The sequence below is a fragment of the Struthio camelus genome, chromosome 1, assembly GCF_040807025.1.
Source record: "Struthio camelus isolate bStrCam1 chromosome 1, bStrCam1.hap1, whole genome shotgun sequence".
Taxonomy (NCBI): domain Eukaryota; kingdom Metazoa; phylum Chordata; class Aves; order Struthioniformes; family Struthionidae; genus Struthio; species Struthio camelus.
Window position 1 is genome coordinate 2,313,385 of NC_090942.1, and position 212,558 is coordinate 2,525,942.

The window sequence follows — 212,558 nt, forward strand, 5'->3', positions numbered from 1 at the left end:
TTGGAGGCTCCTGACAGCTCCAAGACCCTGCTCGGGTCCCGTCCACTCTGCAGGGCTCCTCTCTGAGCCTGGCTGGTGCCTTCGGCTGCTTGGCTCGAGAAGGCCAGTGGGTGCTCAGTACCTCGGTGCTGAGGAGGGATGCCCGTTGGGCACTGTGGACCTGAGCCTCTGCTTTGAAGTGTCATTGCCACCTTCTTCTGCTGAGGAGTCGGCGTGGGGCTGTTGTGCCTCAGGAGGGACAGGTCCTACTGAAGGCGAAGAAATGCTTCTGCACTCCATCACGAAGAGGTAAGAGCAGCCAGTAACGACTGTGAATTGAGCTCCATGTTCTCTACCCCGGGCTGTATGCTGGTGAAGGTCACAGCTGCTCCTCTGGCGGCAAAGAGCCACAATCCTGGATCTTCTTGGAGGAGCACCTTTGAACTTCCTACCCAGCTTCTGAAGGTACTGGCTGTGATCTGAGAGTCAGTGACTGGTAGAGATGAGAGCTCTTTTTCAATGCTGGGTAGAGAATTTTCCCCTTGATCATATTCAATTGTTGGCTAAGACCCGTCTGGATCCATCGCTCCAGCAAGTCACTCATCTTTTCATTTTCATTCAAAGCTTTCATCTCCTGAACTGACATTTCCATTTCCCCTCCTTAACCTGCAAGTGGAAGGTGGTTTGGTCATCCGAAACCTTGGAGTCTTTGGTCGTATTCCTGGGCAAGGAAACCCGCTGCAGACATCAGTGCAAAAAGCTTGGTAGGAAACTCCATCAGAACTACCCAGGCAGGGGACTCTTTACCAGCAAGAGTCAGGGAATCACCATCTGTCCTGCAGTCCTTTCTCACCTCTCCGTCCAGCAAACACCAGAAGACTTACTTATTGCAGAGTGATGAGCTTTCCCGTGAGAGGGTTGCACGGGCCCTGAAGCTAAGGAAACCCTTCATCTCGTGTTCTGGGGTGAAGAAGCACTGATAGACGAGAGCTATTTCCAACCCGTCCCCCATGTTAGAACTGCATTAAAAATGATTTCCCTTTGCACTCATTACAGATACCTGAGTACTGACTCTCAGAAACCTTTGGCCCTCCCCCCCCCATCAGGTTATGTGCCCTGCCTTTCCTTGACACCCACGAGGTGAGAGGGGCTTAAGTCAGCATGGTTACCAGGTAGCTTAATTAGCACTGATGGGCCGGGTGACATAACAGGGCAAGACCTGAAGCTTGGCGGAAGTTGTCAGAAGCTTTTAAAAATATATATGCAATTCCTTGGTGGTGCCAGGCACCTAGGTTCAGGGGGCAGAGAGAAAGACAGAGGTACATAGCAGGAATACCTCATTAAAAGAGGTAGCACCACATCTTTTCCCTTGGGTTGTCCCACTGGGCAGGTTCAATTCCCTGTGGAAGAAAGCTTCACGCCTGAGGTGGTTGGCGAGGGCTTTCTGTCCTACCCCGTCTCCCTGGGGCAAGCAGATATTGGCTGTGGTCCTTGCAGAAAGCTCAGGAGACCCTTCAGCCCTGCTGGGCTCGGACAACTGACAGCCCTGCATGCCCTAGAGCAGTCTAGGAACTCACATACCCTGATTTCACAGCTCTGGGGATGGAGGAAGGGGGTTGAGCATGTCAATATATGTGGGATGGAGGCTTTGGGGACTGACCTGGCCAACAGGTACCTGATGGAAGTTGTGCAGGCACTCAGAAAGCAAGTGCCCCTTTGCCTTCCAGCTCCTCCAGACCTCATGGGAATCCTGCCTTGGGCCACACACAAAACACCTCTGAGCTCATTAACACCTCCCGGGACCCACATCTCTGAAGTCACATCTACACCAGAAAAGCTAAGAGGGGCGAAGGACTGGGAACTGCCCGTACACTTTATCATGGTACAATATGGACCACGCCAAGCCGTCTACCCTCAGGCTACACCCAGCTCCTGGGGTCAGCATGGGCTAAGGACTGATCCCTGCAGGGTGGTTTGAGTAAGGTAATGCTCCCTGAGGATGTGGAGTGAAGTCCTGCCTTAAGGATACAAGCTGGGCCCAGCAAAAGCACCGTATTATTTACAGTATGGACACTAGCAGACACATCTGTCACCTTAGACCCCAAGCTGAAGTGATGGTGTAGCCACCCACGGGTCCTCACTCAGCCGAGGAAGGGAGATAAGCTCAGTTCATCCCACCCAACAGCTGAAATTACACTTTGGCAGGCACCTAAAATTGTGTAAAAGTACGTAGGGTGAGCCCAAGTCTGCTGAGACTCAGCCTGCTCTGGCCATGGGGCCACCAGGAGCGTGTCCGCTCCATGCTGGCTTCAGCAATGCCCAAGGGATGCCCAAGAGCCTCCCAAAAAGCTGAGCGGCAAACCTCTGTGTCCATCCCAGCATCTCCTCACAGTTCGGGTAGACACACAGGTGCTGGTGGATGGTAGGGCTGCAAGTCTGGAGTGGCTGGGAATTGGGGATGCCACCATCCTGCAGCCTGGCATTGTGTCCCCTTGGGCTAGAGGAGTGCTTTCAAAAGCGCCCTGGAAATGCTTGTGGCATTTCCAATTGAATTGCCACCTGCTGGAGTGGCAGCTGGGGAATAAAAGATGCTGAGAGGTTGTTGCTCCTGGCATGACGTCCAGAGCGCTCACACTTCTGCCCTCGTGGTACCCTAGCGCACTCCGGAAATTGAGATCTAGTGCTACCCCATCACCTACAGGAGTTTCAGATCCCCGAGCAAAAATTGAAGCCCTGCTATTGCCAAAATCAGTGGGAACCTATGATTCGGGTACCTGGGAGAGGGAATTCAGGCTAGGGAAAGGCATGATGACGCAGTATGTTAATTAAGTTATGTTAAAGCCACTTTCTTCCAGAGGTGAAGGGGTCTTTAGTTTATTTCACTACATTTCCTAAGTGAATTAAACTAAGTGAAGGCTACTGTCTTTTTGCTTGGCAGAGTCCATATAAGAGCTGAGCATGGTGTAATTTCCCCGTCAGAAAAGTGAACTTGGATTTCCTTTCTGAAGTGTTCCTGGGGACACAAGCCCTGGAGATGTGGCCCTTGGCCTCCCTCCGCCATGCTTCCTGCATGCTGAAAAGCTGATGCTTCGAGCACTCTCTTTCCATCCCACCTCCCTCTGCTCAGTTTTAGGTCATGGCGGCCTGTTTTTTTTGGACTGCGGTCAGACTGTCAACAGCAAGGAAGGCAAGCCCCTGCTCCTCAGGTAGCCCGTGCCCATGCCTGCTTTGCAATCGAGGCAGGCTGTGCATGCACCTCTGTTCTTCATTGTGAGCCAGGACTCATTTAGCCAGTGATGGCTGCCCCACCTTTGCAACTAGCCTGCCCCTTGCGATGTGTTGGTTGTCCTCTCTCACCGAAGCTTCCCTGGCACTGCAAGGAGAGCGTGTGATGGAGGCAGAACACGTGAGCAGCAGTTTCATCTGCATTGCAAATGCATCGGGCTGTCCCCATGGGTTGTGCATGCTCCATATGGAGGAGAAGGTTGGGAACAGGATGGTCAGGAAGGACTCAAAAGAGTCCAAGACCTGCCTGGCTGGTGGCTGCAAAGAGGTGACTCAGGTATGTTGTGAAGGGGCTGACCCTCAGGCTGTGATGCCCCATGGGCAGTGAAGGGGGTTTTCTTGGCGTCGTTTCCCAGCTGGCTTCTTCAGTGTCTGCAATGAGGAACCTGCCTTATGTGGCAGCCTTGAGCGGGAGGGTGTCTAGCACTGTCACCGACCTCCACTGAGAGGTTCATCTTCATCGCACTTGCAGTGGAACTGGGCCCTGTTTGGCTGAGTTTCAGGGCAGGGGCTCACAAAGGTCCAGGGGAACAGGGCCGAGGAGCTGACTGCACGGCAGAAAGGGACTTCACGCTTAATAAACCACTTTCCTTGGGCAATCAAGCTGGAGACTGATCACCCCTGTGGCTGCAAACCTGCCCAGGGCTGAGAGCTGCTTTGGTCTAGAGAGGTGCCAGGTAAAAAGCAATCAAAATAACCATAAAGCCACCCTCAAAAATCAATCCCACTGCCCGAATGGCCCATATGAATGGGATAGTCTGCACAACGCTTGCAGACGACGATGCCTTCCCGACATGGAGGCCAAAGCACAGAGGCGAATGCATTTACTGTCATCCAGCAAATCATTGCTGGAGCCAGGCGGTGAATCCCATCTCCATCTCCTGCACTACAAGCAAACGATAGGACAGATTTCTACGGCTATTGCCCGTAAAATGTTCTGCTATTGGGAAGGCTTAGTGCTGGGGAACGTCCAGTAGGAGGCAAATCTGCTTGCCAGACATGGAGTCTTCATGGTGATTTTATTAGACGAAAATAGGAAAGAGAAGACAGTGCCTAAGAAAGAAAGATGAAAGAAGTCAAACCATCTGCTTCATCTCTATCAGTCTGCTGCAAAAGCAAACCAGAACGCTTAAGCTGTCACCAGTTAGGTACTGCGGCTCGCAGATGGCTGCCTTGAGCTGTGCATGGGATCAGAGGGAAGATTCTGCTGCAAAATTGGAAATGTCATGGCATAAAAATAGCCCATAATGACCCAAAGGAGAGCAGGAGTGGTGCTATGAACAGTCTGGGGCATCCATGGAAGCCTGCTGGCAGCTGAGAGGAACATGGTTCAAGTACCCAAAAGTTTATCTGAAAATTACCAAACTCATGAAAAACGCAGGCTTTGTCATGAGTATCCTCACCGATCTCCCGCGTGCGTCTGTCTCTCCAGGAGCAGGACACCTTCCAACCTCTCTGCAGCCTCTCTCGCTGTTACCGAGCTCAATTTCCTTCCATGAATCATCGTTTAAGTCTAAATGTGGGCAGCTGAAAAGGATCTTATTAAAGCTTCATCACCACAACCATTCCACCACTCACTGGGAGAAATAAGACACAGCCGCTTGTGTCCTATCACACCAGAAGCCTTGAAAGTGAAAAGCGTGCCCCAAATACCGGCAGAAAAGTCTTGCCTGGCATGGAGAGGCAAAGGGATTATGAAACGCAGTCCTCCCATTTACCATCTCTGGTGCCAGAATTGCGTAGAGCAGGCCAGTCAGGGATGCAATAGCTCCATGCAGGGCCAAAAGGGTACTTTCTGGTTTGCTTTCAGTCCCTTCTTTAATAACCCCTAAGGCTCAGCTTGCGCTTTGGCGGTGGCAGAGCCCGACGTGGCGGTCCCTAACAGACAACCTGCTGTGACACTGAGATCACCTGCCTCTGATCGTGCTGTGACCCCTCAGCAAACAGCGGTGATTTCACTATCTGTCCTCCTTGGTGCATTTCCCTGCTCCTTAATTCCACAGGGAGTCCCATTTCAGTGACGATTTTCACTCCTGTGAAAATTAAGCCTTCTCCTGAAGAACAGCGGGCCTTTTTAGAGGCTGATGCCCCATCACGCACTAAAACCGAGCATTATAAAAAAGGGTGTGGGGCTGGGTGTTGATTTCTAGGCAAGAAAGCTTGAAAAATAAATGTCCAGACTCAGCAACTCCTTGAATTTTTAAAGGAACAAGAGGTTTTGATGGGAGGTGCCCAAATGGAGGATCTGGTCCCACTCTGCAGTGAGTGACTGGCCAAAACCAGTGTCTCTGGGGAGACCAGCACCTCTGCACTCGCCTCGCACGGCTTGCAAAGTCCTGTGGCCTCAGGCTGGGTGGAGGGACTTTGGCGGAGACACGGCTACAGGGGTTAGTTCTGGGGAAAGTTAATGCAAATTATTGCTTTGCTGTTGTCATTTTTTAACCTTCCTGGGCCCTGAGTCTCTTGCTGCTGCAGGGCCATGGGGGGTTTACAGCCATACGGTTCATACCTGAAGCAGGCGGCTGTCTGTAGGGCTCAGTCCCATCACTGGTGTCACCTTTTTTTTTGGCAGTTAGCTCTGCTTTGAGGTTTTGAAGCAAATGTTGACATCATACAGTTAGCATCAGCCATTTTCCCCTTTGGGATAAGATGGCCTGGGGGAATTTTGCAGCTTCCTAGGCCCAGCTGAGCGTGATGCCCCAAGGCATCCTGAGCACCCGGGGCCACAATCCGGGCACATACTTATACTTCTCGTTGTACGCAGCACTCTGAAAACTGCTTTTTGATCAAACTGAAAAATGACACTGCCTTCTTGAAAAGAAGAGCGTAGAGAATAACCTTCCACTTGCACACACGCATGGCCCTGGCTATGCTGAAATTCAGGGTTTTACAATAGAAGTGGCCAAATGCATGAAAATGTGGGATCTTCCCCCCTTATTGCTGTGCCACTACCCCAGGTCCTTCCTCTTCTTCTGCCAGCGCCGGGTCCCTGGAGGCCACCCTTAGCCAAAATCACCTTGACGTGGACCTGGTGCTCACGGTTGCTGACTGAGGAGGAGAAAATCTGGCCACAGCCGAGGGGGAGATTGGCAGCTCCCTGGGCACCCATTCAGCAGGGCTGTCCCAGGCTTTTGCACTAAGCCCCTTTTCCAAGGAGGTGTTTGCATCTACCTGTGCCAGTGGTGCATGCTTGTAGACGTGTGGCATCGCATGTCCTACTGGAAAGAACTGTCTAAAATCCAAAAAAATGAAAAGGGAGGTGAGGGCAGCACGTCTCCCTGTGGTCCTGCGCCTGCATCCACACTGGAGCTGTGCCGGGCTTCGGAGGTTTATCCTGACAGCATGCCGATACAGAAAAACTATTTATACTGCATGGAGCAAAAAAATAAAAATAGCTTGTTCTACTTTTTCCTGCCTCCGTGAGCAGAGATTGCTCCTGATAGTGAGGCTGCAACAGCTGGACGAGGCCGGTGGGTGGCAGCGGCAAGAAATGCCCTAGTGGTTTCTCTTGGGTTTTTATATGGTCCTCAGATGGGTCACAGCCCCTTTGCAGGGCAGTATCCCGGCACTGGTGGTGCCGGAGCAGCCTCGGCTCTCGTCTGGGAGTGTTTCTTGGGAGCAGTCGTGGAGGGAAGTGAACGGCCTTGGTTTTGCTCCTAATGCCCGGGGCAGTGATGAGGGGGGTGAATCTGCCCCGTTTTTGCTCCCGCTCCAACGGGCAGGGCTGCCTGCGTGGCAGTGAAGGCTTCCAAGGCTTTTGCAGCGCTTTCCTTCCTCTGTGGGACATCACGACCATCAGGTTGCAATTGCAATTCTCCTGGAGAGCAAGAGCATTGCTTAAAATGGCTGCAAGCAGCCTGCGAACGGTGGGGTGGGTCGCGGTGCGCCGAAACGATGATTTTGCAAGACGAGCCTTCGCCCTGCAGCCCCCGTGCTCGGGTCCAGCCCTGCATTAACTCCACGGCCCTTCGGCTCCATGGTATCGTCGGAGTCTAAATTACTCCCGCTCTAAAAATACCAGGTGATTAATTCACTCTCGGAGCGCAATTCAGGCTGACGACATGAAGATGAACTTTTTTTCTTGCTTCTGGTTCTGGCAGGGGGGATGACGGGGGCTTTCGTCAGCGCCCTCCGAAGCGGCTCCGATCTCCTGGTCGTGGGGAGAAGATGCTGGATTGCGCTGGGTCCCGGCCACCCGTGCTCGTGGCCGTTCAAGGGACTGTATCATCGTTAAATTACTCAGTTATGCTGGCCTAGCCTCTTCATCTCTCACGATGCATTTTCTTTTGTCGGGGTTGCTAAGGAACTATCCGTTGGCCCTGGATGACAGGATGAGACGAGTTTTTCCTCCCTGAGCCTCCTGGCAAGGCTTCGGCACCCATATCGCCCTCCACTTTGCAAACTCCCCAGGGACTTTTAAAGCCGGGTTTTATATGTTTTTAAGCTCCAGTTTTCACCTCTTCTTCAAATTCCTGGAACTGGCCGTTTGCAGCGATGCTTTTGGCTTTTTCAGGCCTTTCTCCAGCCGATGGAGTTCAGGAATCTTCTGGCTTCTTGTTTACACCAGTACCACCTCCCTGCGCCTGGAAAGCGGCTGGCTCACCAGCAAATCGCTCTGCCCTAAAAGTCTCTCCTATCATGCAATCAAATCATTTCAAGAAACTCAATTAGAGTGACATGACATTTCCAAGGAAACACCGAGGATACATTCCGGTAATGTTTTGGCCCTGCCAAAGCAGTTCAGATGGTAAATCAATAGTAAACATTTAAGGCTAGATTTATAAAAAAAAAAAATCAAGTTATCAATTTCGCATTATGCCCAAGCTCCCAGAGCAGTGATGGGAAATTCAAGCTGCATTTAATACACCTAGCAAAGCACCAAACAGCTTGATCTTATACACTCGTCTGCAATATTGGTTTTCACTTCTCAAGTCTTCCAGCCGCTTTGCAAATCTGAATTAAGTCAGGCAGATCCCCAGTGAGTTGGTGATTTGGCCCAGTTTTAGAAGGGGAAGCAGCCCCCCATGGCTCAAGGGTGGGGAGACGTGGGGAGGGTGCAGGGCAGCATTTCGGCTGATGCTGTCGCAAGCACAGTTGGCTCCTGAGCCAAATCACCGTCGGGGAGCCCTCTCCATTGGCTGCAGCAAGCGCCAGGCAGCTTAACCAGGTGGCCAAACTTGGCACCTGAACTTAGATTTGGGATAGGGGCACTCCCAACTGAGCAAAGCTCGGAGCTCAAAGTTGCCAAGAAATTGTCCTCCTGGCAGCACTGCTGGCATGTGGCGGGGGGTGGGGGGGGGTGAAGTCCCTTTTAAGTGAAGGCACTAGACTTCCAAGGAAAAATAAAGCCATTTGTCCCATCGGTGACCTGGGAACAGTGAGGCAGGCGGAGATGCTCCTTGCATCCCCCGGTGGGTGCCGGGTCTTGAGCCCCAGGAGCGGGATATCCTCCGCGTGCTCGGTGCTGCAATCCCGTGGGCTTTTGGCCAGCAAACCGAGAGGCCACCCTGGAGCAACCTGCCTCTTCCCTGGGCACGCACGTCCTTGAAATGCTCATGCCACCCTTTGGGGTCGCCAGCCCACCTCACCAGCTGCCTGTTGTCCCATTGCAGATGCAGTAGCGAGTGTGGCTGAGCCGAATGGTGCCGTGAACTCCTGGGTGTATTGTGCATGTGCGCGTACCTACAGCTGCCTTCAGAGCCTCAGTGCATGGCTGATTCACAGCCGTAAGAGAAAGTTTTATGCATTTGCTGTTGCTTTATCGTCTCGGCAGACTTAACGTCAACTTAATGTGCCTGCTGAGGGATTCGCTGGCCCACAGCAACGCACCCTCCACTGCTCTAATGCCTCATTGCGGTTGATAGCTTGAGGGAAATGATAAAATGCAGGGCTGGTGTCCCTAGGAGAGCAGACATGGCATGGAGGAAGGCTTTCTCTTCTTGATTTTGGTAAAGAAGTGCCAATTTGAGTTAACAATGAGCCCTCTGGTGGCAATGACCCAATGTCATTTCTTAGGGTAGTGACCTCACCAGACAGCAGCACAGGTGAGTGAAAAAGTCACAACTTCTTTGGCAGGAACCAAACCCAGCAAAAACCACGCCGGACTTGGAAGCAGCCTGCCCGTGGCTGGGTAGCCCTGAATGCCTCTGCACAGATTGTCACCAGCACTGCGCTTGGCACCAGGAGGGCTTGAGCTGGGTTCAAGAAGATACTCTTGATGCATCTTGGCATTACCAGAAACGGTGCAGCCACATGCGGGCTGGCTTGGTAGGAGGAGGCAAGAGTCCAGCATTTTGTCAGAAGGCCAATCCAAGGCTTTTCCTCTCAAATCCCTCTCTCTGGGAAACCTCCTTTCCCTGCTGGGCCAAAACCCACAGCCCTAGGTAGAGCTGGCTGAGTGCCTGACCGTGGGTGACAGGCAGACTTGGACATCCTAGGAGGAGCCCGGGAAAGAGAAGCTGGGTTAGGGGAGATCCAGAACTGAGTTACACTTTGGCTAGGACTGGCCCAAAGCTCCTGCAGCCCCATAAATATGATTTTTGCCATTGCTAGCAAATGGGCACAGGTTTTGCGCTGACCTGACCATCTCAGAACTGCTCTGCTGGCTGTGGCCAGAGCTGGTTGTGGCTGTGATCACCAGGGTCTGGTGGCCAAGGGCCTCCTACCCGCCTGGCCTGAGCTCAGCACCACGAGCAGCTGCAGGGCCACGGGTTGCCCCCAGCCAGTCCCTGCCTGGCAAACAACAGCCCTTGTGTGACCCGGGCTGGGCGCTGGGCAACTCTCCCGCTGGAGCTGGGGTGAGGCAGAAGGGAGCCGGCGGTGGGGAGTGGAGGGGTAAAAACAGCTGCAGGTGGACCCATGACTGGGGAGGAGGAAACTGCACTGTGGACATCACACTCCTCCCAGTGAAGACCTCCGGGTGATGATGTTTCATCATTCCCTTCCCCTGGATTCTGCTAAGGGAGATCGAAGCTGTCAGCTCTGGGATGCTGGCAAGGTGAGCACCACAGTAGAGGAAGGGGGTAGACACTGGGAAAGTGGGAACAGTTCTAATTGTATCTTTAAGGAAGCTTTTCTGTGCTAATTTAATGATTTGGACTGTTAGGCTGTTAAAGCACTAACTGGGCTAGGAATAAGTTCTTAGCTCCACATATATGGTGTCTTCCCTTTGGCCCATAGCAAGATTTTTGACTTGGCTTACTATTTAAGCCCTTTTACAATCATTGTAGAGAAATGCGCCCCGGTGGTGTGCAGTTCATCTCATTCTAAGCGAGATGTCTAAAATGGGGCAGACAGATCTCACTCTAGAAGTGCCTATTTCTCTCCCCTGAATATTTAAAGAGCATGGAGAGAGCTCACTCAGAAGGTGATGTTTGCACTGTAGGTAGGTGAGGTTAGGTGAGATAAATCCCTAGTGAGGGGAACGAATCTTCACTCTGAGCAGAGGTATGAAGAGCTCCCTGGGGAACCCTTCCTGCGTCGTTAAATCCAGCACGTCGGACGGCAGATAGTCTGTGTAGCTCACTGTTCTCTTGACCTTAAATATCATAGAAAATGTCTAAGTCCATTGTAGGAGCCATTTCTGGCATCATGAATATGGCCACCCATGTTTTAACAAGCAGAAACAAGTTGGAGAGAGATGTGGAGACTGAATTTCTTGGAGTGAAGAATTAAATCCAGCCATGGCCTCAGCTGGTTGTTACTGTGATAACCAACGTCGGGGGTCCTGCCCGCCTGGCCTGAGCTCGGTGCCAGGAGCACCCGCAGGGCCACGGGCTGCCCCTGTGCTGTCCCTGCCTGGCAAACAACAGCCCTTGTGTGACCCGTGCTGGGCACTGGGCAACTCTCCCGCTGGAGCTGAGGGATCGGTAGAAGGGAGCCGGCGGTGGGGAGAGGAGGGGTAAAAACAGCTGCAAGTGGACCCATGACTGGGGAGGAGGAAAGCCCACTGCGAATATCACACTCTTCCCAGTGAAGACCTCCAGGTGGTGACAATTTGCTATAAACTGCTCCCATCCCGCTCACAGAAGGCTGAACCTGTTGACACCGGGACACAGATGGACATTAGTAGGGTGAGCATCACACCAGAGGGAAGGGAGATAAGAGTTCTTCTTATAACAGTCACTGTTATTCATAAGCTTTTTCTCTATTAATTGGAAGAGATGTCCCAAATTAGATCAAAGTGGGCGAACCTTTGTGGAAGTGCTTCCCCAGCCCTTTATATGACTGCGCTGCTTGCTTTGCGAAACTGTGGGAGCTCTATGACTTGCCTTTGATAAGGTCTCACCTAAACAGAGGTTTTTATATCAGGGTGACAAAGGAGCCAGTGGGGCTCCATTAGGCCTCTGTTGTATTGTGGACGGTGATTGTTTTTCAGTGCGATTTATGAATGAAGGTTTCTCCTGCTAGTTGCAAATGCTTTGGTCTCCTGGACGACCTCTGCTGTCCTGGGCTGGGGTTCATGGCCACCAGTGTGAATATTTATGATATGATTACTTAATAGCGCCTGCTCATCTCTCTCAGCTGCTGAGGGAGTGCTGGGTGTCTTGCTTGGAGAGAAGCAGAGGGATTTAACTCACAAATGAAGGTGCTGGAGGTTATACGTCTCTGTGTGAGTTAGATTTGACTCTGGCCCATGGGCCCTTAGTACCGTCTGAGGTGTCCTAAAGCATTGGAGATGTCACATAGACCTGGCAGGTATGACATCGCCCTGTGGCCAGGCGGGCTACCCTACAACATCCCGAATGGTACAAACACCAATGTGAATCCAAGCCCTCGTGCTGTATTGATGGGGGGTCCCACCTCCCTGCTATGATGGTGGCACCCAATGCGGGATGGATGTCGTCAACATCCACACAGCCAGGCACGCTGCTGCCTTATCGCCCAGGGTGTTTGTCTGCTGCCAGGCAGAAAAATGCCTGTTGCGCAATGTTGTGGCCTCACCTGGAAATGCAGAGACCTTTTTTTTGAATGAGGCTGAAACAACTATTTTGCTCAGTTGGGAACATTCTGTTTCTTTTCCAGGAGAAGATTTTTCTTGCTATGATATGCCATCTGAATGTTTTTCTTGCTGAAGTACATTTTGATACTGAACATCATTTTGAGAGCAGAGGCTACGAATGTCATTCAGAAAATGGCACTTGTTTCATTTCCAACATTTGCAAAATAGGTCATTTGCAAAATTCCATCTTTTTTAAGTGCAAAAAGATTTTGCTTGTCATGGGGAAGATGCCAAAAAGTTCTGCTGACCCCCTCCTCAGAGCCTCGAACATTATGGCCTAGCAGTATCCTACTTCCATCTATGCTACCAACATCAGAGAGATGGAGGATAGCAGCCTGCAAATATAAGCTGGAGGCAATCCCGTGGATACCAAGGCAGGACCAGCAGTAGTGTCTCCCAGCAATCCGTCATCCTACACAGCTGCCGCTGCCTCAGGCTGGCCCTGCCTTAACCCTTGTTAATTGGGGGTTGGGATGCTTTAATAGCCAATGGTTTGGCCACCAGCCCATCAGGGTTTGGCCATCCTACTCACAGATCCCCAGTAGGAGATGACATGGGTTCATCTGGTTTGGCTGGTGGATGCATTAAGGACATGACCCCACAGAAGGGTTAATTTCAAGGAGAGGAACATGTCTTGGCCTTCTTGGGTCCTGCCACCTCTTGGTTTTATGCCACTGAAGTGACAGTGAAGCCTCCTGGGCCATTGAGAGTGGGCAGCGACACTCCTTGACCAGGAAAATCAGAAGTCAATCCTGCCAGGTTGCTTGTGCAACCAAGCAACCTGCTGATAATTTCCTAGCAGCCTCCCCCCGGTCCAACCCCACCACAGCCCTCCATTTAACCATTCAATTCCCATCACAGTTGTTTGGAGGAAGAAAGAAAAATCCCAGTGCAATCCTTGAAGGCATAATGCCGTGCAAATTCTTTAATGAACACATATCTTGTCTATGCAGGATAGAAGAACAACCATGTATAGAAGTCCTGGGGGCATTTGAAGGGGAGTTGTTATGAAGGATGCTCTGTATTGAATCAGTCCTACTTTAAAGTCACTGTCAGAACACGTGGAAACGCTGCTGCTGATGGTTTAATCTCCCATTTACATATTCTCATCAGAGTGGGGAGGACCTAGCAGCATTCGGCACAAAGCTACAAAGCGTGACAAGCACATCTCACAGCTGGGTATGGCGTGAAAACCCTCCAGATCTGGCCTCTAATTGCAGGGTTGCGAGGAAAATGAGCACCAAACAAGCTACAAGGGACTCGCCTGAGGGTATCGGACTGGTCAGTGGCAGGGACTGATAAGAGCTTGGGGATTCACACACACAAGGAATTCACGCACGGGGCAGCCCCTGTGATGACACGGGTTACCAACCTGCATCTCACTTGAACGTTGTCATTTTTAGCCATTGAACACCTCATTTCCTACCGGATCGCAACATGATGGCAATTTCCTTGCTTGTTGGGAAGATAGGGCCTTTCACCTCTGCTGTTCCTTTGTCAAAGTAATGAATTACAAGAGTTTCTGCAGCCCTTGCCCATGCTGGATTTCCATACCTCTCTGGGCAACAGCTCTGGGCACGTTAAAGATCTGGCGGTGACATTTTGCAGGGAGAAACTGTGCCTTGCCGTGGTCCAGTTTTGAACCCCTGTTTTTACCTATAGTGTGTTGGGACGTTTCCTCTTTGCCTCCCTGGTGAATGGGAAGCTGAAGGAGAAGAGGGAACTTGCTAAAGGCCCCGGGGCATTCGTGGCAGAGCGGAAAGGTTGTCTGCCACGGAATATCCACCTGCCTGCCCTGTCCGACACGGGGCAATGGAAATTCCCAACCTATTTCTCTCTGCCTTTCTCAAAGGGTTACTGGTCCCACGTGAGCGGATAACTAGAATTATACAAGGCAGCATTAACACACTTTTATTTTACAAAAATAAACTCAGGGGTAGGTGTTGTCTGGTTTTACACAATAGTTTTACGGGGTAAGTAGTGTGGTCACGAATCCCTGAAAATTTCAGCTTTCCCGAGCAGTCAGATTCTTCCCTCTTATCATACCAGTTTGTTTCCTCTTCGTAATTACAGTCATCACTCACAGAACCAACATCTGTCACCTCTTTGCCTTCAATGGTTTGTCTTGCTTGTCCAATCTCTTAGATGTCCTGGAGGTGTTTCTTGCAGCTCCATCCTCCTTGATCTAAACCCTGCAATTGCAGCCGATCACCCTCCTCTGACTGGTTCTCAAAAGCAAGGAAAGAGAGAAAACAAAGGCAACCTTGGAGACTGGCTACAACTTTGGCACTGTCCTGAGCCTCACGCACCCGCAGTGGGTTGGGAGGTCCCTGCCGCAGCGGGATTGTGTGCCCCAGGTCATCTCACAACACTTCAGACATCCATAGGGCGGGTGTCTCAACCTGGACTAGCTCGGAGCACCTGCTGTGGCCAGCAAGGAGAAATGGGCACTTCTAGGGCAGAGTGCAGCTGAGCTGGTTTTGGATAACTCCCGCTCAGCAGTGCCTGTTTCTCCCCACAAAGGGAGAGCAGATAAACAGCTGGAGATATGCCAGATGTAGGCACTTATCTTACCAGGTTAAATTGGCCAGCTTGTTTACATTGCCTTCCCTTATCATCAACAAACAAGGACAGGCTTCCCCAATAAGTGACGCAAACCCCTTGCAGAGGGAATGAGAGGAAGAGAATGAGGAGCCAGCCAGGGGTGGCTGCACTGGTGCAAACAAACCCTCATTCCCAGCCAGTCAAGGACCAAAACACCCTTTGCTCCCCAAAGAGCACTTCTGCTCTCCAGGATGGCACTGTGCGCCCTAAACGGGGCTAAGAGCAAGGGAATATTTGCATGACCTTCAACCTTGCAGAATAAGAACCTGGGCTGTGCAAAGTCCACGGTTTATCAGAAAGGTCTGAGCAGAGCATACCATCCTGTGCAATAGTATTGATTTTATGTATTTTAGGAGTGAGGTTAGACACCAACCAGCCAAATACGAGCCACCTGAAAATCCTGAAAGGGACCCAAACTTAGCTCCATATCACAATCTTTAATTTTCTTCTCTTTCTTAAATGCCTTCAAAGACAGAGCAGATGAACCCCACTCGGATTTTTAAAATTTATTCTGGAGAACTAATGCGTTTCTCCTGTGGCCCAGAGGGTTTTCTCCACGCAGAGAAAAGACTGACAGAGGAACATCTTTCTAGGAAAGCTTGCATCAGTGGCAGCTAACACACTGCTCAGCAGCAGTGATGCTTGCATTACTGTCAGGGCCGGCAGTAGCAGGAACTGATTTCCCCTTGCTGCAAGTGGCCAAGCATCCGAAGAGGAAGATGAGCTGTGCAGACTGATACAGTGAACGAGAGCCCGGATGTGCTCCCAGGAATGAGTTTTGTCCAGTGACCCCTTGGATGAGGCATGAGTCTAGATGCAGGGAGTGCTGTGGACAGCTGACTAGCTGGTCTGGATCAGTGCCGCTCTGCCAGCTTTGGACTCTGCCCTGAGTCCCTGGTGGCTGCAGAGACCAGAGAGGCACTTGGACAGAGCAGTCCGGGGTTCAGAGGGCACCAGCCCCCAAATCCATGCAAACCTCAGCCCTCCAAAGCGTTTCTGTGTAAGGTCACGCTGGGAGCCCCAGGGCCAGCCACAATTTCTCTGGAGTCCTGGACCCTAACTGAAAACTTCCTCATCTACTGGCCTCACCTCGGACAGGACAAGACTTTAAGGGTGCCGTGTGCCCACCACCAAGCATCGCATATTCACCTCCCTCCTCTCCCAAGCCCTATCAAGGGCTTGCCCATTCCCAGCACAGTACATCGTCCTTTGCCTCCCTGCCAGCTGTAGCTGGTGGCCTGGTTTGGGATCTACCTCCTGGGTGCATATGGCATGAGGTGACAGAGACCAAGGCATGCAAACCAGCAGGGCCCAGCACTTGCAGCTCTGGTCTCACCTGGACCCTCCTCATCTGTTGCTCCCACAGGTCCACCTGTATCCCGTCACCAGATGTGGTCCAAAGGAGATGTTCAGGAGCTCCCAGAGGGAGGTGAGAGGGGCCAGTGTATGAGGCGTGCTGGGTGCAAGATAACGAGACCTTACAAACTACAGGCACCCCTGCAATGAGTGGGGGCACGGTCTCCCTTGGAGAAATGGACAGGGGAATCCACAGAAGGTTAGAGGATTGGGGAAGCAGCCGTAACAGCCGTGCAGCCTATCCTGGAGAGGTCTCCGGGCAAATCAGCCCGAAGCACCGTTGTTTGCCCTGGCATGGTGCCGACGTTCATTGCACTCCCCTTGCTGGCTGTTTACCTTGAGCAAGGCAGACCTTTCTTACATCTTTTCTCGTGCCTCCTTATGGTCCTTTCTGCTTCCAGTCAAGGATGCATTACTATCTTGGAAATCCCCCTTTTCTCCAAGGGCTGGGGAATAGCTTCTCTTCCCTCTTCCTTTTGCATCCGGCCTTTCTATCTTTCTCTCCCTGCTCCTCCAAATCAGTTGCAGCCTTGTATTGTCCTGCCTTATGAGTCTAAGGTACCCTTCTCCTGCTAGGGACCAGAGTCTCTCTGAGCCCTCCCCGACTAGTGCTGGTGGGACATCATAAGGAAATGGAGGTGGACAAATCATGGATTTTTTTTGTTTTTTTTTTGCTTCCACTTCTTGTCTTCCTCACTATGGTGGGCAGGGGATACGCAGCCCCATGTGTGTGATACCTCCCTGCTCCCCAGGCTGCCCTGTAAGCCGAGGAGTGTGGGTACCTCTGTATGGAGGAATATGGAAAGGCTGGAGGAAGAGGAAGGTTGGTCCCGTACCAAAGAGAGGGCTCCCTTACCTGCTGCCATTTTACACCGCTGCTCGCATTTCCATTTGGTTTCGAACCGGTTGTTGTTCCCTCGGCACCCCCCGAACACGAATGGCCGGCAGGCGTCTGCCTCTGGGTGGTAATACCAGAGCAGTGCATACCGCCGGCAGGAGCCCTCATCCATTGGCTGGAGGCAGGTGGCTGCAAGGACACAGATCCCCCCACCACTCGTGTGCTGCACCTGGAGGGCAAGGGCCGCACTCTGCCACCCCAGGTTTCTCCCGGCCCCCTGGCCAGTAGGCTCCATACGTCAGGCCACTGGAGCTCCCAGTTACCCACATTCAGCTCTGTGCCCTGATGCAATAGGACTGGCAGAATGAAGGTGGCAGCATCCAGCCTGGCAGGAGCCACAGGTGGGACAAGTTAGAGGCTGTTCATGGCTCCACACCACCGAGTGCTCCTGGGGCACCCTTCACTGTGGTCTCAGACCTTTGAAGGGTCTGTTTAACCCTCTGGCTCCTGGAGGGTCTTTGCAGCATTTATTGCACACAGGAGCATTCGACAGGGGCACTATTGCTGTGCGTTTTGCCACTGGCCAAGATAGAATCAGGACATTCTCCACCAGCTCAGTCCCAGCTGAGTCCCTCCCGGCAAATGCAGCTATGTTAAGCTGAGTACAAAACTGAGATCTGAGACTCTACTTGTTGGCACATGTGACTCTTTCAGTGCTGTGTCCCCTCAATCTCAATGCAAAAAAGCACTTCCTACCTGGGAAGTGACTTCCCTAAATGTCATTTAATTCAGTGCATTTCACCTGGTAATTGACTGTGGGCTTCGTGGCGCTTGTGCTGAGAGGGATCCATTATCTGCTTATCACTGGAAGCTGCTGAGGAAGCAAATGAAAATCACAAGTAATGAGGGCACGCAAATAAATTAGCCACCATTTAAATATTGATTGCTGGAGCCTTACATGGCTTTCCGCGGCCTAACAAGTTCTTAATAAATGTCACAGAGCAATTGGTGAGGGGGGGAAATCAGCAGCAATAAAATTCTTAATGGTGTTAAACAACTTAGTCAAAGAAGGTTGGATGTTAGTCAGAGAAAAGGGAAGTATTTGTGGTTGTTTGCTGGAGATAAATGTCAGGCTGGAGTTTTGCAAATTTGTGAGGTTTGAAAAGCCAGAAGCGATTGTAATCTGGTAGTAATAACCCTCCGATTGCAGAATCCTGTTAACATTTAGAACATCTATCCACACTCATCACTTAGCGGAGCGATTTATGAGCCCTTCTGCCTCCGATCCAGCTTTAATGGGCTTCTCAGCTGGCGACGGCTGCCGCTGTGATTCAATAACATGTGGTACACTCCATCGATCTGAAATCGCCCAGATCCCCAATGCTACCTTAATATAAAGTGAATTTAAACCCAGACGGATGATATCTTCGAAGTACAACAAAGACATTAGCTGACAGCAGGCAGTTCCTTGGGGAGGAGGAAGGTGGCGATGTTTGGGGTCAGATTCCAGGCTTAGATGGATTTGGGGTTGGAATTTGGCCCTTAGAAGTTGACAGGGGAAAAAGATGGAGGTCATTAGCAACGGATCTGACTTTAAACTCTTCCCAAAGCTCAGGAAAAGGGCCATCACGGAAAATAAAGGTCAACGTATTATAAACCGTAGGTCAACAGCTTGTATAAGCTGCCATCCATTCCGGGGTGGGAAAGTACACAACACTGGGGCATGTCACTTGGCAAGAAAGTGCAAGGTGATTTCTTTCTAAAGTAGCTTCTAGAGTAGCAAGACTGACGGGCCAGCCTGCATGCTGATTGGCACCAGCGGGCTCATTAGCCAGCTTTTGTGCTGGTTGGCCACTTGGCTGCTGCCCCTCGCCTGCATGGCAGCCTGCAGAAAGCCTTGCCTCTGAGCTGCTGGTGGACCCCACCGCTCACAGAGCTGCTGAAGGAGCACAGCCCACTGTATTTTAGATGGCTCCCTTCCTCTGAGATGACTCTTGCCCTGGGAGTATCTATTTCTCTGAGCTGAAGCACTGACACCATCCTCCAGCCCATGCCAACGGCAGTCCCATCCACCCTACCCAACCCTCTTCCTCCCGGTGATGAAATCTGAGCGTAGCCATGTTGATTTCCACTGTGCCTCTCCCAGCTTGCTGTTCCAAGGCAGTTGGAAGGGATTGTGGAGACTGCAGAAACCCCAAAGAAATTCTTACTTAGGCCCAGCTGCAATCTGCTAAGTAGCAAGAAATCAGTCTGAATTTTCCTCTTTTTGCCTTTGAGTCCTGCCCTTTCCTGCAGTGTGTTTGGAGTCTGAGTACTGAGTGTAGAGAGCCCTCCAAAAGCAAGCCCATAGTTTCCCATGCCTCCCTGCCAGCCCTTTTGCATCATAATTTCACTCTCTATCTCCCGTAAGTCGAGACAAGTAGAGAACCAGAGCTGAGCCCTGAGGAGGGGGTCAGAGGGTCCTGCTTTAGAGAGAAGCAGCGGACTGTGGGTGGCTGTGGTCTAGTCTAGAAGATGTGATGGACCTGGAGGAGGGCAGCTCATATGGGTCTGGTTGGGTGCAAGTGATCTCCAGGGAGCTGCTAAAATTGAGGGCAGAGCTACCCGGAAGCCCCTCAAGCCAGTAATGCCGAAGACTGCTGGAAACAGCAGGATGTCCTGGAGCCTCCTGGGGAATTACCACATACCGCAAAATCGTACTGGGAAATTTGATAATAATTAAAAGTGTGGCTGATCACGGGCAGTGCTTGGACCACGGTTTGGCCCTGACCAGTTTCCCTGTGTAGATGTAGCCGCTGTGTGGGGAGACTCAGCAAATCCATTGATGTCCCTACACATGTAGGCCTGTCTTATATGCATTTGCAGTGCAAGACCTTGGCCTTTCTAGTTCTCTCTCCCCCTCTCTCTGGTTGTTTTCCCATTAGCTGTAATCATGATCTTTACCCATTAAAGGGTTCATGAGGCTCTGGACAGAAATAGTCTATAATAGCTCAAGTGTTTAGTCTGAGAGATGTAAGTTCTGGCTGGTAGGAAGTCTTACTAGAAGTTACTGTGGAAGCAAAGGCCTTGGTACAAATAGGAGGACAAAATCAACCTAAAAACAGCAGCCTCCTTCCAACCTTTCAATACGTGTCCATTCTCACATGCTGAGCTTGGGCCTCCCATGACTGGTGTTTGCCCCGAGTTCAGCCCTCCCAAGCCTGGGGACACACAAATCTGGCTTCTCCCTCATCCATCACCTCTTCTAGGGCCATCAGCTCACCTTGTCTCTGATCTGCTGACCAGCCCTTTCCTGCATGGGGGACTGCAGCGTGAGAGTCCTCCTCAGAAATCCTATTGCTGCCTCATTTCTACCCAGTTCCATGGAAAAGGATTTAACATGTGGTTCATGACAGGCTCTGGAAGAGGTGGGACACTAGCTGCCACAGTAGTAAATGTAGAAAGCATGCAGCTGTGCAGCGGCATTTACCTGTAATAAATGAAGCTGGTTCAATGAAGGACTCCTCCGATGTTGCTGATGTTGTCATGTTCTGAGCTTTTTTAAGCAGTTCTTTCCAGCTTTTACCATCCCTCCTCGTGTGTTCCCGAGACTGAACATACTCCTGGAGTTTCCTGTTGATTTTCACTGCCCCTAGGCCTGTGGATTTAATCATTAGATCAGTGATGAAGTCTGGCATCAGAGCCAAGTTTGATGGCTAGGCCGCCATGCTTTGAAAAATAATTGTAGCAAAACAAAATTAGTGTCACTGCACAACATAGCATGGAAGGAAAGTCACAACATGACATTTTGTTGGCCCAAACCTACAGACCAGCAGGGTATGTGGTCAAGGTAGGAAATCTATTTCCAAACCATATATGTTCTAGAGATGAGCAAGCAATCAGAGACAGATCATACTGCCTGCTGTCTTCTCAAGGAAGGTGGGGACAGCACATTAAACTTACTCAAGAAAAAAGCTGATTTTGAGGAAGTGGTTCCCAACCCATGTGGTGGACCTCCTTGAGAACGCATGACATCTTCCAAGTAATCCTTGGGATAGAGCTATAATAAGAACTAAACTCTGCTGGACCTGTAGCATCTCCATGGTGTGGACTCCCTGAAGTGCTAAGCACCGCCAGTCTTCTCAGATAAAAGCTGTTTACAAAAAAGCCATGAGCTAAGGGAAAAGTAGCCCAGCAGAACTGGGCTATGCTAATTTACCTTTTTATCCAAACAGCCCTCAAGACATGAGTGCTGGAGAAAGGACCATGCGCTCTCGGCTGGACGACTGGCCAGTCTGACAACAGGCAGACTCCTTAAATAACGCTTGAGTCACGAGTGCAAAACGCTTCAGCGAGGCCCGTTGTTTGTAGGAGCACAAAGGCTGGTGTGTCAGGCAGAACTCATTTGCTCTGACTTATTTCTGTTACAGAAGCGAGTGGAGGCTTGAGCAAGGGTGGGATCCCACAGTATGGGACTCTGGAAAGACACCAGGTGAGACACGACCTGTACCCTCACAGATTGTCTTTCTAAACACAGAGGAGGGGCAAAGCAGAGCCTGGAAAGGACCAGTTCTACTGGCTCCTTACATCCAGGGCAAGGATTCTGCCAAAAATCTCAGCTCCATGCTTCTTGACCTGTTTCTCTGTTTATAAAGTCCTTGCTTTGTGAAATGCTCTGCTTTCGTATACTGCGAAACAATGCTATGTTAGAAAGGCTAAAAAAATAAAAGTAACAGTTATGAAGCAAAAATTAAAGCAAATCTGTTCCTGGAGAAAATGAGTTCACTGAATTTTAGAGGCAAATTGCTGCTGTGAAGTTCCTGCTTTGGCTATTCCTGTTTATAACATTAATATTAAATAGAGCTTCAAAGTGGGAAACGAGTAACAGTGCAGTGGCTGCACAGAAGAGGGTCTGTGTGCTATGTGAGTCAGTAAGGTCCTTGTGTCACAATGCCCAGTGACATCCTATGATGATGGATGGAACGTCACAGGTTAGAGATGCTGCCCTACTCCGTGCCGCTGGTGCCTAAGCTGGAGCGGGTATACCACCTTGACGCTGCACGTAAGGGGGAAGAGGGTCACTTGGAGAAGCTGATAATGAGGGTTAGAGAACGACAAGAAAAAAAGCCAGGTGATTTGGAAAGGCCCCAGAGTTGTGCTTGCTTGGTCTAGAGGAGAGAAGGCAGAGGGGTGGCAGGATCCAGGCTCAAAAACAAGCTGCGGAGAGGGACACTTGGTGTCAGTGGACTCACCCTCTGAACTCCATGGACACTATGGATTAGATCTCCATAATGGGAGCTTTAACGCCCAGTGATATATAGCCATCTACACTGTAGGCATTTCACTGGCAGTGTTGGACTGTGGAGCTTATAGGTCTCTACGGTTTGGGATGGTGGAGCAAAAGGATCCCTTTCATGGGCAGGGAATGCTGTTCCTGTGGCCGTAGTTTTAATGGACAGGTATCACAAACGTTTGTGAGAAAAAGCGTTGGTCCTGTCTTTCAGTAGAGGGTGAAAGCAGGAGACTTCTTGGCCTTCCTCTCAGCCCAATTTTTTCAGATTCCCCTCAAGAAATAGCCTCCCTAGAGCCGGGGTCCAAAAGCAGTCGGTGATCCAGAGTGAGAGCCGATGTTGAATCACAGAAAAAGCACTTATTCTCAATAGCAGCTTTTCACTCAGGATTTCAGACCGTTTAGGGTAAGGAGAACAGCCTTTACTTGTCTGCACAAATTTGCATGCATTTCTGAGAGTTCATAGAAATTAGCAGCCTTAGCACTTCCCGTGAGCGTCCTTCCAAATTCACCTGCACAATCTGCAAACGTAAGACAGATAGGCTGTCATGACAGTGCCATGATGTGGGCAGTTACAAGGCAAAACCACAGCACAACAGCCTTGTGGAGAGGCAACGCATACAGCTGAGGCCAAAGTTTGTTTGTTACTTTTTTTTCCCTATGAAAACTGGATTTTCAACCAAATCATTACTTTTATAAGTAGCATTTTCCATTTTTTCCCTTAAAAGCATCCAGACGTCTCCTAGCATCTCTATCCAGAATCAGCTGTGTCTCCAGATTAATGGCTAAAGCATCTTGGAAAGTGGAAGACTGTGGATCTGAACCCTGTTTGGCCACAGACAGCTCCCCAGTCAGCAGGCCCTAGGGTGTGGGGCAGGAGTGGGGTAGCTCTCCACCTGCCCTCAGCAAGCTGGACCACCCCAGGGCAAGGAAAGCAAGACCTCAAAACCTGGACATTCTTGTGATGTTGGGCTTCTGGGGTAAAAACATCCCCAAATGTGTTTTCCTCTCAATTTTGTTGTTGTTGTTGTTATGGCCCTGACCAGCAATTATTCACTGCCAGAGTGGAGAGGTCTTTGTGTCAACAAGTGCCAGAAAGCAGACAGGAATTAAAAGGTTGCTTGGTGTCCTTATTAGGAAAAATGCAGCTCCAAACTTGCCCTCCTGGCCCAGCACCATTTGCCAATCACAAAGAAATCGAGATGACCAGAGAGGAAAGCTTTGCTGACAAAACCACTGGCACAGAAATGGGAAGACAGAGAGTTTATAGGAGAAAGAATTAGAGTTTGAGGATGAGGTCAGGACTACAGCAGAGACCTCGTGGCCCAGAAGCCCGCACTTGTCTCGGAGTGTGGAGAGGCGACGTGTCTCCATTTGCTGCTAATGGGGTGATATTTGCTCTGCCAAGCGAGCTTGTGCTGGCACTCAAATTGCTCCAATTTAGTCCCTGGCAGGTGTCAGAGTGGTGCTCCGTGCAGCAGCCGGGGAGCTTGCCAGCCAACTTACCACATCTGCTACTCATTTCACTTCTGACCACCTCCTTCACCTCTTCCTCCTGTGCCGCGAGGGGGAAAGCAGCGGGTTAGCAGTGATTTTCCGCCCAGGCATCCCCATCTCCCTCTGTTCTGTGCCTCTTCCACACTCTGTTTACTCCATCTGAGGTGTGTCAGAAAGTGAAAAAAACCCCTCAGCTTTGATTTGGCCAAGATCAGAGACATACAGCTGATGTAACAACCTCAAGATTTGGGGCCCATCAGCCAGCCAGCAGAAACAATTCCCTTTGCAATTTCCTTGGCTCATGGCTGTCTTGCAACGCCTATGTGCTAGTGACTGCTTCTTTCTTGCCCCTGAGAGTCAGGATGTCCAGTGCAACGTGGAGATCATGGCATTCCTCAAGCCCAGGGTGACTCTCCAGTGAGTGTCCCACCCTCTTGGCACTATCCCTTGAGCCATGATCTCTTAAGTGTCCCTCAACTCTGAGAAGCGTCATCAACACCCCTGTGTCTGTGCCAAGGGGCTCATCAAATCAGATGGCATGTCTCATCCATGGAGATGGGCTGCAGCGCTAGATGCTAGCTGCATCTCATTTTGTTCTTCTCCTCTGTCTCTTTACCAGCTATCAGTGTCCCCCCCACAGTGAGACATCTATCATTCACCCTTTTGCCAGCCAAGGGTCAGCTGAGCTTCTTCCATGTGCAATGGTTGGCGTCTTGCTACATTTCATGTAGTTGTACCCCCTGTAGGGATGAAAAATTCTACATGGGAAGAGCTATTCTGGGGCGATAGCCCCAGCTGATCTGCTTGTTTTTTGGGGTTGGATTCATCTGCCTAGACAAGTGTGTCTGCATACCCTGAGCTCCTTTTATAATTGGTGTTGTTTAGGGAGCAATTCACCTCATCCTAATGGAGATGCCAACTTTTACTCAGCTTCGATTAGAGCTCTGGTTGTAAAGGGAGCCAAGACAACTTGCTCAACTGGAGGCACTTACTGGTCTCACTTAAATGCCCACATAGGGACAGCTGTGTGTAAGCTGCCTAGCACTGCCTGCAATGCCAATGCTCATTCTGCCTGGCCTCCAGGCACAGGGAGGTTGAAAGTCCTGTGACCTCTCAGTCAAAGAGCACTAAACACCTTTGCGCAGGCAACAGGACAGAGACCCTAATGTTATGGGAGCTGCATCCACGTCTTCACCCTGACCAACGTGGATCAACCACTCCTTGAGGGTTTATAAACCCACAGCAGGCAAGGTGGAAGCTTCTTCAGTAACGCCAGGTCCCTAACCAGTCTTGTTGGCTATGTAAATAGGGCGTATTTCTCTCCTCTGCTCTTTCTTTCTCTTTGCTCAATCCTATGGCATTGGCACCGATCCTATCGGCCACTGGTGACTTAGAAAGTTGATGGGGAGGATGGGAGAGGAGAAATGTGCCCTGAACTCTGGGTCTTTGGGCCTGACCTCATACTGCTTCATACTGCTCCCTCCCCAGCTTGTGTCTGACATGTCCGGGTAATGGCCAACACTCTCATTTCCTGGATACTAACTGCATTAATTTGTTTCTCAGCGTTTCCCTCCTCCCTTACACCTCTTAGGCACAGTTTGTCCTATTTTCTCTATTCAGGCCTGTGTAATAGGATGTGATCTTGGCTAAAGTACTCACAGAAAGACCAGGATCTCCCTTTTCTCCCTTCTGGCCAGCTGGACCATTTTCACCCTGTTAAAAACACTTAAGTCATTACAAAAGTTCAGTAGATGGACCATTAAATGCTCCAAGAATAAGTGCACCTTAGAGAGAAAAAGATGCTCTAGAAAGGGAGATGGGGAAAATGATTACATGTTTTCCCATAAATTTAAGGCATATCTGTAAATAGCTCACTGAACAGGAAGGAATGGACTCATCCAAGTGCAGCGAGATAAGAACAAAAGTGTATACCAAAGGGCTGGTACAGGCTGTCAGATTTTGTGGACTAGTTTATGCTTTCCTGCTCAGTTTGAAGAGCTGTGTGATTACTGTAAATTGGATATGCAGAAAGCAGCAAGGCTCTGCCCTACCCATACTGTCAGGATGTTACCAGCTGCAGTTAGAGTCAGGTTTCTTTGCAATATGTAAGTGACCACAAAGATCCAGGGGGAAGAGTAGAGGAAAGGATCTGGCCTCCGGAGAGAAGCTCTGGAAACTCCAACCAGACCATGCGGAAGACTGCAACCAGGAGGCTACTGCAATATCAGCTCTGGGACCACACAACACAGGGAGACGCCGAGGTTTGCCAACAGGCCTTTCTGCATCTTAGAAGAAAATATCTTGAAAAATTTTCCACTCCGACCTGGTGAAAACTGAATTTGTTGATTAAGAGTACCTTAAAAAATAAAAGGAAAAGGAGCACAGGAAGAACATTCTAAATTAAAGCTGTGATGGCTATTTTTCTCAATCTGTGCCCAGTTACAGGGGGTAGAGCACTGGGAGAAATCACATTACCCTCCAACGACACACGGAGCTAATGCAGTGCCACCAACTGATGCAAAAAGCCTGTGAGTCAGTGTCAGTGAGACCTGCAGCATGTAGGGATTTATCCAAAACATGAGTTATTCTGCCTGCAGGGGAACCACCAAAGCCCAGGTTACTGCAGGCGTGGATAGCAAGATTAAGTTCTTGTTTGCACTCTCTGGGGTGCGTTAAAAGGCTGGGCATCCCCTCTTTGTACTGAAGACCAGACTCCCCATCTGTCATCTCACATGGCAAGCACAGCTGATGAGGACTCACAGTCTCGGATCAGAAATCTGTCAACCAGCTGTGCCAAGGCAGCAAAGAAGGTGTCAGGCTAGCTTGGATGAATGTGTGAGCTCCAGGCCTATCTGGAGGGAAATGCACATGTGAGTTTTACACTCAGCACAAGAAGCCAAAAGGAATCCTATCTCTCCAGGTAGTTAAGTTCTCTGCAGTCCTCAGAGATGATAAAGACCACCTCAGTGGGCAGTGCTGCTGTTTGATCTGCCTATACCTCACCTCAGAGAGAGGAACAACACCGTGTGCTAGTCCAACATAACATGTTTTCCTGAAGAAGTCATATGAAACAACTGATAGGCCAACAGGGACACAGCAGTTGTCCCAGTTGGAGAGATCCTCTGATAGAGGTGCAGGCAGTGCAGATGCCCGGCACTTGCGGTAAAATGCTCTCCGTGTTTTTGTTGCTGCAAAATTTGGAGAGCCAAGAAATCCAACCTAGAACAGCCAGGATTCATCCAGACCTAATGCAGAGCTCTGCACCACCGCAGGGGGAATGCATATGACTTAGCAGTCACTGGCCCCAAAAGCACATTCGGAGTGTACTGAAGTCACCAGCAAGCTGCCCAGTGAGTCCAGTTGCAGAAAGCTCGATCTCTTGCGCTGGCAGAAGAGCCGACTGCTGGCTGAGCAGCAGCCCGCACCAGACAGCTCCTGTTTCGCAGCGTTCATGGGCTGACCCAATACTCAGGGCAATCCTCTGAGGTGTGACCCCGCAGGCCAGCTATATCTGCTCTGGGACGCTCTGATCAGGCCAACACGACACGTTGGAACAGAACGATCTCAAGACAAGAGGAACGGCAGCCTGGCATCACACCGGGATGTGAGGCTAGCCGGGCTGGAGAGCTGACAGGAGCACATGTGTGTGCATGTGAGCCTCAGTCAGGCTGTCCTGAGCCCTTACCTAGTCCAGCCTTACTTCTCCTGCTATGCTTACACTGAAGTGAGCCAATCTCCATACTGACCTTTTCTCCTTTTTGCCCGTTCGTGCCCGGGGGGCCCCTGAGGCAGAGCTGGGGTCTCCCTCTTTTACCTCGTGGACCCTAGAGAGATGAAGGAGAGCTCAGTTAGCAGCGGCTGGGCATCCTCTAGAGATGCCTCACACCACAGGTTGGCACTTTCCACCGAAAGCCTAGCCTGGGCATGAGAAGGAGAAGATACTTGGAGCCCTCCAGGCCTCAGATGCTGCCCCAGCAGATCAGATGCTCTGCATCAGAGACGCTGCCTTTGCTGCCTTTCCTCTGGGAAACCACGAGGAGTTTCCCACTGTCCATCCCTGCAGAAAGGATGAATGCTGTGTGGGCAGAAGTCAGTTTTCTCTTTCCAGCTCTCCCTCTGTTCTGGCACTAATTTAAGAAATTGAGTCTCAGCAGGAGGAGAAGAACTTGCACGCTGGGGTGGCACCCTTCCACATAAGAAATGAGGATGGCCTCACTGCTGCAGTTCAGACCCAGGGACTTTCTCTTTTAATTTAGGGAAAAGATGAGTAGCAGTGTGGGTGCAGAAGGCAGCATCTCACAGTCTCTCTTTAATCACTGTCCAAGTAAAAGCGATTCATTATCTCATACACGGCTCTCTGCACATGCAGTGCTTTAACTGCTAATCTAAAAACTTCCAGCCTGTTTAAACATACTTGAGGGAATCTCGTACTTCCGCTTCCTTCCTCCCCTCTGTGGTTCTTTCGATATATTTTTCATTGTAAAGCCTGGGGAGTGAGGAAAAGAAGAATAATGTTGCTGCTACGGTTTGAAGCTGCATCTAGCCCATTTTCTTCATGCTCTGGTAAGGGGCGTTTATACCTACACCCCTTTTAGAAGAAGGCTCTGTGGCAGTATTTCCTATAATCACCCAGTCAGTGGTGAAACACTGGATGGGATTCAGCTTACATGTTTAGGTATCTCAAATGGAGTATCTGCTTGTGCAAGGCTACATGTGACCTGGTGCCTGTGTTCTCTTCATAAGCAATGCAGATCTAGTCAAGACAAACAACAGAGCCTAAAAACTGCATTCAAACACCCCCTCCCCACCCCAGACATCTAGGGCTTAATGCAGTTGTCTAAATATATATTCCTAGTGCATTGCACAGGGCTGGCAGATATGACCGACAGGAGACCTGTGCACTTCTGCAGCTGGCAAAAGTCTACATTTAGGGAGCTGAATCGCACACAAAATGTTTATGTTTTGGATGTTGGCTCTCTTTTCTGTAGACAAAAGCTCTTACTGACAGCCATAACGGTCTGAAAAAATGGGTGCACTGCAATGAACCCATAGTGAGTTCATCCACCATGGTTCACCCATCCTCTGGGCTGCCCGTATTCTGTGCGTATGTGGGTTGGGGAGCGCAACCACAATCAGTGTCACCAGTATACTCCCTTCAGAATTAGAGTGAAAGCGCTCAATCTTTTTGCTGTCTTGCAGATCTATAGTAGAAAGGCTCACGCCTGCTTTTCCAATGCATGAGGAGCAAAATCACCTGCTACATCAAGCACATGGCAGGGCACAGAGCACAGAGCTGGCAGGGATCCCTTAAGCCAGGTATTGCCACAGCCCCACTCGCTTCTATGACACTATGGGCCAGACGTGGACTGAATGGCTCGCAGACCAGGCTGACACACTGTGTGGTGTCTGGCCATGGGGGAGAAGCTGTGGAGCAGCTGCTGCCTGCATGTGTGTGCCAAAACCTGGTTGTACGTGGCAGGATCCAACTGGGGAGGACTTGAAGGACTGTAGGCAAGCAAGAGAGTCAGGATATGTGCAACAGGGGCTGTGCATAGAAAGATGTACAGGTCATGGCTCGCTCTTATAGCTCTTACTAACATGCAACTGCAATAGTTCCTGTGCAGGGCAAGTAGAGAGGGCTTAGCTGCATTAAAAGCACTGGAAGGTCATGAGCGCCTTTGGGCCCACTCCTCATGCACCCAGATACAAAGGCACATAGCCTGCAGAGGGAGGATGGACTCAGAGAGGGTGGGAAGAGTTTACAAAGGGATTAGCTGAGAACAGGATCCGACCCAATGTTTCCAGTTAGCCTGGATGGGATTCATGTCACCTAGCTTTAAACTTGTATGGACATGTCTCTATCAGAGCTAATTGTCCTCAGCTCTATGGAGAGATTGAGGTCCACAGGCTTTCAGGGTCCAGTTTCTCTGACAACATGTGGGCATCTACTAAAGGACAAGATGAATCATGCCCTACATATCATTTGCCCTGGAGAGGTCCTTCTGGTCTCTGAACACTGGCGTCTAGAGCTGCTTGTAATGCCCTAAGGTGTCCCACAGCCTCATGTTGCTGGTCCAGATCCATAGATCCTGTGTAGTATTTGTCAGCCCCCTGTGCAATTTTAGGCACCTGAGTAGGTGACCCAATGGCACTTCCTATGGACTAAAGAGGGAGCCTGAGCTGAGCGTCTCAGGGGCAGATGTAGACAGGGTACTCACATCAGATGAATCCCTTCTTTGCTATCTGTGATGTGGATGCTGCCACCTGAGCTAGCTGTCTGGGTTCCTCCTGAAAGCAGGGGATGCAAGTCAAGGGTGTAATTTGTCTCGTTCCAGAGCAGACACAAGAAATAGGTCAGATGAATTATCTTCTAAAAGAGCCTATTTTTCTTCCTCAACTATCAATTTGAGGACAATGGTGGCTTGGGGAGGAAATCTCTCTGTCACAGACATGTCCAGCCAGATGAGAGGGATCCCACCCTCAGTCTGCTAACATTAGCCACCAATGCTTTGTGGATTCCTCCAATGACACTTCAAAGGCACTGTAGGCTACTGAGCAATCTTGAACACCTATACCCTCCTCTGTGCTTTTGCATCACGGAGTAGATCGCTCAAGTCAAGCTCTTAAAGTAATATGATGTCTCTGAGGACACAATACAGACATTCAACTCGACCTATCAGTGCAATGTGGACCTTGCTGCACCACCTGCATTTTTCCTTCTCTAATTATTCGTTCCCTAAGACTTAAACACCAGTGCAGACATATTCTGTGTGGCAGGTCCCAAAAGCAGGGTACAGAATTTCCCAGTGCTTGACACTCTTCCTTTGCACAAGGAAAAATCAGGTTGAAAGTCAAGCCTACATAGACACCTTTATACCTCCCAAGTCCTCCATGGGTCACTAGGACAGGGATTCTGGCCCAGGAGGACTGATCTAATGAGGTCCTGACTCAGTCTGACTTCTGTGCAAAACTGGCTCTGAACGGTCCCAAGTACTGCTCTTGAAAGCAAGAGCAATTTTGACAGGCATTATCTTTACTGGTGCAGTCCTGATCTGTCAGATGCAGTTACATGTCAGCTGATTTTTCCATGCTTTTGCATGTGCCTCTCACTTGGCTAAGGATACTCAGCGGTCACGAGAGTTTGGATTATTTGGCCGAAATAAATCTGCAGGACGTAACAGATTGAAGAAGAAAATCCTGCCAAGTCCTCCATCTTTAGCTCTTTTCCCTCTTTCCAAAGCAACAACACAATCCCATCCAGCAGAAAATTGAAGTATTTTACAGACAATGTGTTTGTGTGTACGTTTGTATAGCCTGTACCTATATATTTTTAAATATATATGTATATATAACTACATATATAATACACACAGAGACACATAGGGATTAAATCCATATACACACATAAGGAAACATCATCTCTAGGGTAGAACACGGCACCCCAAATACATGCAAACTTAAATGCTGATAGGAGTTAAAACAGAACTGTCCCTGAGGTGGCTTATGGAAAGCACTTGGTCTTTCAGGTAGTCCCCCAACTACAGCTTTTCTTTTGTTCTCAGTTCTTTCGTGTTAATTTATGTATTCTCTTGCTCAAGCCTGAAACTCAGCCGGTCCCACTAGCACAATTGAGAAGGATATTTTTATTTCTAGTCCTCTTTTATTTGAAAAGTTCTTCATTACTTAATGGACGCCGTCTAAGGACTGGTGATTAGCATTAATCTCTAGTATCCCCCCATTGCATTGTGTTGGCATCAGCAAGACACTCTTTATTACCATAGGATCTGGGGGCAGCATGTTCCTTCTCATAAACAGTATTAGCTTGTCTCACTTACAAGTCTTTTTGTTACATTTCAAAAGGTGCCCAGCATGCCTTGCATGCAAAGACACTTATTAAATGTGGCCCACAAATGGGGTTTGAAAGCAACCGGCTCCTTCAGAAACCTTGGCATCCTGCTCCCCAGACAATTAGCCATGGGAGGGGTGCACTTCATGTCCTGCTAACTTGAAATTATCAGCTTTCCTGTCTTCATTGAAAAGTCAGATCTTACAGTACAGAGGGGCAAAGAAGAGAGGAAAGGAAAAAATCTCCAGTGATAAATACCCCAAGGGATGAAGGAAGTTGACCAAGATCACACAAAAAGATGGCAGTCTTTGCAACCATCTTCTCTCAATGCGGGAGACCTCAATGCCAGCGAGTAAGAGGGGGGAATGTATGCATACATGGTGACACATGCAGCGGACACATCTGGGGTGTTAGGTCATGTGAGGATGAGAGGAGCAACCACTTGGGGGTAGCTGGGGAAGGGACTTCTGGCAAGGCTCCCCTGGGAAGGGAAATCCACCATGTCTAGTGCAGCATCATACCTCCTCCTGCTCTTGAATGCTGCACAGAGAACACTTGAGGGTGAATCCCACTCAGGCTGCCCCACCAGCCCTGGTGTATGGGTTTCTAGAGAGTAGAGGTGCTGTGGTGGTGTTTCCCCATGTGTGAGGCCCAGACCTGGCTGACTGGGACATGATATGACTAAGATGGTAAGAAGAGACCTAGATCTTCTGGAAGCCAGCTTATTATAGACCAAACTTGCTCTAGCCTCAGCGCTTCCCTTCCCCCCTTCCAGGGTTATTAAACAGCTGAAGGGGCCCTGGCTGCGCATGAGAGTTTAGCATTCACACCCTACCTCCGCACACCAGATCACACCAGAGTTTAGTGCCTGCTGCAGAGCACAAGGTGTTCACCTGTGGCCCTGGTTGGCCTTGTGGCCCTTGAGGTCCATCTGGTCCAGCGACTCCCATCTTCCCAGGCAATCCCATTTGTCCTTTGAAGCCTCCCAAGCCAGGAACTCCCTTGGCGCCCTGAGAATCACCAAGAGAGAGTGGTTCAGAGCATTTTTCAAGTACAAGTGGTTTTACACGTGGGCCAGTCAAACGTGACAAGATACTTTCACGGGCTTTGGCAATAAGGGGAAATTGTGCACACTCCTCCTTTGCCTGCTGTTGTGGTATTGACAGAGCATTAGCCTCAGTGGGATGGTACAGATCACCTTTGCTTTGCTCTCTACCTTTAGTCCTCCAGAAAGCACCTCACTGCCTGGTGACATGGATGTCTCCCTCTCCAAGGAGATGCCCCCTAACTTCACATCTAATGCCCAGCTCCCCCTGCGTAGGTAAACAGAGTCCTTTAGGCTGTAGCCCTTGAAAAGCCAATGACTCCTGAGGAGGGCAGAGGCAGTTACCAAGAGCTGGCCCGCAAATTTCCCACTCATCAGCATGGCTGAGCTTTCTCCTAGAGCTGCTGTGAACAAAAAAGACGGCAAACAAACAGAGCAGAGGGAAAGACCTCTCAGGCTCAGCTGAAGGTGGATTTCTAATGTAGACTAAAGTAAGAGCCTGTCCATAGAAATCCAAAAGACTTGCATTAATGGGATCTTCAGGAGGGGTTGTCTTGCTCCCTCCAGCACTCCAGAGTAATGCTGTCCTGAGAAATGAGTCCACAGAGTGCCTGCTGGCCAGGTATTATATACAGGGACCCCTCTCTTATGATCGCTGTGAAGCATTCCCCTGGCCAACAGTTCATGCCTGCCTTTAGCCCAAATGACACTTCTGCTTGAACTTTTCCTCAGATGTGGACATTTAAACAACATGAGGACTGAGGAGGGAGAGATTCACCATAGGGAAGCAAGACCCTGTTTTCTCTCCTTCCTTGGGATCCCTCTAGAACCAGCCTAGTCCAGCACCATGTCTCCAGTGATACTCATGGGAAAAGTGAAAAAAAAACCTCACAGTCAGAAGACTGAGAATCCTCTGCCAAGGAATGTCTCCTGCTAAATCATAATAATCAACGTTTAAACACATAATAATAATGTCTTCTGCTCTTCCCAAATTTTTCTGAGCGAAAAAGGTTCAGTCAATCCAACATCCAGCCTTCAGCAGTGGCCAAAAGCAGATGTTTATGGGAGAGGAAAAGAACAGGGGAAGAAGGCAGAGATATTTTTCCTGGAAATAAACTCCCAGCCTCCAACCCTTTGCATCTCAGAGAGGTACTGAGCCAGGCATGTTGCTTCACAAGGGAAGCACTCTCAGTTTTTCACAAAGAGGAACATCAGGGGATGGGGCCCAGAACAGCTGCTATCAGTAAAAGCAACAAATTCTTTAAGACCTCAGAACAGCTATATGCAAAAATGGCCTGAGGGGCTGGAAAGTGCCAAAAGGGTCAGTGGCGGTTGTAGTGATTTTTGTGGGTTTTTTTTCCCATATAGTTTCTGTTTTAACAAAAAAGCCTGTTTCTTTCCCCATTAAATGGAAACAATTTCAGACCTTTACATTTAGGGAAGAAAATGGAAAACAAAGAATGCAGAGAGGGAAGATGTGTGGGGAATGATCAAGCAGGGGACTCTGCAGGGAGTTGGTAGCAGGGACGTCCATGATAGCAGAGGACTGAAGCAGGTTAGCCTGGAGACCCTTTTCACTCCCACAGCTGATGTGCCCAGGTTTGAAGCAAAGCCCTTTGCTTTTCCATTGTGCAGTTGTTCATAGCTCTAAATTCCTTTCCTTTTCGGTGGAGATGTAAAAGAAGGAATGAGTCAAAATTAAAAACGAACCATCTTGCCATCAACAGAGGCTGCTCCTGAGGCTCTTGGTAGAGTTAGCAAAGGTGTTTCTGAACCATCCCTTGAAGCTGATGTGTGGAGCACATGAACAAGACTGTGTTCAAGACTGCTCCTGACTGTGGAGCTGAAACAGTTGTGATGGCATTACAGGAGGTAGCAGTATAATCCAGTTTCTTTCCCCACAGTATCCCAGGCACCCTTTACCCTGGACACCGTGGTGTTGAATACACTCTGCCAACTAATCCCGCTTCACGGGTTTGGAAGGCTTTACATCAATACAGCTCCCATATGCAGGCACCCTCCTGGGGTTTACTGCATCAGCAGAGGGTGAATTTAAGACCTCCCTCTTATGCCCTTTCTAACTGCAGTCCCAGGCTTAATGCTCCAGACAGTTGACATTTGCCCACTGGAAAGGGTACCTATGATGTAGAAAGTGTATAATTTTGTTAACTTGACCTGACGGATGTGAGATTTATTCTTTTATAAATGGCAGCTCGATGCAGTCTGGAGAGTACTAACCTTTTCTCCTTTCTCCCCAGGAATTCCCGAGGCACCATCATCACCTGATACTCCCTGTTTGCCCTGGAAGGAGTCAAGAGAAAAAATCATGGCTGATGCAGACTTGACCCAGTTGCAGTTTGCTGAACAGTCTATCTCCTCTTCAGATTATTAAGTGATGGAGACCCATCAGGGTTGCTCAGGCCTTGCACTGCTGGGAATCAAGGAGGCTGAAAGAAATCATGGCAGCCTGGAGGGAAATCTCACTAAAAAGCCCCATTATTTTACATATATGTAGTAGCACATGAGGAGCATGATGACTTTGGTGGATGAACTCTGCAGAGTCACACAGAGGAAAGTGGGGAGGTCACTACCCGCAGATGTCCACCCTGACCTAGGTTCCTTCCTCTGGTCCAGGCTATGGTCCCCACAGGAGGAGCATGTCCAGGGCGGGGGGGTCAGACCCTGCAGCTCCTCAGAGGCTCAGTAGTGCTCAGCTGGGACATCCCCACATGGCTTCGGCAAAGCAGATGCATGCTGAGAGGCTGGAGGCAGTCGTGTGTGCATGCCAAACCTGGCATAGCTAGGCAGTTTTATGGGCAGGTTGCTCCGATTTCATTGACATTTCAGATGAACAAACACATGAACGTAGGCAATATCAATTATACTAATATCCATATCAATATTAAATCAATGCCACTATTAACACTAACATTGATAGCAGCCTGTCTGACAGCAGCGTCCTCACACAGATCTATGCTGGGTTATGAGAACAGATTCAGAATAATCTGTTCTGTGTCTGTGCTTTAGATAAACCCTCTGAAAGAAATAAGCACATTGGAGAGGTGGATTCCCAGCATCTGAAAAGCTTTTATGCAGTCTCCCACTTGCAGGCAAATGCACAATTTAGATATTCACCTTTGGTCCATATGGTCCATCTGATCCTGGGATTCCTGGTCTTCCGGGACTGCCAATTTCTCCCTGTGGATGGAAGAGTAGTGTACAGGCTGTAAGCAGCGCAGGTGCTGGGGACAGGTCTTTATTTCATTCTCAGCATGACCTGTGCCTTGTGGAAACACCACTACACTATCACCTTTTGAAATAGTGCAGGGATGTAGCCAAACTACCAGAGCTGAGCACACACAACCCCTAAAATATGGGGAAAATTGGTTCCGAAATGGTAAGGTGAATAAGTGGAACTGTGTGGGAAACACGACGACACTCCTTATAACAGAAAGCCTAAGTATAGGCAAAGTCTTACATTAGATCAGAATAGTTCTATAAATTTTAGATTGCCCAGACTTCAAGCCCACCTACCTGAGGGCAGGTAGAAAGTTCACTGAGTGGTACTTAATTTACCCAACAGGCCAGGGCTGATGAAGGAAAATATTAATAACAACAACAATAAAAAACAATAACATATCCCACTAGTTCAGCTATCAAAGATCTCCCTTAGTTCCTATCAAGCATTTCAACACCTTTCATAAAAAGACCATTAAAGGCCATTATCCCTGTTTAGAGAAAGGACCAGTGGCGCTGAGCATCGAAGCACTTTGCCCAGCAGCAACTGGAAGCTGAGTCCAGGCAGTTGCTAGGCCACAGAGCAGGAGGTTCTATGGGCCACAGAGCAGTGGCTTATGAGGCAAGTCTGGTTTTTGTTACCCTAAATGAGCATGAGATTCCCTTCAAGCCTCAAAACCTCCATGTTACCGGCTCCCTGCTCAGCACAGTGACATCTTTCTGTGTCCCTCAGGACAAGGAAGCCTGCAGCCCTGCTCAGTGGAGACACCAGCTGAATGGGCCATGGAGAGCAACTTCGCCTGCCAGCGTTAGGGCAGCTTCTTCACGCTTGATGTTATCCTGGGGCCAAGTGGGAAATGCCACAGTGGACAGGGCATCCAAAGAGGAAGGGAAAGCCAGGCTTAGCTCACCTTGGTTCCTGCGGCTCCTGGAGCACCGGTGCGTCCTGGGAGCCCTTGTAAGCCCTGGTGATAAATCACAAGTGGGTGGCAATGTTAAATCAAGGCTAGGGCAGGAAGGAGGAACGCCACTGTGCCCATGGAGCAAGTCCTCACATAGCGGTACCTTGCTAGGCAAGCTCTTCCCTGGTCTGCAGCATCCTTTCCCATATGCCCCACTCATTCCAGCTCGGAGTTTGAGCTCTCCTACTGCTGTGTCCCACCCTCCATTTCACAGAATCTCATCCGTCCCCTACCTTAGATCCTTTCCGTCCGATGTCACCAGTTATCCCAGGGTCACCTTTCCCTCCCTACATAAAAAAGAAAAGCCAAACGTATCATGCACACACAGGTTAAGAATATAGCTCTAGTAATAGCATCACCTCGCATCTATATTGTACTTACAACCACTAGAGGCTCCTAACAGATTTACAGATGGTGGTCACCTTGCCTCTAGAAATGCAGCCAGCTCTGGGGTGGGACAATGAACGACACTCACAGAAGTTGGGTGACTGCTACAGGGCTGCTAGCAAAGTGGGAGAAAACGCTGTGATGAGTTACCACAAAGCACGCAGCTTCTTGTTATGCTAACAAGGAGAGGTGTGCTGCTAGACCTCGTACTAACAAATAAAGAAGGTCTGGCTGGAGACGTGAAGGTTGGGGGCAGCCTTGGCTGCAGTTCAGAATCCTGTGAGGAGGAAAAAGGGCAATAACTAAGATCACAACCCTGGACTTCAGGAGAGCTAACTTTGGCCTCTTTAGGGACCTGCTTGGAGGAACCCCATGGGTTAGGACCCTAGAAGGAAGCGGAGTCCAGGAGAGCTGGTTAATATTCAAGTATCATTTCTTCCAGGCTCAAGATCAGTGCATCCCTCTGAGTAAGAAGTCCAGCAAAGTGGGCAGGAGACCTGCATGAATGAGCAAGGAACTCCTGGCAAAACTCCAACACAAGAAGGAAGTCTACAGAATGTGCCAAAGGGGACAGGCCACTTGGGAGGAATACAGGGACGTTGTCAGAGTCCGCAGGGATGCAACAAGGAAGGCTAAGGCCCATTTGGGATTAAATCTGGTGAGGGATGTCCAGGACAACAAGAAGGCCTTCTTCAAATACATCAATAGCAAAAGGAAGACTAGGGAAAATGTGGGCCCGCTGCTGAATGGGGCGGGTGCCCTGGTAACAAAGGATATAGAGAAGGCAGAGTTGCTGAATGCCTTCTTTGCTTCAGTCTTCACTGCTAAGGCCAGTCCTCAGGAATTCCAGACCCTGGGGACAAGAGAGGAAGGCTGGAGAAAGGAAGACTCTCCCTTGGTTGAGGAGGATCGGGTTAGAGATCTTTTTGTCTGAACTTGACGTGGGCCCCGATGGGATGCACCTGCAAGTACTGAGGGAGCTGGCGGATGTTATCGCTAGGCCACTCTCCATCATCTTGGAAAGGCCATGGAGATCAGGAGAGGTGCCTGAGGGCTGGAAGAAAGCCAACGTCAGCCCAGTCTTCCAAAAGGGCAAGAAGGAGGAGTCAGGAAACTCCAGGCCTGTCAGCCTCACCTCCATCCCGGGAAAGGTGATGGAACAGCTCATCCTGGAGGTCATCACTAAGCATATGGAGAACGGGAAGGTGATCAGGAGTAGTCAGCACGGATTCACCAAAGGGAAATCATGCTTGACCAACCTGATAGCCTTCTGTGATGGAATGACTGGCTGGGTAGATGAGGGCAGAGCAGTGGATGTTGTCCCCCTGGACTTCAGCAAGGCTTTTGACACTGTCTCCCATCACATCCTCGTAGGTAAGCTCAGGAAGCGTGGGCTAGATGAGTGGACGGTGAGGTGGACTGAGAACTGGCTGGATGGCAGAGTTCACAGGGTTGTGATCAGCAACGCAGAGTCTAGTAGGAGGCCTGTAGCTAGCGGTGTCCCCCAGGGGTCAGTCCTGGGTCCAGGCTTGTTCAAGGTATTCATGCATGACCTGGAGGAAGGCACAGAGTGCCCCCTCAGCAAGTTTGCAGATGATACTAAACTGGGAGGAGTGGCTGACACACCAGAAGACTGTGCTGCCATTCAGAAGGAGCTGGACAGGCTGGAGAGATGAGCAGAGAGGAACCTCCTGAAGCTCAGCAAAGGCAAGCGCAGGGTCCTGCCTCCATAGAGGAATAACGTCATACATCAGTACAGGCTGGAGGTTGACCTGCTGGAAAGCAGCTCTGCAGAGAAGGACCTGGGAGTCCTGGTGGACAACAAGTTGAGCATGAGGCAGCAACGTGCCCTTGTGGTCAGGAGGGCCAATGGTCTCCTGGGGTGCATTGGGCAGAGTGTTGCCCGCAGGTGGAGGGAGGTGATCCTGCCCCTCTACTCAGCCCTGGGGAGGCCTCACCTGGAGTACTGTGCCCAATTCTGGGCTCCCCAGCACAAGAGAGACATGGCACTGCTGGAGAGAGTCCAGCAGGGGGCTACAAAGATGAGTAGGGGACTGGAACATCTCTCCTGTGAAGAAAGGCTAAAAGAACTGGGTCTCTTCAGTCTGGAGAAGAGAAGACTGAGAGGGGAATCTCATCAATGTCTACAAGTATCTGAAGGGAGGGTGTCGAGAGGATGGGGCCAGACTCTTCTCCGTGGTGCCCAGTGACAGGACAAGAGGCAACGGGCATAAACTGAAACACAGGAAGTTCCACCTGAACCTGAGAAAAAACTTCTTGCCTGTGAGGGTGACAGAGCACTGGAAGAAAGCAGTTGTGGGGTCTCCATCCCTGGAGATATTCAAAACCCGCCTGGACACAATCCTGGACAATGTGCTCTAGAGGACCGTGCTAGAGCAGGGAGGTTGGGCTAGATGATCTCCAGAGGTCCCTTCCAACCTTGGCCATTCTGTGAGTCTGCTGGGCAATGTTTGAAAAACGACCCTTCAAGACCTGAATCTTGGAGAGAACATTACTCCGGTTCAGGAATTAGTGGAGTGGAAACGACCGTGAGGAGCTGCACTCCGGCAGCATTAAAAATTCTCCCTCAGCTCCTGTGTTAGAATCACAGAATGGTTTAGGTTGGAAGGGATCTCTGGAGATCTTCGTGTTAGACTGATCTGAAACTGGAATCTGTCATTCAACATCTGACATGGGACCTGGCTCCTTCAGTCACTACCTGAATGATCTGGGGGATGTCCATTAATTTAAGTGAGAACTTCCTCACCTGCTCCTTCCCCAAATCTTCTACTAGTTTTTGCTTAGTGGGAAAGCAAAAAGAAAAAACACCAATAGATTTCAGCTTGTATCTAGAAACTAGCATGAAGACATGTTCCCACCAAGAGCTATTTTGGAGATGTGTTTTCAGTAATAAGGGACCCAAGCTCCATCCTGCATGGGGACTTTTTCTGGGGCAGGGAGGGACCCAGTCAATGCAGCAACCAAGCTCTTCCCAGGAAGGCTGGTTCCATCAGGGATTTAGCAAATGACTGCTTTGTTCCCTGCTCTCTGCATCAGTCAGGTCAGTGTTGGGAGGAGGTGGACCTGGTACCTGAAGGAACTTGAAAATTGGCAAGTAACAAAGGAAAACTCACGCCATAGGGCTAAATCAGACATGGGAAAATTTGCTCTGTCACTAAAGAGACGTAGACAGATATTCTCTGCTGGCAGACAGAGATGTCCAGAGACTGTTACCACCTAGAACTGGTCCAAGATGTGCATCAGAAACCTCTCCAAGAGATTTAGGCACAATTTCATCTCTCTTTTGGAAAGACTCACCCTGAGCAAGAACCTGCCTCCAGCAATGAGGAACATAAGGTGTGGAAGGAGAAATGAACTATGAAGAAAAGGAACAGAGCCTCATTCTGTCTTCCAAACACACTCCTTCCTTCCTCACTACTCACCGGTTGCCCCTTTTGTCCCTGCAGACCTCTGTCACCTTTGGCTCCTTTGTTTCCATTCTTCCCATCTAGGCCTGCCATGCCCTGCCATAAAGAGGAGCAAAATTCATTTCCATGGTAGCTGATACAGAGAGATGACTGAGGACAGTAGTTGGGATGGAAACTGAGCAATAAGAGCCGGGGTTGCACATTTCTGTAGCCAGAGATCAGAAGCGACACTAATGCTAGCACTAAGACTTGTCTATACATGAGAGCAAAGGGGATGAAGCAATCACGGCTGGGCGAAAAGTTACTAGGAATGTTCATTTTTTTCCCAAGGCTCTTGACTTTGCTATGGTCTACCGATTTATTCTGGCCAATTTCCACTGCAATATTCAGAACCTGGATGTTAGCTGAAGTTGGATTTATCCCTGCCCCAGAGACACTGAGTGCACAGAGCTCAGTTTACTCGGAGAAGAGTGTACTGGCTATTTAAGCAGACTGGAGATGAACAAGTGGCCTTCTCTACTTTGAATTAATTTGCAGTAGGTTGTTGAAAGGAAATACATTTATTTAAAAAAAAATCAGCTGCCAGATCTGTATGTCAAGAAGGCCCATCACCTCTCCAATTACTCCTGTTCTCAGTGAGGAATGAGTACTTTAAATATGATGACAGTGACAAGCTTGGAGAGACATAGGTGAGACAGCGTTGTCTCTGCTGACAGGTCAGTCTGTGAGGATAGACCCTTCACCTCTTCATTTTGTATGTAAAAATTCAGCTTTTTCTCAATCCCCTCCCCAAACTTCTGCCACTTTTTACATTTCAGAGTAAGAGCAGTATTTGAGAGCTGCTATAAAGCAGGCTGGGTCCTCCTACCTGGCTCTGCCAGTCATTTCTGGATCAGTCAAAGTCCATGGTCCCTCAAGCACTGCCTGTACTATCAGGCACAAACATCTAGTGCATGCTCTTTATTTACTAGAGACTACTTATTGACATGATCAATACGAAGTTCCGGCTGAGGAAGTAAATGGACTGTAAAAACAAACCAGCTAACTAGAGTTTCCTGTTTGCTAAGAATCGCTAGGAATTGCTCCCCTTGTTTGGAGGCTGATAAACCTTTTGGGGGATGATTAAATCTCAGAAGCCCAGGACACCTTATAGTGCTTGATATTTTTGAGAAAGCTTCAAGCTGGGTACAGATCCAGCTGGCCAGGGATTTACACACCTGCATCCAAGGGGATGCATGAGAAAGCCTATTCCTGAGCACCGTCTGGTTCTGAAGGACCCTGATGCTAGCTAGAGGCTTCCCAATTGGCTTGAATATTCCTCCAGCACCTGAATTCAGTCCTGGCAGGGACTCGGAGTGGGTTGCAGTGAGACTCAGCGCTGCTCTCTGATGCCAACACTGCTGTGATACCAAATGAGGTGTCCACCCACTGACATCCTGGCAGGGTCTCCATCCCCTAGGTGTGCTCAGAGCCCCACTAGCAGATGCTGAGCGCACCGAGAGCCCTCAGGAAGGCAGCCAGTTACAGACACTGCTCTGCAAACAGGCACCATAGACCATACAGCTGGAAGGTGGCCCCAAGGCAAGGTCAGCTCCACCAATGCCATTTCCCAAAAGATGGTCCTCAGCAGTCACAGTGGTGGAGGAGAGAGGTCAAGACTCCTCTGCTTCTTGCCCTCCCTTGGTTTTAGGAAAAGTTAAGCACACAATATGTGTTGCCAAGCTGAAAGATAAGGTGCTGGGTCTCAGCCACGCCCACTCGCTCCAGGATGTATAAGCAAGCTTTTGATCTGAGTGTTACTTCACCATTGGTGGACTCTCATCCATCACAGACTGAAGAGATTTGCCTTATGGTCCAGGTGTTTTGTAGCAAGGCTTGTGCATGACAGTGAGTCTTTCCCCACTTCAGCTGACTGAAGCAAGCACCTCATTTGGGGGTGCTGGAAAGGTGATGCTTTTCAAGGCCATCTGCACTCAGGAAAAGAAAATGGTGGTTGAAAAGGGTCAAGAGGTAAAAGGGGAAAGAAAAAGAAAAAAAGTCAAACAGCAAGAAATGACTGAGGAAGACGAAAATGTTTGGGCACAGGGCAGGGGAAAGAAGCTGAATGGAAATTTATTCCCTGAGATTTACATATTATGTTTTTCCAGGCAAATAAAGGCAGGGCAATAAAAGCTAGTAAAACAGCTGTTTAAAGGCAATTATTGGTGGAGTACTGGAAATGGCTTCTGTTATTGGATTCTATTATTAAAGTGTTGCTTCATCTGTCTGCAAAGACGCTAGGTACCACAAAGTCATGGCAATGCAGAGGCTTAGTCATAAGTCCTGAGCGCTGGCCGTGACGCAAAGACGTCTTTGAGCAGCCGAGGATCTTTGCTTCCAGGCACAAATTCCTGCAAAGCTTGGGGCTGGAGTTTGGGAGGAGCCTGCACTAACAGGCACATCATTTCCATTAAACAAGCAACCTGGAGAATTAGCTCAGTCACCTCGGGAAAGCGTGAAACCTACCAATGGAAACGTGATACATTAGTGGTGCGCCCCCAAAGGATCAATCTGTTTGAAGCAGCAGGGAAGACATAAATCAAACAGATAATGCCTTTCCAAGCCATAGATTTGGTTGCTAAAGGGTTACCCACCTGCTCGGTGTCAGCGCTCAATATCTGATGGTATGATATACATCTGCAGCAGCTGGGAATCTCAGCCTACAAGTTCCTACATCTGTCCTTTTTTCCGTTCCCAGCTGTCTGCTATGTCTAGACCATCCTGCCTAAGGTTCTTTGCTACAGTCCTGGGCCTTCTCCCCAGAGACCCTGTCCTGTCTTGGTGTGGGAGCTGCTGGTGCTCCTCACAGCTGTAGCGAGCTTTTGTTCCTTGGCACCACATCTCAGAGGTGCATCCGCCTGACTACCCTGCTGCAAACCCTCCGAGGTGTCTAGGCAGAGACAGGTGTCTAGGCCTTCTACTTGTGTCCAGAAGGTCCTGGGTCTGGCTGACTTGCTTCTCCCTGATGGGCCTGGCCTCCTCAGGAGTATTCAGACATACCAGGACACCCTCCTCGGGCATGAACGTCTCAGGAGACAACCCAACATTTTTCACTCTGAGAGGCCGGAGGCACCTCTTGCCAAGTCCTTAATCTGGTGCTGTTAAGACAGACTCCTGCACCACACCTTTCCTCTCCTCTGGCTTGAAGCAGCCCACTGCTCAGCAGGCAGAGTTATAGGCCCTTGATTATCCCTTAGTTATCACAACCCACAGAGCTCTGGGCTTAGAGCTACCTTCCCCAGCTCACTTTCTGGTTCAGGCTGTTTCACTGCTCTGTATACTGCCGGCAGAACAGTGGCCTTTACCTGTCTGCCTTCCTACACTGGACACATTCAGCATCTCGTTGTCCGAGAGTCAACCAGAATTCCCTGACTTGTTCTCCCTTCTTGCTTTGCCTTCAGGCTTCATTTTCATGCCTTGCAAACTCCATCCCTTGTAACAATCAGCATGGACCAAAAGGTGCTGGATTTCTCTCATCCTGCCCCTCACCATCATGCTGAAGGCTCTTTTCCAACCCCGGCCTTGACAGACGTGCTCTGGCAAATCTGGTTGCAAGCACTGAAGAATTAAGCATGTCAGAAATTGTTCTGAGAGCAAAAGTGTTAGGTCTAAGGGCCTGGTGGGTCTTCCATCCTTCCAGGCAAGCTTAAGCGGGACACCGCATGGCTGTATAGATGGTATTACCATATGGACCACAACTTCCTCAACTACAGGGCAAATATCCAAAAGCTGCTGGCCAAATACAGAGGTCAGCTCATAAGGGAAGAGGAAGAACATCTCTGAGGCCCAACTTGTGAACCTAGTGAGGAGGACTGCAGATAAGGATGGAGAAGGCCAAGGCACACAGGCAATTATAGACCCAAAACAGGGAGTAAAGGCAAGACAAGGGGAGACAGGTATCCACAAGAGGGCCTTAGGAACAAGGGGGAGAATAATAGGTTAATCCGCTGCACATTTTAAATGTCTGCATATTAATATAAGAAATATGGGAAATAAAGAATAAGAGCTGGAAGCCTTAATACATGATCAAGATTGTAACTTTATAGGCATAACACAGGTTGCAATATTAATATCAAAGGGCGCTGCATGGCAGGAATATTAATGTAAAAGAGTGCAGTGTTTTAAAGAAGAGGAAAAAGGAGGAGGAGGTGCCTGGAATATCAAGAGTGCGCTCACTTGCTCTGAGGTCCAGAGGTAAAGTCGACCAGATCCACTGAAATTCTCTGGGCAATGATTATAGGGAAAAGACACAAATGCTGTCACTTAGTTGGGGACTCCCGTAGGTCCCCAAATCATAAGAGCAAAAATGGATGACACTATTCAAAGGCTGGTTACATTATTCAGAGTAATATGTGGTGGTTTGTCTCCCCATATATCAGCTGGAGAGTATTCAGCAGAACAGAAAGGAACCAGGAAATTTTTGCAGTGAGCTGGTGGCAGTTTGTTGATATGAAAAATGGAATTAGAGGGAGCTGAAGGAAAATGAGAACCACTAGCCATTCCCTTTGAGACCATGCAGAGGACAGATTAGACGAGACCAAACAGCATCTGTCTTCAGGAAGAGGGGGAAAAGAGGACTTGGGGGCTGATAGATTAGACAGCTTAATTTCCCTCTCCGGAATAACTTGGGAACAAATAATCAAACTATCTGTGAGCACTTGAAAGATAAAGTTAGATGCTGTCAACCTGGGTTTGTGGAGAACAAGTTACATCAAGATGTCTTGCCCTAACACAGGTGTCTAAAATAGATGCTGTGAATCATGCTTTGAGAGTACCCTAAAGCTGACTATAAAACAAGTCTGAGTCTGGCTAGCTCAGATGTGAAAAGTGAACATGGCAGACATCTAACGTTAAGTCAGATGAATTTCATCCAGGATGTCATATATCACGGCTCTTCTGTCAAAGCCCCAGCTCTGCTCTGAGTTTTGCAATTATAGCAGTTTAAGGAAGGGCCAAAATCAAACTTTGTTGTCTCAGCCTTGCTCCAAACATAGCAGGGATAGACTTAAAAAATTAATTGAAGAAGGATTACTTTTCTCAAATATTGACAAAATATTGATTTCTGGTAGTTAATTATATTATGTGCTGATCCCTGTAGTGCCAAAAGAAAACACTGTATCTTCCAAACATAGCTAGATGATGAGATTGCTGGCTGGATAGCGAATTCCTGCTGAAGTCCAGCTGTGCCTCCTTTGTGACGCAGAAGCCTCAACTAACACCTGCGACCTAACGCTACACTACTGTATTTCAACGCTACTGGTAATTGTCTGCGGATCCAGGTGTACACTACAAAGCTGCTTCAGAAATGCACTTGATCTAAGGACTACATGCGGTGATCCCGGCTGGGACCGTAGCAAACAAATTTCTTATGGCACATTACGCCTGCTTCATCACGCATTTGGCAAAGTGCTCAGAAGGTTGTTTACAGTTAAGCATGGGCTGAAACACTTAACTGAAGGGGTCTTTTCCTCCGTGAACAATTACCGGTCTGGATTACAGGCTTGTACAGAGCTGCAAACCCGTGATCGGTAATCAGCGGGCAGCATTGAATGGCCATGGAGCCTTCCTAGCAACAGCTAGTTGCTGAGAATTGAATGTTCATGCAGAAAGAGGCATAACTGGAGAATAGGTTAGAAAAATACCAACATTTCTTATTGCAATAAAATAATTCCTTTGCCACGAATTCAGTTTCTTTTTTTTTCCAGAAAGGAATGAACACACCCATATTTCCATGACTTGAGAAAAATTGCAGTTGCATTCTGGTGTTCCCTCCTCTCCTATTCCTTCCTCTCACGTGGGAAAAGAAACCAAAGGAGGAGCTTTGTACTTTGAACATCTTCAGAGACCATTTTTCACTTAGAGTTTCCACCAGATGAAATGGGAAAGTTCAGAGGCACCTAAATGCTTTTGCAAAGCATTTCAGTAAAGCTGAAATTGCTTTTTTTCAGTTGCAATTTGCCAGAAAACAGGGTGAACTACGAGACTATCTAGGACCTTTAGCATAACTGTTTTCCCTCTGGCCAGCGGCACGCACACACTGAACGCTATGACTAGCCACTAAAGTCCAGTCTGCAGTCCAGCTGCTTAAGGATGTATACATTTCTTACGGCATATACGACCCACAGTCACAAGTCTTGTTAAGGCATTTGAACGGGAAACCTCCTCCGTTCATGCCAGGCATTGATGTCCCCTAATGCACTAAAGGCATTAAAAAGTAATAACTAAATGCATATTCCAGGTGTTCTCTGATGCAAAATGCAAAATCCTATTAAAACATCCCTCTGGCCCTGGCCACCCCTGCCCACGGCTGGTTTTCCAGCACAGCCCCTGTGAACTTGGGCCTTGCTGAGCAGCGCAAAGCCAGCATCAGCTCCTCCCATGACCCACACGTGAGACACGGCCACGGCCACAGGGAGGTGATCAGTGGCGCAAACCCGACGCTTAGCACCCAAGACTTGCAAAGGCAGTCCGAGAAAGACGCTCCAACTCACGGCAGCACCCGGCAGGCCTGGTTCTCCTGGCTCCCCCTGCAAGGAAAGCAGTGGTGAGTTAGCTGGGAGGAAGAGCTGCCTTTTCTTTCAGTGCACCACTTAGCAAATAACCACTTGTGCCTTCCTAGCAAGAAGAGCTGTCCGGTATCTGAAAGGAGACACCTACAGCTTGATGCCACTGTGGAAGATAAGCCACAAGGACCTTTGGGGGCCCCTCTGCAGAAGTAACTGGAGACGGGCAGGTAGGATCCCCAAATATTTCAGATGGCACTTTTGTGTGGACAGCTGAATGGACTCCTATATCTCTGTTGACTGTAACAGTCACTTAGGCACCAGTTCTCACCTGACATTTCACATGTTGACATTTCAACAAGTCATTGTGTCTATTTTAGCTCAGGAAAGGCGCCGGAGCACTCTGCTCCTTTACAAAATGAAAAGCACCCCTACTTCTGATTTCTGGTAGCCTCATAACATTTTGCCTTTACAAAATAACATTTTAATCAGGAATTTCAGAGAGGGAATGTAGAATTACACTCCATGAGGAAACTGTGAAAGGATTTTGCACATCAATTCTTGCAGAGCATGCCTTAACGCAAGCTTTGAGGCTCTTTGAGCTCACTGTACTCACCTTCTGTCCCACTGGCCCTCTTGTTCCAAAAAGCCCCATCACACCCTTGGAGCCAGCTTCACCTTTGACTCCCTAAAAATTTAAATTCTATGTTAAATACATCTCTGGTACCTACTGCTCTCAGAGTGACCCTCCTAAGTGAGATCAATAAGGAACCCATGGAGATGGCAGAATGACAAAAAGCACCATTTCTATAGCAAACTTTATCCTCAGGAATCCCAAAGGTCTGTACAGCAGCCAGTGCTCAGTATTGCCAGGAAAGAAAGCCCTGGGCTGCAGAACAGCTTGGTAAAAACTGCAGTATGCTGTCCTGTAACAGAATTAGTGCCCAGCAATGCGGACTGAAGGAAAAGAAGCAGAAAGGGGGCCCACACCCTCTGGATGCCCTCTTCCTCCTTGTGGACACTGAAGAAGCAGTGCAAGACTCTGGTTGACTTACGAGTGGTGAAGATACTACTTTGGGGCTTAGTCCAAAATCACTCAGATGTTCTGCCAAGAGGGGCTGTTGCTTTAGGAGATGCTTATATACCATTTTTTTTAGAGGGCAGTCTGACATCAAACATCTTGTGTGGGTTTTCCTCTGACTTAAAGAGTGGGCACCCTTATGGGAGCAGCTGCTTGAGTCTCCCTTGCAGTTACCGGAAATTTAGTCAGCCCAATCAGTAGTGGACAGGATACAATTTGTCCCTTAGCAAAAGAGACGCCCACCGTGGGTCAGGTGACTCCCACCATGAAATACCTTGATTATTCAGACTAGTTCTTTGCTGGGAATAACAGGAGCTGGACGTCTAGCTCAGAATGAGATGCTGCTGTTGTAGACACCTATATTATTCAGTTGAGTCCCATTCTGGGGTCAGACTTCTAGAGCAAAATGCATTAACGTAATATGAAAGTAGGGATGATTAGTACATGGAGATTTAGTTTGTGACTCAGTTGGAGAGTGGGAAAATTATGCGATTCCTCCCAATGAAGTGATGGGCTGAGAACTGAAACCTCCACAGGTTACGTTCAAAGAATAAAGAAAGAGAGAGAAAAGCAGGTGGCTTGCTCTACCACCACACATGGAGACAGACCTGCATGAGGAGTAGCTCTGGACAGGAACAGAAGAGCAAACCAAGCCTTAGCAAAAGAGCTGCAGAACTAGCTCAGTGTGTAAATAAGCATTGGAGGGAGGGAGATGGGGATACGGGACTGTCACAGTGCTGCAGTAATTGACTGGCAGCCTGCAAACTTTTCCTATAGTGATCCTATACTGCAGATGCCAATTTTACGTGATCCTACAATCTTGGTATCAAGTAAACTCAGTGTGTTCACAAGCCCCAGCCCAGCAGCATCCTTTCCCCTCCCATGGGAATAACTGGGCTAGTGTGTCATTGCACCAGATTTTCTAGGAGCACATGAGAAAGGTGGATGCAGGGATATTTGTCCTTTCCTCAGAAAGGCACACAGCAAGTGACTCTCTGCTGTGTCTCGGTCTTTTCAGGAGGTTCATACCTTTTCTCCTACAGGCCCATCCTCTCCCTTCTCGCCTTTGTCTCCATCAAAACCTGGCAAGCCCTGTTCACCCTGAAAGACAAGACAGAAATTAGTGGATTGCACCTCCCTCCTGGAAGGACCTGCTCTCAGTGACTAGCTCCAGACCAAAGTGCTGTTTTGTAATACATATCCCAAGCTGTGCTTGAGGGCCAAGGAATAACATAGCTGTCATGGGAGCTTGCCCTAAAAAAGATGGCACAGCCATTACAGACATCTCTGCTGCTTCCTGCTGGTCAGGGTGGGGTCTACATGTTGCAGCCATTACACATGGTGTCTGTCTCATGATGGAAAGCCTACCCACAGCCCGGGTCACCTCTCTCCTAGGGACAGGCCTCCCTGTCCATCTTGTTTCATCCAGGTGACCAAAGGCAGAAATTGTTCTGCCCTTGTCAGCACTCCTAAATGTGCTCCCTGTACTGCAGTGGGCAAACACCAAGAGTGGTAAGCTGGAGCTGCTCCTGAGATTACCCAGCAAACCAACCAGATATCTGGGAATAGGAGCCAGTTGGCCTGGATTTATTTCCCATTTTCTGCCCACTCTCTAGCTCTCCTTTTGCAAAGGCCATTCACCCAGAGCTGAAAGACTCTATATGCTCTCAGTGACTCCTGAAGCCACATCTGGTTTGGGTTTGCTAACTAGCCCTCAGAGGGAGCAGCTGGCTACAGCAGTCCTCCCACTTCAGAGCTGTACAAATGCCTAGAAATTCAGCTCAGGGTGTGGATGACAGGGGTTACCAGGAAGCATCAGTAAAGCAGACAGAAACTACAGCACTTCATGAACATACCAAGCTGATGCCACCAACAGTGGGGAAGGGACAGCTTTAAAAGACAAAGAGATACAAACTTACGGGATCTCCTTTACTGCCTTTATAGCCCTGGGGTCCAAAAATAGTCCTGAGCTCACCCTAGAAACCAGAGACATAGCAGAGATGTAGGTAAACAGTGATACATGAATGCATGGCTCCCACTGGGTGGGAACCATGTTTTCTGTAACGGGCAAAACAGAAGAGAAGTGCAGTTCATGCATCTGTAATGAAGATGAGCATTTTCCAAACTGTGGACCATATGGACCCAGTCAGGGAAAATACAAATGCTGCACACAACAACATTGAATGTTAGGCTTAGTGTGTTCTTAATTGAAAATTCGATGATGAATATGCACAAAAAACTGAAAGAAGATTTGAGGTTTGACAGTGACCTCTCAGTCCAACAAATTTGGGGGCCTGTTGACGAAGGCTTAACCACAGTCTAGGTGTCATGGGTGGAAATGAAGCTGTGCATGGCAAAGTAGGAGCCTGAGGTTCAATTCCTGGTCTGAGTCTGTCTTTGATAGGAGACTTTCTCATCTGACGTGGTAACTTGGCTCCTTCACTGCATGTCACTCAGGATGTCCAGGTTTGCACCTCTCCCAAACTGTGGTGCACTAGCTAGCAATAGGAGGGGTGGCAGCAGCTCTGTTCATGGTGTCCTGATTTACAGACACAGAACTGGAGTGCAGGAAGGGGAAGTGGCACTTAGGGCATCCCTTGGAGGTAGTTTTTGAGGGTCAGACTCCCAAACTCTCTGTCATCCTGGCGAGCCAATAGCCACGGGCATGCAGTAGCCCCACGGACACATCTTCTTCAAGTCTATTTGTCAGCTCAGCGCTTGAGAAGGGACATATTGCTGTTGGGAGGCCATTCACATGCAGGCAATAGCTCTGCTCTGGCAAAGAGATGGTTGTGTTGCCAAAGAGGTGAGGCTGTCCATAATTCAGACCTTCCAAATAACCTCAGGGAAAGCTGGAAAGATGGTTGGAAAGATGAGCCTTTTCACTAGGAGAGGATTCCCTCTGAATGCAAACAAGCCCCCATGGCATGTGGAAGAAGGTGAACATGTGGCAGGAAAGCCTGCACAGATGACTGATCTTTTCATTTTCATCTTAATTTAAGTAGACTAAGACAAGATTTCTTTACCTACGTCTTTTGCAACCTTCTGCAGCTGTATTGGCTGGATGTCATAAGTGAGCATTTTGTTTCCTCCTAACCCAGCTAAAGGATGGTTTCAGGGTAACTGGATAACATCTATACTTACAGGAACATAGTTCCTCACAACTGGGGCACTGTGATCTGCCAACAGGTGCCTGCTTCTGACGCACTGCCCCGAAGGGAGCCTGGAGGCTATTGTGGCCCCGGCTGTGCTCACACCAGTAAACATCCAGCACCCCTGAATGTCCAGCTGGGCCATGGGGTGCTACACTCCTGGAAAGCCCCACGGGTGAATCCCAAGGCTGCACAGTGCCCTCAGCACCCTCGTGCAGAATCAGTGCCCCGCAGAGATTGCAGGACAGGTGGAGGGACAGGAGGTGAGCTGGAGTTCCACACGGCAGCAGGGACAGGTAAAGGTGTGTGGGGTGCAGATTTTGGTATCGTTGGAGACAGGACAGACCCAGGAGGGAGGGCGTTCTCTGTTTGTTGGGGACGGGATGAAGGCGGAAAGGAAAAACCCCCTTTGGAAGATTTTTAGATCCGATTTGTCTGGTGAGTGCAGCAGGCAGCTATTCCTGTTAGCCGCATACAGCACTGATTTACGTGGCTTCTCAGAAAGATAAATTAACCCCTCGTAGGCCAGTAATCCTCCTTGTTAGTCTTTTCTGGCAATTCCAGCCCATTTGAAAAGGATGCTTTTTAAATTTTCACCCTTCAGTGTTGCAAATGTCCCCGTTCAGGGTGACTGCGCATTACTGTTAGAGTCTTAACAAACACACATGAAATGCTCCACAATTTAGCAATCACTTTAGCAGCTTCTGCAAACACCATCATCACCATGTGACCCTGCTCAAAGTCTAGCTTCATAAACTCTCCTGCTTTCCTGCTCTTGCGGGCCTCTAAAGGAGACGGGATTGGACTCAATAGCTCTTAGGGACAAAAGAGAGCACAAAGATCCTGCACTTTGATCTGATACATAGTAAAGGCCCGAGATCCACACAGTTTCTCCTATATTGATCAAGAGTTAGAAAGATAAGCTGCCATCATGTGAAACAAACCCAAGCCAATTATCTCCCTCTCCTCCTGTTTTATCTCACACTCCACCTTATATTTTATTAAGGTATTCTTTGGAAAATGCATTACACATTCCTTCAGGTTGAAAAGTGGTTTTGGGCCTCTTCACGAAGCAGATTAAGAATTGATTTGTCTCTGAAGTGAGTTCCTTTAGAAAGTAGCTTCCTCAGAGACAAATCAGCCTTAATCATTTAATACTGCATGACTCAAAGGCAGAATCATCATGTAGGTTTTCTAAAACTCATTTTCTAACAAGCCATTTCAGTGAAGAAGAAAGTTAAAAAACAACAGGCAAAAGTTCAGCATTTTTTGTAGCAAGGGCTGGAGCACTTTCCAGAACCATTTTGGGAGTTATTTTCACATTACCTGCTACGAACAAACTCAGGCTTTTTAAGACTGTAGCGTGCTTTGGGGCGAGCTGGTTATACCAGAACGATTGGACATTTTCACTTCCTCCCTTAATTCGCAGGACACATTCCCGTGCCCCAGAAAATAACTGCCAGAATGACTTATTTTCTGTTGTTGTTGGTAGTGGTGGTGATGACTGTAGGATTCCTTCAAAACTGTGAGGCAAACTCCACCTGAAGTACTGGGTCCAGTACAACAAAGACATAGACAGAGTGGATTGAGCCCAGTGGAGGACCTCAAGAAGAAGGGGAGCATCTAAGTTTTGTCTTGCACTACCTACATGGGGGTTATAGAGAGGATGGATCCAGACTCTTCTTGGAGGTGCACAGAGAAAGGACAAAGGGCAATGGGCGCTAGCTGCAACAAGGGAAACTCCTATTAGATATAAGGAAAAAACTCTTCACCAAGGGGTGGCCAAACAGTGGAATAGGGGCACAGAGAAGCACACGTTTTGAAAACGAGGCCCTGAGCAACCTGATCCGACTTTGTAGCTGGTCCTGCTTTGAGCGGAGGTTGAACTAGAGGTCTCCAGAGGCCCCTTCCATGCTGAATTTTTCTGTGATTTTAAAACGAGGTCTCACCAAGGAGCAATTCCCAGTACGGTACTGCTTCCAGACAGAGGTGGCCTCAAATTCTGCACGTTTCCTTAGCAAAGGGATCCTGATCCAGGCACACGCCTGCTACCCACAACACTGTTCCCATTGCTGATCAAAGGTAGGGTTTAAAGTTTTCTTAGATGAAAGGCCTTGGCATACTGCCACCTGGGATCCTCGTTCAGCACTTCATCCCACATTGGCTACGTTCACTCACGTCTAACAATATGAATCCTGTACACTTGCTAAGATCCCAGATATTTGAAAGCATATATATTTTTAACATTTTCAGCTCTATCTTGTCAGGTCACTGAATCATTTAGATAACTCTTCATCTGCTCACTGGTGATTATAAAATCCTGTAAGCCTTTTACCCCATCTTCCCCAGAAAGCCACAACCTGGCATGTCCTTACCCTTTCTCCCTTGAGTCCCAGAAGTCCCCGATCACCCTAAACACAGGAAAGAAAAAAAATACAGTGAGTGATTCCTTTTTTACTCACTCTTGTTCTGTTGCTCAGTACACTGCTTTGCATGCAAGCCAGTAAGATATATCACAGTTGGAAGTCAGTTCCTCTGGGCACTCTGCACACTGATTAGTTTACCACAGGAGATTGCACACAGCTAGGATCTATTGCATGGACAAAAAATAAAGACCCAGGGGACTGAAGTGGCTTGGCTGACTCTATGCTCAGCATGTCTACAGTGCGGAGCTATAACTAGATTTCGACCTCCCTAGGGACAGAACCTCCCCACACTGCGCCTCCCCACAGGGATGCAAAACTGCTTCTCAGGTTGAAAAGCATCCCATATGATACAGGATTTCCCAACTTTCAGCCTGAAATTTCGCATCCTCTATTGAAAGTGTACAAAATGTTAACTCTTCCTGAAGGTTTATTATGCAGGACATGGGATAGGAGGCTGAAAGGCAAGGACTCGTTCCTGATGGCATCTCCTAATCACTCCCAATACACAAGACTAGCGTGGTGACAGCGGGAGAAGGTGAAGGCTGCAAGGACCAGGTGGGGACAGGAGAGTGGGTGGATGACGAAGCAGGCTTTGAAAGTGCACTCAAACTGCTTCTGAGTTATGCTGCCGTATGCAGATTCCCCCCAGGTGTTCCACTGCACACCCTCAACCTGTGGACAAAATTCACTCTTCCCAGCACTGCGTTTCTCCTAGAGATGCAAGCAGGATGTGGCAGAAGGTGACTGACGGGTCTCCTGCTCTGGATGCAAATGAAAAGGTACTTGTTGCTGGCAAGTGGTCATCATTCTGCCTACACTGCCTCTGCTGTATTCAGAAATGCTCCCCCAGTCCTGCTCCCGCAGTCCTGCATGTTTGGGGTTGACTGGAGTGCCCCAGGGGCCCCTTTCTGTCCAAAGTCCCAAGTTTCCTTCCAAAGAAAACCAAGGCCTGCAGAAGGATAACATCCACCCAGTCCTTATCTCAGCCCATCCCTTGCACGGGGCTGCTAACGTCACTTCTCACTTCCACATGTGCTGGTCAAATTCCCTTCCCAAGCCACTCCCAGAGATAGTATGGGATTCTCCCTATTGTCCTAGCAGTGGCACCAGTAGCATGGGCTGCCGCAGAAAAAGGCTTCCCACAAAGGTGCCCTCCTCCTGAGGACCCCGTTTATGCACTTTCTAGTTAAGATAGCTGTTGCTTACTCTTTCGCCTTTCACACCTGGGAGGCCTTTTAGACCCTGTAAGAACATAAAACAACATTTTAAGACAAATACCAGAGGGGCAGAAGGTGTTAGGAGAGAGCAGTCTCCGCTCAGAGGCAGAGCTGTCTCCAAGGACAGGCTAAGCCATCTACTGCTGCTCTGAGGGACCCACGCCGAAGCCTGTAGTCTTCTTTCCTTCTCATTAAGAGCAGCATGAGAAGAAGTAAGGGGTAGCACATTTGAATTACACAGGCGCAATTTGCCCTAGGCTTCTGCCCATATTTGCATCCCAGACACAACTCAGGACTTCAAGGATGAGACCAAGGATGAATCTAGATACTGCAGTTACCCTTGGCCTTCTGAGGCTATTATTTTGTGCTAATAATAACAGCTTGATTCTATTAATGATAACAGCTTAATAAATAAAAAGTGTTCGTAGAAGTACTGGTTGCGATCTGTGGCTTCCCGGACTCAATTCTCCATCAGGGAAAAGGAATAAGACATTGACATTCATGCAGACATGACAAAGAAGAAAAGAAAGGGAGTGCTGTTTTTGAACGACTTCAAACGCATCTTGTAGATGAGTCAGCCAAATGGCCAAGAGCCTAAAGTAATTACGCTCAGCATGACAGCTTATGTTTTATATCTACCTACAGGATTTATGCTCACAATCCCAGCAAACCATTGGAATTCAGGCTCCCAGAATCTCTATTTTCCACTGAAAGCATTAAACCACTTTAATCTTTCCATTGCACGCAGGGATTTTGCCAGCCCTGGGGCCACTGTCGTCTATGACATTAAACTAGCCCTCCATCCTGTGTTAACACTCACCCTCATGCCAAGGGGGCCTCGGACTCCCACGACGCCCTCATCACCCTGTTATCAAAGAGAGGCATTGTGATGGCTGTCAGCAAGGACGAGCGCAGAACACAAACAGTCCTGATTCTGCGCGCCTCCCTGCTGGAGACGAGAATTTAGCGCACTGAAGCCAGGATCCTCAAGTGAATTGACCTCTCCTCCTTCCCTTACTTGTCCGTGTGGGTTAGGTGCCTTAATGCTCCTAGGGATCTCGATCAAAGGACCTGAAGGGCTCTAGACCTTCCACATGTCACTGCAGGTGGACAATGCATTCAGTATTTAGAGAATAATGCTACAGCTTGTTTTCCTGGGCTTTCCCCTCAGTCTCTGTGGGAAACAAGCGTTTGTAGGATGATCTAGATTCAATTTAGCATGATATTAATCAGTACAAAAAGGTGCCTCTTTCACTCTCTTGGGAGAGAGAGATCCTGGTATGACCTAGCTCAGAAGAAGCCTCTGAAGCTGGGTGACCTGGTGAGTCCCTCCCCAAGCTGCACTTGCATCTGAGAAACTATCGGTGTGCAGGGAGAGTGGTGTGATGCAGCAGCACAGGGCAGAGGGATGGGAGAGGTCGGAGATGTTACCAGGGTAGGGGGAGGTTCCCTTTCCCCCAATTGAAGGGCTCCACAGCTTTTCTGCACATTCATCCTTTCTACAACATATTGCTAAACTTATTTCAGCAGGACTCAGCACAGTAAATAAAGTAGTCAAGAATTCACCTGAAATCCGCCCCGCTGATTTTCAGAAGGAAGATACCACCCAGCAGCTGACGAAGGGTAACGTGTCTTTGGAGACAAGTATGAGGGTAGCTTCCTGCCTAGCAGTGGTTTCCAGATGCTGCAGGACATGTTCTGAGCCCAGAGTGTCTCCCTCTTTTTAGGGAGAGTTACCACAGATCACACTGTGATCCTAAGAAGGTAGAACCAGGAACTCAGCAAAGAGGCTGAATTTTACACAAATTAGGCACTGCTGAGCAGATGATAGGAGGTATTTTGACAAGCAAGGCCTCCTGCATGCCCCTGAGCTTGGAGCTGTACCACACGCCTGTCTTCAGTGTCAGCTATTAACTCCTTACGAGTATTACTATGAGGGAGGGCCATGCTGGTGGTCGGTCTATTAAGTCCTTTTATGACCTTTCTTGGTAGATCCCAGATGACTTACTTGTCTTTAAGTTGCCTAGACTCAGGCATTTCTCTGTGAGGTCAAATTTTGATCTCAAATAAGAATCCAATGTTATCTGAGGTTCTGTGATTCACTCCAGATTTATACTGGAGTCAGAAGAGCAGAAATATTATTTCATCATTTCCTTCAGATAATAAAACTTTAGCAAGGTTTACCCCAGACCTTTCACAGCTGTTGACATTCTCATTAAGCGTTTTGTCTCAGGGGCCTCACTAAACAGTTCTGCTGGCAGATGGGGAGTTTGTCTAAATGGATTGCAACATAAAATCAGTTTATTTGTGAAACAGCCATAGAAGCTGTTGAAATTGAAACAAGGCCTCTCGTTGTAACTCAGGAGGGTCTCCCTTGCATCTTAGCGAGAGAAGGACCAAAGCTTCTCCGCAGAGTGAGGTGAAGTGGGTGCTGCTGCCCCAAGGATGATGGGCCAAGGTGGGTTCCCTCTGCCAAGAGGACAGGAGGGAAGAGGGAAACAAGGATAAAGGACTGGGAGGTGGATTTCTGCAGAAGCAAGCTTGCAGGTAGCAAATTTAAAGCATGCAGAATGAGATAGTTCTTCACCGAGCTGTTAGGACTCAGCTTCGCATTAAGACACCCAGATGTAGGGGTGTACATATCTAAGCTTCCATGTGGAAGCTCAGGCAATACAGTCAAAGGGGCAGGAGTCTCTTTGCTGTGCAGTTGCCCATTGCTACCTGAAATGCTCTAGAGCATCTGAGGCACCGCACAGGGCTGGCAGCTATGAACCCAATACCACTGACTTTATCAGCTAGATCACCATGGATGGTAATGAGAGCTTAGACACTGTCTACGCACAGACACCACCGTTTAGATGTCCGAGTCTCTACCTGAATTCCACCTACTGTGTGGTTCATCTGTTGAACTCCCAGCCATAGAAGGCTGTGGATATTAATTCAGTCACCTAAACAAAGGCAACTAGCAGCATTTGAGACACCTAGTGATATCCTGCTTCTTGACCCAGAAGGGCACAGGTCTGCTGTGCATCCTAAAGTCCTATCTGCCAGCCCTATGCCGTTGGCTCAACTACTCTAAGGCATCTCTGACAGCACTACACACTGATGTCAGGTCACCTAACCAAGCCTTAAACGCCTACAGGGGTGCAAGAGGAGGACAGACACATTCTTGGAAGAGAAATACAGGCCAGGCATGGTCACAACCATGTGAACCAAGCCGCCAGCACCACAATATACAAATAAGACATCGTAGGTGCAGGGGGGCTAGGTTGTGCGCACATGGACGAGAGGCAGCAGCACGCAAAGATCTCTGATGACGTGTATGTTCAAACGAGCATCTGATGCTGAACTCTCCGCTAGGCTACCTGTGTGTATGGGGTGTGGGTGAGAGAGAGGAACTAAAAGCAGCAGCACGCTGCAGGAGGTCCTAATTGCTGTCTGTGGGCAGAGACTGAACACCGTCAGCTCCAGCTGGGCACAGCTCCAGCTGTGGGCAGTGTCCATCAGTGCTGAATCTGGCCAATTAAAAATTAAGGAGGGCTCTGAAATCTTGCCTTTTAGCATCTTCTAAGATGGATAAGTGGCAGGTGATGACAAAGTTGCCTTCTATACAGGCAGGCTGCAATAAGCCCAGCCAGGAACACTTAGGGTAGGACCTACCTGAGGGCCAGGGAGTCCACGGGGACCTCTTGGGCCAGCTACTCCAAAGCCGATTTCTCCCTGCGGAACAGAGACAACAGAGGTCTCATTCGGAGCAAGGGCACCACATCCCTTTATTGCTGATTACTTGGACCGTGATTCAGAGATCACAAGGACTGACTTCCCCTGGCTTTCTGCTGGATCATCATCTTGCAAAGAGAGTCCAATTCAAGGTAGTTGGATCAAAATCACTGCCTACTCCCTGTACAATTAATGCCCTGAAGCAAAGTTGGCCAAACTGGGAAATGCTAGCCACTTTCACGCAGTCCATAGATCTCGGAGCTGAGAGTGCCCACTGACAATGGATATACCTGTTTGCCCAGCAGCTGGCAATGGCACCCAGCAAAGAAATTTTGTGGACTCATATCAAAGAGCACAAGATGAGATTCCGTTGTGGACAGTTGGTGACACTGCTGTGGCTTTGCAGTGCCCACTCTTCCAGCAGGTAGCATTCCAAAAGCATGGACAGCAGCTGGTGAATAGCAGAGGGCAGCATGAACACAACACCTTACATGGGTCTACCTGCCACTTAGGATTGAGGTCACTACTGGTGGCTCTTTTGGTCCTCCCAAAAAGAGAAAGGGCTGGTGGACTCAATCCTCTCCAGACACCAGAGAATCCACAGAGGAGACCAAAACTGAAAACCAGTCTCCAGATTTTACCCCTATGGGCCCCAGCCACCTTGAGGAAGAAGGGCATGAAGGTGAAAGAGGGATGAGATGTCTGGATGGGGCAGGGGTAAGGAGCCCAGGGAGGGCAGTCGGCTGTCCCTTTGCCACCCCAACATCTCCGCTACTTGTGAGCTGACTGGCAGTGTGGCACTCACCTTGTTACCTTTGGGGCCAGGTGCCCCGGGAATCCCCTGCAGGATAAGGAAAACAAATCAGAAGAGAGGACCTTGCTTTGCAAGGCCTCCATACTCTTCTGTCCCACTCAATGCTCCAGGAAGGTAAAGGCACACCTGGCCTGGGCACTGGGCCTCAACCGCCCTCCAAATCACAGCTAGGGCCAAGCAGCTCTCGCTGCATGCAGAAGCACAAAGCAGGGGAGGTGAAGAGATCTCGCTCCAGGGAGGCAGGTGGGAACCAACAGGAAGAATGACAAACTCTCCTGTTAAGATCTCTTCCCCAAGGACCTTCTCCCCTTCCACCTGCATCTCCAGATTAGACCTTCACTCCCAGCTAGCCCCTTCCCCTCCCCAAGGATTGGGATCCCTTGCAGTTTGGGTTCAGCAGTGTTCCCAGAAGATGTTTCTTTCACCCTGTGAGAAGGATCATAACATGGAACAAATATTACCATCCTTGTGCAGCTCAAAAGACACAGGGGTGATGTGTAAGTCACCTCTTTCCCTGGGAATCCTGCTGGTCCAGCTGGCCCAGTGAATCCATTTCGTCCTCTCTTACCACGGCCTCCCTTGAACACAAAATTCTTTAAGGAGGAACACACGGTGATGGAAAGGCCCTGCTTCCCCCCAGCTAGCCAGAAAGCAGGAGTCTGTGCCCATATGTGATCTCTGGACTGGCAGAAAACAGGAGGAATAACTTATAAAAATGCTGCAATATCAGATACAGCAAGCTCTGGGATGCAGCCACTGGGATGCTCCCCATGTGGACCTTTTCCTCATTGAGGATGGGGTGCAAAATATGGCTCTATTTTGCCTGTGTAAAGGATACAACCACTGCCCTTATCCACTCTCTCAGGGCAGAAAAGCAGCTGAGCTGAGAGGAGACTGCAGCTACATCAGAGGGGTAGCCTTGGCTTTTGCTGCCATTAATGCTCCGAATGTCTTGCAGAACCCCAGCGAGCGAGTGTGGCTTTAAGCCTCTCTTCAGGCCCCTGCTATCACAGACTCTCAGCGAGACCCTGAGTTTGTACATGTTGCAGTCCCATAGTGAGAATCATCCACTGCTCCCTCTGTCCCCAGGACCAAACGACCACAAAGCCTCTATCCTTGCTAACACCCTCTTTGCTGCACAGCCACCTCTTTGCTTCCTAGTCATCTCATCGAGTCACATAATTAAGCTGAAATGGAGAACAACTGGTCCCCACCTTGCCTGGCTCTCCTCAGCTTCTTTTCTGAACTCGAAGAAGCCCCCATACACCAAACCTTGCCTGTTTTTTCCCCAACTATATCAGCTGGTCTAATAAATGCTGTTACCTCTCCTTTTGCAACAGGCTTTGTACTTGTTTCCCTTCACTGACCGTATATGCGCCCAGAGTCTAGAGACCTAGATAAGTGATGGCTTGAACCGCAGAAGACACCCGTCGTAGACAGTGTCAGTAGTACGGTCGTCGCTCTTGCCCTGAGGTGGTTAACATGACGCAGCACAGTCTCCTCTCACCTCACTCCACTTACCTTCTGTCCTGGCACCCCAGGCAGACCGGGAGTTCCTCTCTCTCCCCGTGATCCGGGAATGCCGGTGTTGCCACGAATGCCCTGGATGCCCTGTGCTCCTGGAGGCCCTGGGGCTCCTGGTTCACCCTGTTGCCAAGAAATCACATGAATCGTCCGTGAAAACACTGGATCCTCCATCCTTGTTCTGCCTTGATTCAAGTTTCCTCCACGCAGGGGTTCATAGGTCGGCCCACTCAGCAGGTCTAAGTCAGGAACGTACTTGCTGTAACCTCACCTCATATTCATCCTGTATCTTCTGTACAGGGGAGAGAGCAGCGACTCTGGGGGGCAGTTTAGATCTTAGGTGGCATTAACTGCTCCCAGAAGGTGCCATTGGTCCTGGAGGAAGCCTGCGGTGTCTCTGTGCACAGAAGTGGAGCCACCCCTTCCTGCCCAGCCCCAAAGCAGGGATCCCAGAGCCAGAGAAGAAGGGGGCTGTACCATTCCTTGCTAAGTGGGGATGCCTTACGTGCAGATCCGCAGAGCTCTGCAGTGAATTCAAAAACCTGCTTGCCTGCAATGTCCCAAGAGCTCTCACAAATACACCTCTACCGAGATCACAATTCCCCTGTTTTTCTCAACACCAGTGTTTATCCTCTGGGCCCAAAGGAAACATCTGCTCTAAAATGGCCCCTTGCAGGACACAGAGCACTTCCTCTGTCCCAGACCCATGTGATTTGGCAGGTGATGGTGTTCCTGCTTTCCCAGGTTGGGACTGACTTTGGCGAATTACCTTTGCAGGCCCAGTCAAGTCTGCGCTCCCTCCCACCCAGTGGTGGAAGGATCAGCAAGGATTACAAAGACCCAGAAAAACTAAACAAGAAGCCATCTAAACAAGAAGAAAGGCTTACCTTGTATCCAGGGGGCCCAACCTGACCAATGGGGCCTCTGAACCCAGTTCCTGGTTCTCCCTGTGAAGAAAAGATGAAGGAAAAGCAAGCCTACTCCTTCTGCCATGGACCCATCAAAGTCGGTGTTTGCTTCATGCTGCTCGTTAAACATCCAGCTGAACTCCCTCGGAGCTGATCATACACTGAGGGTATCTACAGAACCGTCACTGACCATCACATCTCCTCTAGATAGTGGGAAGTTTTATCTGTCCTGTTCCTGGAGAAGCAAATCTACCGAGAGCATTTAAACTGCTTTAGACAAGAAGTAGCAGCTGAGTCGCCGGAATATTACAGAATATAGTGTCAGAGGACTCCGTGTGAGACTCCTATCTCCCAACATTACTCATTATAAGGCAAGTGTCTTGTCCATGTGAGTCATGTGGCGTCTGTCTCTAATCAACAGAGACTCTGACTGCCCCAGCAAGTGACCGGTCCCAGCCACGCGCTGAGCCCACATCTCAGCATGAAAGGAGGTTACCTGGAAAGCTCAGCAAGATGGTTAAGTTAGATACAGAAAAAGGAGAAAAGCCATGGAGAGAGAGCAGAAGACAAGTTCTCACAGTATAAGAAGAGACAGCTCTGATTGTGGGACTGAAGTTTTTCTTTACCTTCTGACCATTTTCACCTCTGTCTCCTTTGGTTCCCTATGAAATGAAAAGAGAGATACCAAGCCTGTGATTCCTCCTGGGAGAAGAGACCATGTGAAGAATAACCTCAATGCAACCCTCAGCATGAACAAAGACTTCTTGTCATGATCATAGCGTAGGGCAGAGTGGGGCAACTGGCAGCTCAGGGATGCCTCTGACCTCCGTCTCTCGCCGCCTCCGCAGAGGAGGTGAGCAACAGCTGTGTGACCAGGGAAGAGCCAAATGCCCTAACGCAGAGCCACATTGCTCCTGTGAAGGAGACAGGGCTGACGCAGATGGTGGATAGGGTCCAAATTGGGAGGGAAGGGGTTAGGGTTTCACTTTTCTATAGCAATCACAAATACTGGATTTGGGCCGCTTAGCTTGTAACACCATCCTGCTCTAGCTGCCGACCCTGACTCCACAGCTCACCTTTTCTCCAGGTTCTCCCCTCTCCCCGGGCTGCCCCTGCAAGACAAAAACATCCCATCTTCCAGCCACCTCTCCTCCCTCCCCTCTCCCATTCCTTCTCACATGCATGTGTCCTCAGGATGCTGCAGTACACAGTCATTTAAATGTAGGGTAACCCATGCAAACTATTCCCTCCCTGCTGGGCTGTGCCTTATCTGCCTTTCTCCTGTAACTGCAGACTACCCTTTTTCTTACCAGTGTCCCAGAACCCTCGCTCTGCAAGCCCAGTCTACATTAGCACAGTCTCCCATGGACCTGTTTCCTGAATGTCCATGCCATCAGCCTGTCCTCAGCTGTTTCTCCTCTTCCAGACCCTCTTAGCACTGATCCATAGTCTGAAATACCTTGTGTCAATGATCCACCTGTCTCATATTTGCATATATGCATGCTCCCCTCCCTTTCTTGTAGCCTTCAGAGCCCAACCACTGCAGGAGGAACGTGACAGTGAGGGTAACGAGTTGCCCTTTCATCGCGTCACCCTCCAACCCTGATAACGGTGCTGTCAGAAATGGTTTACGCGGGAGTGGAACTTGCAGGCTGCCTCTCTCCAGCTTCTCAGCAATTCCCATTTCACCTTTCCTGACTTGGCACCAGCAGGTGCTTGTGCAAGTAACTCATTGCCTGCGTGTGTAATTGCCTGGCAACGCAGCAGCCTTCTCCAGGAATCAGCGGCTCAGGCCAGAAAAGCAGTGCTCATGCAGTGATTGTCCAAACCCACTGTAGCACACGGAGCGATAGCTACCTTTTCTCCTTTGTCTCCGCGGGCTCCTGGAGCTCCCATATCTCCCTGGAAAACATCAGGCAACCCTTCAGTTGCAGATTTATAGGGGATGCTATGAGGAATTACCCCCGCCCTCTCGGGATCCGGCTGGTGCTGCTCTCGTTCCTGCATCACCTTTTGGCAAACATCTGTCTGCGGAGGGCCCTGTCCATCACAGACCAGATCAGGGCTGTACTTGACCTTGTCCCTCTTACCCTAAACAGTGGAAACGTGCAGACAGAAAACCTAAATTGCGGAGTAAGGATCAGATATGAACGATAAGCTGAGGGGTCCTTGTCCCAGGACACTGCAGATGCTAAAAAATAACGTGAGTTTGAGGGAGACTGGAGAAGTTCACAGAGAAGAAATCTATTGAGGATCCCCAAAAGACAGAAACCCTGTCGAGCTCAATTGTGAAAGCTTCGAGCTTAGGATCGCTTCTGGTTACTGCTCACCAAACGGTCATGGCGGTTGATTACCACCTTTTCCATCCACAGGCCCAGCAATTTTCACTCTTTATTCCTGAGCTTCCACGTGGGATTGCCCTGGGAGGTGGATCAAAAGCCTAACTCCTCCCAATGCCGTTGTGAGAGCTGGTAAGGGAGGCTGGACAGATGTGTTTTAAGCACATTTCCCACGGTGCAAGCACAGATTTTGCAAGGTGAGAGATAATCAAGAGCAAGAAAAGCGGGCACCTCCTTTGCTCCACTGTTTAGAACTTGCCGTGTTTAAGACAGTGAGGTCTGGGTCTGAGTAAGTGAGATTTGCATTTTGGCAAAGCGTTTCCACCTCCACTTCTGATGTTTAAATTCTCTTTCTTGTACATCTGTACTGAAAGCTTATACAAACACACTGACCTTTTGGCTGCGGGACGGTAGATCCACTGGGCCTGTTTCCTGCTTCTGTAAGAAAAAAAAAATGCACATACAGAATCCAACTGGGATGCTGAGCAACAGCAGAAACGCTCAGCTGCATCCTAAGCGCGCATGGCTGCAGCGAGAGGAGCTCTGTGACAGGTACCTTAATCCTCCTCGAGTGCTGAGGGCCGGGGTATGTCTTGAATTGGAAAAAAGAGGAAGGTGTGAGAACGACTGAAGAAATGTTTCGTCCCTGAGCCACAGAAAAGGTCTCTCTCTGAGCAGTGGGATGTTGCACAGCAAGTCACTACATCGCGAGCAATGACCCAGCACCCGCTTTAATTCGGACCCTCTGCGGATGGCTACAAGAAGAGAAGGTGCGTTTTCTCATGCCATATACAAATTCACCTAAGCGCTGCCATCCTTGCTGTCCATCAGGACCTTCCTTATGGCCAAATGCAGGGGTAGGGCCACATACCGGTTTAGAAGAAATTCATTCAAACTTAGAAGAAATCTGCTGTGCAGAATTTCTCATTTGTAACTCGTGGAAATCGGTCTTTCTGTCTTACATTTTGCAAAATCAACTCTTTGCACAGTCCATTTCTGGGAAATTGTGTTAAAGCAGGCAATACAATTGTGCAGGCAGGTAAGACATGTTTGTGTTTATAATCTCATGCACAATATATATCTGTAAACATAGGCACACACATACAAATATATTCTATATTCTTAGGAAGATAACCTTCAGTTGTGCTGCTTTCTCCATGAATGAGTTTACGACGTGCCCTCATTGATTAAGTTTGATTTTCCCCACTTCTGTTTTCTAAGTAGCATGTGTTTCCCTTGTCAAACACAGGGAGAACAATCTGCTCTGCCAAGAAATACGGCTTTGTCTGCAGCTGCTTCTTGCTTTATTTATTAATATTTACCACTAACCTTTTACCCCTCCCCACTAGATTCATCATGGCTTTGAACAAGAGAGAAGCAGCAAGTGCCTCCCTTGCATCCATGTGCCTGAAGACCCCTTTGATGTACAGTCTTCACTCACCGCGTGTCCAGATGGGGGTTTTTGACCTCCTGGCGCACCAGGGGAGCGAACCTGTGACAGAGCCAACAAGGACCAATCACCGCTCCCTTCTGGATCACACCGATTGCTCTGCTCTTGCACAGACCAGACTCAGGCCGCAGTGGGGAGAGGGGTCTTTACCATGTGCCTGTCATGCCCAGCAGATCTCCTTGCTCTAACGCGCGTCGGTAATGCAGAGCCATCGTTGCCAGAATTTGCATTTTCCTGCGTTAAAGGGAAGTAGCATCCATCTGAGCCCCTAGTATTATTATTTCTTTAGCACCACGCAATTAATATCTTCCTATTGCAAAGAAATAAGAAACACCTAAAATGTTGCAATTTTGAATTTTAGATGCACCCCTGAACCCTTGTGGCACGTTCAGCTGGATGACAACTGTGCTGGCACACATATGAGCTACCACCCCAAATGTGCAGCAGCCACGTCCGGGTAATACTCTTGGGATGAGTTTAATGCACCCAGTGTATCTGATCCTAATCACTCATCTATTAATGACTGATCACTCTATAGGCTAATCTGCCACTCGCTGATGTGTGCAGTATTCTTATTTTTGGGAAATATATATTTGAGGTACACGTAGTAAAGCTTGTACGAACAACTACTGGTCTGGATAATAAATTGCTTGTCCTTTTCCATGTTAGCCACAGTGAATTATCTGCTTGCTCTGGTAAAAATGCTAATATTCCTAGCTACTGACTATTAACAAGATATCTCAGTATACAGCAATTATTCCCTGAGCCGCACAGTGGAGGCACTGCAGCATAGCTTTCGGGAACACTTTAAGAGGAAAGCAAAAAAACAGTGGAGTGATTTATCACAAAAGCAAGCTGGGCAGCTGCTTGCACCCAAACCTCAGCTGGAGATCTGCCAGGAGCAGACTTACAAGCACATGAAAGACAGGAAAAAAACAGAAAGGGGTGCAATTATTTAGCACTATTCCCACATTTTTTAGCAGAAACAAAGACCTAAATTCATCTCAATTTTATCTAGAAGTATAGGTCAAGTTATTTAGCTGGCTAAAGTTAGTTTAGATGGTTAAAAATCCTAAGTGAAGTGCTTTCCAGAAATGCTGGTTAGTCCAGGCCTCGGTGTTAGGCTGGCAGGTTTGCAGGGATGATGGGGTGCTCAAGAAATCCAAGTTTCAGACTAAACTCTGCCTGAACCTAGGAATGGTGGAAGCTGCCTTCACCCAGGAGGCATTTCCCAGTATATCCTGGGACCAAGGGTTTTGGAGGCTGCTGGTCCCTGGTCCTCGACCAGTCTCTTGGTGAACCTGCCTGCGAGCAAGGACTAAGGGGAGTCCTGTTTCGGTCCTGTTTAACTAGCTGGATGATAGTTTCACCTAGTGGTTAATGAACCCAGGAAGTTTCTGACTCACTGAAATATCTGAGGGAAAAAATAATTGATTTTGGTCCAAATAAAATTGAAATTCCTCATGAAACACGGCAAGGAGAGGGAGAGGAGGAATGAAAGCAAGACCAAAGAAGTGCTGGCACAGATCGCTCAGGGAAGCTGTGAAGTGCCCATCTTGGGCGGTTTTTGTGGACAGGCTGGGGAAACAGCTCTCGGGTTTAGGTAGAGATGCTTTGGGTAGGTTGGGTGACACCATGCGACCTTTTGTAGGTGCCTGCGTGCAGAAGGGGTCCGGTCCTTCTCTGTCCTGCGCTGGATCGCAGCTTATCTGCATGCGGACTAGGCACGCTTTGCACAGGCAGCATTTGCTGTATGATTTGCACGTGCGCAAACACCTCGACAAGGAGAAGGCAGCGGCGAGGCAAGCCCACAGGTTGCCAAGACCTCTCTGAGGTTCTGAATGGTGACCATACCCGTTGGATCTCACAAAGCTCCCATTAACTGGGGGCGTGGGAAATTGCAGGGGGTAATAACTCTCCTTCACTCTGCAATTCCTCCGCAATTTCAGCAGTTTCCTGCTCCGAGGTGCCAGCGATGAGGCACCTTAAAAAAAGTAGAGAAGCTGCTGCTTTCTAAAGCAACGATTTACTGATAGCAGGTGGCAGTGTAAAGGGAAAGAAAAAGGAGACAGAAAAGGAGAAGGAAAAGAATGGATAAGATTAGGAAAGGAAAGAGAAAAATGGAAATAAAAGGAGAAGTAAGAAGTAGCCCTGCAAAGAAAGAGATGCAGGAAAGAGAAAATCAGAAAAGGCCAAGTAGAAATCAAGTAGACACATTAAGGAACAAGGGGATCATACACACAGACACAACCAGGAGGTTTGTCTGAATTCACTGTGAAAATGACTAAGTTCAGCTCTGTTAAACCTCTCTGGAAAAACTAACTCAGGTTAAAGATAGGCTCAAATAATTTTTTTTCTTCCAAAATGTCCCGCAGACTGCGAGGAAGAGGAGGGGAAAAGGGGGCCAGAAGGGGGTCTGAAAGCTCAGGAAAATCAATCCAAACGAGCTTTAGATATGAACTTACAGTGAATTCGTTGAAATGGCTTGAAGGGCCATATCAGCTGGAACTCAAGCAGCCCTAACGTGAATCGAGATGCCCGGGAGCAAGGCTAGGGCAGGCGGAAGAGCCTTGCGATTTTATGCCTTGGGCTGCTGGGTCACTGGGGAAGGGGCAGAGATGCCAGAGGCTGGAGATGGAAGAAGTAGGAGCCGGCCGGATCGGTCTGTAACACCAAGGAATTGGCTTATCCGAGGAGAGAGCAACCGGCTGCTGCTTCTTACCCAGGTGCTTGTGCCACGGTCCTTCTCACTGTCTCTATCATTTAATCTGCTTCCCCCATTAACAACTACCAGGCAGAAATTACATTTCTGAGAGGCTGCCTCTCCCCAGGGCCCTGTGGACCTTTTAACAGGTAAAACTCCTGATTGCAGCTGCTGCTAATGGGGAAACAACTGACTCTATTTTCTCCCCTTGTATCGCTCCCCTGATGAGCTCCGTTAGGATATCGCGGCCACAATGCATTTGTGCAGCAAGGAGAGAGGAGGCTGCTCCAGTTTCTCTGCCGTTGGGTCACACGTTTTCCTCCTCCTAAGGATAAAGAGGATTTTGCCCCAAACGCAACAGAGAGAAATGCCCTCGAGTGTAGGTCACATCATGCTGGGGGGTGGATAGGGGTTTAAAGGACTCTGGTGCCTTGGAGGCCCTTAAAAACTCCTGGCAACTGTTTGGCTTTTGCAAATGATACTGCCTCTACCAGAACGAGGATCTCTGAACACGAGAGCAGCAAGAATAGCGCCTAGCTGCCCACCTTTTCAATGACTCCTCCCTTGATGGAGAATCCGGTAATTGTGGCCAACCAACTAAATATACTGTCACTGTCAGATGGCAGCGATAAAGCATGCGCTATTCTATAGGGCCTTGGAAAACCAGCCCAAAAGGACAAGAGATCACCTCCTATAAAACCAAAGCGCAAAACTTTGCCCCAGTTCCCTGTACGCTGGTTCTGATAACTCAGGCATCAGCAGATAGAGAGACAGATAGAGAGACAGATAGAGAGACATTCTCATCCCAGCTTTGTACAGCCTGCTCCCATGGTTAATCAGAGTGATCTCTAATTTCTCATTTGAATTGTAAGCCTTCAATTTCCATCCTCTAGCTCTCATTCTTCCTTTCATTGTAAGATTAAGGAGCCCTTTAACATTCTGCATTTCCTCCCTGAGAAAAGCTCTTCTGTGCAGAAATCAAGGCCTCTCGGTCATCCTTTAGTTCTGCTAAAAAGCCTGTGATTTTAGATCTTACATGATAAATGAGTCTGCATCCACCTACAAATCGATGCCGTGGCTCTGCTCTGCACCTTCCTCATCCTTAAAAAAAAAGTAGCCTCCCAAACAGGACACAGAAGTCTCCTTTTCATCTCTTCCCATTAAGGAGGGAGATGCTGTGTCTGTTAAGGGATCTGATTTATTAAATCATTCTATGTAGGGGCCCATGTGAAGCCCCTACATGTGAGGAGTCTGTTTTGGGAGGAAGAACTTGCATGGCTATGGCCCACAGTTTCGGATGGAGCCACAGATTCAGGACACCCAATTTCATGGCCTCCAGATGCAGCTCCCTAGAGACTGAGCTTTCGAGAGTGGGGCACCAAGAAGTTCTCCCCAGCAGGGCAGTCCTCAGCCAGGATCCTGCAGCCAAATCCCATGCGAAGTGAAGGGCTTTGGGCTCCATCCTGTGTGCTTCCAAACAGAAAGCCCTCGCCACCTTAAACATGCCTGGCAAATGGAAACCATGCGTCTGGGAAGAGAAAATGCAGAAGGTCAGCTGGAAGCAGCTGGAGGCTTTGAGCTTGCAGGTCCCTGGACTGCGGTAGCATCTGATGGATGCTCAGTTCACAAGCCATCATCTCTAGAGCTTCAGTTTACATACGTACACACGTGTGTGTACATGGACGTGTAATGTGTGTGTATGAGCGCGCGCGCGTGTGTGTGTGTGCTGGGAGCCCTCTTGCGGCTGCTGCAGCAAAGGTTGTTCCAGCTTCTCTCCACAATTCAAGGTGGTTTGAATTTGCAGGGAGCCAGACGGGAGACTGCTCAAGTGATGGTAGCAGAAGCAAGTTTTCAGCAGGCTACTCAAACCCAAATGAGATTTCTTCTCAACAGGTTTTCCTGCTGTGAGCTACCCTTCCTATTGCTGTTCCTAGGAATATCCTTACTAATACCGTTCCTAGCAGCGCCTGTGCCTGTAACTGCAAGCAAACATCCAAGGGATTTTTCTGCTCAAAAATAATATTCCCTCCTTCATACAGAAGCACATCAGTACATGAATGTGTGAAAAAAGCACTGGATAAATGCATTTGCCATCTCTCCATCACGCTGAGTGCATTGGCTTGTTAGGGTAGGGTCTGCCAGATGGGTTTAACTGTGCTTTCAGGGTTACAATGCAGCAAAAGTTGGAGGGTCCTGGGCTTGGTACACCACGGTGTAGTGCGTTTCGGGCTCTCAGCATGCACAGAAGGGCAGACAAATGAGTGAAACAGGATGTTAGGACTCAGGCAACCAAATCACAGTAACACCCCAAGTTATTGCCCATCAGCTGAGCTGTGGTAACTGCTGCTACCAGCCTGGGTGCACCCTCCTACTTTGCTGCAAGTGAAATAACCTGACTTAGAGGGTACGTACACGTTCAGTCATCAGCAGCTGTTACAGATGGAAGAAACCTCTCTCTTTGCTACCACCCCTCAGATGAGAATGATAATAACGTAAATCACAGTAAATGATTGCACTGAGATGGAAAGAAGGTGTAGCTGAAGTCAGAGCAAGAGGTAGTTTTAGCTGAAAGAGTGCACAGCTGGCTGGCTTCAACAAACCACTCCAAATCTTTAAGGAGGCAAATGTCTCACAGACCTTAAGGAAAATAGCTAAGGTAAGTCAACCCACCTTATGTTTCCTCTGGGACAGTTACCTTGGCTCAGCTGACTTGCAAAGCACTGTTAGATCACAGTCTGCTCTTGCGTGTGAGCCCTTAGAAAGGTGAAAGGCCCTAAATTCCTACTGAGATCCCTAAAATCCTCTTCCTTAAGGGAATCACAGCTCCATGTACCAGAACTGGGCTCAGGAGGGCACATGTCAGGACCTAAGATGCTATCTAACAGGGGGCACTGAATCCTGAGGGTCCATGGACTATTTCTGAGATATATGTAAACAGTAAGAAGGAAAATGAAATATCTTGCCGGTGAGTGTATCTTACATTCATTCTCTGGGGTTTGCATCTTCTCTAGAATATTAGAAGCCTCTAGTTTAAAAAAATATTGAGGACCATTGGCTGTTCAGTCAACCAAGTTTAAAAGATGGGATGGATGCTGCAGCCAGACTTATTCGGATTAGAAAAATGTCTTAACCCTTCCCCCCCGCAACAAAGTAGCTAATTAACAACCAAAATTTGCCAAGGGCTTTGGCGGGTTCCCACTTCCCCGCACATATGCAGAGGACAAGTCTGGCTTTCAGCCTCAAGCCCAGCTCCTAAGCCAGAGCAGTGGTCTCTTCCCAGGGAGCGGGGCAGACAGTCCCGGGACCTGTGGGGCATGTGAGATGGTCATCACAGCCCCTTCCAGGCTATCACTTATCTCCACACTGAACTATCATCCAGCACTGCTGGGGAGGGCATACATGACTGGTTTCCTTACGCTGTGGCTGTCCTTCCAGCTTCTCCTCCAAGGACTCAAGAAGCTCCACGGACTGCTTTCCTTGCAGATCATCTCTGGAGTGCGGTGGGGGCACAGCTGAGCTGTGCAAAGGATAATGTCCACAAATGAGCAACAGAATGGTCTCACTGATTACGGAGCAAAAGATGGAACGTGAGACCCTTCTCCTGGCTGTGACACTGATTCATGCATAGACCTGGATTAGTGCCTTGTGCTCTCTCTAATTTAGTTTTTCACTGTAGTGAGATAGGGTCAAAACTCACAGAACTGCAAGAGTTTGTCCAATCAAGCGCTTGAGAATGTTACCCTTTTGCATCTATTATACTGACACGTACGGAAAAATAATTAAAAGTCACTGAACAAGCATTTACATACATTGCTGAAACAAGTGTTGGTTCCGCTTGAGTCTTTCTCTTTCCTTCTCTCCTCAGACGTTTTCTCCAAGGACCCCATCACTTTCTCAGACGGGTTTCCCAGGGGCTGGTACGCTGGTTCATAACCACGAGCAGGACCCTGTGGAGACCAAAGAATGTTATTTTTCTGGGACAAAACACCATCCCCAACATACTGCTTTATCAACGCCGCTGTTTATTCAATAGCACGTTCAGAGTTGATTGGTACAGGACTGGAGAGCCAGGTTGCTAAGACCTTTCTTGCACATCAGTTGGGAAATGCTATCAAGGATGGACGGGGGCAAGACTGCAAGGGACCTCAATTGGTCAGAGGGCTGGGTGCAGGCTCTGATATCCTTTGCTTCTAGCCCTACAGCTGAAGCCCAGCCTAGACAGGCTATTCCAGTTTATCAGAGAGGGTATTTGTAATTGGTGAGCGTTCCTAGCGGTGCCAGAGATCAGCACCTCAAGAGTCAGAAGCAACCTCTGGAGACAATGGTGAAATTATTCTTTCTGGCTTTAATTAACTGAACTAAATCCTCCCCCAGAGCACCTTCCATTTAATCATCTCCAAGTGCATCTATTTTTGGTTGGACGCTGTGAAACACCCAGGCTTGGATTTATTGGTTGACTCTCAGCAGCTTTAGTTCCTTTCTGTAGTAATCCCGTTTCCAGGTGCCTGGCTGAAGTCCCATTAGTGCAACAGTGTCTCCCCAGTCTTTTATGGCAGATTTAGGAAATCAGAGAGGAGCAATAGTGCTGTGATGAAAACGTAAGTGAGTCTAATATTTTGACATGGAGGCTGGAGAAGGGGGGGGGGGGCCAAGGTTTTGCCTACTGTCACCTGCAGCCCAAAGGGTGTTCCTTGCTTCAGTGCTCCTTTCTTACCAGGGCTGGGTCCATCCCTGAACTGTTTAACCCCGGGGTTACTTGTGAAATTAAATCAAGGACAAGATGTACAATATGATGTAATTTCTCACCCTATCTGTTCACTCACTTCCATCTCTCTCTTTGCTGAATGCCCTTTTAGAGGCCCCCAATGCCTCCTGGGACTCAGGCGTTACACTCTGGGCAATTCCTTGCTGCCCTGACAAGAGCCTATCTTGGCTGCTGTGCAGCTGGGCTGCATCCAGAGCACCTGGGCTCTCTTTCAGTTCTCTCCAAACAGGGCTCTTTGGGTTCATGGTGACAACCTGCACCACATGGTCACCTGAACTGAGACTGATGACCTGAACTGAGACCTCTGGTGCAAAAACCCCTACTGATGTCTATACAGCTCTGATGTGAGCACTTCATGCCCACTCCAAGCCCCTAGAAAGCTATCATCCAGGTAGCAGCCATCGAGAAAAGCTATGTCTCACCTGAGATCACAGTAGGAGCCTGGAGCAGGGCAGGGATGAGCCTGCCTAACCTTGTCTAAGTGTCTGAGCAACTGGGTCATCATCGAAGCAACCACAGATGATAAAGTCTTCAGCAGCTGGCTCAAACCCCTCCACAGCTCTTGTGCTCTTTTCCTACCAATGACCAGGAAGGGTTTATGGAGAGTCAGTCACTTCTTGGCTGCCATAAAGACAGAATTAGAAAAGCCTCACCTCACAGGAACTATTTCCTGGACTTTCCCTGCAGGACTATCAGGACTATCTAGTATGGGCAACTTAAGATCCATGACTGCTACAGCAGCTATGAGATGTGGCCTGGATATAGCCCTCTGACTTTATTTCCAGAGGTGTGCTGTACCACATGAGAACTTGGTTACAGCACAGAGGTTAAGCCTTAACATCACTAATTAATTACTAATTCCCATAATTACAAACTGTTACCTGCAATTGCAAAGGATGCATATGACAAATTATCTCTAGTAATTAGCCTGGTTACTCAAGCAAATGAGGTCTGTGAGGCTGCACTGTCTGCCAGTCCCTCTCTTGGGCAATCTTAATCCAATCTGACAGGATTGGATCCATTCCTGCCTGGGCAGGAAAGACACACCTAGATATCAGCCTTCAAGTGAGAAGTTGCAGAGTGAGTTCAGCAGGGGTCTGGCATATAACCGGCACATGGATGGCTTGAAAACAGCTACAAGCCCGTACTGACTTTTGCTCTTCCAGTAATACAGAAGACAAGGAGGAGCTAGCATTGGGGGGAGAAGAAGGGAAGACAGGTATCAGCAGGAGGCATCACTGGAACAGGGACTGGGAGCCCACAGGCATCAGATATGCATCAGATGTGCGATCTCTTAACATTATTGCTGCAGTAGACCAGATGGACAGGAGCACAGATCTACATGAATTGGATTTCATCAGCTCTACTGTTTGTTTTTACCTTAATGAGTTGTCCTCCAGACACCAGAACCCCAAACTGAGCCTCCACAGCTAGACTCTGTGCTTCTTCACCCACCTCTGCACTGGCCACAGCATCACGAGACGTATCAAACACATCCTGCAACAACACAGAAAGCAGGTCGGTGTGGCCATGACAAACCTGAGCTCCCACAAATCACACACGTGAAGAGCTGGATCCTTTCAGGGTAGATTATTTCTCCCTACCACCTCCAGCTATCCGGCATGCTCTGTCCCCCTTGGTGCCTCCCCAAAAGCAGCTGCATCTCACCAGGGCTGTATGTCTTAAGGGCAAGGTCAGCTCACCAGGTGTCTGTCTGCAGATGTTAAAACACTTTAGGATATACACAGTTTTCCCATCCTGGGCTTTTTTTTCCAGCACATTCTCAAGAGAATATGTCCTGGATCTAAGTTCAGGTTTCAGATGTCTCAGAGTTCTGGTGTTTTTATGCCGCCCCACTTGTATCACTGCCACCAAAAATTGCAGAGGCATTTTGCAGGGCAACTAACATTTGGCAAGGAGCTGATGTTGCTGCTGCGGACCAAGCAGCCAATACAAAGGCATTGGTGGGTTTTTCCAGCAGAGGGATCAACTGACATATCCTAAATCCTGTGTTCTTGAATCTAGAAGGAGCAAGTAGGCAGCTAGTGCTCAACACTTCCAAGCCTTCCTTCCCAGCTAGTCCTGCATCTCTTGGATAGCTCTTGCTTTTTGAGCTCTGGCTTTTGAGGCCATACTCATGGTCACTTCCCTTGCATTCAGCCACTTTTCTCCCCCAGAACTCACAGCACTCCAGCAACACCCAGTTGGGTCTGGGGTTCTCCAGCTCAGGTGTCATATGGAGGCTGATGGCTTTGGGTGATGCCTTCTAGCTATGTCAGTCAAAAACGGTGGTTGGTTATTCTTTCATTTCTCTAAACTCACTCTAAAGAAAGAGCACCTTGCGAGCCCATCAGCTCAACCTATAGATCCAAGATCTTGGTGTGCGCCATTAGCATCCTCCAGCTCAACACTGGTTATTACAGTGGCTGCAAGTCATTGTAACCTGCTTTTTAGCATAGGTAACCCTGTAGCCTTCAATGATTCATTTACTTCGCTGTCTCCTCCTCCTCTCTTCTTTCCCTTCAGGTCTGCCTGCCCCTTGAGGAAGATGAATACTCACGCTGTGGTCAGGAGCTTGCTTAGGCTCTTGTTTTCTCCTTGAAGCCTTGCTTTTCCTGGAGCTGCCCAGCTGCTGGACCAGCCCTTCCAGTCCATTCTGCAGGAGCGCGTTGGTGAGGTCCTTCAGCAGGGCCAGCTGAAACCAGGGGTGACCATTCAAGGAATGGCCCAGAGCCACCCTCCCACTCATAAGACACGTAAGTGTGAGCACAGCCACCCTGAGATGAAGACCGCTGTGTTTCCAGTGCGACTGGCTGCTGTCTCACAGGTCACCTGGTTAAGTGAGGCACCCTGACAACCAACGGCTGATTTAAATACAGGCGTCTACAGTTTAGGTGTCCATTAGAGGAAGACACTTTTTATAATGAATAGAAAGCCGATCAATGGTGTTCATACTGTGTTTTTCCCCACCCTGAATAAAAAAACCCTACATTCGGTCAGATCAGTCAGTTCGTAGCCTCTCTTGGCCAGGTCTCCAGGGTTTATAGAAAGGAGTGGAGGGTAACGAGCCTCTGTAAGTGCCTACATGCTAAATACTAAAAGCTGAGACTCATTAGACTCCCTGAGCCTGGTCGCAACCTCAAGGGTGGAGTGAGAGGCCCACCAGCCCAGCATCACTGTATCACATAATGCTCATTCGCTATTATTTGTGTTATACAACAGTTAAACAACAACCCACACTGGCCTTCATGCTGAACACTGCACATATATGTAACGCAGCCAGTCCGTGTCATGACGACTTTGCTCTGGACTCCACAGAGCTATTTAGGCATTGCAATGCCATATTGTTAGATGGATATCTAATAGCATGGGGCACGCAAAGTTCAAGACAGACGTGCTGTGGAGGGCATATCTTCAAATATAAAGGCCCCCAGAGGCAAAAGTCTAGGCCATATAACGCAGCCAGAGCACCCAGAGGCCATGTGGATCTCTTCCTGGTAGCTGTACAGATACAGATAGCACCAAGCTCTGAATCCTGATTCCTAAGTCTCAATTTCACATGGGTCTCAAAGCCACCATCCACCCCATAAAGTATCAGCAGAAAAGCTGTTCAATAAGGACTTCAATATTTATGGTAAGCTGCAAAAGAAATGTAATAATAATCCTGCCCTCTCGTGAGTGATAGTGCTGAAACTGGAGGAGCAAACATCTCCAGAACGCCAGAAGGCATAGGTGGAAAAGCTTAATTATAGTCACCTTGTCAAAAGGAAGGCCAAAACATCACCTACCTTGATACCATTTGCTTCAAAAAGCCTCTCCAGATCCTGCATGAAGAACGAAGAGTAAGAACATGAACCTAAGCACGTGCCTTACAGAGCAGAGAAATGTCCCCCTCTGAGTTACGGTCTGACTCCACTGCCCCAGGAGTCCATGGAAATGGTGCTGTTGCCTTGGAAATGGATCATAAATTCAACCACGTGCTGGTCTGGATGTGAGCACCCAGATTAGTTCTTTCCAGAGCAGTCTTCTCGTTGCGATTTTATCAGTATTAACCAGGGGCTTAGGGAGGGATTCATTTCACACCTAAATCTGAGCTAGTCAGCTGTGGTTCCCATGTTAATGCAAGTAAAGGGCATTTCCAGAGAATAATTTAGCCTCCTTCGTTTTGAAAGAGACCCAGGCTGACTAGTTCAGACTTAAATGACCTCTTAGTTATGTAATCAGGGTACCATCTCCCACCCATAATTGGTAAACACCAAATGGCATTTCTCAAAGTAGGGAGCAGGGGAATACTTCTCCTCTTCTCCCCTCCACCCGGGGAAGTTGGCCTGTGGGCTGTGGTACCTAAGTCCTTCCAGGACATCTAAAGTGATACAGAAAACACCAAGGCCTTGGCAGCGTGTGGAAAAGGGCAGGAAGGTGGAGTAGGGAGCAGAGGAGTGATAGGCTCCTGGCGGCCCAGCCTGCCGAGAAAGCAGAACACCTGTCTGAGTTGGGCTCCCAGGTTGCCCAAAACAAGAGCAATAGCACAGAAATATGCCTGATTACCCTGCCTGAGGGCATGCGCAGGCTCATCTCCAGAGGCCTCCACTATGCCATCGATGAGTCCCCTCTGCTGTCCCTACCCCTAGGCAGAAAGGGAGGTGGCTCCAACACTAATATGCTCTACAATTTTCATTTTATTTACCTTCATTTCCACTCCTTTGCCTGGTGGACCAGGATCTCCCTTCAAACAAACAAGAACAGCTCATTAATTAACATCATTAGCCTGATGAACAGCAAGAAGAGGAGCTCTAAAGAGGCGTGATATATAGGACTGGCAGACAGGGTTCATGTGTCTGGCCCTTACTTTGCTACCACCTCGCTCTGTGACCCCAGACAATTTCCCTGTCGGCCAAAGGGGGATTTTAATCCCACCCTATGGAGCGGGCTTCTTCAGTCCTGCGCTGGACACAGCCACTGGCTGCATTTCATAGGGCAGGCCTGGACCAGAGCAACAGACACGAGCATCGTCAAAGTAGCGTTTGGACCAGAGTTTGCACCCTCACCTTGGTCACGGGGATGTGTTTTGCCACTGAGTTAGGAAAGGCAGCCAGGTTGCCAGCCTGGGCTATGTAATTCTGCAGTGAAAGAAACCACAATCCTGATTTACTTGTGCAATACCTGTTGAAAAACAAATTAATCCAGCTACTGGCTTATGATTTGGGATGCATAAATGCACCACAGAGTGATCCATCAGGTCGCATCAGCAACAGCTCTGGAGGCAATCCTCACTGCCACAGAGTGACTGGAAACATGCCGATCACCTCACTGAAGCACTAGGAAAAAGCCTTGACTATTAGGATGCCTGGGTTCACCTTTGAATTCACCCTTCTCTGTTCTTCAGCCATGGACAAAGTGCAAAAAGCAAAGTTTTCTTACTTGGCCAGGGTTTCGGGGTGCTCTGTGTTTTCTAAGTATCCCTGAAAACTAGCAGTCAGTGCTGTGCCTCGGTTTCTCTTATATGTGGAAAGGGTCCTGGGTAGCCCCCAAAAGCCACCAATGCTGTCATCACCATGGCAGCCATATGGAGGTGACAGCAAGATAAGGACAGCCATGGTGTTCCCAGTGCTGGTCCTTTCAGGAGGTGGCCATGGTCCCCGTGGCACTCCCCATTGCCACAAGCAGTCCAGTTCAAATAACTCCACTGCCAGAGGGCTCTTAACTGCACATCCCATGGATGGGCTGGCTGGCTGTTCTCGTACAGCACAGCACAGCTCCCCAGGTGAGCAATCAAAGGCAGCCGTGGTGTATGAAATGCCAGGAAAGCTGCAATTGCTGCTGCTAGGAAGCTGAATTAGCAGCCTGGAGATCCAGCAGCAGGGCAAGGAGCGTCCAATGAGGCAAGAGGTTGAATTCCCTCTCTGATGGGCTTCATTTCACTGAAATCTGGTTTCTGTGCACAGATTCCGGTGGAATGAAGGGCGTCAGAAAGGCACCAATGGCAATAGCCACCAACACATGATGTTCTCACGCTCCATGCAGCAGAGTGCGAGATGCTCTGGGGTGAATGAGCTGCGTTATGAGGACGTGCTGGCTAACCTGGGTACACCTGAGGCACAGCCTGTTCGCTTCACTTACGTGAGTCCTAGCCTTTGCAGAGGGTGCCGCAGCACACAGTAGCCAGACCCGTCAGTTCAGTGGGGTTGGAGCCCTTGAAACTGCATGGGGAACAAGGTCCTTGGGGTGGGAGATCAGGGCTCCACACACCCATGCTGTGAATGGGACAGCTGTGATGGGAACAACTCTTCCCATCTTCCCCCTGCTCCCAGTAAATCCACATAAACTCTCCTTCAAGGTGAAGAAGAGGCTGGGCTGCTTGGGGTTTGTTCTTTGCTTATTTTCATACCACATTTTCCTTTTAGAAAGTAGTACATTGTCCCCATAGCAGAGCTGGAGACACTCGGTGCTCAGAACAGTACAGATCTCAGCACTGGGCCTTTTGGAAGGTAGATGAGCAAGACTGGATCCTGTGCAGGTCAGGAGATCAACCTGCACCTGCTGGTGCAGCTTTCTGTAGCATTTTCCTCTCTGATAAGTGAAACAGTTGGTCCCAGCTCTAAAGACGTCTAGATTTGTGTGGTATCAGAAGCCTTTTCTCCTTCCATCCCTTTCTGATGTGCTGTCCAGCTTGCAGGACAGGAGCAAAGGAAGGAAACATCCCCAGAGTTTTAGGAACTTATTCTGTCTAGTTCCTGAGCCCCATCTTTTTGCTTAAATGTTGTGTATCTACTTAATTGAGGTGTAGAGCTAGTGTCACCGTGACCACAAGCTTAAGAGTCCAGATCAGAAGCTCTGCTTTGAAAATCCTACCATTGTGGTGTACGAGAAATTTGAGATGGGTGCTCTTCCTCTCTGGCCAGCCAACACAATGGCACCAACACAAAGATGCCTCCATGCATTCAGGCACATACCTTTGGGCCTGGAGGACCTCTTTCGCCTTTCAAGCCATTCTTCCCACGATCTCCCTGTAAGTCAGCAGGAACACATTAGTTCTAGTTCTTCATCTCCCGTAAAATTCTCAGGGGAGATGCTGGTTTCATCATGTATTATGGCATTTCCCATGCACTTGCCCCAAGTTAACCTCCCTTTCATGTCCACAGGGACCAGCAGCCATTTCTCTTAACTATCTATCTCATTGATTCACATAATTAAGTTAAACTTTCAGCAACTCTGCTCTTCACTTGAAATTTGCTGCTTCTACTTTGGACCTAAAGAAAAGCTTACACGTCTGAGAGCTTTTCTGTTTTTTCTTTCCCCCCACGGCCTCCTCTGGGATAATAACTGGTATTACCTCTCTTCATAAACAGAACTTTGCCTTGATTTCCCTGCCATGACAACTTGGCTGATGAAGCAACACCAGTAAGCTAGTAAATGTGCGGACTGAATGGTGTGAGTGGGACGTGGGGAGGGAACAGCTCCCCACTGATATTGTCTGCAGTTCTTGTTCTCTCGTGGTGTGTCATTTGCTTTGCCTGTGACCCAGGCTGGGCATCCCCTCATAAGTCCTGGGGGGAAAATCAGAAAACCAAGCTCAGGTCTGCCTGCAAAGCACCCACCTAGATATGCAGACCCAGTGTCTGCATCAGCCTTTCCTCCCAGCACAGCCAAGTCTAGCCAGAAATGGATGCCTTGGCTGGCTCATTTCCTCCCCGTCCCCCCTGCAAGGTGCACAAAATAAATGGGCAATTTACAAACTTTGTTAAACTCTGTGTATGGGGGAAGGGCAATTACATACATTTTTCATCTCATTGGGCTATGCTCTTTAACAAAATGATTACTCAAATTATTCCAATGACTCCACTTCTCTTCCTGCACTGGGTTGGATCTTGTGCGGGATGTGGCACTGTGGTTCACATACAGCTGAGAATGTGATTCTTTGCTTTACTTTGCTCAACAGAGTGTAGTGTGTGTGTGTCGGGGGGGGAGTATGAGGAGAGTGAGGAGCTGCTCTGAGATTGATCATTACTTGTGTGTCTCCCAGACAGGATTTAGGCATATTGGCATGTAGTGACCAGGGGTTGGGTAATATGTTCAGTGATCTTTTTCTCAGTGGTGAAAAAGGATGGACTAAATCCTTCTCTGTTGTCTTCTATCACTGGCATTTCCATCTGTGCTGAATCCATCCTACTGTGATCCATCAGAGTGCTGGTGCTAGATAAAAGCTCCTCCAGACCTACCTACAAGCAGACCTATTGCTATAATAAGGGAGCCATTGTAATAGCGATAGGCCTGTTGCTCTGGACAAATTCACTGGAGTTATTCAAGTATCCAAATCATCTTATTCCCTTTCAGCAAAGCACTCAGGCTCATAGCAAACTGAAGTCTCTGAATGGATCTCACTGATTTCTGAGCTGAAATGTTCCCTCTGGTTTGCCCTGCAAAAACATAAAGCCTTGGAAGGACAACTGAAGTTCACTTTACCCCAGCATCATCAACAGCAATGCGTTGCTTTTGGAGGATCTTTGTTGTTGGAGGTGGGAATGGAAAGAATTTACTTAAGGAACTTGGGAGTTTTGGGCTGCATTTGCAGACTTTGACTTACAGAAGGAATGAAACTTGGGCAGTGGCATAAAGCTTGCTCAAAGCTTCTCACAATAGCTTTAAATCTTTGTGCTCTAAAATATACAACAAATGCAAAATACCCACATATTCAGCTTCAACACAGACCTGCTCCAGCAAGGAGGAAATCTTACCTTGTCGCCTTTCAGGATGATGTTGTTCTCCAGAGAAGATATCTGCAAAAACAGAAGAAATGTAGCTCATAAAGTGAAGGACGACGTCTTTGATATAAGTTCCCACCTCTGTGTGCCTTATAGCCCAGTGAGCCTTTACCCATGGTCACAGAGCCAGCTGCTTTCTCTCAGATTAGCCAGCAATCTGAACTGCTATGTCTGAGTCCAAACCAACATCTTTACTCTCACCGCTCAGAGATTCAAACTGGCTATGGAGTTGGTGTCTGGATCTACTTTTCCAATGAAGTCTGCAACATTTGGTCCACCCTCTCAAGGGGAACTGCGGTCATACACTTCCCAGCTGCTCAGGACATTGCTTGGCTCCCTCTCTACCATGGCGTTAAAGCGTTAGCAGGACGTTTTAGCAGCCAGTCAGGTAAGTGCATGAGTGAGAATAAGCCAAAGAAGACGTGGCTGGGTGATGATGGGGTGAGATGGTTACATATTAGCAGAGAAGGATCTTCACATATCCTAAAGCAAAAATACTCCTCCCAGCTTTGAAGGGAACAGGGAGTGTTTGGTATTCCCATATTTCACTCCCAAATATACCAGTCTCTCCATAGTGCAAAATACATGAGACATGAGTGAGCAGGGGCACCAGTAGACAACAACTGAAAATGGGGCTTGGACAATAAAATGGTGTGGGTTTCAAAGAGCACGTGGCAGGCTGTGTGCCAAAGTGCTTGTCTGCACATTAATGTACTGCAATATCTTCCTGATCTCCTAGATGACCTTGCAAGATCTCTTAGAGCCCTACTTTCTATGATCATTGGTTTCTCTCTTAATCTTACTCATCTTGATGTTAGGCCTCTTGTCCAAAGGAAAACTCAGTGCAAAGGCACAGGAAAGGCCTGAGCATGAGTCACCCTGCCTAAGTTCCTTTTGTAGGAGACATCCATCCCTCTGCCATAGCTACAGAAGGAGCCGGGATTACTTGATTAGACAACATTTAGTGGTTAAAGGTATCACACAGTTTTGTATTTATGTTTTACTCCCTTCTGTGTCACAGATTTCTTGCATCACCAATAACAAATCATTTGGGATGAGACTGATTTGACCACACATGTATATCCCCATAGAGGAGCTGTCTGCACTGCTGTGCACCTTTGATAAGGCTAGGAAGGCAACCTATGCCGCAGCGCGCTATGCACACTGTTGCAAGCAGTGAGTTCTGGCAAGGTCTCCTCAGCAGTACCCAGGACTCATGTATCCCTTTTCCAAACAAATAGGTAAGTCAACAAAAGTATTCGCCTTACTCACAATGCTTCCAGGAGTCCCAGGCAGCCCAGGCTTACCCTATGAAGATACAACACCCCCCAAAAAAAGTGAATGGTGAAATTCAGCATTTTCAGCCTCAAAACAGACTCACTGTCATGCAAGGTTATGAATGGGAATATGCAAACCTACAGATTCGCCCCTGTCTCCCTTCTCTCCAGTGATTCCCTAGGAGGTGGAGACAGAGGTAAGATGAGACCAAGTCTTGGCAGGGGAGTGGGTCTCAGCAGTCTCCCCTCTTCTTGCCAACTTAGCATCCTACGGGCTAACAAGCCCTTCTTCAAGCAGCTGAACTAATGAGATCTGGACTTCAGTATCTCTCCTGCGGATGATTTCCTTGATATTTAATAAGGGATGAGATTATTAGCCTCTTTCTCAGTGGGTGGACTCCTTAGGGAGCTACTTTCCCCTGCTCAGCTGCTCATTTCCACAAAGTCTGTAGAAATGCCATGTCTTTGAGACCTCTGTCCCTCTGACAAACACAGCTGACGTTAGCCAGTGTTTTCCGAAGCTATTAGGGGGAGATGAGAGAGACATAGTGTAAGTGAATCATTTCATTTCCTTCTTCACCAGGCTGAGAAGGTGTCAGCATTTCTGTTTCAGCAGAGTGGGGTTGGGGAAGTTTTGCACTCAGAAACCCCCAATGCACTGTCCTGCCATTTAACTTCTGTTTAAATAGTCAAACCGGAACGGAGAAATGCTCCTACTCTTTTCTTTGGAGAAGAGACCCCCCTACCTAACAGAGAGGAAGGGAGCTTTCTGCACCTTGCAGACTGTAAAGTGGAAGATGTATGATGCTTGCTTTGACTGGCATTGCACTATCCCCTGTTCTCCCTCTCTTAACTGCTCCTTTAGTTATCGCCTTACATCCTTTCCAGGTTGTCCTGTATCTCCTTTTATCCCCTGCTCTCCAGGCCGTCCTGGGAGTCCTAGTGGACCCTACAAAAAATGATTCAGAGAAGCAATCAGAAATGGAGCGAGTCCAGTAGCTCAAAAAGGTAAATCAGCAGGAAAACCTCTACCCCCATTCCTGATTTTCCATGAAAGAAAAAAATATTTGTACATAGAAATTTATAAGTGGGGAACTCCTGCTGGGCTCAGAGCCCTGGGGAAGGAAGTCTTCTGCTTCTGCACAAAACAGTGGGTGGACGGGTAGCAGCAGTGCAGTCTACCCCTGATGCCCCACCACTAGCCAGGGCAGTCCACTTCACACCTCAGGTGGAAGGAGCATCTTCAGAGAAAAGCAATCTTTAGGCCCATCCAGCCTTGTGAATCTCCTGAGAAAGAGGCCAGGAAATCTCCATGAGGGAAGGTGGCATTGCATTGCAGATGCTTGTCCTCATGGCCTGGACTGGTACCAAACTCGTCACGCAGGCTACTCCTCCCCTTTTTAAATCCGCTTCAAAATAAAGGCACAGAAATCGTACTGCCTGAATGATGAGAAAATTAATAACATCTACAGGGAAGAATTATTACCCTGATTCCCCTCTCTCCTGGCTTTCCAGGGATGCCAGCTTCTCCCTAGAAGAGAGGAGAAGAAGCTTTTAAAACCCAGCTTCCATCAGGCAGAACGTTCATTGGTGATGTTAATTCTACTGCACTTATATCTGGAGGAGCTAGTTTAAAGGGAGAGAACCAAGTTCACCTGTTATTCCAGTTGCTCTGAAGCAGGTACAATCTCCTCTTTGGCATAACTTAATGCTTGGGAAGTCGGTACAAAGGGAGGCTTACAATCACCTGTGATGTCTTAAATTAGAGGTGCTGTTTTAGAGCAGCCCCAGCGCTGAAGTAAATGGGGCAGAAGGTGACAACAGAATATTCATATTTACGAGGGAAATGGGGTTGCGTTATTTCCACCCGAACCCCAGTGTGATTTGTGGCAATCTGTTTTCAGCATCTGCTGCCCTGCTGCAGAGCTTAAAGAACTATCTCCTAAGATGATTAGGGCTTCGCTCTTTCTTGGCCTTTCTTTTTCGGTCTTTTTCTTTGGAAGACGAAACCAAAAGCCAAATTAAGAAATGCCATGGGCAAGATGAAAGTGGTTCTTTATAGTCTTTTCTAACTCAAGGACAAGGCTACAGGGGATAAAATGACCTGGGATCAGACTCAAAACAAGTCGACACACTGCTTTACTAACCTGTGCAATGCCTTTCCCAGGATTTTGAGGGTGCAAAAGGTTTACGTGGGACAATTTTGTAGAAGAAAAATCTACCAAGAGCTATCAAACTCAAAAGACATCACCTCTAACACAGGATGTCCCTGCATGACACATTTCTGAATGCAGGAAAACTATTCCAAAGCAGAACCACTATGTTTGTCTTGCTCTTATATCGTTCCCAGGACTTCCAGGGAAGTTGGTCGCTGTTGAAGGTGAAACACTGGCCCAGATAGACCTGCGGTCTAACTTAGTTCAGACCTTCCCTGTGCTCTTGTAAACAAAGCTCCAGCTGTGAGTGAGGATGGTGTGTTTGCTACCTACATGACTATGGAAAGCAGGGACTCTCCGTTTCATTACCTTGGTCCCAGAGGTGCCTTTCTGCCCTGGTTCTCCCTAGAACACAATCAAAAGTGACAGATTACATTTCCACCTGTGGCCAGTTTTGTTATCTTAATTTCCTGCTCTTGGCCTTATTCTGATGGGTGCCAGCCCCAACCACCGTTGACTCCAAAGTCAGTGGTGCTAGGCAGAAGTGCCTCAGGAGCAGAACATGAGCTGCTTCTCTTTTTAAGCCTTCTCTTAGTGATCTCTTTCCACCTGATGTTCGGGAAAATCTAATAGTAAGTACAGTAGTGGATAAACTCCTGGATGTTCAATAGCAACAACTCAGCCCTTTGAACTGATGACAAGTCTTCATTTGACTGTGGTTAGGAAGCCAGTTATGACCTCCTTGTGAAGGGCTAATAGGGCACCGTTAGACCATAAAGCTAAAAAGAAAGAACAAGCTCTTCAGGGCTGCTGTGACTGCACAACTGTGTTAGTTCTCTGCATGTCAGACAGGTATGACCCAGTGAAAAAAAGGCATGATGCTGACTAATGACTAGAAGCTCTGCATCCAGCCAGTGCGACACAAACACCATGGTGCTACGCATTTGTTCCACCCTAGCCAAGTGGAAGGAGACTCTGCACCAAAACCACTGCCTAAAGCATTATAGTCATCGATGGATCTACCTTCTCGTTTGCTACAACAGAACAAATAGAGCAAATGGGAAGGCTGATCCTTTAATGAACAAGCCATTATGCCTAGTTAGGGACAGTTTGTCAGGACTTGTGTCGCTGACCAGTGTCATTCTGCAACCTGACCCTTCCTCAACCAGGCCTGCGTGAGAGGCATGTTTTTGACCAGTCCCATCTTGACACTTGCTCCTACTTGCGATTGCAAGGGCATAACCTGGGGTCGTTAGCTGGGTACTCAGTGCTGCTGTGGCTCAGCATGGCCATCTTACTGGATTCTTAGTTTTTACTTACATCTTTACCTCTTAGTCCGGTCTCGCCTTGTTTCCCAGGCAATCCTGGTTCGCCTTTCTCTCCCTTCAGACCTATTTCCCCCTAAAAAAAACAAGACAATATTTACTTTCTTCTTCTGCATTTCATAGCCCCTATATTTTAGACTACATGGAGTATGGCCTCAATGAAGGGACAGATTCATGAAGGGACAGAGCATGCCAGGCCATGTGGCTGTGTCATTGATTCCACAGTCCCGGCTGTACCTTGGGCTCAGAGCATCTACCCTGTGTGAGGCAGAGCTGTGCTCAGGGTATCTGCTCAGTGGACTAGGTTGGAAAGCATTTCACTTCATTCAAACATAGTCCATCCTGACCCCATGCAGAGTACTAGTGGCATTGCAGGGCAGACTGCTGCGAAGCTCTCTGCCTCCAGGAAGCTCTGCAGTTCAAGTGAGATGGCCTCTTAGCAGAGACCCTGTGTGCAAGGATCAGGTCTCGAGAGGTCAGTGTTGACACAGGCCCAGTTCCCACTCCATGGATCAGGTCCTATTCTCATGTTAAATCAGATGAGCTCTCACAGATGGGTACCTACACATCTTCTTTGCTTGGGGTTTGTACAAGAGACCTTCCTCATCACTCAGCCACCACATGATAATGTCTCCCAACCCAAAATATCTCTTACTGCCTTCTCCACCCTGTGACTGCGTTAACACTTCCTGCCTTGGATGCATTCCCATTTATCACTTTTCACATCTAATCCCTCCTGGACGGTGAAGTAGGCCCAGACTAAATCTATGGTTCACTGGGCCACATATTACGGCTGTAACATTTCCCAAATCCATGTGCCCCTTCAGCCAAGTCTGGGGAGCAGCATTGCCTGAGAAAAGCATGCAGTGAGGCAGAGTCTTTGAATGAACACCGAGTTCAGGATGCTTTCCATGTCTCTCTTTTGACTACTTCAGAAACATTTGCTAGGAGGAATCCTAGAAGCCAGAGTTGGCAGAATTCTCTAAGGCATCTTTTCTCACATTGCTTCATTCTCTATACCTCCAAAATGATTCAGGTGTGAACAGGCACCCTCTAGGCTTCTGTGCACCAGCCTGAAAATTCAAGCCTAAATAGTCTCCACAGACTCCTCAGAGTTAAACAAAAGCACAATGCAAAGAGGCAGCTTTAGCCTTTGGTCTAACTGTGTGCAGGATGCTGCACGTCACGCAGAGACTCCAGCAAAGCAGGATTCCTTCAGACCTTTCAGCTTTTAAACTTTCCCCGTATTTTAATATTTTAACACTAGCCCCATGGCAAAGATGCTCTTTACTCTTGTTGGCTTGGGGTGACACAAACATTGGTTGTGACATTGCTTTACACACTGCAGTCACTGCATATACTCACCTTTTGACCAGGTCTGCCAGATAAACCTACGTTTCCCTGCAGAAATACAAACCATTAGTCACACGGCAAGAACAACAGAGGTAGAATCATTTCAGGTGAGGGTTCTCTGTCCTATCTAAAGGGTGTAAACATCAGACGGTGCTGCAAAGCTGCCATCTGGTTGCATGTATTAGAAACCAAAACACTGTAGTATCATGCAGAGAAGGGGAAAACACATGGTGTCCTAAGAAAAGAAGGGCTACTGTAAGCGTACACTGTCTAGATGTATCTGTCTCACCCCCGGCTTCCACGTTTTTTGAAATCACTAATAGTTTGATGACTAAGTTTGACAGAAGAGTGGAGATCTCAAATTCGTCATGCTGTGCAAGATTTTTCTGGATTAAAGTGAAAGACTCTACCAGTATCTGCACAGAAGGGAACACCAAAGCATTAGCTCAACTCTTATTAGACATCAGTGAACTCATATGAGAGCCATCAGAAGCTTGCATCTTCTTAAACGCACAAAGCAAGAAGATAAAGGTCCAGTTCACCTTCCAGCCTCAAAGTCACTGGAAATGGGGCTTCCTTGGCTCTGCTGTTCACAAAATTACCAGTTGAGCTTTCACCTGCTGTGTTTACTCCAGACTCATGAGGCATCCTCTCTGCATTACAGAGGAGTCCCTTCTTAGCCCTCAGAGAGATTTTGGCTCTGTCCCTCCCAGTTTGCCTCCTTTGCCCTCCCCTTTCCATATCCAGCCTGTTGCCACACTCACCCTGTCACCTGTGTCTCCCTTCAGCCCAGGTTGCCCAGGAATGCCAAAACCTGGGCTTCCCTGAAAAAATCAATGACAATGCATGTCTCACTATAACACCTGGGGATCTTTTTCTCTCTGCACCCCTAAGTATGACGGAGATAAAGCTAGGGCTAACCCCCCATGCTGCTCCCATCCCATTTCCCCACATCCCTCTCGCCTTCTAATCATACTCCTTACCACCTGAAAGATGCCCTGCCAACCCCTTTCCCTCCTGGCAGACCTCTTCTTACAGTCACTACCACAGTCTGCTCAGTTCAACATCCACATCCACATCCCTCCAGGCAGCCCTTGAGATGGGAGCTCTGATTATATTTGCTCCCATTTGGTTTTCAGCCTTCTCCCATGGGCAGCACCCAAGAGAGCTACTGTCTAGCACCAACCTGGCCATACCTCCATCTAAGAGAGTTTTTCCCACCAAATTTTGCTAGCAGCCTTCAGGAAAATGTAAGAGGCAATTCTGGGTTTAGCATCCAGCATGGAGGATATGAGAGGGACCAGAGGCTAACAGGAAGGGTCTTTGCTCTTTTGGGCCACAATCCAAGGATGTCTCCCTTTGGAGAGTCAATTTTCACTAGAGCACTTTTTGGCAAACCCAGCAAGTGTCTAGGTTTGCCTCATCCTGAGGACCACAGAATGGGAGGACAGATCAGGGGAAGAAACCGAGGGGCCTATATCTCTCCATTAGTGGGAGCTGGCAAAACATCATCTGCCAGCCCTGTGAGGGGAAGTGATTATGTGACCACACAATTGCACTGCAGCAGCTCTGCCAGACTCTTCTGGTTCTTTCTTGCTCTCAGCCTACAAGGACACTTACAGATCTTGGAAGCAATTCTTCCGTTGCCTTGCACAAGCTGTGGTGGCATGACCCTGTTTTGCTTGTTGTCTCACTCTGAAAGTCCGCCATATGCCATGCTCTTGGTTACTGTCTTGCTAGCAATCTCCACCCCACCACTGCTTTGCAGACCCTCAACAGTTAGCTATCTTCCCGTCCACGGCATAACTGGTAGAATTAAGTTGCCAGCGCTGTGTTTTGTACTAAGCAAGAAGCATGGGGAAATAAAGTGTCTTAGCAGAGTAGCTTCAAAGCTCAGACATAAACCTCCTTGTTTAAAGCTAGCAGAAAGGCATGGAGCAGATCTTAGAACACCACGTCAAAGACAGGCAGTCGGGTGAGCTTAGCGCCTCTCACTGACACCCCTTCAAGAAGCCTTTGACTTTTCCATGTTACCACAAGTCTCCATTTGGGTTGCAGCGCATGGATGTTCCTTGATAACATGGCTTAGGAATGAATTCAGTCTACCTCAGTCTGAAGGTACCTCACCAAGTCTACTCCTTGGTGTACACGAACAAAAATAACCTTCTACCCATTAACAATGTGCCGAGAAAAGCAAGTGCTCTACCTTCTCTCCTTTGTCCCCTTGTATCCCTTTGTTTCCTTGTGGCCCCTGGGCCCCTGTTGGTCCAGTCTCTCCCTGTGAATAAAGACATCCACAAAGCTAATAACATCATGCAGAAAGACCAAGTCCTGTTCATGTAGCTCCCTACATCTCTATTTTGCATTTTCAATCCATTCTGAAAACTGTTCCCTTGAGAAATCTCCCCATCCATCCATCCATCCATCCTGAAATTTATACTGAAGCTTTTCTCTCCATCACAGTAGTTATACCCTTTCCAGCTATTCTGCTGTAACTTGCTGTGTGGGCATTTACAGCAGCATAAGCATGATGAAATTCAGGTCCCAGGCCACTATGTAAAGGCAGCCAGTCTAAAAGAAGAGACAAGTTTCTGCTGGCCAATATTAAGCAACCTGGAGAATCAGACCAGTGAAAGAAGGTGGCTCTCACAGGAATGTCTGCTCACCCCAGTGCCGTTCCCAGTGCTCCCCAGTGCAGAACGCTTTGAGACACTGGCAGTGTTGGCAAGTTGCATGAGAGAAGGTGCAAGTCATGAGTGGACCCTTGTCTGGTTAGGAGTGACCTCAGAAAATTACAGAAATAAATGAACTGCAAACATCCGAGCCCAGAGAAAAAGATGCAAGCCATTATTTCTAAGGGATGGGGAAATGTGAAGCACTGAGGGGTATTCCTGAATGCCAGTAGCCAAAAGAGAAGAAATCAAAAAGCTAAGAGGAGTTACTCCTCCAGTAAGTATTTCTTAATAAGGATAAGGGAAATGTTTTATTTCCCTGTAGTCTAGCAATGAGCTATCAAGACTAAAAAATTAAAATATTGCAGGCCAGGTAGGACTACCAGGCCCCTACAAAAGTGAACTTTTGTATCAGTCATGCTATAAAGATGTTCAGTATGAACAATATAGCCAGGGAACAACTCTGTCTCAGAGATATCCCTCATCTAAGACAACTCAATTTCCTCTAGTAAAGTGAGTCAGATATTGCGACGAGCGCCCAGGGAGGTGGGGAAATCTCCGTCCATAGAGATGCTCAGAAGGTGACTGCACAAGGCCCTGAGTAACATGATCCAGCTTTGAAGTTGGCCTGGTTTTGAGCAGAGGGTTGGACCCCAGAACTCTCTTCCTACCTCAGGTATTGTTTGACTCTAAGTCAATTCCTCACTTGGCTGGAAAGTACCTCCTATGAGAGGGCTGGATCTATGCTTCAGTGATCTCTAGCTTCTAAAACTAGTATCTTGAAATCCCAAATTTCCTCATCGACTGGCGCTAAAAAGAGAATGACAGGAACAAAATCTGCATTTATCTTGTGTTTAGTTAAACATTTGAGAATGGGGAGGGGTAGTGAATGGTTGTATGCAATTTTCCTGTTAATAAAAGCAAAATAAATACCAGCAGGGCAGGATTATTGCTGCTTTTCCAATCTGTCTTCCCTTCAATCCATCATTAGGGTTATATGATCCAGGTGGTGAATTGCTGTCCAGCCCTTACTTCTGCAAAGATTTCATCTAAGTTTCAAGCAGTGCTAATTAACGGACTTACCCTGACACCTTTCTTGCCTGGAGGTCCCAAAACCTGAGGATAAAAAGAAATCACAGAAGTGCTCTCTTATTTGGGAAAATGATCTCCCTTCCAAAGGAAGATTTACATCACCTTGTTCCAAAGCAAGATACTCTCAACCTTGTTATGGAATAGGAAACCTATCACCTGCACGGGATCATAAAATGCCAGAAAAGGCTACAGGAAAAACTGTAAACCCAGTGAAATCTATGAAAGAATCCCACCAACTTCAACAGGTGTTTGCTCCAGGGATGGGACTGGAAGACCACTTGTATGCAGGGGGCAGTTGGCAGATGGCTGCTGTGGCCTTAGCTATCACACACCAAGGACTGAACTTCTGAGAGCAATGAGTCTTAACGAGTGCACTAGCACTTTGCAGAGCAGCCCTGAGCTGGATTTAGGGACTACAGAGCTGTCTCCCCACCTTATGTTTCCAACACAAGCCTGCCACCGTTCCTAGGAAAGAAACCTGGGACGCCCTTGCTCGTTCAAGCAACCTCCAGGACACGCTGATCTTTAGTGGTGGTGGGGTCAGCACTTAATGCAGCCTCCAACTGCTCCCACTGCCCTTGCAGCAGACATGGCGCGCACAGAGGTGGCCACCTCTGAAGTTTCTCTTTAAAGCTGTCCTAGCATTTGGACAGCTAAGAAGAGGGGGCTGTGGGAGCCCTGTTTACCTATGAGAATGGGGCAAATAAGTCTCATCAGCAGTGGCTTTTCAGCAGGGACCAGCGCAGCCCCATTACGAATGAGATCCCAAGCAGGGGGACAGGCCTGGAGCACAGGGGACCACAGGATGTCAGTGGGGGGAAGGCTTTAGCCTCGTGTTTCCTGCACAGCAGTGAAGCTCCTTTGAGCATCCAGCGAGAAACTGTGGTGCAGGGCAGGGAATACAAGAAATAGAGCAAGGGAGCAGAAGACATAGCTGGTTGGCGGGTCAGGGTAAAGGTCCCTTAGTTCAGTAGAACACGTCCTTGCAGTTCAGTACTACGCATTTCTCTTGATCCTTGGCCTACCAGCACTGCTGGCTGTAATGCTGTACGGTTATAGCACAAGCTAAGTGTGCCTTGCTGTCCCCTACTCTGTGTATGGGAAGGGTGACAGAAGGGCTGTAATCTGCTCATAATTACCCCCATAGCTGGAGCACCTGGAAATCCTGGGTTCCCCTGCAAGACAAGAGGGAAAAAAGGACAATCTGGGGCAACAAAAAATTTCAGCTCTTCCCTCTTCCCTGTCCGTTCCTTAAATCAGCTGAAAATTCAACTCAGAAGCACAAGAGCAAAACAGATGCCGAGCGGCTGGGGTAAAAGTATTCCTTTGTCTTATTTGACTGAGATCACGTGAAACCAGCTGGGAGAACAAAACGTGCAGATTCTCCTTTTCCAGTGTGATCAATGGGACCTGCAAACTAACTACTTGTTGCTTCACAGTGAAGGAGGAAAGCTCATGTGGCTCCTTGCTGCCTTCTTCTCTGCATAGCCCCACATTAACACACTCAGCTGCGCTTGCAGAAACTGCACACATGCCACAAGCTGGGGAAGTGCAGAGGCAACGAAACCCGATGGTCACGCAGAGGCTCTGATTCTGCCCTGTCAGGACACCTGCACCCACGCTGGTGGCACACATTGTTCTCTTACTGTTTGACTCACTTGGTCTCCCTTCTGCCCTGGAGGTCCTGGGAGCCCCTGTAAGAAAGACATCAAAAGAGAATTTCTAGCAGACTGAAAACAGATCTAGCACTTTTGGTCTGTGCTGTGTCCCTGCTGCAATGAAAGACTCCCAGCCAGAGAGAAGGTGGAAGGAAGCTCTTCAGCCCTATTTTTTGCTGACTGTGAGACAGCCCTGTGGGCCTGCTATGAGTGCTCTTGCGTGAGAGACAGACATCTCCACATCTAAGAGGGAACCTCTAGCATGTCTCTCAAGCACGGTTGCCATCTGCCAGGAGACTAAGCACAGAGTGGCAAGCCCTCATCCCAGGCTAAGCAGTTAAAGATGGGCCTGAGAGGACGTAAAAGCACATTGATGAGAGTGAAGTCCAGCCCCTCTGGCAGTGGTGAACCCTAGGGCTGAGCCTACAAGTTTTCTTGTGCCTTCGGGCAATGGCCGAGTAGTACGTGGCAAAATGCCTTGCTGTTCTCCTACATAGAGCAAGGACTTGGGGGCTCCTTTTGCTACTTGCAGGGGAAGGCTGCAGGCCACTTGCAAAATAACTTGCAGTAACGCCTTGAAGTCCCTTCAGCCCACCTCTCCTCGCTCCCCTTGCAAACAACAGAAGATGCGGAGACAGCCACGAGTCATATGGGAGCTACCAGATCAAGTCAGTGTTTCATCTAGTCCAGTACCCGGACTCTAGCCAGAGCTAGGAGCTGCAGCACACACACCCAGGGTGCTCACAAGGCCTGCCGTACCTTTTAGAGCATATAAATTCAACGTAACAAGGACTGATCCAACACTGCCAAACCCTGGACAGCCTTCCACCATCAATGCTGATGTAGGCAGAGTATCCAAACCAGCCGCTGGGATTGCCTGGCTTAGGGTCCACGCTCAACACTTAGAGTCCATACTCTTTTCCTGGGGAGCATGCTGTGAGGAGAGCCATAAAATCAGCAAACAAAGTACGGCTCAATTAAAAAAAAACAGTGCAGACACAGTTTTGTCTGCTGAAGAGCATTCAAGGTTTGTTTGTCCTGTCACGTTTGCTAGTTGTAGACCGTTCAAGGGACTTACGGTCGATCAAAGGTCTACCCTATGCACAGAAGCTCTTCTGGGAAAAGTAACTTTTTGAACCCTGCGGTTACACTGAGTGCAGCTGCTGGGGACTCCGTAACTACGTGCGGTGGGACTCAAACTCCTTCCCTCTCACTCTCCAGCCAGATGCCCTTAATTGCTCTGCCTCCGTGCCTCAAGAGCAGAGCCAGGCCTGGGTTCTCTCCTGCTCTGTGCTCCTGTGCTGGCTGTTCTCACCTTTTCCCCTTTAACACCAACTTGCCCTTTGTTACCCTGGAAAACAGAAGATGATTTAGTTAAGACAAGGTTCCACTGGCAAAGAGATTTGGACCTGAAGGCTTGCATGCCCCACAAACTACAGAAGAATGGTCCCTTCATGGCAGAGAATGAGGGAAGGGGGAAAGCAAATAAACAAACAAACAGATATTGTTATGCATGTATCATATGTAGTATATAATATATAACATATATTAAGTGCAGGCCTCTGCATTTCTACGGGTGCAGGGCTGAGGTGGAAAGTCTCCTTTCACCTGCAGCAATGCTGTGTGTACATGCTAAGATCAGCTTATTCCCCTGCACCGCCTCCCACCCCAAACTCACCAGCAGCTTTCCAGGTATTCTGCTACATGGGAAAACCCTGGTGTTGAACTCTGACTACTCTGTGAATAGTGAGAGCTGGAAGATAGTAACAGTCTGAAGAAAATCCTCCATGCTTGCCCTGTGTCCCTTCTTGACCAGCCCTTGCCATGCTTCCTCTTCTCTGGGTTCACAGCAGGGGTGCCAGATTTGGACTGGAGCTACTTTAGTCCAGTCTGTTGCCTCTGACAGCACTGGACCCCAAAATCATTCTTCCTCACTGACTCCATGCTATTAAACAAGGTCAGGTTAAGCCCCCTCCACACAGCAAAAAAAACAAACCAAACCAAAAAAAAACCTTACAAAAGATGAGCGCTTCCAGAAGACAACATAAACCTTAGGATGGGCTGAATCATCTCTCACAGGGCTTGTCTTTCTCCACTGAGAAAGGTAGCCTGACACACTGACACACCTGACTCAGGCATTTAATTAGGTGGGAATGAAGCCCAGATCGTTCAGAGGACCGTCCCTGAAAGGCAGCAGACATGAAATAATCTGCTCCTCGCATCTTCTTCCCTCCTCATCCCTAATAGCATCAGAGCTGGGACCAAGCCCCGGTGCATGAGGTTCCACATTCCTCCTAAAATACATCTACCTGAACTGCTGCAGCTCTGCAGGTTCTCACTGGCCACAAACATGTCATTTATTAATTTATTAAAATACTGCATCTTTCTACCATTCCGGGTCTCTGCAACATCCTACAGCAATGAGTTCCACAGGTCAATGACTGCTGACATGTAAAATTATTTCCTTTCACTGCTTTTGAGTAAGGGGGCAATGTTCCTGCAGCTTATGATGATGGCTAGGGCTAGATGCTTTCCTTGGCACCTGAGTACTAGGCACAGAGACCCAGGTTCAATACGGCTGAATATCTTTCAGTACCCACCTTTGCTCCTGGTACTCCTGGAGGACCCATTACTCCCTGAAAAACAGAAGGAACAGCAAAAACTCAGACTTTAAGACCCAATGTCTTCCCTCCTCTGTTCCTTCCCTTTTGCAACTACAGGACATGCCCTCCAAGGAAAACCTAGAGAAAGGATATCAGAGCAGACTATGTAGAGATACTGAGACCTCTCAGGGGACTTTTTCTGCAAAATTCACTGAAAAAATTGCCAACCTACCTGTTCTCCTTCTTCTCCCTTCAAGCCAGCAGTGCCAGGAATGCCAGCTCCTGGCAACCCCTGCAAGGTAAGCATTGCACTCAGGAAAGCAGACGACATGCCGGGAGGAAGGCACAAAAATTGTAGAGCAGGGAACGTCCTACCCTACAACCTGTGCTACAGCTCTGCTCTTAACCATCCTGCAAAGCTGCAAGGGAGAAATCTGCTCTGTGGCCATTTCGCTAAGACATATGCTTAGCCAGTAACCTTCAGGCAAGGTGTAAATAACAACTTGGAAGAGAGAGCAGTAGAAAAAGGGGTTGTGCGTGTTTTCAGCCACCATTTGAAGCAGGGTGGGGGAATCAGCAAAGCACCTCCATCCAGAGGACAGGCAACATGCAGGGCTTTAGCTGTGTTTGGGAGAAAACATCTGCATGAGCAGGGAGCATAGAGGAGTGGGGGAAATCCCTACATGTCTCCATTTTATCTGCACTCAAACTATCCTGCTGATACTTCATCTCAGCTATTTTCAGATTCCCCCTTGGGCTGATGGATCCTGCAAGCATCTGCTATGCAGAATGACCTTTTGTCCCCTTGGTCCAGGCAGTCCAGGACCACCATCTAGCCCTACCGGGCCTGGCAAGCCGGGTTTCCCCTGCAAAGGAAGAGACATCCTGACATGTTTTCCTTCCAAACTGTTTGTTAATGATCAAGACGGCTTATTTTTAAGTGTTCAGAAACACAAGCAGAGAATTGCATACCCTGATGGGCCCATCTTATCCGTTCCTTTGCAAATGAGGATTTACAGAGATCATCATGTATACCCAAGTTGTCTTTTCCCCCACAGAGAGACTATGGATCACTGGCTTTATTTGGGAAGGGAAAATAAAGATGTGTTTGCTTGTTAGACGGAAGCATAGGGGCTGGGTACCCACGTTAGTTTGGCAGTGGATGCCTTCTCCAGTGACTCTTCAAGGCTATGTTGCTCTAATAGGGTAGGCTGCTGATTTTGAAACTGAAATCTGAAATAAGGAAATGGCTGGTCTATCGCATATAGCTCTGCTGTATGGCAAACAAAAAAGCACCCATCTCTGATGGTGGACCATAACAGGCACCTTGGGAAAGATGCGAGAACAGGATATGCATATAATCCCTGAGCAACCTGGCAGACTTGAACTATTTGTAATTCAGGGACTTCCTGAACCCGATGCAGTTTCTTTATCCTTAGCAGCCATCAATGGATTTCTTTTCTTCGCTCATCTCCCCTTGAACGCAAACTTCTTAAAGTATCCTTGTGGAACTTCTTCTGCAGAGAACCACCTCCTTTTGTTTGTCTTGGCCACCAGCTTGGTCCTTTTGATGTCTCATGCTTTCAATCCACCTTCTTGCCCTCCTCTGGACCTGTCCCAGTTCTTCCTTGCCCCTCCTGAGATGAGGGCAAGGGCTGTGGGAAGGAGCAGGGCTGTACTCAGCTGCCTCACAGGTGATGGGGGCAATGGGGGCTTGAGGGGAAGTCATCTAACTGAGCTCAAGGAAAATGAGCATGTTAGGAAGACATATTTTATAAAAAGGCCAGGCTAAGGCATGGCTCTCTGGGGCAGCCTTCCTCAGGCAACACTTGCTATCATCTACCAACACAACTGACTACACCAGAGGGTTTATTGTAGTTGTGAGTGTGGCGATGGATGCACTTCTCACAGTTTTACTCTGTGCTCTTAGAAAGAGCATGTGCTTGTTCTTTGCAGAACAAATGACTGTTAATGTGCATCTTTCTTGGGTTTCTAACATTTCCCTTTGATAACTCCTGAATGACAGGTCAGTAGGATGAAGCTGATAAAGCGAGAAATGCTTAATTGTCTCTGCTTAATCTGCCAGCCCTAGCAGGAAGGGATTGTCAGCAGAGTGAAGCATCCCAAAGAGGCGGCTGATGAAAGCTGTCAATAGACAGCTCGGAAGCTGGCGTGCCAAGGTCAACGGCACTTTCCCATCCCTGGCAGCGGCCTGTGGCTCTCCCTTAGTGACTGGCCATCAGCAGATAACTCACCGGCTCTCCCACGCCTCCTTTGTCACCCTTGAGGCCATTCCTCCCGCGAGGACCCTGCATGAAGCAAAGGACAGTCTTACCGTGTGTCCCAGCAGAATGGTCTTGATGGGGCCCTGGCAAGCATTGAAACCAGAGTCTGTTGGGCAGCTTAGGAATAAAAAACAAAGCTTGTCACCACATTGGAAAGTGAAAGCCAGCCTCAGGTACTTACCCTGATACCTGAATCCCCTGGTTCGCCCTGAAACGCAAAGGACATGAAGCATTACCACAGAACCCGGGAGCAGGGACAAGCAGATCCTTCATAAAGCCTTTCCCCGCTTTCCCCCTTGAAGATACACAGCGGCAGCATGCCCCTTTCATTAGAGAAGCTGCCAAGCATTCCTGCACCCAAGCACGATGCTGCAGTCTTTGGGCTTTTCCCTCTTTGTCACTTCCAACCAAACGACAGTGGCAGGGAGGGGGTTTCTCTCTAAATGTAGTTCCAGCAAAAGCTCCTGCAGGCTGACTAAGCCCAGAGACCAAAATCCCCTACGCCCTAGGGTAAGCAGAGCTTTGGAAGAGGTGTCTGCTCTCTCTTGTGCTCCAGACACCTCAGCCCATGAAATCTGATATCCAAACTTAGGGCAGATGAGGGGAGTTCAGGACCCTTGATCTCTGCTGAGATGATCTCTCCCTGCCAGGGGAGGAAGACGCTTGGTGAAAATTTCAAATGCAGGTTTTGCTGTGCACAGCGCATGCGGTCCTGGATGTTTCACTCTAGGTGCTGAACAATCTCTGTAGGGACCTGGAGCTGGAAAAGTTTTAGTAACCACTACAATCTGGCCCTACATCAGACAAGCCTCACCGTAACCTTTTCAAGCTCCATCATCAATTTCTGCTGTTTTCAGGCTGTCATTTTGAGTTGTGGTTGAACAGTGGCGCCCTCACAATAGGAAAAGCCATTTGCAGGGTGCCTCCTTTTGTGCCTGCGTGATTCAATGGGAGAATCCTATGGGCTTCAGCACTGCAGGATCAATTGCCAGAGATCCTGAAGGCCTGGAAATTTATTGCATAACAGAGGGAAGAAACATATATTTCCAGGGCCCTCAAATGACTAGAGCGTCCAGGGACTGTGGGCCGTGTGAGACGCCCCATTCTAGGTGGCTTAACAGTGGAAAACCATGCTGCAAATAACCTCACTCACCTTGATGGACATCCCCGGTGGCCCCTGTGGCCCTGGTAAACCTGGTGGTCCTGTTACGCCAGGAACCCCTGGCTGCCCTTTCTGTCCCTGTAACAACAAAAAACAGAAGAGAGGGGGTCATGCTCTCTCCCAGTCCCTTCGCTGCTCTGCCAGCCCTGCAGAAGCGGAGCAGGCCAAGGGGCCGAAGCACCTGCGGTACAATACTCACAGGAGGGCCAGGTTGCCCGTTCCGCCTGGGAATCACCTCCACTCCTCCCAGGACATAGCCTGGTTCGCCCTGCATGAGAAGGCAGGAGAACACATGCTCAGCTGTGTTGGGAGGTCCAGGCACTAACAGGCAGTTTCATGTCTTGGGCGCAGCTGCAAGATCAGAGCACGTTAAGAGCAAACAGCCTGTAAGAGCCTCCCTGTGCCGCAAAACCAAACCACCTGCTTGTTGCGTGTCTGTTGTAGAGGTACCAGAAACCTCATGGCCATATACAACGGGGGCATGGGGGAAGGACAGGACAACTGCTCCTGGGAAGAACCCACAACAGATTACAAAGCCTTACCTTTCTCTGTCCTAAATGCGTGCAAACAGGCTTGTTCATAGCAGCGGCTCTTAAAATGCAGAATGACCCAACAGAGTGCTACCTCCTTGTGCAAATAATCAACTGAATTGTGCCAGGGGCCTGTGGTAAGTATTGGCCAGTTTTCTCCATGAAGACTTTAGATGCCTCATAGTAAAACTGAAGAAAGACTTCTCTAGGGCTGCTGGCAGTACAGAGCTAGTAACATGTAGCTCAGAAGTTCATGTTCAGAAGTAGTTACTGTGCAAACGCTTGAAAACAAGAGGCGAGAGCACTACAATGGCTTTTTCCCAGTAAAACCCAGAAAGGAAACTCACTCTGTCTCCTTTTGGCCCCACTGGTCCTGGATAGCCAGGAGATCCCTGAAATTAAAAATAAATCATACGGCATTAAACAACAAAGCATCTGCAAGACCATCCTTGTGGGATGTTCAAATTACAGACCTACCTCTGAAAGAAAATTCATTTGCCATTAAGCAATCATGAAAATAGGTTTCTAGAAGAGAGCAACAGGTTTTGGTCCCAACATTGGTGTGAATCACGCCTGCGTCACCCTTGGGGCCAGTGTGTTATATGTCCCTCTCTAGTGATGCCTAGGGTGCAGGCAAGAGATGTCTAGGGATGCCTAATATATCCTCAGGTACCCAAGGCACAGGGCTGTTAGATACGACACAGGATTTACACGAGATCTATAACCAGCAGGATAGCTGGGCATCTCAGACAACATGTCAGGACTCTTTTTAAGCAAACAAATTGAGCCAAAAGGATGTGGTTCATTTGAAGATTATGACGCTCAAATGTTGTGTCTCCACATGAGCCCTGAGTATACACCCCATTATAGGTGATGGAGATTTTGGGCTCACTTCATTTATACATGCACAGGTGGCTTGTGCCATTTGTGATGCTCTGTGATACCTGCCTGGCCTCCAGGTCTCACTTCAGGGGCATCCTGTAAGTCCCATACTTTATCAGCTGTAAATGGTTGTATTGGAAATCCTAGGGGACCTCAAATCATCTGGGACACCTCGGTACCAGCCCCTTCTCAACAGAGTCCTCAGAGCCAGGAGGGTGATTTACCTCATCAAACACAGAGGTCTGTTAACAGAGTGCTGGTGAAAGCAGGGGAGGGACATTTGTGTAGCTGACTGCTGATCTAGTGCGTAAAGCTGTGCTATCTCCAGTAAAATCGACAGTATGGAGCAAATGGCAGTACTTCTAGTGAAAACAAGGGCACATCAGGTTTGGCTGGTCTAGCTAGATGAGTGTTTTCCAAGCAACGGTATGAATAGTTGTGTGAACATGTCAGAAGCATAATTAGTGTATGGCATGTCTGTGAGCAGATGATGCTACTGGTGATTAAATGTATAACAGAGTGTAGTAAGACTGACATATAAATGCAGGCAGTTTGTAGTTCTTGTTTTTTTCTGGGCCGCTCTAGTTTAGGGATTGTTACTTGGCTAGAAATATGCCACTGTTGTGCTGCATTATGCACCAGGTTTCTGAACAGAAGGAAACCCGAGTGACACTTCTGGTACTGAGTGAAGTTCACAGCTAGTAGTGAGAGTCCTGGCTGGCAGGAGAGGCAGATCTTGGAAAAAGAGCCAACAGACTCTTCCTCATCTTAGCTGGGAGTTATTCAGTGATGGCAACAGCACTTCAGAAAGGCAGCACGGGTCACCCGGGGCACCTGTCCTCCTCAGCCTAACTGGCCTTTCAAAGGCTTGAAAAGCAAAGATTTTGGGACCCACTGTGTGGGCGATCTTTGCTGCATTCAAAATACTTACAATATCACCTTGGACACCAGGGAGACCCTACAAACCAGGAGCGAGAGAGAGATATTTCAGAGTTATGTTCACTCCTCTGTTGAGTGGCACTTTTACAGTGTTTGTTAAAGCAAATACGTACCCTGAACCCCGGGGGACCAGGAGGACCTGTCCGCCCCGGTCTGCCTGGCAGCCCAGGAATACCGTCCTTCCCAGGTAGGCCCTAAGCATATGGAAAGCAAGAGTACGTGCGTTACGGCTCCAGATCTGCAAACCCAAACAGCTTCAGGCAACATTAGCTTTGTGCGTTGCTACAGGGAATCCTTAATTACTAGTATACAGAGCAAGTTTCCCTCTCATGTGAAAGATAAAACCTGTTTCATTTTGTTTTAGGCTGAGTCATCTCTGGAGGAAAAATAGAAGTATCAAATTTTCAAACTCAGACAAGTTTTGTAAACTCTGAGATTCTTGGATAGATCTCTGTCTTGCTACTAATTATTTAGTTGTACATTAATCAACCAGGTGGATGGCTGAGGGGAACGGACTCACCCTTTCTCCTTTCTCTCCCTTTGTAGTAAAGCTGTATGGGTCATAACCTCCACGAGCCGGTGAGCCCCTTAAGCTCTTGAAAGGAAAAAGAAAATGGAACAAATGCTCAGGGAATTATTACCCACCATAGGATGGCAAATAAACCCAACCTAGAGTGATTGTAAAACAAATACTAGCACACTCCTTGGCCCACGTTAGAGAAGCAAGGGATAAGGCTGACCCTGCAGGAGACCTGCCCATATCCTCAGACCCTTTAACATCCTTCTGAGGTTATGCATTACTTACATGTCTCCAGCTTGCACTGAAATTGGGAGAACAGGCTAGAGAACACAGAGCAGCGTGAGGAGGAAATGCAGTCAGGGGACGTACTGAAGTGCTGTGAAATCTTGGCCCAGGTTACACCTACAGTTCAGGATCTCCTTTTTGGCTCAGAGATGCTGTAAACACTCTTGATTATATGTTTGCCAAGGCTCAAAGGTAATTTCAGTGTAATTTTTCTCTCCCATGGGAGAAACTGTGGAAAGGAGTTTGGCAGAGGTGAAATAAAGACCCTAATTCAACCATCCATGGACAATGGGATAACGTTAATCTCACCTCATTTTAGATGGCCACCAGCATAAACATCCCCATCTGACTAATCATCTGCTAGTGTGGGCACCTACTTATGCACGGAATCACGACCTACACTTTGTTGACCACACCGACTAACTGCCCACTACTGTGGCTGACTAATGTGGAGACACTCATTTCCTCAGATGAAGCTAGCACACCTGAGCGATTTATCCAGGGCCACTCAGGAAGTTGCTGACAGAACAAGGAATTATGGCTATGCACATAACCTCCCAAAGGTGACTCTAATCACCAGGGTATCTTTTCTGTGACAACTCCAGGAAACTACTTGAAAAGACTGACCTTCCCTTAGAATTGGCAAAAATGGATCTCCACCCCCTCTGGTGAGTTAAGGGTATGTGGCCACCACTGTTCTTCATTTCCTCTGGCTTTCCGCTTCGTAGGTGGGTAGAACTGTCTCCCAAGGTTTTATTTCTACAGTAAGGAAGCTCAGGGCTCTGCTCCGTGGCTCACATGTTGGAATTTAGAGCTATCTGAAATGCTGTAGGACATCTGCGCGAGGCTAGCAGATGTGATGCAGGATCCATGGAATAACTGTGCTCTCTTGGCTCACTAGGCAGGACTACAGGAGGCTGCTGCATGTCCCACGCAGAAGTGGCAGGTCCTAGGATGATCTCCCCAAATATGAACACAGCCTCCAAAGTCAAAGGCCTTGAAGGTGATACGACTACACTGAATGCAGTGTAGTGCAAGAACTGACCTGGCCAGAGCAGTGTGGGAGATGATCAAGACGCTGCTCTGAGATATAATCCCCTATACAGATGTCAGTGAACTAATTCCCACCTTTAAACACCAGGGACCACAAGCCTCCTCTCCTCTTCGGATGTATGGTTCAGCTGAAGATGGATCAGGGACCAGCATCTTGCTCTCTGTGTTACCAAATGACAATTGCTTGTCTGGTTCGTGTCCAGCAACCTACAGCAGGGAATTTGGGTTAGATTAGCGATCCTCCACATTCTGCGGCCGGACCCCACCGTCAGCCCTCAGTAGGTCTCAAGAGGTAGTATTTCATAGCTGTACATCTATATCACCAACCTTTCAATTGAAACAGCTATAAAATACTACTGTTTGAGATACTCTGAAAACAAGCTCATATCTTTACCAATGATCCATGCACCATAGCTGGAAGAAGGCATTGAAATTACAATATGTTCAACTGCTTTACCCTGCAGCGGCCTTGCATAACACCACCTTCAAAGCTGTATTCTGGCTTCCCCTGTTTTACTCCTTTGATTTCAAAGGTTTTGTTCTTCATCTCTGGGTTTGGGAAGTAAGCGAGGTTAGGGTTGGACCCAATGTCCTGAATCTCTTTTGCCCTTCTTGCCTTGAAATATGGCTCAGGGTAGGCGACTACCCTTGTGCACGACCTGTGCCAAGCGAGACGGCTTTTATTCAAAGCTCTGTGAAGCAGCTCACCTCTCCAGGCAGTGGCTGGGCCCCTGAAGGCTGCGGGTCAGAACAAATGATTTCTATCAGCTCTTGGACGATATGGGGAAAGTCATCAAATGTGCTGACGTAGAAAACATTCTGGAGGTTCTGCTGCAGCAAGATGCTGTTCAGCTCAGCGGGGTCAGCTCCGGAGACACCCACAGCAACAATGCGGATCCCTGAAACACATCGTTTGCTTAATGGAAAAATGTTCAGGATCAGAGTTTCCAAATCCTTCATCATATTCTTTCTGTTGATATCTTTTGATGGGAATATATACTCCAGCAGCCAAGAGAAAACTCCCCTAAACCAGAATGTGTGAGTTCTAGCAAAACCAAGACACTCTAGCTTGGAATGAAAAGAAGAAAAGATGAAGGAGCAGATGAAGGAACAATACATTTGAAGCGCACAAATTATTCAACATACCACCCAAAATACCCCGGAAATTCAGCTCCTGGTTGTATTTGAAGGACAACCAAGGCCTTAGGGAAATACAATACGACAATTCTTACCTAAAGCATGGGCTGTTCTGGCTGGCAGTAACACATCATCTTGTGATCGCCCATCAGTCACAAGTACCAGCGTATGAGGGAAAGCTGGTCTCATCCCTCTGGAGGGCTGAAATAACTCCTTTAGCATGTAGGCTATACCACGACCTGGGCAAATGGAGAGAGACACAGTGTAAATCTGCCTACATATTAGGTCTGCAGGTGAGGGGCTGTAGGTCCCACTCCACAGCTGGACAAAATAGGACATTCAGTGTCACCCCATAAGGGGATAGTAGCTCCTACAGCAGGGCAATACCTTTTGAGGGGAGACAGCAATGAATCAGATTGATTGAAATGGTTCAGGCTGAATTCAGCAGATAGTTTTGGAAAGGAGGGGAAAAAAGGAAATGTGTTCAAGGGATTTGAAGCATTTCCCCAGCATTTTAGGAAAAAAAATAGTGAATTCCCATTTTGAAATATCTTTAGAAAGATCATGAAAGTTTCAGAAAAAACTCCTCAAACTGAAAGGGTTAAGAAGCCCCAAAACAAGGCGGAAAGAATCCTGTGAGGGGGGACATGTATCCATTGACACAATATCCATAAAAAAGAAGTCTGAGAGGCAAGGTTACCCAAGAATTTGCAATCTGACTGGTTTCATCCTGCTTCTCTTCCTGACCAGTCCTGTCCAAATTCTAATATTCTTAATAGTCCCACTTTTCTGTGTTCCTGATCAATGCTACATCATCAGGCTGAGGTATATAAGCCCTCAGTTAATATATATATGGGTGCCGTTGGTCTTGAGGCTTTGATTTGTACTGTCTGGAAGACAGTTAGGTGGGCCATTTAAAAAGGTTAAAGTTAAAACTAACTATCCTCTTTTAATATTGCTGCTTATGTATCTTCAGGGAACCAAGTATACTGTGCTGTCCTGGCAGGAAGGAGAAGGTAGAAAGCGCTGCCTACATTTGAACGTGTTAGTTATGTAAGTCAAAAGCAGCTGAACTTCTGAGATGCCGAGCTAATGAAGAGCTGTGTTATTTGAATAGAGGTAAACAAAGGACTTCTACGTGCTGACATACCACAAAAATAGAACAGGGCATGCTGTTTTGTTGTTAGGGTAACAAGGCAATAACCATTGCAATTTGCTGATTAAAATGTGCATAGAGTGGGTAATAAGGATGCTTGAGCATCAACTATCCTTATCAAATGTTTATGGGCTTGATCTCCAGGCTACAAGTAAAAACATCCCTCAAGTGCAGGCAAGGGTATAAAATAATGAAGAGAAACCCAGCAGCAAAAGTAGGACACAGATAAAGGAACCAGGCTAGTTGGATAGGCCATGCCTGGAAATAAAACTAAATTCAATCCTCTGTTCTCAAGTTTTAAAGAACTTTGGGCTGTAACTTTCTACCCGCAGCAGGTACAGGCAAATGGGTTCAAAATGATCAGATAAATGCATTCCCTGGACTCCAGCCTCATTGCTGAGCCAGAAGGTCTACAGCACATGTGTGGGCTCACACATACACACCAGTTTTTGTGTTGCCTCCAGCATAGTGCAGCCCCTTGATGGCTTTCAGAACGCTGTTGCGGTCCTTGTGCTGGTGGAAGTGAAACACTGCCCTGGGCTCCTCGCTGTACTGTGCTACAGCAATCTGCCAAAGAAAAGGCCAGGCTAAAAAAATATGAAGTTCATACTATAGCCACCTAAACTGAGGTATCTTCATCTCACCAGAATAATCTATTAATCTAGGGTAACATCACCACCTGCCTAAACCCTGCAGATTTCCTGCAAATAAAGAGTACAAGGAACTCTGTCTGAGATATCAGCTGGGCTAATGGATTATTAAACAGAAATGATCTGTACTAAATTATCTACTGAGTCTTCCCATTGGCTTTGCTGGGTTGTCAGTTAATACTGCAAGGTGCAGCTACCCTTGAAGTGTTTCACAGCACTGCCTGGGGACCTGATCTTCTGCTTGGCCAGAGATGGCAGCTGCTGGCATGTGCTGCATCTCCATCTGGGCACCCACCCGGGTCTCCTCCCATTAATAGTCTGGATGTGGGCAGAAATGGGTCCCTGAAGGGAGATCCTTGGCCCCGCAGCAGGGTATCCAGGGCCATGCCCGGAATGGAGTCAGAAACAGGAGATGCTGACATATACCTGGGCTTCATAATCTAGACAGGCTAAAACACTGCATTTTAATAGGTCCAGGATTTGCTTTATTCCTGATGACCTGGTTTTGGAAAAATAACCAAGAAATGGAAATAGACCCGAATGAGTAGGGATCCAGGCTGGAACTTGGAAGACTCTTGTTCTAGTCTTTGATAGACCACGTGAGTCTGACGTGGCTTTAGGCAAAGTAAGTCACCTCTATGAAACACAAAACCTGAGCTAGTAAACTTTGTTATTGCAAGAGTGAGGAAAAGGTGAACAACTGGAAAGAAATACTTTCAGGAAATAGAATAATGAATTCTTGCCTGTGTTCCTTCAGGCCCAATCTTAGGAAAATAGGATACGATCCAGAAGAGGAAGTCTTTCACTTTATTGAAATTGCTCTGGCCAATACTTGAGGACTCGTCCACCAGGAATGCAATATCTGCTTTGAACTTGCCACAGACTGTAACGGGAAGAGAGGATCTCCATAAGTCATGCAGTCTTAAAGCAGAAGCGCATTTCATTGTGTTCATAACAACGAAATAAACCCCAGCACAAATATGTCTTGTGATGCCAAGTGTCAGTGAGTGAGAAGGCAGCACCTTCTGCCTATGGGGCAGTGCTATATGGGTTTTGTGTCTTCCCCTTCACCAACACTGCTCATCCTCATGGGGAACATCGAAGTAAGAGGATCAGTGATTGGGCAGTTTCTAGGACAATAACACACCTAAACAATTCCTTCCTGGCTTTTAGGGCTGCCATTACTGAGAGGAAAGTACCTCACCAGCACCACATCCAGCTACTACTTAGTCTTGAGGGGAGGTCTGGCAACCAGAGGAACATTGGTCTGGAAGGTCCCTGCACCCTGGATTTAACCTCCCCCCCCCCCCCCCCATAATACCATGCCACAAATAACTCTTCACACAAGTGGATCAAATTCCGTCTTGAAAGAACATAGGTCTTTTCATTCCCCACATTCCCACAGGAAGGCTGTTGCAGAAGCTCACTTAAAAAGACTGTCATTAGCAACCTTTTAACTTCTAGCTTAAACATCATTATAGACACCTCCCTTGCTGAGGGCTAGCCTGCAGCATAGACACTTCTCCTGTCCTGAGGTTAGCCCACCAAATGTACTTCTAGATGGTATTCAGGTCCTCTGTCTTGCAACCTTCACTTGGCTGAGCAAGCTAAAGTTACTCAGTACTCAGCCAACGAAGACTAGTTCTGGCTCCTGAGATCTGAGGAGGCCATGGTGTCCAGGGACCTGGTGGTTTTGATCATCATCCTTGAATCACACATAGATACACACTCACTTGGCCCAGGGAGAGTAGTCAGTGGTGCAGGCGCTATGGTGGTCAATAGTAGGGTTTCTGAGGTTGGTTCTACTGTTGTGTTGGTGCCCAGTGGCATAAAAGTGGTCCTTGCACTGCTAAAAGCTGTGGAGGGGGATCTTATAGCAGTCAATTTTGCAGAAGTAACAGGAGACACAGATGAATCTCTGTGAGGTCCCACTGTAAAGAGACACACCAAAAAAGTGTTTGCGAAACCCCTTTTAGTTAGGATGCCACTACCTTGCACAGCATCACAAGGGTAGAGATGCCAAGAAATAAGTCTCAATAGCAGTTACCTAGGAGAAACTGCAACACAAGCACCCATGTGTCATACCTGTATGTCCAATGAGTGTTGTCTCTGGTCCCTCAGTCTCTCCAAAGACTGGCCTTATAGAAAACAAATATTTCTCTTTGGAGCTCAGCCCTGTCACTCGATATGATCTAGAAGCTGCTGTCAACAGTTGCAGAGAAAGATCAGAAGCTGGAAAAAATAAAGGAAAAAATATGCATCAACTGCGAGACACAGAAGCTCAGCATAACTCCCACATGTGGAACATCCCATCTTCTACTCACACCACCTTTGCCAAACAGGAGCTTAGGGAGGACATAAGTCCTACGCTTCAGGGTAGAGGTGCCTGGTAAGATGTGTTTGCTATCTGCAATGTTTATGCCCCAAACTCGGGTCTCTCTCTGAGACTAAGAGTGATGGAATAAACCCTGGTGTTCAAAACGGTTAATACCTTCTTAAAAGATAAGCAGTCAGGCTTATTATTATCTGCCAAAAAGGTTCTTGAAAAAGCAAACGGAAAAATAAAATGGGAATTTGCACAAGTGGCTGTAGAAAGCATTTGCTCCAGGCAGTGCCCAAGGCTGAGTTCTGTGACAGTCCAATGAAGGAACATCAATAATAGTTTGCAGGGGTGGTCATTATTTGTTATTGAATAGAATAGGATTCTTATTTGTTAATGAATAGAATGAATGTTTGCTGAAAAATAGAACCAAAATTATTTGAGAAATTTGGTCACGCGCAATAAATAGTTTTGGTTTAAAGTAATGTTATCTGTAAAAATGTCATATCAACGTTTTGACATTTTAAAAGTATTTTATTTTGGAAATACTGAATGATGAATTTTCATGTTGTTCAAAGTGAAATTTGTGCCTTTTCATTCTGAAATAGCATTTTCCCCTAAAAAAAGGGCAATTTCTAAGGAAAAACTACATCAGTGTAAATAATCATCTGTTTCATTTGCATTAAATTTTTTGATTACCCCTATACAAACTTTGGTAAGGAGGTTTCACTCCTTAGAAAAATTATCTTGAATTTTACTCAAACTCTTCTTCTCCTCACCCCGTTCCTTTGGGTAGGCAAGTCAAAATATTAATAATTAGCTTAGATGTCATGCTACACTGATTGAAGAGATTCTCTATACGGAAGATGCTGACAGCTCTGCTGAAACACACATCTATGGCACAGGGTTGGACCCATGTGAATCTGAACACTGCAATCTACCACCCACCCCTGCCTGACCTGGAACTCCAAACAGGAAAGTTTAGCTACTTGTCCTTTTGCAGCTATGCCAGCCAATGTGTAGCACTAAAACTATTTTTAACTACCACACATAAAAGCAGCGGGCAGCCTTTCTTCACTGGTAGGGGCAGACACACAGATGGATCACAGCCTGATACCACCAGCGAGTAGAGGATGGGGGGATTTCACATAACAAGAAAGAGCGTGTGGTTACCATGCTCGTACTCTGGGATGTGCGGAAGACTTTGCTGGTGGACTGAGGGAGCAGGTAAAGGGATAATATCCAGGACTGAATGCTCAGCACAACCCACAAGATTGGGAATTGCGCACCAGAAGAGATCTGTGACCACTGAAGAAGGAAGATGGTCTTTGCTGGGGATGGTTTTCGACGAAGAGTGATATTAATGTTTTGCAAGAGACAAGAGGACAGCAGATGATAATACTTAAGGTGCAACTGCAAGATTAAATAGGCTTCTGAATACTGATTGTGATGCCAAAACCATAGCTTTAGTGGTCCAAGGATAGTCCAGAGAAGGTCGAAAGAAGAGAGAAGACGGCAACATCCAGCTGAACTTCTCCAAGATCCCTCCTGTCACGTGGAGGAGGAACACTGGCTCTGGTTGGAGCCCTGTCGAGATGCATGGGTTTGGTTTTGTAAAACACTGGACATAGGAGCTATATAGGTGGGATGATATCTAGCTGACTAGAAGGGGATCAAGTCTTTTATAGGATAGGCTGGCTAGGGTAGGGTAGGGAAAATGGTGCTAAATGAGCTTAAAAGGGAGGCAAAGGAAATGGGTAATGAACAAGCACTCATTTAGCAAAAAATCAAGTTGCTGAGAACAAAATTAATCAAGGCACCAAGAGACACAAAGAGACAAAATTCTTAATTGCCTTTATACACTAATGCTGGCAGCCTGGGTAATTAAACAAGAGGAATTGGAATTAGTCAGTTATGAGCATAAATTGACCTCATTGGTCCTACTGAAGCACGATGGCAAGATTCATCTGATTGGAGTGTTAAATCAATAGTTATAAACCTATTTCAGAAGGATCGATAGAGTGAGAGCACAGTGGGACTGTCAAATGTGGCATTATCCATTTCTGAGCCCCTGACAACTCTGAAACCAATGATTCTGAATACTTACAGATCGATATTTAACAGCATGCCACAGGAGGGGAATAGCTGCACTAGATCACTTAAATCACCCTAGAGAACTGAATGTTCAGTTCCCTAATCACTTATCCATAATGTGTAGAGCAAAAGAAAATAATCTTATCACAGGAGACTTTATCCTGAGTGGCATATTCTGGGAGTCTTACTTTGTCAATACCAAAATGTCCTTGGAATTAAAAAAATTAAAGCTGATGACCTAGTAACTCAAAAAGCTTTGCAGTGAGCAAAGGGAATTCTGTGTCAAACCTGTATTCTTTATTGACTTGCGAAGATGAACCGACCGCGAGCAAAAAGTTAGGACCTGAAGCAACAAGGACAGGCAACCTGCTCTATCAGATTAGATTTAGGCCCAATTCAGAAAAAAATGATATAGCCCATGCTTTAAAAGGGCAAACCCCACAAAGCCAAACCCATTGGAAAAAAGAAGCGTACACTAAAAATTGTGAGTAGTGATTAGGAAAGTTTTCAAAGCTCTTCTCTAAATAGTAAAGCTTTTAAGCAGATAAGAAATAAGGTTGCATTGATGACAAAACCAGCCTTGCTTAGGAAAAAAAAGGAATAGTAGTGTTAATACGTGTCACAAATTGAAAAGGGGATGTTAAGAGCAATTGCTGAGAGTTTTATATTAAAAACTGTTGAAAATCAGTAAGTGAAGCCAGAGAACACCAGAAGGATGTCACAGGCCATAACGGGGGCTGTATGGAGGTTTGTGGTTCAGGAGAGCTTGACGCCATGGGCACAGGCACTCTTCTTCTCGGTGAGTTTGCTGCGACTCTTCCTGATGGACATGGAGTTGCTCTTGGAGCACTGAGTGCTCTTGAGGAAGAGACCCTGATAACAGCAACAGGTAGGCTCTTTTCCCAGAAATTTTCATGTCTCCATTTCCTTCCCCCAAGGACTTTGAAGGGCCAGCTGGGTCATCTCGTGAGCCTCTTTGGTGAGCCAGGCAGTTTCCAGTCCTACCTCTTTTTCACTCACATGAGGAAGCAGAGATGAAAAGTCGCCATGTATGGAAGTCCCCGGAGCCGGCAGAAGAAGGCTTGGTGCAGATATGATCGATGAGAGCATCACTTACCTCAGATCAATCAGAGAGTATTCACAAGTCATGACACTTCAGAGACTCAGCCAGCTGCTTAAGGCTGGTGATGAAAAGAAATTTCCCCTTTAATACTGGCCACTTGCATCTTCCACTGTATCAGCTGGCTCTAAGACCAGGTCTTGAACTGAAAAGTCCACTGGGCAAGCCAGACTTGTCCTGTCCATGATATTTTGAACTAAACTTACGCTAGCAATGGGGTGAACAGGTGTGGGAAAACAGTGGGTTGATCCTTTTTTTTTTTTTTTTTCTAAAAAAGGAAAGGCTTATATGATGGTCTCCGTATGGGTTGTTTCTCCCTCTTGTCTCATGCCCCTCATTAGGAATTTCTGAACCCACTGAGCCGTTTGGACCAAATTTTTGGTCACTTCTGAGACCAAAGTGGCCTCAGATTTATGACGTGGTAGAAAAGCTTTGTGAGAACAGGTGATGGTAGAGAGAAGAGAGGGTCCTCTCATGCCCTGCCCTGGGGAAAAGGCTACAACAGCAGCATAAACAGTATTAGATATCAGAGAGTCCATATGGGATGGGAGCATTGTGGGTGCCCAAACTCAGGAAAAGCTTCAACCAACAACCAGACCAGATTAAACTCTGCAAGATACAAAGCCATAGGAAATCCCCTGTTCCCTTAATTTTGCTCATGGAACTGCTTGCTACACTCCATGCTCCATTCTCAAATCTTCTTGGAGATGTGGCAGCTCATACAGGAGGGGTCCGAATTTCAAACTGTCCTTCCTTGCCCCTCCAAAGAACTGTTACCTGAGGACAAACGCCACGTCAATAAGTATGTAGATGCTCCAGAAACAGCAGTCCAAGTCAGCAAAATGCTAGTCTCTGCAGCCTCCTGCACTGCGAACTCAGTCACTTTGGGTAAATCCACTGTTGGAAAAAGAAAAAGAAACAGTGACTGCTTTTTTGGTGTTTCGCAGGTAAAGCATAGGGTGGGTGGGTAGAAGCTACTGTCAAGAGGTTGGCCGGGCTAAGAGGAATCTGATGCATCCTTTGGGAAGCTCAAATCCTATCCTCACTGAAATCAAAGACAAGAAGTCCAGATAGGAATTATGAACATGAAGCACATTCCTGCATCAATGAGCATAATCTGTCCACAGTTCCAGTCCCTGGTGAATGGCTCAGATCATATCCAGCCCAAGGTGCAAAGAAGCGTGTGCAAGCAAACATCCTTTGGCCTGCAACCAACTTCAGAGACCTTCTGCCTACTTATCTGTAGGATGAGAGGGAAGAGTCCCTGGAGCATTCTAAGGGTTTTCCAAAAGCTGAATCAAATTAGATCCTTCTTTGGTGGGAAGTGGTGGAGTTTTCACAAATAACCACCAGCAGATCTTTAGCCTGGACTGCTGTGTGTTTCTCCAAAGTGAGCCTGAAATTTGATCCCTTGGGAAAGCCAATGAAGTTTTTGCCTGCTCACTTGTGCCAACTGCTAGTGTTCCCTGAAACCGTAGCACACTCGACACCCCAAACTTCTCCCTGACTAGATCTCCGAATCTATCTATTCCAGACCATCAGTCAAGTTGCATAATGTCACTGAGTCATGAGCGGTTTGGTAACTGTAACTAAAGAGCTTCCAAGGTAATGGATCACAAAATCAGCATTTCACAGTAATGGTTGCAAGTAGGAGAGGACAAGTTGAAGCCCCCATGTTTCTCAGCAATAAGAAGAAAGGATAAATGCATATTTACTGACACAGTGGCTGGTGGGATCTAAGAAGCAGGAAGGTGGGTAACGGACAGTATTGCTCCTCTTCCATCCTCACCTCCTGTCATCGCCCCTGGGAGGGAGCTGGCCCCCCAGCACTGCAGTGGAGATGCTCTCATCCCATTCTGCGGTCTCTGTACTTACAGGTTTTGGCTGTGAGGAGTGTCGGGCTTCCCTCTTGTCCCTCGATCACTGCAGACACGCAGATGGTGTAGGTAGTGCTCTCCTTCAGCTTGGGTATTGTGAAAGAGACAGTCTCTGCTGCAACCAGCTGGGAGATTTCCAAGCCACCTGAGAGCAGCCATTCCAAAAAATACTGTTATGTAGAAAGGGCAGGGCAATTGCTATTAACAATTGTTACAGCAATTTCCCCATACAGATCTTAGGGGAACTGGCAAGGGGCAAGGGAGGAGTGTTAGTAGCTCACTTTTCAGATGGGGATACCAAGGCATGGGCAGGTGAGAGATCTGATCACAAAGGCATCACCTGTTCTGCTAGAAGGGAGACTAGTTCCCAGATCCCAACTATGAATTACAATGACTGATGTCTTTGTTATTGATTAAAACCTGGTTAATTCTCAGGGGTTCAGCCTGTCCCTTTTGATATGTCCACGGCATTTCTCAGATTACAGTCCCCATCTACCCCAATCACCTGTGAGAAAAGAGATGAGTTGCGCTAACCTCCTATTTTATGGGTATCTTTGTGCTCTGTCCTCACACCATACCCAATGAAGAGAGCAGGATGCTTACCGCTGAATGGGACCCAGGATATCTTATAGTGAGTTACACCAGAAAGCCTCCCCCAAGACACCTTCAAACTATTTATGCCAGTGTCAGTAATCCTCAGGTCTTGGACAGTCTGGATGGTGTTGGAGTCTACAAGAGATGCTGCAAGAATCAATCAGAATGAGATGTCAGAAGTAACAGTCCAAGTTACACAGTGCCATGTTCATAGCTCTGAGTCTAGTTCTGAAGCTCATAGGCTTCCTGAGATCCCTGTGGATAAACAGGATTGGGCAGCACATTAGTACACCTGGGGTTGCCTGCATGGGTCAAGCATAGTTAACATGCCAGTGGGATGTGTCTACACCTATGTCGTCAGCAGCACCACAGGGACCAGCCAGGGATTAGTGCTACCAGCTATGACGGCTACTCACGTAGCACAGCCATCAGCGTCTCTGGTGCAATGCACAGGTCTGTGATTCCAGCCTTGATGTCATTCCACTAGGACATACCTGTGCGGTGAGTGAGGGTCACATCCGGACCCTCAGTCTTGTTGAAGATGGCCCGAATGCTGACTGTATACAAGGTGTCAGGCAGCAAGTGGTCAATCCGATACGCCAAAACTCTGCTGCCCAGGTACTGAGTCTTGGTAACTTGCTTTTCTGTAAAGGAGGGAATACTTTAGAACTGGTAGCTCAGCAGTGAGGCTGGTGGCATCTCCTCCAAGAGAAACAGCCATTCCTTGTTGTACTGCTCTTTCAGAGCTTTCGGGATTATCTTCCAAAGTCCTCATCTGGGAAGTGCAACACCACCACCATTTAGTGAATACCCAGGCAATGCTCTCCTTGAAGTCCAGCCAGTCCATACAAGTACTGCAAGGTCCGACCCACACCCTTTTGGTTCTATGGATTGCATTTTTATAGTTACGGTTCATTAATTATGCGACAGAAGTATCACGGCTGGAGCAGGGCATCCTTCTAACGCACAAGAGTAAACCAGGAGTTTGGAAAGGTACCTCCTATGGCTTGGCCATAGACACGGGTCTGTACCTGGAACATGCATGTGCACCCCATCTCTGCTTACCTTTGCCTGCTCCCACAGGGCTCCAGGTGACTCTGAATTTGGTGGCAGCTGCTGTGGCACTCCATGCCAGAGACAGGCTTGTGCTGGTGTAGGACGCCACTTTGAAATTGGAGACGTAGCCCAGAGGAGCTGCAAGGTGGGGACAGCATTAGATAGTGCCCTGACTACTGCCCATCAGGGCTCCCTGTGGGCAGTATAACAAGAACAAAGTCATGGAAGAGGTTTAGAAGTTGTATCTCTGCTTATCCCCTGTATGTCATCGTCCTCATCTAGACAGATGCTGATTTGCACTGCTTGAGGTATGGGGCCCCAGGAGTGTCAAGTGTGTGCATCCTACCTCCCTTAGCACCAAGGAGTGTTTTATGCTCTAGCTCAAGGTAGGAGCAACTCTGAGAGCCCAGGGCAAGCAGGACGCATGGAGTCATGAGATCTGAAGCCCTATGCCTCACACTGTCTTTAGGGTGAAACATTCACCCAGAGCTCCCATGGGAGCTCCCATCAGTATTCACCTCTGAATGCTCTTCTTCACACAGGTCAGTCCGTTATCTCCATACTAAATTCCAGTGTGGCTAGTAACCTTCTGCCATCTTTAAACCTCTCTGAGGTTGCATCTGGTACTGTATAAGTCTCACCTCTGCTTGCTGATCACCATGTTCAGCGCTGCTACATTTCCCCCTGAAGCTGCGCTAATGATGAGGTGGGTGTACAATGGTGTGCCATGGAGGGACAAGCTTCGGCCACCAGCTAAACCACTATCTTTCCCTATCTCAGAGAAAGGATTTGTCTCTGCTGCCTTTTGTCCAGGCAACCTGATCTCCCAGCACAGACCTGTGGGGTCTCCCCTGCTTTGAGGCAGAAGGGGAGGGGAGGGGAGGGGAAAGCACTGTGGCACATCAGGGGAAACACTCGTCGTCAGGCAACAGTTGGCAGGATGAACCATATTAAGATGTTCTTCTCCCTGAATCTCCCTATGGTTCCCTGCAGCAGAGTTTTCCCTGTTCTCTCCTCTTTTCCAGCTGGACTTTTTGACAGTGTAGAAGACTTTGGCCGTTTGTCTGGATTTCACAATGCCCAGAAGTCTGGTGAATGTAGATCAGGCAGTTCATATTTGAGGCTCTGCCCAGAACCACTGCACGTGAACAGATCCACTGCAGAGTACGCTAATTCCAGTTTGCATCTGAAGACTCCCAGATAGAAAACCCAGAGCCCTCAGGATTTGTGAGCTCACTCACCAGGCACAACAGGTCAGCAGAGCAAGGGACCACTAGGTGCCCCTGATGCAAGGTTACAGTGACAGGAGATGGGTGCACGATGTCTAGTGTACAGCCTTTATAAAGATACACAATGTTCAATCAGCCACGCAAGGGTTACATTCCACGGTAGCTACTTGAACGCTCTGCCCATACTCACGTGTCCGGGCTGAGGTTGTGATCCCTGGTCCTTCCACTGAGCCAAAGAGCACATAGAGGGAAATCACATACTCCGTATCATGGGCCAGGTTTCGGAGCTGGTAGGCTGTGATTGACTTGTTGAGGGCCAGCTGCCGAGGACGATCTTTGCCAAAGAATTCTTTGGGGGACAGAGAGAGAGTAAATAAAATACAAAAAGGATGAAGACCCAGGAGCATGGAAAACAGCTCTACTGCATACTGGGAAAGACACGTGTTCACCCTGCATCCATCTCTGACCTGGCTGAAGCTCTGTTTTAGGACGTGTGTGTGCATGACCATCATGTTTGGGCAAGAGAGTTTTTCTATAGTTGTTTGTTAGGTAATTCAAATGACTAAAGGAACCAAATTAGCTGAGGGGTGACTTACTCAGAAAGAAGTGCAACTATAGGGTAAATGACCAGCTGGTTTCCCACTGAATTTCCACTAATACTCATGCTAATAACAGCAACACATGCAGTGAGCCTGAGGACTTGCCATGAAGAGGAGCTGAAGGGTCTGATCCCCTCCATAGCGTCACCCTGCATGACACGTGTGCCCTGGGTTGTGTCACAACGGTTATGGGTTTCTGCATAGCCTCTTTTCCCTCTCTCTGTGCTGTGGCTGCATTCAGCCCCTCACTGTACAGAATCTGAGGGTGGGTGGCCAGACAGGTGTTGGGGAGCCACACTGAGGGCATTACGTCACTTCCTAAAACATCATTCCTAGCTACTTTCTTCCCACACCTGCAGAAGGGAGAGGAGTGTACTGTGGGGCAGGGGGACACCTCTGTAGCTCTCATATCTGGGGTCTTGCCAGACCCCCCCATAACTTAGTGCAGCCCAGGTGCTGCTCCAGCATGTGCTTTGACCCTCCTCAGCACCTCTAGGGAGATGCAAAGCCCTTGTTCTACCTGACCCTCACCTCTTTACTGAGGGGCAGGGCAAGGTGCACTGACTGAGATATGCCTAGCACTGGCGTCAGTCTGAAGGTACTTGCTGTAGGGACCTTGCCTGCTGGCACTGACTCAGGTCCAGGAGTAGTTTCTGGTTTCAATTCATGCCCTGAAGTTGTGGGACAGGCTACTCAGACCAGCTAATGTGCTGGACCTGCCCCTATACCTACAATGTGGGATACCTGGGAAATATGCTCTAGAGGACCCTGCTTGAGCAGGGGGGTTGGACTAGATGATCTCCAGAGGTCCCTTCCAACCTCAACCGTTCTGTGAAATCTGTGAAATACCACTGTTCCCAGTCCCTTATCTCCCTGTGCTACAGGAGGAGGTGTGGATGATGCAGGCTGGAGGGGAGCAGGATCTCACCTGGTGTAGGACCCCAAGCCACTCGATACCCAGTGGCCCCAGCAACTGAGTCCCAGGAGACCAGAGCACTGTTGATGGATATCTCACTGACTTTCAGCATCTGGACGGTGCTTGATGCCACTGTGAGAGAACAGAGTTGCCAAGTTGCATCAAGGTCCCCAGCAGCTTCTGACTGGCCCCAAAAAGCTGTGACTACCCAGACTGGTATCTGCGCCAGATAAACAGTGTTGACTACAAATGATACCAGCTCTGAGAACAGAGAGCCTGGCTTGTAAATAACGGCAAGCAAAGGGATTTCTACTATCCACCTCTTGACCACAAGCCAGCTGTGATCCTGGCTGGGGCCCCAGGGCACTGCTGTGCCCAGCAAGAATTATTTGGTGCAAGGGTGCTAGGTCCAGGACGGTCCAGTCACTTCCACAAATCCCACAGAGGAGAGAAAAACAACTAGCCTTTCCCTAGTGAAGACTAAGGCAAAGAGAAGTGGAAGAACCAATAATTTCTCTGCCTCCGGACCTGGACGTGAAGCCACACTTTCCCAGTGGGATGCCTCACATTATGGTGGCTTTCTCCACCAGAATATCCTCTTCCCCCATATAGCATTTGGTGTCTCTTGGTGTCTCTCTAGCACTGCTAATAGAGCCCTTCTCAAAGTCTCCATGTGTTTCTGATCCTCTCTGGCTGTGTCTATCCTGGGGAACAGCTCCCCATCCCTTGGTATGGGATTCTCACTCTACAGCGGGACACGGCTGCAAAGCGAACAAAGGCTGGAGCCCCATAGAAGAGACACAGCCAACGCCAAATAGGTGCCTGGTCATATGGGGAGAAAAGGACTTTGGGGAAACTACTGAAAGAACAGCCTCGTCCCTGGGCCACGTCCGCTGGGCTGTTTCCCCCTCTCTCATCCCTGGTGCAGGACACTTACCAGTGGTTGCTTTTCTGCTCACCACTGGCCCCTCGATATTTCCAAAGATGGGGTTGATGGTGACGGTATATTCTGTGCCAGGCTGCAACCCCTGGATCATGTAGTAGCTGTAGGTGTTGCTGAGGTTCACGTCCTGGATGCTGCCCTCTGCAAAAGGAAACAATGGCTGAGCTCCCTTGGGTCAGGCTAAGAAGGGCCACCTGCTTGGGCTGTGTGTGATTACACAAATGACCATCCAAAGACTACACAGCGACAGCTCTAACTTTGAACTCATCACCCAGACATGCAACCAGGTCTTGGGAGAAACAGGAAGAGGAAGGATGTTTTAAACGTACTCTGGTAGCAGGGCTCAATTCCTGCCTCCACAGGTCTCTCTGCCCTCATTTCACCTTGGTTAAACGAGATCAAGTAGCATTTCTTCCTGCTGGCTTGTGTATGCGCCCTTAAGATACTCGAGGCAAGGACCACAGGGACACTAGTGCGCTATGCTCAAATCTTGGGTGGAATGCTCGTTTAAATACAGCTAGAAATTATACTCAGCTTCTCAGGCAGACCCCAGTAATTACTGACAGACCAAGGCAGCTCAGGACTTTGCAGGCCAAAGAAAATGAATGAAGTCAGCAACACAGCACAGCTGCATGCGGATAGTGCAAGTAGTTCCGTAAGACGGTTCGTACTCTGCCCAGCCCTGTGTGACTCAGTGCCCAAGCTGTACTGCCCAGCCTCTGCCTTCCCTGTAGCACACAGGAGCCAACTGATGCTACACGAGATATTTTCTCAGGATTAATCCTTTCTTTGTATCTCTGCTCTAAACTATCAGCAGCCCTGCTACACCTTTTCAGCGTTGCCCTAGCGGGAGGCATGGCTGGAGAAGAGTTAACACCTAACCCCTGGGGATCGCACCCTGTGTTGCAGAGGGGTAGAAGAGGTGCAGAGGTGCAGGCTGCAGCAGGCGCGGGGCTTGAGCGGGGTGGGGAGGATGCTGCCATTTGCAATTTGGTCACTGGAGGGTGCCATGTCCCCATCTTCAGCTCCACCAGCACTCTCTGCCCCATCCCCCTTCTCCCACCCCACACATGGACCTTCTCTCCACATCAGCTGCTCATTTATTTTTATCTATTCTCCGTCCTAGAAGTCAGGGAAGAAAAATCAACCTCCTCTAGCCCCTGGGATGGCTGCCCAGGGACGGACATAAGGTGGGGTTTTTCCTCCTCAAAACCCTTGTATGCAGGGAGAAAAGGCCAATAAGTCATTATAATCTGTGCATAACAGCACAGGGCGAATGCATGTGAGCCCCCATTTCCCCTGTCGTGGAGCCAGGCACCAGGGAAAACCGGACAAAGAGAAATACCATGAGTTACTGCCATGCAGCAAGGCTGTGTTACACAGACACTCATCTCAATCTCAACGTCATGGTGCCTCTGAAGCCAAATCCCATCCTGGGGAACATGCTGGATCGTGGCAGCAGGACCCCACAGCTTGCACGTTCGACCAAGCCAAGACGAAGCCCTGACTGCAGCCATGTGCAGGGCCAGGTGGTGAGGGTGGGCTACCCCTTGGGTTTTTGCCCCCCTTGTATTCGAGGTGAGGCAGTAATGGGTGAAATGGCTGCTCTGAAAGAAAAAATCCAAAGCGGAGGTTATGGGCTGCTCCTGCTTGCTACCTGTGCTGCAGGCTTCCTCAGCTGAGGACATCGCATGCTGTCCCCTTGAGAAGGGGTGTCCTTATGTGCAGTTCGTGTCCCAAAGACATGGCAAGCTGAGCGCCTGTGTACTCACTTTCAGGCTGGGATATAGAACAAGGCCTGGGTAAACAGCTGAGTTTGGGGGTTATCTTGATTTTTTTCTTGAGAACCATTCATTACTGGTTCATTACAAAGCAATATAACCAGTGTTATATCATCTTCATAAAGATTTTTCCCTTCTAAAGGTGACCTTTAGAGCTGTTCTCTAACCCCCCACTTCCCCTGGTGGGAGATGTCTCTTTATTTCATAACCAAGGGAGCTGAGCCAGAGGAGTGCTATTTATTCAGAGTCTATGATGGAGCCCAGGTGTCCTGACATCCCATCTTGTGTTTGAACCACAGAAACATCCATCTCCCAAGGCCAAAATATGCCATCAAACCTGAATTTCTAACTTCTGCTCCCCCACATCAGCAATGAAAATATGTTTGGGTTAAGGGCAAAGGAAAAGCTCCAGCTGCAAAACGCAGATCTGTCTTCCAACATCAAAAATTGCCTGAGAATTTAGACGCATTATGGGAAGCTGGATTTCAAAGTCAGGTCTTGCAGCTGCGTTGACAAAATCAACCATTACACTCCATTATCTGGTTTCCACCCCCCCTCCCCCCAAAAAGTAACCCCAGATACATGGAAGCTGCAGGATATGCTGCTCTGCACAGAGTACTTTACTAGCTGCACTCCATCTATTAACCTTTTCCTGGGCTACTCAGGTCCAGCATATCTGGCACTAAGCCCATGCTAATAAGGCTGGCTATAGGTTGGCCCACTTTGTGCAGACCAAGAGTGGGTATTTTTGCAGAGTTTACTCACAGAGCTCCATGGTAGGCTCTCTATTGCAGGCTGCTAATTTATCCCCAGGTGCACAAAACTCCACTGTTCACAGAGCCAAGAAGCCTCAGTCCCTCCAGCTTCTTGTTGGACATGCTGGTGTCTCAGAAAGCATCAATGCATCCAGTGCCGGGGGGGGGGGGGGGGGGGGCCTCACAGCTCTTCTCCCCAGCTCTCTTGCCATCAATGCACGTACCCCACTCTGCTTTCCAGGACTCTACCTGCCGACATCCAGGTGAGCCTGTAGCCGGTCGCTCCCCGGACTGGACTCCATCTGGCCTGGAGCGTGTCGGTCGTCGCATTCTGCAGCAATACGCTTTTCACAGGCAGGAGTTTTACTGGAAGGAGGGCAGGGAACAAACCTTTCAGTGCACCTGCTTGCCAGCTGATGACTTTGCTGGCTGCTCTCCCTACCTCTCTGTTCCTCCAGCCCATCTGTCAGTGGGAGAGGGATTTCTAAGGGCTCCTGCACTGCCTGGCAGGCTGAAGGTATCTTATATACGACAGCTGTCTGGCCCAACAGCAGTGGAGAAAATGCACAAATCTGTGACCGTTGCTTTCCAGGACCAGTGCCTCGAGATACTGAGGTCTGAGGCCTGAACATGAGGGGCGAGGAAGGCAGGCAGTCAGCATGTGGGGCAGGCAGGGAAGGGAAGGAAGGGTAGACAGCCAATGGGGGAAGGTGTCTAATGGAAAACACAGGGGTAGGCTCTCAGGTGGCAGAAAACCCTTGGCCACTGCAGTCTGCCCCAATTCTCCATGAAGCACAAGTTCTGGATGAGCTGTTTGGTAATGCCAAATGGCACTGCCAATTGTGGGGTGATTATCAATAGCAAAGGGTCTGAACACATCGCTCAGTGCAATAAGGAACCAGCCAAGGAGTCAAATCTCTTACATGTTCTTCCCACGGCAGACACAGGCTGGCTTGGCCCCTGAGGGTACACCGCGTAGATGCTGATGCTGTACTCTCTATCTTCCTGCAGGTTATCCAGCACGTGGGAAATAGCGTCGCCCCGCAGAACTTGCTCATAGGTCATTCCCGGTCTCTTGGCTGCAAAACCAAAGAGGAGAGTGACAGGGAAGCTCAGCACTGTTGCCTTCCCAGTACCTGACGCCTAGCTTCATGGCGATGTCATCACAACATGGTGAAGAGCATGCACAGCAGCTGGTTTGAATGCATGGTTAAGTGGCTGAAGGCCCTCAACCCATGTGCTTTTGCTGAGGCTCATGCTGCAGCTTAGGCTTGACATGTCCAAACAGTTCCCATCCTTACAGATCACCAGGAGGAGAGTATGGCCCATATCAAAAGCTTGAACTCACCTCATGTCTACATCTAAGCACTTGAGTACGAACAACATCCAGAGGAGATCTGGATGTAACAGTGCGGATGGGTACAAGGCATCCACGGCATCATCCCCATCTTGACCTTCAAAAAAAAGTCCTTCAAAGGATGCTCCCACTCTCTACTAGAGGAACCATGCTGTGTGGAAGAGGCCAACCTGGCCTTGTTCCAAGGTAATGCCAGGAACACTGTACTGTAATGATGCTGCCAGGCCTTAGACAAAATGTCACCTTTCCTGTCTTCAGGACACTGCTCATTTTAAAGAAAACTCTAAGAAAGCTTAATAAAATCTCAACTCACCTCTAGGAATGTAGACCTTGTAGCCTTTCAACTTGCCTAGGGGAGGTGTCCAAGCCACCTTCAAGCTAAAAAGTCCTTCTTCTATCACACGGAAATTAGTGACTGGAGGGACAGGAGCTTTGGGGTACAAAAATGATGCAAAAATTTATGGGACAGTGCTGTATTAATGTGCCACAACAAAGACCCCTAGAAAATCTTTTCTTTATTTATGGACAAAAAGATACACCGGCGAGCAGAAACTGGCCTCCAAGCACAGTTCTCCCTGTTCTCTCAGCTGCGTCCTCAAGAACAATCTTCCCTCCTGTCACACCCTTGCCCGCCTTGAAAAATGAGCTGAAACCTCCCTTTGGCAGAGCGCTTGTAGAACTCCTCTTTGAATGCTGCTGGGAACTGTGAAATATCTACCCACAAGGCATTGCCCTGCAAACAGAGAAAACTCTGCTGCATTTTCAGGCAGACCGAGCAAAGCTGCACAAGTACGCATGAATCAAATGCTACTTGTACCTACGGACGCAACTCTCACAAAGAAGAACCCATTTTGATCCAGCCAGCCATGGCAGACAAATTTATAGCTTCTGCCTCTGGCTTCATGTTGGGGATATTAAGAGAAGAGATCAAATGATTTTATTTCCACCCATAAAGACATTCCATCTTATTCTTGGCAAGTACATACGAGTCAACCTCATTGAGGCTCTTTATTTATTCATCCTGTCTGAGATCTTCCCTCAAGAAGACAAACAATTTAGTCATTACAGGGGGAAAAAAAAGGAAATAAAAGAAAAAGAGGAAAGGAATAATTCTCTTCCAGATCCTTCACGCAAAGCAGATTTGGTGCTTCATGCAAATCAGAGCAGCAGAATTAGTGCACCCCTTAAACAACAGCAGTGCAGAAACTTCTGGATCTAAACTTGCTCTACCCACCACATCTGACCCAGTGTCAGCAGGTCTTGCGCTCCAGGGTTTGGCCTAGAGCAAAGTTGGCCCTTTGTTTCCAAAAACCTTGTCATTATAGATAGTGATGAGACAGCAAAGAAATTTTGCATAGCACATTGCAATCCAGAAGAGATCCAGCTCATTCCACAGGATCACAGATTACTATTTGGGGCGTTTCCTAATGGCCCTGGTCATACAAGCTTGACGTTCCCCTTGAGTGAAATGAAGCCCTACTACCAAGCCAAAACTTTTGGACCAACCATTTCCAAAACAAGGCATTTAGAATATAAACCTATCCATAAACATCATGTCTATATTTATAAAATTATTGCCTCCAAGAGTTTCTTTCACTCTAGGTACATGGGAGTTACATTACCTGAACCCCAGCCCAGATTCATAAATCCTGCAGTTTATTAAATCAGATGATATAAGCTACGCAGCAAGCTGCACCCTGTACTTCCAGGTACCACACACACAAACACACTATGCTGCACATAACGCTCCCCAACCCACAGTGTCCCTACACAGCCTCACTCTGCACCCACTCACGCATGATGCTCTGTGGACATCTGGACAGGAGATGGTCCTCCTTCCCCCACTACCCTGGCTCCCTGCACGTACGGTTTCAGGGCTGGTGTCTTTCTGGGCCCCACAGACAAGGAACATGCAGGGACGACTGCAGAACAGACACTCACTTGTTTTACCCTTGACAGTTGTCGACTCTCCGAGAGCCTCTGCATAGACAGCCTGCACTGTGAAGACATACTTGGTGTTGGGTTTGAGATCAGTCACCAGCACGGTGCCTTTGTCACCATCCACCACAATCTGTCACATACATGGACAAAGGACATCATGTCACCTCCACGATAGTAGAAGACCACCATGTTTGCAACAGGTTAGAAGCACTACACTTCTCTGATGCAAGGTAACTTCCATGAGTAGCAGTAGCCTCTTAAAAGGCACTAGCTCAGCACATTGCAATCCTCAAATGATACCCACGTTCACACTGGACATAGCATCGTGACTCTTCAGAGCAGTGACTCTTCAGGGCTCCTCAGTGCTTGTGCCCAGGTCCAGGTGCACACAGGTTGGAGAGGGGTTGTGCAGCATAGGATAGTGTCAAGGCTGGGTTTCACGGGAGAGCCCAGAAAAGAAAGACCCCACGAAAACAAGAGCGTGCACAAGGGGTGAAGGGGTTCCCCAAGCTCCACCTTAGAGAAAATGGAGGAAAAGCAGCCATCTTAGATAAAGAAAGTTTTTTAAGCTACTAGGAGGAGATTCCAGCTTAACCCAAGGAAAAGAGAGGTGGAGATGTAACTTCTGTGTTTTCTCTATGTTCCTATGAGATTCTGAAACAGCCAAGGATGATCATTCCTGTTAAAGACAATCTTAATAATTAATACCATTAATAATCTTAATCTTAATATTTTATGCTTTCATAGCTTTGTTCTGTTATTAGAAATTAAAGCTTTAGGCCAAAATCTTCTCTCTTTCAATCTTGCTCTTAGACTTTATGCAGTGACAAAGCTGACCCTGAGCAAACTGACACGCATTGTGATAGCCCTCGCACAAGGACATGGCAAATCCAAAACCAAAATACACAGAAATCTTACCAAGATCCCAGGTCCTGAACATGTCATTCAGGTGTGACTGGGAGGAACAAGGGATGCTACTAGGGAAGCTGGAGCATGCTGGGACCTTATGAATCCCAGAGGACTTTGTGACAGGGGAGCTATATTCTCCTTCCATCCTTCCTTCCTCACCTCAGTCTCAGAAAGTCTGCCTCACCACAACAGCAATGCCAAAATTAGCATGAGCAATCAACATGCCTGCAAGTCAGATGGTCTGTCTAGAGACCTAGAAATGGCCTATTGTCTAATTCACTTCCCAACCCCAGGGAGGAATGGCTGATAAAAAAGCATGAAGGCTGTGACAGGCAGTCTAAAATATTCTCCTTTTCTTCCTGTTCCTTTTCGCCAGCAGCTTTTATCACCCCAATAGCACGCTGCATACCTCTGCTTGCCAGTCCAGGTCACAGCAAGCTGCTTCAGCAATTTATGCTAATCTACTGCGCTGTGAGTGGGATGGCTGAGGGACATGATCTCCTGACTTTGGCTGCGGCAGCAGCAGCCTCCAGCAGCGGACTAGCTGCTAACCCTGGGACCTGCACAGCTCATCCCTTCAGACAAACACCGAGGATCTGCACAACAGGAATGCAACTCTACCTGCTGCTCATCCTCTGAAACCGGCTGCCCTGTAGGCAGCAAAGGATGCAGGTGGACACGGTACCCAATCACTTTCCCTGTAGCCGGCACCCATGTTAGCCGCAGTGAGCTGTGACTGTGTTCACTGACAAGCAAATCCCGGGGACCGATGATCTTCTCAGCTGCAAGAAGAGAAAGGAAAGATCTTTGATTCATGCCACTATTGATCAAGCCAGGGCTGGATATGTGCAGATCTTTCTTTAATGAAATCACCATATTCATTGCACAGAAAGCCTTGGCTGTAAATGTCCCTCACTTAGCCTGAAACAAGCAACCAGGATCTGTTTCCAGACAAGAGCCACCCAAGCAGATTTTCTTTTGGCAAACTGCTGGACAGCACAAGAAGGGAAAACAAAACTAGTTCTGGCAACTTCTCCCTTCTCAACACCTGCTTAACGCATAGGGCATCAGCTCCTTTCTACCTTCCTCTTCATTGCCACCAGAGATGATTCTAACACAAAGCTTGAACCCTTGAAAAATCACAGGAAGCTCTGAAGTGGTACAGAACAACAGAGAAAGCAAAACAGATCCTATGGCGACTTAGGGCTCATGCCAATGGATGACATTCTTCCAAGCTCCGCTCCCAGCTTTTACTTCATCTTCTCATAAGTCCGTGTGCCAAAAGGAGGGCAAAAATTCATTGCTACCACCTCTAGGTTCACTGCAACATCTGTATCTCTTTGGAGAGACATCTAGGTCTCTTTGGAGATCTCTTTGGCTGTTCTCTGCAAGGAATAAAGTCCTTATGGAGACCCTGAGCTGTGCTGCCAGAACTCACTGTGACAGTCTCATCATGAGAGCCACTGAAAGGCAGAACTGCTGTCCTAGTGTGCAACTTCTGCCCCTTGCCTGAATGGGCAGTGAGAACTTCAGGAGCCTGCATTGCCAGATGAACCATGGAGACACTTACACAAGCAACATATGCAGGACCACTCCCCCAAGCAACAGGCACTTCATGAGCTGACTGATCCTGTAGGGCCATCCACCCCCCAAAAGGTCCCCTGTAATGAACAGAGGGGACACGGGAGGTCCATCTCCATGGTATGGCTGCCACTTCCAGGGACCAGGAAGGGGCTGGTTCAAGAGGGTGGAAAGCAGGATAAAGGGGGAGTCCTGACACACCTTGGACAATCTGCTTGATGGGTCGTGGTGGCTCCGAGGCAGTGAAACAGAGCCTTCGAGAGAGTTTGGGGGCCACATCGTGGAGCAGGTGGAAATTGTCAACATAAAGCACATGCTCTTCAGTAGGCTCAGAAGCTATTTTATTCAGTTCATTCTTATCAGCATCCTTAATTCCTAGACAAAGAGAAGATAAGGAAAAGAGGAGCATCAGAGACCATCACTGGCATAGGCCAGACATCGTCAAGAGCAAACAGGAGTGATGTGCTGGCCTCTGAGGGCTGTCATGTTTTACATCAGCTTCGCAGTCATGCTGCCCAAGGTAAAGGATGAAACAAGGAACGGAGACTTAAGGTAAACAAGCAGTGGTGGAGCTGATGAAACATCTTGCCTCAGAGAAAAAAAGGTCAAGGTTACCTCCAGAGGCATGTTAGAGATTGCCCCAGGGAAGTCAGCTGTGAATGGGTTGCTTGGGCTTGGGAGTGAAAGGGAGCAGGGCGGGATATCTGGCCTTGCCCCTTCCGTTGGGTATAGAAACCTTTTCGCCTTTCTGATGAAGTAAGTGAGCAGAGATTGAGTCCTTGGGAGGCTGTTGAAAGTTATGTGAAAATTGTTGGGTTTTTTTGAGTTTCGCAAAAAAAAAAAAAAAGCCTAATTTTCATCTTGTGTTCATCTAAAGGGACTCACTCGCTCTCCATAATGGCATCTCCCTGGCCTCTCCGCCCCTTCTTCTCCCCTGAATTCCTCTGGTGAGTGCTGGGTTCGACTTGTAATAAATTACTGCATCTAGCTTTTGGGGGCTTTTTTTTTTTCTTGCCCATGGAATTATTCTGATGGATATTTTTAACATTGCTAAAGTTGGTCTTCAATTCCTGTTAACAGAAACCTTCAAAAGTAAGAACATTTCGTTTTTGAAAATGTCACATCAAAACATTTTGACTTTTATGGAACTATTTATTGAACTCCTCCTGAATTCATAAGTAGCTTTGACAGATGCAAAACTGCACATTTCCACTGAAGAAATCGGCTATCGACAACAACAAAAAACATCCTAGCATAGCGCAGATGCGATTTCCCTGTACATGCAATAGTTGCCAGTGCCTAAGCTCGGGGTTGAGCACAGCATTTAGAGGTGGACACTGTTGTGCATCTGGAGTCTTTCCTGGTGCATAACTTTTATGTTGGTGCACACAACGTCTTTGCTAGCAACGCTCCAGCTTCCTTAGTGAGTCTGTACATACCTACAGCAAACACTGTCACGCCCCAATCCTGCAGAACCAGGGCTTCCTCTTCAACTGAATCGCCAGACTTCCCATCTGTGATCAAAACAACTATCTGCAAAGAATTGGAGTCAGATCCAGGCAACAAAAGAGCACATAATGAGGAGTTTATAGAGACAACTGCAGTATTTTCACACCTATGGCACAGGCCTTGGACGAACTGCATCCCTCTAAAAAGATGAACACTTGAAAACTAATCCTTTGATAACCTGCACCTCTAAGGCACCCCACTTGAAATCAGAAGCACACTGGGTTAGCAGGTGGATTTGGAGAGCACGAGCTGGGAAGGAACCAGAGCAAAAAAGCCACAGTTCATGGCAGCTTCTAATCTGCACATCTCCTCCTGCCCTACCGTGTCTCAGCTCTGCTCGGGGCAGTAACACTGGCTCCAGGAGGAGATTAAGGACAGCACAGAGAGAGGATTCAGCCCTGGAAGTCCAAAACAGCAGCTCTGAAAGTAGGACTCAGCTGCACCTTGGACAACACACATGCTCATTGGTACCTGGAGGGTGATATCGGGTGGGAGGAAACTCTCTCAGCCACAGCCTGGGTTTAAATTAAAGCCAAACTCAGCAGCACAGTAACCCCACACCTTTCAAGCTCTTTGGGCAGTCACGCATCAGATCATGTAAAAGGATATGTAGCTGATACATTGGATCCTGTAGTGGGGAATGGACTCCACTACAACACCTTTAAGCAGGTAGGTAACATATCCCACCTGTAGCATCATGTTCTCCTTCCTGCTTTGTTATCCAAAATAAATCGCATCATTGATCACACTGCACTGACTGCATGGATCACATAGATCACATCTGCCATCCAGGATCTTAGAGAAGGAGAGAAGGTGCAGCATCAAGCTGCAAATGTGGAAGGTCCATGCCTGGCCATGGGAGAACAGGAGGCAAAATCTGGCTGTAATCGTTTCAGACTCGATGAATGAGGTATATCTCTACTCCTTCCTTACGTGGCTGCCCTCTTCTTGATTCCAAGGCTGCCAGCAGAGCAGAGCAGAGCAAACTGCCTCCTGCAGGTCTGCCGAGCAAACTAGAATGCAGTGCCTTCTTTTTAGTATTCTCAGAATTAAGAATCCCTTAAAAATGATGGAAAAAAACTCATTAAATATGATCTGAGGAAACTGGTGACCCAGAATAATATCTGAAAGGTAAAGATACTACAGCATACCTGCTTCTTAAACAAGATGTTAATTGTACTGGCACACTCCGTAAGAGGAGTGGGTGTATGTAACCCATTAGCAACATTAGCATCATTCACACAGAGGAGGCACAAATGCCAGGACTTGTCTCCCTCTCATGTCTAAATAGTGTCCTGAGGCCATTACGGTGCCTGACAATGTGAACCTGTTCTTTTTGCTTGCACAATATGTGCCATGAATTCAGGTATTCAGCTGGAGGCATTTAAGACAGGAGTGCTGGGTCTCTGTAATCAGTGTGGGGAGAGAAGCATTTCCAAAGGTGAGTCAGCCAATCTGAAATGAGCTCCTAACCGAGGTACCTCAATTCCAACCCTAAAAACAGATGGGATGAAGAAAAGCCAACTGGCTCCTACATGCCTTCAGGTGAAGAAGCCAGAGGTCGGATCCCTTCAGAGGATCACACCAGGGAAGACATCACAGAAGGTCGCTTACCTTTGCTGCATCCTTCCTCGGCATGGTAGGATGAAACACGGCACGAGCCACAAATGCCAGGGCAGATCCTGTTTTTAAGCTTCCCCCTTTGAATGAGAGATCCTGAATTGCCACCAGCATTTCTTCAATGGTTACATAATCTGTCAGCTCAATACTCATCCTAGGAATGAGAAATGGAGGGACATGGGTGAATAAAGAGCTAGAAAAATCTATTGTTACAGCAAGAATATATCCTTAATGGTAATGACTAACAACTGCTTTGATACCTCGCTGGTCACACTAGGCTCAAAAATAGACAAGGAGCCCTCTTCACCGTGGCCAAGGGAGTTCAGGGTATGAGCCAGAGAAACTTCTTTCCTTAAAACAGTATCTAAAACTGGACAGTGGGGATTCTTGTGGTTGCATTAAATACCACCTAACTTGCCCTGAAAGAATTCCCCATTGCTGAGTGCCTCTAGCCTGCTGTCCCTTTGGTGACATTTCTGGCGGGTTAACTCTTGCTTTGCTCTTGGGATGGTTCAGCTAGTTACCCTGGCTCAGATGAACAGCAAGAGCTCTTTAACCAAGGGTACGTGGCCACTCAGCAAAATCTGCCCCTGCCCATAGTTGTAGGGCATTAGGAACCCACCTGCTGATGGAGGAGGATGGACTGACCTACCTTGGTTTCTCCTCGTAGAGTGCTACCCCGAGGCGAACACCTCCTTTGCCCATCACCACATTCTCGAAGGAGTGGGCCAAGCTGGAGATGAAGTCTTTGACTAGCTGGGTGCTCTCTGTCTCGGTGCTCTGGGACTGCCCCACAAGGAACACAATATCTGCTACCTCTGCTGTCCCGCACACTGAGGGAGAAGATGGGCAGGAAGGCTAAATCCACACCATGCAAGGAACCAGCTGTGAGATAAACCTCTACAAGTCAAGTGAACCCCAGGGATATTTCAGCTAAGGAAGAGACACCATGCCTAGGCCTGATGAACTGGGTAATTATGGGCCTTCCAGAGTAATAGGCCTACTTGCTTCTCTTTAACATCTCTTCCTGAATCCCCTTTCTGTTGTCCCCACATAGGGAAGTTTCCCATTTGAAGCCAGGGACTGAAGTACAGACAGTGAGGCCCAGATCTGTCAGGGCATAGAGGAATGTAGGACAGGCTGAAAACAAGAAGTGCCAGACACCCAGGGGTATTCGTTTGACCAGAGGCAGAGGCTGACGCCTGAGCTGGCCATCCCCGGTTCTCCTTGGACACAACAGAAGGAAATAGGCCCCTCAAGAGCAACTCACCTCACTCACTTGTTATTGAGACCTACCGGCCATTAGCAGTGCCCAGACAGCTCACTCACATGCTGACATATGGGCATCACAGATGTCTGCTACTAAGCAAAGTGAATCCACTCCTATTCACGGGTCTGAGCGACCCACCCAAAATCAGATAAAAACTTCTACTGCAGAACTGAAACTGGGGAGTTGGATAAGCAACTAGTTATATTTGTATCAGCAACTGCCTTCCCATGGTGACTATCATCTCCCTTTCACTGGAGCCAGTCACAAGTCACTAAAACCAGTAAAGTGATATATATACCAGGGAGAAAGGAGAATTGAGCCCAGCGAGTCAACAAAGGAAGGAAAGTGGAGCCTGTCGATGTAAAGCACTCCTCATTCACATGAGATAAACTTCATTTATCAAGTTGTTGGAGGCCCCTAATGAGAAGCCAGAAAAAGGTGTTAGCAGAGAGAAACCCCTGTTGTGTAGGTGATTTAGACTGTTTTGAAGTGCAGTCCCAACCCCAGGAGCAACTAGGCTCTGTCCTGGTAAAAGCAGACAGACTTTGTCTTCTTTTAAATAGCAATGAAGGTGCTTAATGCCACTTTCTCTTTGTTTGTAAGCTGTTTTGCAGGCCACACAAACATCATGTGACACCCTGGGCTTCTCACCATCAGGGCTCCAGAGCCGTGGTGACACACTTACGCAGACTCAGGGCCATCAGGCCATCCACGCTGCTCTGCGGCCTGCCATACACTTTGCAAGCCATAAAACAACCGGGGCTTTCACATGGAGCTTGCGAAATGACAAAATAGCAATTACAAGGAAAGAGGCCAGTTGTTTGCCCAGGTTTTTGCACGGGCTGTGCTATGTTCATTCGCTTTTGCAATACAACTGGGCAATTCCAGCCTTGTACAGAGAGAGCTCGGGACACCCTGGTCATTCAGCTCCGCAATGTTCCCCTCTTGCCAGGCAGCCAGAACACCAAAGAGATTTCACAGGCAGGAATGAATGGTTTGAGTGTTTTTCCCTTACGAGCCAGAGCTGATCTGATGACAGCTGGCAGGGAAGGGCAGATGTACAAGGAAATTTGTTTAACGAACATCAAGACATATTTCCCTTCACAAAGTGTTGAATCTCTTTTAATTGAATTTCATTTTCTTTAGGCATCCAGTAACTGTATTTCATAAACAGAAACCTCATGCCTTCTAGGGATACTCAAGTAAATGAAGGCTGTAAATAGGAAAATCAAAATTTATATTTTCTTTGGCATTTCCCTTTGTTGCAGATAGATGCTGAGTTATTATTGTACGGTTGCTGCAAAGTAGACCATGCTGACTACTGGAGCAGGGCTTTTGGTATCACAGAGTTGCTCACAAGAACTGGGCTCAATTCCATGTTTTGTTCTTGCTGGGCCACTTGTTCAGGCCATGCATTGGGTTGTTATTGCAGAGATGCTCATGAGTCCTGAGCTGGTACCCCAGCTCGCTTGCACAGCGCTGTTAAAATAGCCTTGGAGGACCGAGTTCTTCCAGTACTTGCCTACATAGCCATCCCAGGGTGAATCCAGGCCCACACACCGAGCAATATTGCTTCCCAGCTCTAGCAGCCAAATACAGGTGCAAGGAAAACAGGTTTATACTTCGGACTGCTCGATATTTTTTTTCCCCTCTACATCACTACTGCTTTGGACTTCACCCAGCTGCTGCCTTGACTTCCAGCTGCAGGTTTAGAGATCCAACCTACACCTGCCAGGGCCAGAGCACTTGCTCCAATTTGCCTTTTTAAGGCTGAAGGATGTTGTGGGGTGGGGGGTTTCCACAGATTTCAGCTGCTTTTAGGGACAAGGGTACAATCAGATTAAACAAAATGAAATCTACATGTGAGATATTCATACATTCAGCAATTTCATTATGCAGTCACTCATTACACAACACACACAAAGCATATTGCAACCATACTTCCAGAGACCAGGCCCACAGAGGTCTTGGAGATGCAAAGTTCTCCATGAGCTGAAGCTTCTTACTCCCCTATGCTTCTGCTGCAATGGAAAGCCTGCTTTAGCTCAGTCTCTTCAATTTACCTGACTTTTACCCTCTTCCTATAAGCAAGTAGGGCTGATTCCCAAGAGGCTTGGAAAGACACAAGTTGCATTTTCTCGGATCATCCTTGTTTGCTGTCTTTTCCTACTCAATGCACTTTGGCCACATAGTGGGAGAGAAAATCGTTTGCCAGCTGCAGATGGATGACTGTCCAAAGGTCTTTGTTATCGAAGTTTTTTGGTTTCTTTATCTTTCTTTGTGCCTCCTGACACTGAGCTCTTCATGATTTAACAGTTCTGTTTGCTGCAGAAAAATAATGACTGACTCTTTTTGGTTTAACTAGTTGCCAGCTGGGAATACAAAGCACTTTCCCCTGACAAAAATGGGAGACAATTATTTCAATTTTCCTTCCTAGAGCTATCAGTTGAAATTTCCCTTCCTTTCTCAATCCTTCATAAGTGCTTTTCAGCGGAGATGTCAGGGTTGTCTTGGAGGCAGCTCAGCTGCTAACAGCTACTCATCATAAGCTCTGTTCCCTGCTGCTGCTTCTGTCTATTTTGAATCTCCCCCTTTTCCCTAGCTTGAATCTTCATGTCCCTGCTTCCCCAGAAGGACTTCAGGGAAGGCCATGCCAGTACTCAGCTCTGACCTCAAAACTGAAGAAAATCGTTTGGCAGCCTCCCAGGTATCTGCAACTTGTGTTATCATGAGAAAATCCTAACAAAGGCTCAACAAGACAGAGAAGACTATTCACCAGCTCTCTTAGAATCACCCACCTTTTGGAGTTGCTCAAGGTAGTTAGGAGGGCTTTTCCTGCGAGACCTGTATTTTTGTCCCTGATCTGGAAATCATGCTCAAAATGCCATTGGTATTCACAGGATTGGGACCTTTGCCACCTGCAGGGAGCATCTCCACATCCCAAATCCCCAGAGAGCCTCCTCCATCCATGCCTGGCCACCGGAAGTCTTGCTCACCCTGCACAAAGCTCCTCTCCTCGTTTGCATCCAGGGGTAACGGAGGGAAAGACAACAGTGAGCTGCAAGAGCTCCAGGGGGTCAAAAGGGGCAGGATGCTGCCCCTTTTCTAGAAAGGGGCAACTAGAGCCCATTCATTGAAACACTGAGCCAGGCGCTCAGCACCTTTCCAGAGGGGGCCCAGCTTGGCAATGAAACCTCAGCACGTTCTGCTGCTTGGATCAGGTACTGAAGCTGTCACTGGAAACATGTGATATTAAGCATATTTGGATTGGTACCTTCTGGAGAAAATACCAACACAGACAGCTATATTAATCACAGGGGGATATGATTTTGTTTGAAATTTTCCATGCACCTCTGAAATTACCACGTTTCATCAATCACAGGTTTACCAGAGACATCTGTAAACGTTGATTTATTGCACTGTTCCCAGCTCCAAATTAAATAGCATTATAGTCAAGTATACTGGCTTAATTGATGGACAGGAATTTAATCAAGTTAATTTTGTAGCTGATCCAAAGCTTCTATTAACTCCTTGTTGAATATACTGAATTTACTCCTGGCATGGTCAAAGCTTGGGGGTGTGTTCCTGCAGACCAAATCAAAGAGGGAGGACCCGCTGGCTCACAGCCAGCCCCACAACAGTCCCGGGAGCTCTGATTTAACTCCATAGGCTGGTCACAAGGAGCAGGCTCGGAGGTGCCAGACTGTTTCTGCAGCACCAACCCAATTCATTTCCTTCTCATTTCCCAAGAGCTGCAGGAGGTATTAGACCACCCCGGCAAGAAAAGCTCCCTATGCACTCACCTCTCTGCTCCACAGTGACTTACTTTCCCTACCTCCACAATGCAGTGAGACGGAGAAATAAATGTGCTTTGTCTCAGCACTTCCCTGAGGAATTGCAGTGTGCCTGATACCAGGAGCACAGGAGCAGCCTGGGGAGGGTGTTGGCACTGCCTCCCGCAATCCGCTGGCCCAGCTTGGCTCTCCACACCACCACCACCAGTTCTGCAGCACCCAGAGGCTATGGAGTCATGGACTGAATTGTGCCTTAACTCCACTGGGCTGTTTCTCTGGGGTTCTTTTGGCTCCTGCCTGTGCTAAGCTCACAAAGAGCTCTTTATGTGCTCGACATAGGCCATGGAGGAGACAGGGAGGAGATGGGCCCTTGTGTGGTCTTGACTCCCTAAAGGGCAGCAGGAGGCTTCAAAGCTGCACATCCCAGCCCTGAGGTCCCCTCTCTGTGCCCTCATGTCACATTCCCCTGGGTGGTGGCTTGTCCCAATGCTTAGAGGTCAGAAGAAGAATCAGGAGGGGACAGGTTTTCCTTTTCTCTTCACCTTCCTCTGAAGCAGCCAAGGCTGGACGGTATCAGAGGCAGGACAGTGGGCAGAGTCCTGATTTCCCCTTAAACCCTGGTGCAGCGATTCAGGTCTGTCTCCCTTTTGGGGCCAGCTGCAGATGCTCTGTTAACCAGCTGCTTCCAACCAAAAGGGACCTTAATGCAAAAGTCAGGGGCATCAACACTACAGCCTCACCTTGACAGTTCCCATGTGCAGCCTCAGCCCACAACATTAGCAAAACCAATTGCTCAGAAGACACCTTTCCCTCCCTGCCGTCTCTCAGCATCATCCCCAACTGCTACGTTTGCAGTAGCCCACTTGTCACATACCTTCATGTACGGCCACAGCTCTGTACTGTGCCATGGCCACTGCCACAACAAGGATCTGGGCGTACAGCATTTTCCTCCTCTTTGAGAAGAGACTCCTCCTCAGCTCCTGGAGTCAGCACGCAGCCTGGAGAGCCATTCATCTGCCAGAAAAAAGGGGCTTTAATGCATGTCATCCCAGCGGATGCTTCTGCCTGCTTACAGCAGCAAAGGAAGCTTTTCTCCAACTACCAAGGCTCGCCTTGGCTTAGGCACTCAGCACTAGAGTCCGTGAACCCTTTAAATGCTCAGGCTCTTTGCTGAGGCTAGCAAGGGGGTATAGAGCAGCTTTGCTCCCCTGGCACCTTTCCCTAATAGCAGTCTTCTTCAGGCAATAATGACCAGGGCACATCAAGCCCAAAGGTGAATGTTACTGTTGCAGAGGAAAAGGAAAGTGGCTGCCACCTCAATTATGCAAGGAGGAAATATCCCCTTACCTCCAATCTGTGAGTCTCACTAGGAGATCACGGGGGACAGCAACCACCCACACTCTGCACTCAGCTCTTTATTAATTTATTTTTCAACTAACCTTCAGGTTCCTAAATCTAAGATGAACTGCCTTGCACTCGCTGCCCTTGGAAACCCAAGCCACCACTGTGCAGCAGCCAAAGGGGCCTGAAAGCTCTGATTACTACCCACAGACAGTTTAGTGACTCCCCTAACAAATGCTGACAGCTTATTAGGGCCGCAGAATTCTCCTTCTGTGAAGAAATAACTGCAGCAGAATTGGCATCGCCAGAAAGGGTTTTATTATTTTTTAATGGGCAATAAAAAGTTCTTCCTGTGTTCTGAGCTTCACTTGCTTGTTTCAGGCCGAGCAGATTTCAGAGAGCGCCATGCATTACTTCCAGGGTGGAAATTACAAAGGTTAGGAAAAGATGAGCTCAATGACGTCATCTAGCCTAGCTCTTTGCTAGCGCTGGATTCTTCCTTGCAGTTAATAACATGCAACTTCAAAATCACATTACGTTATAGACTTGGTTTCTTTTGGAAAAGAAGTTTGAGTTCCCATGCACTAATTTGACCGAAATGAATCCCCAAGCAAGAAAAATGAAGGTCAGGTCTCCCAGGGTGGCCCAGCATGTGTGTGTCTATGCAGCACCGTACATAGCTATGGACACCATGCCTGTTGTTACGCTGTGCATCACATAGCTACACCCATTTCTGAGAACTTCAGGGCTAATTTCCCTAACAGGCAGCTCTGCTGCTTAATGTGTTTTCTGTTTCCTCTTCTCACTTCTCCTAATTGCTTGGTGCACTTGGAGGTAATTGAGATCTCTGCTCTGTAGCAGTTAACCTGTGCCGTGTCCTTCCTTTATACCTCCTGTCAAAACCGCTGCGTGATGCTGCCATTAGTTACTGTGGAGATGCTTCAAAGTGAAAAAAACCAACCAAACGAAAAACCTACAATGAAATGCAGGTCTTTTAAACATTCAAATAAGGATTTAACTACAGGAGCAAACAAGCCTACAGGAAACCAAGTATCGGAGGAGAAGTGCAGAGCTAAGATGCAAAAAAGCTAGGTTTGAACCCCAGCTTTTCTACAACAGCTATGTTAAAACTTTTTGCAGTTACCCCATCACCCCCCACCTTCCAGCATCCTCCTTGCAATGCAGAGCTGACAGCATCCCCTTTTCCCTTCCCATTCAATACGTAGCTCTGTAGGGCACGGTACGTCCTGGGGCATGAGCATAGCCAGCATGGAGCAGGATGGTGCTAAAACCTTTGCCTGCATTTCTGAGTTCTGTGTTAATATTATTAAAAATGTACAGCCTTCCAGGATTGTTCCTGCAGAGATCCTAATTTCAATGTCAGTGTTTTCCAAAATGTGCCTCCTTCCTTCCTTTCTCCTCTTCCTCCTGCCCCTCACACCTCTACACTTCCTCCTGTTCAAAATATAATCTAAGTGAAGGGTAATTTATCCTGTAAACACAACATCCTGTCCTGGGAATTTCCATTTCCAGAATAACACCAGTAGTGCAATAAATTAGGCCCACACAGATCCTTAAGGAGCAGACACCCATCGCAAAGGCTACCACTGAAGCCTGGCCTTGTGGTCTTAGTGTTCAGGACGGGGAAGGCTCCCAGCTCCCGCAAAGGGCACTGTGGCCCGCTCTCCCACTCCTGCCACAAAAGTACCAGCTGCCACACTGAGGCAGAAGAAGATCTTCCAAAGCGCCAATGTGCAAAAGTGCCCAAGTGCCTGAGGATCCCCGGTGCCTGAGGATTTACTCAGGGCACAACAGCAAGCATGGATTAGCATGGCCATTGCTACATGTCAGCCCCATGTGGGGCTCCAGCACACAGACCATCCCTGGACAGCAGCAGTGCACATGGCCCTCATCACCTTGGGTGTTGCCATCAATCCAGTCTGCCTATTTAAGGGAAGTGTCCACATCTGGAGGGTAGGCAGTAAATTAATGAGCTCCGGCTGTCTATTTTTCAAATTGTAAGGTAAGGAGCACCTTACAATTAGCTCAGCCTCCCACGTGTCAGAAGTCCTTTGCAATCGCAGCCTCACTCTTGGCTCACTGCTGTTTTCTGTGCAACACACAGACCTTCTACTGCTGCACCACCTCCTCAGCCTGAACAGGACACGAAGTACAACCTACAGCATCCTGCAAACACCTTGCCTCTCAAGACAGACCCTTTGCAGTAGGTTTGTAAATAGACTTGAGCCTTGTTGTTGGACTTAGGCTAAATGATCCCTCCGGCCTTTCCACGTGTGGCTTTTCTGGCCTCATCCTTCCCACTCCTGATCTAAAGCAAGGGTGGTTTCCTGCTGCTGGAAACTTTGGGACACACTGAGCCCAAAATACATGAAAAAAGCATTCTGAAAAGCTGAAGTGTTAACATAAATCTCCCTTTCTTTTGGAAATTCCAAGGAAACATTGATTTATTCTTAAAGGAGAAAAAGAAAGTCCCTCTAAGATGCCTCTGTGATATGACAAAATACCTGCCAACATCATCCTATAGAGTACTGACTTCCCCATAAGACCAGCCAGAGCACTGACCCATGGGGCAGTTATGCACTGTGGTGGTGATGTCCTGAGAGAAACCCTGAGTGAGAGTGATATAAAGCCAGCAAATGAGAAAGGATAAGGGGAAAAAAGCAAATCTGAATCTTCAGCGTTTGTTCTTCAAGTTTACGTGCCCAAAGTAAAAAACGGCTTAAGCAACAAAGAACAAGTCTGAGTTTCTGCAGTCACTTCAGGCAGTTAAGCCAAAGCACGTTTTCACAGATAAACATTTGACATGTGATTCTTCATTTCTTTTTCAGCTCTGATACTGCTTAATGCTCCAGCGTTGAACAAATACAGTAAAAATTGCACATTAACATGCTCCTATCCAGCAATAGGAAAACAGTTATATTAGGAATAAATCCTAGAAGACTGTGCAGAGGCAAAGAAAAGCATGGTGAACCTGTGGCTCTTCAGCGAGCCAATGTTAACATCTGCAAATGCAAAGACTCTTTGGGTGTAAAAGGCTCTACTTCAGATGAGGAACTCCTTGAACCTGCACTGTAAAGGTGAGGAAAAGGATTCAACACAGAGTGGAATTAAATTGGATTCCAAAGACTTAACACCTTCATTGGCAGACATGAAGTCATATATGCATGTGTGCAAACACACTGGACTTTCATATGCTGACTTTTTGAACATGTTGAACTTCTTGAATTAAAAAAAAAAAAAAATCAAATTTTAGTTAAAGCTATGCTCTGCCTTGCAGCAGTGAGATGCAAATGTTCACCTATGGCAAAAACCCACTCAACTGCTGCTGATACATCACTGATGTTGGCCCTTGACCTATGATTGCAGCATATCCAGTTTGCAGATGATCTCAAATCATTAGCACTATTCTCAGACTTAAAAAAGAAAAGAAATAGTTTTCTCTCTTTTTTCTCCCCTCCCTGGTTCCTTCCAAGATCCGCTTGTACCCTCTGGGTATAAAATATCCGACCCTGGGTGAGGAAGGGCACTGTGGGCCATTTATAGCAACATGAAGAGCTGCTCTTCTACTTCCAGATAGTGAGGAATAGCCTGTAAATGCAATGAAAAGGAGACAGCAAGGTTTTACTCTGATCCTGGTGTATGCACTCTATCCCAAAAGCTACATTTTTTCATAGCTCTTTAGTACCTGAACCCCCCTGGGACACAATGTTCAAAAGCCACCAACGCCAGCCCTTACACAAACCACACAACCAAGCCCTCCACAACGTATCCGGGCACCTTTCAAAAGCAGGTCACATCATTTCTCTGTGCCTCTAGGCTTAACCCTGGATGGGAAAAGTGATGCCATTTCTGGACAGGCAGGTCTCAGGGGCAAGGCCATTACGGCTGCTGGCCCTCTTGGAGCTGCACCCAACAAATTCCGTCCAATTTCCATTCTGCCAGCTTGGGGACCTCAGCTAGCACAGATCAGACAACGCAGCTGAGATATGCACTTTGCAGTGGGGCTTCTGGGGGTGTGGGGTCTCAAAAGTAACATGGATCCCACTGCAGACCTGCCAGCTCCTTCTCACCTGCTCCAGCACCTCTCCCTCCATCCGCAGCCCACCAGTGGGCCAAGGGAGCCACTGATCACACCTGGGCTTGCTCCTTCCATGCACTGTGTCTTTTGGGATGTAATATTTTGCGCAATGAGCCTGGAGGGAGACTACCATTCTCTCTACCATTGCTGTCCAACCTAGGGCAGCTCTGCTTACTTACAGCCTTTGGATGCCACTGCTACACTGATTGATTATATACATTAAATATCAGCAAACTTCAATCCAGCAGGTCCCAGAGCTGCTCTCTGCAGCCACTGGTTGCCATCAGACCCTATCAAAGGGCTCTTAAACTGTTACAGAGAGCTTAAGAGAAACTTGGTGGGGGCAGGGAAATGACCGCCATAAACACTAGGGCTTTGCCTGGAATCCTAGCAATTTCCTTGATCTTTTACTGCTCCAGTAAATAATTTATTGGTGCAACCTCTCCAGGTTTTCCAGTACCTTGAACAAATTGCCTCCCAACCCCATAAAGCTGATGGACCAGGTTGTCCCTTTACCATGCCAGGATCAGATGACAGAGCTGTAGGAAGCCTAGCAACATGCAACCGGGTAAGAGAAAAGATTAGGTCTTATTATGCTTGCAGTAGCGCCAGAGGATGGGATGTTTCTCTCCTTTTAGTCTTCCTATGTATGTATTGGAAACAAATGTTTCTTGCTTTTTTTCCAACAAATCTTGAGATAAATAAATAACTCCTGTAAGTCAGGGCAGGGATGGGATCCAGCAGATTTGTAGCTTCATCTGACCAGCGCCCGCTTCCTGGTTTGCCTGCAGGTCCACCTGGGCCTCATGCATGCTTGTGGCCCCACTCCTGCCACAGGAGCCCATACACCAGATGCTGCTGCTAACTCCATCCACCCGCAAGCTACCTCTGTTGCGCACTGACACTAAAAATACATTGTGGTACTACATCTGCGTATGCATTGCATGGCCTTCTCAGAGCATCCATGGAAACCCACTCACCTACATCCAATTCTGTGCCAGGGCACTTTCTCTGTCACATGACCAGCAAGACCTTCCATTTCACAAGCTAGCAACATCTTGTCTCCTGCATCAGAAAGCTCTGATGGACCTGAGATTATCTCCTCATAAGGCGCAGACACTGATTTTTTTTTGTATTGTTGCCTGTTTATAGGCATTTTTGGTTTTAGCCTGATTTAGATGATTTCTGCCAAATCTGACAGGGGAAAACAGGTCTCAGAAACATTATTTTTCTACAAGTTTCCTGAAAATAGCCCTCTGGAAAGGAGGAGGATATCCTTTTTACATCTCCCTCTGAAACTTTGCAGACCGAGCACAACCTTATACATCAGCCATCAAAGAATCCACAAGTGGCACCTCCTTACAAACACCCCAGCTGCAGGCAAAGCTTCAGCTACAGCTCACACCTTAGTACACATGATGGTACCCAAACTAGCACCTCAGGCTCCCCTGCTCACGGAGCAGCTCGGATAGCTCCTTTTTGGGGAGAGCTCTTGCGTCCTTCTTCTCAGTAATTCCCAGGTGCCTTAGTTCGCAACCACTTATGTTTGAACACAGCATTATCCCTCTCAGGACACAGGCAATCGCACTGCCAGACAAATCAAGGAAGAAACGTCTCTCATTGCTATGACCTGTAGGGTGGCATGGGGCCACCTCCATGCTATGCTTTACTTCCCCTTGGGAAGTGGAAAAGAGAAGGACGCATGTCTCTCTCTTCCTCCCATCCAGGCCTGCCTCTCCTTTCTGCCAGAAAGTCCCTGGCGCAAAGCCAAACTGCTGTGCATGTGAGGAGCGGGGTGGTGCAAGTGTCTGTGGGTCCCAGGAGGGGTGGATGAGGGAGAGCATCATTCTGGGCTAAAGAAGGAAAAGGGATGTCACTAGGATACGGGTTGAAATCCTACAGAGCAGCCCCTTAAAGAGGTCATGCTGAGATGCGTAACAGAAACATTCAGACCGAACTGAATGGGGAATTAATAGGGTACCAGGGGGATTGACAGAAAAAGCTACAGGGAAGGGTCGGGGTACTGATAGCATCGGTTTAGCAGGGCACGAAGATCCCAGTATACCTACGTACAGCTTTGCAGGACATCCAGATAGGGAGAAACGAGGGACAGCCTGCATCCAGACAAAAAAAAAAAGACAGGCTCAAGCCATTGAATTTTCTTGGCAGGATTAAAACAACAACAACAACAACAACAAAAACAGGGCTCGAGGCTTAAGACACCAGAAAGGAGGCAAAGGACAGGGAGTAAATCCTAGTGGTGTACAGAGATGGGGAGAAGAGATGACAGTAATTGTCGGATCTTAAAAGGTACCAAAGGTGCATTTAAAACCAGCACGTTGTCCCAAGCTAAGGAAAGCTCAGGGATGAAAAAGCAATCGCTGGTGTCAATTAGCGGGTTTGCCAGTTTTGCAAGCAAATGTGTTCATAACTTGCTGGAGGGGAAATGCTAGCCCTTCTCTTTGGCTTTGAAACGTTTAGATGGAAAGGTCCGGTCAGGGGGCACTTCTGCAGCCCCTCTCCCATGATTAGACACCATTTGCGGCAGGGCCTTTAAAGATATTTTCAAACCTCAAGGAAAATGCTAGATTTGGATGGGAAGAAAGACCTAGTTAAACACTGGCTGCTTCTTGTTTGATAGAAATAAACCTTATGGGGTCAAAAGTTTACAGTTTTTTTTCCCTAACGGATTTTATAGAGCTCTGTGGTAATTGATTTCTCTCTAAATCCCTTCAATAGGGAATTTAAGCTGCTTTTATATGTATTAAAAAAAGAATATATTGACTTGTCGGTATCTGTAAACACACTTGTGAAATGCATGGGACTCCAGAAGCAACTCAAGCGGCTGATCCGCAGGCAGGAGATGCTCCCTCTGCAAGCAGAGGTACAAAACAGCCTGAAAAGCAGAGCCCAAATCAAGTCCACAAGGGCTGGGATCGCCACCAATCTCTCTGAAAGCCCTTGGACACCTTCTGTCAGGCTCAGCTAGGGCTAGGCTAATCCACTCAGGATTAACCACATGGATTGGGATGACTAACTCCAGCTGAACAGGCCTGGGTCTCTCCAGCTGGTGTGAGCTGGGTAGGCTGGGAATGGACCCGTTCCCTAAAACAGCCCATGCCCAGGCTCACAAACAGGCAGTGCAATGTCCCTAGGCACATTTCTTCATTCACATAAAAATTCTGCAGCAAAAAGCAAGGCCTTAAACAGGACCACCATCAAGCAATGCAATAGGAGACTGCTCTCATCTCTTGAAGAGAGTTTACGCTTTCACATAAACCATGCCACACATCCAGAGGACTCATAAGCTCCTGAGCTTATGAGTCACCTTCCAGTTTTCTGTTTCCAGGGCCACTCCAGTCTCAGTGCCACCCATGTGCCACTCTGGGCAGAGATTTTGGGTGCTGGGAGAAGAAGCTACACCAGGCAGGTTCTCCAGAACCCCCCTTGCATGCCGAGAGCTGGCACAAGGCATCCTAGACCCTCAGGAACTGACACTTTGGATATCTTAAGCTCCATCACCAGGGCATGTTTGTATCTAAAACTTCATCGGTCCTCCTGGAAAGACATGGTGCTGGAGACCACATCCAAGCAACTACCTCACAGTGTAATTTCAGCCGAGACATGCACACGGAAGCATCCTCAGTGCACTAAGGAGAGCATTTTGCACAGATCCCATGGTTTCCATCCATGTATCCCCTATTGGCACAACAGCCGAGCAACACAAAGCCCAGTTCTGCCCATATCCTAGGAAAGGGCACTGGCTTGCTTAGGGCTGGTAAGTCAGGCAGAAGAAGAGAAGGAAGCTGAGCTCCTCAAAGAGCAGCCTTGTGGGGGCCTTGGCACACACCTGAAGAAGGTACATGGGTCCCTGCACAGCCGAGGTGACAACAAATCCCCCTTAGGCTCCCGGTTGTGTGAGGGACTAGATGATGTTTTGCCCATACGACAACCATCCCCTGAGATCCCATGAGGCTGCATCCAGCTACCTGGGCTTTTTAGAGCATGGCAAAGCTTGAATCTGATCCAGCACCATCTTGGGTCAAGGGGTGCTGAAAACAAATGTCTCAGAGGGAAGCCAGAAAAGCTGGCAGAAAGCTAGAGGAGCAGGGCTTAGGGCGTCCCTCATGTAGGCATCTACATGGCAGAAGGTGCAGGTGTTGGTGACATGATGGTGCTGGAGGCCAGGGGTGACAGTTCAGGTGGCCAACAGACTTCCTGTCCCCTGGGGAGGCACTTCTCCGGGAAATGGTTGGAGGCACAGCAAACACCCGTGTCCTTGGAGCTGCAACCCTCACTCGGGCTAGAGCCCTGCAGCTCCCCTCTGCTTCACAAGACACATCGATTCACCCCTCTTTTCTGGAAGATCAGATCTGCCTGCCTCCAGGCACTTCTGCCATAAAACAGGAGAATTTTAGAAGCAAAGAAACCATTTCCAAGGACTATTTTAACCCACACACTGCAGCATGGAACTCATTTGAACAGCAGTGTCAGCAATAATGAGAAACTGCTGCTCCTTGCAGAACGGATAAATGATTCTCCTTCTCTCTTGAAGCAAGGGCTTTGAGAAAGTGTTTTGTTGGTGATTTTTTTTCTTTAATAAATATCATTGATTTCCTGATTTAAAGGGGTTGCACTGTGTAGTAATGTTTAACGGAGATGATGGGGAGGGGGAAGGGAAATCTTGTGAGGCCGCTCAATAAAAGAAGATGAAGTAAGAGCTAGAGGAAGCCTATTTTCCGCCTCGGCACCCAGGTGAACGTGCCTGGCTTGTTCAAAGGCAGTGACCCGCCAGGGCTGCCCACTGCCCGGTCCCACCAATTCGAGGTTTGGACCCTGGAGCTCGTTTCCCTAAGGAGATGGGGGCCAGGTGTAAGAGCAGCTGGGTTAGTATTTCAGTGAGTCTCCTAAGAACATGGTGAGGGCTGGCTATGGGTCTCCTCTGGCTAATCCTGGTAAGCTGAGCCAAATATCCTCCTCTGAGTATTGCAGTTGTTCACCCCAGGTTCACACATACACAACACAGACGACCCGCTGGCAGCAAGGCATGCATTATGGTTTGTTGCAGACCTGACAGAAACAGCCAGTTAATGGCAAAACTGAGCAGGAGAGACCTCCTCGGGTTTGTGGCTAGGCCCCACTCAGAAGAGGGCAGCAAGGCTAATGACAAGGTGATGACAAGCAGGTGGAAGTAATTGGCAGGGGATGCCTCTTCCCCACTATGTGGCAACTTGCAGAGTTATGTCCAATTGGGGATGGCTTTGCCGTTTTCCGTCTCCTGCAGAAACCATCCAAGCAGCATCTAGGAGCATTGGACGGAGCATGTCAGCTTAGAAGCGCTAAGGAGAAAAGCGGAAAAATACCTTACAAGCCCTGGAAATGAGAACTAGACTCTCCTTTCCTCCACACCTTAGCGACTCCCCAAACATCAAGTTTTCACATTAATGCTAGTAAAAATACCTTCTTAGCTAAACCTAGAAGCATCTCCAAGTAGAAAGAGATGATCAGATAGCAGCTGTGAACATTGTCTCTAGACAGCAGAGCTATCAGCAATTGCACACTGTTTTTACTTCCTCTTCAAGAGGGTTGACAATTCGGCATGCATAGCTGTTGCAAACAGCAGAGAAGGGTTTGCTCTCTGCCCTACTCTCTCCTTGCCATAAACCTTGAGAGCCAAGTGAAGATCAGGAGTCCACATGAAAGAAATGCCTCTGTCTTGACCCCAGAGGCCTTCCCACTAGGATGCTGATCTTCAGGCCCTAACATAGCCTTTGACATCAGGACGTAGGTACATACCAGTTAAGAATGATCACCATCCTACTTAGAAAAAAGAAATTCACTTGAAAGCCAAGGAGCTAAAAGACCAGCATGTAATAATAGTCCAATAGACGTCATGTACATCTCCAGAAACAGATAGCACCTCCAAACCAAATTTAACTTCTTTCTACCCCTTCCATCCAGTTTAATACTCAGCTCTGAAACAAGCTACCTCATTCCTCACTGCAAAGTTGGTTGCCTGCAAAGAGAGGGGGGATTTCCCTCACCTGCATGTGGGGATGTGAGCTGCTCACTTAATAGGTCTCCAAGTGCTCACCGCTTTAAGGATATTTGCAGTTTCTTTATCCTATTGCCGCCTGGGGCATTCAGGAGATGGTGCTCATTATCTGTGTTCCCATAATGGAGGTGAAAGGTCTGCCTTGAAGAATTATGTATTGGTGGAGTCAAACGCAGTATTTCCAGGCAATATTACAGACAAGGAGATCAATAGATTGGGGGGGGGGCTGGAGGAGGGGAGAAAAGGTTAGGAAGTCAATTGATCAACTGATTGACTACTTGGCTGACAGCCAGATCTGCATTTCTCAGGTTACTCATGCTCAGGCTGGCTGTTTTCCAGGAGGTTATTCGTACTGCAAAGTGCCCCTTAGCGTGACTGAGGGGACTGGGAGTGAGTACAAAGAAAACAAAGATGCCAGCCTGAGGTCCCGCATCCCCTGGGAGTAGGGGCCCCTCGGTTTTGTTGCAGGACAAATTCTACAGCTCAGTCCCTGCTTTCGCTGGGCTGATGCCATTTTCACCGCCTCCAAAAGAGCCTCTTTGCTCAGTCAGGTTTGGGGCTGCGAGCTTCAGGAGCAAGTGAAGGAAGGAGGGCCTGTCCCATCCTGCACGCTGCCTGCAGGACTTGCATGGTCCCGTCTCACATCCATGATCGTGTAGCCCCGCTCCAGACCCCATGCAGGCAGCCTGACCCTGCCAATCTGCTCTCTCCAAGCCCACACACCCCATGCAGCCCCATGGACGTACCCTGAGACCAGCCACCTAGCCCTATATCCCCCTCCCCACTCAAGAGCCAACTTCACTGAGGTCCCTCAAGCTGTGGTTTCCCCCTCGATCAGTGCCTCAGTGGGGCTGCACTTGTGCAAAGCCTCCTGTGATGAGGATAGGCCCGGAGTCTTCCCTGGGGCGTCTCAACACAATCACGACACAAATACCGGTTACAGTCTCATGCCAGCACTTCCCACTAAAAGGCATAGAGCCACCACAAATCTCAGCTTCAGTTTCTATTAAGCAAATGGGACCCTCTAACTAAAAATCTCATTAGTGGAGGCAGGAGACACCTCAGGAACAGATGCACCTTCCCACATTTCCATGCTGTGAGATGGTACAACTAGATGGTCATGTGACTTTTAACTATTTTTGTCTCAGGTTTCATGCACAGCACCATCTGAGTTGCCAAGGCACTGAAGCAAGGGTATTTTGACAGACAGACATCTCCTTGAACATCAGACAGCACTGGCCTAATTCACCTTATTTACTTTGTGCTATTTTTTAACCACTGAACAAACCCGCTGTCTGGTACAATCATATTTTGCTTCTACCATAAACGCATGTTAATGGTTAAGGAAGGGAGAACTGGCTCCCTATAGCCATCCAGTCAGATTAGGCTTTTACGGACCGACTGCACAAACAAATCTAATCAGTTCACAAGGCGCTGGTGATCAAGGTTTATGTCGATGGGCGAGTTGTACAAACAGGAGAGTCAGGCCAAGGCAGCAGTGAAACTTTCCTGAAAAGTAACAACTGTCCTTGGCACAAGGCCACGATTTGGCCCCTGCCGCCAAGGTGTCATGGTGACTCCGGCACGCTTGTACCGCTCCTCTGGGGCGCAGCAGGATGCTCTCTGAGGCACCTGTGGCAGTAACTACACTCACTTTAGACATCCCTCTGTTCCTCCCGCTCTCCCAGAAGTTGCTGCTGGGTCTGCGTTCTCTCAGGCTGCAGAGGAAGGAGGATTTGTGGATCAGGAGCTGGAGAGGCTGAACCAGAGGCACCCACACTCCAGGCTCTGCAGCAGCATCGTCAGCCTCTGCAACCTCTCGATCCCTGAGCTGGAGCACTCAGCTGCCAATCACCAGCAGCTGTGGGAGGATTTGAACCCAGGCCTCTCACTGTTTTCATTAATTTCTTTACTGCCTTCCTTCCGCTTGTTGATGAGGCCCAACATGAACATATTACCACCACCTGTACCACCTCCCTGCACTGCAGCAAACTGGAAGCATAATTCATCCTAGAAAACAGCCACATGCTGCAGCTGTACTCATTAATCCTTTCCTTGCTTGCCTGATGGCATTTCTCATTAACATGGACCGGCACTGTCTGTTTGAGCAGGCCTGGTCCCTGCTGCTACAAAATGCACCCAGACCCCAGTCTCTTCAGGGAACATATTTTTCCAAAGCACAGATCTGAGAGGTTCCCACATTATAATCTTTGCTCTGGCTCCCTTCAGCAGTGTTTTCCAGGCCTGCTCCCCTCCACGGCTGCCAAGCCTTGGACAGTGACAGGGTGACCTTTCCTATAAGGGAGGAGACATCACACCTGCATCACGGCCCGGGAAAAGGCTCTGCGTAACCAGATAAGGGAGCATCTGGAAACGGGAGCCTGGAGTGGGAGATGTCTGGTTTTGACCTGCTGCATTCCTCTTCTCTTTCTCTTGTCCGTTAGCTGGAATTAGCAGGCGACCAAGAAGGAAGAGACGGAGAGGCTGCGTGGCTCCCCAGGAGTCCTGAGGGACAGCAGCCATCAACAACTTCAGCCCTTCAAAAACCAGCCCTTTGTGGGCTGCTTCCGTCTGAGCCACCCTGGCTCCCCTGTTGATGGGGTGCTCAGCATCCCTCAACATCTCAGCTTGGACTGGTTATTCAGACACGTGCCTCTTCTCCTTCTGCCACACACTTCACACAAACTCTCACCTCAACCAGTTGTTTCCCCATCTCATGCTGCTTCTGCTAGCACTGAGTAGCTGTTGTTCAAACAGCCCCTGGGGAAAAAAATATTACCCCTAGCATTCTCAGTCTTGAGCGGCGTGCGAGATGAACAAACCCAGCTCAACACCACGTGCTCCCACAGCTTGGAGAAACTCGTACTGGTTCCTCGCCCACCTTCTTCACTGCATAGAAAACCACTGATGATTTTGGCTAGCAGAAAGCTTTTCCCCCTTATCAACCAGGCACAACATCAACTAACTGGATCACAAAGGCAACAAGGTTGGCAAGGCTGGGAAAGGTGAGGACTGATACTGAGCACTGACTACCACTTAGCAAAGAAACTTGAGGAGGGAAGGACCATCAGCAGAGCTGGTTGCACCATATAAAAGTCACACCACCAGCTTGCATGGTGGCGAACTTTCTTCTTTCCTTGGAAGAAAGGCATCTTGTAATTCTTGATGGTCGGAACAAGCAAAGATTACATTATTTTGGACCTACAACAGATAGCAGCCAAACGACATTGTTAATCTCAGCTGCGCCCCAGAAGACCTCATTTTTGTGCCTACAGGAAGAATCAGGAATGGGTGAATTGCTAATTGATGCTGAAGGATCTCAGTCACCATAACTTCTGGTGCTACTGAGGCAGGAAAACCTGGTCTGTGTTACTTGCTGCTGGAGCAGGAAAGGAGCAGACCCACAATTTACAGCTGCATGTACACAGTTTGCACCCAAGTGGTCGCTGGATTCACTGCAATTTCTTGGCGCTATGTCTGTTATACCTCTGCAGATGCAGTCTTGCACTACTGTAAGAAAAAGCAGAATCCATCCCAGAAGTTAAGTGTTACTTATCCCCCTTGAAACGGGCTGACTTCCCCGGCCAGGAATGGCGTTGGACCAACCCCTTCTGCTTTCTTCCATAACTCATTGAAATATTCATTTTGTGTGGGGCAGCAGGAGTAAAAACTGGCCCCAGGGGGTCTGCTCCGTTGTTATAGCTTTGATTCAGAACTTGCTTTCAGCACTTGCTATTTTACTAGAATCCAAATGAACTAGCAGTTAAAAAGAAAAATATAGCTCCTCATTGCACTGGTGGGAAGTTTATTGGAGCTGAATCCTGTCTATTGCAGCACTTGGAGCACCCTCCCCTCTCCCCTGATGGGAGTGACAGGAACACTCTTTCTCCTAGGGAACCTAGAAGAAAAGCATGTGCTATACAGCTCTTCACAACTCTTCCCTGCTGCCTCTAAGCCACCTCCCGTCATGGGAAGAGCAAAATCGCTCAAAAATTTAGACTACAGACAGGCTTTGGGCATCTTGGATGCTTCCAACCAAGCAGAAGCAGGGCCCTCTGAGACACAGCAAGGGTTTGCTTGTGCAACGCAGTGGAAACTTGGAGACTACTTCCAGCCCTGGAGGGCTGCTGCCTCCCACCTGCATCCTCTTCCTCCCCGTCTCCCCTGGCCTGCTTTCACGAGTTTCACGCCGCGGTTCATTTTAACTGCAACCCGAGAATGGGAAAACACAAGCGAACACAGGCTGAACATACAAAACCAGACCCATCTTGCCCGATTACTGGGCAGACAGACAGACAGCAAGCTAATTACAGACAGCCAGCACAGCTTACCTGGGCAAAGCTGCCACACGTTGGATTTTCACCGTGGGCAAGAAAGGCCGACGGTCCCAGGAGCGGGCAACTGTGGCTCTGTGCCACGCGGGCCGGCCGGGCTGCAGTGAAATTCCCTGCACGCTTGGGAGAAGTTATGAGGCAGGAGGAGGGGCCGCTCCAGGCCTCCCTCCCTCCACGCGTTCACCTCCGTCTCTGCGGCTGGCAGCTGGGAAGGGAGCGGTGGAGGGGAGGTCCGGCCGGGTGCCGTGCTGGGGCTGCTTCCCCTCGCACTTTTGGCAGGAATGTGCGAGCAAGGAGGAGGGAAAAAGGAAGGGGAAGGGAAAATCCTTACTTCGTAGGCACAAAATAATACTGAAATAACTGGGATGTTAGCAAGTGCCTGGTCTGAACACCTGAGACAGCACGAGGGAAGGGGCTGGTGGCCCCCTTTATTCCCAGGGGCCAAAGGATTTAGGCTTAGCCCTCAGAGGGGCTGGGAGTGCCATTGAAGACAAGAAGTGGGGTGCAGACCTGAATATATTGTTCAAGTACAGGAGTCTGACAGTGCTGTGGGGGTGCTGGTCTGGTATGGAGAGGTATAGGTCAAAACATCTCAGAAATGGTGATTGCACCTCATTTGTCTCACCTAACAACGCTAAAGAGCTTTGTAAGTCTCGCTATGCATCCATGTGGATGATTGTTAACATCGCTATCAACAGGCAGCAAGAAACTGAGGCACAAGGGAATGTGGGTGTTTGGGGTCCTGGTCCATGGGTGTGCACGTTTGGGAAATAACCGCAAAAAGAACATGAGTGCCAAACTTGCCCTCTAGGCGTGGAGACGGTGGGGTGACCGCAAAGTTATGAGTGAGATATGCGGATTCCCTCTGTAGGGCTGGGAATGAGTGAGATACCAGAGGACAGGGACCAGTGGTACTGAGAGGGTGGTCAGCCCCAAACGGGGTCATCCGAGTGGGCCCAGCATCCCACTTTTGTCTCCCAGCTCAGACCATCTCCTGCACCATTCCCATCAAAGCTGGGGGAGCTGCACCCCACATCAACCCAGCAGAAGGGTGAAAGTTATCTCCAGCCATCTGTATAGCTTATGGCACAGTGCTAGAGCACTGAAATAGAAGAGATTTAGGCTCAGAAGACACTCAGAGGAAGAACCACGTCTCCCACATCCTCATACTCTGCAAGCCATTGAGCTGCTCAAGGTAGGGGATCACCAGGGCCTCTGCCCCACACTGGTGATTATTCTGCAGCGCCCAGGGTGCTAGCAGGGTTGAAGCTGTGCCCTGGGAACTCCTGCTGCCTTGGGATGGGAAGAGATGCTGCAACCTGCTGAGAAGCAGGTCTCACCATGGTAGGTACTATCCATCTCATCAGCAAGAAGAGATAAATAGGCCACAAAGGTCAAAGACAGAGGGAGACAAGTCCCCAGGGTCAACAATGACAAACTAGCTAGAGAAGCAAAGCACAAGAAAATCCCATCTCCATTCTGACCCAGGAGGTCCCTGGGAAGCTGGGAAAGGAGAAGAAACAGGACATACAGCGAGGCGTCCCTGGGCTCCACGGCTTACAACTGACCATCATAGGCCTGTTAATGAAAACCAAAGCAGCCTCAAACAGCTGCTAAAATGCATTTAAATTATAAATCAGACCCTGTTTTTAAGGAGTTGAGGCACAGGTTTAACAATAAGGTGGTGCAGCTCTTTCCATCACCAGGACTGCAGGGAAAGCACTCAGGTTGACATTTCCCTACTCCAGCAAAGCATCCCCGGAATTAACCACTTTGTGTGCATATATACACACAATTTTCCCCCCCAATTCAGAACATTCCTAACTGAAAATATCACTCAAAGCTCTCCAGGACAATGCTATAGTTTTAAGCAGTAGGATTGCCTGTAGATTTCAGGCTTAAGTAGTAGAGCACTCCACAAGGCTCAGCCTTAACAATTGAACCTAATTGGACCATATAAAGCGCCTAAATCCCTGAATGCCTCGTTATCAGGCTGAATAGGCTTAATTGCAATTGTATCTGCATTCAGTGATTATATCTATTCATATCCCTGGAGAGGGGCAATCAGGAGATGTTTGTGCCATGCTGCTTAAATGCATTTTCAGCACAAGTGGACTCCAATTGCCGTTCAAAAATGCCTGGAGTGACAGCAGGCCACTGAGTTGAGGATTTAGTCCAAGCCCATCCGGGCTTTTCCTTGGGTACGTCTTGCTTCTTGCTGTTCAGCAGAAACGCAAGGCCTCCCAATAGCAACCCCATGGGGTCTCTTGCCCTTCGCTGTCTCCAGGATGACTAACAATAAGGTAGTTTGCAGTGTGATGGATGTCAGTCTCACCTGCAAGCTGTTTTGAGAGTCACGGTATTGATGAGGCCAGCTCTCCTATGGGTCCAGACCTCATGGTCAGCTGCTTAGTTGTTTGGTAAAGAGTGAATGCCCACTGCAACATATGACTGCACCATTTACAGCAGCTTCTTTTTAGATATACCACGCTTTCAGCTATCCCTCATTTGCAGGATTTTCTCCTTGAATTCAGCCAGTCCATTCTCTTTCTTACAATCATGACAGAATGACATTTCTTGAAGAGAGATATCCCCACACCACCACACTACCTTGATCAGATAGACCTTGCTCCTTCAGGCAACTAGGCGAAAGAGACACCTCCCAGCCTAAATAACCCACCGGACTATGACAGCATAGAACAAGGGAGATGACAATCAAGTCGCAGGCAGATAAACTCCCACGTCCACAAAACACAGTTATCACACCTCAAAAGAGACCCAGTTAAGTGTTTGGATACACAAGTCTGCACTCAAGACAAGAGCAGAGCCTTGCCTTAACTTTGACTAGTGTGTGAATTGTAAGTTTTTTTTTTTTTTTTTAAAGCATAACATGGCTAAGGAAGGCAATCTCAAACTTGTACCACCTGATTTATCTATGTGCTACATGTAGACACCAGCTGGGATCCCAGAGCTGCACTGCTGGGTTAGCGTAGCTCTGCCCTGAACTCACTGCCTCTCAGTCTGGTTAATAATGCCAGCCCAGCATTATACCAATGCAGCTGTATTTTCCTATTTTCATCCTAACTTGCTCAGCACTAGCCCAGGGATCTCTGCAGGCAGCTGCATCATGTTCGCGTTCAGGTGAGCAAATGCTGTCCTAATGCACAAAGACGACTGCCCTGAGCAATGAGTAGAAACCAAGGGAACCCAGCATTTCCACCTCGGGGTTGAGGCTGTTAAGGAGAGGCCCACTTAGCCCATAACTTCTTTGTGTCATGGGTCACCTGTCCCAAGAGACTGGTCTCAGGCCACATGGTAATTTCAGGTTAGATTATTGAGCAGTAGATGAATGTGATGTGAGCTGACTGAACACATGGAGCTGAACGACTCCGTATCTTGTTACCAAACTCTAGAGCCAAATAGTTCCCATTAAAGGGATGGGGTGGGGGTGAAGAATGAATTTGGTTCCTTAGTTGTTAAAGAAAGAAAAAAACAAACCCAAAAACCTGGGCCAAAGGCAAATCATAAAAATAAACTCTGCTGAAGCATATTTGGTAGATTTCCAAGAGAGGCTCCTCAAGCTACTCAAGCAATCAGCAATACTTTAAAGCAATTAAGTGGAAGTAAGGCAAGGCAAACAAAGAGGATCATTCATGTGCAATCATAACTTGCCTTAATGCCAACCTTTCTGGAGAGCAAAGACTTCCTATTTTCTGAAGTTCAGGCTTAATATTTAGCAAAATGTCTCAGCACCCACACATAATTCATCAGATAAAAGCCAGGAAAACTTCAGTAATGTTTTCTGCTCCCTTACAAGCTAAGCCCCAACCAGATTTTGCCTTGGAAAATCTACAGAAAGGAGATCAGCCCATGTTTCCTTGTGTTAGTGTCCTCTAACCTCTGAACTGGAAAACATTGACAGGACCTGCGCAGACACAGCAGGGCCCTCACGGGAGCTGAGAGCCTGGACAGGATTTCTGAAAGCCACAGAGACCTTGAATAAAGATGCTATGCAAGGTCTCATTCAGACCAGTTGTGCCTTGAGGATGTCCAGTTCCCAGGATATTTCTCATCACTCCTACTTCAAGATTAATTCTCTCCCTTTACTATAATAAACCCAGCCCCAAAATCGCCAGAGTGGCTTTTCCCCTTGTCCAAAATTAGCCTGCCAGTTGTTTTCCTTGCTGAGCTTTCCCCCATCCCACCCCTTGCAGATCTCAGCTTCATTCCCATTTGTCTACCACATCACTGCTCTTGCATGAGGTACCTTTGCAAATCTCTCAAGGCACTGCCAAGTTTGACTTTTTTGTCCCAGTCTATGGAACTTCCTTGGACTTATCTGCTATCTAAGCAACTATAATTTACTAGAATCATCCTCTTCCAAGCACTCTGAGAGAAGGGCTGAGGCCAGTACAAGATCCTGATGTTTGTGTGACCACAGATGCCTGGCTCTTCTTGGTAGTGCCCTACTCGTCTTGCTCGCCTTCTTTTATTTCAGAAAGGAGAACATTCACCTAAACCACACCACAGCTTGATCTGCCTTGTAAGAAGAGTCCTTCTGCAGTAAAGTCATTTCTTATTTCTTCTTATAGCGATTGGGCAGCTCTAAAGCACATTTCCAGTGCCTGCTGCTAGCCCTGGCTACCTGGGTAAAGCAGATATAGCCTTATGGGTCCAGACACCAGATGCTTTATCCTCCCCCTTGGTCACTTCTTCCATGCTCCTTTGAAGTTCTGCAAAGCCAGATTTTTTAAAGAAGCACCTGAATGGAAATAAACCTATTCCTTATTTTCCCCTCAAGTCCTCTCTCAGGGAGAAGGGCTGACAAAAATTAGGCAAAGAAGAGGGACATAAAAATGAAGAGCTGACCTTGAGGAGAACAAGTCTGCTCATTTCTGGAGGCAACCTTGTAGAATCACCTATAAAGCATAAGATCACACTGAAGCATGAAGTAAACCAGGACTTCTGAAAGAGAGAAGCTAAATACCCTGCCGGCACACAGTGGCCTCACCAACACCAGCTGGAGAACTACAGCTCTATTACAGTGACCATACCCAGGGCAGCTGCCTCCCAGTTCACGTCCTCTTTCATCCACACCTGGGAAAGCTCTTGCCTTGAACCACTCCCAGCTGCTTTTCACCAGTCCTGTTTGTCCCAGTCTCTCAACGGAGCTACTCACATGAGTAAATTTTAACCCTTCTCATTCACCAGTCTGGCCAGCAAAGAATTATTATTTAAGCTTACTAGCAGTGCTAAGCTCGCTAGCCAGTACAGCACAGCCAGAAGAGACAACTGTACACAGCTGAGCATCTGTTGGTAGGGAACCTCCATGTATTTCTGGACATGACCCAAATGTTAATGCTGGAGTTCCTACCTAGGCTGAAAAATCTGTACCAGAAACCTGAGGAGTTCTCTCACCTCACTGTAACCACACAGTGACTTCATAGTGACCTCACTGGGAGGTGACATGGCACGTACCCTGTCCCATATCTCCTTGCAGATTCTGACAGGGGGTCAAGGGCAGAAACCATGAGATGCTACGGGAAATGGGATGGGAAGCTGGACTGATTTTTGGTGTGGGATGAAGGGGCTGCTGGGTGGAGAGTACAGAAAACACCAACTCCTCTCCTTGCCCATCTCCTGCAGGATCACAACAGCCACAGGTTCACAGCCAGTACGATAAAGCTAATGCCCTCTCTACTGGTGCAGAGCACAGGAACTAAGGAAAAGCGCTGGGAAACAGCAGGGCCCAGCTTTACCTCTGTGCCATACCTCCGTTTGGGCATACCATCCCATTTTGCTGCACCTTGACCTCTCCAGGCATGGGACAAAGACAATGATATTTAGCTTCCTTTGGAAGCACACCAAGGTCTCTAAATTAAAAAACACCAAGGCAAAACATGCAGCACTTGCTTAGAGAGAACAAAATACACACATATACTCTTACGAATGAGATTCTATGAAGTGGTTCCTTCTGACCACAGCAGTTTTAACTGGCTGTCCTGGGGGACTCTTTCTACCCTTTCTTTTATTTATTACCATCTTAAAATTTCCTCATTTTGCCAAGAAAATGCAAGTAGCAACAAGAAAGATCAAACCAGTGCCCAGGGAGCCAACAGCAGCCCCTTTTAAACCAGTTACATGGCTTTTGAGAGGAAGAGAATTGTTTCAATTCATTGGAAATGTGATTAAAGAATGAGAGGTTATGACTGAACCTATTTCTATACACAGTCTACGGCGCTGAGCAGCATTTGATCGCCAGTGTGAAACCGAGCGCAGCCAGTCACCATAGGATGTCAGAGTAAGCACGCACAGGCAGATTAGCTAAAGGAGGCAGAGGTCTGGTATGTGATGCAAGTACTTACCAAAGCAATGACCCTTTTGTGTGCCCTATACAGGATGCATTGCAAACAACTTTAAATGCTCCCTCTCCATACTAATCATCATCTCAGAAAAATAAAATAAAAATCATGCAAATGATCTCCTTTTGATCATTAGTATCTTTTAGTGCTTCCAAACACAGTATGACATAAATCCCACAGAAAAGGGGATTTTTCTTTGTAAGAACCAGAAAGAGCTGCTACAGCACTTCGCTCGGGTCCTTTAAACCCAGGAAAGGAAAGGCAAATCTATATCAAACAAGGCAGAATCATAAAGCAAAACTCCTGGAAGCTTTGAACCAGTGTATACATCACTGTGGAGAGTCCAGAGGCACTGGCTCTAGAAACAGGATCAGCGTGTTAGCATCACTATGCCGCTAATTGTCAGGCCCGGCTGCGTTGCTGCCACCCCCAGAGCCAACTGGGAGATACTGGTGTAGAGCTGCCTTGCAATTCAGACACAGTCCAAGTAAGCGCAGAGAGCAAGTGGCAAAGGATGGCCCTATGGGAACTGAAGTGCCAAAAAAAGAGATGCTCAAGAGGATTTGTTCTTTAGAGACACCTGTGCATCATAGCTGCAGAGACCACCTACACTGCCAGATTGTGGAGGTTAGGTCTGGATGCATCCCATTCCAATGAGGAGTTTAGTCACTGTCTGCCTTTTGGTTTGGGTTACTCCCTTATGGGGATAGGACAAATCTGGGCAAAATTCTGCTGCTAAGAAAGGTAACTTTGGCTGGGGAAAAAATGGAAGAGTGAAAACATTTCAAGTCTTATCCATGGGATACATTTCCACTTTTCATTTCAAAACACATTTTTGAGGCATCGACAGGGAAATCTACCCTTTCTAGATGCAGCCCCCCGCCCCCAACTGGAGCTCCCTAAGGGAACTATTCTCTTAGGAGTCAAACCTTTCCACTTGACCCCCCACCCCTCACTCTAAGGAAAAAAAAAAAAAGAGGAAAACATTGCGGGAGGTTGCTTCTTTGGTTCTGTTTTGGGTCAACCTTAAACAATTGCTTTTCTTTTTGCTCTTTTGTCTTTGCCATCTAATGAACCAGCTAATTCAAGCCCGTACTTTGCACAGCTGTAGTCAGGGAATCACTGTTTCGCCGGACAGTCTCACTGCAGGTAGAATCACCACAAAGGCCTGCTACTCTCTTCCTTCCATCAGTATTTACATTTTGTAGACAAATGGCAGAGATGAGACAAAATGCGGGGCTACATTTCCAAGGGCAATAGGGTGCTAGAGGCCTTAGCAAATGCACGTACTTTAACTTTGTTATGATGCTTCTTTCATTCCACTGTTACATCTTAGTCCATTGCTTCACCTGAGCCCAAAGATTTCCCAGAAACCTGCTCCACCCTGAATCTGCCAGCTCCTGAAAACATCTTCCTGTAGTACAGCAATATGCAGCAGTGAAGCTGTTAATACAGCACTATTTGCAAGTGGTACCTTTGCCCCTTGCTGTTGTGCAAAGGTCTTCCTTGCAGAGTTAAGGAACTGAGGCTGATTACTTTCCCACTCAGGTTGGAGATTAAGGCCATTTTCCCATCTCTCCTGAAAGCTGTTTTCTCAGGCTGCTTGCTCTGTGAGCTCATTTTAGTCTGGCAGGCAGAGCCGGATAGTATTACGCTCTAGGAACGGATATTATTTGCAATTCAGTGCACTAGGGACCACACAGTTGCAGAGCAGGGTGACCCTATGCTTACAATTCAGCAGCAATTTTGCCTGTCCTGCTTTTGTAATAGAATAAAGTCACGTGCAGCAGTTTATTGCAACCCATTTGCAATAGTTAGTCAAAAAAGTGTACAAAATTTGCCTCTACCCATTTTACAGTTTACTAAATAAAAGATGAAACAAACCAAAGAAATGCCTTCAGAGAACTTAACCGTGGTTAAGCCCATAAGTACCTACAAGTTAAGCCTATAAGTACCAGTCAGACAATGAAATGCAGAGACCCAGCTGAAAATTCACCCCTGACTCTGCCCACACCTACACGTGCACTGCAATATTATCTGCTTTTAATAGGCAGGGATGTAATGTTTCTTAAGCAAGATAGCGTTAAATAGCTGCATGTTATAGATTTCATAAAAGTGGGGGAGATTAAGAGCTTAGGTCCATGAGTGAATTACCATGGTTTACCAAATATCACGTACAACCGGAGGGGAAGCCATTCAGCAAGAAAATGCTCCTAGGCCGGTATATACGCAAGGGAAAATGTAGTAGCTTTTAGACACAGAGGAAGAGGTATGAGCTCATCTGCTTTAAATTGAACTGGCCGTGGATCAGATGGCCTGGCAACCGGTCTGCTGGTGTCCCTTCACATGGACATGGGTCATGCAGGAGTCGTGTTCACAGCCTCTTCATTTAGTTGCATCCTGCCCCATTCCCTGGAGGGATTTAAAATTTTTGAGCCATTTCAAAAGTTCTCTGCCTGCAAGGGAAAGTTTCCCAAAAGAAATGTGTATGGAGCACAGCTTGAAACATTTCAGTTTTTCTTAAAAAAGAAAAACATCCAGTTAATTCTTCTATCCAATACAATAGTTCGAGCTTAAATAATGTTAAAACAAATAAAGTAAAATGATCCTTTCAGAAAGCACCTATACTGCACTCCTTCACATTCATCAGCCGTGTAAAATGATCCTTTCAGAAAGCACCTATACTGCACTCCTTCACATTCATCAGCCGTTTTCCTTTGGAGCATCTGGATTCTTGAGCCTAATGCTCTGGGGCATTAAAGACCCACATCTATTTCTAAAAGAGCATGATTTTTAAGATAATTTCATGATCTCTGGGGGCCTGAGTCCCAATTTTGGATGCCTGGAGGTAGGTAACAGACTCAGTTTTAGCGCAGGGACGTGAAGGCCTTTACTCAGGACACTGGATATGCTGGGAGTCCTGTTGCACTCCGCTAGTACATATTGCCAATGAGTTATTAGGAGAAGAGGCAGACACACACAGCTTGTCTTCTGCCCAGAGTTTGCTTTGACCAGCAATATAGCATAGTTGATGAAGGGCTGGCCTTAGCTGTCATAGAATCATAGAATTACAATTTAAGCTGGAAAGGGACCTCCAGAGGACTACATGAGCCCTCCTCCAAGCTGAAAAGACCCAGTTCTCTAAGCCCCATCTTGTGCGTCATGTTCTCCAGCCTCTGACCACCTACGTGGCCCCAGTTGGAGTCACTGCTGTATGTCAATACCCTTCCTGTACTGGGGGGGACAAAACTGGGCATAGTATTCCAGACACAATCTCACAAGTGCCATACGGAGGGGACCTGCTGTCTACACTTTAACTAAATACAGCCCAGGATGCGGGTGGCCTTCTTTGCTGCAAGGACGCATGCTGAACACTGTACCCACCCCTCCCTGTCCATTTTGTGTGTGTTTTTTTTTTTTTTTTTACCCTTTAACGTGTATTTTTTGGTAGGGAGGCATGAGCTGGTATGTTATATCCCAGCCCAGGGCTTCCCATTCACAGAGATCAAATTGTACATCAGTTCCTTTCCCCTCAAGCTGCAGACGCTGCCTGGACTTGACAACATTTCCATCCATACCTGTCCCAAGTGTCAGCCTAAAATTACAGCTTCCAAACTCGATTTGGAGACTAGAGAAGAAACAGGGGAGCTCCTGGGCTTTTTATATTTAATGTTGCTCAGCAAGTCCATTTATCTTCCCTGTCAAACCGCACATTTCAGCAGCATGCAGCTCCTGCCATTTCTACACCCAAAAGTATTAAACACCTGATCTCTCCAAGATCTCAGAGCCTCCTCTTACCCAAAAGGGCTGTTCTAGGGCATGTGGATGGAAGTGGTTGGAAGAGTCATATATCTCACTGTCTTGACACATCCCCTGGAGAAGGACTGGGAAGTAAGTCACTGAGAAGCCAGGCCCCGCAGGAAGGAGATGGCAGCTGTATTCACCCTCAAATTCATGCAACTCAATTCCACCCGGAGCAGAGCTGGCAAATCTGCACAACCCTGAGCTGTGTGGATTTATCAGAAGAGTCTTCTCTCGCCTTAACATCTTGGCACTGTCCTCCATTTCAAGGTGGAGATACCACCAAAACAACACTCAAGGAGTGTCATCAAGGCTCTCTGCCACCAGAGCAGCACTTTGGCAGCCTGGACAAATCACTGAATCTAGCCCACAGATCTGTGTCCTGAACCTGATCGCCTTGCTCTATCTGGCAGTCTCCTGGGGGCTGGCTGGCAGCTCATCTGCTTCCCTACAAAGGATCATGGCAAGGCCCATACCTGGCAGATCATCAACACAACCCTGGCCACACAGCCACGGGGAGACACACAGGCATACTTGGCAACAGCTTGGCTGGGGTAGGATGCTACACGGGCAGAGTCCATTTTAGCAACTCTTCCCGGCCAGTCTCAGCTAGCACAATGAAGGCCTGCCAAGTCTCTTTTTGGTCCAAGTCCATAGTGGTTGTACTGGTTCAGCACTTAACCATCAACAGCGTTGGGCCAAGAACAAAATGCATTTCTTTGATAAATAAGACATCTTTGGTAAGAAAAGGGAGAGACAGAAATGAAATGCCCTGGAGGCACCTACAACTGACTTGGGTAATGGGGATATCTGAGAAAAGCTCTCTTCACCTGCTGTCCTTCCCCAGTTTTATTTCATGCTGCTTCTGTAATGGTTGTACTTAGAGACCAGGACATTGCTACAGCTTGTGCTGTACAAACTTCTGATGAGAGCATCTCTGCCACAGAATGCTCCCATATAGATATTCTCATGAGGTCCTACCCCATGTTTGACTTGATAGACCCCTAAAGTTTCAGTGCAGACCTCCCTCTCCCACAGCTATCCAGACTGAGCAGGCCATGGTCTATTCCCAGCCGAGTCCCTGGCAGAACTACCATTGCTGGAAGTGTTCCCAGACTGAGCCAAGCCATTGACATGCCCAGCCCTACAAAGCAGACAAAGTTCTGCCTGACCACCTCTTTTCGAGGTTAGGAACAGAGGTAGGCCAGAAGGTCCGAGCAGGTTCAGAACCCAGATTCCCCAGTGTTCTTGAGCTTTCTATGTCTAGTTCCAGCTGGGAATGCTCTTCAAGTGCGGAGTTCAAACACCACACCTAGCCAGCCATCCAGAGTCTGGTGGATCCTAATTGCAAACAACAGATGTGGGGGTGGTTTCACCAGCTAAGGATATGATCCCATGGTATTTGGAAGCATTTAAGACCCCCCAGCAACTTACCCCAGGTTCAACCGCTCATGTGCCACTTCACTCATCACGAACACCAAAAAATCTACCATTTCTCTGCCAAGTTTCATGGTAATCCCTACCCACAGCTCTCCTTTCAAGGGGGTGGGGGCTGGAGGCACCAGAGGTTTGAAATCACAACCAGCCTCATCTCAGAGCAACGCACCACATTTTCCAGTCCACGGGAAAACTGCACAGCAAGAGAGGTGAGTCAAGACCATAGCCGAAAACAAAGAATAAAAACTAGCAAAAGTATAAAGTTCAACATTTTAATATCTCACATCTTCCCCATTCATTGTTTGGAGCACATGAACCAAATCAACCACTTCCAGCCTGTGCCAGGTCACAAGCTAGCTAGAGACATTTTCAACAGGCAGTGATCAAAACACAGCCTGTATACACTTTCTTCTCATAAGCCTTCCGCTTAGGCTATTAAAGCAACTGTAGCATGGCTTTGGGTGTTGCCAAAGGGTTATGGAATACCTCCTCTCTGGACCTTCAGTTCAGCTCTGCTCACAACTGAAATCCATTAGCCATCCATCTGTCATCTATTTGATGCCCCATGTGAAGGGAATTTGGTGGATAAGACACATCCTGTATACAGATGAGTGACCACAGAGGAATGTTCCCCCAGTATCTGATAGGAAGGCCGCTGAAAGAGGAAGAGAGCTGAAAACTCACTCGGTGCGTAAAGGCAATCTCTAAGGCGTTCATGCTCATGCCTTTCACCAGTGTTAAGGAGCTTGATCCAAGGCTAAGAGTTAGTTCAGGCTTTAAGAGCTCTCCAGCAGAAATAGAAGTGATGAGGTTTTGGGGTGGGAGGAGAAGGTACAGCAACATCAAAGCCAGATGCAACCTCTCCTTTGGCTTCAAGTCAGAGCCATGAATCATCCTAACTGCCTGTGGCTAGCCTGCAGGGACCCAAAGCAGAGGGCAGGCCAAGCCACTGCTCTACAAGGATGTGAGAGAGACTGAGCTGTAGCGGGAGCCATTCCCGGGAGACTGACACTCAACACAGGAGAAATGGCAAGTCTCTCTTTGCCACAGACGGAGGCATCCTTGTGGACGTGGCAGGTCTTGGGAGAAAAGCCAATGGGAAAATTTGTGCAAAAGAGGCAGAAAGACAACTTTCAGCAGGGAGACCAGCAGGAGACTGCCATTACCCTGTGAGCTTTTCTGCCACACTCATTTAACCTGCTCTAGACCACTGAGTATGTGTCCTTTTTGGCTTTCGTCTGCCACATTCTGAACACTACAGTCTTCTCCCAGAGCAAAGTGCCACCATGTGCCACAAAAACACAGGTTGTTCTTCAGTCATCTCCCTCTAAACACTGTCCGGGCTCAGGCAGACCATGCAGTGAAAGCTCAAAAGCTTATCCACACCACTAGATCACATGCTAGGCCCAACTGAACCTTTGCGAAACACCAGTGACTCTGATAGCCTGATGCTGGTTTGTCACCTCTGGATGCAGGCTGTCACCACTCAGCACAGACCTCTTCTGTATAAAACCCTTTTTTTTTTTTTTGGGGGGGGGAGGTGGTTAGGCTTCATTGGCAAAATTTCTCTGTTCATGGCGTAACAGATTCATCATTTACCCAACTACAGGAAGCTTTCTTTTCAGTGTCAGACATACAGAGCCCCATACTTGTCCTGTACAGATGTATAGGGCCAAAGACTTGCATTTCAACAACCTGAATTGGAGAGGAATCCACGTTCCACACCAACTCGTTCATAACAGCCTGTGAAGTAGCTCTACTGAAATTATGGAAGTACTGAACAAACAATAAACCTTTGGGGACTGATATTCCCCTATCTAGAATTCTACAGTAACAATCCAGCAAGCATTGACCACCAAGAGTGATCAAAGGAAACCTTTAGAGCCATGTATGAAAGATACAGAAATGGATCCAGCCTACATATCAGTGTCACAGCAACAGTTCCTTTTGCTGGGATGCTGAGGGATGACAAACGTGAAAAGCTGTTGGCCTGAACGGCCCTCCAGTGATTTACCTGGAGTGCCAACATGGGGTGTCTCCTAGTGCTGCTGAGCATATCTTAGGGAAGAAGAGGACATATATTTCTTGTGATGCTAAGCCGGACCTCCTTCACCTCAGGACTAGTGCACGACTCTCTCAGGAGTTGCCCACAAGCTGCCTGGAAGCTATCAGGATGCTCTTTAGCTCCTATGCCAAAATAATTCTCCCTCTTCCTGCAGGCAACCTTGCATTTCCCTCTCCAGCAGCTCTCACCCATCCCAGCCTCACTGTCTCAACCCCTGCCTTTCTCTTGCAGTGTCGCAAGGATCTGAAAGAATCACTTCTTTGCTTTCTCTCCTAAATCCCCTACAGACATCTCCCTCACCCCTTCCCCCTCTTGCTAAATGGTCGTGAGTCCTTCCTCAGTACCACTCTCCTTGAGGATGCTCTTTACACATTCTTTTGTGGGAACAAAGCAATTATCAGCCATCTGTACATCTATATCATTGTTTTTTTGTCCTCTTTCTCCATGCTCAGTATTTTTTTTAATCCTTTGAATAGTTTAGAAGAGCAGAGATCTTGAAGAAGAACCAAATTCCTATGAGCTTGATAGAAAGCAGCAGCCAGGGAGAGGAGAGAGTCTGTCAGTGTCTCAGCCCACCAGAGACTTTGAAAACATCCCAACTACAGGAAAAATCAGCATGTAGACCCCAGAGAAACCAGACACAAGAGAAAGCTCAACAGTGAAGGCAACATCACTTGGGGCACTGTCCACTGGAAATCTGCCTTACTAAATTCCAGAGGAATTTGGAACCACTTGTTCTGCTAAATCCCACAATCTGGAAGGCACATGTGCCTATGCTGGAGAGAGAAAATGCCTTGAGATTAAAAAAAAATCCTCTAAACAAAAAATTACTAAATAAATGAAATTAAGTTAGATCACAAAGACTAAAGACCTTCCCCCTGCTTACCCCTTAGAAATAATACAGAACATATTACACTGACTGTAGCCGAACGCTCTGCAGGAGACACAGGGAAAAATCCTGCTGGGCTATTTTCCCTAGCCATCAGGATACCACAGCGAGATGGAACTGAGAAAGCTGGGCTGGAGTCTCTATTGTACTGGTCATACATCCTACTTCAATCACTGGCACCGTATGGTAGCCCAGTTCACTGTCCTATCAGACAATCGGACACACGGCAGATGTTAGAAATTTGAAACAAAGCAGAGAAAAGTATTAAGTCCCGAGACTATGCACGGACAGCTATGCAGGGAGCTTAATACCATGCTTGCTCATATATTGGCAGCATTTAGTGTTTCCTGGTGTTCTGTCCTCCGTTAGGGACTTCTGCTCTAAAACTGCCATAGTCAGTGCTTATCACCAGGTGAAGGTGTGATTATGGTCTATAGGTGGTTATGGTCTACATCATTCTACTTCTTTAGCCATTAGCAAGACAATGTGAACACGCTTGACACCAAGTCTTGTCCCAGGCTTGCATGACCCTTCAAGTCAAGGAAGTTACTGTCTTTCAGCTCCCATTGGTCATCATCCACAAACCTCCATGGGTCTTGAAAACGACAGCAATTGGCAGATCAGAAGAGTAGGGCCTAAAATACGCAGTGGATCATGACTTGCCTGGAAAATGCTTTCATGAGTTCACTGAACACAAAAAACCCACCTTCTAAACATCTCCAGACAGATATGGACCAACTAGCAAGACCACCCAGGTTAGATTCCCAGCAAATTTTAGTGAGAGCTCTGATGGCTCTCGACCTTATCTTTCGAGAACTCAAAATGGATGGTGGTTGAAGGACACCCCCTCCTCATTATCAACATATGTTGGAACGAATGAAAGATGCCTGGTCACTCAAAAATAGACCTGTCAGGTTAAAATTAACTAACAGCAGTCTAAGGCTAGAAAGCAGCAGGACGCATTGCCAAGTTCCCTCTGACACAAGCTATGCGCAACTTGATCACATTTAGAGTTATTTTCTAAAAATTCAGTGTGTCTGTCTCAGCTGAATTTTAGGAAAGTTCCAGTAGTGCAGGCAATTGTGAGAACAGACTCAGAAGGAATAAGCATCTTTTTCTTCTCCTTCTCTTCCAGGGGATACCTGCAGAATCCTTCACCCTTCAGAGGCAGCACATCGGGCATCACTGGGCTAAAAGAGATCCCAAGAACTAGTAAATAGCATCTTTGCAATTAGTATCCTTGCTATCACGGACAATGTCCATTGTACTTCATTCAGGCACAGATTTACCTGGAAAGCCCTGGAGGTACCTTTATCTCAACCACTACCAATGGTCAGTGGGGCAAGCACACTGCATAACAGAGTTGCACCACGCCTTCCTTTCCCTGCTCCTTCTGGACCGGGGCTTTGCCAGCACTGTGTTAGCGATCATAGACTTACGTCTCAACAGGAAGCAGGAAGGCCCCTTCCACTAATGCCTAGTTAGGGTGAGTGATGAGCTAAATTCATGGCTAAACCACCCAGGATTGCCAGTATCACTTCCTGCTTGGAGATGTCTCAGGTACCTGCAACAAAGCCCTACCTAACTTGATTGCAATGACAAGAAAGAAGGATAAAATATCGTGCCTTTGCATTATGCACCATTATTGGGCACTTTGGCGCTACCACCCTTCGCAGGCTGAGAGCTAACAAAGGATTTTCCTTCTGCAGTGTAACAAAGGCAGGAGATTTTCTTTGTTCAGCGGGAAGTTCCTTGCTCTGGTAGTGGAAGTGTTCAGAGTACTGTGTCTGCAGGGCAGCACTGGGGTCATGAGACTCTTGCATGAGTAAGAGAGTATATAGGATAGTGCTGCGCATTTGAAGTGCCTCTTGTTCTAGAAAATAAGCAAAGACCTGCCTAAATATCATCGTTATTATTCCTCTGATGAGAGTAACTATAAACACGCTAGGCTCTGTACCAGCAGGCAGATCTGGCTGCAGGAAGGATATGAGCCAAACAGAATTTACAAGGAAGAAAAATGAAAGTTTTTTTTAGTGCACCCCAACGGCAACACTGATACAGTCACTTGTACTTGCGCAACATGAGCAAAGATGAGCCTTCAGCGTACAACCAGTGAAAGGAAGCCTAAGTGTTCAGATAACCAGGCTGGGTAGTTCTGCTCACCAGCATTAATTTTTCCAGGAGCAAAAGGGAGCTCCAAAGCACAGCAGATTCCTGGCACAGCTACATTCACTCAAGATGTCTCTCAGAAGGAGCAATTCCTCATTTTTCACTAGGGCTGGCATTTTTATTTCACACTTGCACATACAAATCTGCAACCTGACTATCCTGTGGAAGTACTTAAAGGTAACAGTAAACCTAAAGTGAATATTCTACAGATACTTACCTTGGCAAGGAGGGCTACAAGTCAGATATCAAGCAGACTGACAGACGCTGCCACCCCCAGAAGCAGGGGTGAACAGCTTCCCAGGATACAGGCACATCTACAGTGCCAAGAAAATAGTTTATCCAGAACAAAGGTGGTGGTGCCTCACAGAGACTAATGAGGATACAGTCTGAGAGGAACCCATAACCCATCAGCCAAGATTAATGTTGCCTCACACCTGCATGTGGTCAAATCCCACTTTGTTCTGGATCACATTGTCAAAACTAAGAAGCTGACAGGAAAGAGAATAAAGGGCTTCTCTCCATCTTCTTTAAGTTTCTTAATAGAGAAAGGACGTCCTCTATTATCAAGCCGTTCCTGGGGTCATAGGATGGCTCTTGTCATATTTAGTATCAAGCGAAGAAGTAGTCATGGCTGCACCACAAGGACTTAAATGGACAGCGGAAATGAAAAGAGGAATAAAAGCCACTTATCACGGGAGATCATCAGGCTGGGACTGTTACCTTAGAAGAGAAAAAAGTAAGGACAGGATAAAACTGCATGCCACATATCAAATGCTCCACATGGCCAAGAGCCCTTTGGCCACGTACCTTGCACAGCAGAAGGGAGAGGCTCACAGGTGGGAGATGGCATCATCTTCCTTGGCTTCCCACCACTCTTCAGTAGGGCAGAGGTGGGTTGGGCTCCAGGGCAGACTGAGGGATTTGCCTTGCTTCTCCCCACTACTGGGAAACCTGATTACCTGCTAGCCTCTGTGCTATCTCAGCCTTGATGACAGTCACGTTATACACTCCCGGTTCAGGACCCCAACTGCAAGACAAGTGTGACAGAGCTACACACAGATTGCACTTCTGACTTTTAAGAATAGAAAGAATACCCAGTGATCATTAAAAATAATTAGAGCCCCTCTTGTATAAGAGGTTTGAAGCCCCTACTTCAGGCTCTATCTACTGAGTAAATATTAGGGATTAGATCTAATGCTGGGGATGGGGCACAATTATCCCAAAACGTGCATCATGTTAAGCTAACATCTCATGAATCCAAGCTTCCCAAAGAGTATTTAGTAGACTCCACAGCTAATATCTCTTCATTCTTGCCTTTTTCCAAACCCATTTTGCTAAAAGCAGAATTCATCAAATTGAAAATTCATTAGAAGGTCATGGCATAAAACTCCAGCACAGAGACAAAAGCAAGATATGGAATAGCCCTCTCTTTCTGCCTTTGCAATATTTTTTAAAATAGTCTGAATCAAAATGAGAGCCACATTATCTCATCTCTTCACTTTATTACTCCAGTGACCATTTTCAGAGTGCCTGGTCTGTGACCCTACAATATAGCTCTTCCATTTTCACTTACCTTGTCAGTGAGAGACAAAATGAAAGGCGAGCATCTGAAATTCATCAAGCCATGCACGCGTAACGTATTTCAGATTGCTTCTTCCTCTGAAGCCTCTCCAAAGACTGAGATGGAGCTTAAAAAGGGAAGAAAAAAACTCCAACCCCTCTCGGGGACACACTGAAAATCTTGCAGACTCTGGGAAAAGCCAACCCTGCTGACTTTTGTTCTGCCAGAGAGCTGCAGCTGGTGCCAGTGAAATATCTATGCAAAGACAGCAGATGTTGTGAGCAAAGTAAGAAGAAAGACATGAGAGTTGTAGCACTAGGTCAGGGATCCAGTGCAGCCTTCTGCTCTCTACAGTGGCCAACATCCGATAGTTTAGGAAGGGTATAAGAGCATGACAACCACATGGCGACATCTCTCACACATCTTTCCAGCCTCCATTGACCTATAGCTTAGGAACTTTCCGAGGCACAGACCGCAACTTGGAAATGTCTTTGCATTCAACATCCTGGGTGGACTTCCCTTCCATGAATTTTCTTACTTTTGAAACCATTTACGTTTTTAGCATCCACAATGTCCTGTAGCAATGAATTCTGCAGCTCTATTACATGTTGTGTGAAAACATATGCCGTTTCGTTTGCTCTGAACCTGCCTCCTGCTTGTTTCATCTGTTGCCACTCAACTCTTGTAAAAAGAGGAAACGCTACAAGTTTCTAAAAACTGAGAGAAACTGTCTGCTTCTTCCATAATGCTGTTGCTTTCTCCAAGGTTTGGGAACATCTGAATATCAAGAGCAGGATCAGAAACAACACTTAAGCACCTATAGTGCAAGCTGAATAATATTGAAGTCCCCACGCTCACAGAGAGACTAAAGAAACCTGAAACATCCACATAAGTGTCTCTTAACATGGAGGACAGGTCTGTTCAACCCAGATCTGGGTCTGAACTTTGTAGTGTTGGGCCAGTACTAAAGGCAAATCCTCAGAGCGTCTAAAAATCCCCACAGGCTGCCAGACATCAGTCCGCTCTCATATAGACCTTGATAGCGAAGGAAAGCCCACAAGAGCACAGAGCGGCTGGTGCCCCGAGAGATGTGAGCTTAGCTGCCTCCCACATGGAGCAGAGACAAATGTTAGGTCTCGAGTCTTCATAAAGGTCAGCAAACAGCTTTCCCTTGAGGGCAACTGCAGCAGAGCTTTTCCTGGAGATAAGGGGCAGGCTATAATTCATGTATGACCAGAGAGGGGACAGAGGCCAGTCTAAGTGCCCTGTGTTAGGAGCAAGCCCAGACCTGCTGAGAAACCCCCCACCAACTTTCCCATTGCCTCCAAACCATTCTCCCAGTTCTCCACCCCTCATCTGGAGGTGAACAAGGGTCATGCATAATGCATCCACCCTCAGGGCTGTTACATCCAGTATATTTTGCCAGCACAAAATCCCCACCATAAACACCCTGTCAGAAGAGGAAATAAGTCTCAAATTGTTTGTTCTGGTGAAAAAAGACATGGGTAGTTGCTGTACTGCTAGCTGAAGGGTTAAAAGTGGTGCTTCCCAGAGATGGCTCCTCTCTTAGCTCATCTCCCAAAGGCTGGGCACTGGCCTGTTTAATGAAGATTGATTGTCTTCAGGAGGCCACCTCTGTCTAGACTCCTTATGGCCCCTTTTTATTACCTTCACCCACGCAAGTGAACTCAGGACCCAGGCACAGAAAAATTCCAGGCAAGGGAGCAACAAGCGAATAAAGTGAGTTTTCTCTGAGCTACACAAAGAACAGAGACAGATATTCCCCAGTCCCTTCTCTCAGGGGTAGCTTGCCCGTGGATCCTCTTGGGTCTAATAAGGGCTGAGACACTGGCATCTTTTGGTCAAGGGGGACCCAGAGAAGGTTTCTTTTCTCTACCCTTACCTGTATTCTTTTCTCTACCCTTACCTGTACTCATGAAGTCAGCAGTAACCTATTGTCTCCAAGGCCCCTTGACATTAGGTTACGACAGCACTGTGAAATGCTCTGTCTTGTGTCCTCGCTGCCACAGGTCTGCTGAATGATTACAGCAGAGAAAAGCCCCAAATCGGCAATCAGTGCACACAACCCTGCAGAAAAACTCCAGTTATGCTGCATCTGTTAGAGAGAGTTCTCTGGAGCACAGGACATCTGCTGTGCATCCACACCATGTAGTGCAGATCCCTTAAACCCCAGGACCTCCCTTAATTAGGGTTGGGAACTTCCTGCTCAGACCTGGTTTAAGTCGAGGTAACTTGAGCTCCAGAAGAGAGAGTGACACAGAAACCTCTGGGATGCGGTTCCCTGAGGAGCACTGGAGAGAGTCACAAGGTCTAACATCAAGACAATACCCCTTAATGAAGTCCCTTTGCAGTTATGAAGCAAAAGAAAAACTGCTAGGCAGGTGAAGGGAAGTGAAAACTCTCTTTTCATCACCTTTGCTGAATGAAATGCAAGAAAGGGAAAGAAGAGCAACAGAGAAGGGAGAAAACCCTCAAACTGCAGCTGACAACAGATGTTGCCACGGGAACAAGAGGCAGAGCATCTCAGCATACAGACTGGACCCCATGGACCATCAGCAAGCATTACAGTTCCCAAATACCTCCTGGAAGGCTGTAGACTCCTGTGTCATGGCTGGACAGCACACAGGACATGGCTTTCACCATATTTTGGGGAGAACCAACTTGCACATCTACGCAGAAATTTTCTGTGCAGAAGGAACATCTCAGAGCAACTGGCTCTTTTGCAGAGGCTGTAAAGTGCCACATGCAGTGAGTGAGTCCTGCTAGGAAAGCAGAGATTTTCTGTCCCTGACCCTAAAACTCTCAAGTATTCACTGTGCCCTCAATTTACAAAATCCTGCAGCCAGCCCTGAGAAAAATAAAGTCATTTTCTTCCCTAAATGTACCTTTTCTTTTTTTTAGCAGGTTCCTCCAGGTACCAAGCTGATCTTCAGTATTTAACGAGGGAGAAATAAATAGCTCGTACTATAATTCTCTATGTAGAGCCCAGATAACCAATGTGTTTTGCAGACATCCACTGATGCCCAGGGAGGGTTTATACAGCTATCCTCCAAATGGGATGGAGCTGCAGAGCACTGTCAGCAGCAGAGACGGATGAATACCAGCTCTTACACTGCCCCCCAAATTTCCCTGTTAAATACATAATAGAATTGTTCATCTGTGAATCTGCTGCAGCAACTCAGGAGGCTACTGGCACTCTGCAGAGACATGGTGAAGGATCATGAGGGCTCCTAATCCGATTCAGCACAAGGTGGAACGGACCTGGCTAAAAAAGCATTGCGGGAGAGGCAAGGAGTTTTGCTGGAGTGCTGTGGAGTCTCTACAGGAGCTGTGATACAGAGCAGACCCCACTGGACACAACTGTCAACAAAAACATTGCTAAATAGAAAGCTCTGCTTCCATCCTCCTCCATGGCAGAGAAACTTCCCAGGCGCTCAGACCCCCACCACGCTTGACACATGGGTGAAACCAGCCTGAGCTCTGCCTGGGTTCACCACAGCTTGAGGGAAGGGGGATGCAGAAATGGAGAAGTTACTAGGAAAGTAACTGCTAGAAGTTACCAGGAAAATCTGGGCCTTTCAAAGCTGGTAGAAGAGCCCTTCTTTGCTTCATGAGGCCATGTTGCACACTTGCTCCCTCCAGTGTGCGGTGATGAACACAAAGGCCAGGACATAAAATCTTTTGCAGTTGATGTAACGAAGAGCGGCATTTTGTGCCAGTCTGCTCATGTACCAAGCCCAGCTCAGCATTTCACCTGGGTCCTTATCACCCACTTCAGGAAACACAGGAGGTATCTCCGTCTGACCTAATCTCTGGGCTCGCTCAGAGAGAAACAGGCCCTTCTAGAGTGCAACATTTCTGACCTGGCTTAGATACCTATCTTAGGAGATTAACTGCTCCCTGAAATATCTGTTAGTCTTGCTAAGTGTTCAGGAATCTAGACAACCATCTCAGTGCCTGTGAGCACTATGGACATCTAAAGTGAGATGAACACAAGGTGCCCTTGCAGTATTTTAGATGGGTCAAAATGGACTTTTCCTAAGACCCTGGGAATTTAACCCGCAATATGTGACCCGTTCAGCCATCCATAATTATCATCCTCACCTTTTCTGGCTTTGTTAGCTTCTGGTAGGGAGTGGTCACCTGCCTCCTTCTTCCATCTTGCCATCTCCTCCAGGTGATCAGGTACTTCTAGATGGTGTTCAGGATCTCCTGAGGATCTTAGAAGTCTTTAGAAGAACACCTATGTATCTTATAAAGGACAGAATTTGAGTCTCTATTGCAAGACTGATTTTCTTTCCAGCCCAGAAGATGCAGTATTGCTGGCACAGCACTGGGAACGCTCCTCCTTTTGTCCACCTCACCCTACAGTTAGCATTCTGGGCAGTCTGTTTAAAGGGTGCTCCTGAGAAGGCCACAAGCCCCCATCAGGCTTTGTAAGACCTCTTAGTACCTCTGACCCATCGCTGTCTTGCTTACATACCACTTCCTCATCAAGGTGAGATGTAGAACCAGTTTAATAACCGGTGAGTCCCTGGACAATCTACAATGTTAGAGCTGGAAGAGTCATATTAGATCATTGAATCTACCTCCCTGCCAATGCAGGAATTACACTATCTCTCTCTTATGATTTCTTCTGGTCCAATTTATACTCTGCTATACCAAAGTTTTGCACAGATGAACTAATGATTTAGTAGTGAGTTGATTCAATCGTAGTCAGATGATAAGAGTAATACATTAACTCCAGCGACCAGAGGTTAAAGATATGGATTCAGACATCCTATAAAGGCCCATGGCTGATCTTACTTACACAGAAGTCCATCTCTGTTTTGAAAGTCTTTCTATATTCTGTCACCTCCTTCTGCGGGTCCTTGGCAGAGAGAAATACCTCCCATTATCTTGAAACCCAGGGAGAATTTATCAGGAGATCTGGCATTTTAAAGAGTGGAAGTTGAGTGTCTTGCTTATTTATAACCAGTACTTTTACCATCATGCTGCCTCCATTACACGCTGAAGGATTCTCTCAAAGGAGTGAAGGAGTGAGGCACAAGGCTGCATTTCAGTTGCCTAAGATTAGTAATTCAGTGTTTAACCTTGGGGAAGTGTGTGGGCATGGTTTCCCTCTGGTATGAGGAGGGTATCTGCCATAGGTGCCATCTTCAGACTTCCTGCCAGACTGCAAGAGGCACTGCAAATGCTGAGAAGCCTAAAGAGTTATATTATTTAAAGCCTCCACGGACATGACTCAGTTGATTGCAGTGGCATAACGGCTATCCTGAGCCTGTGGCTTGCCCATAGAGACAAGGAGTAAACGGGATTTTTGACAGGCTGGTCAACTGAAGAAAGCCCTCTGGCCATGCCTATGCTAGTAAAGAAAGTGGACCAGGAAAGCGTCTTCTGGCCATGAGGTTAACGGATGCAATATAGTTTCTGTCCACAGAGCTAAATTATCTTACACCTTCATCCCCAAATAGGAGTCCTATCCATACTGCCCGGCTCTTGGCCCATGCTAGGCCCAGACTGAACCTGTGCATTGTTTGGGAGAGTGATAGTTGGCCCGGGCCAAAGCCATGCCAGGAACTGTGCTAACGGTGGAACAAATTGTCTGTCCACTAACTTAGGAGTCCAATTCCGTGGCATCATATCCCACAGACCCCCCCTCCCCCAACAGGTGTGAACAAAAGTCAGAGGTGGAGACATAAACAGGGCAGGCCCTAGACACAGTGTCTGTTCTCCAAATACACACCTGGAGATGGTAAAAGCAGAGAAGAGGAAGGAAGAGCAATGCATAGGAACAGATGGGGAAGAACCAGACGGGAATTTCAGATGGCATATGCTTAGGGTAGAAAAAGGTTTCCAGACCTCTCAGAAGGGATCTTGGAGCAACTTCCCAGTAGGTTTTGTTTCCAGTTTTTTGAATGGGGCTTAACCAGAGAGGAAAGAAATTGTGGGACTGTCTGGAGCAACAGTAAACTAGATTTGACAGGCAGGTTTCTTTGTTGTTGTTCAACATACATTTCTAGATATCCTTGGTGCTCTTCAGAGGAAACGTGAAACGTCATTCTTGACCACTTGGATTTTGGGAGCTCCTAAGTCAGTGTTTCCCTCAAGGGTAGATACATTGTACCCAGTGCAACAGGCAACGGATCTCTTGGACTTGCTTGAAAACAATACTTTTAATGTATACACGCACACACTTCCTTTCATGTCACTAGCAGAGGTATAGAAAGACCTTGTTGGAGCCCCCATCAAGCCACATCAGGTCACTTAGGAGTGGCATGGTTTCAAAAGTCTTTGCTAGATCGTGAGATTTCTTCAGAATAGACAAGTAGGTACAATTTGCAAAATCCCGCAGTTCCCCCGGTGCACTGTAACTGGGGCTCCATACCACCAGGTTGGGAGTAACTCTAATTCCCATGATGCTGGAGCCAAACGCAACATTGGAGAAACATTAATAATGGACACAACGCCTAGACAAAGACCTGTTAGTGATGGGCCAGTGTTCCCGGGATTTTGTTGAAAGGAAGATGAACCTGGGTCCAAGATTTACAACACACAGAATCAAAACCTCAGTGCTGAACGAAGGAAGGTCCGAGAGGTGGACTGCTATGCTGCAGTTTGCATTACTCTTTCATACCTAAACATGTATTCCCTTTCAATTTCCCTGTCATAAAAGGCTTTTAAAGTAACAGCTCTACTTGGCCTGAACGCATAGTTTAGGTGTTTAATGATAACGATTCTCTGATGCCCTGAGGGTACAGTGGATTTGTGCATTAAATCTTCACCTCAAGGCATGAGGGGGTCAAAAGCAGCCTTAAACTATACAGAAAATGAAGCCTGTAGTGATCACTCATGGCCAGGTGTCTGCAACACTTCATGACTGCTCAGCCCTCTCACTGCAGAAACAGAGCAGCTGTGTCCCGCTGATATGCATGGAGCGCCTGTTGGCACGACTTAGCGGGGAGGGCAAGTTGAGCTCACTGGCGTGTCAGGGGCAAGGTGTATTCAAACAGCTGGTGCTGGGGACCAGGACTGAATGTTAGGAAGGAAGCCAGTTAAATATGAGGCACCAAAACAGAAAAAAAACATGCCAACAGTTTGACACAGCTAGCTCCGCTTCACTTTCAGGGCAAAAGCAAAGACAGTAAGAAAATCTTTCTTTTTCTCCTCCTTGCGTGCATTTGTGTTATTTTATTTGAGAGAACGTTTCTATGAGGTCCCATTAATCACCTCCAGAAAGCCATGCTCATTCGCCTAAAGCATTGAGAGACATATCCAGTGTGGGGAGATTCTCAAAAGGGAAAACTGCTTCAGGTTGAAGTTCTTCCAGCTCATTTACAGAGATGTCAAGTTTAACAGCCCTAAGGAATGAGGAGGAGGAAGGGGGAGAGGGATAAAAAATGAAGCTATTTCCAATTTTCCCCCATCTCCCTCCCAAAATATGCCTCTGCCATTTTTGACATGTAGTAACAAACACAGGCAGTTCCAGCACCAGTACTGCCTGATCATGGAGTTCTGCGCTGGAATCCACCCAAATAAAACTTGGCAGAGGAAAACAAGAAAAAAGAAAAAAGAAAAAGCAGGAGTTTAAAAAGTGACAAAGAGGATAGACGAGGCCAGATCCTCAGCAGAGGAGTTTCTTGCATCTTCTCTTTCTCAAGTGAGCCCTGCTGCTTTACATCAGCAAGGGAGCAGGCACTGAGTATGTCAGAGACACATTTTTAAGTGCGAAAATAGGCCCATGTACCTCATGGAAAATCAAATGTTTAAGACAGCAGGAATGTCTCCTGCTTTGTCCAGAGAAACAGTGATCATTTCTGAGATGTAAGGTGAGAATCTGTAAGTTGCTGCGATGCCAAACATTTAGCAAATAATTGAAATTTCTGAGAAAGTATCTACTGAGGAGGGAGTGGGAGGAATATTTGGGGGACCTGGAAGTTGATGGAACAAGTAAATCCCAGGAATGTGACAATTTAAAGAGAGAAGAGAGACATACTCCTTCTAATGCACCTAAAATACAGCAGTGATTTATTGTAGTTATTTTTGAAGTGATAGGATATCATAAAGGAAAGGGAAATTTTAAGTTGCCTCCCACAAAGAACTTTTTGACAGAGAAGTGAAAGACTCCTCCACCGGCCAAAGCTGTAAAAGCCCAGGGGCTGGAGACATTTCAGCCAAAGCTGGTGAAAGTGAAGCAGCACTTATCAAATTTCTCTTGCTGCTGGTTCTGAAAACAAAGGCTGGGGAGCTAAGATGGAAAATTTTGGAGAGCTGCACAGGCAACAAGACGGACTGTTTGCCAGCTGAGGGACATGAGTCGTCTCTCTCAACAGCACTCGTTGACACCTGGGTTAGCTGATTCCAGGTTCTGGGAATACAGAAAGGACCTCTTCCTTACCATTGTTCTCCTACAAAGGGAGGCCAAGGTGACTCCCTCAGCCAAATATGCCTACAGTGCAGATACGTCACACTGAGTGAGAGAAATCCAACTCCTAGGATCTGTTCCCTTCATTTGCCCCCAACTCACGTGACTTTGTCTCTGCCTGTGTCTGCAGCTTAACTATCCCCTTTATAAAATGGGATTAACAATAATAACTTGTTGAGGAAAAGCACTATTAGGTCCGAGGACTCTGAATGAGGAGTTTGTGTTGGCAAAACCAGGGCAGATGAAGTCCCCAGCTTCAGCTGCGTGTTTTCAGATCACAGTCGGAACGCTCCTAGTTCATACCAGCGGGGATCTAGCTAAAACTCTTCTAAGGTGAGTTAAGCTACAAGGGTTTGCACTGGGAGGTGCTCAGATGAACAATACTGCCACAGGATGAAAATACTTGTTCATGGGCGATGAAGATGTGAGCGTAATAATTCCTGTAACAGCAAAAGCCTAACTCTCAGCGCTTCAAGTCTCACAACTGGTCGCTATCCCGCTAAATAAAGTCTGCTCTCTGCTCTTTGACTTACACACTATTTCAGAGAACAAGCTTGTTAGGAAAACTGGTGGAAATAAACCCAGTTCACTCTCTGCAAATTCCTTCCCAAAATCATCAGAACTGTCCTTAGTTCAAAATCTTAAATGTCTTCTTTACGTTCCAGGGAAATCAGCTATTGGGAACAATTGCCTGGAAGAGAAAACAAGTTAGGTCCTGTCAGCACAGCCAAATACCATTGCAGCTCTTTATCTTTCAGTAAGAAAAACAGCAGGAGGGATTCACACAGGATCATGGCTGCAAATGGAAAGGCGAGTAGCCAGATGAGGTATCTCAATTCATAAGAGACCAGACCCTAGGAACCATGCAGCACCTTCAGGGATATCACAGCAGTAGGTGTCTGAGCATCTTCTTAAATGCTAGTCATGGAATTATTCAACCCCTCTACAATCAGAGCCAGAAACCTGGTATCCTCCTCCTTCCCCCCTCCTTCAGGGTGCTCAGAATCACATAATCCAGCAGGAGGCATCTCATTTCATCTCTCATCTCGAGAAAATTCTGAAGAGAGAGAATAGTAGGGTCCAGCTCGTTTCACATACCAGCTAAAAGGCAGCGAGTCCGTCACCACTGCCCAATACTCAACAATCGGTCGCTTTTATCAGCTTTCTCATTCTTTTGGAAAAGCTCTGAACACAAAAAAACACAGGCCCAAGTGGACTGGAGAGAGTCAGACTTGCTGTTTTTTAATCCCCCCCTTTGGCATATCCAAAAAGAAAAATATCATCATCATCATCACAGTGACATCACCATAAGCAATAGTACATCATAATCCATCTCAGCAGAGGCACCATCGCTGGTGGGGAGAAGAGAGGTTTGAACGAACAATGTACTATATATAGATACCAAAGATGCTTCTTTTGCTAAACAAAAGAAGGCCAAGGTGGAGCTCACATGTATGAAACTCTACTTGTCAATGTCTCCACTTACAGTAGCTCTGTATAAAAAATGGTTTCTCTTCAGCTGTGGCACCTGTGCTCTACACCCACCATGACATGAAAGAATGGAAAGAAGGAGCACTAAGCAACCGGGGACCACAAAGTCAATCCTGCTAAGGTGAACTAATGAGTTATTTGTAAGCTGTAGTTTATGCAGTTAGGAATCTGGCATGTCTTTAGCTTGCTCTGTTTGCATCTTTCAACACCAAATGACTAGCCAAGACTGCAGAATTCACCCTCTCAGAGATGCTTAAATTAAACACGCTTCCTTGGCACATATTCTTCAGAGATAGTCATATAACACCTGTTTGACAGCACTGTCATGAGTGATATCCTGGGGTTTGAACAAGCACTTACAGCACTAACAGTACAAGCGCTTTCAGGCTCAGCCAAAGGTCAATAGCAGCTGCAAAAACAGATTCACAGCCTCTGTGGACCAGGCACAGCAGAAGCCCTATAGCCTCTGCACATCAGTCGAACACATCTGTTTGCGTCAGATTTAGTGGCCTTTTTCCGGCACGCATCACACATACACTGACTATGAAAAGAGGCAAAATCGGTTTGATCGATTTACTTCCCATATATTAAGAACATAGGAAGGAAAGTCATGCATTAGAAAAGAAAGGACCGAGACAGCCTTTCCTAGAAAGCACACCTTTGAGAAATAAGCTTTTTGCCTTTGTCAAGATGTCAAAGTCCTAGTGTTTTGTCAAATTTTGCCGTACCTAAGAGACTCAAAAAACACTTTTCTGGAAATGAAACAGCAGAACTTTTTCTTGCAGTAAACTTACAGCGCTGTCTGTGTTTTCCCATCACTGTATTTGTTCCCAAAATAAAGACCAAAAATCTGCGACCCTTTGGGGAATCAAGACCTGACTGTGTGCATCTTGGAGCTGAGAAAAGTGGCAACACGTAAAACAAATCTGGCTTCTTAAACTCCCTGTTCTCATTTTCTAACTGACACATGGGAGACTGCTCACAATGCGATTCGCAGGCAGAGCTGAAAGATTTTCTGATGTATTCAGTAAGTCAACACAAACTCCTTCATCCGGGATACTGAGAGTCCAAAATTTTGCTTTGAACTGTATTTCTGAAGTCAGGAACTCAAAATGCTGCCAGGATTTATTCAAACCTCGAAGTGCTACAGATTTGTGCTAAAGAAGACTTCCTCCCCCCAGCCTGTTTTGGGGCAAAAACAGACTTCCCAGTGTTTCCACGATGTGAAAACAGGTTTTGTTTTATTTCAGCCATCTCGGAAGAAAATCAAAATAATGCTGGCAGAGACAAGATGATGTTCGTAGGTAGAAGTAATATATTTTATTAGAGCATCTGCTATTGTTTGAAAAAAAAAACAGATAAGCCTTCAGCACACAAGAAAAGCTTTCGCCCTAAAGCTGAAAGTTTATTTCGTTTTCAAGTTATATTATTTCAACTTACGAAGCTCATCTTGTCTGTGTGTGTTGACCATCATCACTGCAAGTCTATGGCCTCAAGAACATTGCTGTCCATACACAGAATGCAACACAACTCTGCTGCATTGTCAGCAAGCGTAGAAGTGGTTCCTGGAAGAGAGACAGGACTGACAAATCACTGTTACTCATCAGACGTTTACATTGACGTCACTGGGTTTGTGCCTTTTCTGTACAATATAGGTGAACTCACTTTGAACTGACTTTTGAAATGATATTTTAAAATGTTAATATGATTTAAATTTTCTATTTTCTGATACTGTTTCATCATTATTTTTGATTTCATATAATTGATGTGAATTGAATTTTGAACAGACATTGATCTTAATGGGAGCAAAATATTCCCGTTAGATCTTAGACCCGCTCTGAATCACTTGTGAGGAATACAACCTGCAAAGGAGGAACTCAGCATGCTGGTCCAGCACCACAGCTGGGCAAAGTAATCTCACTCCAGACAGAGAAAAAAGGCAAGTCCAGCAACTACATCTCCAGCCTCATAGAAAGATGACCTGGAAGCTTTTGCAAAGATATGAGCACCCACCCCTTAAAAATTAGACCATGAAGCCAACAGATTGGGCGCTCTCCTCAGCCAGACAGTTCATCCCAGAAGTCAGCTTGCAAATTATAACATTAGAACGGAAGCTAAGTACTTGTTAGCCTAGACAAGACTGCCCTCCCACAGGTGCCTGGCTACAAGGAATGGCTCAAAACGCTTTACAGCATCACAGAATCACAGAATCGTTTAGGTTGGAAGGGACCTCTGGAGATCATCCAGTCCAACCTCCCTGCTCAAGCAGGGTCACCTAGAGCATATTGCCCAGGATCACATCCAGACGGGTTTTGAAAATCTCCAGCGAAGGAGACTCCACTACCTCTCTGGGCAACCTGTTCCAGTGCTCTGTCACCCTCACAGTGAAGAAGTTTTTTCTCAGGTTCAGATGGAACTTCCTGTGGTTCAGTTTCTGCTCATTGCCTCTTGTCCTGTTGCTGGGCACCACGGAGAAGAGGCTGGCCTCATCCTCTTGACACTCCCCCTTCAGATACTTATACACATTGATCAGATCGCCTCTCAGTCTTCTCTTCTCCAGGCTGAACAGGTCCAGCTCTTGCAGTCTTTCTTCATAGGAGAGGTGCTCCAGCCTTCTAATCATCTTGGTAGCCCTCCGCTGGACTCTCTCCAGGAGTGCCATGGCTCTCTTGTACTGGGGAGCCCAGAACTGGACACAGTACTCCAGGTGAGGCCTCCCCAGGGCTGAATAGAGGGGCAGGATCACCTCCCTCCACCTGCGGGCAACACTCTGCCTAATGCACCCCAGGAGACCATTGGCCTTCTTGGCCACAAGGGCACACTGCCGGCTCATGTTTAACTTGTTGTCCACCAGCACTCCCAGGTCCTTCTCGGCAGAGCTACTTTCCAGCAGGTCAGTCCCCAGCCTGTCCTGGTGCATGGGATTATTTCTCCCTAGGTGCAGGACCTTGCACTTGCCTTTGTTGAACTTCATGAGGTTCCTCTCCACCCACCTCTCCAGCCTGTCCAGGTCCCTCTGAATGGCAGCACAGTCTTCTGGTGTGTCAGCCACTCCGCCCAGTTTAGGATCATCAGCAAACTTGCTGAGGGTGCACTCTGTCCCTTCCTCCAGGTCATCGATGAATATATTGAACAAGACTGGACCCAGGACTGACCCCTGGGGGACACCACTAGCCACAGGCCTCCAACTTGACTCTGCGCCATTCACCACAACCCTCTGAGCTCGGCCATCCAGCCAGTTCTCAATCCACCTCACTGTCCACTCATCTAGCCCACACTTCCTGAGCTTACCTACGAGGATGTGATGGGAGACAGTGTCAAAGAGCTAAGATTTATGAGCTAAGATTTTGGTTTTACTGTTACACTGGAAGAGTTCAAAGGAAGCAATTTGTTCAGTAGCTTAATGCATTTAGGAACCAAGGTGCAGCACATTCGCTGGCAGAAAAAGCACCTCAGCCCCCACCCCTTTGAAACACAAAGAAAGTAAATAAAAGGAGAAGAAGTGAGCACCCAAGGTAGCAAAAGCTTATTAGTGAAAGGGCAGGAGAAATCGATCATTTTGACCTGTGCAGCAGCTGAGGATGGGGAAGCAGAAAAACCCTGGAGACATTATAGAGCGCCAGCAAGCCTGAGCTATCTTCTTTGTTTGTTGCTAATGAGCCATGGTACCTTTTAATAATATATAAACCATGTAAAAGGACCTGATGGGAAGCCCAAAGAAGTCAGTTGAAAGCCTTCCTCCCTAGATCAAGGTCAGAAAATACCAAAATGCAAAATTTCAGCAAAATTGCTGGGGTTCCTAGAGGGTTTTCCTGATGCTGAAGCATCATTTCCAGGCACTGACATTGTCCTCCTAGAGGGTATGTCCAAAGCCAAGAGTCTTGGAGGTATCACAAGGGCAGCCCTAGATGACTTGTGTCTCTGGTGCTCTTACCAAGAGATCCCAGGGCTTCTACCTGTAGGTGAAGCCCTCAAGGCACTCTAGGATTCCTGGTTTTCACTGCCACAGTTCCCGGGCTTCCAGCCACAGCATTTGCAAACCTGAGGACACAGGTTCCCACTAGTCTTGATGTCCAGCCCCCAGGCTGAGAGCCTGGAGGCCCTGAAACTTCAGGTTGACCCCAGGCACCGAAAACTTTCCTGATGCAGGACCAACACTTGCTGAGGTGATCTCATCTCCCGGCTTGTGTGGCTCTCAGAAAGACCTCACGGCAGCAGTTAAGTGGGAGGCAAGGAATGTGGAAGCCCTTGCAGTGAACAAATGAAATGGGCAATCCTGGTAATTTTGCCCCTATCACGAGCTGTTATTAGCGGCAGAGAAGCGGCCAAGGCTGTCACTTTCATTGAAGAGCCGGAAATCACACACACGCACGCACACAATAGTGCTTTAGTTTTGGACTCACCACAGTTCTTTGTAATGTTTTCACGGGATTTCACGCTTGTGGTAATTTTTAAAGGAAAAATAAAAGATTTGGGTCTGGTTCAGATCAACATCGACTTAAAAACAAAAACCAAAACATCTGCAGCCTGGAAACTCCACCTTTTGACCACTCTGGCTTCTATTGATCACAGCGGGCTTTCACAGATGCTGTTACATGTTCAGCAAGGCTTCACACGAGTCTAGAACAAAAAAAAGAAACTTCACCCCCAACTGATATGCAGCTGTGTTTCCAATGGAAAACTTGAATTGGTCCAGCTACAGGAATGCAAAAGCACACTCTAGGACCTAGGAATGAAGAGTAACGGGGCATCAGTTCAGAGTCAGGCAACAACGCAGTCCACTAGGGACAAAGAAGAACTGAAAGTGCCACAGACACTATTGTGATGAGCCCCTACCGAAAGTGCAAGCTGGATGGTAAGACTGGAGAGTCCACATCTCGGGGCAAGTTCCCTGGAGCAGCTGCTCTGTTTCCCTTTGCCATGACTGACCCAGCAGCATCTTCATCGCTGGTTAGGGAAGTCACAGTACCAAGTCATGAACGCAAACGAAGGAACGCAACTTTGCAGACCGCGCTTGCCCAGCAGCTCTGCGGTGTTCCCACCCCGATAACCCCTTTACCCCAGCGCCCCATCCCTCCTCTCTCACCCGCCGCAGCGTCCTTCCCTCTGACCTTCACAGGTGCAGGCGTGCCCTGGCCCTGTCCAGAAACGTAACTTAGGCCATCCCTCTGAATGGGTTATTTCTCCCTTGCTGCTCCTCGAGGGCTTCGTGCGGCACGGCCACGGCAACGCGTCAGGTTTACCGCCGTGCGCAGGGCTGTCCGGTGGGACCCACACAGCCCCGACGACACCGTTTCTCTGCTTTTTCACCCTTTCCCCCATTTCCTGACGCTCCTTTTCGCTTCCCTTGTACCTCCCCTCTCTCCCAAACAACTCAGATGCCCCCGACTCACTTTTCCCCAATTTTGCTACCTGGCTACCCAAATGTGGTGTTTCTGTTACCGCTACCGAGACCATCCCGGCCTTTTGGGGGATCAGGGACGCGGTCAGGGGATCGTGTCAGCCCCCCGCGACAGGGCGGGCGCGGGGCCCCCTGCGGCCTTCAACGCTCCTCAGCGGCCTCTGAGGAGGCTGCGCCCGCAGGCCTCGGCCAAGCTTCGCATCTAAAGGCGGGGCAAGCCTGATTGCGTTATTTAAACCCATTTTCTCAGCGGGCACGGGGATTAGGGGGGCTTGTTCCTCCGCGGGGAAGAGCCGTTTGAGGTGCCTGCCCGCCACCTCAGCGCCAAGCCCTGCGCCGCCATTACCCGCCCACCCCGCCCGCTGCCGCCGCCGCCGCCGGTGTTCTGACAGCCGGAGAACTACAGCCCCCAGCATGCCCCGCGGCGGAGCCGCCAGCACGGCGTCGGGGAGGGAGGCGGCGCGGGGGCCGCCGGGAGTTGTAGTCCCCGCAGGGGCGAGGCGGCGGTGGCGGTGAACGAGCGGCGGGCGGGGAACGAACTACCGGGCGCGGGGAGGAAGCGGGGGCGGCGGGGCCGGAGCCGGCGGCGGCGGGGCCGAGGCCGCGGCCCGGGGGATCGGGATGCGGTGGCGGCCCGGGGCGCCGCCTCCCTATTCGGGGCGGCACCATGCACCCGGCGGTGGCGGTGGGGCTGGTGTTCGGCGGCTGCTGCAGCAACGTGGTGTTCCTGGAGCTGCTGGCCAGGTGCGGGGGGGCGGGGTGCGGGCAGAAAGCGGGGTTGTAGGGCCAGAAAGCGGAGTTTGGGGTCTAAAATAGGGCTTGGGGGCGGGAATAGGGTCAGGGATAGGGTTAGGGGCGGGAATAGGGTGCGGGTGCCCTAGGAAGGGGGTCGCAGGGGGAGGCCCCCCTCCCCCAGGGCCTTGTGAGGGGGTGGCACCTAGAGGGTCCCCAAGGGGTTTTGGGGGGGTCCCTGAGAGGATTTGGGGGGAGGAACATGGGGCTGGGGCCGGCCCCGAAAGGGTCTGCAGCCCCCAGGGGCCCAACGGGTGCCCCTGGCAATGTAGGGGGCCCCACCGCTTGGGTGCCGCCGTCCCGTGGGTTTTGCGGGTGTTTTTGGCGAGCCCCCCCGGCGCTGGGTTCGGGTCCGGTCTGGGCCTGTTGGTGCAACGAGGCCTCAGCATCCCGCCCAGACACCGGCCATCTCCTGGGCCGGCTGATAGCTGGCTCCGCGCACGGCGGTTTGGCCCCGAAGCGTCGCCCGCCCGATGCCACCTCGGCTTTCTGGTCCCGGCTCCTCGTGCAAGGAACAGTCGAAATCCCAAAGAGGGGGGAAAAAACCCGTGCGAGAGGAGGCTTGGGGCTGCGTGCCCCGCAAGCCGTCCCCGGGGACAGGGGCATGGGCACGTCATCCACGTCTTCAGCAGCATCCCGCCGCGGTGAAGCCGGCGCGGTGAGGACCGAGGTGAATTGCCAGATTGCAGAGAGGAGGGGGCCGTCCCCTGGGGTACGTCTTGAGCATCCAAGGCAGGCATGGCTTGGAGAAGGCGACCTCCCGTTGGTTTTGTTTCCAGGGCTGCTCAGCAACCTGTGAAGGCAAAAGTGCTAGAGCTGACCGGAAAAAAAAAGTAGTAACAGGACCGGTTGTGCGTCTGCAATCATATGAAGTTAGTGTGGAGCGGCATCCCCTGACTGACCGTTCAGTACCGTGTCTGGGCGCTACCATCGTGCCCAGACTTCAGAAGTTAGCAGTTAAAACCTGTACCTGCTTCCTCCCCATGCCAGATCGGGCAGGGAAAAAGGGAATGCAAAGCAGGGCCCGATTCTGTAACCCAGCGGTGAGAATATTTGCTTAAAAATGGGAAGCCAGGGCACAGTTCCATTGGCACAAGATTGCACAAGCACTTGGCAATTGCTGCATAAATCAAGAAGCAGTTCTTGGAAGAGAGATCTTGCCAGGCAAGTTGTCCTTCCTCTGGGTGATTACTCTAACCACTGAGCTGCTTAGTCAGTCTCTGCCTTTCCTGTCCGCTTGTGCTGCAGCATCAGCAAGGAAGGTGAAATAGGTCTCCTGCAGGTTTTCTGCGCTGGCACTGTGACTGCTGCCCTGGGAGACAGGAGGGATAGTCTGAATCCCCTCGAGATGAAGAGAGCTTGGATGCGGGTTCTTCCCTTTGCTTGCCACCAGACTTGTCTGTGGCTTTTGTGATTCAAACCATCTGTTTAAAATTATTTTATGTGCTCCTGAGTGGCTTTGCCACCTCCTCTGGCCAGACCTCAAAATAAAAGCGAGCCGCTTGGCCCTGCCCAAAGGGGTGGATTAGGTTTCTAAACCCCAGAAGGGATTTTGAGCAGCAAATCCGAGAAGTCCAATTGCAATTACTTAGGAAGGAAGCTGCTTTTCAGACACAAGCTTCTCTTAAACATTTCTTCTTGTTACTTTTGGAATTCCTGTGTTCCTAGCATCTACGTTCCTGTTCTCCTGCCTTGTCCTGTTCACCCTCAGTCCTTAAACTGGGATAACAGTTGGTATTTCTCTATGTCCTGGTGCTGTCTGGAGCGAAAAGTCCCTCAGGAAGATGAATCTGCCCATGACAAGGAAAGTCATGTACTCCTGGAGCAGGATCACACAAGAGGCTGACCCCAGAGTCTACTGAGGAACAACATAGGTGATTGGAAGAAATTTCCTCAGGATTTATGAGGAAAGAGTGAAGGAATGAGGACTGTTTAGTCTAGAGATGGCAGAGGAAAGACAAAAGGCTTCAAATGCGTGGAGAGTGGCTGCAGAGGAGAGGAAATAAATTGTTCTGCAGGCCGCTAAAGACAGGACAAGAAATAATGGGCTTAAATTCCTGTGAAAGGGATTTAAAGCAGACCAAAAAACAGGTGTGCTCCCTCTGAATGTAGTGGAGTCGGTCCTTGAGGAGAGCATCGAAACTCCTCACTGGAGGTTTTCAAGAGCAAGTTAAAGAAGCCCCTGTCAGAATAACAGAGAGATGCCTGGAGAGGGCCTAGAAAGGCCATCCAGTCCATCGCATCTTCCATGTTTGGATCAATCTGACCCATTCTGCTAGCATCCTTTCCTAGTTGTCCCTGGGAGTCTGTCTTTACAGCCGTGCAGGAGCCACAGACAGAACTTAATTAGCCATTGTCACAGTGACAACAACAGTACTCCCACACCCTTGGGTCATTAGACACATCCATTTCCGAACGTGCTGCCTCTGGGTTGAAAACCAGAGGCCGTCGAATCAGTGGAGCTCTGCAAAAATCGTTACGAGCAGCAGGTTACAGCTGATGGTGGGATTAGGGAAGAGTGATGAGGTGCTGCCCAAGCTATGTGTGCGATGTGTGTACAGGCCCAGTTAGAAAGCCAATATTTTGCACTTTACCTTCTGAAGCTGTGTCCTCATGATCTGTCTTCCCTGAAGAGACGGTTGAGGCTCCACATGGTAGATCTCAATGGGACTTCCTCCCTTTATGGTGCAGATGGGGGGGGGTGTCTCACTATTCTGCAGGGTAAGCGGGGGCCATCAAAGGAGTTCTGTATGAAATGGAGAACCTTTTGCAGTAACGGATAGAAATCTGGCTTGGAAGAGTGATTTGGATGTGCTGAACTTGGTCCGAAGGAGAGGGTGTTGCGTTAAGGTTTCCCAAACCGACGTGCAGGAATTGAGCTATTACGTTCGTTCTCTGCTGAGCGTGGCTGTGAGAGCCCCGCTCTGGCTGTTTCATCCAACCATCTGCTAGACATCAACAGTCCTGGCAATTCAGCCCTAGGAGGCAGGATGACAATTTTGGGATGTCCCTCTGTTAGAGCTGCTACTGGCTTTGTGGTCAGTTCTTTGGCCTCATGCTGTGGTCTAGCAGCTGTTCCCTGTCTCCTCGGAGACCAAGTTAAACACTGGTAGACTGCTTGGGCAAGTTCTGAGGTCTAGATCAGGCTCCCAAGTCACAGCTGAGCCCTCTTAAGTTACAAGATCGACAGTCATATCCTTGGTGAGTCCCCTCTGCTGGAGTAATGCTGTTCTGTGTGCTTTGCGTGGCTCTCTCTTTACAGTGCTGTCTCTTAGTAGGGTTTCTGCATTGCTTCTGGAGGACTCTATGTTAGCTGGCTGCAGCTAAAGCAGTTGTGGGTTGATACCTCCAGACTTCCTGTCTTTTCTTTGAAGTCTATCAGTGTGTTAGGATTTTGAGTCAAAGACATGGGCAGGTGCAGCCTTTTTTTTTTTGTTTGTCTTTTCATTATCAGTCAACACATAACCCTGTGTCAATGCTTTATTGATAATGTGAGGTAATATGTACAGCAAGAGACTGAATGCAAAGATCCGTGAATTGTGAGGACGATAAGAGTAATGCATGAAAACGATCTTGGTCTGTTCCAAGTTTACGCTTGCTTTCTGTTTTCCTACAGAGATAAGGTTTACAGTCCTGCAGCCTGGCCTCGGTCATGACTTCTCCTCTTCCCTAAAGTAACTCTTGAACCTCCTAACTACATTTCAGAGCAAGGCCCGAAGTCTCATAGATGATTAATCTCTGAAAAATGTTGTGAAAATTGTCAGGTGGATAGAGGGGAGGGACTCAGGTTAGTGCCTGCCTTATGGGACGGGCAGGGAGATGGTGGCCTCTCCAGGTGCTTTTTGGTGGCAGCCAGCCAGGCAAGTCAGCACAGGGGTGTTGGCAGGCCAGTCAGCACCTGGGCAGCTCTCCGTCAATCAGAACACTGCTGCCTTTTTTGGGAAGTTGGGGGGATGACCGAGAAGATTTTGCAGGAGACCGGGCCTGGAGTTTTGCCACCCAGGAGACAATTTGGTTATTCCTGTTCTCCAGCATAGCCCCTCACCTTGCATTCTGCAAAAGCAGGTCTAAACCCAACTGGTAACTACTTGTGACTGCAAGTTGGATGAGCAAACCATGTGCTTGTGCAACAGTATGGGAATTGGGGCTCAGCACCATGCAGCCTCTCCAGTGAGTCCTTGGCCTCCATTTCTGGCTTGCACTGGAGAAACAGGAAGTGCTCACTCGAGTTCCTGCGTTTCCAGCTGCAATGACAAAAAGCTTTCTGTGCATGATTTCTGACATATGACGGCCTCATCTGAGCTTGCAGCTGATCGTGTGCCTCCCGGGAAATCTTCTGCTCCCCGTAAGCTTCTTAGGATGAAGACAAAGTCTGTGGTGCACATGCCTGCTAGAAATAGTTGCGTACAGGGAGTCTTTTCTTAATGTCAGGCTGTTGCAGGCTGTCTTGCCCTCACATGTAGTTCCTCTTCCCTCAAATCAGTCACACAAGGCTGATTTGCTCAGAGGTGATGTCATTTCCGGTAGCAAGGTAGCGATAACTGCAGTGTTCATGTCTTTCTGGGAGGACAAAGATGCTCAGCCAGTAGGACCTCTTCTTGGAGGCTGGACCCCTTGTGGGGCTTCCAGTACCCTGTGGAGTTTGGAAAGTTCAGTACAAAGCATGAGAACCTGGACATACAAGGCAGTAAAGACCATCCAGGTTAATGCTCGCTCTGGGAACGTGAGCTGCTAACCTCTTTTTGTTGCAGCCCGGTGCGGTTTTCATATTCCATGGCATTGGACTTAGGCTTGTCTTTCTTCTTGACACCTGCAGGCGATTTCCAGGATGTGGGAACATAGTGACGTTTTCTCAGTTCTTATTTATCGCGGTGGAAGGCTTTATCTTCAAAGCCAACTTTGGGAGGAAGCGGCCGGCCATACCAATAAGGTATAGTTGATCTAAATGCTTAGGCACAAATTGACTGACTGTCTATTATCTCAAGAAGTGTTTAATAAAAAGGCTTATCGTTTATCCTGTCTAAATCCCATCCATTCTGCAGCATTGCAAAGCCTCACTGAGAACCTGTCATGCCTGGTAAATTATGAACTCCTCGTTTATTGAGAATCCTTAATAGGAAATTGCTATCAGATACTTTTCTACCCAAGGAGCATGGCCTTACTTTGCACAGTACGAGTCTGCTGCATTCAAAGCACTTATTGTCTCGCTGAGGCTTGGTGCAATGGGTGTGCGAGAGAGACTTACTGGAAATCTAGCCACATCCTCTTTCGCACTTCTCCATCAGGGCTGATCCTGTCCTGGCCCTTGCCTGGCATGTCTGTGCTCTCCTCCCTGGCACTCTGTGGCTGATGTGAAGTGAGGAGGTTTTGTGGTGCCCTTTGGCAGACTGTCTAGCAGGCAGCAAAACAGAGCGTTGTGCAGAGATCCTCCTGACAGAAAGCTGAGGGCAAGTTTAGCTCCATTCATGGCTGCATCACTGCTAGGAGCTCCACTTTGCAGAGCAGGGATGGCTCTGTAGCCTAGGTAAAGAGCTGTGGAAGTGTTCGAGATAGATAGATTTAAATGGTCTCTCCTTCCACTAAGGGTAGCGGTGCCTGCTGGCAGAAATTGAATCTCCTCAAATCAAGCCTTGTCTTGTACCACAGTCCTTAGACCAGTGTCTGCAGGAAGTCCATGCTAAGAGATCCCAGTTAGTGTATCTTCAGCTTTTTTCCCTTTGGGATTAGCACGAGCTAAGCTGGTGCAGGTCTTCACGTCCTCCTTTAAGGACTTCCCTGCTACATCCACACTGGGATTGATTTCCTTATTAGTCCATGTCACAGAACCAAGAGCTAGGTGGGCCCCACCTCAGCTCCAGGCTTGTTCTTGCACCATCCAGCGTGTTCCTAGGATGTGGGAGGTACAGGCCCAGCCATCAGCTAGTTTTGCCAACACCACCTTGGTTTTTTTTGTTTCAGGTATTATCTCATCATGGTGGCCATGTTCTTCACTGTGAGCGTGGTGAATAACTATGCCCTGAACTTAAATATCGCCATGCCACTGCACATGATCTTCAGATCAGTGAGTACTGTCATAATGTCCTTTCTATCCTCATGTGATGTCTCTTCCCATCATCTCTGCAAGCACTGTTCCTGGCACGCTTATTCTGCCCCCCTCTCATTCTGTGTGGACACCACAACCCTGGGCAAACACTAAATTATGGCTAAGTTGTAGGGAGAGCAACTTTGCTCTGAACGCTCAGCTCTGGTTCTTGTTTTCAGTGTTGACCATTAAGGTTATTCCCTTAATGTGTCTGGATGGATGAGAAAACTGAGGCTCAAACAGGCTACAACCTTTCCAAGGTGATGAGGAAGTAACGATGGCAAAACCAAGCCCAGACTCTGGCTATCGGTCAGCCCTGGATGGGCTGAATTGCTGACCAGAGAGACACAACTTTCACTTCCGTCACACAGCTAAACCAGGTGGTTTGTGTCCTAGTGTAGGTGTCTTCTACCTGTGCTATTATCACGTGGACCTCTGCTCCGGAAGATGCTGTCTTCTTCACTTGAGTGTTTGCAGATGAGTGTCTGGCTAAAACGTATGTTAAAATCAAAGAAAATGGAGCCTGGCTTTTGGAAATAACAGCTGAGTTCAAGAGATCTGCTGGGCCAGGGGCTGCTCTTCCACTACACGCCATGGGATTGAGATACATGAAATAAAGATATTTTAAAAAGAAGAAAGACAGGCAGCGCTCTAGGCAGCGCCCTGTCCCACATTAACCACGGGGAATGATTCTTGTGTAGCAGCCCACAAGTGTCCTGCAGTCGATCTACAGAGCCATACTGCTGTTCCCAATTAAAAACGTAGGTATTTGACTGCGTGCTGTGATGTAGCATGCACTGGAGAGAGCCAAGAAAGGGGAAGACCTGCTGGCCAGGAGGTCCTAGTAGCCTTTTTGCTCCAGCATCCTTATTCCCAAGTTACCCAGCTTGACTACTCCCCTGCTCCTAGCTGAAATGAGACTCCTCCGACCTTGCCTATCTCCCTGCTCCTGCCCTGGCATTTTGTTGGTGTTTTTGTGTTAGTTGTATCAATTGCACTGTGTTTCTCTGGGCAGAAGGCTCAACCCGTGGAAATCTGACAAACTGACCTTTTGTTTTGTTTCTCTCCTTCTTTCCCTTCTCCTTTCCTCAGGGCTCTCTCATAGCAAGCATGGCTCTAGGTATCATCATTTTGAAAAAAAGGTAAATCACAGGTACCTTTCTTGTTTCATCAGGGAAAGCTCTGCTATTGATTTAATCCTGGCTAGTATTGAGTGACTTCCCCTTTCCCGTTAAATATCCTTGTTTTATCGATGGGGAAGCAGCAGCACAGATATATGGGAAGAAATGGTCAAGGCATGGGCTGGAAACCTGAGTAATTTCCTCTTCTGCCCTCCCACTAACCCTCGCTCCTTCATTTAAGACAAGTGTGGTCTGAAGAGAGCCTTTAAACAGGGCTGCAGCTCTATGAGTTTGCCCTTTTCTCTCCTCTTGCCTGTGTGAGCATCACTCCTGATGGACAGGACAGCGGGGTCCTGCTGCTGCTCGGTGTCCGGCTGTGGGCACATACTCTGCCACTCCATCACTATGGAAAGACTCATGCTGGCTTGATCGGAGAGGGATGCTTTGCCACAGGCAAGGAGATATTGGTCCAAATGTTCCTTTTTACTGTGGTTGGAGTATGTTCGCCTTCTCTCCCCAACCACGTACTAGGTTATATAACAGCGAGTATATGCCCATTACCTCAGGTTTATACTGGCTCAGTGGAGCAAAATGTAATGCTGGGGAGTAATGGATGAACAACACAAGGCCAGGCTGGGTCGCTGACATCTCTGTTCTCCCCCTGTGCAGATACAGCGTATCTAAATACACATCCATAGCCCTGGTGTCCGTGGGAATCTTTACATGCACTTTCATGTCTGCGAAGCAAGTGGTAAGTATTATAAAGAGCCTGAGGTCCCAGCCATGGACCTTATTAACAGGAAGAGCTGCCCTGGGCACCTTCATCAGTAATTGCTTTTGATTGGTTATTAGTGGAGAGACAGGACCTCTCCTGGCTCCAGATCTGCTCCCCAAAAGCACTTGTTCCTGGCTGCTTCATTTACTTGTGGGAAGGAGAGAAGGGACACACGCATGCACATGATTTAATTTTAATTACAGCTGACTTTTATCCCATGCTACTCTGGTTGCTTTTTGCTGAGAATGAATCATTATTTTTTTCCCACACAGTAACAGCTGCAAGCTCTTTTTTTCTTGCCCTTATTGGGATGTCTTTCAGTTAGGAGCTGGTGAATCTTAGACAAAACCCAACCATCTTAAAGCTTCACTGTCTTTATCACAGAACAAACTATCAGCTTTCAAGCTAAAATTTTCCAGCCTGTTGTCATCCAGTGTGACTTTCTGTGGCCCTTGAAACGAAGTGCATGTGCTTGGGAAACAGGAGGGAGTGAAGGAAATCTGTGTGTAACACCAGGCTGGACTTTTCTTGAGTCAGCATGCGCATCTTGATTTTGACAACGAAAGACAGAAAAGTAGCATAAAGCGGTGGTCGAGTGAAAACTGGTTTCACTTAATCCATCTATGAGAGTCTGGAAATGAAGCAAGGCTGCCAGACCTTTTAATCCCATCATTTAATAAATGTTTTTACTGTTGGGGTATCTGAGGAAGGTCTGTGCTACGCAGTCTTGCTCTGCGTTAATCCACACTGACTCTCAGCAGGCACGGGGATTTGATACGGTACGCAGAGTTGTGACTAGCTCATGGCAAATGTGAGCAATGTAACTTGCTCTAAACCATAGCGAGAGGGAGTTGAGCGAAGTCACATTACCTAGCAGTTTGCCCTAGGCTGGCAGCATCTACAGGCCTGGTTCCCTCAACATCTCAGTCACAAGCTAGAGCCCTGGTTTACCTACGTGACCAGGACTGGGCCAGAGCTCTTGTTCTCTCCTGCACACCCAGCTCTGAGAAGGGGACAGCTTCCTGCCAACAGGCTGTTTGTGAAAGCTTGCTAGGAGACACTGACTGTTTTCACTGTCAAAAAGTTCAGTCTCTGGCCATGGGCCAGGGCATTTGCTTGAGAGAGATCCTTTCTCAATCAGACGTTTCCCCTTTCGCTGGAATCTGGTGCGTTCCCCAAAAGAAAGATGAAAGCGAAATTTGCTGTAGTTGCCATCTCCTCTGTTCAGCCAGGGAAGCAACTCCAGAGAATTTTGAGACATTGGGCACTCCTTGATTTATGGGCTTACTTACAATACACAATACACAAACCAAAAATGAGGTCAAGACAGGCCTGAATGAACTGCAGGACTTCGTGGCTCACAGTGACTGTGTGATGTGTCTGCCTCCCCCAGGCATCTGACTCCGGCTTAAACGAAGAGGACGGACTCCGTGCTTTCATGTGGTGGTTGCTAGGTATGTGAGTGCCACATCTCCAGCCAGCCTTGCTAGGATTCCGACAGGACTCTGCTCTTTGGTGACTGATCCTTGGCTGTGTGGTTACGCTTAGCAGACTGCGGTGGGACTCCCAGAACTGAGGTCAAGTTGTGCTGAGCACCTAAAGGGTGCTGGTTTGCAAAGAATGGCATTTCTGTGGCGCTCAGCGGCTCAGTGCAGTGAAGTTCCCTTCGTTTGATCAAGTCAAATATACCAACTAAAGTGTTTCTATCGGAGAGTGACATCATAGTAACAGAATGAGACTACAGTTTTGCAAATACTTCCCAGCGATAAATGGAAAATCATATTACTATTAAATGAAGGGCAGACTCCAGCCTGTGTTCCATATTGCCAGCGTAGCTCTGAGGCCAGGTATTCCCATCTCTAGACAGGCTGGAAAGTAAGTTCTCTGTGCAGGTAACCATGAAATAGTGTCATGACAAGTACATCTCAACCTCAGTTGAAGTCAGGGCAGGCTTTGTCTTTTTTAAAAAGCCACCATTTTAATAGCCTAACTCTGTACATTTCTATCAGACACAAATTTGACCTGCGTGTTTGTAGACATCAGATTAATTTCTCCTTACAAAGCAGCCCTGCCTGATTTATCTCGTGCTATCAGCTATGCTGCAGTGAGGAGTAGGGCTGTAGTTGGTTTAGGTGTACGTTCAGCCCAGTATTTTGTGGAGGAGTCTCTGCAATCTCGCACTTAAGTCTGTTTTTATACTTACAACCCAGATTTATTTATGGCTTTTGGGGGAACATGGGGTCGATGTTTTAACACAAATGGCAAACAACCTTATACCTGGTAATCTCTTTGTCTGGGCAGCCACCAAGTCTGCCTGCCAGGTCTGAGTCCTTATTTTTAAGAGTTGATCTTTTCAGAAGTCTCTTGTGCACAGAAGCCTTTGTAAGAAGGTACCTATGTCCCCAAGGCCATTTTGAACATTCCCCCCATCTTACCAATTCTGGATGTTTTAGCTTCTCTCACTGTTTTCTTTCACCAAAAGCCAAATCGCGGGAGTCCCTGAGCTGGCTGACTTGAGGGGTGCCATGCTCGGGCAATGCTGCAAGGCTGTGTTTCTATTCCAGGTATTGCTGCACTCACCTTCGCCCTCCTCATGTCTGCCAGGATGGGGATTTTCCAGGAGACACTGTATAAGCAGTTTGGGAAGCACTCCAAAGAGGCCCTGTTTTACAATGTAAGCCACCATATCTTTTCCGTTGCTTTCCCTGGACAGACACAGCTCCCGAGAATCCTTTCCCCTCGCACCCTGCAGTCAAAGCCCTATACACAGCCTGTGAACTAGTTCAAACTAGAACAGTTTCAGCTCCATGTGGTTTTCAGACTCCTAAAAGTTTCCCATGGAGGTGCAGCCCATGTAGTGAATGTTAAACAGACTGATGAAAGTATTGACTTTCTGAATTCCACTGTAATTACTGCACAGACCCCCTTCCAGCAGCAGTTTGATGACTTCTGTAAAATGGTGCTTTGCACGGAGCAGATGTGGAGGTAAGAGTTTCACAGTAAAAGCTGAAGGGGGAAGAGAGATGCTGAGCTGTGCTGCGGGAGGGGAATGGGTCAGGAGGAAAGCTTACAGCATATGTGGGCTGCTAGTAGACTCCTCTTGATCCTGTCTTCCCTCTTTGCTCCTCAGAGGGAATGGGTGGTTTGGTGCCCTAGGTGCATGGAACATGTTAAAGACAGGCAGCCTTCCTGGGACAAGAAATCAAAGGATCACATTCTGTAGTAGCGGAGCAGTGAAGTGTGTGCCCTCATCCGTGGAGATGTGTGAGGCCGGTTTCTCCGGATGGGAAGTGGAGGGAGCGTTCCCATAATGTGTTAACGTCATGCCTTCGCTTTCTCTCTCCAGCATGCTTTACCGCTCCCTGGCTTTCTCCTTCTTGCCCCAAACATCTACCACCATGCAGTCCTCTTCAGCCAGTCTGGTGAGTGTTGTACACATAGATCCTTGCTTTTTGTACCTTTTCTCTCCTCTGGGAAATGCTGTAGGAAGCTCTTGCCCTCTGCCCTCAGCAGTTGTGCATGTCAGACTATTGCCTCCAGGTGTTCAAGGCTTTTGAATTGGCAGGTGGGAAAGAAAAAAAAAACACACTGCCTCAAGGACATTGTCCAGCCTCTTCTCTGTGGTGGGCCAGATGCTTGAACAAGTGATAGATGATGACTGCTAAGAGTCCGGCCACAGGCAGTGGGCTGCTGACGCTGCACGCAGCCATACCTGGGGCCGTTCACCTTGTGCCGCAGCAGCTGACAAAGTTAAGCCATGAGTGACCATTTGAATCGTTCTGGTGATTCGAGTGTATCCACACACCCATTGGGCTCAGCAAGGTTTCTTGTCCACCTTGAGTTGAGTATCTACCTAAGTTTAATAGTAAAATTCACTAGGCTTTTCCAAAGTAGATGAGCTGCCTATGTTCTGCTCCAGATTTTGAGAAACTGCTGGGATCTTTGCTGGATGGGTTCACTAGTTCTGTATTCCCCTCTGGGGAGGAGGGAGGTTTGCGTGCATAGATCACTTGAACCTATTCATTAATGTCATTGCAAAGTACTTCTAGCAAGTAACACCCCCCTCCTCAAGGAAAATCTAATGAAAACATGAAGTATGTGCCTCCTGGGGAAGGGAACACGGTAGTTCAAAAACAGGAGTAACAGAAATTCTCAGCCATGGGCATAAACACTGACCTGTTGGCTTCGGTTTTGTTCGTGCTGTGCAGGCTTTCCCAGGCTGGGACTGTGAGCCTCTCCGAGCAATTCAGTACTGCAAGATTCATTAATTCTGTTTTGACGATGGGAGAGTCATGACACAAGACGGATCTTTTCTTTTTAAGTCCTTTTCCTTAACCTACTTCTTTCTCCATCTTCCCTTCCTCCTCACAGAAGTCCATGCTGAAACATCTACAGACTCTCTTGTATTTGTCATTTATTGCAGTAAGAACAAGGTAATTTGGAGCAAAATCAAAATGTGGCCGCGCTTCGGTCTGCAAATACAGCAAAAGCCTCGTAGAGCTTCAGCATGTCACAGATTATGGTCTGTCCTTGACAGGAGAGAGGCATGTTCAACCTCTCCTTGCGTCTGTCCTTAGCATTAACGGGGTAGTGACCGCAGTCCCTCCTAGCCCACACAGGTGTAGTGTGTCCCAGGCAGCCATGCCTACAGCAGGTGGAGTTTGCCTCAGCATGTTGATGTTGATGGACCTCCCATCCCTAGGGGTTTGCTCTCTGATCCTGCTCTCTGGCCATGCAAGCCCACTGCAGGTCTCTCACATGGCTGATATCTCTGGGATAGGAATCGACTGTTGGGCCTCCTGTGGCTTCTCTTCAAAGGGGACCGCATAACACACTCAGCACTGCTGGAAGTTGATCCAAGTCTAGATGCAAGTTTCTCACTTCCCTTTCTCCCTGCAGAGCCATTCCAGGTCCCAGTGATTGGGCTGACCCTGCCAATCATGTGGTTCTACCTCCTCATGAACGTCATCACTCAGTATCCTTTGAATGCACAGCTCAGACAAGCTGTGGAGATGGCAGTGGGGTGGGGGAGGAGGAATGGTTTGAGAGTCCTGAGCCTTCCCTGCGTTTGAGAGCTGATGTTCATGTTACTCTGGGAGAAAGCGGAGTAGAATTTTAACCTGGGGCTTCTTTTTTTTCCAGGATGGCTGAAATCTGCTAGCAGAGCAGCTAAGTTCCCCTGCAACAAATTTGTACAGCTCTATGCGTGTTGCAGATGGCTGTTGCCCATCTTGTTCTGGTTCTCTGAATTTGAGTATAGCACAAAGGGCCAAAGGGGAAAGGCGAGGCCACCACCTCCCCAGGGCCGGGCTAGCTGGTGTAAACTCATCTCACAGCTGTTCTGCTAGCCAGCTTTGTTAGAGGGGCTAGACTGGGAGCCATTCGTAATTTATCAGCGTGTGCAGTCTCCCAGTCAGTGAGGAGAGGTTGCAAGTCTGAGGAAGGAGATGCCCTAGGAAAAGGGATGGTTCAGTCCAACTCCCTCGTGCTCTTTTTCTCTCACCATGTTTGTCCAGCCCCCCATGTGTTACCTGAGGGAGCGCCGTGCGCTCCTGCTTCTGATGCTCCTCCATGAAACCTCCTCCTTGAATCTGCCTTGTGTGTGCCCTCCTGACGAGGAGAGGGAACTTTCTTTTCCTCCCCAGCTGCTAATCTGCTGCAGGGTAGAAATGGAGAAGTCTTATTTTGGCTTCCCTTAGTTACATGCTGGTGCGGTTAACCCTGCCATTTACCTTTGCCAGCATGTCACCCACAGCTGCTCTGGTGCAGCAGTTTTGCCGTCTCGGATTAGGCTCAGGAGATTTAGAGTACACCTAAGTTTTGTACTGAAGGTGTTCATGGCGGTAGAAATGTTGACCTAAGGAGAAGACAATAACTAAAAGAGAATTTCCACTAGGTTTGGGGAAGGAGGGCAGAAAAGGGTTAGTACTACCATGCAGGGAGGCCTCGGGCAATGGATCTGGTGTGCGGCTTTGAGCACTCCCATAACAGCACCATTGCAATGCATGTTACAGCAGGAGTAGAGCGAGGGTGCACTGAGTGCTAGTGACTGTTGGGAGGGAGCAGGGTGCAGGGTAAGGCGTGCATCTTGCAGGAGATGACCCAAGGCAGGCAGACCTCTCCCACTTGGGAGCTTTGAGGAATGCTGGACTACAAACAACCCCCTACAAAGTGCAAGTGGTTTCAAGCAGGAGTGGGGGTTTGTTGCCCAAAGGTGACGTTGTTCAGGGCACCAACGCTGTTGTCTTTTATGATTGCTTTGTGAAACGAAGAGCAACGTATGGTGTGGTGGGGGGGGATTATTTAGCTTTAGAGGGTCCTGAGGAAACAAATTTGGGGGTTCCTGGGGACGGCTGTAAAAGCTTTGTAGAGCCTGGATGGAAGCTACAAGGCCAAGGAGGGATAGGGTGTCTTGGGAGGAGGTCACAATGTGGTTTTGCTGCAGAAAGAGGGTGGTGGGGCTAATCTAGTGCCCCATCCTTCTGCATTCCCAAAGGCTTGCACAGGCAACCCTCCCTCTGCAGCCCCATTGCCCCCTTACCTCTGCCCACCCAGATATGTCTGCATCCGGGGTGTCTTCATCCTCACCACGGAGTGCACCTCCCTCACCGTCACACTGGTGGTGACACTACGCAAGTTCGTCAGCCTCATCTTCTCCATCCTCTACTTCCGCAATCCCTTCACGGCCTGGCACTGGCTAGGCACCTTCTTCGTCTTCGTGGGGACTCTCATGTACACAGAGGTGTGGAACAGCCTCGGGCCCCTCCTGGCCTGCTGGAGGAAGAGGCCGAAGCAGGAATAATGGCTGGGGACTCTCTGCAGGGACCTTTTTAATGTTTTATAGAGCAGAGCAGGAGGGAATCCCCCAGAGGGGGGTTGTTTTTATAACACAGGGGAGGTGCTGGCTGTGCCAAGCTCCTGGGAAACGTGGAGCCTCCACCAGGAATCTACGTGTAATGGATCACGGAGGGAGGTTACAGTTATTTTTGCAAGATTGCATTTTTTTTATGCAACCCTCTTGCCCTCCCCCCCCCCCCCTTTTTTAAATAACCCTTTCTAAATATTGTAAAGGCTGACCCAGCTTTCTGTTAGGAGCCCAACACTGTTATGGTGCTGTTGTCCATTCCTACCAGCTTTGGTAAGCTGGACTCTGAGCCTATTTGGTTCCGTCCATGAACATCCAGGTTCTTGCAGTGGATAGCTGAGCCACAGGGAACTGCTGGACGCTGCTGTTAGTGCAGCAGGTTGTTAGTTACACTGGAAGTGCCAGGCCTGGTTGTTAAATCTGAGTCCTTGTTGCCTGATCCTACCACCTTTGCTGGGAGAGCATTGGATATGCGTGTAGCTACCACCTTCTCCAGATCCTTGCAGTCTCCCCAGCAGCCCTTCCACTGGGGAATGGGCTGAAATCCAAGCCACTGAGCTCCCATCCCTTGTAGCAGGACCCAGTTGGGAGCCTGAGGAAACCAAAAAAGGGTGATGCTGAGGGGACAGAAAAAGCCCCTGCGTCCCTTTTTGCAGCCTTCTCAAGGAGATAGTGAATTCCTGTTGAGGCTTAGCTCAGTCCTCGTCAAACCTCCGTCTGATCCCATACTGGCAGAAGGGTATCGTGGGTTCCTCATGTTTCTGTTAGGTCCTTAGTGGAGGCCACTTTTCAGTCACTTCTTCCTCCTTGTTCCCTCATTGCAAGTGCAGACACAGGGGCTTCATGACCAGCCGTCAGCTGCTACAAACTGTGCTGAGCCCCCAAGAGGCCTGTGGTCCCACAGGGACCATCCTCAGGGTGTGGATGGTGCCAAGAAACTTAAGAGCAACCAGTACAGCTGAGCTTATTTCTGCTGCTAGTGGGGGGAGGTTGCTTTTATTCCCCCTTCACCAAGAGGAAGGGCCTGGTTGCCCCTCTCCGTTCTCCCCTTTCCTTTCCTTCTCCCACCCCGTGGGCATTTGCTTCACTCATAGCATTTCTGCAGGGCTGCCCCGATGGTGGCGCCCTGCATCATGGCAGCATCCCACCCAGTGTGGGTCCGAGGGTCCCTTGGCGTTGACCGTTCTCTCAGGGCAGGGATGCTGAGTCCAGCCTGCTGAGCTGAACGAGACGTGTTGCCAGGTCACTCACATCCGAACAACCCGGAGCTCAGGGTCTCGCTGTGCATCTTGGCTCCAGCACAGAATAGAGAGCAAAAAAAGCAGTGAAGTCCTTCAGTGCCCTCTCAAAGTGAGTGGGAAAAAGGATTTGGGAGCAGCAAAGATGCGGGCATTCCCCGCTGGACTTCTGCTTCCAAGCAAAGTGGGGATTGTAAAGCCACCAGACTTGTGCCAGCTGATTTTACTGTTGTTTAAACAAATCGGTCCCCTCTGGGTGCGGCACAGGGTCCGGTTAAGACCTGTGGGTGCCTTTCCCCCTGCTTGCAGGTGATGTGTTTATGCCAGCGAGGTGAGGACCTGCAGCTGTTGGAGGAGCTATTTCTCTATCATGCAGCTGGGCAGAGCAAGGTTGAGCCTTGTCCCGTTCCTGCAGAGCGACGGGGAGCACACGTGCTGGGTTTTCTGTTTTGTCCTGGTGCACCTTCTTCTCATCATCATGGTACCACCCCTGCTCAGCCATGGTATTTTAAGGTTTCCAGCAATGATGTCAGTCTCATTCACATTGCACTTGGACAAATCAATGTCAGTCTCATTCACGGTGCACTTGGACAAATAACAACAGTGACTGTACTGTTGTTTCAGCACCAGACGGCCTGACGGTTGCCGGCCTTGGTGTTTACAGCTCCGCCAACGTTAAACCTGTATTCACACTGATGGGATCTGAAGTTCAGTCCTTCCTGCAAATGATAAAACCTTCAGCAGGAGGGAGGGCTTCGACCAGAAGGACTTTCCTCTTCTGGTTTTGAGTTTTCCCGTGTCTGTAAAATGTCTTGCATTTTTGAGTGTCACAAATGGGGTATTTCCAAGGATTTCTCGGGGGGGGGGGGGGGAGACTGTTCCCCAACAGCTGCCGCCAGACACGTAATTCAGTCCGGCTCTGGGGGAGACCTGAAAAGATGCAAAACCTTTATTCTCCATCTTGATCTTCAAAGTAAGGGAAAAGCTATTTACACAGAGCTTCAGCTGAGCCTGCCAGCTTGGGGAAGGCAACACAAGCCCAATTCAGTGCGAAAGCATCAGGGCAGTAATAGGTGAGGTTGTTCATCGAAGCTTAAAACACAGCAGTATGACACTGGGCTGAAAGCGGAAGCTGCATTCACAGCTGGGTAGCAGGAGCTGTAACTAGCTGTGACGGCGATTTCGGTAGCTTGGGCCAGGGATTTAGCAAAGCAATAGCTGAGCAGGCGTCCGAGTGATTGTAACATTACTGTACATAGACTACTTGCTAGCTTACTCTTCGTGTGAGCTAAACTGCATGTTGTCTCCGATTTTTGTATGATGCTGGTAGGTTTGGGAGTGTTTGACTTGCTTTCTTTTAACCATGTGTTGTATCTATTTTTTTCACTTGGGCCAAGCGTCCAGAATGGGTTATTTTTTGTTATCTCGGTTTTTTTTTTAATGGTTTACAGTACAATCTTTGTGTTTTTGACTATTTATCATTGTTAAACATCACAGAAGTGGCAGTGATTCCCTTCCTGCTGTAGGAGAGCAGCTGTGCTTATCTGGTCATAAGATGGAGAAAAGGTCCATATGGAAGTGCCCCCTTAGCCAAAACAAGTATTTTAACCCAGATTCCATGCACTCACTATGGGAGTAATGGTTTGTTTGGGTTTTTTAATGTTCCCTGTAGTGATGTTAGCACAGATTTTTAGCAGGTGCTTGGAAAGTGCGTGACCTAGAATGCTTTTTAACCAGTGTTCTGGATTTCCAGAGCTTTTGGGTTAGGTTTGGGGGTTTTTTTTGTTTGTTTGTTTTTTGTTTTGATTTGGTTCTGTTCACAAAATAAATATGCCTCCTCTTCCAGGTGTATCGCTGTTGTTTCTCCTTTCACTCTTTGCTAGCGGTAATCATCTGAATGGTATTTGGAAAATTATTGGGGCTCTGAAGTCAACACAAAATTTCTCCTGCCTTTAATGCGCGAGAATGTAGGCATGGCTCGTCCTCGCTGGGGTTAGAGGGAAAACTTGACTGTTTCCCTCCCCTGCCACCAATGGCAAGATACAACTGGATTTTTGTTGGCAGCACCAATTAAAAATAAATAAATAAATAAATAAATGGCCCTGGGGAAGCAGAGGCAGCCTTGTAAGCCACTGCTGAAAGGCTCCTTGCAGGGCATCTCGGCTGTCCCCTGCCACAGGAAAGACCTTGCTCTAAGGTTGCAGCAGGTGACAGCCACCAGCTGCAGGTTTGCCAGAGCAGTGCAGCGCGGCCTTTTCTGGGGTTCAGAGCCCTTTTCACGGCCTGGTGGAGTACGCGGAAAGCAGAACCCAGGCTCTGCCATTTTGTCTCCTAGTGCTGATGGAGAAACGGCTTGCTCCAAACCTGGCCTACTCAAACGAGGGATTCCCAGCCAGACCCAATCCAGCAGGATCGGCAGTTGCACATCCACAGCATTGCCCACCATCCTGCACAAAATCCTGGATTTCTTGCTCTTTTCCCAATCTTGCAGCTTAACTTGGCTTCTCATCCTAAAGACACCACTGTTGGGCTGGAGAGATGTAAGCCCTGAACAGCCCGGCCTGTGGGTCAAAACCTGGTTGGCTTTGTATGAGAAACTTTTGGAGCCGTTCAGTAAACTCAGTGCAGACGTGGAAGGAGGGAAGGATGGAAGCCAGCTGCTTGACCAAATTTCAGAAGGACACCAGAGATGGACAGTAGGTGACGCGTTTGGCAGAATGAGAAGCAGCAGGGGCAGGCTCCAACTGAGCCCTCAATTTGTGAATAATTTGCACCTTACTGTTTTGGTTGTTGGGACAGCACTGAAGCTGCTGCACAAACAGTACCAAAGCTCATCTCACCCAGCATCCCACCTCCAGCAGAGACGATAGCAGCTGCTTAGAGAGACCGTAGAGAGAAAAAGCAGCTCATGTCAGGTATGAGGGGACCCTTTCTCTAATGCAACCCCTCCTGCAAGGACCTGCTGAGGACTTTCCAGAGCTAGTGAATACACCCAGAGCATCAGGGTTAATGGTTACCAAGGGGCCTGACCGCTGGCAATTCGTACCCTGTTCACCGTCTTGGTGCCAGTCACAAATTGACAGTGGCAGTCTGTGGTGCACATGTGGCAGTGGCACGTTTCCCTCCTCTCCAGTCCATAGCATTTGACTGCAAATGCACAAGACAAATACAGCTAAAATAGTAACGAGCTACACGTCTGCAGTGCCAATAGACCCTCCGGCTCGTGGCAGCTACTTCCCTCCCTCCCTCTTTGCAGCCCTCGCTGCGGACCTGCCTCCTCTGGCCCTTTTAGCTGTGGTTCCTACTAGGGGGCTATTGCACAGGGAAGGCGAGAGATGGGAAACGTGGTTACCGCTATGTTACTGCAGGAATGGGGTGAATAGTAAATTAAAGCCTCACGGCTTCAGCACTTAAGCATTAAATTGGAGCTGAGAGGTCCAACTTCCTGCATGGGACCTGATTCAAAAAAAAAAAAAAAAAAGGCGGCGATTATTGCGGTCTTTCCAGACGCTGGTGACATTTCCATCACTGCAAAAGCGGCGACGTGGCAATGAAGACATGGCAGCGAAATCCTGGCCGTTGCTTCACATTTAACACACCTTTAAACCTCCGCAGCTCAGCGCTTTCATGGGCACGCTTAATTCCCTGGCAGTTACAGAGTATATATTTCTCATTTAACAAATCATCTTTCCCCAGATCCTGGCAGCCGTTCGTTTAATAAATACTCATTGGCTGCGCTCTGCTTTCATCAGCTCGGCGATTTCTGCTCAAAAGCTTTTGCCTTTCATTAAATCCATGCTGGTGTTTATTAACGCTCTCAATCTTTCCTCGGTGCTTTGCAGCCCAGCTCAGTAGGGTGGGTCAGGAAGAAACGAGGGATTTTATTTTGTTTTTTTATTAAAGCAAGAGGGAAAGCCTTTGGGAAACTCAACGAAATCCTTGTCGCTTCTAAGGTATAAAAAAAACTTGCTCTTGCCACTAAATTAAATGAGAGGGGCAGAAAAGGGATAAAGATGTCTCTGTAAATCACTCGGAGCCACACAGTTCATTTCTGTTCAGCGTCTTTCATTATAGCAAACATAAATCAGCAGCTGGAGCCCAAGAGGGTAAGAAGGTGAGATTTATTGGCATGGGAAATGTGGGAGGGGAAGAGCTCATAGGCTACAGAAGAATTTTTTTTTGCCTCTAGCTCCCCAAGAGTCTCGGCTGTTCCTCGTTCCTTCTCTGAAGGCTCTCCAAAGCTTGCTGGAAATTTTTAGTATTATGAGTAATTTTTTTCCCCCCCTTCCAAACAAGACGGCAAGGCAAGGCGAGACGGGTGCGCGTGCCGTGCAGGGCACAGCGGGCTCCTGCAGCAGTGGCTTCTCCCTGCACCTCCTCTCCGATTCTTAGGACTTTCTCTCTATTTTTAACTGCTGAAATAAGTCGTTTCTCGTGACTTTCTAATTCCAGCTCTTAGCAACCTTCACCTGCAGAGCTCAGAAGTGGGTGAAATCAGACGTGCCAGGTAAAAAAGCAAGAGGAACAGCGCTGGTGGCGCCACCTTGGTTAGCTCAGTCTCCGCATTTGCGGTTGGCCACCCCAGCGTCGCCCCGTGGGCACCCACACCTCTGCAGGACCCCGCGTTGACAAAAGGTGCAGGGCTCAACGTGGCGATGGGGTGCAGTAATGCTCCCCCTTGCAGCCTGCGAGGAAGGAGGCCTCCTTCAGTGCCGCACGGTCCTAATGCCAGGGAACAGGCGAGGGCAGAGATTTAAGAGCTTGGGGCATGGAGAGCAACAAGGGTTGTGTGAAAAGGGGGTCTAGAAGCCAGCTGGAAGACATGGCCTGAAGAAGCAATTGCTCTTTGGTTTGGGGGGGGGGGTGTCAAAATTTTGGGTGGCCGGTGGGTGTTTCAGGTGGGCAAGGAGGGAGGATACAGAGACACTTGCACCACTGGTGGGAGTCCCAGCTCACCACCACTGGCTGGAAGGGCACTGACCGCCTCCTCAGCAAGCGGAACATTTTACTAATCGACTATTAGATACTCGTCCTGGCAAACGTTAATCAGTTGTAACAGAGGCCAGCAGAATCAATAACGTGGAAAACCCTGACCATTAACTTCCTAAAAAGCTTCTTATAATGGAGCATCAGGCGCAACGCCGGTGAATCACTGGCCATGGCTGCAACATGCTGAAGGGAAGAGGGTGACTCGGCTATCGGCCCTCCGGCCCTGCAATGGGGACCAGCATGGTGCCTTGTCCACGCACACGCTGCGACTGTGACCTACGGCGTTTGCAGCCCACCACAGCACCCAGCCAGGTTATCCCAGACCTTTTCATCGGCTATTTGTAGGACTAAAACATTTCCGATTCGCAGGCCAATAGCCTGTAGTGCAGCCCGGCAGAGACCAGCAGGTGGGAGGTTGTCCTCAGATGTCCTCATGCTGCTGCTTGCACCCCCTAGTCACTGTGTTTTAGCCGGCCTGAGGTGACACCAGCTGTGTGCAATCACACCAAATCCAGGCATTGGGGTGAGGAGTCGTGCAGCGCCCTAACCACCCGACCTGTGCCTCGTCACCCTGTGCCGATCCCCAGGGCTGGATGGTGTGAGCCAAGATAGATGTCAAGTGAAAGAAGGGGAGGAGAGGGTCAAACGCCTTTGTGGTCTCCCCCCCCCCCCCCCAGGTCACTGGTGAACGCCTCAAATCATGGCATCAACTCAAGAAATAGGACTACAGGCTCCTTTCGAACATGCTGGAGCCACCAACAAATGAGAACCAGCCCCTGTCCTGCTGGAGGAGAGGGTTTTCCAGGACGTGCTATGCCCCATGCACTGGGCAGGGTGGTCAGGGAAGTGTGCTGGGGACCTGAGCTGCAGGTCCCCTCCCTCAGTGCTCTCAGATCAGTCTCTTCTCTCAAACCACCCTCAGCACTGAGGATTTTTCACCGTGGAGCCTTCGTGCCTCTGTGATGGACATTGATTTACATCTTCAAGCTTCTACTTGCTCCGAAGGATGAGCGGGGAAAAGCACGAATGATAAAAATGTAGGAGCCTCCCCTCCACCGCCTCGGAAAATGAGATTCAGCCTCGGTGACGAGGGCTCCTCTCCCTCTGCCTTAGAGGAGACGGCAAAAAATAGCTCAGAAGCTTGAAATATTTTGTGGGGGTTACTGAAAGGCTATGTCCAAAGAGGAAGATTTACTGCAGAGCCTAACCGGCTGGGTGTGCACAGCGCGTGGAGCCTCGCGGGGGCTCAGCGCCGGTGCTGCGGGACCTCGTTCATGAGCAGGAGCCGCTTGGTTGAGCCCCAGCCCCACGGGAGCGGGCGCGCAACTCCAGCTGGGCCTGGGGCACATGCAGTCAGCAATGGACATAGGAAGTGTAAAACGGACGTGTGTTTTGGGGACCCAACTGCAGCCCTTCGAGCCACGCGGATATCTTAGCCCTGCACGAGGCTCTGCTTTTCAGAGGGGCTACGGCCAGGTGAAGGCTCTGGCCCCCGCGGGCTGAGCCACGCGGGTGGGATGTGGCGTTACAAAGCATCCACTGCCCTCGGTGGGGCGATCGGTTTTTAGGGCTGGAGCTGACAAGGCGACACCGTAGAGGTGCGGGGTGAGACCGAGGAAAGACCAGATAGATCGGTCTTCTTGAAGCCCTTCACCGGCTGTCTCTCAAGTCAGGGAGGTAAAGAGAAACGCAGACAATCGGTGTAATTACACCAACTGCGTCTCTCCTTGCCCCCACCCCAGTACTGTTAAAAAAAAAAATTATAATTCGCTTTGACAGCTGCCAAATTAACAGCGCATTATGCAGTATATTCAATTAGACAAGTTCCTGAGGGAGCAGGTGAAGTTAGCCAGCCAGCCAGCGCTGCCGGGATGTGGAGTTCGGAAAGGTATTTTTAGAAATGGATCTGTGCTCTGCAGAGGAATAAACAGCCCTTTGGTCAAGCCTGGCAACTATTTCCCATCTGTTTCCAGAACATGTTCAAAAAATAAAATAAAATAAAGAAGGTTTCATAGTGCCGTCACCCACAAGTCAAGCCATTACCAGCAGTTTCTAGCCAGGAGAAGGGCCCACACCCGTAGGCTCCCACCCAGTGGAGTGGTGGGAGATAGGGGCAATGACCATTTTGAAGAGCAGCACAGGGTGATTAAGCACTCAGGTGCGTATGTGCTGCACAAACACGTACATGCACGGTCTATCGGCTTCGCAACTTCACAAACTAAGGTCGCTTCCCTGGGAACGCAATGCCACTTCCCAAACTTTTCCAAAGTGACCTTCCCAAACTTTTCCAAAGTGACCTCCCAGCACGGCTTCCATTTTCTCACCGGCCTCTTCCATCCCACATGCCCACTAAGAGCCTTTCAGTATTTTGCAGCCTCAAATCCTAGCAGGAATAGCAGATAAAATTGCAATTTTTTGTACTCGAACCCCTTCGGTGGTCATCACAGCTCCTTTAGCACTTCAGACATGTAGTCTGGGAATCTTGTTTTAGAGAGATGAAGGTGTGAACATCAAACCAAACTATTTCGCATCCTTTACTTCTCACAGATACAGCTGACTAATTTGGGGAGAGGGCGTTGGAGAATCTGAACCACCACTCACTTCTGTCCCTCTGGTCTTCCCTGAAGACCGCAGCAGGTTGCCCCAGCTGCCTGTGCACTCTGTGATAGTCTCAGTAGTAACCTGGCCTTCGGTGCTCCATGTGTTCAGTAGCGTTGCAAGAGCGGCTATCATCAGACCTGTTCTGCAGCCCCCTGCAAGACGTCAAAGAGCTGCGAATCAAACGTTTAGCTAGTGATTTCTGTATCTACTTCCCTTCAGGCACAGGTCTGTACCAAAGCACCTTACGTCTAACAAACCTTCCATTCCTTGCTTCAGGCTGCAGCTCCTTGTCCTGCAGCGTCCGTGTTGTTACTCCTAACAGGTTGTTACTGTCCTGGTGGAGCAATCAGGATAAAATAGCTGCCCTTGCCTTCCCAGAACATGCTCGCTTTGCATAAATGCGGTCTTCTCTGCTTCACCTCCAAGACCCGGTATTCCCTCCTTTAACGGGAATGACAGGACTCCTGGGTCCTGACCCAGTTCCTGCAACAAACCCCAGGAGATGAGCAAATAATTGGAATTTCTCCTTGCCTTGATTTACCAGTCTGTAACACGGGGCTACTACATAGCACGTGTGATTAGTGCACAGCTACATCCACGGCTGGTAAAGCCATTTGCATTCACGAGGCAGCGTGCACGGCAGAAACTACAGCCGCTGATTTTATTGCATGTTGAATGTTTAATTTGAAAAAGGGAAATTAAACAGCTTGCTATACTCCTCTCTGTAAAATTCAAGGCTCGGAGACTTGTTTGACTATGACTAACCTAGGTGTTACTCTGCTGTAATCCAAACATGCTTCCTGCCAATAAAAACACGGCTCCCCAAAACAGCCCCGCTTTTATCTGCCAGTTTATAAATATATAGGCACCAAGTTACAAGTTCGGTACTTTCAGCCAAAAATAAATGCTCTGAACTAAAAACGACGAACTGTGAAGCTTCACAATCTGCTAAATGAAGTGTAAATATTACATATTGGCAATTCAAAGGCACTTCTGCTTTCAAACTTGGCCAGATGTTCCATGCTTCAGAGTGCACTAGACAAAGTACAGGTCAACATAATGCAATTTTGTCAAGGAACCTCATAAACTGGATCTATGGTCTACTGGGGAGCGGGAAGAAAGCAAGCGTGAGAGTATGCGGTGGTAAAAGCTTTTGGAGGAAAGGCAAGTGAGTCCTTTGCTGAACTGACTTCATCGCTTTTCTCATCTCCTTCTTATTTTTAAAACCACACTTCCTACTTCCACGCAAGGTCCTTATCCCCTAGACTGCAGGTGTAATCCCACTGAATGCAACAGGACTAGCTGCGTTTGTAAGTGTCTGAAAGCTCAGGGCCCAAGAAATTTATCGCAAAACTGGAGATTCTCTTCAAACACTATTAGCGGATACAAATATAAGCAAGCTAACCAATAATCCAATCAAGTGATGATTTTTGCTCAGCACTATATGATCAAACTATAGAGACAATTCCTACACTGGAGGGCTTAACATTTAAGACTCTTCCTGTAAATACGAGCAGTTTGAGTCACTGTGCTCGCTTGCCTAAACTGCACAAGGCTTCTGCAGGATTACAGTCTTCAGGCAGAGGAGGAATTGTGCCTCCTGAGTAGTGCAATTCAAGGATAATTTGTAACGGTTTGTTCTGTTTTACACATAAAGGAGTAAATACTCCAAGGAGTACTGACGGACTGGGGCTGAATAGGGAAATGGCCTTGGCTTGGCGAACTGGGCAGGAACGGGAGTGAAAGGAAAGACTGATGTGGCTGAGATATTAGCTAACACCCAGTATCCTTGCTTTCCAGACACCTGTATGTACCCTATCAACTGAGGCATTATGGAAAACAGTCCAGGTTTCTACTGTTGGTTGCAATTTGGGGAAACATTTAACCACGTAAATGAGGAGGCTCATTTTCCTGGATTTTTTTCTTTGTCAACAGAGAGGGACAGAACACACCCAGACTGCAATACAGAGCGGAGGCCTAACACGGGTTCCTTGAACGAGCGTCCAGGAAAAAACTGCTCTCTCTGCATTGGCCGTACTAGCCTCTTAATTTAAGCAGTTCAGTTACTGGGCTAAATCGAGGAGGTATGAACACCCTTGCCCTGCAGGGCTACTGTGCACGAACTAGAAAGTAGTTTTGCCAGTGCCATGGTTAATAAATGTGTGTAAGGTACTATCACCTGTAAAGCAGCAAAGCTGTTGGTGAAACCTGCTAAGGTTCAAACTGCAGCTCTATCTGCTTGAACTCCTTTTGAACCCAGGCCACAGGGCATCCTTGCTCCTTGTTCTGCCAAAATTAAGTGATAAAACTGGTGCCTCAGAAGAGCTGTTCTTCCTCAGCTTGAGGATATAGTTAGCTGCTACATGGAAAGGAAACTACTTAATAAAACAACTCAGCTTTTTACAGGCTTCCTTAGAATTTAAGGTCAGGCTGTTTGAATTTGTTACTTACCATGAGCTGTGTTGCTCTGTTCAGTTCATCCTATTTAAACAATGAAAACCCTTGG

General features: G+C 48.2%; 2 protein-coding genes across 2 annotated transcripts; one reads left to right on the forward strand and one right to left on the reverse strand.

The window, feature by feature from the left end:
* Positions 1–13,165: 13,165 nt before the first annotated feature.
* On the reverse strand, positions 13,166–152,247 carry LOC104146980 (collagen alpha-1(VII) chain-like). The gene is made up of 88 exons (XM_068952583.1): positions 151,965–152,247; positions 137,013–137,152; positions 131,727–131,907; positions 131,069–131,228; positions 129,385–129,478; positions 128,147–128,320; positions 126,986–127,146; positions 125,456–125,585; positions 123,828–123,944; positions 123,081–123,236; positions 122,407–122,523; positions 119,616–119,762; positions 118,691–118,810; positions 117,354–117,512; positions 115,944–116,072; positions 115,373–115,522; positions 114,888–115,025; positions 114,283–114,429; positions 113,185–113,304; positions 108,959–109,105; positions 108,607–108,804; positions 107,617–107,756; positions 106,667–106,790; positions 105,163–105,306; positions 104,639–104,829; positions 104,006–104,137; positions 102,593–102,667; positions 102,186–102,266; positions 102,065–102,091; positions 100,599–100,643; positions 99,921–99,989; positions 99,713–99,799; positions 98,741–98,767; positions 98,530–98,583; positions 96,507–96,566; positions 96,272–96,307; positions 94,987–95,022; positions 93,672–93,707; positions 93,153–93,188; positions 92,005–92,037; positions 90,456–90,527; positions 89,014–89,073; positions 88,262–88,297; positions 86,892–86,972; positions 85,941–85,976; positions 84,902–84,946; positions 84,293–84,364; positions 83,558–83,593; positions 83,411–83,446; positions 82,112–82,153; positions 80,330–80,383; positions 78,064–78,102; positions 77,165–77,200; positions 75,937–76,071; positions 74,757–74,873; positions 72,421–72,558; positions 66,058–66,141; positions 65,899–65,949; positions 65,014–65,049; positions 64,851–64,895; positions 63,976–64,020; positions 63,195–63,230; positions 62,745–62,780; positions 62,098–62,157; positions 61,208–61,333; positions 60,193–60,264; positions 59,678–59,713; positions 58,813–58,872; positions 55,973–56,017; positions 55,142–55,177; positions 53,885–53,920; positions 50,277–50,333; positions 49,387–49,458; positions 47,893–47,964; positions 47,265–47,300; positions 40,750–40,830; positions 37,153–37,206; positions 36,869–36,922; positions 35,856–35,918; positions 34,959–35,021; positions 32,569–32,685; positions 27,576–27,653; positions 25,489–25,542; positions 23,839–23,887; positions 20,533–20,700; positions 17,866–17,937; positions 17,082–17,252; positions 13,166–14,493 (listed from the first exon to the last, which is right to left on the reverse strand). Exons 2-88 carry the CDS (start codon positions 137,080–137,082, stop codon positions 14,474–14,476), a joined length of 7,368 nt encoding a protein of 2,455 aa, XP_068808684.1. The 5' UTR covers positions 137,083–137,152; positions 151,965–152,247; the 3' UTR covers positions 13,166–14,473.
* A 33,909-nt stretch (positions 152,248–186,156) lies between these two features.
* Positions 186,157–204,311, forward strand: SLC35B4 (solute carrier family 35 member B4). The gene is made up of 10 exons (XM_068952676.1): positions 186,157–186,333; positions 191,198–191,311; positions 192,340–192,442; positions 193,556–193,605; positions 194,254–194,335; positions 195,753–195,813; positions 196,924–197,033; positions 197,706–197,781; positions 199,259–199,334; positions 200,915–204,311. The coding sequence occupies exons 1-10, from the start codon at positions 186,257–186,259 to the stop codon at positions 201,159–201,161; spliced, it is 996 nt and encodes a 331-aa protein (XP_068808777.1). The 5' UTR covers positions 186,157–186,256; the 3' UTR covers positions 201,162–204,311.
* The last annotated feature ends 8,247 nt before the right edge of the window (positions 204,312–212,558 follow it).

Coding starts and splice junctions, on each gene's coding strand:
- SLC35B4 (XM_068952676.1), top strand. CDS start 186,257: ATGCACCCGGCGGTGGCGGTGGGGCTGGTGTTCGGCGGCTGCTGCAGC. Junction 191,312..192,339: donor CGGCCGGCCATACCAATAAG/GTATAGTTGATC, acceptor TTTTTGTTTCAG/GTATTATCTCATCATGGTGG. Junction 199,335..200,914: donor CTCATGAACGTCATCACTCA/GTATCCTTTGAA, acceptor CTGCCCACCCAG/ATATGTCTGCATCCGGGGTG.
- LOC104146980 (XM_068952583.1), bottom strand. CDS start 137,082: ATGCTGTACGCCCAGATCCTTGTTGTGGCAGTGGCCATGGCACAGTAC. Junction 122,524..123,080: donor GTCTGCCGTGGGAAGAACAT/GTAAGAGATTTG, acceptor CCCTCCTTCCAG/TAAAACTCCTGCCTGTGAAA. Junction 102,267..102,592: donor AGGGAGAGAAAGGAGAAAGG/GTGAGTCCGTTC, acceptor CCATATGCTTAG/GGCCTACCTGGGAAGGACGG.